The 288,358-nt window shown below is 34.3% G+C and overlaps 1 pseudogene; it reads right to left on the reverse strand.

The window, feature by feature from the left end:
* Positions 1-53,245: 53,245 nt before the first annotated feature.
* Positions 53,246-58,092, reverse strand: LOC112860792 (tRNA selenocysteine 1-associated protein 1 pseudogene; annotated as a pseudogene).
* Positions 58,093-288,358: the final 230,266 nt, after the last annotated feature.

Genomic DNA, 288,358 nt, shown 5'->3' on the forward strand with positions numbered 1-288,358 from the left:
AAATATCTGATAATTTTCTTATTTTCTTTATCTTATTTGATGATATGTGTTCACTTTGTTCCCACATCACTCTTGAGCAGAGATTCAGAATCTCAACGTGAAATGTCTAATGCTACAAAAGATAGATATCTAGGAAAATTTCTCTAGTCGTCACTATCACAACTTAAAATATTTATGAATCAGAATAATGAATAAGCTATTTTAAGAAGTATATAATAAGGGTGGTATAGTGATTCTGATATCATAACAATAAAATTTTAGTAGCTCATGATTCCAGACTGATTTCGAATAAACTGTTTAGCATTGTTTGATATTCATTACCTGAATGCCATCAGCTATCCTAGTTGATTCAGAGGTTGGTTTTATGTTGCACTCCTGAGTTTGTTACAATTTGTAACTATATTTTACCCACCTGCATTTTTTTGCATAGTTCTATAAATAATTTCCCATGTTTTTATCAATTTGATAACATAATTTTAGATATTCTTTGATTTTTATGCTGTTTTAATCATGCTCTTAGTGGGGCTTTTGTTGCATTTATGGTAATCGTTTGCATAACAAATCTATTTTTCAATTATATGTATTTGTGATATTCTCCACATAAAAACTATCTAGTAAAACTCATTAAATGTAAGTAATAAAAATATTTTATACGCAATGAAACAGGCTTTACCTTATCATCTGTTTTAGGATTATACTGTGTTTACTCTTTTAGGAATTTATCCTTCCAGGATTTTAAAATAATTGAATATCTTTTGAGAAATATACTATCAACATGTGCCAAAAAAAACCGCAACATTTTTCTTTAATGTAAGAAATATGCACAATTTACACTGAGAATGTTTACTTCTTGAATAATTCCTGTTAGGAAACTGAAATACACTGGTAACTAAAAACAATCTGCGATGTTACTTTAAATTAACAATCCATAAATTGGTACATTTTGAGATTCACTGTTACTGAAAATTTTATTTTCAATTTCTTACATTTGAAAAAATATTCCAGAAAGATTTGCACACAATATGAAGGTTTTAAGGAGAATGCATCATATATCAAGAAGTTAACTATGTATGTACATAATCAGCAGTTGGGTGTGTTGTATATCATACTTCAATATATAATCCTGCAACTTATTTGAAAACATAACTAAGCACATTTCAGTATGAAGAATACACATATCTTTTTGAAATTTTTATTTACTTTAGTTTTGATGCTTGTTTAAAAATTATTAGCTTGCTATAAAAATCATGTATACAAAGTAAAACCTCACTTTGTATTAAAGGTGGATATACAATTTCTCTAAGAATAAAAACATGAAATTTTTTCAAGTAATTGTCCCTGTGTTTTGAGATCTAATCATTCTCACTACTACTTCAAAACTATGGATTAAAGAACAACAGAAAAATGTAATTCTCTGAGTAACAGAAATTATTCCAAAGAGCAAAAAAAAAAAAAAAAAAAAAAAAAAACAAACCAAAAAAAACCAAATACTATTCTATGTAGCTCAAATTGATATTTTAGCAGATGAGCCTTTTATAATTTTAATGGGTTGTTTTGAGCCCAACTCTTATATTTATTGATAATATAATTTTAATACAATATTTTTTTACAAACAAATAAGTAACATGGAAAAGAACATTTGGTTAGGTATTAGAAGAGCAAGATTCTTACCATATTTCTACTTTTAGTAACTATACATAAGTACTTTTAAATTATCTAAGCATGCCTCTTTGTAATTATAAATATTTGCCTTAATAGTTATTGCAATGGAGAAAAACAAAAATACATATTATGGTGAAGCACTACACATATAACAACTTTCATCCAAAAAAAAATCACCCTTTTTCTTTTCTTTTTCTTTATCGTATCTTTGGAAGAGTAATTTTTAAGTGGAATTTGATATTGTATCAAATCATCATATTATTTTCTTTTTTGGATCTTGCTTATGGTATTGTATCCAAGAAATATATGCCTAAGGCAAAGGCACACTAATTTTTTCCTAAGTTTTCTTCTACAAATTTGGCTTTATCTGACAGAAGTGTCTTTTCATTAATTATCTGATGTGCTTAAGATGGAAAGGGGGTAAAGCAGGCAAAATTGATCTAACACTGGATATTGACAGGGATATTATTTATTGTTACTCTATTTCTACTGGTGAGGAAGGCAAGTAAGCGAAGAGAAGGTCAATTTTCTGGGAGAATGAAGAGGAGTAATTGTCTTAACTCCCTTCTTGGACTCATTGGACAGAATGCATGCCCATTCTTCTTTTTTTATTCTCCCACGGTGCCAGTGCCAAGGACAAATACATGTTCAGTGAAAAACTGTTAAATGGAGAGGTGATAGAAGAGTTAACACAGTCACTGGAGGGAAAGCTTAGGACAAATTCTTGACTTGGCTCTGTGAGGACAATTATAGTAATACCATATTTATATCTTATTTCAAATAACGTAACAAAAAGCTGCTTGGTATTATATTTTGAAATCTGATCATCTAGCTATTCCTTCATTTCCTCTTTGTAAACACCAGTTCATTTAGATATATATTAATAACTTCCACTCCCTTAAAGGATGACATTTCATATCCCAAACAGTACATTCCTATAGATTTTAGAATAACGCTAATCGATATGTCCTTCCTGATATTTCCCTTAAAAATTAAATCAGATTTAACAAATACCCAAACTCTTTCCCACTTGTCCCTGGTTTTTGACTCACATTTAAAAAAATTAACCCCTAAAATACCCTGAATATCTCATAATATTTCCAATGTGTTTTTACAAATTAAAACATAAAACTGACCCTGAGTTTCACATATAAAAAACATATTTCGCTATCAGAATACAGCTCCTGGCTGGCAGAAAATAAGTATACCAAACTTCAGTAAAAGGTATTGCAAAGAACATCCTGCTTGTTAATTTAAGCAATCCGATAAACTGGACTGTCTCCTGCAAGGTGAAGGACGCTTCAGAAACCTTAATGAACATCTTTCTGAATAGCAGTTACAAGCTTAGCTGCTCACCATGGAAGACTGATTAAGTTAGGGAGGATATTACCTTTTTATCCAGTCTATCCTCTCACACACTTTGCCACTGAGATTGAACTAGCTAGTGTCTGCAGTGTAAAGATAGCATTGCTCAAAGCATATGTGTCCTGTAAATCCACAGATAGAATCGTTTATCCTAGAAGCTCTTTATCAAAGTTCTTGCCAATGATTATATAGTTGTCCCATACATAAAAGTAAGTATTACAACATATTTAGTTCAATGGAGAAAGTGATGGAAATTATTCTTGGATAAAATTCTACACCAGAAGAAAATAATGATTCTTGTATTTCAATGCATTTGAGTGTAAATTATGATTTCTCATTAGGTAAATCAAGATCCCATTATATATGGAGAGAGAAATTCAATTGTCCCTACTAGATTCATTCACATTTCAAAGTTTTAACACTTCATAGTGTTTGATAGATGCCAAATAAAAGAGAATCACAAAATACTAAAAACCACATTATAAATTAAAATATATGCCGTATATTCTCTATAGAACAATAGAGATTTAAGTATTATTTGAGCTAATCTCCTTTATACGATATGTTCATCATTCTCAAGCAGGCTTTAATAACCTCTTTATATTTGTCTTTGCTATACCTGGGTAGAACTTACCCAGGTTCACCTTTCTGGTAACTGTATAAACCTATGGTAATCATTGTAAAACAAGTAATAATTTTCTGTAAACAAGCTTTTAAAATACAACAGTGCTGATACTGGCAGAAATGAGGCCCTCATATTCTCCTTTCAAAGAAGTGTCCCTCTCATACAAAGAAAACCAATATCCAGCCTCTCATGTCAAATATTACCTTATTTTTTTTTTTACAGTGTTTACATATGTTTAAGTAAGTCAAAACTATACTGCTTGGTTTTCTAGTTTTTCCTTTGTTTTTTTTTCTTCCTCATTTATTTTTTTTTTAATTTTTTTTTCAACGTTTATTTATTTTTGGGACAGAGAGAGACAGAGCATGAACGGCGGAGGGGCAGAGAGAGAGAGGGAGACACAGAATCGGAAACAGGCTCCAGGCTCTGAGCCATCAGCCCAGAGCCCGACGCGGGGCTCGAACTCACGGACCGCGAGATCGTGACCTGGCTGAAGTCGGACGCTTAACCGACTGCGCCACCCAGGCGCCCCTTTTCTTCCTCATTTATAATGGAATTATACTGGTAACATTAAAACTTTGCGTACATCCAAGTTTTAATTAATATTTACTCATATAACAAATTATAAGTATGAATCACGTTCTAGGTTCCATTCATGGCTTAGGGAATATATTAATTCAAAAAAGAAGTAGAAATCAATGTTCTTGTAAGGCTAGCATTCTATTCCAATTTTCTCTTAGTTTCTATCAACTCCAGAATACCTATATTTTTGTTGTTTGAAAAGAAGTTAATGCAGTCTCTCAAAAAATCGGATTAACATATTATTTACAAATAATTTCCTGACACTCATATCTTCTTGATCTTCTTTAGTATTTTTAATTTGGGTTAATATTATTACATATATTCAATCAATCACTCAGTCTGCAGGTTACTTCTTTAATTCTACATATCCAATAAGACATGAATATTGAGAAAGTTTTTAATTGTTTTCATAATATAACATTATCATTCATGGTTTGTGCTTCTGTAAGTGTTGTTATCTTGCACCAGGTAGCCTTTCCTAATATTTTCTGCTAGAGAAATCCTTCTCATCCATACAAATTAAACATTCACATTTGTAACAGTGTTTTCATCTTCTCCTCTGTCATATTCTTTGTGGTATACATATGTTAGCATTTATTAAATTGTACCATGATGTTTGTCTAACCCAATGATAACTTACCTTCTTGAGAATAAAGGACCTGCCTTATTCAGGTTTGGACGCCTATGGCTTAATTCAGTGCTTGTAATACAGAAACACTAAAGTAAGTATTCTCATAAAACTGAATGGTGTCAATTGCTTTATGTACACCTTAGCCTCCCCATGTTACTAAGAATTTGAAATGTGTACAAGAAATTATCTACTAATTTCACCAGTATTTTTAATATTCAAGAGGCAGATGTAGTCTTCAAGAGATATAAATGTATAGTTATAATCATAAACAAAACATGGGGGTGGCTGCAGGAAAGAAAGATCTAAAATGAGATAAATTGCAGCCATATGACTTGAAAAAATAAGAATGCATGTGTGGGGGAAATATTTCCTGAAAGAAAAGAATAATAGTTTGTTTAGAGTCTATCCATAAGAGTCGTACTCTGTGAGATCAAATGATTGTTTGGTGAATTATTCATCTAAGAGTTATTTAATGTGATAACTCATCACTTCTTGAGTATTCAATATTATGTCATGTGATATATGAACAACATGCCACACATAGCAAATGTCCTTAACTTTTACAAACCATGGAAATAGAAGACAGCAACCTCTCAGGAGAAAACCCCAAATACATTAGTCTTAATAAATATTGTGTCATTCTGCCTGTCTGTGATGGAAGGTATAGCTTATATCCAAAGCCAACAACACTAAAAAGAGCAACTCCTTTCTGCCTTGTTAAGAAACGGTGCTTCCTCATATTTCTATGATTGCACATGTATTCTCTGTTTTTGTTTTTTTCTGATCAACACTGACATAATGCCTGCCATTTAATATGCACTCTTCTGGCATCAATTACTTAGAAAGAGACATAAACAAAGTCTATATGCTTATGAAACTTACATTTGAGCTAAAAAAACATAAAACAAGCATAATTTGACACCAGTATGCACTATACCACATATTAAAATATGGTGGGAGGATTGTGTGTGTGGAAGGCCTGAGTAATGATATTTAGATGGATGTATAAATATTGCTGCTCTTAAGAGCAAAAAGAAAATGAGTCAGTAGATATAAGGAGTATATTTCTTCAGGAAAGGTTTTGTTTGCAGATAGAGAACATTAAATATACATACTTATGTTAAGTAGAAAGGAAAGAAAACATTGAGATACAAATTCTAATTGGAAGAATGTTACTTGTACTCAAGCAACTATTCTTCAAAAGCTGTTCTTTATTCTTCACTAATCTAAAACTCATTACTCATACATCAGCTTAAATATTAGTTATTCAAATATTAAGTGATTACACAAATTAGGTCAGATTATTTATAATCATTAATATTTCACCCTATATTTTAAAAATACCTCATGAATAGGTATAAGGAGAAATGAATGAATATTAAGCAACACATCTACATTGATCACTAACTCTATATATACGGTTGTCCCTTCTCCCTTATTGGGACATTTACATCCTTTACTAACCTTTATCACCTTAGAATCTTAAAATTCAACTCAATGTCCTGTAGTGTTTTCATTAGAATTTTGTAAATAATAAATATCCCTTAAAGTGAAAATTAACCCTCTCGATTTTATTTAAAAGATTTGTTTGATGTTCCAAAATTATTTCAACATTGTGGATTAAAAATAAAATAGTCTCCAATGTAAACAACTTTAATTAATTAAAATGTTTTAAATGGAATTACACATAATCTCACAAAATCATAAACATTTGAAGTAACAAAAATTTAAAATGTGTGAGTGCCTAACTGGTAACGTAAGTAAATGTTCAAACCATGAAAAGCAGGGTCATACAAGACCTAAATATTTTAGAAATAATATCATTAATTATAATCCAAGTTTTAAATGTTTATTTGTAATGTTTCATCAATATAGAAAGAATAAAGCACAGTATTCCTACTAACATTTCTATAATTTTTATACAAACTCTTTACAGAAATTTATATTAACCAACCATTTGAGAAAAGACAAAAGAAACTAAGAACCAAAAATGAAACTAAGATTGTTTTAAATTAAGAATGTCATAAATATATGTAATTATGATAAAAATGGAAGAAATGGTTATGGTAATAAGGAAATACAAACTTTAATTAAGGGAGCAGGCACAAAAGGACTTTAAAAATCTGATTTACCCTTTATGGTTATCATCAAAATGAAGCACAATAAAAACAGGTCAGAATAATAATTGAAACATTTTAGTCTAATTAGATTTTTTCCTGGCAAATAATTTATTAAATCAATAGCATTTGTAAGCATAAGATTTTTTTTAAGTATAGCTGCACTTATGAGACTTTATTTTTATTTTTTTTGATTTCATGTTTTTATGTAAATTGCAGTTAGTTAACATACAGTGTGATATTAGTTTCAGGTATAGAATTTAGTGATTCATCACTTACATACAACACCCAGTGTTCATCACAACAAATACCCTCCTTAATCCCCATTACCTATTTAACCCGTTCCCCCACCCACCTCCCCTCCAGCAGTCATAGTTAAGAGAACAAGTTATGGTTTGCCTCTCTCTGTCTTTTTCCCCCCATGTTCATCTTTTACATTTCTTAAATTCCTCATATGAGTGAAATCATATTTGTCTTTCTCTGTCTGACTTAGTTTGCTTAGCATAATACGTTCTCGCTCCATCTATGTCATTGCTAATAGCAAGATTTCATTGTTTTTGATGGCTGAGTAATATTTATATATATATATATATATATATATATATATATATATATATATACTCTACCTCTTCTTTATCTATTCATTAGTCAGTGGACATTTGAGCTCTCTCCATAAATTGGCTATTGGTGATTTATGGTAAACAAATACCATTTTTGCATAAAAAATTGGTCTGGGCTTTCCAAGGTATTGGGTGACTATAACTTATAAAACTTACTCCAATCCCTGTCAAAGACCTAAACAGAATTTCAAGTTGTTTGATGAAAATCATGGAACAAAACTAATTTTCAAACAACTGCATTTAGAAATGTACATACGGATAACAGATTTCAAATCTTTCCTATATCCTATAAAATGCCACAGATCATTTCACTGTTGAATGTCAATAATGTAACTTAGATGTATCAACAGCTTAAATAATCACCATGAAATGCAGATTTTCAAATAATGTAATCATGTTCACACTTTGCAAACACACATACACACCACAGACTTTCAATACATTGAAATTCATAAGCACTAATTTGCACTCCTCTCCAAACCCTCTGTAAGGTGTTGATACATACATAATAGCCACTAAACAGAAGAATGCTGAGGCCACATTGTTCGTTCTTTACAGAATAGTTACAATAAAACATTGCTTAAATAATTTGGAGAAGATAATACAATAGCAATATTATCTCTACCCTAGAGATGCCAAGATTTCCCCACGGTCTTCAGAGACATTTTGATGTTTCAAAATGAAAAACTGCTGATGCTTCCAGGTGAGAGTGTGTCATTTAGGGTGGAGGTTTGGGCAGGAGGTTCTCTGTCTTAAGAGAAATAAATAGCTCTTTCCCATTTTGAATTTGTTCTCCAGGAGAGTGAAGAGAGATTCTTAAGTCCATCCACATGAGATAATGTGACTCAAATCCAGGTAATAACTTGATAATAACTTGACATTATTAGGTTATTGTCATGTGGACATGAAAGACTAGGGTCTCTCCAAGGTAATAAAAATGTACTTTTGACCAATTTGCAATACGAAAAACCGAGCTAAGAACAAATCAAAAGAGAAACAACTAAAAATCTCAGGGATAGGTAAGACATTATAATTTATATTCAAATAATTTAATCTTATTTTTATGCTGGATTTCATCCCTTAATAACCATGATATTTTGCACAAATTTTATAATCTCTGTAACTGTTTCATTATACGTAAATTGGGGTAAGTGTATTTATATGATCTCTTTAGTATGAGGATAAAATGAAATAATGCAAATAAAGAGCAGTGACTCGTATAGTAAATTCTCAAGAATTGACCCCAGATATTGCTACTTATTATTACTATTATTGATACTACTAGTAATATTTTTCATATTTATATTATAATGAAGACAATTTCCATTTATGTTTATTATTATAAAACTTTAAGTTAGATGTGTTCTTTATGGGTAATTTCAGCTATGATCTTCAAAAATTTTTGATTAGTGGTTTTATTCAACGAGCTTCTAGCATATAGTCTTCTTAATACATATTTAAGTAGAAAATCTAGTTATTTTAAAATGACTACTAACAGTCCTAATGCCGCTTGGGGCACCTGGATGACTCAGCCAGTTAAACTTCTGACTCTTGGCTTAGGTCACGATCTTACAGTACATTAGTTTGAGCCCCACACTGGCTCTGTGCTGATGGTGCAGAGCCTGCTTGGGATTCTGTCTCTCCTTCTCTCTGCCCCTCCCCTGTTTGTGATCTGTCTCCCAAAATAAATAAATAAACTTAAAAAAATCCTAATGCCTCTTTAGTATTAAAATACTAATAAATACCTGCTATATAAGAAATTATAAAAAAAAATTTGAAATTGTTGCTTATTTTGAGGTACATATGAAGTTATAAATTAAAATACAGCATTTTCAATATTAAGCCAAAAATAAAGAATTATTACAACATATTTCTAGTTACTTTACCAATACCATGTCATTTGACTTAATAATCACAAGTTTATGAGTTTCGCATTATTATCTCCATTTTATAGATTATTGTATACTCAGAGATTAATAGATGTCCCATTTGATTCCAATCTAGAAAGTGGTAGAACTACTATTTGAATGAAATTGTCTGACTTCAAATGTAGGTTCAAGATAAGGTTACTAAATGTTTAAAAGTTTATTGTAAAGTCTTAAGAGACTGAAAAACAGAATCAATTACATGAAAGAAACACGAATTTTCCAAAATGTTGTGTAGATGTGACCTGATTAATTGCCTCTGTGGAAGACTATTATATCCCTTTAAAAGTAAGTTGAAGAAGATATCCTGGTGAACTTTACTGAGAATTTAAAGGTGCATTGCTCTTAAGAAAAGACTGAGTATTTATTATTCTGCCAACAGATCAACACCAGAACTAATTTAAAACCTGTCTGAAAAATATGACAACTGACTTTAGTAAATACAGACTGGAAGCTAACCAATGTAGTAGTGTCCCCTTCCCCACCTTTTTGAAAATCAGCCAGTTTGGGGCGCCTGGGTGGCGCAGTCGGTTAAGCGTCTGACTTCAGCCAGGTCACGATCTCGCGGTCCGTGAGTTCGAGCCCCGCGTCGGGCTCTGGGCTGATGGCTCAGAGCCTGGAGCCTGTTTCCGATTCTGTGTCTCCCTCTCTCTCTGCCCCTCCCCCGTTCATGCTCTGTCTCTCTCTCTCTGTCCCAAAAATAAATAAACGTTGAAAAAAAAAAAAATTTTTAAAAAAGAAAATCAGCCAGTTTGTCAGAAGATGCATATGAGTGAATTACTTTATAAGGCTGGTATCAACTCATTACTGTCTCTCTGACTTTGTAACTAAAAGAGCCTCAAAAGGAATGCTCTCCAAAATTCAATAGAAGATAGGAAGTTTGCTCTGCTTAATGAAACCACACCTATCCAGATTAGATAATCCTTACATAACTGAGTACTATAATTCAGTTTTATTTTAGATATTAAGTAATAGTTTCATTTTCAATACTACTAATACCCACATCATATGGAAGGATGATTAAATAGAGTCTGGTCTGACCATTGCAGGGGGCGGGGTGAGTAGATAGGAACGGCAGGAGACAAAATAAAAATATCTCATGTACAGATCCTTTAGGAAAAGAAACAGAATGAGGAAGTCAATTTTGTACTTATACCTAAATCGCAACACAGATGAGCACACCAGATGATGAACCCAGATACCAACAGAGTTTAATAAATAGTCTTTGCTGCAAAACACACAAAGTGACACAACCTAGTGGTTAATAGTATAACTGCAACATCAAAGAGGAGTGAGAGGGCTGCTCTTCCTGCTTACACATGTATCATGTTGCACAAACCATTTATGCTCTTGAGGATCTTCCGTAGGCCTTAGTATCTTGAAGTATAAAATGAGAATGATAGTAACTTTTTTTTTTTTTTATTTTTAAAAAAATTTTTTTTTCAACGTTTTTTATTTATTTTTGGGACAGAGAGAGACAGAGCATGAACGGGGGAGGGGCAGAGAGAGAGGGAGACACAGAATCAGAAGCAGGCTCCAGGCTCTGAGCCATCAGCCCAGAGCCCGACGCGGGACTCGAACTCACGGACCGCGAGATCGTGACCTGGCTGAAGTCGGATGCTTAACCGACTGCGCCACCCAGGCGCCCCAAGAATGATAGTAACTTTTCAAGGAAATACTAATCATGAATGAGTATTAGAACCACTAGGCATTATTTTTCAAAAATGTTACTCCCCAGAAATTCTCATTTGATTGTCCAAGAGGTAGTACAGGCACTGGTATTCTCCCTGGGAAATTGTAATATGCAAGCAGTGTTGACACCACTAGAATAGAGTTATAGTGTTTATGCTTAGTGGGTACTAAGCATATCTTTGTATAATAAGTGCTTACTTCGTGATATTTTTATTGCTACTGTAGCAGCATTAATAGTACTATTTATTAGTTATCAGCATAGTGGAAGTTGTTATGGGGATGTTGCTAGGAAAATTCCTTCTAAGAGACTGTGTGAAGCCCTGCATCTCTCCTTAGCATGTGGGTGGATTATATCTCTGAAAATTTAAACTATAATAAATCTAAAAGTATATTATCCACTAATTTGGAACTAAAATATCTCGAGACATACAGAATATCAGAGAGAATCCATTTTCCATCCCTGGACAAGTACAGATATCCTTCTAAAAATATAAATAAAATAGATAAAATCACAAATAAGAAAAGATTATGACTGAAATAATGTCTATTATAAAAATGTAATTTATAAAAAAGGTCATAATATCTATAATAATTTATAATGCCCATAACTATAAAAATAATGTCTAATAATAAGTCAATGTATGCTAATAGAGATACTGAAAAAATAGAAAAGTTCTAATTTTAGTTTTCAACAAGAGTACACCCATGAAATTAAACAAAAATGTTGTCAGTAAACAAAATCATTCAAGTAAATAAAGATGACTATTATTAAGTTAAAAATGTCCATGCAAGTGGAGAAGAATGACATCTTTAAATGTAATGTTACCATACCAAGTTTTTCACTTTCATGATATTATTTGCAGTTTTTGTGCTAAAAAGGAATAATAAAGTTATTTAGCACTTTTAAAATCCTCAATAATTTCTTCTAAAATTTTACTTTTATGGTCAAAATTTTAATTCATCTGGAACTATTTTCTGTATGTGGTTTCAGATTAAGAATCAACCTCACTCTATTCCCAAACACTGTTTATCTCAAAATCATTTATTACCACTTTAGACTCATGTTACTAAGTCTATGCCACCATTTTAATATATTAAAGACTTTATATATGTTAAATAAGAATATATTCATTTGGGTTTGTGCTACTTAGATGTTCACTTGTTTCTGAACTACTATTTCAATGTTTTTGGAGTTCTGAGATTGCACTGGGATTCCAGGTTCTACTATGAAATCGTTAGTCTTTTAAGGTATTCTACTTTGTTACATAATTGTTCTACAATTTAAAAATGTGACTTAAACACATAAACCATACAGGCACATAAACACATATGTATGCATTTTTGTTTGCTATATGATTTAAGATCCACTATAGATATTTTTTTAATGTTTATTCATTTTTTGAGAGAGTGGGGAAGGGGTAGAGACAGGGGGACACAGAATCCAAAGCAGGCTCCACGCTCTGAGCTGTCAGCGGTCAGCACAGAGCCTGACGCAGGGCTCAAACCACGGACCATGAGATCATGACCTGACTGAAGTCGGACTGCAAACCGACTGAGCCAACCAGGCACCCCCAGATCATTTTTTTAAATTAAAGATATCTTAAGGATAAAGAATAACCTTCATATAAATCTATATACAATATTAACCTTGGTTCAAAAAGAAAATAAAATGGATAATAACAAAAAACATCAAAATAGTGGCTATAGCCAAGATAGATGCTTGCTTTTTCACAATGAAAAGTTCTGGACTTCAGCAGACCTGTACTCTCACTAGATATTATCACATTCTTGAGAGTTTTTAATTTTCCACTATATCTCTTGGTGATCCTGACACTTATAATTATAAAAAATGCTTAGAGATCCAGCCACCATGTCAAAATTCCAAGCAGGAGGCACTAAAAATAAATCAGTAACATAAGAACACACAGCAACAAAATCAGCCCTTTATGAAGTGCTTCACCAGAAACCCCATACAGTATACTAGAATTTGGTTGGCCAGGTGTATACAGTAAGACCCTTCTTAGATAAAATGGGGAATGGTCATTGCTAGTTTATTGTTGCCACCATACTGGTCCACAGGAACATAGGATTATCTAAGAGGTAACAAGAAAATCAGCCTTTGTCATAAACACTATATATTTATTTTTATGACTAGTAGAATATTCACATCACTTGTATTGTAGAAACATTAATGGACAATCTTATATGTAGATAAAAATTATACTTTGATATTTTTAACATGGAATTAAATTACAAATATTTATGTTCATATTGGAAAAGGTAAAATCATTGAAAAAGCTCAGAATACTGAAAAAATATAAATAGCAGGAAAAATTTTTGAAGTTAAGAACCATTTGAAATCTATACACATAAAGAAAGAAAAACTCAAGAGATTATAGCAATGAAAGACAAGGATTTTGAAGTTTGTGAACACCATCTAACATTTTCAAAACTTGGTATTTTTAAAGTAAATAAATTAAACATAAATGGTAAAATAATATATTTTAAGTTTACTATAATGATTTTCTATGTTCCTAGAAGTTACTTTCTTCTCTGTTAGGTAAAAATATCACTCTCATTAATACTGGACACCTGTATAATTTATTAAAAGAATTACAGTGAAAAATGTCATTTATCAAGTGATGGTGACTTTGTGAATATATTGATATATATAAAGAGTAGTATCTTTTGATACTGTTGACAGCAGCTCATTTTGTACACATTTCAATTGAATGCTTACAAAAATCATGCCATATTTTATTTGAAGTGAAAAGATGAGACCAGCTGTCAAGTACTGAGATTGTAATTATGAAATGATAGACTTTTAATCACTTAAACAGAACTATTTTTGGTTGGCAATAACATACATAAATATGGCTTAATAAAGTAAAAATATAAAGTGTGTAAAAGCAGATAATCCAAAATGAAAATAATATCTGAAAATCATCTAAATAAATACATTTAGAGTAATAAATAAAAGAAAATTAAATAATCAGTTAATTTAAAAATATGTATTTGAATTGGATTAATAGAGCCTGAAGAATTGAAAAACAAAGTTTAATTTTAAGTTATCTACTTATCTATTTACCTACTTTATCTATCCATCTTTTTACACAAAAGGTTCCTCATGATTCATATCTACAGAAAAGAAAAACAAAAATAAGATTATGATAAAATGTGTCTCATTCCAGCAATAATGCCAAAAAATTTGTGAATTTTTAATTCATTAAAAAAGACATATTTCAGAGGAATACTTTCTAAAAAAATTCACTTTTATATTTAATTATCATTTATCAAATATTTAAATATATTTTGTTTGATTTCTTCTCATGGCTGTTTTGTTTGAATTATGTTTGCTTCCAGCAGTGGGTCTATCTCCCTCCTGGTGCAGAAGGGCCCCTCCCGAAGCTGATCACCAAAGGATAAGCTAGCTGAGCCTGCCCCTGGGGACCCTGTGCACCTTGCCAATCCACCCCAGCTAATACACCAGATCCCCAGCACCACAAGCCTGGCAGTGTGCAAGTAGCCCAGACAGGCCATGACACCCCACAGTGAATCCTGCCCCTAGGAGAGGGGAAGAGAAGGCACACACCAGTCTGACTGTGGCCCCAGCGGTGGGCTGGGGGCAGACATCAGGTCAGACTGCGGCCCCGCCCACCAACGCAGGTTATTCAAGATAGCACAGGGGAAGTGCCCTGCAGTTCCGAACCACTCCAGGGACTATCCAAAATGATGAAACAGAAGAATTCCCCTCAAAAGAATCTCCAGGAAATAATGACAGCTAACGAACTGACCAAAAAGGATTTAAACAATATAACAGAAAGTGAATTTAGAATAATAGTCATAAAATTAATCACTGGGCTTGAAAACAGGATAGAGGACAGCAGAGAATCCATTTGTACAGAGATCAAGGGACTAAGGAACAGTCAGGAGGAGCTAAAAATGCTATAAAAGAACTGCAAAATAAAATGGAGACAACCACGGCTCGGATGGAAGAGGCAGAGGAGAGAATAGGTGAACTAGAAGAAAAAATAATGCAAAGTGAGGAAGCTGAGAAGAAGAGAGATAAAAAAATCCAGGAGTATGAGGGGAAAATTAGAGAACTAAGTGATGCACTAAAGAGAAATAATCTACGCATAATTGGTATTCCAGAGGAGGAACAGAGGTGGAAAGGTGCTGAAGGTGTACCTGAAGAAATAATAGCTGAGAACTTCCCTGAATTGGGAAAGGAAAAAGGCATTGAAATCCAAGAGGCAAAGAGAAATCCCTTCAGACATACTTGAATCAATCTTCTGCACGACATATCATAGTGAAACTGGCAAAATACAAAGATAAAGAGAAAATTCTGAAAGTAGGGATAAACTTCTAGGGATAAACGTGCTCTAACATATAAAGGGAGACCTATAAGACTTGTGACCAATCTGTCTACTGAAACTTGGCAGGCCAGAGAATGGCAGGAAGTCTTTTATGTGATTAACAGATAAAATATGCAGCCGAGAATCCTTTATCTAGCAAGTCTGTCATTTAGAATAGAAGGAGAGATAAAGGTCCTCCCAAACAAACAAAATCTGAAGGAATTCATCACCACTAAACCAGCCCTACAAGAGATCCTAAGGGGGATCCTGTGAGACAAAGTACCAGAGACATCACTACAAGCATGAAACCTACAGACATCACAATGACTCTAAACCCATATCTTTCTACAATAACACTGAACGTAAATGGACTAAATGTGCCAACCAAAAGACATAGGGTATCAGAATGGATAAAAAAAACAAGACCCATCTATTTGCTGTCTACAAGAGACTCATTTTAGACCTGAGGACACCTTCATATTGAAACTGAGGGGATGGAGAACTATTTATCATGCTACTGGAAGTCAAAAGAAAGCTGGAGTAGCCATATTTCTATCAGACAAACTACACTTTAAATTAAAGGCTGTCACAAGAGATAAAGAAGGGCATTATATAATAATTACAGGGTCTATCCATCAAGAAGAACTAACAATTATAAATGTCTATGCGCCGAATACGGAGCACCCAAATATATAAAACAATTACTCACAAACACAAGCAACCTTATTGATAAGAATGAGGTAATTGCAGGGGACTTTAACACTCCACTTACAGAAATGGATAGATCATCTAGACACATGGTCAATAAAGAAACAAGGGCCCTGAATGATACATTGGATTAGATGGACTTGACAGATATATTTAGAACTATGCATCCCAAAGCAACAGAATATACTTTCTTCTAGACTGCACATGGAACATTGTCCAAGATAGATCACATACTGGGTCACAAAACAGCCCTTCATAAGTATACAAGAATTGAGATCATACAATGCATACTTTCAGACCACAATGCTATGAAGCTTGAAATCAACCACAGGAAAATGTCCGGAAAACCTCCAAAAGCATGGAGGTTAAAGAACACCCTACTAAAGAATGAGTGGGTCAACCAGGCAATTAGAGAAGAAATTAAAAAATATATGGAAACAAACGAAAATGAAAATACAACAATCCAAACGCTTTGGGATGCAGCAGTCCTGAGAGGAAAATACATTGCAATCCAGGCCTATCTCAAGAAACAAGAAAAAACCAGGCCTATCTCAAGAAACAACAAATACAAAATCTAACAGCACACCTAAAGGAAATAGAATCACAAGAGCAAAGACAGCCTAAACCCAGCAGAAGAAGAGAAATAAAGATCAGAGCAGAAATAAACAATATAGAATCTAAAAAAAACTGTAGAGCAGATCAATGAGACCAAGAGTTGGTTTTTTGAAAAAATAAACAAAATTGATAAAACTCTATCCAGGCTTCTCAAAAAGAAAAGGGAGATGACCCAAATAGATAAAATCATGAATGAAAATGGAATTGTTACAACCAAACCCTCAGAGATACAACCATTATCAGGGAATACTATGAAAAATAATATGCCAACAAACGGGACAACCTGGAAGAAATGGACAAATTCCTAAACACTGACACACTTCCAAAACTCAATCAGGAGGAAATAGAAAGCTTGAACAGACCCATAACCAGCAAAGAAATTGAATCAGTTACCAAAAACCTCCCAACAAATAAGAGTCCAAGACCAGATGGCTTCCCTGGGGAATTCTCCCAGACGATTAGGGCAGAGATAATACCTATCCTTCTCAAGCTATTCCAAAAAATAGAAAGGGAAGGAAAACTTCCAGACTCATTCTATGAAGCCAGTATTACTTTGATTCCTAAACCAGACAGAGACCAATTAAAAAAAGAGAACTACAGGCCAATATCCTTCATGAATATGGATGCAAATATTCTCAATAAGATACTAGCAAATTGAAATCAACAGCTTATAAACAGAATTATGCACCATGATCAAGTGGGATTCATTCCTGGGATGCAGGGCTGGTTCAACATTCGCAAATCAATCAACGTGATACATCACATTAATAAAAGAAAAGACAAGAACCATATGATCCTGTCAATTGATGCAGAAAAGGCCTTCGACAAAATTCAGCAACCTTTCTTTTTTTTTTTTTTTCAACGTTTATTTATTTTTGGGACAGAGAGAGACAGAGCATGAACGGGCGAGGGGCAGAGAGAGAGGGAGACACAGAATCGGAAACAGGCTCCAGGCTCTGAGCCATCAGCCCAGAGCCCGACGCGGGGCTCGAACTCACGCACCGCGAGATCGTGACCTGGCTGAAGTCGGACGCTTAACCGACTGCGCCACTCAGGTGCCCCATTCAGCAACCTTTCTTTATAAAAACCCTCAAGAAAGTCGGGATACAAGGAACATACTTAAATATCATAAAAGCCATTTATGAAAAGCCCACCACTAATATCATCCTCAATGGCGAAAAACTGAGAGCTTTTTCCCTGATCAGGAACACGAGAAGGATGTCCACTCTCACCGCTGTTGTTTAACATAGTGTTGGAAGTTCTAGCATCAGCAATCAGACAACAAAAGGAAATCAAAGGCATCAAAATTGGCAAAGATGAAGTCAAGCTTTCACTTTTTGTAGATGACATGGTATACATGGAAAATCCGATAGACTCCACCAAAAGTATGCTAGAACTGGTACATGAATTCAACAAAGTTGCAGGATACAAAATCAATGTACGGAAATCAGTTGCATTCTTATACACTAACAATGAAGCAGCAGAAAGACAAGTAAAGAAACTGATCCCATTCACAATTGCACCAAGAAGCATAAAATACCTAGGGATAAATCTAACCAAAGATGTAAAAGTTCTGTATGTTGAAAACTATAGAAAGGTTATGAAGGAAATTGAAGAAGATATAAAGAAATGGAATAACATTCCATGCTCATGCATTGGAAGAATAAATATTGTCAAAATATCAATACTACCCAAAGCTATCTACACATTCAATGCAATGCCAATCAAAATTGCACCAGCATTCTTCTCGAAGCTAGAAAAAGCAATCCTAAAGTTCATATGGAACCACAAAAGGCCCCAAATAGCCAAAGTAATTTTGAAGAAGAAGACCAGAGCAGGAGGCATCACAATCCCAGACTTTAGCCTCTACTACAAAGCTGTTATCATCAAGACAGCATGGTATTGGCACAAAAACAGACACATAGACCAATGGAATAGAATAGAAACCTCAGAACTAGACCCACAAATGTATGGCCAACTAATCTTTGACAAAGCAGGAAAGAACATCCAGTGGAAAAAAGACAGTCTCTTTAACAAATGGTGCTGGGAGAACTGGACAGCAACATGCAGAAGGTTGAAACTAGACCACTTTCTCACACCATTCACAAAAATAAACTCAAAACGGATAAAGGACCTGAATGTGAGACAGGAAACCATCAAAACCCTAGAGGAGAAAGCAGGAAAAGATCTCTCTGACCTCAGTCGTAGCAATTTCTCACTTGACACATCCCCAAAGGTAAGGGAATTAAAACCAAAAAGGAACTATTGGGACCTCATGGAGATAAAAAGCTTCTGCACAGCAAAGGAAAAAACCAACAAAACTAAAAGGCAACCAACGGAATGGGAAAAGATATTTGCAAATGACATATCGGACAAAGGGCTAGCATCCAAAATCTATAAAGAGCTCACCAAACTCCACACCCGAAAAACAAAAAACCCAGTGAAGAAATGGGCAGAATACATGAATAGACACTCCTCTAAAGAAGATATCCGGATGGCCAACAGGCACATGAAAAGATGCTCAGCATTGCTCTTCATCAGGGAAATACAAATCAAAACCACACTCAGATATCACCTCACGCCAGTCAGAGTGGCCAAAATGAACAAATCAGGAGACTATAGATGCTGGAGAGGATGTGGAGAAACGGGAACCCTCTTGCACTGTTGGTGGGAATGCAAATTGGTGCAGCCGCTCTGGAAAGCAGTGTGGAGGTTCCTCAGAAAATTAAAAATAGACCTACCCTATGACCCAGCAATAGCACTGCTAGGAATTTATCCAAGGGATACAGGAGTACTGATGCATAGGGGCACTTGTACCCCAATGTTCATAGCAGCACTCTCAACAATAGCCAAATTATGGAAAGAGCCTAAATGTCCATCAACTGATGAATGGATAAAGAAATTGTGGTTTATATACACAATGGAGTACTACGTGGCAATAAGAAAGAATGAAATATGGCCCTTTGTAGCAACATGGATGGAATTGGAGAGTGTTATGCTAAGTTAAATAAGTCATACAGAAAAGACAGATACCATATATTTTCACTCTTATGTGGATCCTGAGAAACTTAACAGAAACCTATGGGGGAGGGGAAGGAAAAAAAGAAGTTAGAGTGGGAGAGAGCCACAGCCCAAGAGACTCTTAAAAACTGAGACCAAACTGAGGGTTGATGGGGGGTGGGAGGGAGGGGAGGGTGGGTGATGGGTATTGAGGAGGGCACCTTTTGGGATGAGCACTGGGTGTTGTATGGAAACCAAGTTGACAATAAATTTCAAAAAAAATTAAAAAAATGAATTATGTTTACTTCATAAACATGTTTGTTTATAAATTTTTATTAGTCTTTTATTCAACATTGCAGTTGAAATTTTTATACATTATACTATATAAAAGTAATAAAATGAGTAATTTAAATAATGCCATTATTTTATATAAGATCATATAATACGTATTATGAAGGGAAAGAGAACAACTTTTTTATAAACCCACATCTAGGTAGGTTTCCAAATCAAGGACCAGACTATTCTCTTTATTAAAAACAAACAAACAAACAAACAAACAAACAAACAAAAAACTCTGTTTTTAAGATTTACCATATAATTTATATTTTTTGCTATTATGAAATTGAGCCTTTAGTATTTCATGCTCTGTAACATTTTATTGCTTGTTTATAAGAAAATACAGATTTTGTACATTCACATGTACATTGCATTTTTCTAAATACATTTCTTCCAAATATAACTGGTTTCAATTTTACTTCCTTGTTAAAAATGAAATGATTATAAACATTGTCTTCTTTACAACTTTTGTCTTCTCTTACTGCACTGGTTAAAAACCCCAAATTTTTCAATATTGGGGTTAGTATCAGTTATCTGTATTTTATAAGAAATTATAATGGGAAAATCTATTGTTTTACTATGAATTTCACTGATGCTTGATTTCAGATAGTTTTTATTTATCCACTTAAATAAATAATATTTTTTACATTCATTAATATTTTTCATTACAAGTTAATTTTAGAATTATATAATACATTCCTATTAGATTTAACCTGTATTTCTAAAATATGTATTTTAGAGAGACAGAGTGCAAGCAGGAGAGAGAGGCAGAGGGAGGGAGAGAATCTTAAGCAGGCTCCACACACGTAGTGCAAAGTCCCACACAGGGCTCTATCCCACAACCCTGGGTTCATGACCTGAGCTGAAATCAAGAGTCAGACACTCACTTGACTCAGCCACTCATGCACCCCAATCTGTGTTTTTCTCAAATGGTCTCACAACGTGATAAAGTTTGATAGTAGGCTTCTGAATGTACAGCAATTCAGCCTACCATGAAATTCACCATCTATAACCCGTCACTATATGTAACTTTCTAAAAGTGTGAAAATTCACATATTATATATTAAATAAGTCATTTGGTTCTTTTTCTAGATTTTGGCAGCAAGTTTATTCCAGTTATAAAAGATAGTTTGGCAAAATCCTTTTTTTCCCCCCTATTCTCTCTAATAGCATTTTTACATAGAATTACTTATGTATTAATAATAACTTTTTGGCCCTGTGCCAGGTCCCAGGTCTGTGAGTTTTTTTTTTTTTTTTCTCCTTTATCACATAAGTATTTTTTGTTAAGGTTTGCTGTATCTTCTTGGGTCCACTTTTGACAATTTATAAAATTATTATAGTCAATTTTAAATGTATTCATATCAATAATATATTATGGTAACTTTTCATCTCTTTTATCTGTTTCAATATCCCCTTTATAATTCTCTGTGATGCCCTCTTGTACTTACTAAATTTTCGTAGTTCACTTAAAAAAATAAGCTCTTAAAATTATATATCTGTAACATTTTTTAACATTTCTAAATAAGTCATATCTTCTCTGAATTTTACCCCTTCCTTTGTTTTTATTTTACATACCTTTAATATAGAAAATGGATTCATGTATTTTTATTGAATTCTTATAAATGACAAAATTTACAAATTTGTATCTTTGCATCCAATTAAATTCAACTTTTCCTAATGCTCACAAGGTTTTGTAAATACTTTTTTATGATTTTTAAAAAAAAATTTAACGTTTAATTACTTTTGAGAGAGAGACAGAGCTCGAGCTGGGGAGGGGCAGAGACAGAGGGACACACAGAATCTGAAGCAGGCCCCAGGCTTTGAGCATAGATCCCGACACGGGGCTCTAACTCACAACCACAAGATAATGACCTGAGCTGAAGCCAGATGCTTAATCACCTGAGCCACTCAGGCGCCCATTGTAAATCTTTTTAGTAAAGCACACGATACATAGGGAAAAGTACACAGATCCTAAGCATACAGTTTGCTGAATATTCACAAAATGAACACATTGGAATAGGCACCACTCTCATCAGAAAATAGAATATTAAGAACACCTTAAAAGTCTCCTTGGGCTCTTCGCAGCTAATATTCCTTCTCCAAATGTAACCATTATTATGACTTTTGTTATGATAGAGTATTTTTGTCTATTTTTGGATTCTACACACATAGAGTCATGTAGAATGCCTTCTTTTCTTCTTGTCTTCATTTGCTGAATATAGTATTTGTGATATTTGTATTGTTGCATGTAGTAGTTATTCATGGTATTCCATTGCATGAATGTACCACAATGTAGCTAACAATTTTATGATTGATTGGTATCATTTCTAGTTTTTGTTTTTCTCAAGTTTGGGATGAATACTAAGAACATGATGTGAACATTCTTCTCCATATACGTGGGTGAACTTACGATTACATTTCTGTGAATTATATACCTTATAATAAAACTGACGATTCATAAACTATACTTATTTTCAATATGTAAATCCTGCCAAATTATTTTCCAATGTAGAATTACATACGTTATATTATACAGTCTTACAATTTTTCAGAAAGTTCTATAAATTTAATAAGAGACAAAGAAAATACTACAAAAATATTTAAATTTTTTTAATGTTTGCTATTTTTGAGAGAAAGACAGAGTGCGAGTGGGGAAGGGGCAGAGAGAGAGGGAGACACAGAATCTGAAGCAGGCTCCAGGCTCCAAGCTATCAGCAGGCTCAAACTCACAGACCACGAGATCATGACCTGAGCCCAAGTTGGATGCTTAACTGACAGAGCCACCCAGAGCCCCCTACCTTTAAAATTTTTTAAATGTTTCTATACAAATTATTTTTAATATGTGTACTATGTTTCACTAATATATAAACATATATAATTAAAACAGTCTACTTAGTGACTTACATGTTTCTATATTATTATATATTAGTTACTCGTATCACTTGTACTTTTTCATTAAAAAAATCCCAGTATGTCAATAAATTTGAGGAAATTACAACATACTCTTAAAATAAGCCAGTACATTGACTGGCAATAGCTTTGTATGTAAGTGATTCACTGTGACTAATGTGTATTTAAAGATCCTCATCAAACATTGTTTATAAATATTCGTGTAAAATATTCTGGTTTGCACATGCTGATCAAGGAATATTAGTAGTCTACTAACATGAAAACAAAAGGACTATGAGAAAATCACTACAACTCTTAGGACAGTACATTTCATATAGTAGTGGTTCAATAAATTTTATTTCCTTTTCCATTCTTAAAAAAATATTTATTTGGGGAGAGTGCAAGCAGGGAAGGGACAGAGAGAGAGAGGGACAGAAGATCGGAAGTGGAGTCTGCACTGATAGGCTGACAATCAGTGAGCCTGATGTGAGGCTCAAACGTAGGGACTGTGAGATCATGACCTGAGCCAGCCAGGCGCTCCTCAATACATTTTTCTTAATGTAGTTATGGTCTTAAGCTATAGCAACTCTCTTTCATGTGAATACACTATTTTTAAAAATCAAATCTTCCTAAGAAATGTTTTATATCAAAGTTGTATTTCTATGTGGTTAATATAATAATACTAAAATTTAAGGGTATGAAATGTTGAGGCACACATTTTAAAGGATTTGTCTCAAATTTAATTGGAATATTTTATTTATTTAGGTAATTAGTGTGATGGTATGACTGTTTCATCTTTGTGATTTCGTGTTTGTCAGAATATAGAATCAATTTGTAATAAGTGTTCTAAATGCAATATTTTTATTTATGCATATTCTGGCTTGTTTAATAAATGGCTTAATACATTTGGTTCTTTATTTTATCAGCATGTATACCAGATTTAATGCATGACAGTTATCCTATCATAATAGCAGACTTTAACATTAAAAGTGCCTATATATAATGTGGCGATAGATAATACAACAATCCTCTCTTGGATGTGCTTAAGAATGATTTTTTTCCGATAAGTACATCAAAATCATGAATATATTTTATAGATAATACCTTCATACTAAGAAAAGAATAAAGAGACTACATTTATATGAAGAAATATTAATAAAAGCACTGGAGTCGTTGACCCATGTCACAGCTAATTAGAATCCATTCATGCCAGGAGGAATGATTTGTTGAAAATAAGCTTCAAAGGCACTAGTTAAGACTTTTTTCTCCCCTTAAATCTCTAATCTGTAGTAGTACTACAGTGATAAGTGTATTTGGGTGGTATTTTGTTATATTCATGTAATCTTCCCTTGGAAAAGTATAGTTTTATTTTTTGAACTTTCTTACATTTCAAAGAACAAAACTAATTAATATTTTAGTAAAAGCATTTTCTATACTTTACTAAATATTTTCACTAGAATATTGCACTCTTGAAATAATAAGTCCTATAAGTTAATAAATTTAGGTGAGGTAAATTTTTTTGAATAAATCAATATGCTGAATAATATTTGGAATAAATCAAATAGATATACAAGTATTTTTGTATTTGTTTTTCTTAAATTGTCACTTCCATTATCTCTATATTTGTCTATATGTACATGAGAAATAATTTCATTTCTTAAGCCAGCACTAATATCAATACATTATGTGTGACTTCTGCTACAAAATACAATAGAATTAATTTTGATCAGTTTATTGTTATATCTTTATATATCTGTTCCTCTTTGGATGACACTAAACACTTCACTTATGGGAAATGTAGGCATTCATCCAATGATATAACATGTTTTTTAATGTCTTTTATAACAGACTCTGTGTTAACTGCAAATACAAAATGAGAATATATATATAGTTTGTCTTTTCCAAGCTTATGCTAAACAGGAACCCAAGAGACAATGGTTTAAGTATAAACCAACCTTTTTTTTTAAATAAGGATATACAGAGGGTGCTAAAGGGATTGAGCAACTAGGTTCATTTCTGAAAGTTAGCTCTTTCTAGAGTGTTAAAACATTGTACTAAGATTTGAGTAATGGTAATTAATTCTGCAAATAAGAAATCAGTGTCACAAGGGTATAGTAGGCAAATAAAACAGGATCTATTTAGTCAGTCATCAAGAAAATAATGAGCATCTACCATATTACCAGAGGCGAGGATATATTGGTAGATAGATAGATACATAGAGATAAACAAGTATAGAATTGCACATGCATTGTCCCTAGGGAAAATCACTGTGAATATGCTAAGCATGCTAATTTATCTTGAGTAACAGTGTTCCCCTTTCCCCTTTCCACACACACATTGGTTGCCAATCTTGGGTACAAGTACTTGCATACTTCTCACATATGAGCTAGTCTCCATATTTGCAATTCAAAACGTTCCCTTCTTAGTATTATAAATTAATCAGATACACTTATGCAAATGACAGATTTTCCAACAGGGGACAGCTAATTTCATATTCAGCTACAAAATTCAAAGCCATGTCAGGAGTCATTACTCCCTAGTTTCCAAGATCTCAAGCTGACGCCATTTTTTCTCAATTTCTGATGTACTTTCTCATGATATGTATCTTTCAGGTTAAACAAACCAAAAAATACAATGGTGAAGGAAAATTACATAATAACGAAAAGGTTCTTCCTTAATTTTTTTTTTAATTGACAAGCATCAAATAACAGACACTGAGGCAATCTATGGTAATGAAGACTATAGTCCAAGAACACAGATGCTTCATTGGTAGTGGAGTAGAATCCTTAGATTGCAAATCTGACTGACCCTGATTATACTTACAAGAGATTTTTTTGTTGTTGTTGTCCATAGCTCTCCATGGTGATACCTGATATTAGGGACTATGGGAGAACTCTGTAAAAGTCAGTCTGCTTTACAACAGTATAAAATTACTTTAGCAGTACAAAAATCACCAGCTCTTTGAGATATTTCCAGCAGTTGTCTTCACACACTTAGCTGTTCTTTTATTTCAGAAATGAGGACTCTCTTCACTAGTACCAATTTCAGAATCTTATTTCTTAGGTCCTTTTTCATTTTTCCTTTGAATAATGACCTGGTCCTTAGAAATCATTTTTCATTACCCTCAGCAGTGAGAACTTTACTAGAATTATATTAGCCTTCATTTTATGTCCTTCTGTCTTACCCCTTTATAGATACTAATTTTGGCTCAGATTATGTCCTATATGATTTTTCTTTATGATGGATAACATCAGGAATAGGATGCCAAACTAGAGAACATAACAGGTACCTGGATTGGCACAAAAAAACCCTCCATTTTTCTGTTTATTTTTGACTGTGCTCGGTACTAGTTTGTATAATACCTTAGTAAGGGACAGAATTTTTCTTTTGCAAAGTGGCATAGCACTTGGTTTCTTGATCACAGGGTTTTGGATCACAGGGTATATTCAGAAAGTCCTCTCCTAACAAAGTTATATCATTTTTTTTGTACCAAGGAGCCAAGTTCAACAAATACTCTTTTCTTATTATTATCACATCTTAACTGCTGTAAGAAGTAGTCAACATCTTCCTGTGTCTATAGCCTTTACTATTCTAAGAACATGGTCAGAATCCAAGGTAATCCAAGGTAGGCACAATGTCATTGGGTTCTGAATGTTTTGAATCAAAGTCTCAAGTACCATCTTTATTTTTCTTCTCCACTTCCATCTGCTCTATGGCTTAAGGTGGAAATAAAACTGCTGGAATCTTCAAGTTTACATACAACATAACATGTCTTATTTGAGAGAAGAAGGAAATAAGGAAGAAGTTAAAAAGAAAATAGTTTTCCATTTCGGATTCAGAAAATCTCAGGAAACTTTTTACATGGTTAAAACTTATAGTCACTAACACATTCCTTAGTTTAGTCACTAAGAAATTATGATTGGCTTAGATTAGGTTATGGATCATTACCCCGGCTTGGGGTATTGAAAATTACCATGAGAAGGAAAGAATAGCAGTAATATCACCATGAAACTTACAGTTGCCCTATTTTTTCAGCTTTATTGAAGTATAATTGATAAATAAAAATTATAATATAGTTTGTAAAACATGGTGATTAAATATATGTGTTCCATATATATGTATTCCATATATTATGTATTCGATAATTGAGTTATTCAATGCATCCATCACATCACATATTTAACTTTTTTTTTTTTTTAATGCAATCACTTTAGTTCTACTCTCTTAGCAAACTTTAACTCTAAAATACAGTATTATCAGCTATGGTCACTATGTTATACATTAGATCCTCAGACCCTATACATCTTATAACTAAGAGTTTGTACCCTTTTACCAATTTTTCCCTATTCCCCCCTCCTAACCCCAGCCCCTGGCAATCACTATTCTGCTCTCCTTCTGTGAGCATGACTTTCCCCCCTTTCTTTTTATTCCACATATAAGTGATACCATGCAGTATTTGTCTTTTTCTTTCTGGTTTATTTCACTTAGCATAATGCCCTCCAGTTTCATCCATATTGTCACAATGGCAGGATTTCCTTCCTTTTTAAGGCTGAATAGTACTGTTTTATCTCCCCCCCCCCGCCGCCCCCATCATCTATGTAACATCTATCTATCTTTATCCACTCATCCACCAGTGGAAACTTAGGTTGCTTCCATTTCTTAGCTATTGTAAATAATGATGCAATAAATCTGACAGTGCAGATAGCTATTCAAGATAGTGATTTCATCTTCCTCATATACGACCCACAAAATATGATTATTGGATCATATGGTAGTTTTTTACACTTTCTGAAATATCTGTATACTATTTTTCATTGTGGCTGTACTAATTCCCATCAACAGTGTATACACAAATTGTCTTTTCTCCACATCCTTACCAGCATTTATCTCGTCTTTCTTATAATACGCATAATAACAGGTGGGAGGTGATATCTCATTGTAGTTTTTATTTGTATTTGCCTGATTATTAGTGATGTTGAGCACCTTTTTATGTACCTGTTGACCATCTGTATGTCTTCTTTGGAAAAAAAATGTCTATTCATTTCCTCTGTCCATTTTTTAATTAGATTGTTTATTTTTTAGGTGTTGAATTGTATGACTTCCTTGAATATTTTAGATATTAACCCCTCATCAGATATATAGCTTATGAATATATTTTTCCCATTCTGTAAGTTGCCTTTTAATTTTGTTGATTGTTTACTTTGCTGTGCAGAAGATTTTAAGTTTGATGTATGCTCACCTGTTTATTTTTGCCTTTGTTGCCTTTACCTTTGATGTCAAATACAAAATACATTGCCAAGACCAATGTTAAGGAGCTTACTCTTTATATTGTCTCCTGAGACTTTAATGGCTTTGGGTCTTATTCAAGAATTTAATACAGGGGCGCCTGGGTGGCGCAGTCGGTTAAGCGTCCGACTTCAGCCAGGTCACGATCTCGCGGTCCGTGAGTTCGAGCCCCGCGTCGGGCTCTGGGCTGATGGCCCAGAGCCCGGAGCCTGCTTCCGATTCTGTGTCTCCCTCTCTCTCTGCCCCTCCCCAGTTCATGCTCTGTGTCTCTCTGTCCCAAAAATAAATAAACGTTTAAAAAAAAAAAAGAATTTAATACATTTGAGTTGATTTTTTATGTATGGTGTAAGATAGGGATCTTTTGCAGGTAGCTATCTAGTTTTCCCAACACCACTTATTGAAGGGAATACTATCCTTTCCCCCATAATATATTCCTGGCTTCTTTGTCAAAAATTAATTGACCATATACACATGAGTTTATTTCTGGGGTTTCTATTCTGTTCATCAAATGATTAAATAATTGTTTTAATGAATTAGCTACATATTACTATATGTCAGTTATCATGATAGGATTGAACTGCAAGAGCTAAAATTAAAAAAGGATTTAGGACAGAAGAACAATGGGTGCCTAGGAAACCATTAAGAGGACACTTCTAAAATCCTGATGAGGAAAATGAGAGTGTTCAAAAAGAATGAAAGGGCGCTGGGAAGGGGACTTCAGTAATTTGCAGTTGGTATAAGACAGAGAAAAGTCAAAGATAACTCCCAGATTTCTGACTTGGACAATTGTGTGGTGATAGTATCAATCCCTGAGAGACTTCATGCAGAAGGATCAGTCAGAAATACTCTAAGCTATTTGACACATTGGCTTAATTAATCTGTGTAACAGACTGATATGCTGAATAATTTGTTCTATCCTAAATTTAGACAGATATTTTCCTTTCGGCTAATCAGTAGAAAGGTAAAACATCACTTAAATTGAAAGTTGTATGTAAATATATCACCTCTGTAAACAATGAGGAACGGAGTCTTCTGGTTTGTTTATTATTTTCTTCAATTATCAAGAATAATAAGTATCATGACCACTATCAAATTCACTGATAACTTTCTTTTACACATATTTTTAAAAATTCAAAAGAATCTTGTGATTCTGATATTATTAGTTCTATTTTTTGACTGAGAATACTGAGGCACAGAGAAATTAAAGACACTTGTTCAGGTTCACATGGTTAAAGCAGGAGTACAAAAGAGAGCAAGCCAAAATGTGAATGCACATTTAAAGTCTCTGCTTTAATATTCCACTAACCAAAATAAACCAGATGATTGAGTCCAGAGCTAAGTCTAATTCTCTTCACCGCAAAATCATTTGGCAAGGAGAAAAGTAAATAATTTGAAATAATGAATCATTCTACCAAAGAAGTAATAGACAGACTAGAAGAAAAACCATGTATTCCTCTGGAATGGATTGCCAATAGCTGATTTTTATAACATTCTCCTCTTCAAATCACTGAAAGCACAATAGAGTACTTTGTATAAACAGGATCTTAATTGCCCTCTGATCCTTGAACCTGTTTTATAGGAGCTACTACCTTCTGACATCCGTGAGCCAACACATCTCATAAGCACACCTTCGTCTTTACCAGTAACTTGAATATCTCTAAAACAGCAAACTTAGAATATCCAATGTTTTACCATCTACTAATATATTTCCACTTGCTCAAATGATCACGAGTGTACTTTTCAAACATACCTATTTCTACATTGACCCATTATATATTTTTCTATCTGTAAGCACATTCTTAGTTCAGTCTGGCACCCATAGGTTTGTAACCTGAAAATCTTAAAATCAAATTACCCCTGATATTATCTTCTTGAGTTTTTTCAGTGAATGAGTTATTTATTGTTCAGTTATTGAAAAATTCCATTTTAGCAGACTGATTTTTGTATAAATACATGATTTTGAAACTTAAATTGACTCTCATATGTATTCAATCAATTAAATCTAGCCTCCATTTTTCACATCTGAGCAAGACAATTTTATACTTACTTTCTTTGAACCTCTAAAATTTTAATTCAGTTTTTTTAATATTTAAAAATTATTAATAAATTAGTATTAACAGGCCATTCTCATCATCTTTCCAACAAGCTTAAGAATCTGCTGAATATACTTCTTATCTTCTCTGCCCTATTTCAAGGGAGGAAGTTATCTCTTTCCTTTACAAGGGAAATACCCAATAGTTATGCTCAGGAACTTACCCTCCTGGTCTCTGAAAGACTTGGCTCTGTTCCTTTTTGCATGCTCTGTATCATATGTTTTCCTTTTCTATTGTGTCATCCCCATTGGTATAATGATATAAGTGGAACAAAACAAATTTCTCTTAAGCCTCAGATGCTCTACATCTCTGCATAGCTACAACTTATTTTTTTATTCTGTAATAATTTGTTGTGCTGTTTCTTTCTTCCAAACTCCAAATCATCCTACAAAACAATATAACCTGCTTTCATGCCCATTAATCCACTAAAGCTCTTTTTATGAATGTCACCAACAATCTCCAGTTTTTTTTTTTAATTTTTTTTAACGTTTATCTATTTTTGGGACAGAGAGAGACAGAGCATGAACGGGGGAGGGGCAGAGAGAGAGGGAGACACAGAATCAGAAACAGGCTCCAGGCTCTGAGCCATCAGCCCAGAGCCCGACACGGGGCTCGAACTCACGGACCGCGAGATCCTGACCTGAGCTGAAGTCGGACGCTTAACCGACTGAGCCACCCAGGCGCCCCAACAATCTCCAGTTTTTAAAATCAATGGGCCCTCTCTGTTATCTCTTACGCATACTGTCAATGTTATTTAATGTGGTTCATCACACCGCCTTTTAAGAACAACCTTCATCTCTTGGCAACTCTGACAATACTCTCTTATGTGTGGTTCACTGCTTGCTATCTATACATAAACAGTCCAGCCTTCTCAGAATATTTCAGTTGTGACTCCTTCATTACCTAATCTCTAAAGGCTGGTATTTCTCAGGGCTCTGTACTTTAAGTTCACATTTTTTCTCTCTACACTTTCTATTGATGTAAATGCCACCTGTGATCTGATGCCTCTTAAATATATACAAGTAAAGCACATAATATCCACATAAAGTTCTAGGGAATACATTCCTATGCACTAAAATAAAATAATAAAAATGAATTTAAAAAGTTAATCTTTACTCAGAAAAATATAAATTAACATTTCTCCTACTGGTCATTTCTGTGTTAGTGCTTGTTGTTTGGCTTGAGAACCTAATATAACTGCCTGTGCTATTATATTTTCAATCCATCAATGGTGAAAACTAGATGTAATTTTATACTAATTATATTAAACTACTTATCTTGATATTAAAATATGTCATTTAGAATCCAAATTACTATCTCAGCCAGTTGCAAAAACATAGTTAATTGTCATTCTGAATAAAACAACATAAGTAAATTTTCATTTTGAAAAATTCCTAGAAATATATCCATTTCCCTAACTGAAGATCTATTCTTTTTCTATTATCTGAAATATTGGATTTACAGCTAACAAAAAATTCTAAACTAAAAGCACTGTCATAGTTAATTAGTGAGAAAATACTAAATGCATAGACAGTTTGATTTTATTTTGTTATTTCTCTATACATGCAATGATACTAAATATTTCAACTAATAACTTCTGAAGGGAAAAATGGAAATTCGATAAATTCTCATTTTCTTTGAATTGAAAATGTTTAGACTTTCTCACAAATGAAATCTTACATCATTTTTATTGCTAATTATCTTTAAATTAGCAGCATCTAGGGGAAAATTATTTCATTTGGAATCCATACTGTTATCAAAGCTGGTTGTGAAATGTTATAATGCAGTTAATCATGTGTACTCTGAATGTTTCTGTCCAGTTAGAGACAGAGTGAAGAATGATAGAGCACTTATAAAAGTCTATAATTTTAGTTTAGGCAGTTGCAAACAATGGCTAACACTTACATTACTTACTATATACCAGACTTGACTCTCAATGCTTTTATGCCAGTTATCATGTAAATGCTTCAGATCAATTCTCCAATGTCTTTTCAACCTTTGGGAACCTGAACTGCTTGGACCGTACCTGTGGGCTTACTTATATTTGGCTTCTAATAGGATTTAACGAATGGGAAAATATGGCACAATATAAAAAGGAGTGAAGGAGCAAGGGGAGAGTATATGTTTCGCTAGCTTCATTTGAGTGCGATCAATTTGGACTGGTTGGGTCCTGTAATTTGCGGATCTTCTCAAGGCTGCTTATCTATACAATTGTCTCTATAGAAGTTACCGTAGGAACTGTGCGTTCCCCAGTCTTTTCACATTTGGAGTGGCAACATCTCCCCTATCACTGGTCCTACGGTACTGAAGTATCCCTTGTGAGTTTTTTTCGTCCTTCTCATACATTTGAATAGTTGTTTTTCCCTCCTCATTGGTACAGCCATATGTAACTTAGCACCTTAATCTCTACCAATAATCATTGGGATGGGCACATTTCACCTCCATTTTGCAGATGAGAATTGAAGCAGAGTAGGTTTAGGTCACGCAGCTGGTATGTGGTAGAACTGGGATTCACGTCAGTTAATAAAAATAAAAAAATGATTGGGGCGCCTGGGTGGCGCAGTCGGTTGAGCGTCCGACTTCAGCCAGGTCATGATCTCGCGGTCCGGGAGTTCGAGCCCCGCGTCAGGCTCTGGGCTGATGGCTCAGAGCCTGGAGCCTGTTTCCGATTCTGTGTCTCCCTCTCTCTCTGCCCCTCCCCTGTTCATGCTCTGTCTCTCTCTGTCCCAAAAATAAATAAACGTTGAAAAAAAAATTAAAAAAAAAAAAAAGATTTATTCAACAACCGCACAGATTCAACACATACATGCAACACACAGACACATCCTGAAATATTACAGTCAACATTATAGGAGCATTTTAATAACTTTCTATGAGAAAAAAATAGCCTAGGAGTAGATCATTTGCAATGATCACTGTAATCCTTCTAATAATATTACTTGGGAAATATTTTTAAATGAGGACATAGGCTCATGAAAGTGACCAAATTTGGTCAAGGGTTCATATTGATTAAGGTTTTCTAGGGAAGTTTGTAATAAGCTGACACAAACCCATAATAAAGGACATGGCTACATTAGTCTTTTGTTAACCACAGCAGATAATAGTATAAAGAATGTGAGTGTTGCAGGGAGAAAAGTATGGAGTATCTCACCAGAAGTGTACAGAGCTATGGGATTCTGCTAGCAAATGTCTCCAGGGCAGGAGAGGATCCTGCTGAGTATATGGGACTTGGATTCCTACTTATGGCAGTCTTCAAAAAGTTATTTTCCAAGGGACAGGGATCCCTCTGAACTTCTAAATAATTAACAAGATATAACTAATGAAAAAAAAAGCATAAATTCACTTAGATACCATGCATGACTAAAAGTTGTTTTCTGTGTTGAAGAAAAGCAAAGTGCTGCAAAAAAAAATATGATCTCTCAATGAAATTAAACTCACAATTTCAATGAACCAGTCATCTGCCTACTTGTGGCTACTAATCCTGACAAAATCATTGTTTCTTGGGCAGACTTGCCTCTCCCTGGTGACTGACCCTCCTATCATCACTCTGGGTTCACTGTAAGGGCACAATCCTTCCTCTAATGTCTCTCATTGTAACACTTACTATGAGACTTTTTGAGTGTTTACTGGAAATGGGAAGAAATTATAACATAGGTGACAATTTAAATTCCCTGCACAAGCCTTTGCATCATGTACAGTCCAATTTCTTTAAGTCTTTGCTTGTCTCTATATTTATATTAAACATGCAACAACCCCAGAGGATAAATTAATTGTTTTGTAGTCCCAAGATAAGACTGAACCCTTAATATCAACATTTTCTGTCATAGCAATGAGTCATCACTTGTCAGATGTCTTTTCCTTTTCTTACTCTATATTCTCTCCCTAGGTATTCTAAACCATGCCCAAAGAAAATATATTTCTGGTCTAGACATTCAAAATCCCTTCAGTGAGTTTCATATTTGTGTATACAAGTCTATAGATGATTGCTTCTATTTGAGGTCTCAAATTTACCCTGCATCAAACTATTTAAATACAACATCATAGTCTCCCAACCCTTAAAAATGTTGTCCTCTTCTGGCGCTCCTGTGTGGCTCAGTTGGTTAAACAGCTGATTCTTGATTTGGCTCAGGTCATGATCTCACAGTTCTTGAGATCCAGTCCCCCTTCACAAGGGTGAGGACAATATTTTATAAAGATTTACAAGGCTTAAATATTTTAACAATATGTGCATACACATTTTGAGGATTTTTTTGGTTAATTTTTCATAGATATTCTATAAACATGGTGATATAAAATACTATTTTTTTAACTTGTCAGCTTAATGTGAACTTCAGTTAGATACCATTTTCCCCAATCCTGGAAGATTTTTAAAGAAACTAGAAAATACTGATATAAGAAAAAACTAATATATAATTAACAAAATAAGAATTTAGGGTGGTAAAGGCAAAAATCGTACCTTCACTCTCTTAGAGTTTTCCAGCTGGGCTTGAGAATTAAATTGACATAAGACAGATTAACAGGAGAAATGCATACAAATTTCTATAACTTTTACATGACAGAGTTCTCATAAAGAATGAAGACCCAAAGGAATGGCGGAACCTATATGCTTTTATAGTAGGCTGAACAAAGAGAAATTATGGAAGGGTAATTATCGATGTAGAGAGGATAAAGGAAGATAAGAATTATTTTGAAAAGTTCTGTTTGTATAGAATTATATATACATAATTCTCTCTGTCTCAGCTTCTTGTTCTAGATAAGAATGTTACTTTCTTCTGAAAAGGGAGGACATTTTTCACATGGGCATTTCATCTCTTGCTTTTAAGAAAAAGAAGGAAGGTCAGAGTGTTTTTCTCACATTCACTGTTTTTGAGTGCTTTTTACTCAAAATAATGTTTATGTCAAAGTGACATCTGTTGGGGTAGCATATCCTGTCACCCTTTGTCGGCAAGTAGGGAAAGGTTTCTATGTATATGTTCCCTTGTTTATAGAAGAATACTAACTTCTTTTTTCTAGAAATGCCATAGAAGTGAGATATAAAAAAAGAGGTTTATTTCTATCTCCAAAATACAAGTTACTTTAAAAACAATAACATTTATAGTTATATATTTGTTTTTCCCAGTATTACATTATAAGTACAAATTAATTAATTTTGGAATATGTAACTTTATTCGACTTAAACAATTACTCTTGCTAGTGTATGAACCCTTTATTTCGAAATTATGACTATAATTAAATATCTAATCTTTAACATTAAAATGTAGTTATATCTTAAATTTATTAAAAAAGAGATGTAGTGATAAGAAATATTCTACAGAAGTGAAATCAAATGATACTAACATAGGGAAAAATAAACAGATAAAGGCCTTGTTGTCTGAAAATGAGGTATGGGCTGAAGTCTACAATCATATTTGTAAATATTTCTTGTAAGTTCTTAAGTTTAAAGTTCATAAGACAACACAGAAACATTACAAAATGTTTAATTATAGAATTTAATACAACTACATATTAATTATACATCAATAATTTATTAAAGCATTCTACACCATGATTTTTATAATATTTAAACGTACCTAGAGCTATATTTACTGGTATTTTTTGAAAGGTAATGTCATCATTGTTTGATCATACAGCTACTCTAGATCTTTGGAGGATAAAGGGAAGGAATTGAATTTAGTGATGTCTACTATGTTAAAAACACACACACATACACAAATTATGATAAACTTTTGCTTGGATGGAGGCAATCTTGAGCTTATCTTGAGTATCTAATACTAATTTTTTTCCTTTACACTAACTTTTAAAGTTTTTATTTAAATTAAAGTTAGTTAACATACAGTGTAACATTAGTTTCAGGTATACAATAAAGTGATTCAACACTTCCATAATCACCTGGTGCTCATCATAACAAATGCACTCCTTAATACCTGTCACCTATTTCATCCATTCCTTCCACCCACCACCCCTCCATTAACCATCAGTTTATTCTCTATAGTTAAGAGTGTGTTTTTTGGTTGCCGCCCCCCCCCCCCCCATTTCCTTCCCAACCTCTCTCTTTTTTTTCCTTTGCTTGTATGTTTTGTTCCTTGAATTCCACATGTGAGTGAAATAATTTGGTATTTGTCTTTGTCTTATTTATTTCACTTAGCATAATACTCTCCAGCTCCATTCATGTCATTACAAAAGGCAAGATTTCATTCTTTTTGTGGCTGAACAATATTCCATTGTATATATAAACTACATCTTTGACCATTCATTAGTCAATGGATACTTGGTCTGTTTCCATATTTTGGCTATCGTAGATAATGCTGCTATAAAGATCGGGGTGCATGTATCCCTTTGAATTAGTATTTTTGTATCCTTTGGGTAAATGCCTAGTAATACAGTTGCTGGATTACAGGGCAATTCTATTTTTAACTTTCTGAGGAACCTCCATACTGTTTTCCAGAGTGGCGGCTGCACCAGTTTGCATGACTACCGACGGTGCAGGAGGGTTCCCCTTTCTCCACATCCTTGCCATCCTTGTTTCTTGGGTTGTTGATTTTAGCCATTCTAACAGCTGCAGGGTGGTATCTCATTGTAGTTTTGATTTGCATTTCCCTGATGATGAGTGATGTTGAGCATCTTTTCATTCTTTACACTACTGACTAATCTGTTTATATACTAATATTCACCTAATATGTAAAATGAACAGTGTGAATGTATGAAGGTGATACTAACATAGAATAAGCAAGAGGCAAAGAAGAAAGTGAATGAAGGAGAGAGAGAAACATAAGGAGAGAAAGAAATGGAGGGCAAAGAAGAAAACACAGCTCCAACAATCAAATAATGGGAGAATAAGTTGTATTTAACCAGTCTCTCTATAGGACAATCTTCATTGTATATCTAAACACATGAGACTTTCAACAAAAATTCTGTTCTCACTGCTCCTTCCTTGTGGAATCCCAGGGGAAATAAAGTTACTTAAAACTCTCACTTGGTAAAGGCTTTGCAAGTATTCCCAAACACCAATGTTTTTGGATGGATCTTCAGCTACTCCCACTGATCCAAATTACCCTCTTCCATAAACAACCATTCTTGTATCAAGTAAATAGAGAGGAAAGAGGCATTCCTAGGAAGTTAGTTGCACAGATATGATTAATTGAAAAAAACACAACTTTTCTATCTACTGAGCTATTGTTAGAGAAAAAATATTCAGTTTACTCTTTAGGGAACTCTAAGTGTAAAGAGTCTATCATTATTTAAAACATTTTGCAACAATTTGAATGACAAGCCTTTTTTCCACAAAGCAAACCACGACCAAGTTAACAGTTGTTATTTCTGAAATCCCAAGGATTGTTGACTTTGTACTCCATGAAATTCATTTTCCCTGTATTTCACATATTTACAGTAGAAGTTAAAGTATCATATGCCTTTTACCCTGGTTTTAAACAAAGTTGTTATTTAATATTTGAAAATAAGATGTATACAATCTGATAATTTATAAAACAAAGGCTTACAGAAGGGCTATGATACACACTTAACATTATGCTCTTTAAAAAATATACGTAGTTACATAGCTTCCAGCATTGCATTTGTGATTCAAAAGACATATGTAATTTTTTATGCAAAACCATCTATTCAAAACACAATATTGGGGTGCCTGGGTTGCCCAGTTGATTAAGCTTCTGGACTCTTGATTTTGGGTCAGGTAATGATCTCATGGTTAGTGGTATCTGGCCTAGCTTCAGGCTCTGCGCTAACAGCATGGAGCTTGCTTGGGATTCTCCCTCTCCCTCCATCTCTACCCCTCCCCCACTCATTCTCTCTCTCTCTCTCTCTCTCTCTCTCTCTCTCTCTCTCAAAATAAATAAAATTTAAGAAACCCCACAATATTAATCAGAAAAATGTCTTTTTTTGTATTTAAACTTCCCAAATAAATCACTTTATACCTGTGTTCAAAGATCTTTAGAGTTCAGTTATCATTTAATAACAGAATGGTTAAGGCCGTGAACTTCAAGTTCAGAGTAGCCTGCTTCAGGTTTCAAATAAACCATTTGCTAGCTGTGAGTTTTCCATTAAATTACTTACCTCTTCAACACTTCATGAGGCATGCATGTAAAGTGTTTAGCCTTCATTGCATGGCATATTACATGTTCAATGATATTTGAAGGCACCATTAGTATCATTTTAAATGTAAATTATTGACATATGATAAATATAGCTACAAACGTGTTTTTCCTTTTGCTAAATGTAACAGATTGGACAATTAATTGGACAATTAAATCTCAAGCATTTTAAGAAAACTGAATTTCAGAATCAATTTCAGTGATAATAAATATATATATATGTATATATATATACATATATATATACACACACACACATATATATATATATATATATATATATATATGAAGCTTGAAACTTTATTTCATGCTGTTGAACTATGATATGAAATCCTTTTCAGTGTAAGAAACTAACTTCATATTCTCTTTTTCTACTAAATCAGTTTGAAATGATTCTTTGGTGAAACAATATAAACAACTCTTTGGAAAAATATGTGGAGAATATATATATTCTATAAATGCATGTTACTTTTTTTTTACTTCTCTCTATTTTTAAAAATTAATAGATATTTGGAGCTCTGGCAACGTAGCATTTGAAGAAAATTAAATCCAGACAATGTTAAAGGCATGAAAGCCTGAAATTCCTACCCTAGTGTGAAAACCTTAAAGACTTTTTCTATCACCATTTTTTTTTCTTCAGAATATTTTCTGGAGCTAAGTAGTTATTTTAAGCGTTCTTCTTTATTGGTTATGTCCTACAGTGAGTTACTGGGAAAACTATTGTGTTTGACCAGGTTAGCTAACATTTTCTTCACTGAATTCTATCAATTTTTTCTAGGATTGGGGAACAATCCACTCCATCATTTATTGCTCTCAGAACACTGATAACACCCATCAGTGATCTATGGATTATAATTTCAAATATGCAGTCAATTTCTACCAGATATCACATTATCACATCTGTATAAATAAAGCAATAGAACTAGTAGAATGTTATGACACTTTTGAAGCAAGCACTTACCAAAAAATTATTTAAGTCTAACTTAAAAGTCAAATTCTTTCTTTTTTCCCACAAAGTCTCTCTCTTGCTCTCTCTGTCTCTCTCTCTTGCTCTCTCTGTCTTACTCTGTGTTTCTTGCAGTCTCTCACATACAAACACACATGCATGTACTGTAATAGTGTGATAATGTAAAAAGCAAAAAGCAGTCGGACTGTCTTAAATATGTTGATGCAAATGATTACATTTTATAAAATATTCAAAGCCTTCAATCTTGTCCATTGTGGTTCTATTTATGTCCCTGAGACCGATAGTAAAGTACCAGTATGACACTAAATTTTCAGCATTCAAGTGTCAAAAAAAAATCTTCAAAGTCAAATGAACTATAAGACAAATTCATGTTTAGATAAATAAAGTGAATGTAACAGTCGATCATGCAGAAATGCAATTAATTGTGCTGCATGAGTAAAGAAGGTCAAAGATAAGCTGTTTGCCTTTGTCAGCATTTTGAAGACACTGAAAATTCCACACCACCTAAATTAATCAAGGACTATTTTCTTATAATATTACTAAATTCACACTACGTATTGCACCATAATTTCTGTTACATAGTTGCCACTATTAATAACACTTTATCTGTTTATAAGAAAATAATATTTTCCAAAATTATTGTAATTGGATGAGCTAGAAAATGTGTACAGCTTTTCTAAAAATATAGAACTATTATTTTATCATTTAAAAGAATTCTGTCTTTCCCTTTAATAGTAAGCCTGATCACTTTGACCTTAAATTCTTTTAAGTATATCATTTTGAAACTAATACATGTAGTATTCAATAAATAAGCTATATACAGCATTATCTGATTTTTTAGAAGGGATTATCTGCTGTTGTACAACTCTACTTATTGTGTGAATAAATCTTTTTAGGTTTTACTCCTCAAACAGAAAATTAGAAAATCAGTCCCATGAAAACATAGATAACAAGTTTGACTTGAAATTGTACACATTTTACATATCTATATATTTGTTGATGAAATGCAGCCCATATACGTAATACTTATGTAATATAAAACTGATTACTGTTACCTTATATTTACTGTACTTATTTTCTCTGCGAAATTGAGATCTCCTGTGAGTCCCTTGCTAACCCAATTGGTCAGCAGTAACCTGGACAGAAGGACTAAAATAGAAGAGATTAATGTGACATCCCAAGTTCATTTAAAGATATACATTGTAATCCAGGTTAAAATTCCCACTGACCCACCATGTCCTTATACACATAAAAGAGCAGGAAAGAATATATGGTACTTTAATGCTTATTTTTTTAATGCTCTCACTTTTATGATCAACAAACTTTAATATTTCTTGGATACATGATTAAAACTTTACTTTTGTATATCCCAAGTTGCCTAATTTATACATGGCAAGAAATCTGTATCCTATTAGAGATGTAAAAGATATAAAAAAAAAATGTGGAAAACAAAGAGTACTTTAATGGATAAACTGGGGCACCTGGGTGGCTCAGTCAGTTGAGCTTCTGACTTTTGGTTTAGGCTCAGGTCATGATCCGAGGGTCATGGGATCCAGCCCAGCACTGGGCTTTGTGCTGAGCATGGAGCCTGTTTAACACTCTCTCTCTTTCTCCCACTGACCCCTTTCCTGTTCATGCTCTCTCTGTCTCTAAAATACAAATAAATACATAAAGGATAAGCTATATAATGTTAAGATATACAAATAAAATCTGCATACAGACTGAGGAATATTGAGTACTAGGCTGCTGTTAAGACTGAATTCATTCTAAGTGCAATACCTTTGATTGAATGTCATATTTATAGCAATAAATGGGGAACAGAAGATACATCTACAATGCTTTTGTGTTCTATTATTTTTCTTTTTAAATGTTTTATATTATGAAATATATCACAGAAAAGAGTGTTTAAATGACAGTTATTGAAATCAATATGAGGCATATTTTTCTATAGTAAGCCTCTATCTTAAGAAATAGAGATTATCGAGAAGATGGCGGTGTAGGAGGACGCTGGGCTCACCGCGCGTCCTGCTGATCACTTAGATTCCACCTACACCTGCCTAAATAACCCAGAAAACCACCAGAGGATTAGCAGAACGGAGTCGCCGGAACCAAGCGCAGACCAGAGGCCCACGGAAGAGGGTAGGAAGGGCGGCGAGGTGGTGCGCGCTCCACGGACTGGCGGGAGGGAGCCAGGGCGGAGGGGCGGATCGCCGGCCGAGCAGAGCCCCGGAGTCTGGCTTGCAAAAAGCGGAGGGGCCTGACGGACTGTGTTCCGACAGCAAGCGCGACTTAGCGTCTGGGAGGTCATAACTTAACAGCTCTGCTCAGAAAGCGGGAAGGCTGGAGGACAAAGGGAAGGAGAGCTGCTGAGCCCCCTGACGACAGAGCTCAGTTTGGTGGGGAACAAAGGCGCTCGCCAGCGCCATCTCCCCCGCCCATCCCCCAGCCAAAATCCCAAAGAGAACCAGTTCCTGCCAGGGAACTTGCTCGCTCCGCGCAAACACCCAACTCTGCGCTTCTGCGGAGCCAAACCTCCGGCAGCGGATCTGACTCCCTCCTGCTGCCACAGAGCCCCTCCTGAAGTGGATCACCTAAGGAGAAGCAAGCTAAGCCTGCCCCTCCTGCCCCTGTGCACCTTGCCTACCCACCCCAGCTAAGACGCCAGATCCCCAGCATCACAAGCCTGGCAGTGTGCAAGTAGCCCAGACAGGCCACCCCCACCCCACAGTGAATCCCGCCCCTAGGAGAGGAGAAGAGAAGGCACGCACCAGTCAGACTGTGGCCCCAGTGGTGGGCTGGGGGCAGACATCAGGTCTGACTGCGGCTCCGCCCACCAACTCCAGTTATACACCACAGCACAGGGGAAGTGCCCTGCAGGTCCTCACCACGCCAGGGACTATCCAAAATGACCAAGCGGAAGAATTCCCCTCAGAAGAATCTCCAGGAAATAACAACAGCTAATGAGCTGATCAAAAAGGATTTAAATAATATAACAGAAAGTGAATTTAGAATAATAGTCATAAAATTAATCGCTGGGCTTGAAAACAGTATAGCTGACAGCAGAGAATCTCTTGCTACAGAGATCAAGGGCCTAAGGAACAGTCACGAGGAGCTGAAAAACGCTTTAAACGAAATGCATAACAAAATGGAAACCACCACGGCTCGGATTGAAGAGGCAGAGGAGAGAATAGGTGAACTAGAAGATAAAGTTATGGAAAAAGAGGAAGCTGAGAAAAAGAGAGAGAAAAAAATCCAAGAATATAAGGGGAAAATTAGAGAACTAAGTGATACACTAAAAAGAAATAATATACGCATAATTGGTATCCCAGAGGAGGAAGAGACAGGGAAAGGTGCTGAAGGGGTACTTGAAGAAATTATAGCTGAGAACTTCCCTGAAGTGGGGAAGGAAAAAGGCATTGAAATCCAAGAGGCACAGAGAACTCCCTTCAGACGGAACTTGAATCGATCTTCTGCACGACATATCATAGTGAAACTGGCAAAATACAAGGATAAAGAGAAAATTCTGAAAGCAGCAAGGGGTAAACGTGCCCTCACATATAAAGGGAGACCTATAAGACTCGTGACTGATCTCTCTTTTGAAACTTGGCAGGCCAGAAAGAATTGGCACGAGATTTTCAGTGTGCTAGACAGAAAAAATATGCAGCCGAGAATCCTTTATCCAGCAAGTCTGTCATTTAGAATAGAAGGAGAGATAAAGGTCTTCCCAAACAAACAAAAACTGAAGGAATTTGTCACCACTAAACCAGCCCTACAAGAGATCCTAAGGGGGACCCTGTGAGACAAAGTACCAGAGACATCACTACAAGCATAAAACATACAGACATCACAATGACTCTAAACCCATATCTTTCTATAATAACACTGAATGTAAATGGATTAAATGCGCCAACCAAAAGACATAGGGTATCAGAATGGATAAAAAAACAAGACCCATCTATTTGCTGTCTACAAGAGACTCATTATAGACCTGAGGACACCTTTAGATTGAGAGTGAGGGGATGGAGAACTATTTATCATGCTACTGGAAGCCAAAAGAAAGCTGGAGTAGCCATACTTATATCAGACAAACTAGACTTTAAATTAAAGGCTGTAACAAGAGATGACGAAGGACATTATATAATAGTGACAGGGTCTATCCATCAGGAAGAGCTAACAATTATAAAAGTCTATGCGCCGAATACCGGAGCGCCCAAATATATAAAACAATTACTCATAAACATAAGCAACCTTATTGAGAAGAATGTGGTCATTGCAGGGGACTTTAACACCCCACTTACAGAAATGGATAGATCATCTAGACACACGGTCAATAAAGAAACAAGGGCCCTGAATGAGACATTGGATCAGATGGACTTGACAGATATATTTAGAACTCTGCATCCCAAAGCAGCAGAATATACTTTCTTCTCGAGTGCACATGGAACATTCTCCAAGATAGATCATATACTGGGTCACAAAACAGCCCTTCATAAGTTTACAAGAATTGAAATCATACCATGCATACTTTCAGACCACAATGCTATGAAGCTTGAAATCAACCACAGAAAAAAGTCTGGAAAACCTCCAAAAGCGTGGAGGTTAAAGAACACCCTACTAACGAATGAGTGGGTCAACCAGGCAATTAGAGAAGAAATTAAAAAATATATGGAAACAAACGAAAATGAAAATACAACAATCCAAACGCTTTGGGATGCAGCGAAGGCAGTCCTGAGAGGAAAATACATTGCAATCCAGGCCTATCTCAAGAAACAAGAAAAATCCCAAATACAAAATCTAACAGCACACCTAAAGGAACTAGAAGCAGAACAGCAAAGGCAGCCTAAACCCAGCAGAAGAAGAGAAATAATAAAGATCAGAGCAGAAATAAACAATATAGAATCTAAAAAAACTGTAGAGCAGATCAATGAAACCAAGAGTTGGTTTTTTGAAAAAATAAACAAAATTGACAAACCTCTAGCCAGGCTTCTCAAAAAGAAAAGGGAGATGACCCAAATAGATAAAATCATGAATGAAAATGGAATTATTACAACCAATCCCTCAGAGATACAATTATCAGGGAATACTATGAAAAATTATATGCCAACAAATTGGACAACCTGGAAGAAATGGACAAATTCCTGAACACCCACACTCTTCCAAAACTCAATCAGGAGGAAATAGAAAGCTTGAACGGACCCATCACCAGTGAAGAAATTGATTCGGTTATCAAAAATCTCCCAACAAATAAGAGTCCAGGACCAGATGGCTTCCCAGGGGAGTTCTACCAGACGTTTAAAGCAGAGATAATACCTATCCTTCTCAAGCTATTCCAAGAAATAGAAAGGGAAGGAAAACTTCCAGACTCATTCTATGAAGCCAGTATTACTTTGATTCCTAAACCAGACAGAGACCCAGTCAAAAAAGAGAACTACAGGCCAATATCCCTGATGAATATGGATGCAAAAATTCTCAATAAGATATTAGCAAATCAAATTCAACGGCATATAAAAAGAACTATTCACCATGATCAAGTGGGATTCATTCCTGGGATGCAGGGCTGGTTCAACATTCGCAAATCAATCAACGTGATACATCACATTAACAAAAAAAAAGAGAAGAACCATATGATCCTGTCAATCGATGCAGAAAAGGCCTTTGATAAAATCCAGCACCCTTTCTTAATAAAAACTCTTGAGAAAGTCGGGATAGAAGGAACATACTTAAAGATCATAAAAGCCATTTATGAAAAGCCCACAGCTAACATCATCCTCAACGGGGAAAAACTGAGAGCTTTTTCCCTGAGATCAGGAACACGACAGGGATGCCCACTCTCACCGCTGTTGTTTAACATAGTGCTGGAAGTTCTAGCATCAGCAATCAGACAACAAAAGGAAATCAAAGGCGTCAAAATTGGCAAAGATGAAGTCAAGCTTTCGCTCTTTGCAGATGACATGATATTATACATGGAAAATCCGATAGACTCCACCAAAAGTCTGCTAGAACTGATACATGAATTCAGCAAAGTTGCAGGATACAAAATCAATGTACAGAAATCAGTTGCATTCTTATACACTAACAATGAAGCAACAGAAAGACAAATAAAGAAACTGATCCCATTCACAATTGCACCAAGAAGCATAAAATACCTAGGAACCAATCTAACCAAAGATGTAAAGGATCTGTATGCTGAAAACTATAGAAAGCTTATGAAGGTAATTGAAGAAGATTTAAAGAAATGGAAAGACATTCCCTGCTCATGGATTGGAAGAATAAATATTATCAAAATGTCAATACTACCCAAAGCTATCTACACATTCAATGCAATCCCAATCAAAATTGCACCAGCATTCTTCTCGAAACTAGAACAAGCAATCCTAAAATTCATATGGAACCACAAAAGGCCCCGAATAGCCAAAGTAATTTTGAAGAAGAAGACCAAAGCAGGAGGCATCACAATCCCAGACTTTAGCCTCTACTACAAAGCTGTCATCATCAAGACAGCATGGTATTGGCACCAAAACAGACACATAGACCAATGGAATAGAATAGAAACCCCAGAACTAGACCCACAAACGTATGGCCAACTCATCTTTGACAAAGCAGGAAAGAACATCCAATGGAAAAAAGACAGTCTCTTTAACAAATGGTGCTGGGAGAACTGGACAGCAACATGCAGAAGGTTGAAACTAGACCACTTTCTCACACCATTCACAAAAATAAACTCCAAATGGATAAAGGACCTGAATGTGAGACAGGAAACCATCAAAACCTTAGAGGAGAAAGCAGGAAAAGACCTCTCTGACCTCAGCCGTAGCAATCTCTTACTCGACACATCCCCAAAGGCAAGGGAATTAAAAGCAAAAGTGAATTACTGGGACCTTATGAAGATAAAAAGCTTCTGCACAGCAAAGGAAACAACCAACAAAACTAAAAGGCAACCAACGGAATGGGAAAAGATATTTGCAAATGACATATCGGACAAAGGGCTGGTATCCAAAATCTATAAAGAGCTCACCAAACTCCACACCCGAAAAGCAAATAACCCAGTGAAGAAATGGGCAGAAAACATGAATAGACACTTCTCTAAAGAAGACATCCGGATGGCCAACAGGCACATGAAAAGATGTTCAGCGTCGCTCCTTATCAGGGAAATACAAATCAAAACCACACTCAGGTATCACCTCACGCCAGTCAGAGTGGCCAAAATGAACAAATCAGGAGACTATAGATGCTGGAGAGGATGTGGAGAAACGGGAACCCTCTTGCACTGTTGGTGGGAATGCAAATTGGTGCAGCCGCTCTGGAAAGCAGTGTGGAGGTTCCTCAGAAAATTAAAAATAGACCTACCCTATGACCCAGCAATAGCACTGCTAGGAATTTATCCAAGGGACACAGGAGTACTGATGCATAGGGGCACTTGTACCCCAATGTTCATAGCAGCACTCTCAACAATAGCCAAATTATGGAAAGAGCCTAAATGTCCATCAACTGATGAATGGATAAAGAAATTGTGGTTTATATACACAATGGAGTACTACGTGGCAATGAGAAAAAATGAAATATGGCCTTTTGTAGCAACGTGGATGGAACTGGAGAGTGTGATGCTAAGTGAAATAAGCCATACAGAGAAAGACAGATACCATATGGTTTCACTCTTATGTGGATCCTGAGAAACTTAAGAAAAACCCATGGGGGAGGGGAACAAAAAAAAAAAAAAAAAGAGGTGAGAGTGGGAGAGAGCCAAAGCATAAGAGACTGTTGAGAACTGAGAACAAACTAAGGGTTGATGGGGGGTGGGAGGGAGGAGAGGGTGGGTGATGGGTACTGAGGAGGGCACGTTTTGGGATGAGCACTGGGTGTTGTATGGAAACCAATTTGACAATAAATTTCATATATTAAAATAAAAAAAAAAAAAGAAATAGAGATTATCATAAAAATTTGCATAATTTATCATTATATAAGATATTAATAAATAGACTGATGTATACTTATGTAAGCACCATGACTTTCTTGTTTTATTATTTGAATATCCTTTTAAATAAAAAAAAATTGTGTCCTAAAATAATGCCCAAGTAATCATAAGGCATTTTAATTTCCATGAGTTTTAAGGAGAAAAATTTGACATATAAATTGCTATTGGGTAAGAATATATAATGTGAGAGCTTTTTTTTTTTTTTTAATGTTTAGTTTTGAGAGAGAGACAGAGTGCAAGAAGGGGAGGGGCAGAGAGAGGAAGACACAGAAACTGAAGCAGGCTCCAGGCTCTGAGCTGTCAGCACAGAGCCTGACACGGGGCTCTAACTCAGGGACCAGACCGTGTGATCATGAACTGAGCCAAAGTTGGACGATCAACTGACTGAGCCAACCAGGTGCTCCTTGAGAGCTTTTAATCAACAACTTTTACAAGTCCTATAGAATAATAGAGTTTGTATTTATAAACCCTAAAGAACAAAGTTTGTGTACTAAATCTTACAGGATTATTTTTCATTATAAAAATCATTTTAATTCATTAGACAATTATATAAAATTGTTTTCCTTTTTTATTAATAGTACATTTCTAAATCCAATCTTTTGTCTGAGAGGGTAAATTCCTGAGGCTTCTCACAATGTTTATTTGATTTTTTTATAATCTTGGAAGCATACTGCACATTCAAGCTTGAATATTCTATAAATTGCAGATTAAACCAAAATTATAGCCTTAAAGTAGTTGAAACCTTAATAATGGCTGAGATAAACTGAATTAAATTAATGTGATTTAAATTAAATTAAATTTACTTTTACAAGATACATGTCATGAGTATGCATGCCTTAGAAAAACAACTCTGGATAGTAGTAATCATGGGATATTGTATCAAAATATATTTGAGTATCAATTGATGCTTGCCATTTTGAATGCCTAAAATCCCCATTTTTGGCATATAAACTGTAATGTAATTTCAAAACTTGTCCATTTGGGAAATTCCATGTATTTAAAACATTGTATACTAAGTATAGTTTCATTTCAAGATTTTACTTTCTACCTAAAATTTCACTGAAATAGTCTAAGGAATGGGGCTATACGGGGAAAAACCTACCAGAAGTTGGGCACAATGGTTTCATTGCACAAGTCTTAGTTTAACACAAGAATATACAAATTCATCTTAAAAGACGTTTTCTTGCTATCCTGAACTGAGTCATGTAAATTTCTGATGCTCAGGGCAGCAGCAGTTGTGACTGACTTCATGAAGGGTATCAGACACTTGGAACTGTGTTTTCTCATAAAGATCTCAAAAAAAAAAAATCTTTTCAATTATCGAAGGGACATATAACATATGTATTTTGTCAAAAAATGGAAAACATATTTGTCACAACATTGTATTATAAAGGAGTATAGAGTGAATTGTCAAGTATTTCCTTTTCTCTTTGCCACCAATAATTCAAGACCTGACTTAGATAAAGCCAACAAGAAAGTAATATGAAACAGATGGGAATTTGTAGAGGGTCAAATTAAAACTTAGAAAGAGATTTAAGAAATTTCCTAACTAATTTCCTAACTATGAATTTTCCTAAATTCATAGGAGGAGCTTCTAAAATAACATTGTGTAAAATCATTGAACTTCTTTGCAAGTGGCTAGAATTCCCTTAAAATATACTAGTTGAATCATCTACTTGGAAACATGACCTAGCAAAATGAAGCTACGATAATATTATTGTTATTTTACTAAGAAAGATTACATGTAATACATGAAAAGTGTTACTATACATGCCCATTCAAATACATGAAAATAATTGACTAGGAAAAAACTGTAATAAGAACCTACAAAATCTCTGACAAACCCACCAACCCATCTACAGTTCTAATTCAGGGAGGAGACCTACAGTTTTAAAGAGGAAAACAAGACTTAGTTGATATTCTGGTGTGCCACTAAAATAGATCACCTTAATGACCAAGGACTTATTTTCCAAACTTCTAGGAAGTTTGCTTATGGCTAGCAGCTACGTCTTTTTTTCTGGGTTATAGTCTATTACGAGGAGCTGCTTACCTAAGATCATGGCCAATATTCAGGGCCACCCTTATCCAAGATTTATTGATGGGAGATATAATAGTCTTATCCACTTTTTCCAATTCAGGACATCTGTTAAACACTAACTTAGTTTAAAAGCAGCTTTTAGGGGCGCCTAGGTGGCGCAGTCGGTTAAGCGTCCGACTTCAGCCAGGTCACGATCTCGCGGTCCGTGAGTTCGAGCCCCGCATCGGGCTCTGGGCTGATGGCTCAGAGCCTGGAGCCTGTTTCCGATTCTGTGTCTCCCTCTCTCTCTGCCCCTCCCCCGTTCATGCTCTGTCTCTCTCTGTCACAAAAATAAATAAATGTTGAAAAAAAAGTTTTAAAAGCAGCTTTTAGAGAAATATCTGCCTAATCATTGGGAATATGACTGTTGTATCACATATGATGTGTCTATGTTTATCTTGATGTTTACCTTGCCAAACTGTCTTCCAAAGCGGTTGTCCCAATTTGCATTCCTACATGCAATAAATAAGAGTTCCTGTTGTTACACACCCTCACTAAGTTTGATATTTTCAGTGGTTAGGGTTTTTTAGTCACTCTAAAGAGATTTCTTAATTTTTTTTTGATTTCCTTAAAGTATGCTGACCAACTTTTTGTGTCCCTTTTCCATACTGAATCTTAAATATTTTTATTAATGAAGTCCTGTTCAGACTTTGTGTTTTGCTTTTTTTTTTTTTGTTTGGGCAGATTTTTTTTTAAAAGATCTATTTCTACACTTTGGTACTATTTGTACTAAATACCTAAAAAGATAAACTTATCATTTGCCAAGTGTTACCTATCTTTAAACTGCCAAATGATACAAAATTGCCAAACTGCAGTAGGCAACAGATGGCAAAAACGGACTTAAAATTCTTCATTTTTTCCCAGATTTTCACATTTGTCTAATTTTAATTCCTCCTTTCATCTGAAAACATCCTCTTATTAATATTCTCATTTCATTTTTTTTCTGCATCTATCATGCATCTAATATAGAACAGCAATTCTTTCTCTCAAAACTGAGAAAAATAAATTTGTAAAAAATCATCTGTTACCATCCTAAATCAAGACTTCTTCCATTTCCCATTATAATCCTAACTATCCCACATTAGTACGTCCTCCTATTCCAACTCCCTTCTTCAATCTAGCCGCCACTACATTTCAGACAAAAATTGTCATAAGCAGCACATAATATGAAATCAACCCATTTAATAAAAACTTAAGTGTATACTACATTATTGTTAATGATGAGCATAATACTACACAGTAGAATTCCAGAACTTTTGTTTCATGACTGAAACTTTATACTCACTGAACAGCAACTCCCATTTATCCTTCCCTCAGCTACTGGCAACCAACATTCTATTTTCTGTTTCAATGATTTTAACTATCTTAGGTATAAGATAGATATAAGTGGAATTATGCATACTTACTCTTCTGTAACTGGCTTCTTCACTTAACAGAATGTCCTCAAAATTAATCCATGTTGTAGCATAAAACAGGATTTTAATATATATATGTATGTACATGTATATATACACATACATGTGTACAGAAACACATATATGTGTGTATATGTTCGGGTAGTATGGACATTTTAACAACAGTAAGTCTTCCACCCATGAACACAAAATACCTTTCCATTTATCTGTATCTTTTAAAAATTATTTTCAGCAATGTTTTGTAGTTTTCAATGTACATTTATATATATATTCCACATTTTCTAATCCTCTGTCGATAGAAATATGAGTGGTTTCTATTTCTTGGCTATTGTGAATAATGGTGCAATGAACATGGGAGAGCAAACATCTCTTCAAGATTATGACTTCAGACCTTTTAGATAAACATACAGAAGTGGTATTGCAAGATCACATGGTAGTTCTATTTCTAATTTTTTGAAGGATCCTCTAGACTTTTTTCCACAGTGGTTGCTCCAGTTTACATTCCCTGTAGTAATGTACAAGGGTTCTAATTTTTCCACTTGGTTGCCAACACTTATTTTCTGGGGGTTTTGTTTGTTATTTTTTCTTAATAATGGCAATCCTAACAGGCATAAGTTGAGATCTAATTGTGTTTTTGATTTGCTTTTCCCTGATTACTAGTGAAGTTGATCATTTTTTCATATACTTTTTAGCCATTTGTATGTGATCTTTGGAGGCATGTCATTACTCAAGTCATTTGACCATTTTTAATTGGGTCATTTGTTTACTTTGCCATTGAATTATGAGTGTTATATATATATATATGTATATATATATACATATATATATACATATATATATATATATATATATATACACACACACACACACACACACACACTATTAACCTCTTAGTACATATATATTGAAAATATTTTCTGTCTTTTCATTCTGTTGATTTTTCCATTTTGCCTTTCATGCTGTTGATTTTCCTTTGCCATGCAGAAGTTTTTTTGTGTGATATATTCTGACTTATCTATTTATGCTATTGTTCCTTGTGTTTCTGATGGTCATACCCAAGGAATCACAAAGCTTTTCCTTTATGTTTCCTTCTAGGAATTTTACAATTGAACATCTTCCTTAGTCTTTATTTTGACTTGATAACTGTGGATGGTGTAAGAGGAGGGTCCAGTTTCATTCCATTGCACGTATATTTCCAGTTTTCCCAGAATCATCCTCCCTAATGTGGCAATCTTGTTGTAAATCAGGAGACCACATACGTATGAATTTATTTTTGAGCTCTCAAGTTTGTTCCACTGGTCTACAGGTGTGGTTTTTGTCCAGTATCATACAGGTTTAATTACTGTACCTTTTTCATATGTTTTAAAATATAGTGTGTGTCCTGAAGCTTTTTTCTTCTTTTGGTCAAGGTTGTTTTGGCTATTTGGGGTCCTTTTTCGTTCCATAGAATTTTAGGAATATTTTTCTTTGTGTGTGTGTGTGTGTGTGTGTGTGTGTGTGTGTGTGTGTGTGTGTGAAAAGTGCCATTGAAATCATGATAGAGATTGCATTGAATCTGTACATTGTTTTGGGTAGTATGGACATTTTAACAACAGTGAGTGTTCCAAGCTATAAACACAAGATACCTTTCCATTTATCTGTATCTTTTAAAAATTATTTTTATCAGTATTTTGTAGTTTTCAGTGTACATGCCTTTTGCCTCCTTGGTTAAGTTTATCATTAAGTATTTTAGTCTATTTAAAAAAAAATTAATGTTTATTTTGAGAAAGAGAGAGTCAGAGAGAGAGAGACAGACAGAAAGAGAATGAAAGCAGGGAGGGGCAGAGGGAGAGGGAGACATAGAATCTGAAGCAGGCTCTGGGCTCTGAGCTCCTGACAGGAGGCTCAAACTCACAAACCATGAGATCATGAGCCGAAGTTGGTCGCTTAACCAACTAAGCCACCCAAGCGCCCCAGTATTTTATTCATTTTTATGATATTGTAAGTGGGATTGTTTTCTTTTCTTCTTTTTTTTTCTCTGTTTTTTGGAACTCTGTTCAAATATTATGAATTGGTCCTTTGGTTTTCAAACTCACATGTCTCACTGTCAAATGAAGGCAGCAGTGTTTCAGGAATAGTCATAATCTCAGACTAGTCAATCACTAAACTCTTACAAATTATTTCCCAAAAGTTAAAGTTTTCCAATATTTGTTGTTGTTGTTGTTGTTGTTGTTAAAAAGAGTCTCTTATCTCCCTCACGCAGTCCATTGTGGCTTGTCCCGTGTCCTGTCTGAAGACACTGTCCAGGGGCTGCTAGTTATGGTCCATCAGTGCATCCTACAGGTCCTTGCTCTGGTCCATGAGCTCCTTGTTGGTTTCAGTCACATCCAGCTGTGGCATGGGGTCCTCCAATGTGTCATCCCCAGCTTCTTCATATGTCTACATAGTGCTCTGAGTGTAACCAAACTGGGGACAGTTGTAGCTGTAGCTGCCTCTGTTCTGGTCATGCCCCAGTGGGTGTAGTAGTTCTGCTACTGCTGGTAATGGGGGTTGTAGCTGTTAAGTATTAACTTTGATTCTACCTCACTGACTTCACTTGGCTCACGTGGGGATTGCCAGACTCCTCAGCCACACTGGTTTAGATGCCAGGCTGACTGCTCCCTGGCACTTGGTCAGGGCTCACTTCTGTTTCAGTACATCTGCAACTGTGACAAAACCATAGCCTTTAGACATATCTCTTTGGTCCAAAACTGCCCTGACTCCCCAAAAGGAGGGGTAGACTTTGACGAAGAATTCATACAATATGCCATCATCCACATCTGGGTCAGGTCCCTCACAAAGAAGAAATACTCAAGGCTGTTTTCTGGTTGTTTCCAATAAGTGGCATAGTTCAGTTAAAAATGTTCTGCCTTGGCAAAAAAAAAAAAAAAAAAAAAAAAGCCACAGCTTTTTATTCTATATAAAATGAAGGGAACCATTAAGTGCACTGCCAGCTCCATGATTCTATGAACCCAGATGTGCCAGCCTGGTACAGCTGTAAGCTAAGTAAAGGTGTAGGCCCTGGAAGGGGCTTCCCATTAATTTCATGCAAATGCTTCTTGGCTGTGGCCAAATCTGTGAATTTTTTATAAAAAAGGAGCCAGCTAGGATTCCAGTGAAGTGGTATCAGATAATTTTGATGCTCATCATTGTATCCCCCTAGATGGCAGGGATTGTGGAGATGAAATTCTCATTCATGTAGAGCTTCAACTCATCTATACACAGTCTGGCCTCTATGCTTACAGTCTGGCTGGGATTGTGTGAGCTAAAAAGGCCTGCATGGGCTCCATCCCTTGGTCTGGAGAAAGAAGAAATGGGCTTGTTTTCTTAATTTGTTTTGTTGTATAATTCATTATTACCATATAAGCTTCACATCATTTCTGTATTGTGATTTTGTATCCTTTGACCCTACTGAATAGGTTTATTAGTTCAAATAATTTCTCTTGTGGACTCTTTGTGGCTTTCTGTATATTAATTCATGTCATCTGTGAACAGAGAGAATTTTATTCTTCCTTTCTGATTTGGATGCCTTTTATTTATTGTCTTGGCCTAATCACTCTTGCTAGGATTTCCAGTGCTATGTGTTTTTTATTTAATTTAATTTAATTTAATTTAAATTTAATTTAATTTAAATTTAATTTAATTTAATTTAATTTAAATTTAATTTAATTTAAATTTAATTTAATTTAAATTTAATTTAATTTTACTTTATTTTATTATTTTATTTCATATTTTATTTTTATTTTTTGTTGTTTTCATTTTATTTTTCATCGGAATAAGAGTACTCTTCAATCCCCATGTCCCATCAACCCCGGTCTCCCAGCCTCCTCCCCTCTGGAAGCCATTAGTTTGTTCTCTGTAGTTCAGAGTCTGTTTCTTGGTTTGTCTCTCTTTTCTTTTCCTTTACTGTTTTTGTTCCTCAAAATCCACATGAGTGAGATCACATGGCATTTGTCTTTCTCTGACTGACTTACTTCAATAAGCATTATACTTTCTATCTCTATCCATGTTGCTGCAAGTGGCAAGTTTTCATTCTTTTCAATGGCTGAGTAATATCCCAGGTTTCTATCATGAATGGATGTTGTTCTTTGTCAAAAGTGTTTGCTATATCTGCTGAAATGATCATGTGGTTTTGTCCTTTTTCTTTTTGATGTGATTATCACTATGGTTGTTATGAGAATATTAAACCACTCTTGCATCCTGGGAATAAATCTCAATTTATTGCGGTATATGATTTTTTAACTATATATTGTTGGATTCAGTTTGCTAATATTTTGTTGAGAACTTTTGCATTTATATCCATGAGAGACACCAGCCAATGGATCTCTCTCTCTTTTTTTTTTTTTTTTTTTTTTTGTGGTGCCTTTATCTGGTTTTGGTATCAGGGTAATAATAGTCTTATAGAATAAATTTGAATGCATTCCTTCCTCTTGTATTTTTTTTGAATCACTTAAAAAAATGAGCATTGATTCTTTTTTCATTATTTGGTAGAATCTGCCTGTGAAGCCGTCTGACTTTTGTTCACTGGGAGATTTTTTATTACAGATTCAATTTCATTGCTAGTAACTGGTCTGTTCAAATTCTTCTATTACTTCCTGCTCTAGTGTTGGTAGGCTATATTTTTGTAGGAATTTATTCATTTCTTCTAGTTGTCCAATTTGTTGGCATTTAGTTCTACATAATATTCTCCTAAAATTGCTTGTATTTCTGTGGTATTGGTTGTTATTTCCTCTTTCATTAGTAATTTTGTTTATTTGGGTAATTTCTCTCTCTCTCTCTCTCTCTCTCTCTCTCTCTCTCTCTCTAATGAGTTTTGATACAGCTTTATTAATTTTGTTGAATTTTTCAAAGACCAGATCCCGGTTTCATTAACTTGTTCTATTGTTTTTGTTTTTTGCTTGTTTGTTTGTTTTTCACTGTTTATATCATTTATTTCTGACCTAATCTTAATTACATCCTTCCTTTTTCTGGGTTTGGGACATTTTTTTCTAACTCGTTTAGGTACAAGGTTAAGTTCCTTATTTGAGATTTTTCTTCCTTCTTCAGGTAGGCCTGTGTTTGTATAAACTTCCCTCTTAGAACCACTTTTGCTGCATCCCAAAGATTTTGGACCATTGTGTTTTCTTTTTCTCTTTTTAAATCATTAATTGGTTGATTGATTTATTTTTGTTTCAAGTTTTTATTTGAATTCTAGTTAGTTAATATATAGGGTAATACTGATTTCAGGGGCAGAATTTAGCAATTCATCACTTATATGTAAGTGCTTATCACAACAAGTGCCCTTCTTAATACCCATCACCCACTTAGCCTATCCCCTGCCCACCTCTCCTGTAGCAACTCTCAGTTTGTTCTCTATAATTAAGAAGTATCTTATGGTGTGGGGTTCCTGGGTGGCTCAGTTGTTTAAGAGTCCAACTTTGGCTCAGGTCATGATCTTGTGGTTTGTGGGTTCAAGCCCCACATCGGGCTCTGTGCTGACAGTTCAGAGCCTAGAGCCTGCTTTGGATTCTGTGTCTCCTTCTCTTTCTGCCACTCCCCCTGCTGCTCTCTCTCTCTCTCTCTCTCTGTCTCTCTCAAGAATAAATAAATGTTAAAAAAATTTTAAAAGTCTCTTATGGTTTCTCTCTCTCTCTCATCTCCTTTCCCCACATTCATTTGTTTTGTTTCTTACTTTCCACATACGTATGAAATCATATGGCATTTGTCTTTCTATGACTGACTGGTTTCACACAGCATGATACACTCTAGCTCCATCCACATCATTGCATATTACATGATTTCATTCTTTTTGAAGGCTGAGAAATATTGTCTGTATACACAACCTCTTCTTAAAAAAATTTTTTTTTTCAACGTTTATTGATTTTTGCGACAGAGAGAGACAGAGCATGAACAGGGGAGGGGCAGAGAGAGAGAGGGAGACACAGAATCGGAAACAGGCTCCAGGCTCTGAGCCATCAGCCCAGAGCCTGACGCGGGGCTCGAACTCACGGACCGCGAGATCGTGACCTGGCTGAAGTCAGACGCTTAACCGACTGCGCCACCCAGGCGCCCCCACAACCTCTTCTTTATCCATTCATCAGTTGATGGAAATTTGGGATCCTTCCATAATTTGGCTGTGGTTGGTAGTGCAGCTATAAACATCAGGGCAGTGTGCCACCTCAAACCAATATTTGTGCATCTCTTGGATAAATACCTAGTAGTACAATTGTTCAGTCATGGGATAGTTCCAATTTTAACTTTTGAGGAAACTCCACAGTGTTTTCCAAAGTGGCTGCAAGTTTTCTTCTTGTTTCTATACATTTTCTCTGATCCTTTCTTCTCTTGATTTCTTCCATGGTTTGTTGGCTTTCTTTAGAGATACACTTGGATTAATTTCTGTTTATTCTTTGCTTATCTATTACTGGTTTTGAATTGTGGTTAGGTTTGTACATAACATCTTCTGCATATAGCACTCTATGTACGTTGATGGTCACTTAAGTTTAGACCCAAATTTTACTCCTCTCACTCCTAGAATTTATGTATATAGTGTCATATTTTTCCCACCAAAATTCCTTTTACTTTGTTTGTTTATTTATTTATTTGTTTGTTTATTTATTTATATTTTATTTAAGTCCAAATTGGTTAACATGCAGTGCAATAATGGCTTCAGGAAAAGAATTTCGTGATTCATCAAACACCTAGTGCTCATCCTGACAAGTGTCCTCTTTAATGCCCATCACCCATTTAGCCCATCCCTCCACCAACACCCCTCTGGCAACCCTCACTTTATTCTCTGTATTTAAGAGTCTCTTATGGTTTGCCTCCCTCTCTGTTTTTATCTTATTTTATCTTTCCTTTCCTTCCCCTATGTTCTGTTTTGTTTCTTAAATTCCACATATGAATGAAATCATATGATATTTATCTTTCTCTGACTGACTTATTTCGCTTAGCATAATACACTCTAGTTCCATCCATGTTCTTGCAAATGGCAAGATTTCATTTTTTTGATCACTGAGTAATATTCCATTGTAATATATACCGTAACTTCTTTACCCATTCATCATTCGATGGACATTTGGCTATTATTGATAGTGCTGCTATAAGCATTGGGGTGCATGTGCTCCTAAAATCAACATCTTTGTATCCTTTGGGTAAATACCTAGTAGTGCAATTGTTGGGTCATAGGGTAGCTCTATTTTTAATTATTTAAGGAAAGTCCATACTGTTTTCTGGAGTGGCTGCACCAGTTTGGATTCCCACAAGCAATGCAAAAGTGCTCCACTTTCTCCATATCCTTGCCAACATTTGTTATTTCCTGAGTTATTCATTTTAACCATTTTGACAGGTGTGAGGTAGTTTCTCATTATGGTTTTGATTTGTATTTCCCTGATGATGAGTGAAGCTGAACACCTTTTCATGTGCCTGTTAGCCATCTGGATATCTTCTTTCAAAAAGTGTCTGTTCATGTTTTTTGTCCATTTCTTCCCTGGATTACTTATTTTTGGGGTGTTGAGTTTGATAATTTTTTTATAGATTTTGGATATTAATCCTTTATCTGATATGTCATTTGCAAATATCTTCTCCCATTCCATTGCTTGCCTTTTATTTTGTTGATTGTTTTCTTCACTGTGCAGAAACTTTTTATCTTGATGAGGTCCCAATAGTTCATTTTGCTTTTGTTTCCCTTGCCTTGGGAGACATTTCTAGTAAGAAGTTATTGTGGCTGATGTCAAAGAGGTTGTTGCCTCTTTTATCCTCTAGAATTTTGATGGTTTCCTATATTACATTTAGGTCTTTCATCCATTTTTTTTGTATGGTGTAAGAAAATGGTCCAGGTTCATTCTTCTACATGTCACTGTCCAGTTTTCCCAGAACCATTGGAAAGAATTTTCCTGCTTTGTTGAAGATTAGTTGGCCATACATATTTGGATATAGATCTTGGTTTCTTTCTCAAGATTGGGGAAATTTTCACCTATTATTTTTCACATATATTTCTGCCCTATTATGTTTCTCTTCTTCTTCTAAGATCCCTATAATGCAAATATTATTACCCTTGATGGAGTAAAATGATGGAATTTCATTTATTGTGTTCTTGATCTCTGATTGGTTCTTTTCATCTCTGTGCTAAGGGTCTCACTGATGTCCTCCATCCTTTTCTCTAGTCCAGTGAATATTTTTATGATTATTACTTTAAATTCTTTATAAGTCATATTACTTTTACCTGTTTCACTCTGGTTTCTTGCTGCGGTTTGGACCTATTCTTTCATTTGGAAGATGTTTCTCTCTCTCCTCTTTTTGTCTAACTTCCTTTTTCTGTTTCTGTATATTTCTCTGTGTTAGGAAAGTCAGCTAATTCTCTTGCCCTTAAAGATAACAGCCTTATAAAGAGGTCTTGTAGTGCCCTGCAGTGCAGTGTCTCCTTTTCTCCAAGACCTGGGTTTCTGGGAGTGTCTCCTATGTGAGTGGTGTGTGCTGTGCTATTGAGTCTTGGCCTCTTTTTCCCTCAGGCCAGTTGTCTTCTGAGTTTCTTCACCTATTGTGGGTATCAAGGTATGCAGTGGTCTGCTTGCAAAAGGAGAGTTGCACCCACCACTTCCGGAACTGAGGTCCTGCAAAATACGTGGGTCAGGAAATGTGGTGTTGCAGGGGTTGTGTCGGTTTTCTGGGGAAGGGGCCCAAAGTACTGGGACTCACCCACATGTGACTTGGAAGGATGGATGTGCTGAAGTGTAGATAAGGGACCAGGCTTGGTACAAGCAAGTTAGGTAAGGAGTGTGGGCTCCATGCTGATTCCCACAGGTAGCTATTGTTTATGCTGGGGAATGGGGAGGGGAAATGGCACCTGCTATCTCCTTTGTTTCTGGAGGGGTTTCCCTATGATCCCTGTCTCTCCAGGCCATGCTTTGGGATGAGCAAATCACTCTCCTTGCCATCTGCTCCCAAAGTTTTTCAAACTGCTGGTTCTATGCTGTATCTACACTGGCTGTTTGTTGTGCTGTCTTTTTAAGACCAGAGATTCCACTTCCTAACATCCACACAGCTCTCCCAGAGTCCCATCCACCAATTTTGAAATTTCCAGGCTTTAAGTCCTACTGGTTTTAAGAACTAATGAAATCTGGCCCCTCTCACTTTCCAAGGCATATCTTATGGAGATTAGTCCTCCCACCTCATGGGCTCCCTGGTGTGAAAATTAGTTTTCTGTCCTTCTCCACACTACTGGTTCCCTCCCCACTGTAGATGCCCACTGCCTGTTTTGCTTCCAGATAGTGTCTTCACCCTTCCTACCTCCTTTGATATGACCTCTTCCTTGCCTTTAGTTGTGGAGTTTGTTCTACCAGTCTTTGAGTCGTTTCCTGGGTTATTCATGCTGACAGAGGTGTTATCTAGTTGTCTCCCTGGGATGAGTTGAACTTGCAGAAATTTTTCCCTTCTTTTTTTTGGAAGCAGTTGAGAAGAACTGGTGCTAATAATGCTTCTTTAAATGTTTGGTAGAATTCATTAGTGAAGCCATCTGTCCTTGGGCTTTTATTCGTTGGGGGATTTTGGATTACTGATTCAATCTCTTTACCAGTTCCAGAAACTTACTGCTTCTTTTTTATATTTTCCATCTCTTTGTTGAAATTTTCATTTGATTTATTCATTGTTTACACAGGCCTGTTGAGCATCTTTATGATGGTTATTTTGAATTATTTTTCAGATAACAAATATATATCTGTTATATATCTGTTTATTTAAGATTGATTTTAGGTAATTTATGTTTTACTTTTGATAGGGCCGTTTCCCTTTTTTTTCTTCACATTCCTTGTAATTTTTTGTTGGTATCTATGTATTTGAAAAAATAGCCACTGGCTTGGTACAGGGAAATACCTTTACCATTCAGTTTAACTAGAGATTCTGGGGACCCCTCAAACTGTAGATGTGTCTTCTCTGAGCTTGTGCATGTAGATTCTTGATTAGAAGGATTGGCTGATCTCTCCTTTCCTTTCCTTTCCTTTCCTTTCCTTTCCTTTCCTTTCCTTCCCTTCCCTTCCCTTCCCTTCCCTTCCCTTCCCTTCCCTTCCCTTCCTTGTCTTTTCTTGTCTTTCTTTCTTCTCTCTCTCTCTCTCCTCTCCTTTCTCTTCTTTTCCTTCCCTCCCTCCTTTCCTTTCTAGACCTTATGATCTCTTGCTCCCTCTAATGTCTGTCGACTGTACTCCAAAGCAGGGGCACAAAGCACACTTCCCAACTCTCAGTAGCCCCCAGGTATCTGGATTACTCTGAGTCCCATCAATGCCAAAGTCAGGTTAGCCAAAACCTAGTCCCTTAAGCAGTCCCCTGAAAAGCTGGAACATTTGACATATGCTCCATCCTTCGCTTTCCTGCTGGGAGGAGAGGCCCTCAGGCTTTATCAGCTTGTCTGCTCTATTGCAGGTCTGCTGGAGCAGCAATATGCTGCCCAGATCTTTTTTTTTTTTTTGTCCCCCTTTTTTACTTTTCAATCACCTCCAGGCATTTAGAGCATGCTAAATAGATCCCATCCACACTCTGAAACAGGTGAAACAGAAACCGGTCCCTCAGGTGGTTCCTAGAAACATCAGGTTATTGTATGGTCTAGTATTCTCTTTCCCACCTCAGGGTTAGATTGGGAGGTAGAAGTTTCTTTCTGGTCACATGGTACTGTGCTCTGGGGAGGGGCTATGGTGAGCAGGGAGGGGCCATGGACTTTCCTACCAGGTCAGTGAAGCTGGTTTTACACTTATCTGGGGTATATTGGAGTCCTTTAATTAGATTCTGATTTTTTTTTTTCACAAGAAGTGGTCTATGTATTGTCTCCATGGAAGGAAGGAGAATTTTAGGTTTGTTATTTGCCATCTTGCTAATGTCCCAGATTAATATTTAAAAAAATATTATCATGTGTTCATATCTTTCTTGATAGACTATATAAATCATTCTCTAATTCTTAATTATAAAGTTTAGTAAATTTTATAAATTTTAAGTATGTGATATGACATTTAAATATAACATTAATTTATATTATTAGTCATCTGGCATTAAACTTTCTTGATAGCCTCCATGGCATATAATTATTCAGCTATAATCCTCACACTGCCCGTCAAAAACAATAAATCAAACGCAGTCTAAGCAGATTCTGCTGAATGTTTTCCTAAACATACTTATTTTAATCTCCACAGACTTGCACTTTGTTCCTTCTTGTATAAATCTCCTCCCATTTATTATATATTCCATTTATTATGTTGCAAATAATACATAATTTGCAATATAAATTTATAATAAATAATATAAATTATTTTTATAATAATATTAGTAATATTATTACTTCATCATATTATTTTTCTCCCATTTGATCTCAATGCTATGTTTAGGATATTTTTATCAATGTGAAAAACCATAGTAGAATCCTTAGCTAATTATTTTTAGGATACAATATACCTAACAGTGGTTTTCAAGTTGTTTTCCTCACTAATTCTGAATAACTTTTGAAAATCTATATTCCTGTCTCACACAATTTCATTATGATAGTGGAAAATAAAAACATAAAATAAAATTAGCATAAATTTAAATTTTACTATAGTTTAAATAAAATATATTATTGATGTTTTTAAAATGTGGTAGCTGAATATCTGAAGTTGTTTGGTGGTATTATGTTAAATTATTAGTAATAACAAAAATGTATGTGGAATAGTGACCATAGAGTCAGCTACATAAACTTTTTTTTTAGAATCCTCAATATAATGTGAAAAACACAAGTATTTGTTAAATTATCTTCTAAATTCAAAGTCTTTTAGTCTAAGTTATAATTGATTACCTGAAAGGCATTTTAAGCAACAGGATACAGTATTCATATGGGTCTCTAACTACACAGACATCTGTTAGGTAATAAATCCAGGCATAAACAGATCATCAAATTGATTCAGAAGTTACATAGAGGACAATCTTATGACGCAGAATTCTAAATATCCAGAAAGTGCAAAGAGTACCCAGAAACTATATTTTATCAATAAAATTACTGAGTAATTGTAATATAAAAACAGCAGAGTTTGATATAATGCAATTTAAATGCAGTATATTAGGGCATAATTTAGTTGGATATATGTTTGGAAGATAAGATATGTATAATAAGTGAATGTGAAGTTATAGATTTTTAAATGAAAAAGATATAAGGTATTGGTTACTTTGCCTATGAAAGCATATGAAGCCTGCACTGTTACCTAAATAATTAAGAATATCATTTAGTAACTATTATAATACAGAATGTAAAGGGAATTATCCCTGTTTTAGAATAACAAGTGTCAAAATATGTAATATGCTTTCAAAATTAGCGAAAATATTATTGTGATATAAAATATATAAGCCAAGGTAAAGTACAAATATATGTGGAGTAATGACCATATAGTAGGTGCTCAATCATTTAAACGCTAACACTTTTGATCATAGTAACTAAACAGCCAGTCTGGACAAGTTGTCATAGAGTTATCTATTCCTCCCATCATTCACCTTCCCACAACCAAGTATCTCAGTAAACCATTGAACTAATGCAAGGGGCAGCCATAAAAGTATTCTGAAAAATAGGAGAAAGACACGCTAGTTAGGAACCCCAGGACTGGAGGAACGACATTCAGGCAGGGCCTCTTATAACTCATCTACCAAAAGCTGAAGGCTCAGCATCTTGAGTCCCAACCTTGCAAAAGAAGCTGGCCTAGTTAAGCTAATTCCTCTATCAGGCCTAACTGGGTGTTCTCACATGCCCAAGTGTACCACCAAGACACATCAACCAAAAGCCAAGCTGACAAAAGCTGCCACAAGCACATCACCTTGTTGCTTAGATCAATTCAAATACAGCAACGTATGTAGGTTTAACATAAAAGGATGAAAATGATATATCATGAAAAAACATTAATTGCAAAGGAAAAACATAAGTGATTATAATAATATCAGATAAAGTAGACTTCATAACAAAGAAAATCACTATAAGCATAAAGGGACATTACATAATAATAAAAAGATCAATCCATCAGGAACACATAATAATCTGAAGTGAGTAAGCAGCAAACAACAGAGCCTCAAAATATATGAAGCAAAAACTAATAGAGTTGGAAGAAGCAATACACAAATCCACAATTATAATGGAGGCGTACATATCCTACTCTCACCAATCATAGAATTATGACAGAGGAAATCAGCAAAAATATAGAAGATCTGAGCAACATTATCAACCAACATGATTTAATTGACATATATAGAACACTCTACCTAAAAAGCAGAATACATTAGAAAAAAAGTTAAAATACTCCATATCCTTAGAAATAATATAAACCACAACAAATTCAACAAATTTTAAAGAAATAGAATAATATAAAGTACATTTTTACCCATAATGGAATCAAACTAGAAATCAATAAAAGACATCAGTAAAATCTCTCATATTTGGCAATTAAACACTTCTAAATAATCTATCAACGATTAAGTGTGAAAGGAAATAAAATATTCACAGAAAAAATGAAAATGTAATGTCAAAAATATATGTGATGCAATTTAATGTTGAAAAGAATATTCAGCATCAAATTCTTACATTAAAATAGATTACATTAAAAATTACATTGAAAAGATTTACATTAAAAATATTTACATTAAAAATTCAATATTTAACTTCCAGCTTCAACAAACAATAAAAGAAAGAACAAAAACACAAATCAAGTAGAAGGGATGAAATAAAAAAGATAAGATTTTAAAACCAATGGAATCATAAACATAAAAATAATAAGGGGAAATCAAGAAAACAAAATACTGGTTTAAAAAAAGTCAATCTCAGAAGGTAACAGTTTCTTTCTATAACAATTTAAAATGATAAAATTATAGCAGTGGAGACCAGATTGGTTGTTCACAGGGATTAAAGAAGAGAAGAGGGAGGGAGGTAGACATGATTATGAAAGGGTGGCACATGGGATCCAGTGATGGAGCTGTTGGGTATGTTTACTACAGTGACAGTTTCATGAATGTACACATGTGATAAAATTGTATAGAATTAAATACACACACATACAAACAATTGAGTCGATGTAAAACCTACGATTTGTGAATAAGATCAGTAGAAAATATCAGTATTAATTTCCAGAACTACAATTATGCAAGATGTTACTATTGGAAGAAACTGAGTGACGGTTACATGAAACATGTACTACCTTTTTACAGTTTCATGTGAATTTGCAATTATTTTTTTTAAATTCTTTTTTAATGTTTATTTATTTTTGAGAGACAGAGAGAGACAAAGTGTGAGCAGGGGAGGGGCAGAGATAGAGGGAAACACAGAATCTGAAGCAGGCTCCAGACTCTAAGCTGTCAGCACAAAGCCGATGAGGGTCTCTAACTCACCAACCTCTAGATCATGACCTGAGCTGAAGTCGGACGCTTAACTCACTGAGCCATCCAGGATCCCCTACAATTATTTTAAAACAAAAAGTTTTGCGATGCCCCATAAGCATTTAAAATACATGTGAAAATGAATAAAACAACAAAATAACGCAATATTTTCATCAAAACGAGCAAAAAACAAAGGCTCACAGTTTTCAGATTTAGAAAATCCTATGATCAGGGGTACCTGGGTGGCTCAGTGGGTTGAGCATCCGACTTCAGCTCCGGTCATGATCTCAGCTCAGGTCATGATCTCACGGTTTGTGGGTTCCAGCCCTGTGTTGGGCTCTGTGCTGACAGCTCTGAGCCTGAAATCTGCTTCGGATTCTGTGTCTCCCTCTCTCTCTGCCCGTCCCCCATTCGTGCTCTGTCAAGGCTTCTCTTTCCTTACTTTGAACATTTTCTTTGGGCTTTCTGTCTATCAACTATAATTATAATTCTGTGATTACTGAAAAAAAGGTACATCTTCATGCCAGGCTTCTCCTTTCCATTCCAGGTTCCCATATCCACTTTTCTAGTTATATCCTCTGTTATATTTTTCAGGTGATAAGTAAAAGAATAACTTTCTTGTATCCATTAACAAAGTAGATTAACAAAATAGAGAAAAATTCAGGTAAATGGAAATCTAAATGTCGTATTTTTTGCTGACCCAACTGGGTTTTAAGAAATAAATTGGATATATAGGCAAATAAATAATCTTGAGTTTTGCAATGAATGAATCTCTCTAGCAAATATATCGGAAATCTGGATCATATATTATACTGTAAATTGAGAAAAGTCATACAAGAGAAATAAGAATGATGGTTCCTTTTAGCATTTCTTAGTTGTCTCTTTGTTGTTGCTATTGTTATTATTGTTTTGTTTTGTTTACCATTTGGACATAGTTCTTAGGCGTATGTCATCCAATCATATGACTAACCATCACCAGGTCCTTTTTGATGCCCTGAGCATCCTTTATTCCTGGAGACAGAGTATTTTTGGTACAGGAATTTTTATTACCTTCATGCTTTTTGGAGTTTATAAAATTAACATATCCACAGCCAAATGCGACTAGATGTAGAGAGATGCCTCTAGAGAACTTAATCTTTCCAGATCCTTGTTGGCTTTGCAATTACTGAAAGTGGTGCGAAAAGTTTTCCATTTCTACCTAAGCCTGTCAACAAGAATTGAAATTAACCTCACACATAGGTCTCTATGGTTCACATGGAAATCAACTCACTTTGCACTACAAAATCTATCTTGGGCTGCAGACCCTGCTGAAAACAAAGTAAACTATCAAACATTATTCTGTTTACCAATTCTTATTCAGAACTGATTCTTGGTGTAGCCCTTCTTGAAATGTTAGGCCAAAATGCATATAATCAGCTTAATATTGAGGTATAGCAGCTTTCATCCTATTGTCTCATTGTTTTTTGAGTTTACTAAAGCCCTCTCCTGGCAAAAACCATTCTGTCTTTGTATGTGGGGATGAAAGAAGGAAGGACTGCCTACCAGAAGTCTAAGTAAAGACAAAGAGTCAAGATAACACATATCTCATTATAATAATTAGTGCCTAAACCAAAGGAAGATCACATAAGAAATACCAAATGTTATATGTTTTTTGCTGGCAATGTGTCAGTTACATTCTTGTATTTCCTTTCTTCCTCTTTTGTTTTTACTTATTTGTATGGTAAGACACACATTTTAAAGTGCATAAAGTCAGGGCGCCTGGGTGGTTGAGTTGGTTAAGCGACCGACTTAGGCTCAGGTCATGATCTCACGGCTAGTGGGTTTGAGCCCCGCATCAGGCTCTGTGCTGACAGCTCAGAGCCAGGAGCCTGTTTCAGATTCTGTGTCTCCCTCTCTCTCTGCTCCTCTCCCACTCGCACCCTGTCTCCCTCTGTCCCAAAAATAAATAAACATTAAAAAAAAATGAAAGTGCATAAAGTGAACTGAGTGATAGAGTCAAAGAATGTTACCCCAGTGTAAAAGGTATTATCTATTAAATTTTTAGACAAATGCAAGTTTAACTAGTATCCTGTCCCAGTCAATATCTGCCATCTTCATTGTTACTACTACTCTGTCACTTTTGATTTGGTTTGCCTTTTCTAACATTTCATATAAATGCAGTCATAATGTATGTAATCTTGTGAAGTTAGCTTTTCTTGAAATTTGGTCTATAAGATTTTTTTCCATGCATTATATTTATCAGTAATTTCCTTTCATTTTTCTACGTATATTTCATTTAACAAATAAAATGCTTATTCATTGACTTGTATAATTGTGTTGTGATGGTTTTGAGAAATTACAAATGAAATTTGTATTTAAATTCTTATGCATATCTTTTTTGTGGCCACATATACTCATTTCTCTTGGGGTACTTGCAAGCAAAATTGTTGGGTCATAGGCTAGGCCTATATTTTACTTTCAAAGATAGTGAGTTTTCCAAAGTGTCTGTCAATTTAACTTCCTTTAGCATTGACTGACAGTTGTAGTTGCATTCCATCTTACAGTACTTTATATTGACAGGCAAAATTTTTGAGTTTCCTCTTTGGAGGTGTGTGAAGTGGTATCTCCTTGTTTTAATTTCCATTTCCCCAAGGCATGATGGAGTTAAGCACCTTTTCTTATGCTTGTTAAACATAGGTATATCATCTGCTATAAAGTGCCTTGTCTGGTTTTTGACCAGCTGTAAAAATTAGATTATCTTTTTTTTCTTTTTGTGGGAATTATTTTTATATGCTGGATATGACAATATATCCTATGTCAGTTATACATTGTGAATATATTTTTTTGTTATAGTTAGTTATTTATTTATTTATTTATTTATTTATTTATTTATTTATTTTAATATATGAAATTCATTGTCAAATTGGTTTCCATACAACACCCAGTGCTCATCCCAAAAGATGGCCTCTTCAATGCCCATCACCTAACCTCCCCTCCCTTCCACCCCCATCAACCCTCAGTTTGTTCTCAGTTTTTAAGAGTCTCTTATGCTTTGGCTCTCTCCCACTCTAACCTCCTTTTTTTTTCTTCCCCTCCCCCATGGGTTTCTGTTAAGTTTCTCAGGATCCACATAAGAGTGAACACATATGGTATCTGTCTTTCTCTGTATGGCTTATTTCACTTAGCATCACACTCTCCAGTTCCATCCACGTTGCTACAAAGGGCCATATTTCATTCTTTCTCATTGCCACGTAGTACTCCATTGTGTATATAAACCACAATTTCTTTATCCATTCATCAGTTGATGGACTTTTAGGCTCTTTCCACAATTTGGCTATTGTTGAGAGTGCTGCTATAAACATTGGGGTACAAGTGCCCCTATGCATCAGTGCTCCTGTATCCCTTGGGTAAATTCCTAGCAGTGCTACTGCTGGGTCATAGGGTAGGTCTATTTTTAATAGGTTTTTTGAGGAACCTCCACACTGTTTTCTTTTTTTTTTTTAATTTTTTTTCAACGCTTATTTTTTTTTGGGACAGAGAGAGACAGAGCATGAACGGGGGAGGAGCAGAGAGAGAGGGAGACACAGAATCGGAAACAGGCTCCAGGCTCCGAGCCATCAGCCCAGAGCCTGACGCGGGGCTCGAACCCACGGACCGCGAGATCGTGACCTGGCTGAAGTCGGACGCTTAACCGACTGCGCCACCCAGGCGCCCCGAGGAACCTCCACACTGTTTTCTAAAGTGGCTGTACCAGTTTGCATTCCTACCAACAGTGCAAGAGGGTTCCCGTTTCTCCACATCCTCGCCAGCATCTATAGTCTCCTGATTTGTTTATTTTGGCAACTCAGACTGGCGTGAGGTGATTTCTGAGTGTGGTTTTGATTAGTATTTCCCTGATGAGGAGCGACGTTGAGCATCTTTTCATGTGCCTGTTGGCCATCCGGATGTCTTATTTAGAGGACTGTCTATTCATGTTGTCTGCCCATTTCTTCACTGGATTATTTGTTTTTTAGGTATGGAGTTTGGTGAGCTCTTTATAGATTTTGGATACTAGCCCTTTGTCCGATATGTCATTTGCAAATATCTTTTCCCATTCCTTTGGTTGCCTTTTAGTTTTGACTGTTTCCTTTGCTGTGCAGAAGCTTTTTATCTTCATGAGGTCCCAGTAGTTCATTTTTGCTTTTAATTCCCTTACCTTTGGGGATGTGTCAAGTGAGAAATTGCTACGACTGAGGTCAGAGAGGTCTTTTCCTGCTTTCTCCTCTAGGGTTTTGATGGTTTCCTGTCTCACATTCAGGTCCTTTATCCGTTTTGAGTTTATTTCTGTGAATGGTGTGAGAAAGTGGTCTAGTTTCACTCTTCTGCATGTTGCTGTCCAGTTCCCCCAGCACCATTTGTTAAAGAGACTGTCTTTTTTCCATTGGATGTTCTTTCCTGTTTTGTCAAAGATGAGTTGGCCATACTTTTGTGGGTCTAGTTCTGGGGTTTCTATTCTATTCCATTGGTCTATGTGTCTGTTTTTGTGCCAATACCATGCTGTCTTGATGATTACAGCTTGGTAGTAGAGGCTAAAGTCTGGGATTGTGATGCCTCCTGCTTTGGTCTTCTTCTTCAAAATTACTTTGGCTATTCGGGGCCTTTTGTGGTTCCATATGAATTTTATGATTGCTTGTTCTGGTTTCGAGAAGAATGCTGGTGCAATTTTGACTGGGATTGCATTGAATGTATAGATAGCTTTGGATATTATTGACATTTTGACAATATTTATTCTTCCAATGCATGAGCATGGAATGTTTTTCCATTTCTTTTTTTTTTTTTTTTTAATTTTTTTTTCCAACGTTTATTTATTTTTGGGACAGAGAGAGACAGAGCATGAACGGGGGAGGGGCAGAGAGAGAGGGAGACACAGAATCGGAAACAGGCTCCAGGCTCTGAGCCATCAGCCCAGAGCCTGACGCGGGGCTCGAACTCACGGACTGCGAGATCGTGACCTGGCTGAAGTCGGACGCTTAACCGACTGCGCCACCCAGGCGCCCCTCCATTTCTTTATATCTTCTTCAATTTCCTTCATATGCTTTCTATAGTTTTCAGCATATAGATCTTGTACATCTTTGGTTAGATTTATTCCTAGGTATCTTATGCTTCTTGGTGCAATTGTGATTGGGATCAGTTTCTTTATTTGTCTTTCTGTTGTTTCATTATTAGTGTATAAGAATACAACTGATTTCTGTACATTGATTTTGTATCCTGCCACTTTTCTGAATTCATGTGTCAGTTCTAGCAGACTTTTGGTGGAGTCTATCAGATTTTCCATGTATAATATCATGTCATCTGCAAAAAGTGAATGCCTGACTTCATCTTTGCCAATTTTGATGCCTTTGATTTCCTTTTGTTGTCTGATTGCTGATGCTAGGACTTCCAACACTATGTTAAACAACAGCGGTCAGAGTGGGCATCCCTGTCGTGTTCCTGCTGTCAGGGGAAAAGCTCTCAGTTTTTCCCCATTGAGGATGATATTAGCTGTGGCCTTTTCATAAATGGCTTTTATGATCTTTAAGTATGTTCTTTCTATCCTGACTTTCTCGAGGGTTTTTATTAAGAAAGGTTGTTGAATTTTGTCAAATGCCTTTTCTGCATCGATAGACAGGATCATATGGTTCTTATCTTTTCTTTTATTAATATGATCTATCACGTTGATTGATTTGTGAATGTTGAACCAGCCCTGCATCCCAGGAATGAATCCCACTTGATCATGGTGAATAATTCTTTTTATATGCTGTTGAATTCGATTTGCTAGTATCATATTGAGTATTTTTGTATCCATATTCATGAAGGATATTGGCCTGTAGTTCTCTTTTTTTACTGGGTCTCTGTCTGGTCTAGGAATCAAAGTAATACTGGCTTCATAGAATGAATCTGGAAGTTTTCCTTCCCTTTCTATTTTTTGGAATAACTTGAGAAGGATAGGTATTATCTCTGCCCTAAACGTCTGGTAGAATTCCCCAGGGAAGCCATCTGGTCCTGGACTCTTATTTGTTGGGAGATTTTTGATAACTGATTCAACTTCTTCGCCTGTTATGGGTCTGTTCAAGCTTTCTATTTCCTCTTGTTTGAGTTTTGGAAGTGTGTGGGTGTTTAGGAATTTGTCCATTTCTTCCAGGTTGTCCCGTTTGTTGGCACATAATTTTTCATAGTATTCCCTGATAATGGTTGTATCTCTGAGGGATTGGTTGTAATAATTCCATTTTCATTCATGATTTTATCTATTTGGGTCATCTCTCTTTTCTTTTTGAGAAGCTTGGCTAGAGGTTTATCAACTTGTTTATTTCTTCAAAAAACCAACTCTTGGTTTCGTTGATCTGCTCTACAGTTTTTTTAGATTCTATATTGTTTATTTCTGCTCTGATCTTTATTATTTCTCTTCTTCTGCTGGGTTTGGGGTGACTTTGCTGCTCTGTTTCTATTTCCTTTAGGTGTGCTGTTATATTTTGTATTTGGGATTTTTCTTGTTTCTTGAGATAGGCCTGGATTGCAATGTATTTTCCTCTCAGGACTGCTTTCACTGCATCCCACCCAAAGCGTTTGGATTGTTGTGTTTTCATTTTTGTTTGTTTCCATATATTTTTAATTTCTTCTCTAATTGCCTGGTTGACCCACTCATTCTTTAGTAGGGTGTTCTTTAACCTCCATGCTTTTGGAGGTTTTCCAGACTTTTTCCTGTGGTTGATTTCAAGCTTCATAGCCTTGTGGTCTGAAAGTATACATGGTATGATTTCAATTCTTGGATACTTATGAAGGGCTGTTTTGTGACCCCGTATGTGATCTATCTTGGAGAATGTTCCATGTGCAGTCGAGAAGAAAGTATATTCTGTTGCTTTGGGATGCAGAGTTCTAAATATATCTGTCAAGTCCATCTGATCCAATGTACCATTCAGGGAACTTGTTTCTTTATTGACCATGTGTCTAGATGTCTATCCATTGTTGCAAGTGGGGTATTAAAGTCCCCTGCAATTACCACGTTCTTATCAATAATGTTGCTTACGTTTCTGAGTAATTGTTTTCTAAATTTGGGTGCTTCCGTATTCAGCACATAAACATTTATAAATGTTAGTTTTTCTTGATGGATAGACCCTGTAATTATTATATAATGCCCTCTTTATCCCTTGTTACAGCCTTTAATTTAAAGTGTAGTTTGTCTGATATAAGTATGGCTACTCCAGCTTTCTTTTGACTTCCAGTAGCATGATAAATAGTTCTCCATTCCCTCACTTATAATCTGAAGGTGTCCTCAGGTCTAAAATGAGTCTCTTGTAGACAGCAAATAGACGGGTCTTGCTTTTTTTTTTTTTTTTTTTTTTTTCATTCTGATACCCTATGTCTTTTGGTTGGCGCATTTAGTCCATTTACGTTCAGTGTTATTATAGAAAGATAGGGTTTAAATTTTTTTTTTTTCAACGTTTATTTATTTTTGGGACAGAGAGAGACAGAGCATGAACGGGGGAGGGGCAGAGAAAGAGGAAGACACAGAATCGGAAACAGGCTCCAGGCTCTGAGCCATCAGCCCAGAGCCTGACGCGGGGCTCGAACTCACGGACCGCGAGATCGTGACCTGGCTGAAGTCGGACGCTTAACCAACTGCGCCACCCAGGCGCCCCAAGAAAGATAGGGTTTAGAGTCATTGTGATGTCTGTAGTTTTCATGCTTGTAGCAATGTCTCTGGTACTTTGTCTCACAGGATCCCCCTTAGGATCTCTTGCAGGGCTGGTTTAGGTGTGATGAATTCCTTCAGTTTTTGTTTGTTTGGGAGGACCTTTATCTCTCCTTCTATTCTAAATGACAGATTTGCTGGATAGGGGATTCTCGGCTGCATATTTTATCTGTTCATCACATTGAAGATTTCCTGCCATTCTTTTTGGCCTGCCCAGTTTCAGTAGAGAGATCCATCACGAGTCTTATCAGTCTCCCTTTATATGTTAGAGCACATTTATCCCTAGCTGCTTTCAGAATTTTCTCTTTATCCTTGTATTTTCCCAGTTTCACTATGATATGTCATGCAGAAGATCGATTCAAGTTATGTCTGAAGGGAGTTCTCTGTGCTTCTTGGATTTCAATGCCTTTTTCCTTCCCCAGATCAGGGAAGTTCTCAGCTATGATTTCAAGTACACCTTCAGCACCTTTCCCTCTCTCTTCCTCCTCTGGAATACCAATTATGCGTTGATTATTTCTCTTTAGTGCATCACTTAATTCTCTAATTTTCCCCTCATACTCCTGGTTTTTTTTTATCTTTTTCTCAGCTTCTTCTTTTTCCATTATTTTTTCTTCTAGTTCACGTATTCTCTCCTCTGCCTCTTCAATCCAAGCTGTTTGTCTCCATTTTATTTTGCAGCTCATTAATAGCATTTTTTAGCTCCTCCTGGCTGTTCCTTAGTCCCTTGATCTCTGTGGCAACAGATTCTGTGCTGTCCTTTATACTGTTTTCAAGCCCAGCGATTAATTTTATGACTAATATTCTAAGTTCACTTTCTGCTATATGTTTAAATCGTTTTTGATCAGTTTGTTAGCTGTCATTATTTCCTGGATGTTTTTTTTGAGGGGAATTCTCCATTTCCTCATTTTGGATAGTCCCTGGAGGGGTGTGGAACTGCGGGGCACTTGCCCTGTGCTGTCTTGAATAACTTGTGTTGGTGGGCGGGGCTGCAGTCAGACCTGATGTCTGCCCCCAGCCCACCACTGGGGCCACAGTCAGACTGGTGTGTGCCTTCTTTTCCCCTCTCCTAGGGGTGGGATTCAGTGTCGGGTGGTATGGCCGTCTGGGCTACTTGCACACTGCCAGGCTTGTGGTGCTGGGGATCTGGCCTATTAGCTGTGGTGGATTGGCAAGGTGCACAGGGGCGGGAGGGGGAGGCTCAGCTTGCTTTTCCCTCAGAGAACCGCTTTGGGAGGGGCCCTGGGGCACTGGGAGGGAGTCAGACCCGCAGGAGGGAAGGATCTGCAGAAGCACAGCCTTGGGTGTTCCCCTGGTGGAAGCAAGTTCCCTGACAGGAACTGGTTCCCTGTGGGATTTTGGCTGGGGAATGGGCGAGGGAGATGGTGTTGGTGAGCGCCTTTGTTACCCGCCAAGCTGCTCTCCCTTGTCTGGGGCTCAACAACTCTCCCTCCAATTGTCCTCCAGCCCTCCCGTTCTCCGAGCAGATCTGTTAACTTATAACCTTCCAGATGTTAAATCCTGCTTGCTGTCCGAACACACTCCGTCCAGTCCCTCCATTTTTGCAAGCCAGACTCGGGGGCTCTGCTTGACTGGCAGATTGCCCCTCTGCCCTGGCTCCCTCCTGCCAGTCCGTATAGCGAGCACCACCTCTCCACCCTTCCTACCCTCTTCTGTGGGCCTCTTGTCTACACTTTGTCCCGGAGAATCCATTCTGCTAGTCTTCTGGCGATTTTCTGGGTTATTTAGGCAGGTGTGGGTGGAATCTAAGTGATCCACAGGACACGCTGAGCCCAGCGTCCTCCTACGCCACCATCCTCCCAGAACTCCATGAGTATCTTTTTAGATTTCTGTGATTTGGCTTTTCACTCTCTTACTGCTATCCTTTGATGTATAGAAACTTTTAATTAAAAAAAAAAACTTCTAATTAAAAAACTAATTAAAATTTTTAACTAAAAAATTCAAATAATTATTTTATGATCAATACTTTAATGGTCTATTTCTGAAAGTTTTTTTTTTTGAAACTTTTTTTTACCCGAAGTTATAAATATATCCTCCTGCTCTTTTTCTAGATGTTTGTTTGTATTTAAATTTTATTTCTATAATCCATCTAGAACCCACTCCTATCTAGGAGATGTGAAGTATAGGTCAAATTATTTTATTTTTCCATTTAGGTATGTAATTGTTCAATCAACATTTATTCAGCAGTCATTTTTGAGTGATCTGCACTGGTATCTTTGTCAAATACTAATTGACCACATATATGTTTATCTTTATACTCTCTATTCTGTTTCATTACTTTATTTTTGCATTTCTTTTTGCCAACAAAACAATGTCTACATTCTTATAAAAAGTCTTGATTTCTTATAGTGTAAGTCCTCCAAGCTTATCATTCAAGATAGCATTGGCATTCTAGATCTTTCACTTTCTATATAAATTTTCAAGTGTTTGTCAATTTACACAAACACATACAATTTTATTGGGATTACACCTAATATATAAAAAATTTTAAGAAAACTGATTTCTTAAAAACATTAAGTCTTCCAAAGAATAAATATGGTATTGGTCTCCATTCTTTAAGCTCTCTTCCCATTTTCCTCAGGAATATTTTGTAGTTTTCAATGTAGTTATTTTCCACATTCTTCATTAGGTTTATTCCTAGGTATTTAAATTTTGTGGTATTGCAAATGGAATTGTATTTCAATGTAAAATCCCAAATGTTGGATGCATATATATAAAAAAAGAATTGATAATTTCTTATTGACTATCCAGCAACCCAACCCCTTCATAAATTCACTTATTAATTTTAATGATGTTTGGAAACTGTTTTGATATTTCTATGTATGTTATAACATCAGCTAGTAATGAGTTTTGATCATACTTTCATATTTTTATAACTGTAGTTCTTTCTTCTTGCCATAGGAGTGTAATAATGAATATATTAGTTTTGTCCTTCATTTTATGGGAAAATATTCAATTTCTCTCCTTTAAGAAGACGCGTCTTGAAAGTATTTTGAAAATAATGTTTCAAGGTGAGGAAGTTTCTTTCTGTTCTTAATTTGCTTAGAGATTGCTGAATTTTATCAAATAATTTTTTCTACATCTATTTTAATAATTAATATAAATAAAGAAATATAATTTTTCCTTCAAAATTTGACTAGTAAAGCTAACTAAATTTGGGTTTTTTTTTTAATATTAAACCACCATTGCATTTGTTGAGGTTAGATAGCAGACATATGAGCATTCTTACCACATTTCTTGCAACTATTCTGCATGTTTGAAATATTTCAAAATAAAAAGTTAGGGGAAAGTTGAATATGAAGTACATGGGAAAGTAGAGCTACTCATTCTTCATTAGTGTACAATACACATTTATACATTAGGTACATTTAAATAACTATATAGGAAGAACCATGTATTATTACATCACAGAGGGACTAGCCCTTCACAGCATATTGAGAAAGCAGACCAGAATTTGCCTTTTCTGCAGGCAGATATAGGCAAAAGAGAATATGCAATGTTTGGAAACATCCATATATTTTATTTTTTCTCCCACACATAAATCAGTTAAATCACACCTCCTCTCCTAAAGAGAAGTGAATGAAGAGATGAATGGACTCCTGAAGTGATGTGTTTTTGAAATTCTTTCATATGAAAATTTGATGAAATGTAATATATGTTCTCTCAAAATAAGGTTATCTTACATGTTTCAACAGCATCTTAATACATCTTAAATACATAATCGCTCTAAACTTGGTCTTCAACTCTACTGGTGAGATTATAAGTAAAGCAATCATCCTTGAAACATTTCTCTAATTTGAACCCTTATCTAATTCATCACTAAAAGTTGGTGCTAAGTTTACCTACCAAATAATGTTTCACTAAATTACTTTTTTTTTTTTTAAATTTTTTTTTTCAACGTTTATTTATTTTTGGGACAGAGAGAGACAGAGCATGAACGGGGGAGGGGCAGAGAGAGAGGGAGACACAGAATCAGAAACAGGCTCCAGGCTCTGAGCCATCAGCCCAGAGCCCGATGCGGGGCTCGAACTCACGGACCGCGAGATCGTGACCTGGCTGAAGTCGGACGCTTAACCGACTGCGCCACCCAGGCGCCCCTAAATTACTTTGTAATAGCTCATGTAAGATTTTATGAGTGAAGCTATATAAAAAACACAAAATCAATTTTAACAACATAGAGATGCCCAAATTTAGAATACTGAAGTCTTTCCCATTATGAGTGCTTCAGGGATGGTATTAAATACCCTTTCATAGTAGACTTGAATCCAAAGAAACAAAATGGCAACATTCTTAAGTGCAACTCGTATGTCTGGACCATTTCCAATTATCAGCAAGGAGTGGTCATTTTTCATGATAAGTAGTTTTCATTCCTTTACTTTTCTTCACTTACACCATGTATAATTACACCTCTAAACAACCTACCATCAGTCTCCCACACTATGAAAATAGCCTCCTAACTAGTCTACACTAGTCTGCTCTGATTCTCTCTGGAGCTCATTCTTTTTACTGTGTCTGAAAGCCTCTTGAAAGGCAAGTCAAAGTATTTCACTATCCCAGCTTAAAGTCATCAAGGCATCTCATTGCTCTTAATACAAAGACAGAATACATTAAAGTAAACTAAAGCTTTTAACTCTTAACATATTCTATTACTAGTCTTATTTTCAGCTTACCCAGCACTGTTCAATGCTAATTTTACATCTCTGTTCAGTCCTTCATCCTTACAGGCTCATTGCTGAGAGATAGGAGAGGGGGGCAACATATGAATGGAAGGAGGAGATTGAGGAAGAAAAGGAAAGGCAAGGGAGAGGAGGAAGGAGAAACAAATGTAATCATGGGTAGTGACTGCAATACTTGAGGTATGAAGAAAGGTCTATGTAAGTTCAAATGCTAAAAACAAAGAAAAAAAGACAAACACATATTTTAAATACTTAAAGAAAGGCTAATGCCTCTAATATGAAACTCATTGGATATCTGCTCAAATCCACCTGATCTAAAATCAAATTTATGTGAGAAATCTGATAGATGAGCAAAAAATATGTCAGTGATACAATGAGTGGTAGATATCTTTCTAGCAGTGGCTCCAAGCAATTCTTGCTGGCATTATAACTTACCCAGTAGATTTTCTAAAAAACTGAGCATTAGTATCTTGCCTCAGTTCTTAAAGGTATGTCCATTTACATTTAAAATTAGCTCTCTAATCTTCCACCCTTCAATCCTTTTTTATGGTAAAATACATTACACACACACATAATCCCTCCTCTATATCAGAGTTCATAGCAGGTTCTTTGTTGAAAACTCAAAGGTAAGATATTTAATCATGTATCTTCCAAAGAATGTGCTCAAGATCTTTTTGAAATGTGCTAGGAATGTAAGACTTCCTATCCCAGATAGAGCACTACTACGTTTTTTTGAATCCATCCTTCTTTTCTTTTCTTTTTTTTTTTTTTTTTTGGCTAGAAGTTAATGACTCTTACTCAAGGGAGTTTTATATAAAGCAATATCCCTTTAATTTTTATGGTCATCTTTAAAATTATGAAGAAAAAAATAAAAGCAAGAGTAAAGAAAGGAGAAAAAGAAAAAGAAAATTTTAAAAATAGAAAAGAAAAACTTGATGGATGTTCCAAATTTTTCATTTATTTTCACAAGATGCTAAACAGAGCACAGAGACACATTCATAATTTTAATTGCCTAAATGACATTAGAAATTCCTGGTTGCCTATAAAAGATAAACTCAAATAGTAACTGTGGGTCACATATGTAGGTTTAATTTCCTAAGCTTAATAATAAAGAATATAACCTATTCATCTTTTGATTGACCGTCAAATTGGAAAATAGTCACCATACAATTTTTCTCACTATGTGAGAGAGACACTGTAATGAGCTATTTTTCTGTGTCATCTTTAATTGAAATCTGGAGCTATTTAACTTCTATATTTATATTCTTGACTACTGCTTATAAAAGTTTGGCAAATAGGCTTATGGAAGATGCTAATCTAAATGTCAAAATGTGTGCTGGAAATTAATTTTAATTTTCATTGAAGTAAACAGTTTTTCCAGTCTTTTTTATGGCCAACATCACTCATATCAGGAGCTAAAAATTTAATACCCTTAAAGAATATCCAAGAAAGAAATTGAGAAATCATCTGGAAAATACAAGGAAAAAATGACTGCCTCAAAGAAAAAATTTGAAGAGGATGAATTTTTACTCATATTACTCAAATTTCTCATTAATTTGCTCAAGTGTCCATTTAACTAAGTGAGTGTTATCTGAATTTTTAAGTAAATTATTTAGCAGACATTATATTTTTATAAAATATATATAAGAAGAATAATGCTTCAAACAGACACTTGCATATTTTCACAGAGCCACTTAAATTAAATAAAAATTCCTTACACTAGATGAAAGGACCCTGTACTTTGGGAAATGCTGTATAACTTTCATAGTACATAGATGCCTTCATTTTAAGGTGTTCATGCAATTATTCCTTGCTACATTTGGGATTAAATATGCACATTAGAAAAAAAAAGAAAAAACTATCCATTTTCTTAGATAACCTCTTGCCTTTAAAGTAAATCCAGCAATTGGTTAATTGTGTTAAATGTAATAAGACCTTGTAAATAAAGAATCATAACAAATCTGAATTAGAGACCTCTTTAGAAGACATACCTTGTAACAATCCCAGGAATAATCTTATAAATACATATATTTTAAATCTGTATCATACATAGTCCCTAAACAAGTTTGCACAGAAATTAAAAAAAAAAAAAAAAAAACAAAAAACAAAAAACAAACAGTTGGCTGAGTTCCTGCTACTAGAATGTTCAAAAAAACCCTTGGTAAAAATCGGAGTGGAAAAGATATTATTTTCTCCCTTTTTTGGGAGGTTGAAGTTGGCTTAATCAGTACTTTAGGTTCTGACCTAATGATTTGAATTTCAGGACCACTGTACAGTACACATGCATTGTGAAATATTTAAAATGTTAAAAAAAAGTTGAAAAAATGAACATACCATCATAAAAACCTACAGAATATAATCACCAGAGTATCAAATTATATCAAATTATCCCCCACACTCCCTCAGGTCAAAGTCCTACTGTATCTTTAACTGCTATTAACTTTCACATACGCTTTCCAACTAATGAAAAAAAAAAGAAGTATGATTTAAGTTAAAGCATAAAGATAAAAGATCATTTATGAGACGATGATAAAGAAACTGCCACATTTATATTTTAAAAAGCCTTTCTACTTTGAATGACTCCCTTGGAAACATGATTCTACATAACAGAATCAGGGAATCATAAATTATGTGCTATGTTTTTTAATAAAAATAATCAAATAGAATTAAAGTGGTTAGGAATCATGTTTCTATAGATTGGGAAGACAACCTTACACTCCTTCCTTCCTTTCCTATATACGAAGTTGTGCATCCATTGAAAAAGAGATTTTCATGACCCCATTTTCACTGGGCAACTTTCTCTACAAATAGCAAAGGTCTAGTTATTATTAGCAGTGCCCAATAGACCTACAGGTGAAAGGATTATTGAATACAGCATACATTTTGTTAGGAAAAGGTACTAGAGAGAAAAATACAGCAGCAAGATTATTATAAAAATATGCTTTTGTTTAAAGGTAAATTGTAAAAAAAATTTTTCTTCTCTATTTTAATTTGATAATCCTGGGCATATTTTATGTGCAGAATACTTTAAATGGTGAGGAAAATGAGTGTAATTTAACAACTAATAGTTTTTAGAATAGCCTTTTAAGATATTTTTTTGTTGGTCTCTTGAAGTTCTACCAGCTGGTTTGCAATTACAGAAATGCTATAGAACGTATCACTCTGGGACAGCAGAATTACTGGAAACTTTAGTAGAGTAGGATCAAAGGCTGACAAGGGGCTCTACTTAGAAGATAAAGAAAGTACAATAGGGTTGTGAAAAGTTTTATTTGAGATCGTTTTCTTATTTCTCAAAGACTGAATAAAACTTGTGAAACATCAGCAAACCACTTTCCTCTGACCTGGGCTTGATAAGCCAACTGCTGTAGTTTAATAGTTTGATTTCTTGGTAATAAAAAAAACAAAAAGGAAGAAGAAGAAAAGAGAAATAAGCTCACTTTGCCATATCAGGTATGTAGTCATGTCAGGAGATAGAGTGCATTGTTTATTAAAATGTGCTTTCAATCATAGAATTCTTATACCCCATATGTCATTTTCTTATAATAATTATAATAATAATACAAATGGAATTCATATTAACAAAAGTATTAAGGCAAATAGAATTTACATGAAAATAATATAAATTATTTCCACAGAAAGAAATTGACTAAAATAAGATGCATATTATATAACCTTTAGTCTAATCAGTCATAACATTTTTTACCGGTAAAACATTTGGTGGATGTCCCTTTCCTTTCCTCTCTATTTTCCAACCACCTACTGAAAGGTATCAACTCCTTCATAACAGATCCATCTATTTATTATTTAGACTAACTCTCCTGTTCCCATTTTAATTATCCCCACTTTCTTCAGCATATTGAAGAATGTTCTCTCTAAAGCACTTTTATAGAAATTTACTTAAACATCTCCAATACTGGAAAGCAAAAACAAGACAAAACAAAGCATGTCTTCACTTCTAATGTGTCCTAATTCTCAGTTTCACGCCTGTGCTTCCATGTTAGCAAATGACAGTTTAGAGAGCATTCTATACCACCTGTCACTCTGTATTCAACACCATTTCTTTACTCATTGACTTATAACTTCAGTCCCATTAATCTACTGAACTTCAGTTGTCAAGGTCATTAATGACACTTTTATTACTAAATCTGAGAAACATATTCTTTTCTTACTGCAACTCAGAAGTATTTTTCATTGTTCAGTATTGCCTCCTTACCTCTAATTTTTCTCTCCTATTGGCTTCCTTGACACTATTCTCCTATTTCTCTGGCTCTTTCTTCTCAGTATTTTTTATGAGTGCCACAAGCCGTACTGAAATGTTAAATGTTGATTTTCCCAGGTCTTTTCCCTTATCTCGTTTCTCTTCAAAGCATCTACTCTTCTTGTCAAGGCGATCCATTCTATGAATCTACTTTCTACATGCTAATAGCCACAAATCTACATTTCAAACTCATCTCCATGTCTCATGAGTTCAACAATTACATATCCTGGTTTTTGGCATCTGAGTGCCATATGGTATCTCTGATGACAGCATAAAAAAATAATCATTGTCTTTTTTCTCAGAAATGATTGTCCAGGATTCTTTGTTTAAGAGCTGGGTAATACAATTCACCACTATTCATGGCATAGATACTCTTCCATCAAAGTCTTGTATTGAATTTGGCTTTATCATCTAATTCCTCAAATATTTGGCTTTCTAGCTGTCTTAGTCCATTCCAGCTGCTGTAACAAAAATACCTGATACTGGGTGGCTTAACAATACACGCAGTTCTGGAGACTGGGAAGTCCAATATTAAAGCATTGTCAGATTCAGTGTCTAGTGAGGGTGGGCTTGCTTCCAGGTTCATAAACAACTGTCTTTTTCCTGTGTGCTCACATGGTGGAAGGGACGGCTCATGAGGGTCTCTTTTTTTAAGTCGCTAATCCTATTCATGAAGGGTACACCCTCATGACCTAATCATCCTCCAAAGGCCTCACCACAAATATTATCACACTGGGGACTATTATTTCAACATGTGAATTTTGGAGGGATACATTCAGTTTATAGTACTAGCTCCAAAGTGTCTCTGATACTTTGATCTAAAAATCATCAGAGGGGGTATTGGATGGCCATACAACACTATGGAGCTTCATTGTTTTTATTTTGACTCTGAGGCAATTATCAGAAAATAGATTTCAAAAATTTGTGTTAAGAAATGTATGCCTTCCAATTTGATTCTTTTCTTAACCCTCAAATCATGTACAGAAACCTGGCTGGAGGCAGATGGAGGACTAGTGGAGTAGAGGAATTCCCAGTATACTGTTTCTTTCTCAAATAATCTAAAGTAAAACTTTCTGGAGCACATATCATCCACATACCCAGAGCTCTCAAATTTACCATCCTGAGAAGATAACTGTAGAAAATAATAGCCTAATAACTTACTCACTGAAGTTTGGCACCCCTATCAATAATTTTCTTTTTTAAAAAAATATTCTATTAATCAGGTACTTACAGGAGAAAAAACGAGCTGTAGAGATTAAATATCCAAGAAGAAGGGTAATAACAAGAACTAAATAACCTAATGTAGAAGGAAAAAAAGATAATTTAAGAAATGGGATATATAACACTTTTTTGAATTAGTATTCTCAATTAGAATTAAAAATATATTGCGGTTTGCAATGAAAATATATCAAAGAACACATTTAGTTCTTATATATTCAACATTTTTACTGTCCCCCAAATAATTCTGAGAGAATAACTAAAAAATAAAGTTAAGTTGGGGCACCTGGGTGGCTCAGTCAATTAACCATTCAACTTTGGCTCAGGTCATGATCTCACGGTTTGTGGGTTCAAGCCCCACATCAGGCTCTGTGCTGACAGCTCAGAGCCTGGAGCCTGTTTAAGATTCTGTGTCTCCCCCTCTCACTGCCCCTCCCCCACTCACACTCTGTCTTCCTCTGTCTCAAAAATAAATAAACATTAAAAAAATTTTTAAAATAAAGTTAATACCCCCAAACATAATGTAATTGGTAAAGTTTTAAAAAATATTTGAGAAAAGTTAAGTCTCCTAATCTTCTAAAAATATAATTCCTTAATAAAACATTTTTTTTTCATGTGTGTGGTTTAGTCCTTACCCCTCTCTCCTTCCTCACCTCTCACAAGGCTGGTTCTTGACATCTGTGCTTCAGCCAAACCAACCTTCTTTTATCCTCATGCTTTTCCCACAAGGACCTAAACATGCTCCTGTTGGAAAGTTGTTTAAGAACTTTTCTTCCAGATTATCTACTACTTATATTTCTGATTGCAGATCATGTTTCACATCCTTAAAAAATAAAACCCTGCTTTTATGAGTTTGGTTACTTCAGATCTCTCATATAAGTAGAATAATGCTCTATGACTATCTAATTTCAGTTAGCATGTCCTCCAGTTTCATCTATGTTGTAGAATATGACAAGCTTTCCTTTTTTGTTGCTGAATAATATTCCATTTTATGTATACAGCTCAGAAAATTAAAATACAATAGTGTTTTTCAGATTGGGGGGAAGGGAGAATTGGGAAGTAGCTAATTTAATAGGTAAATAGTTTTACTCATGCAAGATGAAAACAATTCTAGAGATCTGGTGCACAATTTTGCACATATAGTTAACAATACCATATTTTACACTTAAAAATTGTTAAGAGGGTAGATTTAATGTTATGTGTTCTTACAATAATTAAAAAAATGTTTAAGAAAATATACTTTGAATTTGGTTAGCAACTTAAATATTTTTATAATTAAAAAAATATTATCCAAATCTAGAGGGAGAAAAAAGCAGAAAGAAAACAGCAATCTTCTTATGACATATGACCCTAATACAAACTTTCATGGAACCATGGACCTATTCTTAGCTCTTGCTATGGGTACTATCTTATGCTCCTTTGAGGATAATCATAGCTTAGAGTTTAAGGGAAAAGTCTCTAAAATTAAATTGCCCTAGTTCAAAACATGGTTCTGCTGTTAGCTCTATAAACTTGAACAACTCACCTCACTTCTCATTCTCTGTTTCCACATTTGTAACATGAGTATAGTATTAACATCTATGTCATACAGTTATCATCAATTACAAAAATAGAAAGAGATTATAGTCAGGTCCAGCAACAGTAAGTGCTCAATAAATGCTAACTTCTACTATAAAAATAATTAGCTTATTTTACAGAATATTTAGAAAACATACATAATATATGAGTATATGGATAACATCTATGTCATACAATTGTCAAAATTATGAAAAAATAGATATGTATGTAAACTGATTATATTTAGGTCTAGCATACAGTAAGTGCTCAATAAATGCTAACTACTACTTTTTAAAAAAATTATTATACAGTAAGTGCTCAAAAAATTCTAACTAGTACTTTTTAAAAATAATTAGCTTACTTTACATTATATAAATATATATAACATATATAATAGATATTAATATAATATATAAATATATTTTATGTTTTCTTTGGAATATGTACATTCCATTGACTTGATTCTAAGAAATTTGAGAACAAAGGTAAAGTTTGCCTTGGCACACAATTTATATGTTTGGATCTTTTCATTGCTATTAACAAAAAAACCCATCACTGTTGTCCTGAAAATTTTTTTAAGTTCATTTTGAGTTTAGAAAGTGAAGAGGATAGTGCAAGATACTGACCTAGAAGGCTAACGAACATCTCTCCTCCCATAGATGAGCCCCCTAATGTACAGCTACACGTGGAGCAATTCCCTCTGAAAGAAATCTAGAAACTATCTGAGTGACTCCTACACATCAGGCAATGGGGAAAATACCAACTTTCAAAGGAGTAAGAATGGTTGAGGCTCACTCTTGACATAAATACCATAGTGTCATATAATCAGAAACCACCAACTCCCAGTTTTTCTCTGAGGAGCAAAAAGTCTGGAACAAACATCTATCACCCCAAATTTTGAGAATTCCACCTGAGGAACAGGCCCCCCCACAAACACTTAGCTCTGAAAGCCAATGGGGCTTGCAAACATGAAACACAAGTCTATAGCAAACAAGAAGCAGTTCCTAGTGAGCAAGGAAGACCTTGTGACTTCCCCTCCCCAGGGTCAGTGCAGAGGGGATAGGCATAAACACACCCATCTCCCAATATTTCCCTGAGAGAGGTCTAACTGCATACTTTACAAGCTACTGTATAAAGGTCTAGCTTCTAACTTAACATGCAACTAGGGGCCAGCTGTGATCTTTCCTGGAACCCAGGGAAGTCAGTAAACACTTTGAACAATAGATAGATCATCCAGAACAGAAACGTTCACCAGTGAAGTCTACCAAACATTTAAAGAAGAATTACTGTGGGGAACTTAGGTGGCTCAGTCAACTGAGCATGTGACTTTGGCTCAGAGAGGGATCTCCTGGTTTGTGAGTTTGAGCCTCATGTTGGGCTTTGTCTCTCAACAATAAATAATAAACATTAAAAAATTTAAAAAAAGAATTAATGCCAATCCTGTAAAAACTTCTCCAAAAAAACAGAAGAAGAAGGAATGCTTCCAACTCATTTTGAGAGGCTAGCATTACATTGTAACAAAAGTCAGACCAAGACACCACAGAAAGAAAGACAGAAAGAAAGAAAGACAGAAAGAAAGGAGAGAGAGAGAAAGAAAGAAAGAAAGAAAGAAAGAAAGGAAAAAGAAAAAGAGAGAGAGGAAGAAAGAAAGAAAGAAAGAAAGAAAGAAAGAAAGAAAATGGAAGAAAGAAAGAAAGAAAGAAAGAAAGAAAGAAAGAAAGAAAAGAAAAAGAAAATTACAAGCCAATATCCCTGATGAACATAGATGCAAAAAATTCCCAGCAAAATACTAGCAAACCAAACTCAACAGCACACATTAAAAGGATCATGCACCATAATCAAGTGTGATTTATTCCACAGGTACAAGGATGTTTCAACATTTGGAAGCAAATACATGTGACACACCACTTTAAAAAATGAGTAATAGAAATCATATGACCACTTCAATAGATGTAAAAAAACATTTGGCAAAATTTAACATCCTTTTGATAAAAATGCTCACAAACTGAGTAAAGAAGGTACATATCTTAAGATAATAGAGGTCATATATGATAAGCCACAACTAACATCACACTCAACAATGAAAACATTTCAAGATCAGGAACAAAACAATTATGCCCACTTTTATTAACATAATACTGGAAGCCCTAGCCTGATTGATTAGGTCAGAAAAAGAAATAAAAGGCATCCAAACTGGAAGGTAAAATTGTCTCTATTTGTAGATAACATGATATTATACATAGAAATTTTATATACAGAAAACTCTAAAGACTCTACCAAAAATTTTTTAGAACTAATATATAAATTTAGTAACATTGCAGGATACAATACCAATATACAAAAAACAGTTGTGTTTCTTTACACTAACAATGAACTATCAGAAAAAGAAATAAGAAATCAATCCATTTACAATACCATTAAAATGAATAAAATACTTAGGAATAACATAACCAAAGAAGTGAAAGATCTATACAGTGAAAATTACAAGATATTCATGAAAGAAAAAGAAGACATGTATGAATGAAAACATATTCCATGTTCCTGGATGCAAAGAATTAATATTATTAAAATGCCCACACTGCTCAAAGCAATCTACAGATCCAATGCACTCTGTACCAAAATTCCAATGGTATTTTTTTTTCACAGAAAAAGAAAAAAATCCTAAAATTGTAGTCACAAAAGACCCAGAATAACCAAAGCAGTATTGATAAAGAGCAACACTGGAAGCATCACACTTAGTGATTTCACACTATATTTCAGAGCTATAGCAATTAAAACAGTATGGTATTGGCATGAAATGAGATGCATCGATCAAAGGAGCAGAATAGAAAGCCCGAAATAAACCAATGCATATATGGTCAATTAATTTTCAACAGAATATCCATATGTACACACATGAGAATACCATGGGCTTTTCTATTCTTTGGACTTCTAGGTATACCTATCTGATCACACACAACATCCTTCTTCTCCTTGGACCAGCATTATTTTCTATCTCTGTCTCTCTAAGTGAGCATGGATTGGCTAATGCATCCTTAACTTTATTAGGTATTGGTCATGGTCCTCACATCTAGTTAGTGATGGTTTTCCTTAGCACTTAAATTAACCCAACTTAGCTTACACTATACAATTGCAAAATGCAATTGAATCTTCTGTTTTGTGGATGTATTGATTCTTACCATGATTTATATTGCTGATATTGAATTTTGATCATTTTTGAAAATTTGATAAAGTGCCTAGGTCAGATCTCCTTTGCCACAATATAAGTAGTTTATTTAAAACAAAATATGCATAACATTTACTAATTCATAGGACATGAAATGTTCTATGAATATGGAACCATTTAAACAGATGGACCTATCTGTTTCCTGAAACTTACTTAATTTTGCAGCAAGTTTTGGTGATTCTTTGTTTTTTGGTTATTGATAACTATAAAAAGGAATAAACTTTAATTTGAATTTAATTTTTAAAAGTTGTAATAAAAAGGCATACACTTTAATTTGAATTTAATTTTTAAAAGTTGTATTCTGAATAAATATCATTTTGGAATGATAAAACATATTTGTTTCTACTTATGCCATTAATAATTACTTGTATTATGTCTGAGTGAGAACTGTAGACGTTTGTTAACAATTTTTACCAGAAAGCTATCGGAAATACTATTATTCTAAACAAAATTTGCCTATTATTCAGTTCTTTCTAGTAGTTTTATAAACATTTATTTAGTTTTTCAAAAAGTCTTAAAATAATTGTTGAGTTAGGCTTAATTCTGCATATTCATTTAATGTACTCATTAGTTAAATGTCTATTATATAGCAGCAAACTATTTTAATATTATTTTGATTAGTATTTATTTTAGTTTTATCCATCATTCAAAACACACTTGCGTAGTAAAGGAAAAATGATTAATGTATTATGATTCACATATTTGACAGATTACATGCATCCAATAAATGTATGTACATGTATACAATATATATACCATTATAAATTTATTTTGCAAGCATTTCTATGTTTCTGATGTCTAGGCAGAATTCTAAGTGCTCTGAAGATATTCATTTAATCTTTATAATAAGCCCATGAGGTAGATAATAATTTTAGAGATGAGAAAATAGACACCAAAGGATTTTAAGTAGCTCCCACGGGAGTTCTGCAGGCACAGCGAAAGAGCCAAAACTCAAACCTGTATTCCAGTTCCACAATTCATGCTTTTAGCCCATTACCAAGGTGCATCTCAGCTAGGCTAAAATATTTAAGACAAATCATTTTATATTCTTAGTTCCTAGTCTATTTTTTAATCTGCCAGTCTGTGCGCTAAGTAAAGAAAATGAGTAGATGTTTTACTTAAGATTTTACCTATGTGTATTGATCTATAATTTAACTTCTTTTGGTTTTATTCTTTCTGGTGCATTGTGGTTTCAGTGTCATGAAAAGGCACCTTTTTTTTTTTTTTTAACTCTTTTATCTCTTTTTAACTCCTTTATCTCCTTCTAAATCCACCTTTCTCTAGCTGCAACTGAGACTAGGTCACACCTTAGGAAGGATGGAGGCACAGAAGCCTGATTCCCTTTTTTTAAGAGTAAAATTATACTTGGGCATCTATTTCCGTTTTTGTTCTCACTTTAGGGGTGTAAACACTAATTGAACAAAATTATGATGAGACCCAGTGAAAATAGGCCTAGCAGTGCCAAAGGGATCCTCAGTTTATCTTCTCAGCTCTGCTTAAGACACCGAGATGTTGCACATGGGGCTTAGCACCAAATCCTCCTTAATGACAAACTGTGAATTTGCTTCCTCTGGAGAGCTTCTTGTTAATAATGTACATCAATGCCAAACAACTGGTTCAAACTCCAGGTGTTTATGATCCCAGGTAATTCTCTTTTCATAACTTGCATATAATTACACATATCCTACTTGTTAATCATTAGACTTGGGATTTACACATATTCAACACAGCAAAAAAAAATCGTAGTCATTTATGTAAGTCGCTGAGTAAAATTAATGAAACAAAGGTTAGATCCCTTTAAAGTACATGATTTTACAAGCCAAATTTCTGTATCATGAAAAAAAATATTTTTTTTCATTTTTGGATCTAAATCCCATTTACTTAGAGTTTTCTGTGTAAAATTATAGTGAAATAAAGAAACTGTGGGATTTTCACTAAACTATAATACGTTTAAGAAATAATACAAAACATTGTTATAATAATTATTTATTGAATAAACACAAGACGTTTTAATGAAGTATAATTTTGGTTGTTAAGTCTATTCAAACACTTCAAATATTTCAAAGCTGTATTTACTTTGTAAGTAAAATTTAATGACGGGAAAAAATAACGTTTCAAAAACTTAAGATATAATAATAAAAGAGGAGAGTGACATCATCTTTTGTAGACAGAATGAGATCATTTTAACTAGAAAATGTAGAGAGTGCTTTATTTCAGTTAATTAAGGCCAAATTTAATATTCCAAATGATAAAATAGTCAAGTTTTGAAAAAAAACATTTGAAAGGAAAATATAATAAGATTACTGTTTTAAGCAATATTATACTTTAACTATGTGTAACAACCTCCCACCCTTCATATCTTTCAGTGTAGGATCCCATTCATAGGGATCCCATTCACAAAGTGCCTTGAGTTGGCACTTTGAGCAAGGTCTTCCCCTCTGCCTCCCTTTTGTTTTCCTGAGCACACTGACTCCGTCCTAAACATTCCAGTGACAGTACTAAGCTTCAGTCCTTTATGACAAAAGAATACATAAATATTATATTTTACTTTATTTGCCAGTTTGTGATCTTCACATCTGGAAAGTAACTTATCTGCGCACAGCAATTTTGACTCTTTCTGTTTCTAGAATGTGTTTGTTTTTAGGCAACACGCCACTGCCTTCTTATACTGATTGTTAAAACTGTACCAATTTTAATACTTTGAAAAAATATTTTTTTATTACAAGCATAGAGAATGATTTCTAGTCCTTTGAATAAAAATAACATTTTGTGTGAGAGATTGTTTTGTTAGCAAACTAAAAACAGTGAGCCTTATTAATTTTATGATCTTATTTATAAATTACTAAGATGTATTTTAACTTAAACCTTTGATTAAGGATTATATTCCATTTACTTTTTTCCTTCTAAAGCTTCCATGATCACAATTTTGACCTGTGCTTAATAACTTATGATTAACAAATTTATATTATTTTATCTCTATTAATTTTTTAACATTTTATTTCTTTTGTATTTGACTTTTTGCAAAACAAAAATTTGCCATGTGAAATTTTTAGTGCTTCTAAATAATTACATTATGGATCAAATACATTTATTTTAATAGACATAGTGCTACTCAACTATTTTTTAAATAAATGTATAAATGCTTATTTCATAAAAGGCCATTCTTTTTCACTTTTATTTCTCTCTCTTTTATTCTCTCTCCAGTCTTTAGCACTTCTACTGAATTAATAATTAGGAAAAAAAATCACTATTTTTATTTCCAACATGAAATAATGCAATGAATGTCACATATAGATTTGAGCTTCTATTTCAAACAAGGTAGAAAATATAGTAACCCATGTATCTTATTTTATTTTTGACTCTTATGGTACCAGGAAGTAGAGATTAAGAGAGCCCAGTGTTGCCTGGGCAAAAGGATAAAAAGAGGGGCTTGTACCTACCACCAGGGAGAGGTATGTAAAAAGTACAATCCCTAAATTGTATCTTTAGTTTGCTCAGCTCAAACTATCTATAAGATTTATTCCTATGAATCTAATGTCCAAATGATAATATTTAATAAAAGGGGATTAGAACATTAATTTCTTTCCTACCTGTGATGGCACCATTTGGGGTTAAGATACAGAGATTCCCTTATAGGATATTCTGCTTGGAGAGATGAGGGATCTAGAAAGAATCACATACAGAAAATTTAAAGGGTAGTATTAGATGGCTCTCTAGTAATTTCAAGTTAAGATTTTACTTTTTGGGTTCCCAACAATCATCCACCTCTCAGTATGGATAAAGCAGACGCTGGATTCATGCAAACCTATAAACTCATTTTGACATATTTCTCATATATCACCTGTGAGAGACTACTTCAGGCAGTCTGCAGGGAGAAGCAATTAGGGCAATAAGTAAGGGCCTCGTGGCTTTGTAAACTCTGCTAATAGTATCAGAACAAAAAGATATAAAGATATAAATGGACCAATAAATGAATTTGGCTGCCATGTCAATCTCATCCTCAGAACCCTGGAAAAATGAGACATGCTCAGTGTTACTTGCACTAAGTTCTGTAGGCAAGGAATTGCTAAGGTCTTCAACATCAGAGCCCAATGTATCTGTATTAGACTAATGGGCATTAATAGGCATAAACAGTTCTCCATATGTGTATTCCCATACATCTCTTTATTCCTCCTGCCCCACAAGCTCAGTGTTATCTTTTCTTTATTACTTCTTGATCTCTTAGGCTCTGCTTGCTCAGATTTTCAGCCTTCTCCTAAATTTGGTTTGCCATTATCACTTTGTTGACCATATTACTCATGGTTTTTCTCTGTGCATCCTTTCTTCTCTAGCTTTGGCAGGTAAGTGCCTTATTCTCTAGTTATTTCACAGTTCATAATCCTGTTAAAGAGAAACTGTTGGTTCAATACACATTTCTGAGCCAAGCCTAACAGCAGTAACCAAAATGAAGGCAAATGTGCTATAAAACATGGTTGTCAAGGACTTCCCATGGAGAACTCCACATTAAGCATCTTCCTTTGGAGGGTTTGGGGACATAGTAGATCACACAATTAATATATCTAGTTTTATATGTGTGCGTGTGTATACACACACAGATATGTCTTGTGTACACACGTTAAACATGTACGCATATGTGTATATATTTACATATATATAAATTTAAATTCTTATGCAATTATTACCTAAATTCTTTCATAAATTCCTACACAAGTTCTTTCATGTTAATAAAATGACTCATCTAAGTTTAGACAACTTGTAAATAGCAGAACAAGTAACTGAATGAACGTTTTCTTTGTTTTATACAGATATTTTCCCCAGACATTTTTCAAACCCAGAGTTCCAAATGTACTCCATTAGAGTACATGGATTTTATTACCAATATACTTAATCATCACATAGTTGTATAGGCTATTAAGTGAAATCTTATTTTTCCTACTTATATGTGTTGCATTTGTATAACTGCAGAAACGTTGAAAAATGCAGTTGTATAGAAAATTAAAACAAATCACCCATAATAGTTAACTCAATGTTAATTACAATAAAAAGTGTATTGGTTTTGTTTGTTGTATAGGTAAATAAAGACATATTATATAATTAAGAAACAAAAGAATATTTATAGGCTACTCTTACTTAGAAAGTAACACGTACTAACAAGTATGGTCTCATGTGTTGTTACATTGTTACAAAAATGTGTTAAAGGATACGCAAGAAATTTTTATATTTACAAAATGACTTTATATAATAAACAAAAACTTCCCATATTATTCCCAATTTGCTTGGCAGTTTTCTCATTGTGTCCTCATAAGTTAAAATTATGTGCACATCTAAAACACGGTTTTGTTTTATTTTAAAACTCATAAAAGTGGAATTACTCGATAAAATTTCATAAACATTTTAGAGATTTTAATGTGTATTATGAAATTGTCTTTCCTTAATTTGTACCTTATTTACAATCTCATCATTATGATAAAAATATCTAAGCAAGATATTCTGTCAGCACTAAGAGCACCATTGGCTTTAAAAAAGAAATAAAAAGCCATATTCAGAATTTTGGTAAGGATTATTTAAACAATTATTTGACATATTTATTATATCTTGCATTTATATCCCCAGGAAAAATATGTGCTTTATGTGCAATTAAGTTTATTCTTTTAGTTACTACTGTGTTCATATAGGTTGATTACATGTGAAGTTTATTATTCATTTTCTTTAATGCCATGTACTATAAGATGATAAAATTATCACTGATTTAGGACTGAAAAAAATATAAAGAAACAAAACAATAAAAATAATATAAATAAAATTAAAAATAAAGTGATGATTGACATTCAAGGTGAAAATTTTTCTCATTTCATGCCTTCACCATAACACAGATGACTAATTTCATGAATCAGAAAATTTCTCAATTTCCTCCAGATTGAAATCTTTCAGGCAATTGTCTTATTATTTAAACTAGAAAAAATAAAGTAAGATAAGCTCAGATTTCTCTTTCTAGAAAATTCTCTAGTCTTAGGATCAGTGGTGTACTGAGAGTCCGCTCATATAAGTTTATGAGTTATTGTGATATTTTCATGAATTTACTAAATAATTGTTGAATATAGCTGTTATTAAAAATTCTACATACATTTATAAATAAACTATGATAAAACAAAGCTGATAAATATTCACATGTCATCAATAATTATTTTACTACATTTACTATTCTTCTGTTTTTGAAATATTTATATTCATATTATACATCTATAAATTTATATCAGTTACATATGTACATTATATAAATATATTTATATATCTTATGTATGTATGACAAAAATACTATATAACCTTGTTATTGCACATTACTAACCAACTCTGCATTCGGACACATCTGCTGGTAGCTTGAACCAGCTATGGGCGCAGTGTCTATAATACCACAGAAACAGGGAAACACTGAAATTTGATTCTTTTTTTTCCTAGAGAGAAACAAATAAAAATACACATGTTGGTAGTGCTATTGCTGGATCATAGTATTTTTATTTGTTTCTGTAAATGTTTAAACTACATAAATTTTATTAGGGAATGTGTGTGTGTGTGTGTGTGTGTGTGCACGCGCGTGTGTATAGTGGTTTGCTGATGAATGGATAAAGAAGATGTGGTTTATATATACAATGGAATACTACCTGGCAATGAGAAAGAATGAAATCATGCCATTTGCAGCAACGTGGATGGAATTGGAAGGTATTATGCTGAGTGAAATAAGTCAGTCAGAGAAGGGCAGATATCATATGTTTTCACTCATATGTGGATCTTGAGAAACTTAAGAGAAGACCATGGGGGTAGGGAAGGGGAAAAAAGTGTTACAGAGAGGGAGGGAAGAAAACCACAAGAGACTTTTAAATACAGAGAACAAACTGAAGATGGACAGTGGGGTGGGGGAGAAGGAAAATGGGTGATGGGTACTGAGGAGGGCACTTTTTGGGATGAGCACTGTGTGTTGTATGTAAGCCAATTTGACAATAAATTATATTAAAAAATACACATGTTGGAAAAATACATTTAATCAAAGTTTGTTGCTAAATGTATTAAATGCATTTAATCGTTGCTACTGCTATTAATGAGATATGCATAAAATGGCATATGTAAATAAATAATAAAATGAAAGGAGAAACTTGCAAGGACCAATGATGATATTGCGCTATGTGCTATGAACTAATAAATATGAACAAGTTGATTTTTCCACCTGCAGTTGAGAGAGAGAGAGAGAATTTTGTTTCTGCTGACCAATTTTATACACTTAATTATAAAACTTAATTATAAAACTAGTAGTTTAAATGTCACCTTAAGGATTTAAAGTTATCTGGAAGAATGCATTGTGCCCATCATGATTTTAAACACTTATTGCATGACTTAAGCTGTTTAAAACCTACATACAGATGACAGCCAAAATGCTGAAAATTAGTTTCCAAATAATAAATATTGTATTGATATTTCTTGAAATTATAATACCAGGTCTTTTGTGTGCTTTGTGCTATTTCCTTCCGTGGTTCACGGAGTGAAGAAGTAGCAGTGTATAGTAGAGAGATGTCCGATGTCAGAGACTAGAGTGAAACCTCAGGAGATAGGCTGCACTACCTTTCAAAAAGGCTATTGCATTCACTTAGTGTTTTTGCAAAAGTGTGTGTACTTTACTAAAGAAAAAAGAAAAAGAAAAAATCTATAATCGCTAATGTCACTGGGGAGATATATTCTGAGGATGCACCTAGTTAGTGTTATGGTTGCCTAGGATAGCAGGGAGAAAACAATGACTGGGAGATAAACTCAGATACTGCTGGAAGACTGAAATTACTTTCAAATGTAGTAGAAACTTTTACTCCACAGTGTGCAAAATCACTAAAGGAAATATATAAAAAAAATTAGTGCTAAATTTTGGAGACAGTAAGAAATAAGTTGGCATTAAATTTCTTGCCATGAGATTTCTAGTTGTTATAGAGTCAACAGTGCTAATGATGATCAAATTATAAATTATTGAAACACCAAAATGTTGCAGACAGTTCAACCATACTGAAAATCATGAATTGTGTTATCTCTTGAGTGTTCTCTTATATTTCTTATATATATATATATATATATATATATATATATATATATATATATACAACATACGTATATATATTGGCCTAAAAACATTTTTTCTTGGGGTTCCTGGGTGGCTCAGTCTGTTGAGCATCTGACTTTGGCTCAGGTCATGATCTCACGGTTTGAGTTCAAGCCCCACATTGGCCTCTGTATGACAGCTGAGAGTCTGGAGCCTGCTTCAGATTCTGTGTCTCCAGCTCTCTCTCTGCCCCTCTTCTGCTCTCACTCTGTCTCTCTCTGTTCTCAAAATGAATAAATGTTAAAAAGTAAATAAATAAATAAAATAAAAGTATTTTCTCTTTTAAAAGGCTCAGTAACCTAATTAAAATGTAACTGTTCTTTCATCTATCAAACATAATCTATCTTTATTTCATTGGAATTTACTTTTTTAGTTTTAAAAACATAAATTTTAACATATAACAACTGGCCAGAATATATTTTATAACTTTCTGGTAACTTTAGCAGGAAGAAATTGAAGAACAGTATACTAAAATAGCTGCTGTTCCATTGAGAATTTAACCCAAAGCACATGCCTTGGGGACATGGCTTACAAAGAAATAAAATTATTTATGTCATATGAGTTTATAAGTATAAGAAGTGATACCTCTTAGTTGCTATTCAGTGGAAAGAGCACTGAATGTAAAATAAGACCCAGTTTCCAAGTCCTAAGTATGGCACTTACCTATGATATGGCTGTGGACAATTAATTTAAACTCTATTTATATACTATAATTGAAATAAACTTTCTCTTAAGCTTTGTTTAAAGAATCTTATATGTGGAAGCACTAAGTAAAATTCTATGACTATTTTACGATAATCATATATCACTTCTAACACCTCATTGAAGAAACTACACACATTCAAAAAACACGAAAGAAAGAAAGAAACCAAACACGTCCTACACCTGGCAATAAGAATTCCATTATTTCCCACAAATTTTCCAAGAAGATAAAAACTTATTCCTTATTTATTAATATTTATTCCTTATTTATTAATTATTAATAATTCATAAGTCAAATATAAAGGCTTTGAAAATTCTTGCTGAATAAAAAAATACTGGAATTCATAGTGTAAAACTCTAATAAAAAAGACTTTTAATATTGAATGTATTGTTAGGAAAATTATAAAGAATTACAACCATGCTGTTTAATATTTTCCTAAAATTCAGTGCAGAAGATCCTTGATAATTAAGGATTGACAATTCTGATTGTGTTAATAGTGGGGATTCTTTTTATTTTTATGGTAGGCATAATTGTAAGGATATACCTGACAATGCCTATTCCCTCATTCTTCGTTCAAATATTAATCTAGGTACCATGATAAAGGGATTTTGCAGGCTAATTGAGGTGTCAAATTCACCGAAATTATGATAAAAAGATCTCAATGGGTCTGAGGCAATAGGTGAACCTCATTAGAAGAGAGTTTTCCCTGGTTAGTGGAAAAGGAAAGTGAGAGAGAATCAAAACATGAGAATTTGACAGACTGTGGCTGGCTTGAAGATGGGGGGCATGGGGGCTGGAAGCACATATGACAAGAATTTGGATATCTTTTAGAAGATGAGATTAGCCCAGGGATAACAGCAAACAAGAAAACTGAAACCTCTGTCCCAGAACATCATGGAAGTGAATTCTGCTAGCCATCTGAATGATTTTGGAAACATATTCTTCCCCAGAGACTCCATATAAAACTCCCACCCAGCCAACACATTGACCTCAGCCTTGTAAAATCTAAACGGAGACTCAGTGGAGTTGCCTGGTTTTCTGACCCACAGAATTATTAAATAATAAGTGGTTTAATTTTAGGCTGCCAACTTTGTTGCAATTCAATAAATTCACTGAACAAATTGTTTGCTGTTTTGTGTGCCAATTGTTTTTGTTTTTAAGGCACTATGTTGACTGATGTGAGCAAACAAACATTAATCAAATAAGAAAAGATGCAATATATTGGTTTGAAAGAAAAAATGATGAGAATTGGTGTTTTAGTTTTAAGCTTCAGAAAGAGCAATCAGGGTTGGATATGAAGATATTTTTACAAAGATAGTCCAATAAAATGCTAAATTGAATTTCATACATCAATTCAAAGTATTTATTAGTTCTACATTTCTAAACAATAAATATCCTGAAGAATTGTGAGAAATACAATGCAAAGGAGAAATTATGTATGCATTGAATTATTATATGTGTGGACACTATTTACAAAAACAAAAACAAAACAAAACAAACAAAACAAAACCCAGAGCTCTACACAATTTTTATCATTGGAGTACCTTATAAGAGGAGTATTCCCGGAAGAATAAAATAGAAATATTACAAAATAGGTTGGAAAGGGAAAAAGTATGTCCTCAGGAAACCAGGTGAGGGATCTTATTGGTAAGTGAAATGTGGCCTTAAATATATGTAATCACAGAACAAATAGGAACAGAAAACTTTGAGAGATATCACAAGGTTTTTATTTAGAAAAAAGCAAGGAAAAAAGGAAAGGTAGAAACTATATATGTGTGTGTGGACAGGGAGAAATACATACTGTTTTTGAAATTCTGAGTCTAAGCATGCAGGCAGGAAAAGAAGAGCATCGTATTAATTCAAATGTAAGCAGATGGGAGAAGTTTGTTTGCAATATAAAGAATGGATAGTTTAAAAGCAACTAATGCAATTTTCAATGGGTTATTCAAACAAAAAAAGTGTGTCATGCCTATGAAAGTACAGTTTTGAAGTTCTCAGAGTTGAAATTCTTTGAACTTCCCTGGAGTTATGTCCCAAATCTTTCATTCTAGAAGGTACCTGGGTGGCTCAGTTAGTTAAGTGACTGACTTGATTTCAGCTCAGGACATGATCTCAGGGTTCTAGAGATCGAGCCCTGTATCAGCCTCTGTGCTGACAGCACAGAACCTGTTTAGGAGTCTCTCTCTACCTCTCTCTCTCTGTCCCCCTCCCAGCCTCAAAATAAAGAAACATTTGAAAAAAAAAATATTTTTTTAATTCTATAATGAATAAAATTCAATAAAAGCTATCACACTGTCATACAGGATTAGGGAGACAAAAAGTAGTGTTCAAGACTTACAAGATGAAAAGATCCTGTTAAATAGCCAATCATTTCAATTTGAGTCCTTGAAAGACTACTTTCCAGGAGTGAATTCTAACTGAAAATAGACTGGGTCTTACAAAGACGGAAACCCACCCTCACATATTAGAGTATCTGATTGGATTGAAATCCCTAATTAAATTATTGAGCAAGAAGTTGGGCAACCATGGTAAGGCTTTTGCAATCTCACAAGGGTGGAGATATAAAAATTGGAGGTAAGCATTGACCAAAACACAGGGGAATTATAAACATCCAGTCTTTCTATTATGATCACTGAAGGAAAACATCAGGGAATCTAGAATTGGAAAAATCCTCCAAAGTTTAAAAAATTTAATACAACTTCAGATTGGATTAGAGAAGAAAATATTATCATAGAAAGTTTTTAAATATCTACACAACAAAAATTGTAAAGATATTTAAAAACTTACTATGATAATGGGTTTTAAACTTTGGAGGATTTTTCTAATTCTAGATTCCCTTTACTTATGTTACTCAGCCAACAACAACAACAAAAAAGAAATCTTGCCATTTGCAATGATGTGGATGGAACTAGAGTGTATTAGGCTCGTTGAAATAAGTCAGTCAAAGAAAGAGAAATACCATATGATTTCACTCAAATGTGGAATTTAAGGAACAAAATAGATAAACATAGGGGAAGGGAAGAAAAGATAAAATAAGATAAAAACAGAGAGGGAGGGGCGCCTGGGTGGCGCAGTCGGTTAAGCGTCCGACTTCAGCCAGGTCACGATCTCGCGGTCCGTGAGTTCGAGCCCCGCGTCGGGCTCTGGGCTGATAGCTCAGAGCCTGGAGCCTGTTTCCGATTCTGTGTCTCCCTCTCTCTCTGCCCCTCCCCCGTTCATGCTCTGTCTCTCTCTGTCCCAAAAATAAAAATAAACGTTGAAAAAAAAGAAAAAAAAAAAAAAAAACAGAGAGGGAGGCAAACCATAAGAGACTCAACTATAGAGAACAAACTGAGGGTTGCTGGAGGAGAGGTGGAGTGGGGTGTGGGCTAAATGGGTGATGGAGATTAAGAAGGGCACTTGTGATGAGCACTGGGTTTTATATGTTAAGTGATGAATCACTAAATTTAAAAAAAAACCAATCTTTACAATTTTTAATAGACAGTGTTCAATATTCAATAAACAAAATAAATTGACCCAACAACTTAAATAAAATATAAAGACATAATGAATAAAAACAAATAAGCAGACAAATATTCACTATTATTAGTATAATAAATATACCCTAAATTATCACCCTAAAAAATAATAAATAACCCACACCTTTAACACTTTCCATAATTCAACCAGAATATTATTGAAGGCCCATGTTGTGACTGAATTTTTTTTCTCCTGATTAAAACCAAACAGAGGAGCTTGGCTACTAATTAGCTGTCAGGGACTCTTCATGCTTCTACTTGGTTTCTTTTTACTGTCATAAAACGTTTTTTATGTTTTTTTAGGGCAACCATGCCCTACTCTCTGGAAGTCTCCTTTACTATTCAGGTCAATGAAATAATCCCACATAATCAAGCTCAAAAGTGAACAATTATGTCAAGATATCAAGGTGTCAATTGTAACATAATATTTCAAAAGTACAGTCATGACCCAGCTTTGAAGTTATGGTTAAAAACTTTTAATTATCCTTCCCAGGCACATTCACCAACTGTCTCGCTTATTAGTATCCCATATTTTGAGACTGGGTACTAAAGAACTAACAACAATTTTTCTACCTTGGAGATCATGAAATGTTTCAAATTAGCCAGTCCTCAGAAAGCTTGGTGAAATGTAACTACCCTACCCCATTTGCCGTATATATATTCTGCCCTCTACAGCTCAAGCTTGCTAGTGACACTGTCCTTATTTATAACCTGTTGTGTGATCCTGAGTGGCAGCTTTCTATGGTTGGAAGCCATATGCAACAAAGAATTCAGTCTTTCATCTATCCAAGTGTCAGTGTGTTGTATTTCGTCATAAAATCAATTTTTAAATCTTATAAAACACACAATAAACATGAGACTGGTACCTCTCATAAAGTACCCAAACTACAAATGAAACAGTATGGTGTTATGTAGAGGTGGCTTTATTTCCAAATTTATATAGTAAATCCTAAAACACACACTATTTTTTAAGAAGCATAAATGTCAAGAAGGAGATAAAATGGAATCAAATAAAATGTTTAATTAAAATCAGAGTACACAGAAAAGGAGGTAGAAAAAAGAATGCAAAGAATTGAAAACATTTACAAAGATGACAGATTTTATTCCAACTGCATCTATAATTCTTTAAATATAAATGGTGTAAATATGAGTTAAAAGACAGATATTATCATAATGGATTTTAAAAGTAAAGACGTAGGGCACCTGGGTTGCTCAGTCGGTTAAGCATCCAACTTCAGCTCACATGATCTCACGGTTCATGAGTTTGAGTCCCACATCAGCTCTGTGCTGACAGCTCAGATCCTGGAGCCTGCCTCCTTTTCTGTTTCCCTCTCCCTCTCTCTCTGCCTCTCCCCCAGTCACACTGTGTCTCACAAAAATGAATAAACATTAAAAAATAAGTAAGTCAAGACTCACTTATGTGCTGTTTACAAGAAACAAACTACAAAGACTCAGGTAAGAAATGGAGGATGAAATATATACCATGCTATCCCCATTCAAAAGAAAATTGGAATAGCTATGTTAATTTCAGATAAAGTGACTTTAGAACAAGAAAGAATATCAGAAATAAAGAAGTACATTGCATAATGATAAAGAAGTCAATTCTCCAAGAAGACATAACAATCTTAAACATACATGCATCTAACAATGAAGCATCAAGATGCAAGGAGAAAACTGATAGAGAGAAACAGACAAAAACTGAAAGGAGAAATAGACAAACTTATCATTGTTAAGAAAATTCAATATAACTCTCCCAATAATTGGTACCTTAAACAGGCAAAAAAAAATCTACAAGAGTAAAGATTACATGAACAGTATAATGAATAAACTCGGTCTAGTTGACATTGATAAAATACTCCAATGAGAAAAAGTAGAATATAGATTCTTCCCAAGCATATTTGGAACATTTACCAAGATAGACCACATTATGGACCTTAAAACACAACTTATGAACATTTAAAATAAGGAAATTCGCAAAGTGAAAAATATTATATAATTCCACTTACGTGAGCTAGCTAATGTAAAATTCATAGGAACAAAAAAGTAGCATGGTGGTTACAAGGGATGATGGGGAGAGAAAAATGGGAAGTTGTTTAGTAGGTATAAGGTTTCACTTTTGCAAAATGAAGAGCAATGAATGGTGGTGATGCTTTCACCACAAAGTGAATGTACTCAATGCCACTGAACTGTATGCTTAAACATGGTTAATGTTTGTTTGTTTGTTTGTTTGTTTGTTTGTTTGTTTATGTAGAGAGCAAGCATGCAGGCATATATGCGAGCAGGAGAGGGGCACAAAGAGAGGGACAGTGAAACACAAGAAGGCTCTATGCTCAGTACTGATGTGAGGCTTGATCTCATGACCATGACATCATGACCTGAACTGATACCAAGAGTCGGATGCTCAACTGACTGAGCCATGCTGGCGTCCCATGTATATGCTTAAACATGGTTAAGATGGAAAGTTTTATACGTGTATTTTAATACAATTTTTTTAAAAAAATGAGTAATTGCTAATCATCTCACAGACACAATAAATAAAAAGGCAATAACACAAACAACTCTATGCCCATAAATGTGATCTTGTAGATGAAATGAACAAATTTCATGAACATAAACTACATAAACTTTATTAAGAAGAAACACCTAACCTGAATAGTTTTGTCTGAAAAAGAAATCAAATTATTAACTAAACTCATTCCAATAAAGAAAAAAAATATGACCATGTTTTAACTAGTAACATTCACCAATATATAAGGATGACATAGTACCAATAATACTAATTCTACAAAACCTCTTTCTAGAAATATAAAACTAGGTATTATTTCCCAATTCTTTTTATGAAGCCAGTATTACTCTATTACCAAAATAAAAACATTACATGAAAAGAAAACTATAGAAATATATCTCTTGTGAACACCAACATAAAATCCTTAACAACATATTAGCAAATTAAATCCAGTAACATGTAAAAAAAAGTCTCAAACAAGTGGGGTTCATTCCAGAAATGAGGCTGGCTCATCATTCATAAAGCAATTTATGCAGCTTACAATATTGTCAGAGAAAACTACAAGACCATATAATCATCTTGATAGACAAAAATTGTCAATAGTTTAACACACACTTATGCAAAAACTAGGAGTAGGGAAATTTTTCTGTCTAGTAAATAGTATGCACAACGAACCTATAGCTACTACAATAAGTAATGGTGAGTGATAAATGCCTTAGGTTCAAGAGCCAGGCATGCATATCCACTCTTACTAGCCCTGTTCCACATAATATTGAATGTCTATTTTGTTCGAAAATACAAGAAACAAAAAACAAAAGTTCAATGAATACAAAGGAGAGAAAAGATGAAAAGAAGTATACCAAAGCATATTATAATCAAAATGTTTTAAATTAATGATAAAAATAACATCTTAAAAGTAGGCATTATATAGCGATAAACAAACATAGTTTGATAGCAAATTTGATAACTTAAAATCTTATACCTAGGGGAAAAAAATACTTTAATTCAAGAATGAAAGCAAAAATAAAAACTTTTTTCACTTGCCAAAAACCATTGTGAGCAAACTAGGACTACAATATATATTAAAGTAAGTATTTCACACAGGTGAACAATGATACTGGATGGGCCTACATGAAGAAATGCAGACACCTGGGAATATTAAATATGTGGGAAAATGTAAAATATTTGTTCATTATTTTAATCTTCTCAAGTGGTTATTAGGTTGACTAAAAACAATGACATTCTATTGTAATGTTTATAATGCATGCAGAAATAAAATTAATTGCACAAATGGTGAGAGGGGAGAGTTGAACAAAAGTAGGTGCATGGTTTTATACTATTTGTGAAATGTTATATTATTTATTTTTATTAGGTTTTTAATTTTAATTCCAGCATAGTTAAGACACAGTGTTTTATTAGGAATCTAGACCATGATTATTTAATAATGCACATTGTAAACTCAAGAGAAATAACAAAAAAAATATAATCAGGAAATAAAGGAGAAAAAGAAATCAGGTATAATATTTATTATGGAAAAAGTAAGGTATTTTGGATATATTGATGGATATACAGACAATATACAAAAATTTATATATATATCTTATTTATGTAAAACAAGATGAACAAAATTAAAAATTCATGTCCCTTTAAAAGATCAGAATATCGCATTGTTGAAAGTGTGAAAGGAAAATAATATTTAATTTGTTTTACTTTGTATAACTGTGTTGCTTGAAACATTTAAAACAATAATATTTATTGATTATCTTATGGATAAAATAGAGGAAAAATAATTGGTAATACGATTTTATCAGGATATCTGCAGTTAATAAAATATCCCTTATACTAATTGCATTCCTAGAAATCTATTATAACATATATACTATCATTACAAAAATATATTACTATATAGAAAAATGTGGACCTGAATTTCTTTATAACTGCAAATGCATTGGAAATATGTAACAATAAACCAATGTAAAGTCATCCATTCAAAAGTCAGATCAAAGGACAGTGGGGTGTAGTTAAAGAGAAGTTATGAATTATTGTAAGAAGAGAGGAGTTTGCAAAGTTATTTTAATAAGGAAAGCACATAAGAACGGTATGGAATCTGTGATGATGTCAGGAAGATAATGGCAGGAGAAAGCAGAGGTGTTTAGAAAGGGAATTTATAGATTTAACATTTGTGTTTTCTAAATTAAATAGAATTCCTGAAACAATTGATTTCTTCAGGCTAAGGTATTTTAAAACAACATTTTCCAACATTCAACATCAGCTTAGTCACTCAGGGTCACAGAGCTCAGTCATATACCCTACAAATCTTCAACTTTTTGACTATATGAAGGCAAAAAAAAAAAAATATATGAAAAAGGACAGGTATTGGTCCTGTTATTTCTTTCAGCTTTTTTCTTTATTTCTAGTATATACAAAATATTTTTCATTTAATTTTCTTTAAGAAGCAATTCTCAGATAGGCTGAAGTATATTTTCCTATTTTTGTATGTAATTCACTCCACAAATGTGTATAAACACGAATGTGTAAAAGTTGAACCCAAATATGACATTGGTAAAGCAGGATTTCTATTCACAGAGAATTTCAATATTATTACTTCACTTTTCAAACATGATCTTCAACAAAATGTTTCTAAACAGATTATTCTTTGTTATTTTTCTTCAAAATTTAACAGGCTACTGATTTATTTTAGTACACCTAAACATCTGATTGATCTCTAAATTTAGAATCAAGTGCATCTAAAGATTTTGTTTTTATATGCATGCTTTAAATCTATACTTCCTATTACTAGAAGCAAGAATTTTATTATTCAATTTTAGATTTAGAAGCCATGAAATGCAAAATTTAAGAAGACAGACATACAATTAAATTAAAAACAATTTAAACACACTGCTACACAGAAAAACATGTAAAAGCTAAGGAAAGTAAGCTAATGGCCAAAAGGCAGTATTTCTCCAAGAAATAGCAAAACATTCATTGATCAAATTATGGGTGAAGGGAATTTAACAGGTGAACATTAGATTTAATAACATTTTTTTGAAATCCCAGAATTTAAAGTTATATGAATGTCAAACTTACAAAATTTGAGGATCAGTTATAATATTCTTTTCATCCTTATATGTATCATTGATTATTCCTGAATAATCCTGAAAATAGCTTATTACTCAGAAAAGAAAGAGACACCTAATCCATTATATAAATTCATACTGGTAAATGCTGATAATCATGGAATTTTCAAAAATTCCTTAAACCTATGCCTCACATATAATACTATCTGCATTCATATGGCAAATATTTTTAAATTTTCCCATGTTTCTTAAAATCCCTTTAATTCAAGGATAGTCATCATTGTGAAAAATATTTGTTTAATCTTTTTAGAAACTAAAGCCATCAAAGGTATGTCACATAGTAGGTATTTAGCATTTTAACTAATTGAATTAATAAATATAAGTGATGAAGAAAATTCTGTTCACCTTAGACTACAATTTAGATATTGAAGTTGCTATTGTTGTTTTCAATAAAATCTTGGTAACTTTTGGTATCAGTGCCTTTGTTAATTGGTACAAGAAGCATATTGCTTCAAAAACTGGACATTTAAGGGTTCCAGTTTATTGATTTCAGTATACTCAATACTTTGCTTTATTTTCAAAATGACAAGCACATTTATCATTTCAAGTGACCGTAAGAAAACAATGGTTATAAGTTTTTAGTGTTAATTAAGTGTAAGTCACTGCTTACACTTGTTAACTCCCTAAAACTTCACAATCATTCTGTAGCTAGACATTATTATTATTTTACTAATATGTATTATAATAATATAAAAAGCATATTCAAGTTTAGGAACTTGCTACAGTAGACAGTTACTAAAATGGCAGAACTAAGATTTAAACCCAGGTAGTCTCACTGCAAAACCTATACTGGTAATCACTGTTAAAAATTACAGATTATAATTATGTTTATTATAAAATATATATTAATAATATATAATTGTAAATATGTATAATATATGTTATATTTTATATTGATCATATAAATATGTTAGAGAGAACTAATGAAGATAAGTACTACCTAGGACCTTTTCCATCATTATGTGAAAATGGGACTCTAAAGACAATTACAATGTGAAGGTTTTATAAGAAGTTAGTTATAAAGTACATTAAATAATTAGAAAATAGGATGTATATAGATACATTGTAAAGAAAAAAAACTAAAGCAAAGGTAATTCTCATGTTCTTTGTGAAGGGGAAATATACATATTAAATATAAGAATAAAATTAAAGAGAACCCTCACATTTTCACCATGCATTTAGTAAAATAGCAAGTTCTCTCTTGGCTCAAGGATTTTATATACTGTTTTACTTTCTAGAATGTTTTACTGATAACACATCTCCCCCATCTGTACCCCACATACATTCTGAACTTGCTTTACACCAATTCAGCCTTGAAGTCTCAAGTTAAATGCCATTCTCCTCACTAAACTACCTCATTATTCCATGTATTTTCCTTATTGTTTTCCTTCCAATTTTTTATTACAATTCAACACTTAAATGTACTTCTGTGATTATGAATATGCATACATTCAACTAGTCTCTCCTATAAATTCCATGTGTAAACAAACCTCTTGTATATTTCTTCCTTAAAAATGTGTATGTATATATTAGAGTACTGGAAAATATAATGTATTGAGTAAATATGTCTTTAATAACTAACACCACATTTATTAAATGACTACCTGGCGCAAATATTTTAAGATGTTTAATTTTGACCACTCTGTGGTATGATTATTATCTCCTTTTTATGGATAAAGACAATAATCTGCCAAGAAATCAAGAGATTCATCGAAGTGTACAGAATTCATGAGTAAAGAGGCAGTATTTGACCCCAAATTTATGTTTGTATTAAGTTCTTAAAATTCACATTTTATTAAATGGCTTCCCCTTCCATAACTAAAGAGTTAGAAGACAACAATTTCTGGAAATACTGCGAACTGTGTTTTTTCCAGGTATGAGTTTGTAAATTAACAAAATGAATCTAAAATCCAGATGGAGGATGGATGATCAAGAATAGCCAAGGGGCGGGGCGCCTGGGTGGCGCAGTCGGTTGAGCGTCCGACTTCAGCCAGGGCTGATGGCTCAGAGCCTGGAGCCTGTTTCCGATTCTGTGTCTCCCTCTCTCTCTGCCCCTCCCCCGTTCATGCTCTGTCTCTCTCTGTCCCAAAAATAAATAAAAACGTTGAAAAAAAAATTAAAAAAAAAAAAAAAAAGAATAGCCAAGGGGCACCTGGGTGGCTCAGTCGATTAAACATCTGACTTTGGCTCAGGTCATGATCTCGCCTTTCGTTGATTCAAGCCCTGCATCAGGCTCTGCACTGACAGCTCAGAGCCTGGAGCCTGCTTTGGATTCCAGGTCGCCCTCTCTCTCTGCCCCTCTCCCACTCATGTGCTGTCTCTTTCTCTCTCTCTCTCTCTCAAAAATAAATAAACAAAAATAATATTCGAAGAATGGCCAAGAACATTCTAAAGACATGGTTATATAGAAGTTAAATGAGAGTTGGAGAAAAGATCAATGTTGCAGAATGAAGAGACTAGAAACATATCTATCTACACGGAGAGGTTGGTATTGCAGATCAGTGAAAAGGTGATTTTTTAAAAAATAAAGGGTGCTGTATGATTGTCACTATGACTATAATACAGTAAAATAAAATTGGATCCCTAAATTCAACACACTCACAGATTCACTTCATGTACATTAAAAGAAGTACATATAAAATATTGAAATATAAAATAAATAGTTTAAATGGAGGACATATAAATAGTTGAAATATAAATAGTTTAAATGGATGAAAATAAGAAGGGGTTCTGAGTAACACACATAAAATCATAGACCACTTTTACAATATTAAATAACAAATTGTACAAGAAGCACCATAAAATGTGAAAAGATAGTCCTCATTCCTCAGATATTAGATGTATGCAATGCATATAACCCTTTGCTAGGGAGATTTTCTTTTCCCTCACAATCAGCAGAATTACTGAACTTATTTGAAGATACTAAAACAACAAAAACAACAAAACACACACACAGGAACAATTTAAGTTATATTCTGAAAATTGGATTTTAAAACAGTATAGAATAAGAAAATTAAGGTTGTGAGAAAATCAATACTAAATGGTTTAAAAGAAAACAATAAATACTTATGAGTAGAAACATCCTTGAAGGCTGCATCCCTCAATTTGAGTTCTCATTCTATTTTCTTTGGCTTAGAAAGGAAAGAACTTACCAACTGAGAGTTCTCCAGGGTGTGTAGGCTTTGTGGATTTACCTCATGAAGAATGGTGCCAATGATGCTTAGGGTTGATTTTTTAAACTGCAAGTGTTGAATACTATAATAAATAAGCAAACAAACCTGAGTTTGAGGACGGGGCCTCATTCTCTTCCCCATTTGCTATCAGAATCTGGATTCCTGTTCTCAAATTCAAATTCAATACTGGAGTTTCCTGTGTCTCATGTTCATCCTAATGGCTTCATACAGCCTATTGGTATGATCTATTCGGCTTATAATTTTATCTTCTACATCTGAACAGTTCCTGGAACAACACATCTGCTCATTGAATACTTTTACTCAATGAATGTATCACTGATGAAGAATGCCCCTTTATTATTTCCTCCTATATTTTCCAGGTACTCTGTTCTGCTTCTTGAACATCACTTTGTTGCAAAATCTGCAGTGGTCACTACCTCCTAGTTTCTGTCTTCCTTACTAAGAGTATATAGATCCACATCATTTTTGAGTTTATTTTTTTCCACTGCCGAAAAATAAATTGGATTCCATTGTTCCACACATACTTTTAACCACTACTTTGTACTATGCATAATCCATCAACGTTCAAAACAAAGATCCTTTCCTTTGCAACACTTACATGTTAGCATAACTTTGAAAACACTAATATGGGCTTTATTAATGGAAGAAAAAAATTGTTCTATTTACCTTTCCTAAAGCAAGGGAAACAACACGAGAAATAAACTATTGGGGAGCAACTGGTGGCTCAATCAGTTAAGTGTCTGTCTCTTGATTTCTGTTCAGGTCATGATCTCATGGTTCTTGAGATCGAGCCTCATATTGGGTTCTGGGCTGACAGTGCAGAGCCTGCTTGGGATTCTCTCTCCCTCTCTCTCTGCCTTTCCCCAACTTGTGCTCTCTCTCTCTCTCTCAAGATAAATGAATAAACATTCACAGAACTAAACTAAACTAAACTAAACTAAACTAAACTAAACTAAACTAAACTAAACTAAACTAAACAACTAACTATTGTTACTATACCACATAAAAAGCTTCTGCACAGCAAAGAAAATGATCAACAAAACTAGAAGACAACCTACTGAATGGGAGAAGATATTTCCAAATGACATATCTGATAAAGGTTTAGTATCCAAAATATATAAATAACTTATACAACTCAACATCAAAGAAACACAAATAATAATCCAATTAAAGATGGGGGAAGTCATAAACAGATATTTCTCCAAAGAAGACATCCAGATGGCCAACATACACATGAAAAGATGCTCAACATCACTAATCAGGGAAGTAAAAATCAAAACCACAATGAGATATCATCTCACACCTGTTACAATAGCTAAAATAAAAAATACAAGAAAAAACAAGTGTTGGCAAGGATGTGGAGAAAAAGGAAGCCTCTTGTGTTGTTGGTGAGAATGCAAATGAGTGCAGCCACTGTGGAAAACAGTATGAAGGTTTCTCTAAAAATTAAAAACAGAATTACCATAAGATCCACTAATTCCACTACTGGGCATTTACCGCAAGAATCTGAAAAAACTAATTCAAAGGGGTACATACACCCCTATGTCTACTGCAGCATTATTTACAAAAGCCAAGCTGTGGAAGGAACCCAAGTGTCAATCAATAGATGAAGAGATAAAAAAGTGGTATGCTTATACAATGAAATATTATTCAGCCATAAAAATAATGAAATCTTGCCATTTGCAACAACATGGATGGATGTAGACAGTGTAATACTAAATGAAATAAGTCACAGAAAGAAAATATCATATGATTTCACTAATTTGTGGAATTTAAGAAACAAAACAAACAAAGAAAGGGGTGGGGGGAGACAAAGCAAAAAAAAAAAAAAAAAAAGACTCTTAATTATAGAGAAACAAACAGATGGTTACCAGAGAGGAGATAGGTAGGGAGATGGGTGAAATCGGTAAAGGGGATAAAAAGCACATTTATTATGATAAACACTGAATAATTTATTCAATTGTTGAATTACTATATAGTATACCTCAAGTTAATATACACTGTATGTTAAGTATAATATTGGAATTAAAAATTCTTCAATTTTTCATCAGTGTCATCAGTGTTTTGTAGTGTTCAGAGTACAGTTCTTTCACCTCCTTGGTGAGGCTCATTTCCAGGTATTTTATTATGTTTGGTGCAGTTGTAAATGGGCTTGTTTTCTTAATTTCTCTTTCTGATACTTCATTATTAGTGTACAGAAGTGCAATGGATTTATGTATATTGATTTTGTATTCTGAGACCTTCCAAAAATTTATTTATCAGTTCTGGTATTTTTTGGAGGAATCTTTAGGTAGATCTTGGGTTTTAATAAATTCCATCATCTTATGGCTTTTGATTGTTTAGTCCTTTTACATTAAAAGTAATCACTGACAGATATGTACTTATTATAATTTTGTTATTTTTTTTGTGGTTGATTTTGTATATCTTATTGTTTCTTTCTTCTTTTGGTCTCTTCTCTCACAGTTTGCTGGTGTTCTTTATTTTTATTTTTATTTTTAAAGAGAGAAAGAAGGGTGGAGAGAGGGCCAGAGGGAGAGAGAAAAAGAATCCCACAACCCCAGGATCACAACCCAAGCCAAAATCAAGAGTTGGGCACTCAACCAACTAAGCCACCCAGGAGTCCCTGCTGGCTTTTAGTGATATACCTGGATTCCTTTCTTTGTTTTTTGCATATGTTACTGTTTTTTGATTTGTTGTTACCATTAGGTTTAGGAACAATATTTTATGCATATAGCAGTCTACATTAAGTTGATAGCTGCTTAAATTTGAAACCATTCTTTACTCCTCTCCCCTCTTTCATCTTAGGTATATGGTGTCATACTTGCATCCTTTTTACTTTGTGAATCTCTCGAATAATTTTATATATATCCTTCATTTCATTGCTTTTGTGCCTCCTACTTTTATTACTCTTACTTATGGTCCTTCCTTTCAACTCAAATACTTTCCTTTCTACTCAAATACTATTTTAATATTTCTTGTAGAGCTGGTTTAGTGGTCACAAATACCTTTAATTCTTGTTTGTCTGGGAAACTCTTTATTTCTCCTTCTATTCTGAATGATAGTCTGGTTGAATAGAGTAGTCTTGGCTGCAGGTTCTTTTTTCCTTTCAGCACTTTGAATATAACATGTCACTCCCTTCTGACCTGAAAATTTCTGCTGAAAATCAGCTCATAGCCTTATTGAGTTTCCTTTGGATGTAACTGAGTTTTCTCTTGCTGCTTTTAAAATTCTCCTTTTCACTATTTTTTGCCATTTTAATTACTATGTTTCTTACTATGGATCTCTTTCAGTTGATTTTGTTGGGGACTCTCTGTGTCTCCTTGATCTGGATGTCTGTTTCCTTCCCCAGATTCAGGAAGTTTTCACCTATTATTTCTTCAAATAAGTTTTATGTCCCCATTCTCTCTCTCTTCTCCTTCTTAGATCCCTATAATGAGGATGCTATTATGCTCGGTGATGTCACTGAGTTTCCTAAGTCTATTTTCCATTATTATCATTATTATTATTATTATTATTATTTTCTATCTATGTTCAGTTTGATTTCTTCCTTCTGGTCATTGACCCATTCTTCTGCTTCCTCTAGTCTACTATTTATTCCCTCTAGTGTATTTTTAATTTCAGTTGTTGAGTTTTTCATCTCTGAATGGTTCTTTTTTTTTTTTTTTTTATGTTTTCTATCCCTTTGTTGAGGGTCTCCTGAGGTCTTTTCTCAAAGTCCTGTGAGTTTATTTAACTTATCTATCAGGCATATTACTTACATCTGTTTCATTTAGCTCTCGCTCTAAGTTTGTCCTATTCTTTCATTTGGGACATATTCCTTGGTCTCCTCATTTTGTCTTTCTGTTTGTTTATCTATCTTAGGAAAGTCAGCTACCTCTCCTGCTCTTGAAAGTAGTGGCTTTATGTAGAAGAGGTCCCATAGTCCCCTGCAGTGCGGTATCCCCTGTTCACCCATACTTAGCTCTTTAAGGATGTCTCCTAAGTGTGTTATGGGTGACCTACTATTGTGGCTGAGCCACTTTTGCATTCAGTCCAGTCATGTGCAGTGCCTCTCTTTGCCTACTGTGGGCAATATTGGTCCCTGTGTTGTTAGTGGGCCAGTCTGGGGCCATCTTGGTCCACACCAGGCATTTGCCAGAAATGTAGCAGCAGCAAACTTCAGGATGCTTTCCCTGTGTTGTCTCCTAGGGAGCTTTAGTTGGCGGGTGGGGCCTGCTGTCAAACCAGATGTCTGCTCCAGCCCACTGCTGGGGCTGCAATGGAACTGGTGTGTAAGGTTATCTTTTCCTCCCTAAGGCAGGAGTCACTTTGAAGCGGTGGTGGCCTCTGCGGGGGCTGCTTGCATGCTGCCAGGCTTATGGCATCACTTTGGATGGTATCTGCCAAGGGTGTCTTGGAGGGGGCAGGTCCACAATAGAACACAAGGCCAAGGTGTGTGGTGTTAGCAAGGTCTGTGCATGTCTGTTGTGGGAGGAAACCTAGAATCCCTTTATACTCCTGCCACATGGCTGGAGGGAGTGAATCCACAGGAGATCACAGGGGCAGAGTACGTCATGCCAGCAAGGTCTTGGCTGGTCCACTGTGAGAGGGGACCTGCAGCTGCCTGGTACATAGGCTGCCTGAGTTGGAGGGAATGGATCTGCAGAAGAGTGTGGGGGTGGGATGTGCAGTATTAGGAAGGTTTATGTGGGTCTGCTGTTGAAGGAAACTTGGAGCTGAGTCCTGGATGGAACTGACATGTCCACAGGAGAATGTAGGGTGGAACATGGTATCAGCAAGTTAGATGGAAAGTGTTGGTACTGTGCTGGTTTCTGCAGGTGTCTTTGTCTCTAGGCCAGGGGGTCAAGAGAGGAAAATAGTGTCTGCCAGTGCCTTTGTTTCTGGAGAAGTCTCCTAAAGATCCCTGGCCCTTCAGCACATGCTCTGAGATTAGTAAATAAATGTTCTTCCTGTATAGCCCAGGTGTTTTACAAACAGTTGGTTCTGTGCTATACCTCTGTGGAATTGTTTGTTGTTCTGTCTCTTTAAGGGCTATTACCCTCAGGCTCTCCCAGAGCTGAACCCATTGATATTTAAAGTTCTAGGTGTTGGGGCGCCTGGGTGGCGCAGTCGGTTAAGCGTCCGACTTCAGCCAGGTCACGATCTCGCGGTTCGTGAGTTCGAGCCCCGCATCGGGCTCTGGGCTGATGGCTCAGAGCCTGGAGCCTGTTTCCGATTCTGTGTCTCCCTCTCTCTCTGCCCCTCCCCCGTTCATGCTCTGTCTCTCTCTGTCCCAAAGAAAATAAATTAACGTTGAAAAAAAAAATTAAAAAATTAAAAAAAAAAAATAAAGTTCTAGGTGTTAAGCTCCATTTATTGTAAGAACTGAAAAAATTACATCCCTCTGGTTTTCAAAGCCAAATGTTATGGGGATTTGTCTTCTTTGTGCAGGTTCTCTTTGTCTGGGGTGCTGGTGTGAGGGTCAGTTTCTCTTCCCTCTCTGCACTTGCACAATCCCTCCATCCTGCAGACAATCCTATGGGTTCCTTTAGCTCCAGATCATGTCTCCACCCTTCTTAACCTCTTCAAACTCACCTCTTCTCTACATTTAGCTGTGGAGAGTCTGTTCTGCCAGTCTTTGGGTCATTTCTGGGTTATGTACACTCATGTGGGTGTTATCTAGTTGTATCTGTGGAAGAGGTGACCTCAGGATCTTCCTACTCTGCCATCTTCTCTAGTGATGGTAATTTGAAAACACTAAGTTTTAGAGTATTTTTTAAACATCACATTATATATTAATTCATTTCTATTCCTTTCCAATTACTAAATGTAAGTGTAATGTAAGTGTAAAATGTAAATGTAAGGCTTATTATCTTTACGCATCAGTTTCAACAACTGTAAAATGTACAGAGTTGCATAAGAGTATTTTAGGAATAAAATCAATAAATATATATAAAATTGTTATGCCCAGAATTCATGATCCCCAAAGACCGCCAGGGAGCCGAGTCTGATGCAAAAGCAAAGAGCTTTTATTCGAGCTAGCTGGAGCTCAATCCCCTACCTGCACCGACACAGCGGTGAGAAGCCGGGGAGAGAGAGCGAGTTTCAAAAGCACAAAGGTTTTATTGGGGTCTAGGGGCAGTTGGTGAGGTAATGGCTGTGGCCTCAGCGGATTGGCTGGGGAAGGGTCGGAGTCTTGTTGTGCAGGTCGCCGGGCGTGTTTTGATCAGGAAGTTTGAACTGGTGACTGGGAGGTTACTCAAGGGGAGGAAGCTGGTCAAGGTGGAGGACATAGAACAAGATGGAGTTGGCCAGCGTAGGTCCACCCTTTCAAAATCTCTTAAAACAGTAATGTGAACATAGTAATAATAAAATAAATGTCAACTAAAGTTTATTCCTTCAACAAAAATCACTACTTTCTTACTCTGTGTCAAGAGATGCACACATATATGACATGTTTATGGACCTCATAATCTATATTGGCTCAATATGTTTGTATAATATTATTGTATGAGAATTTCTTGAACTTTTGTTGGTCTTCTCTGACAAACCATGTGCCATTGAAGACAGGAAGTTGTCTTTTTCAAACTTTCTATATTTTGAAGATGTCACTGAGTTTTGCATATAAAAATATATAATTAATATTTTTGAATAAATTTGTGAAAGACTGAAGCAATGGCAATCTTGAGGCTAAAAATAATGTCCAAAATCTGTCAGGATCTATTAGTAGATTTTTAAATAATAGCTGCTACTATTCTGTATCTAAAAGAACAAAAACCTCATTTTGGAAATAGAGAAATAATGGCACAGAAATATTAAAACATAATATTCACAGTCTCAACACAAGTGAGATAAGAGTAGTTAGAACAAAGGTTTTCTTTGACCTAGATTATTCATTCAATAAAATTTATTGAATACTGTCTATATATCAAACTCTTTCCCTTTTACTTTATTTTTTATCATTACTCCAAATAGAGTTATATTTTTAAAATATGCTAAGTGGTCTTAGAATTGCATAGAGATGTCTTCTATTTTTCCAATAAATTTCATCTGGCCTTTTGATAACTGGATGGGCTTAGGAGTATGTAGGTTTTAAAAGTTCTTAAGTGTTGAGAACATATATACAGTATAATAGTATTTTATTTATAGCTTCTCTTTTACATTAAGATAAAAAATGCAGAACTAAATCAATTTCTGAAAAATTAGCACAGGGCAATTCAATGACAATATCTCAAGTTAAATATTGATTGTATGCAAGAGATGTTTCCTCGTAAAGACAAAATAATCGTGGTACAGTTTCTACAAATAAAATTTAATTTTATAGTGTGTATTTTAACATAGTATGTTGTATCAATGAGAATATTCTGTCCATACAAATCTCTAACCAAAAGAGTTAAATAAATCATAGCTACAAGTTAATTTCTTTAATTTGTTATGACCATTTACAAAAAAAGTCAGTATTTTCAAAAGATTTATTAATTTTTCATATTTTGTTCTGGTGTTAGAACTTGGAAAATGTTGCCCAATGGCATTGAGCTATACTAATTTTTATCATTTAATTTGGTTTTCTAGATTGCACTTTTTCTTTTTAGATACACATCCCAGTTGCCATTTCAATACAACATGAAATATATTCTAAAAGTTGTACAGATTCATTTCATTTAAAAGGACACAGAAATTGAAGTGATTTAAACCCTGTGTTATCCTGCAAGATTTATAATTCACCTCTTAGGGGTTCAGTGTCACTTGTAAAAGGACATGGTAATGAATCAAGGGATCAAAAGCCTAGCTCTTTCAATTTAAAAACTGCTGGAGGGGTGCCTGGGGGGCTCAGTTGGTTAAGCATCCAACTTCAGCTCAGGTCATGATCTCACGGCTTGTGAGTTCGAGCCCTGCATCAGGATCTGTGTTGACAGCTCAGAACCTGGAGCCTACTTTTGATTCTGCGTCTTCCTCTCTCTGCCTCTTCCCCAGCTCACACTCTGTCTCTCTCAAAAATAAATAAACATTAAAAACGTTTTTAATTACAAAATGCTGGAAATATTTTTTTTCATTTTTTGTGTGTTGTGGACAGCAGCAGCTTAAGCTTACTAAAATGAAAATTATAAAATTAAAGATGGCATGATTACCAAGTGACAATCCACTGCCACAATATGTATGTACATCATCATGCTTCAGAAGTTCTTGCCCATATCACCTTCAGAGTGACTCTGCATGCATCCCCACAATCTGATATGCTAAGAGTCCAAAAGAGTGATCTTAATGAGCTCTTCACTATGATCCTGTGTTTCTCAGGATTCCTTGACAGAGATTATTTTCCAAGAAAAACAAACAAACAAACAAACAAACAACCACAAAGTCCTAATAGGGCTCATTAAAAAGACAAATTGAAATATGCATACATTCTCATCCAGTTACTTTTCCTGGGGTTCATTCCCAATAGAATATGGTATGTTTATGTCAGAAGATAGGAACAAAATAACATTATCCACTAAAGCCTAAAACAGCACACAACTCAAATGCCCATCATACATGTGGTGCAATTCTGCAATGAAAGAAAAAAATCTGATGCAATTATGCAATAAAAATGAGTAAACTACAAATGCATGCAATCACATGCATAGATATCACAAACATTTGGTAAGCTGAAAATAATTCAGATACCAGAGTATATACCAGTATGCTTCTACATATAATATCCAAAAAATGCAAAGCTATATACCGTACTGTGTCAAATATAGGAAAAGTTGGTAAACTATACTATTAAGACTTGTGCATATTTTTGTGCATGTTACATTTCTCACACACACACACACACACACACACACACACACACACACACACAGTTAAAAGATTTTTAAGAAGAGGGAAGTACTAAAAGTAGCTGACAAGCTGTATTATTTGTGTGAGTTTTGTTCACTTGTGGCTATATTTTATTAAATATTCTAATATTACCAGGATATCTGGAATCAGTTAATAATATAAACCTCAAGGTAAAATAAGGAAACAAATATATAAGCAAGAGTCAATAGGTCATGGAGGCTTCATGGTTTATTTACTCGATGGCAGAATATTTCCACCGGCCATCCAAATTCTTTTGGTTTCTGTACTATCTCATTTACAGTGTCAGATGAAAAAGCCTCTCCCAAGTGGAGGCCACTTTGGCCTTTCTGTGCATGCATTCTCAGAATTGATCACTTCTACTCAAAATTTACTTGTCTACAAAAAAGGGAATAAACTAAAACTTTATCCAGTTATTGCTTCTAGATCCAAATCCAGGATCTAGGATATAGTACAGTAATCCACATGCAAAAGAAACTTTATCTACCTGCAACAGACAATTTAGCAGTTACAATAAAATGTCTTATTTGGAAAAGGGAAGGATTAAAACCAAAAAAGGGAAATTATCCATTTAAGGCTTTTTTTTCAGTGTAGTTGTGTATAATAAACATAAGGTCACAAGCTTATATGATTTCCTGAGGGAGAGAAATAGCAAGGAAACCTGACGTGATAGTAGATAATTTTTCCTTGATCAGCTACTTCATTTGGCAGCCTCTGGTTTGAAAATAGGAAGGGCTCTTTTTTTTTTTTTTTTTTTTTTTTTTTTTAACATTAACATAGCTGACTTGGATTGAGAATTGTCTTTTTGGAGACTCTAGTTCTTTGGATACTCACTTCCTGAGTAAAAGCGAGAGGTCAGGGATATTTGGATTACTTCAGCAGTTCAACAGTCAAACGGGTATTGTTAGTCAACCTTTGGATTTCTTTGGCAATACTTAAAACAAAGAAATTATCTGGCATGGGTGTCAAATCTAAAAGGATATAGAGAATTAATATATGGGGAGCTAGCCTGAAGTGGGATAAGGAAGGGATCCAGATCAAAATGCAGCCTAGCACAGAATTTTAGAGCTCAGACAGTTTGGAGTGTCTACATGTAAAAGGCTGGTCTCTGCAGGGTGTCAGAGAATACTCAAAATAAAGATGTCTAAGAGGAAGGGATGGCAGTCCAGCATAGGCTGCAAGTTCAAGAGAGGTAAGGAGAGTAGGCAGACAGAAAAGGGGGTAGGGATGATGATGAAAAACTGGTTATATTTATGGGCTTAGGGGATGTTATGGGTTGAATTGTATCCTCCCAATTTATATGTTAAAGTCATAATCCCCAATACCTCATGATGCAGCACTAGAGTCTTTAGAGAGCTGATCCAGTTAACATGAAGTCATTAGAGATGGCCATAATCTAATATGACTAATGTCATAAGAAGAGGAAATTTGGACACAAACATGCAAAGAGAGGAGACGATGTGAAGACTCAGGGAGAAGACAGCCAGCCATCTGTAAGCCAAGGAGTGAGGCCTGGAGCAGATCCTTCCCTGGTTGTGCTTAGAAGAAACCAGCCTTGCCAACATCTTGATCTTGGACTTTTAGCCTCCAGAACTGTGAGAAAATAAATTTCTGTTGTTTAAGCCACTCTGCCTGTGGTGTTTTCTCATAGCAGCTCTATTAGTTGAGTAAGTAAATACAGTAAGGATAATTGGAACCAAGTTCCTCACTGTCAGACAAGGGAGGTGTAACTGTGGAAAGGGAAAACTAAATGAAAACTGATAATTTTGGATTAGAATTGGAAGTAACAGTACACATTCATATAAGAATATACATATAGTTCCTGTCCAGTATCAGAGGGCCTGCAAAGTTCAAAATCACACCTAGAACCTAGAACTTAGTTATGAAATACCACCCTCTTTAAAAAATAGAACAAAAAAAGGGGTGTCTGGGTGGTTCAGTCAGTTAGGCATCTGACTTCAGATCAAGTCATTATCTCAGGGGTCGTGAATTCGAGCCCTGCATCGGGCTCTGTCCTGACAGTGCAGAGACTGGAGTCTGCTTTGGATTCTGTCTCCCTCTCTCACTGCTCATTCTCTCCCTCTCTCTGTCTCTTTCTCCCTCTCTCAAAAATAAATAAACATTTAAAAAAAAACTTTCAAAAAATTAAAAAAAATAAAACAAAAACAAATTCCAGGCCTCTTAGAAAAACGACTGACTCAAGGTCAGTGTCAGGAAAAGAACATGGTGAATTTGAAATATCTTATTGTGTACAACACAGTAGCTAAGAGATAATATTTCAGTGATCTGAAAACAGAGTTGCTAAAAAATATAGTTAGCATGTATAACTGCAGTGGCTTAAAAAAGGCCTTAATATGTTGATTTATTACAGATAATTTAGGTCTTTTACTATAAATTGAAGCCAGGAACCCCTTTAAACTTGAAATATTAATCAAAGTAAAATTAGAATGAAGTCATTATTCCATACATATTATTTAATTAAGCAGAATTATATATATGGGTGTTATAAGAAATCCTGGGTATTAATTAAAAATAATATAGCAAAATTTATATATAATTTCACTTTATATGTGATCAGTTTGATGCATTTGTAATAAAATTTCAGTCATAAAAATCAGTATGTTTAAAAATCCATTTTAATTCCATGTACATAGTATCTTATTGCTTGCTTATACATAGAAGAGTTTAAGGGACAATTTCAGGGGTGAATAGCTAACTATAAATGCATCTGGTTCACCATTTTCCCTCAAAATGTCTCAGTTGTCATATGTGTGCGTGCGTGTGTGTGTGTGTGTGTGTTGATGTGTTGATATAATTGAGGCCATAAGATATCGAATCCTGAGCGTTATCCATTTTAAAACACATTGCAATAATTTTAAAATAAAATAATTAAGTATATGCAAACTAATTATGAAAAAATACAAAAGCTGCTTATTTACTAATATTGAGAACTTACACCAATTATTATATTTTAGTTTTAAGAGATGTTCATCACTCTGCATAGTATGCAAATAAAATGTCTCATCATTTTAAAATGCTTCTAAACCAGTAATTTTTGTAAATTACACAGTATTTTTAAAATTATTTTTCCCAAGGAAAACCTTTGCAAAAAAAAAAAAAAGGAAAGTCTAGAGTTAAACTAAAATATAAAATGGATTGAAATGGGAAATAGTTTTGTGGATTCTAAGAAGTATATGTTAAAAAAAGAAAAAGTGATTTTGGTAAAAGAGTGAATCTCTGGTAGAATTACAAAGATTTTACTAATGGCAATTTTCTTTCTTTTCAAAAATATTTATTTATTTAGGGGCACCTGGGTGGCTCAATCAGTTGAGCATCTGACTCGGTTTCAGCTCAGGTCATAATCTCATGTTTCGTGGGTTTGAGCCCCACATCAGGCTCTAAGATGACAGCATGGAGCTTGCTTCAGTTTCTCTGTTTTCTCTCTCCCTCACTCTCTGCCCCTCCCCAACTTGTGCTGTCTCTGTCCTCTCAAAATAAATAAAATTAAAAAATGTATTTAAAAAATGTATATTTATTTTGAGAGACAGAGTGAGCAGGGGAGGGACAGAGAGAGGGAGAGAGAGAGAATCCCAAGCAGGCTCTGCAATGTCAGTGTAGAGCCCAATGCAGGGCTGGATCTCACAAACCATGAGATCATGACCTGAGCTGAAATCAAGGGTCAGGCACTTACCCGACTGAGCCACTGAGGGGTCCCAAAAAATTTCTGTTTTTTAAATTCTAATCACTGCTACTGTTATTACTTTTCTGGAATATTTTCAGATTAATTTCAGGTATTTTTAAATAAATACCTGGTCATTATACCTTATTGTTGCAAGCTTGTCTGCCTTACATAGTGAACTGTGTTTTTCACTTAGTGATTCTTCTGTTCCAAATATAAAAAACAACTTATAATATCAGGACTATCACTAATATTTACTCCCCTAAAAAATGTAAAAAATAAATGTAAAAATGGATTTAGATATTAATTTATATTATTCTGTAACACATAAATGTGTTTTGGAACACTTAATGATTTTTGATCCCCAGCAGTTGCCAATCCTTTCTGTATCTTCGCTTCCATTAACGGTTAATGCTGTGTTACTAACAGCTTAGATCAGAAAATTCTAGGCTCCTAGAAAAAACTAAATTCCCATCAAAAACTTTATTTTGGAATTTGTTGGTTTATAGAAGAAAAGTAATTTGATTTGTTGATATTAGAAAAGTCCTCAAAGATAAAAGCAAAAGATATATGATAATGATAAAAGTTTTTGAAATTTTCCAGACAGGAGGAAGAAAATAAGAGTTTGTAGGTTCCTTCAATAGAACCTTAAATTGACTCCATAGTTCATTACGGAGATGAAACACTTGAAAACACTTGAAACAAAGGGTTTCAGTTCTGGCCATGACTCCAGTGTTTTCAACTTGAAAGAAGAAGAGCAAAGCTCTTTGCCTTCAAAGGGCAAGTATGCTTATGCAGAGGCCATTTCATTATAACTGGTATAGACTAAAGATAGAAAATACTGTCTGCAATTTCTAGACTATGTAAGATTCCTTGGGACAGTCTACTTTTTATGGAAAATGAGCTAAACCCTCCAATTATAATGAAGTCTAAATTCCTGCCAAACATACTAATGTAGGGCCAGAATAATTACAAAACTTAGAAAAATAAAATGACATAAAAATTATAGATATATAAATCTAGTTATGCTTCCTAGCTTCCCCACCCATTTCTTTCCTTAATGTCCTTTTTCTCTCTTCCCTTGGAGATGGCAGCATGGCCAGAAGCCAAGAAAATGGTAGGGCCATAGGAAAGGCCACATTAGCCTCAAGAAATCAATGGTGGAGCCAGAAATCAAGGAGGGGACTAGCATGGTTAGGATATATAGGAGATATTTAATATTTAAGAAATAAATAAATATATTGGAGATAATGGGAATCAGATTTCTCATGGTCAGAGAAAGGCTTTATAAATATGGGAAAAGAAGAAGAAAACTATGAAAAATAAACACAATAATACAAACTAATTCCTTTGATGTTAGATTGAAATTAGAGGTGCTGATGTGAACTCACATATATTCAAGATAGGATAGACTGATAAATGGTTGATAGATATAGATATAGATAGATACAGGTAGTTATATATATATATATAATTATAGTTATATTTATGTGGATCTGTATATACTGATATGTGTACATGTATATCTCCAACTGTAATTCACCATAAGTTTCATGGGAGCCTTTTCCCTCCCATTGTTATTTGTAATTTCTTTCTCTGAGAGAGAAAAACTTGGCTATCATCTGCAATTCATTTACTTGTTTACTTACCCCTATATATGTATATATACATATATACATCTCAAGAAGTTTCAGAATAGCTAATCCATATTCATATGTAAAACACACTAACAATTCTTTTTTGGCTTTCACATTACAATTGTCAGTCAAAACACTATTTTCCAAAATTGCTTAGGGTCAGCTTCTTTTCCAGCAATGTGACTGATAAATTTTCCTTCACAATTTCCTTTCTTTTATATTTATATCCTTTATACTGACTACTTCCTTTCAGGATAATCTTCCACTTCACCACTTCCCTCTTGATTTCTGTTTGGTCTTAATTAAACCATTAATTAAATTTCTATGACAGTTATATTTTTTTTTAATTTGGTTGTTTGAAAAACTCCATTTATCATTTCTGAAAAACTCCTGACCTTTTAAAATATTTTGACCCCCATTCTATACATTTTTGTTTTACTTATTTATGATTTTTTTAAATGTTTGTTTATTTTTGAGAGAGACAGCGCACTGGTGGGGGAGGGGCAGAAAGAGAGGGAGACACAGAATCTGAAGAAGGCTCTAGGCTCTGAGCTGTCAGCACAGAGCCTGATGCAGGGCTGGAACTCAAGAACCATGAGATCATGACCTGAGCCGAAGTTGGGTGCTTAAACGACTGAGCTACCCAGATGCCCCTATTATGTCTTTAATTACATTAAGCATGAATTGCTATACTCTGAATCAGATTATTTCAATATCCCCAGTTTCTTTTTTTTTTTCGTTTATTTATTTTTGGGACAGAGAGAGACAGAGCATGAACGGGGGAGGGGCAGAGAGAGAGGGAGACACAGAATCGGAAACAGGCTCCAGGCTCTGAGCCATCAGCCCAGAGCCTGACGCGGGGCTCGAACTCACGGACTGCGAGATCGTGACCTGGCTGAAGTCGGACGCTTAACTGACTGCGCCACCCAGGCGCCCCAATATCTCCAGTTTCTATTGGACTCCTCAATTTTATACTTCTGGATTGTATTTTTGTATTTGGCTGGATTATCCCTCTTTTTTTCTTGTGAACTCAAAATTGTTTAACTTTATTAGTAGAAATAACTTGTTGCTTACATATAAAGTTCATTCCTCTAGAAGCATTTCAAAATCTTTCAACATGAATGACACTATAGACACAAACAACACATACTTATTTAAATAAAATGTCAGACTTAGCATATGTAGAATTATATACATTAGGGTAGTTTGAATTCTGATATTTTTTCTCACTGAAGGATAACCTTATAGATAGGAATTCTCAGATCTTTTTTTTTTTTTAATAGCCTCCACTCATCTCTAAGATCAAAACAAACAAGTATCCTCACCAACTATAATTTCAAGGTTTGATGTCTTCATCTTTTAGAGGTTCCTATTTTATTTGTAGTGTCTCTGATTCCACCTGCCATTTTATATGCGCATGAGGCTTTATCACCTCTCTGCCATATGTGGATTATAAAGCACAAGCTCTGAATAACCAGTGTTAGCAGTGTGAAGTAAAAATCACATTCACGGGGGCATCTGGGTGGCTTAGTCTGTTAAGCATCCGACTTCAGCTCAGGTCATGATTTCAGGGTTTGTGAGTTCAAGCCCCTTCTCGGGCTCTGCGCCGACAGCTCAGAGCCTGGAGCCTGCTTTGCATTCTGTGTCTTCCTCTTTCTCTGTCCCTCCCCTGCTCATGCTCTGTCTGTCTGTCTGTCTCTCTCTCTCTCTCTCAAAAATGAACATTAAAAAAAATCACATTCATAGCTCATACACTTCTTTTAAAAATGTAATTTTGCAAGTTTCTGATCTGTGCAAGATTCCCTGCATGTTTATTATTACTTTGGAAAAGAAAGGTTTTCTAGAAAATCTGCTTTTTCTATAATTGTATATATTCTGATTTGGAGGTTTCTCAAAGGATGTGGTGAGTTTCATTTCCCAAGTAACTTTTTTTTTCCTTACTCAAGTTTTGTGGAATAAAAATTCCAAATGCTATCAATTTGATTTCTTTTTAATTTATTACTCAAATTATTCATATGGCCATAGATAAATGAGAAGTCTTTAATCTTCTCAGGTCTTAAGATAATTAAGAGTTAATGTTTTATAAGGCAGTGAGTGAAAGGTACAAATGTTCAAGGAAAAAAAAACTTGGTCTGAAATATTCAATTTACAATATTAAGAATAATCAGATACAATGCAAAATTTTTGAGGTGGACATGATGAGTCCATTCCTGAAATCTTTAAAATTCTGTGCTTAAGTACAGATTTGGTTTTCTTCATATTTCATCATTTTCTCATAAGAAGAAGACAAAAAAAAAGTCTCCCTCATCAAACAAGAATCTGTTTTTTTCAATGGTGTCTTCTTTTGAGAAGTAACCACCTTCAAATATTTAGAAACAATAGCATTCAGTAATAATATTGTGATATTTTTCTTTTTTTAAGTTTATTTAAATATTTTGAGAGACAGAAAGAGATAGAGTGTGTGATCAGGGAAGGGGCAGAAAGAGAGGGGGGAGAGAGAATCCCAAGCAGGGCCAATGCAGTCAATGCAGAGTCCAATGCAGGGCTCTATCCCATGAACAAGATCATGACGCGAGCCAAAATAAAGAGTCGGATACTTAACCGAGTGAGCCACCTAGGAGCCCGCTTTTATTTTCTTTCTTTTTTTTTTTAAATTTTTAAACGTTTATCTATTATTGAGAGACAGAGCGTGAGCAGGGGATGGGCAGAGAGAGAGGGAGACACAGGATCTGAAGCAGACTCCAGGCTCTGAGTTGGCAGCAAAGCCCAATGTGGGGCTTGAACTAACAAACCGAGAGATCATGACCTGAGCTGAAGTCGGATGCTTTACCAACTGAGCCACCCAGGCACCCCAGCCACTTTTATTTTCTTATTTGTGGTTTCTGTATGTGAGCTTTTTCTATTTTCAACAGACATATTACAAATCAGTAAGTACACAGAGTTTAATATAGTGCAATGCAAGACAGAGAGAAAGGATACACTGGACAATGAGAAATGAAAAACTGGATGGGATTAACATCAAACTGTGAATGAAGAATAAAATATTAGTGAATTTGGAAATGCCACAATTAGAAATTTCTGAAAAGAAATACACTAAAAAAATAAAATAAGCCTAAGAAATAAAGAACAAAGCATCAGTCAGCTGTGGGAAAATTTCAAGCAGTCTGATCTACATGTAAACGGAGACCCCAAAAAAGAAGAAAGGAAAAAAAATATGTAAAGAAATAATGTCTAAAATCATTTCAAATGTGACGGAAACTATAAACTGATTGATACAAGAAGGCCAATGCATAAAAAACATGAAGAAAACATTACAATCAAGTTTCATATATAGACAGGTAGATAGACAGATACAAGATACATACATATACATATTTGAGTTTCATATATATATATATATATATATATATATATAAAATCAAGTTTTACCTATAAAAATAGGAAAACAAAACTAAATTATTATCTAATAAGCCAATAAAGAACATAATAGTAACAGCAATCTCTCCGAAAAGGCTGAAAAAATATTAACAGTCAAATTAAATATAAATGATATAAATACCCCAATTAAAAGGCAAGGGTGATCACACTAGGAAAAAATATCTACTATATATTACCTAAATAAATCCTATTTAAATATAAAGAAAAATCTGTTTTCAAAGAAAGGTTGGGAAAAGATATAACATACTAGTATCAGTGAAAAAAAATCCAAAGGCACATATAGGTGTATCCGACATAATAGATTCCATAGTGAAAAGATTATCACAAGGAATTAAAAAGTAATTTCATACAGTTATTTTTTCCTTAAGGGGATATAGTGTGTGAAGTAAAAACTGATAAAACTGCAAAGAAAAACAGATAATCCCACAATTATAGCCAGATTCAATATCTCCTCTCCATAATCGAGATAATGATCTAAAGAAATTATAAAAGAATGTAATGACTACCCATCGACTTGACCTAATTAACATTTATAGGAGAAACAGCAGAATGCACACCTTTTCAGGTACACGCAATACATTTACCAAGATACCATGACAATGACATGGGCCATACAACAAGCTTTGATAATTAAAAAAAATATATATTCAAGTCACACAATATGTTCACTGATCACTATGGAATAAGATTAGAAGTAAGTAACAGAAGTCTGGAAAATCCTCATTATATAGAAAATAAATAGAATAACTCTAATTAATCCATGAGTCATTTAATAAATTGAGTAATTCATTTAATAATTTGTGCAATTATTAAACTGAAGTAAAATAAAATGCATTATATTATAATTTGGGAATGCAGCTAAAGCAGAGTGTATTGGATGCTTATGGCACTGAGCAATTATATTAAATATAAAAAAGTTCTTAAAACAATACCTTTCAATTGCACAATAAGAAAAAACAAAAAGGAATAATAACACGAAAATAAGTACTTAATATGAAATGATAAATAAGAACAGAAAGCAATGAAATAGAAAACAGAGAAACATAATATAGAAAATTAATAAAATAAAAATCGGCTATTTGAGAAGATTATGTAGTGAATAGAATTCCAACCAGAACTAGGAAAAAAATAAAAGACAGGAATTACTAAATACTAATATCAGGAATGGAAGAGAATGGTAAATCCAGATGTACATTGACCATACATATATATTCAGTTTATTTTGAAAAAGATGCCAAGGTAAATTCACTGGTGCTGGAACAACTGGATAGCAAAATGAAAAATAATAATAATTTTTTTCCTTACATTCCACAGTGTACAAGAATTAGCTTATATATATTTTTTTATCATATGCCTAAATATAATACCTGAAACTAGGGGTGTATGTATGGCTCAGTCGGTTAAGCATCTGACTCTTGATTTTGGCTCAGGTCATGATTCCAGGGTTGTGGGATCAAGCCCTGCATTGGGCTCTGCAGTGACAGTGGAACCTGCTTAGGATTCTCTCTCTCTCTCTCTCTCTCTCTCTCTCTCTCTCTCTCTCTCTCTCGATAAATAACTAATTAAAAAATAGCTGAAACTATAAATTTCAGGAAGATAGCTTGTAAGAAAACCTTAATGACCTTAGGATTGACAAATATTTCTGAGTTATAAAAAAACTAAGCACACCTAAAGCACAACCTATTAGAGAAAAAAATGATGAATTAAATTTCATCAAAATGAAGAACTTTTGCTCTTTTTATAACTCTGTTAAATAAAGGAAGAACCAACCTAAAGACATAAAAAATAAAGGAATGCATCCATAAAGAGCACTCAAAACTCAAAAATAAGAAAACAATATTTTTTTCTTAATTGGAACAGTAATTGAATAGACAATTCACCAAATAAGAAAGATAGGTGAGAAATATTCACATGAAAAGATGCTCAACATCACTAAATATTTGGGAAGTAGAAACTGAAAGCCAAATGAGCTATCTCTAAGAACCTATTAGAATGACTGAATTTAAAAGTCTAACTATAACAAGTGTTGTCAAGGATATGGAGCAACACTATTGGCAGGAATGCAAAATGGTATCATTTCTTTGGAAAGCAGTTGACAGCTTCTTAAAAAGTTAAATATACACTTACTATATCATCTAGCCACTATAGTACTGTTTACTGAGCAGTAATGAAAATATTTGTTCAAAGACTTACATGTGACTATTTATAGCTATTTTCTTTGTGATAGCAATTGCTGGAATCAATCAAAACATCTACCAACTAGGGAACAGATGCATAAACCATAGAATGGAAAACAAGTCAGCAAGTAAATGAAAGGAATATATACATACTAAGTAGATGGATGAATTTCTAAATAGCTATGCTGAGTGGAAGAAGCCAGAGAATATATTATTCCATTTATATAAATTTTTGGAAGATGCAAACTAATTTATGGTCAGGTCAATTGTTGCTTGTAGACAAGGGCTAGTTGTCAGGGAGGGATGGAGAGAAAGTTTAAACGATGCACAAGAAAACCCATGGGAATGAATTTCTTGGTTGTGGTGATTGTTTCACAAATGTATACATTTGTCAATATCAAATTTCACACCTTAAATATGTGGCATTTATTGCTTTTCAATTTTATCACAATGAAGCTGTAATTTCAAAAAAAGTAAAGATATGAGATAGAAGCACTTTATTCTCTCCTTCTCTTGTGTATCTCTCACCTCTTTGTAAATTATTTCATAGTAATGAAGGGACTCAAACCTTGTATTTATGCCATGCTCATTTAATACTGGTTTAATAATTACTTCTTTTAAGAGATAAATAATCATTAACTAACAAATGGTCAAGCAACACCTTGTTGCTCACTGTTATGAAATATGCAAGTCTCCACAGGCATATACCCACATATTAAGATAAATAGTTCCTATTTATCTAGTGAAATTGAATGCAGTTCAGTTTTGAATAACTTTCTGGTTCTGATCAATTATTTCACTAGCCCTAAGATTATTTAACTGGTTGTTTTAATCCATTAAGATTACTATTACTATTACTATTACTATTACTATTACTATTACTATTACTAAGATTACTATTACTATTACTATACTATTACTATTACTATTACTATTACTATTACTATTACTACAACCCATTTTTACATAAAATAGTAACCTGTAAGAGAAAAACATTGTGTAATACCAATATCATATACAAATAAGACCTACCATACACAAAACTATGTACTAATTCTTTTTATTTTTTTAAATGTTTATTTATTTTGAGAGAGAGAGAGAGAGAGCAGAAGATGGACAGAGAAAGAGGGAGAGAGAGAATCCCAAGTAGGTTCCATAATGTCAGCACTGTGCCTGATGTGAGGCTTGAACTCACGAACTGTGAGATCATGGCCTGAGTGGAAATCAAGAGTCAGTCGCTTAACCGATTGAGCCACCCAAGTGCCCCTGCACAAATTTTATTTATTTATTTATGTATTTATTTATGTATTTATTTATGTATTTATTTATTTAATTCATTCATTCATTCATTCATTCATTCATTCATTCAATTTATTTATATCCAAGTTAGTTAGCATATAATGCAATAATGATTTCAGGAGTAGAATCCAGTGATTCATCCACTACATATAATATCCAGTGCTCATTCCAACAAGTGTTTTCCTTAATGCCCCTTGTTCATTTAGCCCATCCCCAACCCAAAACCCCTCCAGCAACCCTCAGTTTGTTCCCTATGTTTAAGGGTCTCTTCTGTTCTGTCCCTCTCCCTGTTTTTATACTATTTTTGATTCCCTTCCCTTATGTTCATCTGTTTTGTACCTTAAATTCCACATATGGGTGAAGTCATATGATATTTGTCTTTCTCTGACTAATTTCGCTTAGCATAATACACTCTAGTTCCTCCCATGTTGTGGCAAATGGCAAGATTTCATTCTTTTTTGATCCCCTGCAAGAACTCTTGCTCACATTTTGTTTACCCTTGTAAGTTCCCTAATCACCACCACCTTGTTTCTCGGCACAAAGAATATATTCCCCCAACCTGCTAATTTTGAGCTAGCCACATAACTGGCTTTGGCCAATGGCATTCACATGGATATGATGTATGACATGTCAAAGCCGTAATTTTAGATGTCATTACTTGGTTGAATATGCATTGCTACCTTAATCCATCCTTGAGCGTTGGCTTTCTGCTATGATAATAGGATGAAAAGACGTTAGAAATGAGTCAGGTTCAATCAGTGTGGCCAAGAATTACCCAGGCAATACAAGTAGAGCCATATCAACTCATATAATAAATTCAAGAAATAAATATTTATTGTTTTAAGCCCTGAATTTTTTTTATTAATACTGGAGCAAAAGCTAATATGTCTTAAAAGAGAAAAAGAGATGCTGGAAGTAAAGAAGATGCTAGAATACTATGCTTTTTTGTTCTTTTCATAAGTTTTATGTATGTAACTGTTCTATTCACTGTATCCAAATCTTGCCATTTAGATATACTATTTAGCACATTGTACATAATTTATTCCAAAATTCTGGTTAACAATATAACATATGTTGGTATGTTCCTTTGCTTGTTTTAGATGATTTTGCAATATGGACCCAAAGTAACAAGTTAACAAATCTCCTCAAGTATTGTTAAGGAAAGATATATGAATCCAAAGATATATGTACTCAGCTAATGATGTACAGTCAAGAGTTTGATGTTATGCATGTGGAGGCCAAGTTAGCCATCTCCTTTACTATAAAATGGAATCTTAGTAAAGGCTTACTTTTAGCTGGACTTGAAATGTCCTCTCTTCTGCACCATTTAACGTTAAATTACAAGTTATAATGCACCTTTACTCTCCACTTCTCTAAATCATTACTAAAATTACTAAATCATTACTCTAAATCATTTTTTTTTAATATTGGAATTGGCAGTTAATGATTCTCTTCTCAATGTAACATTTAAATCAAGAGAAAATAGTCTGACTAAAGGGAAAAAATGGTTAGCCCTTTAAGGTGCTAATTTTTTCGAACTCCCTGATTAATATCTGCAAGAGAAAATTTCTAATATACCATGTTTGTCATTTACTAACACCTAAAGTAGACATATTATAGAGAAAAAAACTGTTAGTTGATTGTATAATCTAAAAAAAAGTTTTCCTATTTGTATTACAAGTATGAATTAGAATTTTATATTTCATGATTTATATGTGAAACTGAAATGTAAAGTGCGGCTTGTAATATTTGATGCACAAGAGGAGTATCAAAGCTGTTCATCTTTTTTTAAATTTTTTTTTTTGATAGAGAGAGAGAACATGTGTGTGCACACAAGGAAGAGCAGAGAAAGAGGGAGAGAGAGAATCTTAAGCAGGCTCCATGCCCAGTGCATGGCTGGACATGGAACTCGATCTCAGGACTGTAAGATCATGACCTGAGCTGAAATCAAGAGTCCGACTCTTAATTGATGGATTCACCTAGGCACCTCAAAGCTGTTCATCTTTATCCACAAACAGTACTTGATTTAAAGTTCTATTATCACTAAGCTTATTAGCAGTTTCCAAAATGACCAAAATAACAGTGTCCCCTTCCCAAACATCCCAAACCTAAAATAAATAAAGAGAAAGAAAAAGGAACTGACTGACACAAAATATATTTTGAGAGTAGACCTATTCCTATAAGAGGGTGTTAGTACATATTATCATCTGCCATTAATCCCCTGTGGCAAGTAGAGGCTACAAAAAAATTATGGTTTAATGTTCATGAATCATATTACAGAAGAGATCAAAAGCTATTATAATTATAAATATATTTTATTCATATTATTTCCTAGAGGAAATATTTGAGGTTTAAAAATATTGTTGTTATGTGATTCTTGGTGTTCTTTTTTTTTTCTTTTCCTTTCTGATTCGTATAACCCAAGAGCTTCATGAAGTTTCCTTAGCTATGAATTTAAATGTCTCATCTATTTTTCTTCCAACTGTTTTGCTTTTCTGTGTTAACCTTTTTATCCATCTATATTTAGCTTGGTCTGTAAATAGTAAAAGTGCTGACTGAACTATCTCAAAGGAGAATGAAGAAAATAAAAATGGACTTGAAGATCAAGAAAATAAAGGAAATGCTTTTAACTCTTTGCAGTCATTCTTAAAATAGTATTCAGTAGTGAAATAGCACAAATTCAGAGATAGGCTGTCTTCTAAAATGACAGTGTACGCGAGTATTACTTGAAGAATAATGAATCCTTATCATTTGCCAAACTTTAGAGAATATGTAGCCTAAATTCTTTCTTTTAATTTTATAGGAAAAAAAATCCATGCTCAGAGAGCTAAAAGTCACATAAATAGTTCCTTGACAGATTGATAAACATCAACAAGATATCCTGATTTCTATGGAAGCATATTTTCAGTTTAGAAATGTTCCTTGTAGTTGATTCATGTATTAAGAAAAACTTGACTAATCATTCAGAATGGAATTTTACATTATGATCTTATTTCATTTACTTTCATTTACTTCATTTATATATATATTATATAGTATACAGGATGAATGTAAGTAATTTTATAGTACTTTTATTTAAAGACAAATCATCAGGACTTCCAGTTTCTGGTCAGACATGTAACAAACTTGGAAGTTCTCACTTCCTTCCTGCCAACAGGAAAAAAATCTGTACAAACTGAAAATCAACTCTCTTTAGATTCATCAGAGGATTGAAACCACAGTGCAAAACTGCCATACTGAAAACTTGAGATATAAATTTCAAATATAAATAGAAAGAATCACAGCTCACTAGGGGCAGAAACTGTCACTGAAACTAGAAACTGGTAGGAACACTTAAACTGGGTAATTGAGTAAATGCTAGGAACTAAGTATTGACTACCTTAAAAGATTGTAACTCTTGGGAGCCCTACCAGATGTCTCTATGCTTTTGTGAGTTTTACTACTGGAAGCTCCACCAAATTCTTTGGGTTAAAAAGCAGAGAAAAACCCCTCATACTTCCAGTAAGCATAGTAGAGAAGTAATCATTTTTTAAAAAGCAGAGCGTGCTTGTTCTCCTTAACAAAGATCTTCCTTCAAGAAAATCTGTTTTGCCAGAGCTTAATTTAATTGATGTGGGTTTTGCCAGAGCCTAATCAACCTGGCAAAGTAAATACCTAACCGCAGCCTGCATATGAATATTTATAGCAGCATCAATCTTAAGAGGCAAAAATTGGAGATAACCAAGATGTCCTTCAAAAAGTGAGTGAACAAACCATGATACATGCATACAAAGGAATATTATAAGAGGAAATCATCAAGTCACAAAAAGACATAGAAGAAACTTAAGTGCCTATTGTTAAGTGAAAGAAAAAAGTCTGAAAAGCTATATAACTGTATGTTTTTGTCAATATAAAATTTGCCCTGGACAAAGTTAAACAGGTAGGAAAGACTTATTCAAGACTACTGCAGTAGAAGAGAGAGACTGAACTCAACTCCAAATGAAGCGAAAATCAGAAGCGTCTTTTAAGCACAGAGGCTGTCTAGTGGAAATGTTCTAGAGGAAGTCAGAGAGGAGGCAGATCAATGAGACGTGTGCAAAACATTGAGTTAATCTTGAGTAAAGGTTATTTCTGATCAAAAGTTTTTCTCTTAAATTAGGCCATCTGTGTTTGTTTGGTGCCCATGGAAGTTAGGCTCCTACCTTGGCACAGGAAGACAGTGTTACCATCTCCTTCCATGTTTACATTTCAAAGACATGGTTACCAGATTGTTAATAAAGACATTTCCTGGGGTTACAAAACTGGCTAGAGGCTGGGAGAAAATGTACAAATGTTTCAAAGTGGCAGAGAAAGAATGTACAAGTTTTCTAAAGTAAATGTTCTAAGAAAAGGAAGGGTAGGGGTTTATAGTAGGAAAGAAACCCGTCTAAAAGTTAATTTAAGCTGAGGAGAACATCAAGGAAGCGTTGGTCAATTACAACCATATGACATAATGGAAAGATCAGTAGTTGCAGCGGCTATAGGAAGATATGTGAGAAGGTCAGGGATGAATAGGTAGAACACAGAGGATGTTTACAACAATGAATCTGTTCTATATGACACTGACACCATAATGATGTATACAAGATATTTCACAGAACTATACAATGCAAGAAATGAATAGCAATGTCAACTAGGGTATGTAGTCAGTAATAAAATATCTGTATCGGTTCTTTGATTATAACAAATGCACCATACAAATGCAATATGTTAATAACAGAAGTAACCAGGTGGTGAGGGGACAGGGGAATAGAGAGGAAACTACGTTTTACTCAGCTTTTCTGTAAGCTTAAAACTGCTTTGAAAAGTAAAATTTATTTTTTAAATCATAATAACATTTTATATTACCCAATGGTTTCACGTCACTACTTTTATCATTCATTTCCTCAGTGGAGTATCAGATGTATCCTGTTTGCTGTTTATCATTTGGAATTAAATTATACTTAGATAAAATATAGAAATGCATTGCATACAAATATTAATAGCATAATAACTTTGAAAAAAAGTTTAATAAAAGTTTTATTTCATATTCCTTTTTATGATATTTGTAAAATATACTTATTTGTTGTGTTCCATGTAAAAATTTCCCTTCTAAAGCTTACCTTACATGAATTAACTTATTTTTTAATCAGAATTACCTATCATATCATCAGTTTTGAAAAGAAACTGTTATCTTCAGTGAGTTTCTGTCTATAAATTATGGATTGATAAAATCTGAATTATTTTTTCAAGGACAACTTGTTAAGTCTTCTCTTCTACTAAGTTATACACAAAATGTCAATTTAGAAAAATGCTTGCTTCCTGTAAAATTATCTTATTGCATTCAAATGTAGCTACTCAAAATTTTTAATTATGAACACTTTAGGGTGTGCTTTCTCCAAGATTAAAATACATTAAAAAAAAACTTTTATACTGAGATAGGCACGAAACAGACTATTTGATAATTGATGTTTGTTAATAGGGAGTAAAAATTATGTTTTCATGTCACTATAGGTCCAACTGTTGGTGACAAAGACCCTCCAGAAGGCCACTAAAGATGACATTCGACAGCCTTTGGATTACAAAAACATGATGTATTACAAATATATTGCAAGAGATTGTCTACACTTGGTGAAATCAAACACACTTTTTTCCAGAAAGTAAGGATAATAGGCTAAAAAAAACCCCATAGTGACAGCTTCTCTGAACCTGAGTTTTCACCTGGAATATGCATTTGGATTTGTCTCTTCCATCACACTATCAGAAGAATAAGTTTTTAAGCCCTAATTCTTTGTCTCAAGTGTAGGTATATTTAAGAGATGGCAAAAAACCCCACTAAAAGTAGCCCTTTCCTTTGATTCTTCTTAGCTCAGTGTTGTTTTTCCAAATTATTGTTAGTTATGTAAGATCAATGGAAATCATTGCATAAAATGCCAATTCTTCATAATTAGTAAAATATCTTTTTATCATAAGTTTCAGGCAATTTTACATATGTTTTTCTTCATTGTCACCACTCAGTTTATCCTCAGTGGGAAAATAACATAAATATATTAAAAAATTCAAATCCCCACCAAATGGGATGGATTTAATGGAGTTCTACTCAAAGTTATGTCTCTAGGGTGGTGTTATTTTGCAAATTGTTTGTTACAAGTTCTTGATAAGGGATTTTAAAATTTCATATAATTTGAAAGTTGTAGATAAATTATGATTTACTTTTATAGCTTTTTGATATACGAAAAGCTTTTCTGATAAATATAAAATACACTGGGTTTCTACTTTGTATATTTTTAGTTTTGTGTTCCTAGTAGCTTATTTGTATTTTAATTTTATCAACACATTGTAAATTAAAAACAACAGTAGATTGCTGTTTAAAAGGCAGTTGTTCACTGGTTAATTTGCCTCTAAGTCTTGTAGAGTTTTGAAGAACAGAGGCCCTGGAGTCAATTTCCAAAGTTCAGATCCCAAGTGTCTCCTTCCTTTCTTTGAGACACTGGATAGTTACTAAACTGTATCTCTCTCATGATATACATAAGGCATTCAGGTCTGTGCCTGACATCTGCTAAGTAATCAACAAATGTCAGTGACATCTATTAATGTTATTTTCTCAGTCAACGATACTTCTCCCAAGTGAATCCTCCCATTCAGTTCTGCATCCTGGTGTGAGAAAAACAAACAAACAATAAATAAACAAAAAATCCACATAACCCAAGATTTGTCCATAATTAACTTCTAGAATTGTGAGGACAGGCAAAATTATAATTATAAATTGAGACATTATCCCAGAAGAAATAACTCTGAAATTTACAGCCACAAGTAATAAAAATAATACCTTAACCATGCAATAAACTATGCTTTAGATGACTAACCAAATAGTTATCAGACTTTACTTACAAACATAATAGCTGTCTTTCTCAGTATATTCAAATAGAAACAAGGAAACTTTATGATTTTATTCAGTCTTATCGATCTATGGCAGCTCAGAGTGCATGGTAGTTGGAAGTATCTCAGTAAAGGTTTATTAACCAGATAAATAAACAACAAAGTATATGAATATGATAGGCTTACAGATATCCCTTCTTTTATTCTCCATTGGTAGCTCACCTAACAGCCAAAGAAGGGCAAAAACTAAACTCAGAATTCCCTGACAACAGTTTTTGTTCATACTTTTTTGACTGTTACAGAATTTGTGTAGAACTATGTAAGACATCTTCCGGCAAATTAATTATAACAAATAATAACCAATTAAGCCTCTGTGACTAAAACAATGTGCTTAAAGTATGGTCTGCAAACAACCTAAAAAATTATAACAGAAATAAATTAAGCATGAATATTCCAAGCCTTTAACATTTGAGAAGCATTGGTATCCAGAACTCTTATTTTGGAAATGATATAGTCTCATTTCCTTTTAGTTTAAAGTTATGTATCACATCAACTACTGTTGTTTTTTTTTTTTTTTTTTTCTAAAATATTGCCTTTATAGCAATCATTCTACTTGCTGTTGAAGTCCAGAATTCTCAAAACAACGTGACAAAAGCTGTGGACTCACACTCAAAAATAAACAAATAAATGTATTCTTAAATATATTCATAAAAATTACCTTAGTGTTTAATTTCAAGGGATTCATGGAGTCCCCAGAAAAAAATGGATCCCAACTTTAATAATTCTTGTTTATAAGGCTTTTTAAACATCCTTCCGTTCTATTCTCTCACACAATATCACTTTTTCTCTCAAAAGTGTTCTTTTCCATTGGGTTTAAACTTACATTTATTTTCTCATATTCAGACATATGCTTAAAGATATAATTGTGTTTAAAATATGGTTTTATAGGAATTTAAGATGGAATCTTTGCTCTGTTTTAATATTGTTTCATATATTGATTTTTGAGATACCTGTATGTTTTGAATATTTTAATGGTCATACTTTTTTTTAATTTTTTTTAACGTTTATTTATTTTTGAGACAGAAAGAGACAGAGCATGAACGGGGGAGGGTCAGAGAGAGGGAGACACAGAATCTGAAACAGGTTCCAGGCTCTGAGCTGTCAGCACAGAGCCCGACGCGGGGCTCAAACTCACGGACTGCGAAATCATGACATGAGCCGAAGTCGGCCGCTTAACGACTGAGCCACCCAGGTGCCCCTACCGTCATACTTTTTAAATTCTTTTTCTTCTTCCTTCCTTCCTTCTTCTATATTTAAGGGCATTAGTTCTTATTCTTTTTTTTTTTTCTTTTTGATTTTTTTCCTCTACTGATTTTGAAATTGACATTCTTTTCTTTCTGTTAGTTAATACTGTAAATGTTTCACATCCATTCTAATGTATTAAAAAATTGATTCATTTCATTCTTGTAATTCAAGTATTTAAAAATCTGTAAAAACTTTAACTTTAGTCTCTACCTTCTCACATTCTCTATTACTGTTGGAATTTTAAACCTCAATGATTAATCATTAATCTATGATTTTACAGGGCGCCTGGGTGGCTCAGTCATTAAGCATCTGACTTCGGCTCAGGTCATGATCTCACAGTTCGTGAGTTCAAGTCCCACATAGAATGAACTCAAAACCTCCTCAGGTGGACATGAGCCCCGCTTTGGGTGAGCACGAGCCCTAGGTGAGCCCAGCCTTTCTCTTTCTTTCTCCCTCCGTGCACCTTGTGGGATTCTTTCTCTCTCTTTGCCCCTCACTCACTTCAGCCCTCTCTCTCTCAAAAAAATAAAAAAAAAAGTTTTTTACTCAATATTTATACATGAACAGTCACATAATTTATTTTCAGTAATATCATGGTTAGCCAGTTGTTAATTTGAGTTTTCATATCTGGAAATATCATTTCACCCTCATTCATTAATGCTATTTGGCTAAAAGTAATTTGGAGAGATTCTCCTGTTGACTTATGGTAATAAGGTTGCTGACAAGAAGTCATTCTTTCACGAGTAATCCATTTTGTTTTGTTTTTATGATAGCCATTAAGATTTTATTGTTTTGAAGAGTAATCTGCATTTTTACTATTATGCATGCTCATTATTATTATTGTGCATTTGAATCCTTTAGAGATGACTTACTTTCTTTCAATCATAGGAAATTATGTACTATTAGATTTTAAATATTGTTGTTCTCCATTTTCAACATATCTTTAAAAACATTCCTACTGGACATTTGACCTTTTCTTGTTATTTTCTGCTTTACTATGTCTCTTTTGTAATTCATAACTGTAATAATTCTGCCCCTGGTATGTGTATTTGCTTTTGATTTGTCTTCTAAAACAAATTCTCTTTCTAGATGTATTTAGTCTAAGTGTTAACATGTCTATGGCAATTTTCCATTTATACAATGGTTTTTATTCTAATACACCTATTCTTTTCTCATTCTGACATGTACTTGCCTTATGGTTTCTACTACTTCCTTTGTCTTACTTACATTTTAGACATTCTTATTTTGGAAACCATTTCAGTTTTTTATATTGTTTCTTGTATTTAGTGAGGAAATTACCCAAGTTTTTGTTGCTTCATCTGTAATTTTTTTTTCTTTGATTCAACTTCAGTTGAGTTGATGGAAGACCCAGCAATTTTCTTTGGTGTAGACACATATGAGATACCTAGTCTTGATGTAATATTAAGAATAATGTCTTAGGTTGGAATTACTGAGCCAAGCATTTGGTGAGATTTGGGGCCCAACATATGTACTGAAATCTATTCCCTATTCACTTTTTGAAGAGTAATAGTATTATTCCCAGCTTACTTCTGATCAATAACAAGAATATTTGCAGCTTCCTAAGGGTGATGGGTGGAAAATTTATAATCCATTTCACAGATGTGACAGAGATTTGCAAATCTACTTTATACAATTAGCTCAGCTGCAAGCTCAGTTTCAGCTTTCCCTTTTGGCAAGAGTCTAGGAATCATCTCCTGTCATCCATTATAATTAAACTATCAACTCCACAATCAATGTCTTCTGCCTTTTAAAATCTTGTGAGCTACTCAGGTTCAGTTTGTGCTCATCTGATAGGGTGTTCTTGTTTATTTTTTCTACATTACTTAAAATGTAGTATTAGAAAGTATCCAGGATTTTATGTGTTTTAATAAGAGAGTTCTAATTCAGCCCCCTGTGCCACAATAGCCAGAAATCTTCATTAGCCCTAGTATATATAATACTTTACTTGACTGTAAAATTATTTTCCTCAATATATGTATAAATATGAGAAGTTAGGCATTATCCAAAGTTTTACAATTATTTTAAATCTCCATTGATTAGCATATCAATAAAGTTATGTTCCCCCCAAAACATTGGGTGTTATAACTAAATACTGCCTAAAAATGTATGAAAATAATTTTAAGGATTAATACATTAGAAATTAAGTGTATTTATGACATCTGTATGAAAGTGAAACTTTTGTTCAAATATGTCATAATATATATTTTGTGTGAAATGTGTGATCAAGAAAACTGAAAAATTAAAGTGTCAAAGTAGCTCTTCTTTTAAATGTAAACCTGTTGCTTGTCAGATTTTCATTCTTAATATTATATGGCTTTGTTTTATGTTTTAAATGGAAGAAAATATTAAAGTGCTATAAAAATTTATGTTCCGGGGCGCCTGGATGGCTCAGTTGGTTGAGAGTCCGACTTCGGCTCAGGTAATGATCTCGCAGTCTGTGAGTTTGAGCCCCATGTCAGGCTCTTTGTTAATAGCTCAGAGCCTGGAGCCTGCTTCAGATTCTGTGTCTCCCTCTCGCTCTGCCCCTCCCCTGCTCATGCTCATGCTCCGTCAAAAATAAATAAAATAAACATTAAAAATTTTTTTTAAAAAAGTTTATGTTCCTAACTTTTACTTGTAATGCTTATAGAGTCATGCAATCTCAAAATTGGGATATACAAATTCTTTCCAAATCTGCACCATATATCTGCATATCATGAAAATAAGTTTCATGCAAATATTTAGGTAATACTGAATTTTTTAAATTTTTGTCACCCAACTTTTATTATGATATATTTTATCTTGATACATTTGATTGTACCTTTTACTTGTAATGTTTATAGAATCATGCAATCTCAAAATTGGAATACACAAATTCGTCCCAATTCTGAACCATAAATCTGCATATCATGAAAATAAGTTTCATGCAAATATTTAGGTAATATTGAAAGGATACATTTTTAAATTTTTGCCAGCCAAATTTTATTGTGATATACATATTAAATGTATGTTTTCAAACACATACTAAACATGCTAGAAATCTGTATCCTATTAAATGTTGTTGAGATATATTAATACATTAAAAAATCTATAAATTAAGTATTGTTCCATGAAAAGTATGGAGGCTGAATCTTTTCAAATCAACATGAAATACCACTTAATACAATTATCTTCCTCTATGCATTAAATCATGCCAATTTTATTATAAATACAAGTTATTAGATTTATGTTAATTTAAAACTTTTTAAATATTTTATATAAGACTTGACAATGATTTCAAGTTATAATCTATGACAATAAACAGTTTTAATAAAAGAGAATAGTGAAAGTTTTTGCATATTTATACTTTCCCATTTGTGTTATAGGTGTAATAACACTTCTGGAAAGAAAAAAAAGAGGTTTAGTTATCTGAAAATTTTATGCTAGTTGCTTTAGTATGAAGGAATAGAGGAAGAGGAAACGTGTCTGTTAGTACCTTAAAGATGTATGTATATAACACATAACTTCTTTAATGTAAATCACTAATTTTATGATTTCTGGATGGCATAATTCAATCAACTCAATTATTTTTCAAATGGCATTCATTATTACTTTTATAGTAGGATAATTATTAACCTCTATTTATCTAGCATACTGGTATTTTATTTTGTTACACTGTTAGAAATGAGTAAATAAAATGAAGGAGGTCCATCAATGATAGTCTTTTGAGGTTGTGTCTAACAATGAATAAGTAGAAATGACAAAGGATATATTTTATTCAAAACTGCCTGTCTTCCCAGTACCATGGCTATGGATCCTTCATAGCTTTTCCACCTCATCCAATGAGATCACATGCAATATTGTGTGTTCTGTGAGTATATGTACTTTTCTGAAAAGTTGGATTCCTATTCTCATTAGAGTTTCTAAATGACCTAGAAATAGAAAGAATCTTCCTAACCCCACTTAAAAGGCTGACTAAATCAGTATAATTGTAACATTCTATGTGATTATGTAACCAAATCAATTTCAAGAGTATTTAATCCTACAGGATTAGAAAAATACAGGATAATAGTTCTGATTTAGGTTTAGGGTTGAGGAAAGGCAGAAATGAGATGTTTCTGGTTGAGAAGAACATTGGAAAAGACATGAATTTACACAATTGTAAAAATATATGCTCTTAAATGTACACATTTCAATATAATGTTTCCTCTAAGCATCTCTGCAGTTTGTCATGAACTTTGTCATCACATGCCACCACCTTTGTTTTGTTATTGTTGTTGTTGTTGTTTTGTTTTTGTGTTTTTTTGCATGTAAGTGAACATAGAATGTCACACAAAATCTGGGAAGAGAGATGTGGACTGAGAGAACATCTGATCTAACTTTTTAAATTTACATTTCAGAATTGAAGATTAACTTAAATTCCCATTGACAAAAAACCAGAGATAAAATAGAAGTCAAAATGAAAACAAAAATAGAAGCTATTCTGCTTTCACATTTGTCTTTTCACCTCACTGTCTTACCCTGCCTAGAAAAATAACAGAAATCACCCCAGGAAAATGTTCATAGGTTAACTGAACTGTTACTTAAAATTTGCCTTAGCATTACCAATGGTTCCCATAGCAAGGGATAAAACAGAGACCTGTTTCCTAATATATCTAGAGTAGTGTTAAAACAATACTGGCCTCAGGCAAAATCACAAACTAGGATCAGTCTGTGGAGGTTTTAATTTATTTTGCCAGGGGTGTTTTTCCATTGCTCATTATCTTCTCCTGACAATCACATTAGAGTCCTTGAATTGTTGATAAGGGTTTTACCCCCTGGGTAAAAGTCTCCCAGTAATTTAAACCTCATAGTCATTGTACAACATGGAAACCACCAGAGACTACTGTAAAGTCATGGCCCAGAATTTTTCATATTTTATTGTCTTAGTGTGTCAATCTATAGTATACTTCCGGAGAAGTTAAATGGATTAGAAAGTCTTTGCATATACTGCTGAAAGATCTCTTACTTGGTGATTGGCAGTGGGAAGGAGATAGAATAAAAAATAAGGAACACAGGAAAAGTATATAGGGGACTTCAGATATGGGCCATTGGATTTTTGTAGAAAAATGCTTGTACAGAATAAGAAACCTTTTTAAAAGTGAGGCACTGGTTTTTAAACCTACATATATGTTTAATATGTTTAATAATAATGATGATAATATCATTTACTGAGTACTTACTATGCCAGACACTCTTGGATACTTTTAATCTATAACATAATGCTGGCAATATTTATTTATACTTACCCATTTTATAGGAACACATAGACAAAAACAGTAAATATTTTAAAAATGAAAACATTATTTTGCCTGGGGCATCAGAAACACCTTTCAAGAAAAGAAGATGGTTTAAAGACAAATAAGATAAAAAGAGGAAGGCAAACCAGAAGAGACTCTTAAATACAGAAAACAAACTGAGGATTGCTGGAGGAGCATTGAGTTGGGGGATGGGCTAAATGGATGATGGGCATTAAGGAGGGCACTTGTTGGGAAGAAGACTGGGTGTTATATGCAAATGATGAATCACTAAATTCTACTTCTGAAACCATTATTACACTATATGTTAACGAACTTGGATTTCAATAAAATTTATTTTTTTTTTTTTAAAAGATGATGTTCTTAGGATTTTCTTTAAGGAAGAACAATAAATACTTAAGTGAAAAGATGAAGTAGTAGGGGCGCCTGGGTGGCGCAGTCAGTTAAGCGTCCGACTTCAGCCAGGTCACGATCTCGCGGTCCGGGAGTTCGAGCCCCGCGTCGGGCTCTGGGCTGATGGCTCAGAGCCTGGAGCCTGTTTCCGATTCTGTGTCTCCCTCTCTCTCTGCCCCTCCCCCGTTCATGCTCTGTCTCTCTCTGTCCCAAAAATAAATAAACGTTCAAAAAAAAAAAAATTAAAAAAAAAAAAAAGATGAAGTAGTAAAAAGGGAGGAAAATAAAGAAAACAATCTAGATGGAAAGAGCAAAATGTACAAAGGAACTGGTTTGCAAAAGAGTATACAAATTATTCAAAATGGCTAGGCTGCAAAATAAGGATGTAAGAAAGAGCTAGGGGGATTTTACATATGCAACTTTCCAGCAATTACTAATAATGATTCTGGATTTATTAAGAAAAGAACAGAATTGGAAGAAGATAAGGGATTGCTCAAAATAAAAAGAAAGCCTGAAGAATCAGCCCCAGAAAATGGGCAAAACCCAAGGAAGAGAGAGAGCAGAGAATACAGCTACTCACACAATTGGTCTGGACATACTCAACAAGAAACTAAACGCTATGTTAGGCACTAGAGTTTAGAGAAAATCCATCACTACTTAATCATTTCTACAATTTTAGCTCTATTTCTCCAATCCTTGATATTGATGCACAATATTGAAGTAAAACAATTGTATGTGGTTTTCTTTTTATTTCTCATATTCTTTTTCTATTCCAACAACTGGTATTTTCTCTACAAACTAATTACCTAAAAATTCCCACTCTTAAAAATTGTGTTTTACATTTCAGATGCAGTGAAAGCTGTTTTAAGAGGGAAGTTTATAGTAATATAAGCAACAATAGGCTTACCAGAAGAATCAAGAAAAATCTCAAATAAACAACCTAACCTTCACCTAAAGGAGCTATAAAAAAGAACAAACAAAACCCCAAACCAGAAGAAAGAAGAAAATAATAAAAATTAGAACAGAAATAAACAAAATAGAAACAAACAAAAAAAAGATCAGTGAAACCAAGAGCCATTTCTTTGTAAAGATCAACAGAATAAACCTTTAGCCAGACTCAAAACAACAATAACAACAATAACAACAACAAAAGAGAGAGAAAGAGCCAAGGAGAACTCAAACAAAATTGGAAATGAAAGAGGAGAAATAACAACTGACACCACAGAAATATAAAAAAATTAAAAGAGAAAACTATGTGTCAACAAATGAAAAACTATATGCCAAAAAATTGGATAACCTAGAAGAAAAGGATAAATTTTTAGAAACACAGAACCTCCTAAAATTGATTCAGGAAGAAATAGAAAATTTGAGCAGACCAATTACTAGCAATGAAGTTGAATCAGTAATCAAAAACTCCCAACAAACCAAAGTCCAGGACTAGACAGCTTCACAGGTGAATTTTACAAAACATTTAAAGAAGAGTTAATACCTACTCTTCTTAAACTGTTTCAAAAAATATAAGAAGGAAAGCTTTCAAACGCATTCTATGAGGACAGCATTACCCTGATACCAAAACCAGATAAACACATTGTAAAAAAAGAGAACTACAGGTGGATATCTCTGACGAACTTAGATGCAAATATCCTCAACAAAACATTAGCAAACCAAATCCAGCAATACATTAAAAAAATCACTCAATACAATCAAACAGGATTTATTCCTGAGATGCAAGTATGGTTCAACATTCACAAATCAATAAACATGAAGAGAAAAGAGAAAAGCTATATGATCATTTTGATAGATTAAGAAAAAGCATTTGACAAAGCACAACAGCCATTTATGAAAAACTTTCAACAAAATAGATCTTCTGGGAACATACCTCAACATAATAAAGGTCATAAATGAAAAACTCACAATTAACATCATACTCAATGGTAAAAAACTGAGAGCTTTTGCCCTTAGGTCAAGAAAAACACAAGGATATGCACTCTCACCACTTTTATTCAATATTGTACTGGAAGTCCTACCACAACAATCAGACAAGAAAAAGAAATAAAAGGCATCTAAATTGGTAAGGAATAAGTAAAACTTTCACTATTTGCTGATGACATGATACTATATATAGAAATCTGAAAGAGCTCTCCCCCTGAAAAATAAATTCAGTATAATAACAGGATACAAAATCAACATACAGAAATATGATACAATCCTAAACACTGATAATGAAGTAGCAGAAAGAAATTACGAAAACAATCTAATTTATAATTGCACCAAAAATAATAAGATACTTAGGAATAAACTTAACCAAAGAGGTGAAAGACCTGTATTTTGAAAACTATAAAGCACTGATGAAATAAATTGGAAATGACACAAACAAATGGAAAGATTTCCCATGCTCATGAATTGGGAGAACAAATATTATTAAGATGTCCATACTACCCAAAGCAATCTATAGATTTAAAGCAATCCCTATTAAAATACCAACATCTTTTAATAGAACTAGAAGAAAGCATTCTAAAATTTGCATACCATAAAAGATCTCAAATAGCCAAAGCAATCTTGAAAAAAAAGAATGAACCTGGAGGAATCACAATCTCAGATTTCAAGATATATTACAAAGCTGTGGTAATTAAAACAATATGGTATTGGCACAAATAAAGATACATAGATCAACAGAACAGAATAGAGAGCCCAGGTATAAATCCATGATTATATGGCAAATTAATATTCAACCAAGGAGGCAAGAATATGAAATGGTAAAAATACAGTCTTTTCAAAAAATGGTGTTGGGAAATCTGGATAGTTAAATGCAAAAGAATAAAACTGGACCACCTTCTTACACCATGCATAAAAATTAACTCAAAATGAATTAAAGACCTAAATATGAGACCTGACACCATAACAATCCTAGAAAAGAGCACAGACAGTAATTTCTCTGAATCAGTTGTAGCAACATTTTTCTAGCTAAGTCTCCTGAGACAAGGAAAACAGAAGCAAAAATAAACTATTGGTGGTGCTTGGGTTACTTCAGCTTAGGTTATGATCTCACAGTTCATGAGTTCCAGCCCTGCATCAGGCTCTACTCTGATAGTTCAGAGCCTGGAGCCTGCTTCAGATTCCATGTCTTCCTCTCTCTGCCCCTCCCCCACTCTCCGCTCTCTCTTTCTCTCTTAAAAATAAATAAATATTAAAAAAATAAACTATTGGAAGTACATCAAAATAAAAAGCTTCTATATTGCAAATAAAACAATCAACAAACTAAAAGACAACTTACTGAATGGGAGAAGATATATGCAAATGACATATCCTATAAAGGGTTAGTATCCAAAATATATAAAGAACTTATACACCTCAACAACAAAAACAAATAATCCAATTAAAGAATGGGCAGGAGACACAAACAGACATTTCTCCAAAGAACACATCCAGATGGCCAACAGACACATGAAAAGATGCTCAGCAGCACTCATCATCAGGGAAATGCAAATGAAAACCACAATGCGATATCACATCACACCTGTCAAAATGGTTAAAATCAAAAATACAAGAAACAACCAGTTTTGGTGAAGATGGGGAGAAAAAGTAACCCTTTTGCATTATTTCCAATAGCCAAAATATCAAAGCAATCCAAATGTGCATTGACTAATGAATGGGTAAAGAACATGTGGTATATATATTTACAATGGAATATTACTCAGCCATAAAAAAGAATGAAGTCTTGCCATTTGCAACATATGGATGGATCTAGAGAGTATAATGCTATACCAAATAAGTCAGTCAGAGAATGACCATAAAACTACATGATTTCACTCCTTTGTGGAATTAAAAAAATAAGACAAATGAGCAACAACAACAACAACAAAAAGATGAACAGAAAAACAGACTCCTACATATAGAGAATAAGCTGGTGGTTGCCAGATGGGAGGAGGGTGGGGGATAGGTGAAAAAGGTGAAGGAGATTAAGAGTACACTTGTCGGGGCGCCTGGCTGGCGCAGTCGGTTGAGCGTCCGACTTCAGCCAGGTCACGATCTCGCGGTCCGGGAGTTCGAGCCCTGCGTCAGGCTCTGGGCTGATGGCTCAGAGCCTGGAGCCTGTTTCCGATTCTGTGTCTCCCTCTCTCTCTGCCCCTCCCCCGTTCATGCTCTGTCTCTCTCTGTCCCAAAAATAAATAAACGTTGAAAAAAAAAAAAAATTAAAAAAAAAAAAAAAAAAAAAAAGAGTACACTTGTCATGATGAGCACTGAGTAGTGTATAGAATTGCCGAATCACTACATTGTACACCTGAAACTAATGTAACACTGTATGTTAATGATACCAGAATTTAAAAATACCCCAAAAAATAATGTTTCACAGATATATCAATACGCTGATGTTCCTACTAATTAAATTTCATCTTATTTTTTCTTCTGTGTTAGTAAAAATAATTTATAATCATGTACTTAATATCATATTTAAGAAACTGGAACTAGATATCAAGATTACTTTGTTATAATTTTAATCCTTTTGCATTCATTTTTATTATTTATGAATCTGTAAATGGGAAACTCTTCTTAAAAATTCTTCAAATAATTTTCTTATCTTCAAAATTCTCATGACTTAATTTCTTTTCCATAAGATTAAAATAAATTTTGCTTGATCTGAACTTTTCTTTATTAGAAGTACTAAGGTCCAGACACAATTCACTTGCCTTTGAAAAAAATTAGGTAATAGCAATAATAGGTCCTCTCAATATCAAAGGGGACTCTAGCTATCTAAGCTCTCCTGAGACATTTTAGCATTTGGGTTTTGATATTTGACAATTCCTGAGAGTATGTGTCTTAGGAAAATAAAATTGTTAAATTTAAATGTTTCCAATATCACCTACATAATACTAAAAATATCCAAATTATCTTTCAATTGTATAGAAAAATAAATGTATAATGTACAAATGGTTTAAGCATCACTAAGGTCAGCAGAATAAATAGATTATATGATACTGATTTTCTGATATGAAGTTTAATAAATGGAGGTGACCATTGTCTAAGGTTAATAACCAAAACAAATAAGGCCATCATTATTTAAGGTACGATATTTGGCTTAGATACACTGGGTAATTACTGTATTAAGTTATGAAAAATTATCTGTGTGCCTGCTCTGAACTAAGTCTTCATCTTAACAAAAGACATCCAGAAGTGTATCCCTCCCTCCCTGGAAAGCATTAAGAGCCTTCTGGTTACCCTACTTATCTGATCAAGCTATTTAACAGTTGGGTTTTTCAATTTTTTTTTTAATGTTTATATATTTTGAGAGAGAGAGAACACGTGAGGTGAGCAGAGGAGAGGAAAAGAGAGAATCCCAAACTGTCAGTGCAAAGCCCAAAGCAGGCCTGATCTCACAAACGATGAGCTGAAATCAAGACCTGGAGGCTCAACCAACTGAGCCACCCAGGCACCCCAGTATTGGGTTGTTTCTAACACAACACCTTAAAATATTTCTAAATAATATGCTCCTTTGTTCCCTCATCTTACATTATCCAATACATTGTTTCTTAGAGTCTCTTTCTAGACATATTCCAAAGAGTTTGCCTATGTGTGCCATGCCTACCTTTTCATGACACATGTTATTATCTTTTTGACTCTTATCTCTCCACTAATCTGTTCTTAAGGTCAATATTGGCCTTTATATTGATAATATAATAGGACCTTTCAGCTCAGTTTACTTAATCCTTGTGCATATCCCTCATGCTAAACTCATGCTAAACTCATTCATTTTCCTCATCCTATTATAGAGAGGGGAAAAAAACATCTCAAAATGTAATAAGACCTTGTAATTCTTATAATATTCAGTAAGAAGGAAGGAGAACAGTATTAATATGCCAGATTCTGGGGACAACACACTGTGATTTCTTAATACACCCAAATTAGGGCCCATATAAGACCTACCAAAACTTGTCTTGTGATCAGAAGAGGATGAGTTTCATAACATTCAGGTAATGAAGATGAAACATCTTGAAACTCATCAGGAGAGAGAAGTAGACTGTAGGGTAGTAAAGCGGTAAATTTCAAAAGGGTTATTCCAGAAACTTATATTTGAAAGGGGTCCCAATATAGGTCACAGTGATGTCCAGTAAATACAAATTATTTTTTTATGGTTTCAACTTTTAGAATAGATGAATATAATTATGCTGAGTATGTAGAGTGTTTTCCTCTTCAACTACAACTAAAAAGGTTTATTCTTTTACATTCTCCTGTGTTTCCTTCATTATCTTCTTAAAGGATAATGAGGAGAACTTCCTTTCATATCTATATTATAAATACATATTAAATTCATTAACTTATCTCCAATCCCAATGCAAACAACATACATCAAGTCACATTATCCCTTGCTTGGACTATTGTGATGACCTCCTTCTTGTTTTCCTTAAATCTGTGTTTACTCTTCAATTAACATTTTCCAAGCAGCAGCTCAAGAGTATCTCCTAGACACATAATCTAGAACTTGTTATTCTCTTGACACTAGCTGTCTTTACCACACTTGGAAAACATTCCAAGCCCTTATTATGGCCGGGAAGATTTTATATACTTTGGCCTGTGGCTTCCTTTTCAAGTTAATCTTGTTTTTATTCTATTTTTACTTTACCTAGTGTATTTCAGGTACTCTAGCAACACTTAGTTCCTGAAAGCCAACTTTGGGCCTTTGGAATTATGTCTTTATTCAATTCAATTAGGGAACACTACCTTAATTCCCCATGCTTATTTTCTCAAGACATAGGGTGTTCCAGTGTAAGTACACTAACATAATTTTTTTGTACCCAACATTACAATAAATACAACTTTCTTCCTTAAGAGGTCAGCACACCAGAATTCATTATTATGAGGGTTATAATTACCACCATGAATATGATGATCTAAATTGCTTATTAAAAATTCTATTTTGCAGTTATTAAGCTTATAACTTTTAACTGTTCATATTTTAGCTACTTTAATTTTCTTCATATTCTTTGGTGATAATATTTTAAAAAACACATTAAATCATCATCATGGTTAAAGAGAAGTTCTCAAAGTAACAAAAATGCTGTATTTTTTAATCAACAAATACACATATGTCTTGGACTATATGTGTACATAGACTGTTGTGTTGCCATTCATACTTTCTGGATGCCAGAACTATGAATCGAAAAAAGAAGACAGTGGAACTTTAAGATCAGATAGAACAAAATAAGTTGAAGGAATATGGATATATTTGTATACATTTAATACATAAAACCTTTATAATCAAATCTTTTTATCAACTGTTTTTGTTATAATCACTTTGTTCTTATATAATTACTGTGATTCATTCTACATGAGTATAAATCAAAGCCAATCTAATATTATTAAGAGAACAAGTATTTCCATTTACAAATGTTTTAATATTTACTTTAGGATATTTCAATCCAACTTAGAGAATTATCACAATTATATATAGATATATATATAAAATATACATATAAATATATATATCTTTACGTAAACATATATGTTATCTATCATACGACTTTGTATATATTCGTTATCATGCAAGTTTTCTTTATCTGTTTTTTAAAAAAGTTTTTTGCAGATTAATTTAAAGTCAATAGTGACTTAAGCTTAAGTGTTAGCAATTGCCGGACTGAAATCTATTCATATATTTGGACAACTGAGGAAAAATATTTAGTTTATACAGAGAAAAAATACTGTAATGACTGCTAACCTTGCAACAATAAGAGCAACATACTTCATATGCTGTCAAAAAAGATAAAAAAGAGAGCAGTATATTTTGAGAAGATCAACTTATTTTTTGCCCAAGTCTCCATTTCATATTATTTAAAAATATATGCAACACCTACATTACTCAGCCTCTAGGCATTTAAAGACAAGAAATGGCTATGGCATATGAGATGGAAGGAGAAAAGGAAAGAGTCTATTTGTGTCTACAACACAAGAAAATGAATTGTAATGAAGTTGAAATGGTTGTCTTTAAATAAGTTTTTCATACTTTTCCTGACTCTGCATTGGTAGATTTCAAAAACCTCAGCTTAGAGGGCAATGAAGGACACTTCTGATTTTACCCAACTGGAAAGAGAAGGTCATTTTGGTTGCTGAGAATGTGTCAGAGCATAAGCAGAAATTGCTGGCTACCAATAGAAGCTTATTCTCTTAACAGTAGGTTGGGAAACTTGACTTATTTATCATTAATATATTAATTAATATTATTAATATCTTATTAAGATATTAAAATATAAATGCTGAACCACAGAGGTCTTAAATGGCTTGCCCAGTTTAGATACTGTGTAAGAATAGAATAGAGTTATTTTACACCTGGGACTAAGAAAACTCTATGCTAATCTCTGAGTATGCTTTGAGAGCTGGTCTGACCCCTGGCCAAAATAAGGATGAAATGTGCTAACTTGTGATTAGTAATGCACTATTAAAAATTTGAAACTCCCCTGGAGTTTAGATGCATGGTTTGCACATTACAAACCACTTTCATAGCTGGGCTTGATAGCTTCTTAACAAATGAGGTATAAAACATGCCATAGTAAACTCATGCCTGAGCTCCCTGAAATGGACAAAAGATGAAGTGTATACCATGTGACTAGGAAAAGACACTAGCTTCTGTGCCTACAAATATTCAGGAAACTTCATGACTGTTTACACTTTCTTTCTCCTTCTGTGCCTTTTTATATTTATTAAAGCTTCATATGAGCATAAACCTGTGATTTGCTGTGACTCCTTTCAGTTGTCCAACCCTGTATAATCAATGGAAGCAATGAATCATGAGAAAAAATAAACATAATGTAGTCCTTATTTAATATACAGATTTTTTTTTTCATTTACCTTTGGGAAAATCAACTTAATTTAGAAATTTCTAAATTAGCCTAATTTTAAAATACATTTAGTTATGAACTTTTAAGAATGAATAATTCATGATGATGAAATGTGTTGTTCTATTCTACAAATATAAAAATGATAGCCTACCTAAACTAAGGATATTGCTGAATTATGTTCTGAAAAAAATGTATGAATAACAATATATGTTAGAATGCATTATCCATCTCTCTCTTTAAGTATGAACTTAACTGAATAAATTCAAAAAGATTTTTTTTCAGAAAACATGCTATTAATCTGGATTCTACATATAAAATGGAAGAAAATGTGTTATGTCAAAACTTTAGAGCAAATATATTTCTGAATATTTATCTGTAGAGTGACTCTATTCATTTAGAAAACAATTATACTACTGTTAATGGATTGATAACTGAACAAAAGTTGGAATCATTAGCTTTATTTAAAACACTATTTTTTAACATAAATAGTAAGACAATTCCTTAAATAATTGAAAAGGATAATGGATATAGAGAACAGTTATTTGCCAGCTAAATCTTAATGATCATAAATTGTCCAAACATATGATTTAATTAGACTTCTATGTATACAGATGTTATATTCAGTATCTTTTACCTATTTAAACATTTTGTTAGTAATTACAATTTTTTATAAAGTGTCTTTCTTATGACACAAGACATTATAGTGATCCTTCAATGAATTTACAGAGATAAATTATTTTTTATGTGGGATATTTTAGTAGTAAAAACTACATAATTATAATATTCTTCATGCTTCTCATGTAAAAATATCTATGGAATAATAAATATTTGAAAAATAAATGAATTCAAGAATGAATAAAAACTTCAGGAAAGGTATAGCTTTGTTATTTGGCAGAGGATACAAACCTTTAGTTTAGCAATCAGTTTTGAAAGCAGGTTTTAAATAACATAGGCTTTAAAAGTTTTGAAAGCAATGAGATAGCAAAAATTGAAAAGAATGCCAATCAAAACTGAGATCAAATCACTTATATATAAATCCCTAAGCACACTGCTTTTTTTTTGTTTTGTTTTGTTTTGTTTTGTTTTGTTTTTAATGAAACCCTCACAGAATCCTTTTTTCAGGCTCAATACTGCTCACGCAAAGGGAACCAAAGTTCTCCAAAGAACAGTGGCCTATAGAATATCCCTTTATTCTGAACATTCAAAAACAGTTCAGTTCCTTTATTCAACTCATTTTATTTGCTATTCCTACTGCTTGTGTGTCTTTTTCCTGTAATAACAACCATCAGTTATCCACTTAATATAGAATTCTACCTTGAGGTCATGTCTAATTCAATGTAATTGAAAATAATTCTCAGTCTATTGGTAATTTCAGCTCAGACAACAATTGCATCCTATGAAGAAGAATGCAATTCCCTCAGGCTCAAGCCCAAGGAAGCCTGAGGCTTAGATACAATGAAGATTTTTTTTCCTGCTTTTTGTATTGTTTCTTGCTAAAATAGCATGCTTGTCTAAGCCGTCTAAATGTGTAGATCGATAGACAGAAAGGCTTTCACTTGATATGTCACAGAGGTAGACAGCATCAGCTCTAGTCACAGTTCCCTATCTTGACATATTTGGTTTCAGGGGTATCAGAGCTCACTTGCCTTTTATTGACAATAAAGAGGAACAAAGGAATTTGAGGCTTATTGGAAAAATAAAAGACCACAGGAAAGTATATATGTATGAGAAAAGATTTTGTCTATTTTGTGCAGAATTATAGAATTAATTATTCACTTTCATGAATTTGAAGTCTATATATGAAAAGAAGGAAAACTTCACATATCATTTATCACAAAATGAATGAGACATTAACAATGACACCTAGTGGTGCAAAAGCATTGCCATAAAACCTTCATTAAAAATGTAGTCTAAATTAATCTGACACTGTCTTGGTTTAACATGCATGACCTATTTCACATTGTACTTCAGTGGGGTTGCACATATATGAAAATGTTTAGTGTAGCCTGAATGTGCTTCTCAAAGTGTTATCTATTCATTGCTTGCATCACAATGACCTAGGGTGCCTGGTTCAAATACACAATTTAATCCTTCAAGTTTAAATAGCCATTTTTAAAAGGTCTGCAGATAATTCAAATATATACAAATGTCTGAAAACTATAAGAATAAGAGAATGACAGAACAAAGAGCACTTGGACAGAGAAATATGTTATGTAGAGAGAATGTACAGTTCTTACCTTCATTCTGAAGTATCATATAGCTCATTTGTGCACGTGTGTGTATATACATATATTTCTGTTGTCATTTCTTTTAAAAAAATATTTATTTTGAAAGAGAGCGAGAGAGTGTGAACAGGGGACGGGCAGACAGAGAGGGAGAGAGAGAACCCTAAGCAGGCTCCTGACCTAAGCCAAAATGGAGTCGGCCTAGATGCTTAACCAACTGATCCACCCAGGTGCCCCTCTGTTGTCATTTATAAAAAGGTAAATAAAAATGAAGTTAGTGTCATTTCAGTCCTTGAGGGGTTCACATTCATAAAAAAGAGGTAAAAGGACAGAGTTATAATATTTATGTAAACAATAGATAGGCAAAGGAAGGAAAGACCATATCTATGTATAACGTGGGAAAGACTCCCTCTGAATGCTACATTTGAACTAATTTCTAATGATTGATTAGGAGTTTGTCAGATGATGACACATAGCAAGAAAACAAAACAAAACAAAACAAAACAGGTAGAAGAAAGACTTAAACCTGCCATCAGGCATGGCACATCAAGTAAATAGTTAATCTTGAAAATGAACAAAACGTGATCTGCAAGAGACACAGAGTGACAAAGAGGGATGAAGCTGCATGCTGCAACATGGTTCGATCTTTTTGAATTACATTGAGTTCCCCGAACCTAGCGGTACATTTTGTTGAAATGCAGAGATCCTTTTATTTGTATAAATACATAAAGATAGATAGGTAGACAGGTAGGTAGATGATACATAGATAGATGATAGATAGATAGATAGATAGATAGATAGATAGGTACGTAGGTAGGTAGGTAGTAGGTAGAGATAGATATAGATAGATAGATGATAGGTAGATAGATAGATAGATAGATAGATGGATAGATAGATAGATAGATAGATAGAATCTCCAATACATGGTTTTGTACTCAATAAATTCACTTGGAAAATCACTGTTCTTTATATTGAGAGGTTACTAGACCTAAAGTTTACCACAGAAGTAATAATGGATGTTCATAAATTACTTACTTTTATCCATTTGGCCAATTTTTGTTTTGCTTTGTTTTTTATGTAGTTTTATTTTATTTATTTTTAATTATTTTTAAAATTTAAATCTAAGTTAACATATATTGAAATAATGATTTCAGGAATGGAATTTGGTGATTTACATTTCATCACTTACATATAACACCTAGTGCTCATGCCAACAAGTACCCTCCTTAATGCCTGTCATCCATTTTGCTCAGGCCCCCAACCATGCCCGTCCAGCAACCCTCAATTTGTTCTCTGTATTTAAGAGTGTCTTCTGGCTTGTCTCCCTCTCTGTTTTTATCTAATTTCTTCCCTTCCCCTCTCTGTTTTATTTCTTAAATTCTGCATATGAATGAAATAATATATTTGTCATTCTCTGACTGACTTACTTCACTTAGAATAACACACTCTAATTCCATTCACGTTGTTGCAAATGGCAAGATTCCATTCTTTTTTGAACACCAAGTAATATTCCATTGTATATGTATACCACTTCTTTACTCATTGGTCAATGGACATTTGGGCTTTTTCCATAGTTTGGCTATTATAGATAGAGCAGCTAAAACATTGGGGTGCATGTGCCCTTGGAATCAGCATTTTTGTATCCTTTGCATAAATACCTAGTAGTACAATTGTTACATTCTAAGGTAATTCTATGTTTAATGTTTTGAGGAACCTCCATACTATTTTCCAAAGTGGCTGCACCAGTTTGCATTCCCACTAGCAGTGCAAAAGGATTCCTCTTTCTCTGCATGCATGCCAACATCTATTGTTTCCTGAGTGTTAATTTTAGCCATTCTGAAAAGGTGTGAGGTGGTATCTCATTGTGGTTTTGATTTGTACCTCCCTGATGATGAGTAATGTTGAGCATCTTTTCATAAGCCTATTAGCCATCTGGGTGTCCTCTTTTGAAAATTGTCTTTTTATGTTTTTTGCCCATTTCTTCACCGGATTGTTTGTTTTTTAGGCATTAGTGTGATATGTTCTTTATAGATTTTGGATACTAACCCTTTATCTGACATGTCATTTGCAAATATCTTCTCCCATTCCATCAGTTGCCTTTTAGTTTTGCTGATTGTTTGCTTCACTGTGCAGAAGAATCTTTTTATCTTGATGAATTCCCAATAGTTTATTTTTGCTTTTGTATCTCTTGCCCTCACAGACATGTCAAGTAAGAAGTTGCAGCAGCCGAGGTCAAAGAGATTGTTGTCTGGTTTCTCCTCTAAGATTTTGATGACTTCCTGTCTTACATTTAGGTCTTTCATCCATTTTGAGTTTATTTTTGTGTATGGTGTAAGAAAGTGGTCCCGGTTCATTCTTCTGCATGTCACCATCCAGTTTTCTCAACACCACTTGCTGAAGAGACAGTCTTTATTCCACTGGATATTCTTTCATGCTTTGTCAAAGATTAGTTGGCCATACGTCTGTGAGTCCCTTTCTGGGTTCTCTATTCTGCTCCATTGGTCTATGTGTCTGTTTGTGTACCAATACCATACTGTCTTGATGATTACAGCTTTGTAATACAGCTTGATGCCTCCAGCTTTGGTTTTCAACATTACTTTGGCTATTCGGGGTCTTTTGTGGTTCCATAGAAACATTAGAATTGTTTGTTCTAGCTCTATGAAGAATGTTGGTGTTATTTTGATAGGGATTGCATTGAACATGTAGATGGCTTTGGGTAGTATCGACAATATTTGTCTATATTTTTAAAAATATTTGTTCTTCCAATCCATGAGCATGGAATGCTTTTCCATTTATTTGTGTCCTCTTCAATTTCTCTCATAATCTTTCTATAGTTTTCAGTGTATAGATCATTTACCTCTTCATTAGGTTTATTCCTAGGTATTTTATGGGTTTTGGTGCAATTGTAAATGGGACTGATTCCTTGATTTCTCTTTCTGCTGCTTCATTATTGGTGTATAGAAATACAACCCATTTCTGTACATTGATTTTATATCCTGTGACTTTGCTGAATTCATGGATCAGTTCTAGCAGTTTTTTGGTGGACTATTTTGGGTTTTCCATGTAGAGTATGATGTTTATGAAGAGTGAAAATCTGACTTCCTCCTTGCTGATTTGGATGCCTTTTATTTCTGTTTGTTGCCTAATTGCTAAGGCCAGGACTTCCAACACTATGTTGAGTAACAGTGGTGAGAGTGGACATCCCTGTCATGTTCCTCACCCTAGGGGGAAAGTTTTCAGTTTTTCCCCATGTAGGATGATATTAGCTGTGGATCTTTCATATATGGCCTTTATGATATTGAGGTATGTTCCTTCTATCCCTCTTTTCTTGAGGGTTTTTATCAAGAAAGATGCTGTATTTTGTCAAATTACTGTTTTGTTTTTAAATAGCTCTTTTGAGGTATAATTAATATACAAAAACTGGACATATTTAATGTATACAATTTGATGAGTTTGGAGACATGCATACACTAGTGAAACCATCACCACAATCAAGGTAGTAAGCATATCCATCACCTTCAAAAATTTCCTCTGGCCCTGTCATTTTTTTTTTTTTTTTTGTGGTAAGAACACTTTACAGGAGATTGTTCCCCTGAACAAATTTCTGTGTGTACAATACTAAATTTTAATTATGTTAATGGTATACACATTGTTCTACAGGAGGTCTCTAGAACTTATTCATCATGTATAGCTAAAACTTTATAACTGTGGAACAACAACTCCCCATTTCTAATTCTCCCCAGTTCCTGGCAACCAACATTCTACTGACTGCTTCCATAATTTTGATTCTTTCAGCTACCTTATATAAGTGGAATCATGCAGTACCTGTCTTTTATGACAACTCAATTCACTTAGCATAGGGCTTCTAGGTTCATCCATGCTGTTGCATATGACAGGATTTCCTTTTTTTTGTAAGTCTGAATAATATTCCATTGTATGTATATACCAAATTTTCTTTATCCATTAATTTGTGGATGGGCATTTAGTTGTTTTCAATGTCTTGGGCTACTGTGAATAATGCTGCTATAAACATGAGAGTGCAAATATCTCTTCAAGATTCTGATTTCAATTATTTTGTATATACCCAAAAGTAGGACTGCTGGATAATATGGTAGTTTCACTTTTAATGTTTTGAGTAACCTCTATACTTTTTCATAGCAGCTGAATCTTCTACATTCCCATCAACAGTGTACAAGAGTCCAATTTCTCCACATCCTTGTCAACACTTATTTTCTCTTTCTCTTCATCCTCCTCCACCTCCTCCTTCTCCACCCATCTCTTCCTTCTTCTTCTTGATAATAGCTATCCTAACAGATGTGAGGTCATATGTCACTGTGGTTTTGATTTGCATTTACCTGATGGTTATCAATGTTGGAAATCTTTTCATATACCTCTGGCCATTTAAATATCCTCTTTGGAGAAATGCCTATTCAAGCATTTTGCCCCTTTTTAATTGGATTTTTTTTTTTTTTTTTTTTTTTTTTTTTTTTTTTTGCTATTGGGTTGTAGAAGTTTATTACATATTTGGATATTAACCCCTAATCAGATTAATCAGATATATGGTTTGCAAATATTTTCTCCCATTTTGTAGGTTGTCTTTCCATTCTGTTGATCTTCCCTTCTTGTGCAGAAGCTTTTTAGTTTGGCAGAGTTCCACTTACCTAACTTTGCTTTTGTTGCATAAGTCTTTGGTGTCATACTCAATAAATCATTGCTAAGGCCAAGGCAAAGAAGCTCTTCCCTATACTTTCCTCTAGTTTTACAGTTTCAAGTCTTATGTTTAAGTCTTTAATCCATTTTAATCCATACTGGGTTGATTATGCATGTGGTGTAAGATAAGGGTCCAATCTCACTCTTTAACATGCTGATACCCAGTTTTACCAACACCATTTGCTGTAGAGAGAATATCCTTTTCCTTTTGTTTATCTTGGGACTCTTGTTAAAGGTTACTGCCAATGTTTTTAAGCCCTCTAAAAAACCCTAAATGTTTGGAAAGAAATCATGAAGGTACAGCCTTTGCTGATCAACAAATTGTATCAAAGGAAGTACAAGGTGTGTTGGGGTATAGGAATGAAGCACCAGCAAATAAGGCATGGTTAAAATGTAAAGATGAAGTCGGAGAGCAAGGTAATAATCTCCTTGTGAAAATTTCAAAATGTAGTGCCTGATTTATTTAGTTTTCACTTGAAAACAGAATGCCACAAAATACATTTAAGTGTCCAAAGAGTCATGTTCATGTTGACCTTATTAAATAAAGAACTTTAATGTTTACTGAACCAAAATAAATGGGGTCCAAATTACAGTTGAGATTTCAGATATGGTAAGAGGTTAGTATTAGGTTTAGGGAGGAAAAATGTAAACCCCTCACTGCAGCATTTAGACCCTCCATGGTCTGATCTGAATATATATTTTCTATAGTCTTTCTCTTTCATAGCTCCAGTTACATTGATTAAATTTCTGTTTCTCGGGGCGCCTGGGTGGCGCAGTCGGTTAAGCGTCCGACTTCAGCCAGGTCACGATCTCGCGGTCCGTGAGTTCGAGCCCCGCGTCAGGCTCTGGGCTGATGGCTCGGAGCCTGGAGCCTGTTTCCAACTCTGTGTCTCCCTCTCTCTCTGCCCCTCCCCCATTCATGCTCTGTCTCTCTCTGTCCCAAAAATAAATAAACGTTGAAAAAAAAAATTTAAAAAAAAATTTCTGTTTCTCAACCATTCCAACTTTTATCATTCAGATTGTTGATCATACAGCACAACTTGTGAGATTCTTTCCCTAGATGTTAAGTAGCCTTGTACTCAGTCAATTTCTATCCAAAACCTTTCCTACAGAATTTATCATTCTACTGCCTGCCTTGAAGTGTAATTGTATACATGCACATGGTGAAAGCTAAATGTATAAATATTCAAAAAAAGCAAACAAAAATAATATTTATCACTGTCTAACTATTAGAAGTTTCTAAATGTTTTTACTGCTATTATTGAAATCCCTCAAATTATCTAGAATCAAATATATTTTAATTCCATGAAAATAACTTGAAAATAGAAGCAAAAAATATTACTTACATATGAAAATAATGTAAAAAATAGAAGTAAAAAGGAGTAGATTTATATTATTTATAAGTATTGATATTAAATGTGAATAAAATGTTAACAAGTGTAATTCAATGGGACATAAAGAAATTCACCATAAACCAGTTCTTATGCCTGATCCAGAACCACATCAAGCTTAAAATATATTTAATATTTGAAAAGTTTGAAATAAAATCAATACCATTAATGTATCAAAAAACAAACAACATAATTTTCTTGCCAAAAGTTTTAAGACATTTGATAAAAATGTACCGTTCATTCTTACACAAATAAGTAAGCAAGCTTGTGAAGAAGAATGCTTACAATTTACAAACTTGTGTAAGAAAAGAATGAGAGACAGAAATGCTGGACATGCAAGGAGGGAAAAACTAAATCACATCTGAGTTCCAGACTAGAGCATTAGTGGTAGGTAAGAAATAGGCTGAAAGAACTGAAGAGATTAGCCTCAAGAAAAGACTTTAAATTTTTTTTTATTAATTCAACCATTATTTTACAAAATGTATTGCCCAACCAAGTTTGTAATTTTAAACTAACTGGTTTGCTTTATTTTAAATGAAATAGTTATTTTAAATGAAATAAGTTTAATAATAATATTTCAATAATAATTTTCAACAATAATTAAAAAATAATATTTCGGTAATAGTAAGTTTTCAGCAATAATAATTAATATCCTTTGAACTAAAGCTAGCATTGAAGAGCTGACAAGTATTACTTATGAAAACAAGAAAGAGGGGCGCTTGGGTGGCTTGGTCGGTTAAGCGTCCGACTTCGGCTCAGGTCATGATCTCACGGTCCGTGAGTTCGAGCCCCGTGTCGGGCTCTGTGCTGACAGCTCAGAGACTGGAGCCTGTTTCAGATTCTGTGTCTCCCTCTCTCTCTGCCCCTCTCCTGTTCATGCTCTGTCTCTCTCTGTCTCAAAAATAAATAAACATTAAAAAAAAAAAGAAAACAAGAAAGAGAAAACTAACTTAATGAGTACCTATTATATATTTTACAGTATTCTGAGTAGTGGTTATTTAAAGTGCACAAAATAGTTTTAATTCTTAGGACAGAAAATCAAAAGAACTGAAAGATAAAGTAAGTTCAGTTCAATTCTAGAAGAATTTCTAACTCTGCTAGAGGAAATTTACTAAAGGAATGTAAGAAAGTTTCAATAGATAGTAACTATTAATACAATTCATCATACATAATAGAAATCTAAAGAAAAAAAATCTGGATTATCCCCTTCGATGCCTAAAAGGAAATGTATAATGAGAACAAGTATTTCTTTTTTTTTAATGTTTTTTTTAATCTTAATTTATTTTTGAGAGAGAGACACAGTGTGAGCAGGGGAGGAGGAGAGAGAGAGGGAGAAACATAATCCGAAGCAGGTTCCAGGCTCTGAGCTGTCAGCACACAGCCTGATGTGGGGCTTGAACTCACAAACTGTGAGATCATGACCTGAGCTGAAGTCAGACACTTAACCGACTGAGCCACCCAGGTGCCCTGAGAACAAGTATTTCTGATAAAAACATCTAGAAATTAGGTATGTACTTCTGTATCATGATGATTAGATAGAAAGACAATAGATGACAGACAGAAGTGAAAAGTGATAAACACAAAAAGATATTGACACTCAAAATTCAGTGTCATATTTAATTTGATAAAATCAGGAACAAATCTTGAATGCCAATAATCTCATTATTTAGCAAATATTGGTGTCACTTGTCAAAATAATTAGACACGAGTAAAAAACTTTAGGGTTAAAAATTAGAAAAACAGTGGTAAATCTGTCTCTATTTTCATATATGTCTATATATCTGAAAATCCTGAAGGAGATAATTGAAAACTAATTTCACAAAATCAAGTAACTCATTAAATAGGGGCATGTAAAACTAAAACACAAAAACAGCTGATATTGATTTATATATATAATAGACAATAAACATATAAATATATAGATGTATATATAAATGTACAGATTTTATCTAAGCATATATATAATAAAATCTAAAACAAGCTAGATATACAATAAGATGAGGCCAGATGTATTTAGAATAAAGTAAAATAAAATATCTTGTCATAAACCTATTATAACTTATGCAAAAACTATATGAAAAATAATATAAACCAGTCAGAAATTTACCAAAAAAGACATTAAAAAATGGAGAGAAAAGCTATATTTTTGATACTCTAGGACACATTGATACTTAGTTTTGCTCTAATTTAATACATGTACCATTATGCTAATAAAAGTGACATTTTTACCTATAGATCTAGACAATAAAAATATAAAGTCTGTACAAGAATACAAATAATAAGTAGCTATAAAAAATATTCTGGAATTAGTATTACCAGTCAGTTATTAAAACATTTTATAAGGGGGTACCTGGGTGGCTCAGTCAATTAAGTGTCTGTCTCTTGATCTCGGCTCAGGTCACGATCTCACCATTTGCAAGATAGAGCCCACATGGGGCTCTATGCTGACAGAGTGGGGCCTGCTTTGGATTCATTCCCTACTTCTCTCTCTCTGCCCCTCTCCTGCTCATGCGCACCTACAGACAGACAGACAGACACACTCTCTCTCTCTCTCTCAAAATAAAGAAATAAACTAAAAACAAAATTTATAGGGGTGCCTGGGTGGCTCAATCAGGTGAGCATCAGGCTCTTGCTTTTGGCTCAGGTCATGGTCTTCCAGTCATGGGATCGAGCCCTCTGCAAGGCTCCATGCTGAGCATGGATTCTATCTCCTTCCCTCTGCCCCTCTCCCCCACTCATTCTCTCTCTCTAAAAAAAAGAAAAAAAAAAAAGAAAAAGAAAAAAACTCAAAAATTTGTAAAACCTCTATAATCAGAACAACATTGTGGTATAGAAATAGGTGGAAAGATCAATGTAAAAAAAGAAATTCCAGAATCATTATGGAGTAACTATGGAAACATAGCAAACACAAAGGTAGCATATTAAATAAGTGTGAAAAAGCCTTTTGAAAATTGGTATTGAGATAATTTGATATCCATATATACTCTTGAAATGATAAAACTGAATCTGTTCTGCACACTCTAAACAATTAAAAATTCCAATTGAAATATGAAAATTTTAAATGTAAGTAATAGTGAAAGCATGTTTAAATTCATTTGTAGTTGGATACTGAAGAAAAGTTCTAAAACTCTAACACAAAACCCAGATGTAATTAGAAAAGTACCTTAATAAATTTCACTACAGGGGAAAAACAGCATGAAGAAAACTACCATAACCTAAGTGAAAAATAAATTGCAGACTGGTATCAACTTACATCACAATCTAATAGGTCAACCAAAAATGAAGAAAAATAAGATCAACAATGTAACAGAAAAGCTAACAAAGGGTTGGAACAGATAAATTCCCGATAATAAAATGCAGTAGTCATTAAAATATTTTTTAAAAATACAAATTAAAATTGCACTGACATATAATTTCTTACACACCCAAATGACAAAAAAAATTAAAAGTTGGGCAACATACTCTGTTAATGAGTCTATAAACAGCATACTTTGCTTGTGGGAGGGCAAAACTACAATAAAATGGAGAGTATTTGGATTCTGTGTCTCCCTCTCTCTCTGCCCCTCCCCTGCTCATGCTCTGTCTCTCTCTGTCTCAAAAATAAAATAAAAACATTAAAAAAAGTAAAAATAATAAAAAATAAAGAAAGTGTAAGAGGAAAAAGTAACTGCAAATAAAGCTGCTGCTTACGGGCAGAAAGAGAGTACGTATTAGAGGAACTAGTGGTGGAAATGAGATTTCTTTTATGTAATTTTTAAAGTTGGTATTATGTAGGTGCTGTCACGGAAAAAACACACAATTATAACTATGAAGAGAATATTCAGTACCCCCTATGTGAAATCAAACTGAAACAAGTTATCCTAATTTTGTATCAATTTGTGGCATGACCATGCAGAAAAAGGTATTTTTCAAGTGACTTTAAGACCAACTTTCTAATTCAATGTTTCTAATGAGATTTATTCTAAAGACAAAAGGAATCACAAAGATATCTTAAACTTTATGTAATTGTCTAGCTGTACAATTGGTATTGTTATTTCAAAGTCACTGTCATTGTTTTTTAAGATGAAACAAATAAGCAATTGTGTCAATATTTTTAAGGAACCAAAACATATAATGTAAGTATAATAGACACAGATATAAATTACAGTTAAGTGAAAACTGTGTAATATTAAGGAAGAAATCACTTAGACATAAACAATAAGTAGTATTTCTTAGTTCCGTCCACTAAACAGGCCCAGAGAGTTTTATTCTTTTAAATAAAAGTGACTCAATTAACATATTACCAAGTGAAATGCAAGGACATCATTTATATTCTGATTAGAACAAAACAAGAATGCCAGGACAGGGAGCCTAGGTGGCTCAGTCAGTTGAGCACCTGACTTCAGCTCAGGTCATGATCTCAGTTTGTGGGTTAGAGTCCTGCATGGGGCTCTGTGCTGACAGCTCAGAGCCTGGAGCCTGTTTCCGATTCTGGGTCTCCCTCTCTCTCTGCACCTCTCTCTGCTCGCACTCTGTCTCTGTCTCTCAAAAATAATAAAAGGAGTACAGGGAGAATTTTTTTTTTAATTTTTTTTTTAATGTTTATTTATTTTTGAGACAGAGAGAGACAGAGCATGAATGGGGGAGGGGCAGAGAGAGAGGGAGACACAGAATCGGAAGCAGGCTCCAGGCTCTGAGCCATCAGCCCAGAGCCTGACGCGGGGCTCGAACTCACGAACCGTGAGATCGTGACTTGAGCTGAAGTCGGACGCTTAACCGACTGAGCCACCCAGGCGCCCTGCAGGGAGAATTTTTTTAAACAATCAGAGAAACTAGAATGTGGGGCTGGTTTTAAGTGTTATAAAAGAACTACGGCAGTGTTAACATTAGAGAAATACAATCTTTTGGGTGGTGGTGCAAGATGGTGGTGTGAAGAGAAACTGAATTCTCTCCACCCACAGACACCCACATCAAACCTAAAGCTACTTATATAAAAAAAAAAAAAAATGTCTCTCAAAAATACCCAGAAACTAGTTGAACAGCTCCTACATAATAAAAAATAAAGGAGCCACACTGAGATGGGTAAGAGAAGCAAAGACTCAGTCTCACCAAAAATCCCACCCTTGGCACAGCAACCTACAATTGGATGAGGTCTCACAAATCCAGAGGTTCTCGGGGCGCCTGGGTGGCGCAGTCGGTTAAGCGTCCGACTTCAGCCAGGTCACGATCTCACGGTCCGTGAGTTCGAGCCCCGCGTCAGGCTCTGGGCTGATGGCTCAGAGCCTGGAGCCTGTTTCCGATTCTGTGTCTCCCTCTCTCTCTGCCCCTCCCCCGTTCATGCTCTGTCTCTCTCTGTCCCAAAAATAAATAAAAACGTTGAAAAAAAATTTATAAAAAAAAAAAAAATAAAAAAAAACCCAAAAAACAAATCCAGAGGTTCTCTATAAGGAGTGAGGGGTTTGTGCACATATCAGCATCCTAACCCCTGGCACCTGCAACAGAGAGATGAGCCCCTAAAGCATCTCACTTGAAAACGAAAAAGGGTGAGAACTTCAACAAATAGATAGAAAACATAAGAAAGTGCCAAAAAGAAAAAGACATCATACAGCTGAAGAACACACTAATTGAACTAAAACAGACACTACAGAAGTTCAATAGCAGACCAGATGAAACAGAAGAAAGGATCGATGATTTTGAAAAAAAGGCAGTGGAACTCACAAAAACAGAGAAGTAAAAAGAAAAAAAAAGGACCTATATAAGACAACATTAAGCAGGATAATATTTGTATTATAGGGGTCTCAGGAGAAGACAGAGAGAAAGGAGCAGAAAACGTAACTGAAGAAATAGTGGTTGAAAATGCCCCTAACCTGGGAAAGAAACAGACTTCCAAATCCAGGAAGCAGAAGAATCCTAAGAAGATGAATCCCAAAAGATCCACACTTCATTTTACCACCATTCAGTCAATTACCACAACTCATTTACCTCAATCTGTGATCAAAAATTCTGCCTTCTTTTATGCTATTCTGTATTAATGATCCAAACTAACAAAAGCCAAATCTTCCACCAGTGTTATAATTATGCATTCAATAAATCATCTCTTTTTCTTTGGCATCATTATTTTCTCATCATATTAGATAATTCTCATTATTATACCAATATGATGTAATTTTCCTCATTTGTAAAACATATACCAGGTTTTTTCAATTCCTGAAGTCACCACTCTAAATCACTGCTTTTCTTCACTATAAAATTAAAGAAAGGGTGGTCTCACTGGTTACCTTATTTTTATTTCCCTCCAATTTACTTTTGAACCCATTCCAAACAAGTTATTTCATCCTACTAATAAATGATGGAGACTTGGTGCAGCAGTGTAGGTATTGAAGGTGATGGATTGTTTATATATTTAAAAGGTAAAGATGATTGGGTGGGGATTTTAAAATGTGAAGATCAAGAATACCGGATACAGCTAAAACCCCAGCCATGCTCAAGCCTTACATTTTCAGTATTCACTAAGGACTTCTCACCCCCAGGATCTGCATCTTTTTGCCTGAAGGCTTTCTCTGAAGGCAATTACAGAGCACTGAGAGCAGCCTTCATTCAGTGTCCTGCTGGAGATGATATACAAATCCTCCAATTATCTCTTTTATAAGTGTGATAACTCTAAGAAACATTTTCTTTTCCATTTCCCATAGTTTCCCTGTGGAGACAGTTCCCAAAGCTGGCTTTCAAACTCAGATTTTATTTGCTGCCTTCCTTTAGATGGTCTTATTTTCTTACTCTTTGTCAGTGATTAGTAAACATTCCAAATAGATTCTTGCACTCAAACCCTTGTCTTGAGGTCTATTTCTGGGAAAACTTACACAAAGATATATTGTATTTTTAGGTTTTGAGAACTAGAGAGGATAAGCTGAAAAGACTGAATCCTCAAAATTGAATTTACTGTCACAAGGAGAATTAAAACAAATAAAATGTCACATGTACTGGCAGCTGAAGAGCATACATTGCACAAATTATTTCCACATTTTAAACATTATACTAAACATCAAAGGGGATAAGTATTGGACCCTGAGGGAGTCTCCATGTGAGGTCCCTTGGGGTACAGGATCACTTGAATTTCTATGATAGTAGGGCAGCAATATCTCCAATATTTTTAGGGTTGAAACAGTCACTGTACTTGTTGCATGCTGCTGCAGACAGACTGAGCTATATGAAGCACTGTGAGATTAAACAAAGTCTGAGAAGGCTGGGAAAAGTGCTGCCAAAGGTTTAAAATGGTGTGCTTATCATGAGTACAGACTGACAGTGTTGACAGCTCCAGATCTTGTATGGGAAATCTATTTATTTTAACCTCCCTTGTCATTGCCTACTCAGCCACTTCTCTGCTGCTATAAAGTCTCACTTTTTGTTAGATATCTAGACAGGCAAGTGAAAAAAATGAGATTTAGAGTTTTCAATAAAATAATGAAAGTTCAAAGCATTGCACTGGCACCTTTGTTTCTGAAGAATTTTCTGCTGCTAGATTTGGGTAGAGAACTGAGCTCATAATAAAACTGGTAGGGAAACACTTTGGCAGAGTATATCCATTGGTGTCAGGGCATGGACATGGACACACATACACATACACACACATTCACACACACAAAATGATATGTGTTACCAGTCATCACTTATTTTCTCATATCTAGAGAAATTTGGTACTAATGCTTGGTATCTATTATTTGATGACTTCCAAATACCTCTATGGCAACTTCAGTTTAATTTTAATACAAAGGTATTTGTATCATAACCTAAAAAAATGTAGGATGAAGAATAACAAACAATAAATAGATTTCTTTTCATCAATTTCACTAAAATAAGAATATACATAAAGATATACTTGATACTTGAGATCACATCTGATTAGAAAACAAGCAATTTCAATAAAAAGGGGAAAGGAGCCATTATAAGCTTACTTTTTGCATGGCCTCTAGATTAAACAAAAGATTTTATTTTCCCAAAGCCATAATGTGATATTTCAAAATGAAATTATGTGGTAAAAGTAAGGAAATGATACATAAAGGAATTTATGAATATTCATATGTATATGAATATTTTTAAAGTATGATTTTTTTTTTAATTTTTTTTTTTCAACGTTTATTTATTTTTGGGACAGAGAGAGACAGAGCATGAACGGGCGAGGGGCAGAGAGAGAGGGAGACACAGAATCGGAAACAGGCTCCAGGCTCCGAGCCATCAGCCCAGAGCCCGACGCGGGGCTCGAACTCACGAGATCGTGAGAACCGCGAGATCGTGACCTGGCTGAAGTCGGACGCTTAACCGACTGCGCCACCCAGGCGCCCCTAAAGTATGATTTTTGAAGGGCACCTGGGTGGCTCGGTCGGCTAAGCAGCCGACTTCAGCTCAGGTCATGATCTCCCAGTCTGTGGGTTCGAGCCCCGCATCAGGCTCAGGTGCTGGCAGCTCAGAGCCTGGAGCCTGCTTCTGATTCTGTGTCTCCCCCTCTCTTGCCCCTCCCCTGCTTGCTCTCTGTCTCTCTGTCTCAAATAATAAACATTAAAAAAAGTTTTAAAGTATGATTTTTGAGTTAAATTGTCCCCTTGAAAACTGTCAATTCACAAATTAAGAAATAAAGGAGATTCAGAGGGAGACTGGGCACATGTTGTATTAGAAGCTATGTTAAAATAATTAAAACACTAGTATAACAAACAAAAGTTTTGCCTGGAAATTCAAAAACATTATTAATTAGAACTTTTTGGAAAAAAGTATTTATAATAAATACAAAACCTACTTAACAAAGGTGTTCAAAAGTGGTATTTTAAAAATGTAGGAAATTAACAAGAGTCAAAATGACTTATTGTTCTAATAAACGTATCAAAATTACTGCTTCCCCTTCCTTCCTTCCTTCCTTCCTTCCTTCCTTCCTTCCTTCCTTCCTTCGTTTTCTTCCTTCCTTTCTTCCTTCTGCTCCTTCCCCCCTTCCTTCCTTACCCCCCTCTTTCTTTTTTATTTTGCTTTCTTATCTACAATATAAACAGTTCTAAAATGTAGGTGATTTCAATAATGAGCACCAGTGATCTGTACTTGTTTTGAGTGTCTGTTCACTGACACTAATCAATACCCCATGACTTCCTTAGAGTAAAATGTCAATACTAGTCCCTGTTTATAAACAGATAGAGAAGCTGGGCTGTTTCATAATGGACTGAAACTATGTCTGGGGAAACCTCCCTAGTTATGCCATGTTGTTAGATACATAGGCATAATGTAATACAGGCTAGAAATGAAAAAGCAGCTGATGGATGGGTGTATTGGCAGAGACACTTTTCATTGTATCCACAGTAATCAGGACAAGCTCTTGCACACATCTGGATACCCAATACATCCACAGGATGAATGAAAAAAATGAATGTGGAAATAAATCTATTCATCACTAATCCATGTGCACCAAAAGTTTCAATATTCCATCTGGGTTTACAAACACCATCAATTTGCTTTTTGAAAAACTTGAAGGCATGTGAAGATATTATATCATATTGTTTATGTTATATTGTTTCATTTTTTCTCATAATTAATGTGTTTGTTTGGTGGCCTCTTTATATGTTAGTTCATGGCTAAATCTACTTGATCCCAAAATGAACTACATTAATAAAACTACCGAAGGCCGAATTAATTACAATGGTTATGAGGACCATTAATCTAGGATTATACTAGAACACCCAATCCTACCACAATTGGCACTGCTGGAGACGCTGCTTTCCCTATCACTAAATCATCACCTAGCAAATGGTTTTACCAAAACCATGCATAAACGATTATGCATAGGAAGAATTGTCCTCAGTTTATTTTACAAACTTTGTAGGTTACAGTTGATATACTTCCCCAGGATTCAATATCAAAATTGGTGTTGAATCTTTCTACATCAGTATTTGTTCAATGTTTATTCTAGCAGTATATGTGTGTACCTTAGCAATAATACTTTTCAAAAAGCACAAAGTCTCTCTCCATTCTCAGGAAATAATTAGGCTATAAATAATGTTAGTTAGGAGTTTTACTAAAATTTTTTAATGGGAAATAAATACCTCTTAATTCATTATGTTAAATATTTTATGTACAGTCAGCCATTAAATTTTAATGGAAATATATTTAACACCTATGAAAAACAAATATCAAAAAATACCTTTTTCAAATAATAATTAAGGCACAAATTGAGCAAATAAACTTTGCTGTTTTTAAGTAAAAGTAAAATAAGACAATGTGCAAAAACTATTTCCACAAACTCCAAATGTGATAGATCTGTCTTGTTAAATATTTCTTAAGCAATTTTTAATTGACAACATATGTTAAACATCACAGAGCAGAGTGTGAAGCTCTTTGCATCTGTCAGAGCTTCTTAGAGTTAATTCCTCTTTAATACGTTTGCTTCTTTTGTATTGTAGTATGCTTTGTTCCTGTGTGTCAGTTTCCAATGTTGGTATTTTATGAGAAATAGGTAAATGCAATTTTGGCAACTCTAAGGGAAGTGATTCTAAAAATATCTTTTTGAAAACAATGATTCATAAATTGACAGCTATTAGAATTGAGCATAAACCATTAATTTTACAAAAGTATTCAGTTGCTAAATCCAAATAAGGATTTAGGTAAGATGTACCCAGATCCCTACTTAAACTTGTATAGGCCCACACATAAGAAAGAACTTATTACTGGGGGAAACTCAATGATTAGTGTTAGTTTTATTTCCATTAACTTATTGCAAAGCAGTTCTAAATTTGACTTTATGCCTCATGTGTTCCATGTGTAATAGTATTCTATTAGATATCCTAAGACATTTTATAAAAATGTTCACTAATTAATAATGCACAAACCCATGAGTTTATTAGAAATCAATATACCTTTCCTTTTGTCTTCCCCAGTTTGGCCTCCATGCCACAAGACCCTTTTTCCTTCCACACAGTAGAACTGAATTGAATTGGAAGAACTGAGGTAGAATTGATATCCTAGTGAAGGAAAACATCACTAAATGACACTATACATATATTATCCTACTCAAAAGTGTTCTGCCTTTTCCCCCAGCACAGAAAGGTTTTGCTGACATCAACAGCATAAGAGGTGTTGCATCTCTCATTCCTCAATTTCTAACTCATCAATCAACCTCTGTTTCATCACCACTGCATTGTAGTTTCTCTCTAGGTCACTGAAATTATTTCAAAATTATGTTAAATTATTTCAAACACCCTCTCTCTCTCTCTGTCTTGGTTCATACCAATTCAACAATCTGTCCAACTGTCTATTTGTCCCTTTTGCATCTCATCTTCTTCTCCCACCCTTGTTTCCTCTAACCCTGATAAGGTATTGGTTTGGATACATTCCAGTGGCTTTGTAGAACACAACCATCCCAGCCAGCTGGATGGCATATGGAGCATAGTAAGTGAGCGTTTTTCACTCTAAATGGTTGTAATAGGAGCAGTCCCTTTTAATATTTCCATTTTCATTACAGGCAAAGGCAATGGATACTATGAAGAGATTGGGGATAGAGAAAGGTTGAAATTTCTACCATGAAAGCATACTTGTTGGGTTGGGGAAAAAAAGAAACCCGTTGGGCTACAAATGAATACAGTGGTGTGAAATATAACAAAAGTATAATAGGTGAAGGTATAGGAAAAAATAGATGAGTTCCACCTATGAGCAAATGAAAAAAAATGTATATCATGAATTTTCTGAAATACTTTTCTTGAACTTGACTGTCTGATTTGGCTTAGGTCTGTTAGGCAATCAGTTCATTTTAGATAGGCTCTGTGCAGTCTAGGCATTTATTAATACGGCATTGCTTGTTAGCTGAATGGAAATATTTAAGGCAGTCAATGCTTTCTTTAATTAATTTAGTATTTTTAAAATACTGGATATCAAAAATAGATTCTTGCTTAAATAGTATAACTTTATTACCTATATTTCAATTACATTTCAATTGTTTGCAAATAAAACTATATTATGAATAACTAACTTAAAATTAAATATTAGATTTTTCATCTTTCAAAGTAAAGCTGTTATTTTAATTCATTTGTGAAACTATAGTTTACATCATGCCAGAATTTTATGTATCTTTTCTTTATATTACAAACAAAAGCGAAGGATTTGATCACTTAGAATTTTCTTTCTTTGAAACTGAGTATAGGCTCCCCCAGTATGTTGTTAGCTTTATAGTTCTGTCAAGTGAAACTAAAATAATGGATTTTGCATAGAAACTTTAGTATTCAGCACAATGAGCAGAATCTATAAGAAAAATAATGCCCACAATAATAAAAGTTAATTTTGACCAAACCTGCTGTAAAATATTCTACACTTTTAGAAAATCCTGTGTTTCTAAAGCATTATATTCCAAAATTCCAAAGTCATCCAAAGTCCAAACCTGCTGTAAAATATTCTACACTTTTAGAAAATCCTGTGTTTCTAAAGCATTATATTCCAAAATTCCAAAGTCATCCTTGGATGACTGAAAAAACCCAAAATTTCAGTTCAATATGAAGTAGTATAAGCATTCTTTCTATCAGGCTTTTTGTTTATTTGTTTGCTTTTGGTTTTCCCAAAAGAGAGAACACCACTATGAGATATGTTATTAGGACACATATTAAGATATAGAAAAGTGAAACAGTAATGCATTGTGGTTTTAAAAGCCCAAGAAGAACTGTATGTTTAGCCATGGAGGAGAGAGAAGAGATAAGTGGCTACATCATCCAAAGCTATTCCAAACACAGCCGGGACCACTATCAACTAGGACAGCCTCCTATCTAGTAAAATGACTCAGCTATTCTCTGGGCCTGGCTTTCACCTCTTGGAGCCTCTTTTATTTCATTCTGTGTTCTGCCTGTCAACTGTTCATACACATGTCATTTTACACGTGTATAATATAAGCGTACAGGAGCCATCTTAAGGCCAGTTCCCGCATTGTGTGACATTTAAAAGAAGCATAAATTCAACATTAAACCTTTGAAAAGTACTTCAGTAGTTTAATGTAAATTTCTGTCAGATGAATAAGGTATTACAGTAAAAAGAGAAACACATCTCTATTCACTGTTGTACTTTTTCTAACAATGTTACTCATTCACCTCTTTTTCCTCTTTCCTCCTCTATATACTCCACTTCCTCAGTTTCTCTTTTTTCACATCTTATAATCTGTCACCTTTTCTCATGTACAGATGTATGGTTTGTTCTATCATTAGCTTGTTTACTCAAGGCTAAGTGGTTTCTCAAAAAGAAAAACATCCTTCCTCTTTAGAAATTCGGGGAAGGGATTGATCCCAAAAATTCATAATGTGTTGCAATTCCCTAAAAATTTCCTTGTAACAGCCCTGACATACTTCCCAAAAAATGGGTTGCAATGTTTACCTTTAGTACCCCTTCCAACCCAGAGAACCATAATTTTTTTCCTTTATTTATAAAATGCTTATTGATCTAAAGAAATTGCTTTAATTTGAAATTATGACTAAAATTAAATGGTAAAATAATATATATAGTATAATCCTAAATTTAAAAAATGTATGTGAATGTCTTCACTTCATTGGGGAAACAAATTGAGTGGGGTATCTATTTTAGAGTTTATGTCCATTTTTACTCAGAGCATATGAAAAGTGGATATAATTTAATTTTATTCTCAATGTTCACTATTTCCTCCAACACTGAATTAAAATTAGGAGACATACAGTCAAATACCAACAGTGTCCTCTGAATAAATAACGTCTGGATTGACCTTCAGACTCATTTTTTTTTTTTTAATTTAGTAGCAGTGGCCTTTTTACTCCAAGCATAATTTTACTTCCAATGTACCTTTTCGTGGTTCATAGTATTTTTAATTAAATATATGCATAGTGGTTCATAGTATTTGTAATTATATATATATATATATATATATATATATATACATATACATATGTGTATATATATGTGTGTGTGTGTGCAACATGAATTCTCAACTGTAAAAAAGAAAAAAAAATAAATTCTTTAGAATATCCTTCTACCATACAGACCATATATATGCCAAAACCTGCTCATCACACTGTAAAAGAGAGCTCTGGACAGCTGTAAATAAAAATATTTACTAGTATGAATATGTGATAAGAAATTGTCTTAAATATTTCATACCACTAATATTATGTACTATCCAACAGTGGTCTTAGGTTCCACTTAGGTCTTAGGTTTCACTCTTAGGTGAGATTTGCCTTCTCACAGCAATCAGATTTGTCATCATCTATGTGATTATACTACTTTTACAAATTTCTCAGTAATATATTATATTCCTTGTTTTCATTGCAAGTCAGTCAACTTTAAATTCTATTTCCTTACATTTGCTGAAAAATTAAACTTCAATAGATTAAAAAGTGAAAACATTAATTTTTACAATTTACCAAAATAACAATTGGCCTACTAGCTGAGCCATTGTGCTTTCTTAGCAAATCATGGGAAAATGATGACTGTATCCACTATTTGATAATCGGTTTTTAGAACAGGTAACATTTATAAATAGAAATAAAATGGCTCATTATCAAATCCAATTATTAGTTATGCTTTGGTTTCTACACTTCCTCTTTTAGCTCCTTATGTAAAATCATCACTTCTTTAATTTTTTTAATGTTTACTTATTTTTTTTTTTAATTTTTTTTTCAACGTTTATTTATTTTTGGGACAGAGAGAGACAGAGCATGAACGGGGGAGGGGCAGAGAGAGAGGGAGACACAGAATCGGAAACAAGCTCCAGGCTCTGAGCCATCAGCCCAGAGCCTGACGCGGGGCTCGAACTCACGGACCGCGAGATCGTGACCTGGCTGAAGTCCGAGGCTTAACCGACTGCGCCACCCAGGCGCCCCAATGTTTACTTATTTTTAAGAGACAGAGAGAAACAGAGCATGTGTGGGGAGGGGGCAGAAAGAGAAAGGGAGACACAGAATCTAAAGCAGGCTCCAGGCTCTGAGCTGTCAGCACAGAGCCCAACGTGGGGCTCGAACTCACGAAGCACAAGATCATGACCTGAGCCGAAGTCATATGCTTAACTGAATAAGCCACCCAGGCGCTCCTAAAATCATCACTTATTTCACTCATTTATGCCAGTCCACTGACATCTACAATCCCATGGAAAGCTGTTCATTATTTATATTTTCAATACTAGACAGTTTAGCAATTACATTATTATTTACTTCATCATGCCAAAAGTCAGTCAATAACACAATTATTACATTACAGAAGTACAAATTTACTAATGGAAAATCCATTAGCTTAGATGACAGATTCTCAACCTTGGAGTCATATTGGAATTCCCTGGAGAGTTCTCATAAATACCAAAGAATTAGTCCCGTCAGAAATGTTTGAGGCTGTTCTAGAAACCAATTGACTAATACAATGCTTGTATTGCAAATTCTAAGGGCACAATTATTACTAAAAACATGAGGGGGTTCTATGAATATAATAATGAAATATATATTGCAATTTCTTGAGACACTTTTTCATAATATTTTCATCTAAATCTATCCAGCCACCTATCAATCACTTGATACCCTGGCAGGAAAACAAACAAACAAACCAAACCAAATCAAACAAAACATGCATCATTCATTGAAAAATTATTTGATTGGTTGACCTTAAAAATACATTAAAAAATATAGCCTATTGCTTACATGAACTTAATTTTATTTTGTATACTTGGCTTATCTTCTTGTAAAATATATAGGTGGCCAAAGGATTTTGAGTAACACAAGAGACAGAAGAAGATGATAATGTGGAAAATATATTTATTGTAATCAATAATTAAAGGACAAATTGAATCAAATTAGCAAATATGTTTATTATTTTATTTTATTTAAAATGTATTTATTTATTTTGAGAGAGAGAGCAGGAGCAGGGAAGACGAGAGAGAGAGAGAGAGAGAGAGAGAGAGAGACAGATAGAGTCCCAACCAGGCTCCATGCTATCAGTGTAGAGCCCAACATGGGGCTTCATCCCACAAACCGCAAGATCATGACCTGAGCCAAGATCAAGAGCCAGTCGCTTAACAGTCAGTCACCCAGATGCTCCAATTAGCAAGTATTTTTAAAAGATAATACTTGATGTACGCAAAGATACAGGACCAGTATAAGGTCATAAAAGGATGGTGGGAGTACAAAAAGTTGGACAACTCTTTTATCAATAAACTTAATAAAATACCCAAAATTGTATTTTATCATTCAAAAACTGTAATTTAGAATTTAGGATGAAAAAATTCTAAAATTATAAAAGAAAGAGAATAAAAAAATCTTAAAGGCAAACAAGTTGGTAAAAATATTATTTATCATATCTAAGTTTGGGAACTAATTAAATATCCAAAGACAAAATAATAAACATTGGTATATTTACTCAAAGTGTTACGTGGCTGTTACCAGTAATCTTAATAAGAAAGTGCTGGGGTGCCTGGGTGGCTCAGTTGGTTAAATGTCCGACTTCGGCTCAGGTCATGATCTCACGGCCTGTGAGTTCCAGCCCCGCGTCGGGCTCTGTGTTGACAGCTCAGAGCCTGGAGCCTGCTTCGGATTCTGTGTTTCCCTCTCTCTGACCCTCCCCCGTTCATTCTCTGTCTCAAAAATAAATAAACATTAAAAATATTAAAAAAAAAGAAAGTGCTTATGTTTTATTCTTAGAGATAAAACTAAAGACAGAAAATTGTATGTATAATTGTGTAACAAGTATCTAAAGATATACAAACACCATGCATAGAGAAAATGAAGAAAACATTTAAAATTTCTTTATAAAAATTGTTCCCTAGATATAAGACTGATAATTTTTTATTGTCCTTTCTCATTCTTAAGACTTGTTAAGAGTTGTAAAATGTTCATCTTTACCTTTATAATAAGAATAAAAATAAGAAAGTAATTATGTTATCTCAAAGAAATAATACTGTATGTAAAGATACATTTCCTCAGAGATCTTAATTTTCCATATCTGCTGTTTCTGTTGAAACTTCTGCAGTGACAGTGTTATTCCCCAAAGATGACAAAATATTTTAGGAACTAGTGATAAAGTTGCAGGAAGAAAAAAGGATTGAATGATTCTTGAAATACATTCCATAAAAATATGACTATATAATTTATTATCTAATTTTGTGGTTTAGTGTGGAATAGGTAGAAGTAATAAAGAATGTGGGACTAAGGTTTAAATTGGGATTGTCTCAGGAAAGGTTTAATGTTCATTTTACATGTGAACCCAAATAATGGCAGAAACATCAAAAAAAGTAATTATTAAACATTCTGTTGGTTGCCTTTAATTTTTCTTCCTTTATTCATTTGCAACCATACATTTCTGTTTAATTTTAAAATTACCACTTACTATAATAAAAATATATTATTTTAATGGATGAGGTAAAATTATTTCTCTGATAATCACATCAAAGAATTTTTTGTGTTTGCAAAACCCTGGTTGCTCTTATATCATTTTGTCATTTTGCATTGTTTACCTCATACTTGATCATACTTATCACAGTTAAGTCACAACTTTATTTTTCCATAATGTTGTATCTTTTGAAATTTATAGTAGAAATTTCCAAAAAGTTCTATGAGAATAATAAGGACACTTTTGGGGTGCCTAGGTGGCTCAGTCAGTTAAGTGTCTGACTCATTTTCATCAGGTCATGATCTCATGGTTCACAAATTCTAGCCCCTGGAATTGGGCTCAGCGTTGATGGCCTGAAGCCTGCTTTGGATTCTGTCTCCCTCTTTCTCTGCCCCTCCTTACCTCTCTCTTTCTCAAAAATAAATAAATACACCTTTTTAAAAAAAAAAAAAAGCCTTTAAAAAGAAAGGACACTTGTTATTTCATCAATGATGTGAAACAATGAAATATTTGGAAACATTCTTAAAGATATATTATATCATAGTGAGATGGACAAAAAAGGCAGTATAATTCTGACCTTGTCTTTGGTTGTCAATACTGAAAGTTTAACTTGCACAGCAAAAGCAACAAGCAGGATGCCAACTCAACAAGTGTTATTGCTACTGATTTTCTCGGGAATGAAAATACAATGAATGAAAAACCTATCTTACAATGTTTTTCAATAAATTTTAGCTTTCTTGTAAAATCTGTTCTCTGGGGGCATTTTAGTCTGTTTAAATTATAATAGTTTGGCTGCTGACTATTACTGCAGCAACTTTTAAAATTGTATGTGTTGCTATAAATTGCCTATGAGTCAGATTCATTGCAAGGTGAGGAAGGGCATTCTGAATGCCCTATCTGTTTTTCTCATCTAATCCAAACCTAAAATAAAACAAGCACTCATGCATTTTACTTGCTGCATCCAGCTTTAAAAAAAATACCTACCACTAATTTCTTCAAGAAAATAAGTAAAAGCAAGAGAAAAACATGTTTTATTTTTTCAGGATTAGCTAGCATTTTTTATAACCTTGTGGGAAGTGTTCTGATTAGCATTGACCTTCCTTTTCACATGGAGAATTGTGCTAGCCAGGTAGGAAATGAAGTCTCAAAGGTAAAGTAACAGGTCAGTAAAGTCAAGTATTTAATCAGATAATGGAAGCCTATGTCATTAATAAGTGTGTCATCTGCTTCAATAAAGGCATCACTTTAAGAAATCAAATCAGTCCTTTAATACCCTGCATAACTCCCACTATCTCACCCCACAAACTCTTCTTTGATTACCCACTCCCTTTAATTGTCCTTTCTTCTAAACTCTTATAACACCACTGTCTTCATTCCTCATTTTGACTTTAAGTAGAAATTCTATCATATAACCATGTACACACTTTTACATACACTTAGTTTGCTTAGCCAGATTAAAAGTCTCTTTAGGACTGTAAATGCATCTTATTGCCAGGTCTCAAGAAAACAGAGACTTCTAAGTTGCCTAATAGCCTTACTAGAACCAAATGGATCTAAGTTAATATGATGAACAAAGAAATATTGACTGGAGTATGTAATACTATATTCCTGAGTAAGTGAAACTTATGCAATTATAATTATACAAATAGCCATATTTTGTCAGCTGATTATTAAACCCGGTAGTTGTTTAAATGTCAGTGAGTGGGGGAGTATGGGTGGCTCATTCGGTTGAGTGTTCAACTCAAGTCATGATCTCCTGGCTTGTGAGTTCGAGCCCCATGTCAGCCTCTGTGCTGACAGCTCCAAGCTTGGAGCCTGCTTTGGATTTTGTGTCCCTCTCTTGCTCTGCCCATCCTCCCGCTCATGCTCGCTCTCTCTCTCTCTTTCTCTCTCTCTCTTAAGAATAAATAAGACATTAAAAAAAAAAAGGTCTGTTTCTAAAATAAATAGATCGATAAATAAATAAATACATATTGATGAGTGAATGAATGACTGAAATGAAACACAATTTAACTATCACTTATCATTATTGGATATGACCAGCAAAAATGAATAAAAGACAATTCTGAATGTTCTCAGATTCAGAATGCCTTTTTTCATCTTTCTAAATTACAGGATCTAGGACAGCATCTCATATATAATGGGAACACAGTGCAATAGAAAAAAAACACTGAACTAAGGCAAAAAATATTTTGGTTTTTGCTTCTGTTTCATGGTCTGTTGTTGGATGGGTCATGTTACTTCTCACACTGTTAAAATAAACAAAATGCATTCCTATTATTCTTATAGCCCTGAATCATATATATTCGCTAATAGGTTTCTTTACATTTCAGCTTCATTCTCTTCATATCAAAGAACGCATTTGGATCCATCTTAAAGGAATATGACATTAAAGTTAAGCTTGTATCTGCCCCACACTGACAGGCTAACAAAACCATGCTTGAAATTACGAATAGATTTATGTTTCCTCTAGTATTCTGTGACATATCGCTAATGCTGACCCATCCTGTCTTCTTGTATTTCAGTTTTGAAAACTCCTTTTGTTTTCTGACTCCACATTCATCTATCACTTGCTGGTTCTGTTGCTGAAATTTACATTCACGTTATGTTTAGCCTTGAGTTCAAGGCTAATCATTGATATGTGGTCAATTCGCACATATCAATTCTTTTATGGTTGTCAGACCTTGATTTCCCATTCAAGGATATTGACCTCTTATAAACTTTATTCTGGGATTGTGTTTTTTTTTAAGAGAAATATTCATAGGGTAAATGAAGTACATTAGTATTGAACTATCCCATGCCCCCATGATTTTAAAACTCTCTCCTAATGTTATCTCATTGTCTATCCCAGGAACTCCAAAAATATTCAGATTTTTACCAAATTTATCATTTTCAGCAAAATAATGACATACATGTATACATTATGTTAAGTTATGCATGTGCTTATGTTAATATATATGTATAAATATCTGTCCATGAACATATATGTAAACTTACATTAATGAGAATGATTTTTATATATGGATTGCCAACTAGGTCTCATACCTTTAGTATGGATTTTACTTATAAATGGAGAAGCCCAAGTTACCTATGGAATGTTTAGCTAATAGAACATATGTAGAAAATATAATTTTCCTACAACTTGTCTAATTCTAAGGAAGAAAGGATTAAAATTCTGATTTTTAGTCTGTTATCAGGACAACTCAAATGTAAACATGTTCTGGTTTTGTTTTGTTTTATTTTAAAAGGAAGTATGCATTACCTTAATATTTTTTTTCCTTCCATTTTCTATATCTTACAGATGTAATATAATGAAAATGTAAAGGGATTATATTGTTAAAAACTAGACACCAGGCCCAAAATGGACTCAATTATGCTAAGTCCCAAGTCAGCAAACTGATGTTACAGTTTCAGCTCTCCCAGTAGTGGAACCCTAAACCAGTCAATCAAGAGTCACCTGAACAGCACTAGTTAGGTAATCTGCCTCACAGGTTATCTGTCATGCCCTAGAGGAAAGTAGCCTGACAATAACCAACTCACATTTTTGCCTACTAGAACTTTGTTCTCACTGCCTTCTCCCACTCCTTTTGTAAAAGTGTTTTCATTTTGTACAGCTCTTTGGAACTCCTTTCTATTTGCTAGGTTGGAGGCTGATCAATTCAAATCAATTTTTGCTCAAATAAACTCAAAATTTTTACTATGCCTCAATTTATCCTTTAACTATATCTAATTAAAATATCTTCTGATATAGAGTTTATGAACCACTTTCATATGCACTAACTCATTTGATTTTCATAATTCTGAGTAGATTGATAAAATATAATTATATTAAAATTGTAAGTGAGGCAACTAAGAGGTTAAGTAGGCTAGCATCACAGAACCAGTTAATAAAGAACCTGGAATTAATATGAGTGTTTCAGTTCAGATTTATTGCTGTTTTAATTTAAAATACTATAAAATTATTAGAATGACATACATAACTATACACATACATTAATTCAACATTCATTTAGAAAACATTTATTGAGTGTCTATTGTATATAGAACATTGTTAAAAGTACTTAAGATATATCAGAAAGTAAAAGAAGTCAGGTTCCCTGTCCTAAAGGAGTTTACAATTTACAGGAGGAGAAAAAAAATGAGCATAATAAAAAGAACATTATATAGTAGAATAGTTGCTGATATATGCTACAGAAAAGATTTAAAAATATATGAAGGATAAGGAAGATTAGGAGCATTTCTTATTGTTGATGGTACAATTTTCAGGTCCTCTGCCCATTTTAAATTAAATTATTTGTTTTTTAGGTGTTGAGTTGTACAAGTTCTTCATATATTTTGGATATTAACCACTTATCAGATATATCATTTGGAAATATCTCCTCCCATTCGGTAGGCTGCCTTTTTGTTTTGTTGATTGTTTCCTTTGCTGTGCAGAAGCTTTTTATTTTGAAGTAGTTCCAATAGTCTATTTTTGCTTTTGTTTCCCTTACCTCAGGAGATATATCTTAAAAAAAAAAAAAAAAAAAAAAGGTACTACAGCCAATGCCAAAGAAATTACTGCCTTAAGTTCTCTTCAAGGAGTTTTACGATTTCAGGTCTCACATTTAGATCTTTAATCCATTTGGGGTTTATTTTTGTGTATGGTATAAGAAGGTGGTACAGTTTCATTCTTTTGCATGCAGCTGTCCAGTTTTCCCAGCATCATTTATTCAAGAGATTGTCTTTTCCACATGGTATACTTTTGACTCTTTGTCATTGATTAATTGACCATATAATTGTGGGTTTATTTCTGAGCTCTCTATTCCCCTGTTCCATTGATCTTTACTGTTAAAATGACCATACTACCCAAAGCAATGTGCAGATTCAGTGCAATCCCTATCAAAATGCCAACAGCATTTTTCATGGTAAGAAAAAATAATACTAAAATTCGTATGGAATTAGTGAGCCTTGTCAGCTCAGGTGGTTAAGCATCGAACTCTTGATTTTGGCTCAGGTCATGATCTCATGGTTTGTGGGATCAAGCCCCACATTAGGCTCTGTGCAGACAGCGTGAAGCCTGCTTGGGATTGTTCCTCTCCCTTTCTTTCTGCTCCTCTCCAGCTTGTGTGTGCTCTCTCTCTTTCTCTCTATCTCTGTCTCTCTCAAAATAAATAAATAAACAAGAAAAAAAATGTATGGAGCCACAAAAGACCCTAAATGGCCAAAGAAATCTTGACAAAAAAAGAACAAAGTTGGAGCTATCACAATTCCAGATTTCAAGGTATACTACACAACTGTAGTGATCAAAACAGTATGGTATAGGCACAAAAACAGACACATAGTTTGAGGTTACAATATTAATTAGAGCTGTCAAAGTAGAACTCAGTAAAGAGGTGGCATTTGAGCCCAAATATCAAGTGAAATATTTAGTCATGTAGCTATCAAAGCTTGTCTGGTCTCTTTGAAGAAAAACACAGAGGCAATTGGGTTGTAGCAAGTTGAGTAAGTGTCATAAAATATGTAAAGTAAGGCAGAATATGTAGAGTTGTGTAGAGCATTTTATAAATGTTGACTTTTCCGGGACACGTGGGGAATATTACGAGTGAGGTCAATAAACCATTATATGGTAGTAAGTGATTGAGATAAAGTGGCAAAAATCATTTTACCACTGGAAGAAAACAACTTAAAGATAATGCAAAATCAGATTAAATCAATTATATGGATAGTTAAATTTCATAAAATTATGACATTAGCATTAGAATGAAATGGAGACAAGTCTTAAAATGTTGCTGGCATGCATACAAGAGTAACTTGGAAGATAAAGATGTCTGCATTCAAAGAGGGTCTGTGAAAGTGTCTGATAAATATTTGTTGAATAAGTGGCACTAAATGTAAAGGTCTAGTTTTTAAGTGTGTGGGGGAGGAAGTTCTACAAATAGTAGAGAAGAAACTTACTCCATGTCTACACCCAATTTTATGAAAGCCATCGAGGAGGAGTCATCTCTTAAGAGGGCTACAAGAAATCATTTTCCTAAAGCAGTCTAGGGTAAACAAACTATAGCACATAAATTCTCAATAGCAGTTTAGTCTTTTAATCTAACTGGGCTCTCACGTCCCTGTTTCACATTGTTAGCAGAGGACTCTGATCCCTCCTATCAATTGGATTCTTCCAATGTGTAACACCATCATTGTTAACAAGGGCCTACTAAGATCATCTTGGAAAAAGGAATGAGGATCACTGAGGGACGTTGTACATTATTTCAGCCCATATTCCATTGGTTAGAAAATCCTATAAGAGGTATTATTATCCATACTTTAAGGATTTATATTGGATAATCTCTATGATTCTTTTTAATTTTGACAAGTGATGCTGGATTTTTCAATAAAAGGCTGAGCACATAAAGTGTAGATGAAAAAAGAGATTGGCATGAGATGAGATGAGATGAGATGAGCTGAGATGAGATGATTAAATAAAACCTTGAAAAAATTTAAATAAAAACTTTGGAAAAAAAGATGAAATGAGATAGATGAGTTGAGAAGAGAAAGGGTAGGAGAAGGGCACTCAAGAGAAAAATGAAGCATAAAAGTAATTTTTTTACTGCATATTGTACATGAAGAAGACATTCCCCATAAAATCATTTTTAGAATGCCAGTGTATAAAGAATATACTCAATAAACATAAAATTTAAAAATGTATTAACTGACTACTTACTAAGATTAAATATTTTACACTAATATGACTTGGGATGACCAAAAAAGTTTATCGAATATAATTATGCCATTTCATTACATATTTGAAATAGCACTTAGATTTTCTAAAAAAATTATTTTATTATTTTATTTTTTTAAATATGAAATTTATTGTCAAATTGGTTTCCATACAACACCCAGTGCTCATTCCAACAGGTGCACTCCTCAGTACCCATCACCCACCCTCTCCTCCCTCCCATCAACCCTCAATTTGTTCTCAGTTTTTAAGAGTCTCTTATGTTTTAGCACCCTCCCTCTCTAACCGCTTTTTTTTTTTTTTCCTTCCTCTCCCCCATGGTCTTCTGTTAAGTTTCTCAGGATCCACATAAGAGTGAAAACATATGGTATCTGTCTTTCTCTGTATGACTTATTTCACTTAGCATAACAATCTCCAGTTCCATCCACGTTCCTACAAAAGGCCATATTTCACTCTTTCTCATTGCCACATAGCATTCCATTGTGAATATAAACCACAATTTCTTTATCCATTCATCAGTTGATGGACATTTAGGCTTTTTCCATAATTTGGCTATTGTTGAGAGTGCTGCTATAAACATTGGGGTCCAAGTGCCCCTATGCATCAGCACTCCTGTATCCCTTGGGTAAATTCCTAGCAGTGTTATTGCTGGGTCATAGGGTAGATCTATTTTTAATTTTTTGAGGAACCTCCACACTGTTTTCCAGAGTGGCTGCACCAGTTTGCATTCCCACCAACAGTGCAAGAGGGTTCCCATTTCTCCACAACCTCTCCAGCATCTTTAGTCTCCTGATTTGTTCATTTTAGCCACTCTGACTGGCGTGAGGTGGTATCTCAGTGTGGTTTTGATTTGTATTTCCCTGATGAGGAGTGACGTTGAGCATCTTTTCATATGCCTGTTGGCCATCTGGGTGTCTTCTTTTTTTTTTATTAATTTTTTTTTTCAACGTTTATTTATTTTTGGGACAGAGAGAGACAGAGCATGAACGGGGGAGGGGCAGAGAGAGAGGGAGACACAGAATCGGAAACAGGCTCCAGGCTCTGAGCCATCAGCCCAGAGCCCGACGCGGGGCTCGAACTCACGGACCGCGAGATCGTGACCTGGCTGAAGTCGGACGCTTAACCGACTGCGCCACCCAGGCGCCCCATGGGTGTCTTCTTTAGAGATGTGTCTATTCACGTTTTCTGCCCATCTCTTCACTGGATTGTTTGTTTTTCGGGTGTGGAGTTTGGTGAGCTCTTTATAGATTTTGGATACTAGCCCTTTGTCCGATATGTCATTTGCAAATATCTTTTCCCATTCCTTTGGTTGCCTTTTAGTTTTGTTGGTTGTTTCCTTTGCTGTGCAGAAGCTTTTTATCTTCATGAGGTCCCAGTAGTTAATTTTTGCTTTTAATTCCCTTGCCTTTGGGGATGTGTCAAGTAAGAAATTGTTGCAGCTGAGGTCAGGGAGGTTTTTCCTGCTTTCTCCTCTAGGGTTTTGATGGTTTCCTGTCTCACATTCAGGTCCTTTATCCATTTTGAGTTTATTTTTGTGAATGGTGTAAGACAGTGGTCTAGTTTCATCCTTCTGCATGTTGCTGTCCAGTTCTCCCAGCACCATTTGTTAAAGAGACTGTCTTATTTCCATTGGATATTCTTTCCTGCTTTGTCAAAGATTAGTTGGCCATACTTTTGTGGGTCTAATTCTGGGGTTTCTATTCTATTCCATTGGTCTATGCATCTGTTTCTGTGCCAATACCATGCTGTCTTGACGATGACAGCTTTGTAGTAGAGGCTAAAGTCTGGGATTGTGATGCCTCCTGCTTTGGTCTTCTTCTTCAAAATACTTTGGCTATTTGGGGTCTTTTGTGGTTCCATACAAATTTTAGGATTGCTTGTTCTAGTTTCGAAAAGAATGCTGGTGCAATTTTGATTGGGATTGCATTGAATGTGTAGATAGCTTTGGGTAGTATTGACATTTAACAATATTTATTCTTCTAACCCATGAGCCCAGAATGTTTTTCCATTTCTTTATATCTTCTTCAATTTCCTTCATAAGTTTTCTATAGTTTTCAGCATACAGTTCATGTACATCTTTGGTTAGGTTTATTCTTAGGTATTTTATGCTTCTTGGTGCAATTGTGAATGGGATCAGTTTCTTTATTTGTCTTTCTGTTGCTTCATTATGAGTGTATAAGAATGCAACTGATTTCTGTACATTGATTTTGTATCCTGCAACTTTGCTGAATTCATGTATCAGTTCTAGCAGACTTTTGGTGGAGTCTATCAGGTTTTCCATGTATAATATCATGTCATCTGCAAAAAGTGAAAGTTTGACTTCATCTTTGCCAATTTTGATGTCTTTGATTTCCTTTTGCTGTCTGATTGCTGATGCTAGCACTTCCAACACTATGTTGAACAACAGCGGTGAGACTGACCATCCCTGTAGTGTTCCTGATTTCAGAAGGAAAGCTCTCAGTTTTCCCCATTGAAGATGATATTAGCTGTGGGCTTTTCATAAATGGCTTTTCTGATGTTTAAGTATGTTCCTTCTATCCCAAATTTCTCAAGGGGTTTTATTAAGAAAGGATGGTGAATTTTCTCAAATGCTTTTTCTGCATCGATAGACAGGATCATATGGTTCTTATCTTTTCTTTTATTAATGTGATGTATCACATTGATTGATTTGTGAATGTTGAACCAGCCCTGCAGCCCAGAAATGAATCCCAATTGATCATGGTGAATAATTCTTTTTATATGCTGTGGAATTCAATTTGCTAGTCTTATTGAGAATTTTTGCATCCATATTCATCAGGGATATTGGCCTGTAGTTCTCTTTTTTTGCTGGGTCTCTGTCTGGTTTAGGAATCAAAGTAATACTGGCTTCATAGAATGAGTCTGGAAGTTTCCCTTCTATTTTTTGGAATAGCTTGAGAAGTATAGGTATTATCTCTGCTTCAAATGTCTGGTAGAATTTCCCTGGGAAGCCATCTGGTCCTGGACTCTTATTTGTTGGGAGATTTTTGATAACTGATTCAATTTCTTCACTGGTTATGGGTCTGTTCAAGTTTTCTATTTCTTCCTGTTTGAGTTTTCGAAGTGTATGGGTGCTTAGGAATTTGTCCATTTCTTCCAGGTTGTCCAGCTTGTGGGCATATAATTTTTCATAGTATTCCTTGGTAATTGCTTGTATTTTTGAGGGATTAGTTGTAACAATTCCATTTTCCTTCATGATTTTATCTATTTGGGTCATCTCCCTTTTCTTTTTGAGAAGCTTGGCTAGAGGTTTATCAATTTTGTTTATTTTTTCAAAAAACTAACTCTTGGTTTCATAAAAATTTATTTTATTAAATGATATGTTCTAAAAGAAAACTTATTTTCAGTATTTCATGTTAATAAAATACTATATTTATTATTTAATGATTGCCTTGATATTGAAAAATAATTTGAATATAACAAACTAAAAACAGATACTGATTTCTGATAGGTTTTTAACAGAAGTGATGGTTCTAATTTATTAATAATTGGTTTATTAATTATTGGAAACAACTGAAACAACTAATGTTAGACCAGTTTTTAGAGTGTTTCTTTTTTTATATAATGTTTTAAAAATGTTTATTTATTTTTGAGACAGAGAGCCAGAGCATGAACAGAGGAGGGGCATAGAGAGGGAGGGAGACACAGATTCCAAATCAGGCTCCAGGCTCCAAGCTGTCAGCACAGAGCCTGACATGGGGCTTGCACCCACAGACCGGGAGATCATGACATGAGCCAAAGTTGAACACTCAGCCAACTGAGCCACTTAGGCGCCCCATAGAGTATTCTTGATTTCTGTCTTGAAATTATCTAAATTCGGGTATTTAGATATGTCCTTAGTAAACAGACAAAAATATACTAAAGAGCTCCTGTGACATAAATGCAGCAGACCTTTCCAAATCAAAAGGTTAACTTTTTCCATCAGTTTACTTTCAATTCAACTATTTTACATTTTAGAAGGATGCAGGTGGTAAGATAGCCCTCTTCATAGCCTCCAGAAATAAATCAAGAAGGTCGTGCTTGAAAAGTTCACAATTACATTGAATATACTGACATCCAAGAAGGACTAATGCGATGAAATAATGAAGACTATAACAATTATAATGAAAAAGGTAGTGGAAATTAATAGTAATCACAGCATGTTAACACAGATAATAGCAACTTCCTTTTTTAAACAATGAAAAGATTATATTATAAAGGTAGCTAAGATTGTGTGTGTGTGTGTGTGTGTGTGTGTGTGTGTGTGTGTAACTCAAAGAATGGTGCATCTTGATCAAATTTGGGGGACATTTTCTATTTTCAAAAATCAATTTCAACTGTAAAATTTGATGGATAAACATATCAGTTTATATAACAAAAACTTTGGACTCCATAACACCCAAATTTTTATTCCTTTATGTAACAAATATAAAGAAGACTAAAACTCAAAGCTGCTTCAATAAAGTAGCAAGATTTCAGAAAATGGTAAGACTTATAGTTTCACAGTTTCACCAGTCCAAATAAATGTTTCTGAATGTGTGTGTGTGTGTGCATTTTTGTGTACACAAATCTAGGCATATATGTCTGCCTATATCTATCTATCTATCTATCTATCTATCTATCTATCTATCTATCCATCATCTATTTATACATTTGTGTATATATACACACGTACACACATACATGCATGCGTTTGCATATAAATTCATACACATACATACATGTGCCCTTTTTACAATATACTGAGGCTCTGGTACTTATATAAAATCATTGTTGCTTAAGATATAGAACTAGAATTGAAGATAAATCAGGAGAGATAAAATAGAATTTGAAATCTGCTAAGAAGTAAAATCTTTGAGGAAAGGGACCAATTTCCAACACCTCACACAGATGCTCCTAAGATAGCTGTTGGCTGAATAAATCTATATATTTCTAATATAAACTGATTGTCATAGGTGTCCCATATCATATCAAATAATGATAACTTTTCTTCCTCTTTTTTCAATATTTTTACTTTTCCCTCCTTTGTCCAACTGCAAAATATCCATTTTTTATAATGTGTAAACCTGTTTTAAATACTACTGAAAAACCTTTAAAATATCATAGTATATAACTAATATTTAAGCAGTTCAAGAATATCAGAAAATGATAGGATTTAAAGTATGACACAGACATTATTCTTATAATACGGAAATTCTGAGTATGCCAGATTAGAAGTTGCTGGAATGATTAAGTTGCACATTTTACATGTTTAAAAAGAATGGGAGCATATTGAAAAGAACTCCTAATTCTATATTAAATTTAATTTGAATTTTTCCAACCAAAGAGATCATTTACTTTTAAACTTTTGCAAATATGCTAATTTCTCTACTTCCACATGGGGTGCTTTTTCCTCCCTAGTGTATTGCACATACCTTCCCTTGCTAAAACACAACTGATTATTTCAAGGTTCACTTTGTCCCAGTACCTTCCACATATTTTATCATAGATTTTATATTTCTCCATCCATGGAGGGGAACATGTCACCTAATATAAATTACATGCAATTAATTACACTGAATTAAAACATTCAAATTCACTCTGTTGAGAACAGCTAAATTATCTTGTGTGCATTGGTAGGAGGGTCCAGGTACCTGGGTTTATTCCAAGGTGAATTTCTATAATTTACTGATTGGACAAACTTATATTAGTTAATAAACTACTCTCATTTCTTCATGTGGAAAGTGACCATTTTAGGAATTGATGGCTAAATGCATTCAAAATATAATAAAATGCTTATTTCATAATCAGAAATGTGGTCACTTGATTTATCAACCAAAGTAAAATAATTTAATATTGAGTGTGGTGCTCTTAAAAATTCTGTTTGAAAAACAGGTGTAAACTGGGACCATCCTGAGAGAACTAGGATATATGAACAATTTTAAAAAGTGTGCAATAGGGGCGCCTGGGTGGCGCAGTCGGTTAAGCGTCCGACTTCAGCCAGGTCACGATCTCGCGGTCCGTGAGTTCGAGCCCCGCGTCGGGCTCTGGGCTGATGGCTCAGAGCCTGGAGCCTGTTTCCGATTCTGTGTCTCCCTCTCTCTCTGCCCCTGCCCCGTTCATGCTCTGTCTCTCTCTGTCCCAAAAATAAATAAACGTTGAAAAAAAAAAAAAATTTAAAAAAAAAAAAAAAGTGTGCAATAAATGTAAATTATATCAGTAATAATGATGATGTTGATGTCATATATTTTTAAATCTCAGCATCCTTTTGGATAACACTCAAAATTATGAAATGTACTTTTATTGCCATGTATGAAGGCCTTGGTGTTAATCACATACAGATTTGTCTGTTCCTTATTTGTTTACTTATTTATTTTTTTAATGTTTATTTATTTTTGAGAGAGAGACACAGAGCATGAGTGGGGAGAAGGGCAGAGACAGAGGGAGACACAGAATCCGAAGCAGGATACAGGCTCTGAGCTGTCAGCACAGAGCCTGATGCAGGGCTCGAACAATGAGCTGTGAGATCATGACCTGAGCTGAAGTCGGCCACCAAGGTGCCCCTGTCTGTTCCTTATTTACACACACACACACACACACACACACACACACACACACACACATAATTTATATACATCTTTTATAGATTAATATGAGAATTAAATGTGAATATACATTCAATAATATATATATAATATATGTGTGTATGTTATATATTACATATATATTACATGTGTGTGTTTATAAAGAGAGACTAAACCTTGCAAAGTGCCTGATAGAAATCATCTGTCTTTGTTTTATTTCTTTCTCTACTGAGTCAAGTTAAATATGTAGTGTATCTCAGTAATGCTTTTTCAGAATCAATGATGATTTATTGCAATTATGTGTAAGCCATCTGGTTCAGATTATTGTCTTTTATGGGACTTCAAGGTAAGTTTAATTTAACATGCTAAAAAAACAATCAAAGAACAATCTGTGAATTGTAACCTTGTTATGGTATAAAAGTTCATATATTCCACAAAAGAATTAATTTAAGTATAAATGTATATAGCAAACTCCCCATAACTTTCAGGATGTGCCTGCTATTGACAATAAATAATTTTCATTGAGAATGTGGCAAATGTACTCAATTAATTCCTACTTGCATGCTACCTATTAGACGATTCTTGAAAAGGAGTAGCAAAGTGGTAAACAAAAGCATTTAAATAGATATGTCAAGTGTTTTATTCTAATTCCTCTAATTTAAATCCTGGGTTGTATCTCCAGGATACATCTCCATAATTATACCATTTGTAAGAATGCTGTGAATTTTACTGTCTATATTTTATTTTTTTGCTTGTACAGAAAATGTGTTACACAGACTTAACTAGATATTTTAGCTTATCATTTTTTTTCCTTTGCTTACTATCTATCCTTAATTAGTTTAAGAACTACTGTGAAATTTGATAATAATATTGTTTTCCTAGATTCTTGTATTAATCTTGAAACTCCATAGGTTGGGGGCTATTCCTTGTATACTGAGAATTTCTAAATCTGATTAGTTTTAAGGAAAAAAATATTCCAGTTGAAATAAGTGAATAATTGGAATATTTTCTAAAACATCCCCAATGAAATTGAACATCTAGTATCAAATATAAAACTTAAACTAAATTAACAATTCAGGCAACAATAGATGTTGGCAAGGATGTAGAGAAAGGGGTACACTTTTGCCCTCGTGTGAATGCAAACCAGTGCAGTCACTCTGGTGAACAGTATGGAGTTTCCTCAAAAAATTAAAAATAGAACTAGCATAATGACCCAGCAATTGCACTATTAGGTATTTACCCAAAGGATATAAAAATACTGATTCAAAGGGTCACATGCACCCAATGTTTATAGCAGCATTTTATCAACAATAGCCAAATTATGGAAAAAGCCCAAATGTCCATTGACTGATGAATAAAGAAGAGTTGGTATATATACACAATGGAATATTACTTGGTGATTAAATAGGATGAAATCTTACCATTTGCAACAACATGGATGGAACTGGTATGTATTATGCCAAGGGAAATAAGTCAGTCAGAGAAACACAAATACCATATGATTTCACTCGTGTGGAATTTAAGAAACAAAACACATGAACATAAAGGAAGGGAAGGAAAAATAAGATAAAAACAGAGAAGGAGGCAAGCCGTAAGTGACCCTAAAATACAGAGAACAAACTGAGGGTTGCTGGAGGGGACGAGGGTGGGAGGATGGGCTAAATGGGTGATGGGAATTAAAGAGGGCACTTGGGATGAGCACTGGGTGTTATTTGTAAGTGACGAATCACTAATTTCTACTCCTGAAGCCATTATTACAGTATATGTTAACTAAGATTTAAATGAAAATAAAAATTTGGGGTGCTGGATTGCTTGGTCTATTAAGCATCTGACTCTTGGTTTCAGTTCAGGTCATGATCTCACACTTTGTAAGTTCAATCCCCACATCGGGCTCTGTACTGACAGCTTGGAGCCTGCTTCTTTCTTTCTCCCTTTCTCTCTGCCCCTACCCCGCTTGCTTTCCTCTCTCTCTCAAAATAAATAAATAAAATACATAAAAATAAATAAAAATGAGTAGAAATTAAAATTAAAAAATGCAAATACAAAATAAATAAAGCTTAAACTAAATTTCGAAGTAATGTCTCCGACACTATCTAAACCAAATATACAATCAAGGCATGGGGGCAACTGTGCCCCAATAAAAAAGAGAGTTAAAAAAATTAATTACTTGCTTTAAAATCATGAATGTGTCAAATAGGCCTATTGGAACATTTATTTTCTTGTTTGAAAATCATTGGCATTTTAGAGTTATCAATATCTGGCATTCCTCGATCTGAGTATCACATTATAAATTTCCATGTAAACATAAGACTCTTTGCTATAGACTAAATGTTTATGTCTCCCTAAAATTCATATGCTAAATCCTAACCCCAGGTATGATATTAAAAGGTGAGGATTTGGGGAAATGATTAAGTCATAAGAGTAGAGCCCTCATGAATGGAATTAGTGCCCTTATAAAAGAGACTACAGAGAACTCCCTTGTCCCTTTGCCATGTGAGGGCACAGTGAAAAGGCAGCCATCTGTGAAGCAGACATTTAATCTTCTGGTGCCTTGATCTTGGATTCCTAGTCTCCAGAACTATGAGAAGTAAATTTCTGTTGTTTATAAGCCACCAATTAATGGTATTCTGTTTAGCAGCCTGCATACACTAGGACACTCTTGTAAAAACCTGAATTATAATTGTGGAGAGGTTAAAAAATACCCCGTAATGTGTCAGTGTCCTGCAAATGGCTAAACACTGTGGGAAACTGTGAATGGTTATATTTAGAAACAGAGCCCAGTGCCCTGTTTCATACTGTGTTACACAAAGGCATGGGTGTATATAACTGCAGAACTATGGCTTATTTTTCTGATTTCAAGCACACCAGCAGTGATGATGGCTTTGATGTCTTCCAACTAATAGCAGTATTTGCATGATGTTTTTCTTTTTAAAATTTTTTAATGTTTACTTATTTTGAGAGAGAGAATGCGTGAGAGAGAGAGACAGCGCAAGTGGGGGAGTGAGAGGGTGACACAGAATCTGAAGCAGGCTCCAGGCTCTGAGCTGTCAGCACAGAGTCTGACATGGGGTGGAACTCACAAAACACGAAATCATGACTTGAGCCAAAGTCGGACTCTCAACCGACTGAGCCACCCAGGCGCACCGCATGATGTTCTAATATAAGTGCTTTGTGTTAAGCATCTAGGATAAATACAACCTTCAAATATAATAAATGTCTATTTGCCTCATGGAAGTTAACATACTGAACACTCTTAGTTTTTAGACATTGTCTTATAGAATAGATTTATTTGTTTAAGTCACTGGCTTACATGCTTTGTAAATATAAATAATTATTGACTTTAAATACGCTGCCAGCTTTAAGGTCTTACCAGAGACTTACAGGGGGCTTTATTGATCAACAGTAGTGACAGCTGGCTAGAGAGTGACACATCCCTATCAGTCAGATAATTAATGTGCGCTGAAGCAAACTGACAAAACTACAGATTGTACAGTGTTAAGAAGAAGAAAATTCAGATCTCTTGCCTGAGGACACTTCAGTATAATTAACCTAGGTTTCCAAATGCCAGAAGATTTACTGCAAGCTTATTATAATCTCTCAGACTGACAAAATCCAGTGCAAAGTCATTCTATTCTTTCAAGACACCCTAGACTGATGGTATTAAGCATAACCACAATACCTTAATTTCATGTTCTAGAACTTCACTCATCTTCATACTTGCAGTGGTAGAATACAGATGGAAAAACTTTTCTGTTCTCTTATGCCTTCTCTCTTCTTTTCTTTGAGAATCCAATTAACCTGTTTCAGAATAATTAACTTGAGGAAATAATAAGAAATAAAAACTAACATAATATTGATTTAAAATAAAATATTTTATTTATAGTTTTATTTTTTTTTTTTAAATTTTTTTTTCAACGTTTATTTATTTTTGGGACAGAGAGAGACAGAGCATGAACGGGGGAGGGGCAGAGAGAGAGAGGGAGACACAGAATCGGAAACAGGCTCCAGGTTCCGAGCCATCAGCCCAGAGCCCGACGCGGGGCTCGAACTCACGGACCGCGAGATCGTGACCTGGCTGAAGTCGGACGCTCAACCGACTGCGCCACCCAGGCGCCCCTATAGTTTTAAAAGAAAAAAGTAAAAAAAGAAACATTTTCCAGTAAATATCCAAATATAGGAAAATATGTATATACAGTTATATATACATGTACATAGGCAAATATTTGTTTATATAATCTTATACAGTATAATTTGCTACTTCTCAGTATTTTCTCACATTTCTTCTTACTCAGTTTGAATTCTCTTATCCTTCATTAATAACACTCTTGTTCATATCCCTTCAATTGCTTTACCCTTATTTCATATATGTAAATTGCAATCCCAGTTAAAGCCAGCTCTCAGCCTACTTCATGACTGTATACACACATCTGAATAAAGTTGGAAAATGTGAACTTGTAGACTTGCCTTGCTTTAATTTCATGATCACTACCCTCCAGTGAGACTTAATACTTCCTGGCAATCATATATATTTACTCAGTCTGAGTCACTTTCTTTCATTCCTATCCTCTTGCACTATACTTTCCGCTTGTCCCCTTTTCAAACTTTTAACAACTCTTGCACTCTCTTCACAGTTGATGATTTTCCTCTCTATTTCACTTATAGAAGCAGTTTCTCTGAATCATGCTGCTATTTATATCATCTTAAAAGGGAAAACAAAACAAAAAACCCTCTTAAAAACTTTATCCCTTATACCAAAACAGATTGCATTAAAATCAGCAATGACATCCATATAGATAAATGCAATGGCCAATATTTACTCTTCATTTCACTTAAACTATTAGCAGAATTTAATACATACAGTCTCATTCTCCATCTTGGAATAACTTTTTATATAGCTGTCAGATAATATATCTTTGTGACTGCCTTGTTGCCTCACTGCATATTCATTTGAATATTTTTTCCTAACTTTTTTGCAATTGAACTTTAATGGTGGCAACTGAAGGATTAAATCCATGAACTTTAAAAAAACATTCCCACTCCTTGTCATGGTTAATTTTATGTGTCAATTTGATTGGAGCAGGAGGAATGCAGATATTTGGTTAAACACTATCTTAAGTGTGTCTGTAAGAGTTATGTGGATGAAATTAACTTTTGAATCAGAAGACTGAGTAAAGCAGATTTCCTTTCTCCATGTGGTTGGGGCTATAAAAACTGTTGAAGTCCTGAATAGAACAAAATGTCTAAAGAGGGGAGAACTTACTCTCTCTGCCTGATTGTCTATGAGCTGAGACATTATGAGTCTTACCTTGCCCTTGGACTTCAATTTGGACTTGAATGAACTTAAACTATTGACTCTCCTATACTATTATCTACTGAGAAATCATTTTTAAAAATTGATTAAATTAGGTGACAAATCAAGTCTTATCTTAATTTGGCTTCCTTTAACAAGAGTATTCTTATATAAGCGGTCATATAAAATAAATATCATAGGAAGACATTCCAGAGAATTGAAGTTTATTTGAGCAGAAAGGGAAACAGTCCAACTTTGCTTATTTGACCTGGTTACCATGGTGAACATCTGATGCTCAATCTTGCTGGGGATCACTTGAAGGTAGTTTGTTTTCTTGTTGTTGAATTTTAAGATTTCTCTGTACAATCTGGATAACAGTCCTTTATCAGATGTATCTTTTGCCAATGTTTTCTCCCAGTCTATGGCTTGTCTGCTAATTCTCTTGAATTTGTTACTGACAGAGCAGAAGTTTTTTATTTAAATGAAGCCCAGTTTATCAATTTTTTCTTTTGTGGTTGTGTCTTTGGTGTTTGTGTTTTTTGTGTGTGGTGTCTTTGGCGTTGTCATCTACGTTTCTTTTCATGTTATCATCCAGGAAATGTATTTATTTATTTGTAAATATATATTTACATATATGTAAATATGTATGCATATATGTATACATGTATTATATATGTATATGCGTATATATGTTATGCATATATTAATTATATGTGTATATATGTATATATGTATTATATATGTATAATGTATATATTACATATTTTTGCATTTGACATTTAAGTCTATGATCCATTTTGAGTTCATTTTTTTGAAAGGTGTAAGATCTGTGTCTAATTCATTTTTTTTTTACATGTGGATGTCCAGTTATTCTAGCACCATTTGTCAAAGACATTATCCTTGCTTCATTGTATTGTCTTTGCTCCTTTGTCAAAATTCAGTTGACTTTATTTATTGGGTCCTACTTCTCGGGTCTCTATTCTCTTCTACTGACCTATTTGCCTATTTTGCAAATTCCACACTGTCTTGATTATAGTAGCTTTACAGTAAGCCTTAGTGTTGCATACAACAGTCCTCCAGCTTTTTGTTCACCTTCAATACTGTGTTGGCTATTCTGTGTCTTCTGCCCATCCATACAAACTTTACAAACAGGTTATTCATATCCATGAAATAACTTTCTAGGAATTTGGTTGGAATTTCATGAAATTTATAGATCAAGTTGGGAAGAACTGACCTCTTGACAATCTTGAGTCTTCTATCTATGAATATAAAATGTCTCTCCACTTATTTGGTTCTTTGATTTTGTTCATCAGAAAAAATGGTGTTTCCTTATTTTAAAAAAAGAACACCAATATAAAGGCAGCTGCATAGTTTTCTGGCCATTAAAACTTGGGTTTCTATGTTTCTGAGAAGAAATGGTGAAAGGATGAATTTTTTTCCTAATGTTAGATGAACAGCTTGGCCAAATTCTGATAGAATTACAATAGTGAGCCACCAAATCTGTTTGGTCAATCCAATTGTCTTTGATCTTAATTGATGTTACTCTTAGATCTGACAATTACTGATCATCAACTTCCTATTTCAGTGTTATTGTCATCTTTCATCATTTTTAAATGAATCTACATGATAAATATTGAGAATGTGAAAATTTATTTCAAGGGCATTTGGTTATAAGGTAACACTGTATGCTAAATTGTTTTTATGGTATTAAAAGCTAGTATCTTCTGGATGTTGGAGACATACATTTAATTTATTAAAAAAAATTGTCCTTTACAACGGGAGAGGTATTGAGCCCCGGATACAGAGCTCAGCTTGGTGGGGAACAAAGGCGCTCCCCAGTGCCATCTCCCTCGCCCATCCCCCAGCCAAAATCCCAAAGGGAACCAGTTCCTGCCAGGGAAATTGCTTGCACTGTGCAAACACCCAACGCTGTGCTTCTGCGGAGCCAAACCTCTGGCAGCGGATCTGACTCCCTCCCGCTGCCAGAGGGCCCCTCCTGAAGTGGATCACCTAAGGAGAAGGGAGCTAAGCCTGCCCCTCCTGCCCCGTGCACCTTGCCTACCCACCCCAGCTAATACACCAGATCCCCAGCACCACAAGCCTGGCAGTGTGCAAGTAGCCCAGATGGGCCACGCCACCCCACAGTGAATCCTGCCCCTAGGAGAGGGGAAGAGAAGGCATACACCAGTCTGACTGTGGCCACAGCAGTGGGCTGGGGGCAGACATCAGGTCTGACTGCGGCCCCGCCCACCAACGCAAGTTATTCAAGACAGCACAGGGGAAGTGCCCCGCAATCCCCCACCACTCCAGGGACTATCCAAAATGATGAAACGGAAGAATTACCCTCAGAAAAACCTCCAGGAAATAACGACAGCTAACAAACTGATCCAAAATGATTTAAACAATATAACAGAATGTGAATTTAGAATAATAGTCATAAAATTAATCGCTGGGCTTGAAAACAGTATAAAGGACAGCAGAAAATCTCTTGCTACAGAGATCAACGTTCTAAGGAACAGCCAGGAGGAGCTAAAAAATGCTATCAATGAACTACAAAATAGAATGGAGACAACTACGGCTCGGATTGAAGAGGCAGAGGAGAGAATAGGTGAACTAGAAGATAAAATTATGGAAAAAGAAGAAGCTGAAAAAAAGAGAGATAAAAAAATCCAGGAGTATGAGGGGAAAATTAGAAAACTAAGTGATGCAATAAAGAGAAATAATCTACACATAATTGGTATTCCAGAGGAGGAAGAGAGAGGGAAAGGTGCTGAAGGTGTACTTGAAGAAATCATAGCTGAGAACTTCCCTGATCTGGGGAAGGAAAAAGGCACTGAAATCCAAGAGGCACAGAGAACTCCCTTCAGACATAACTTGAATCGATCTTCTGCATGACATATCATAGTGAAACTGGCAAAATACAAGGATAAAGAGAAAATTCTGAAAGCAGCTAGAGGTATGGTGCTTTAACATATAAAGGGAGACTGCTAAGACTCCTGACGGATCTCTCTACTGAAACTTGGCAGGCCAGAAAGGAATGGCAGGATATCTTCAATGTGATGAACAGAAAAATATGCAGCTGAGAATCCTTTATCCAGCAAGTCTGTCATTTAGAATAGAAGGAGAGTAAAAGTCCTCCCAAACAAACAAAAACTGAAGGATTTGTCACCACTAAACCAGCCCTACAAGAGATTTTAAGGGGGATCCTGTGAGACAAAGTACCAGAGACATCCTACAAGCATGAAACCTACGGACATCACAATGACTCTAAACACATATCTTTCTATAATAACACTGAATGTAAATGGACTAAATACGCCAACCAAAAGACATAGGGTATCAGAATGGATAAAAATGGATAAAAAAACAAGACCCATCTATTTGTTGTCTACAAGAGACTCATTTTAGACCTGAGGACACCTTCAGATTGAGAGTGAGGGGATGGAGAACTATTTATCATGCCACTGGAAGTCAAAAGAAAGCTGGAGTAGCCATACTTACATCAGACAAACTAGACTTTAAAGGCTGTAACAAGAAATGAAGAAGGGCATTATGTAATAATCACAGGGTCTATCCATTAGGAAGAGCTAACAATTATAAATGTCTATGCGCCGAATACGGGAGCCCCCAAATATATAAAATAATTACTCACAAACATAAGCAACCTTATTGATAAGAATGTTGTAATTGCAGGAGACCTTAACACTCCACTTACAGAAATGGATAGATCATCCAGACACACAGTCAATAAAGAAACAAGGTCCCTGAATGATACATTGGATCAGATGGACTTGACAGATATATTTAGAACTCTGCATCCCAGAGCAACAGAATGTACTGTCTTCTCAAGTGCACATGGAACATTCTCCAAGATAGATCACATACTGGGTCACAAAGCAGCCCTTCATAAGTATACAAGAATTGAGATCATACCATGCATACTTTCAGACCACAATGTGATGAAGCTTGAAATCAACCACAGGAAAAAGTCTGGAAAACCTCCAAAAGCATGGAGGTTAAAGAACACCCTACTAAAGAATGAATGGGTCAACCAAGCAATTAGAGAAGAAATTAAAAAATATATGGAAACAAACGAAAATGAAAATACAATAATCCAAACGCTTTGGGACGCAGCGAAGGCAGTCCTGAGAGGAAAATACATCGCAACCCAGGCCTATCTCAAGAAACAAGAAAAATCTCAAATACAAAATATAACAGCACACCTAAAGGAAATAGAAACAGAACAGCAAAAACAGCCTAAATCCAGCAGAAGAAGAGAAATAATAAAGATCAGAGCAGAAATAAACAATATAGAATCTAAAAAAACTGTAGAGCAGATCAACGAAACCAAGAGTTGGTTTTTTGAAAAAAATAAACAAATTGATAAACCTCTAGCCAGGCTTCTCAAAAAGAAAAGGGAGATGACCCAAATAGATAAAATCATGAATGAAAATGGAATTATTACAACCAATCCCTCAGAGATACAAGCAATTATCAGGGAGTACTATGAAAAATTATATGCCAACAAACTGGACAACCTGGAAGAAATGGACAAATTCCTAAACACCCACACACTTCCAAAACTCAATCAGGAGGAAATAGAAAGCTTTAACAGACGCATAACCAGCGAAGAAATGGAATCAGTCATCAAAAATCTCCCAACAAATAAGAGTCCAGGACCAGATGGCTTCCCAGGGGAGTTCTACCAGATGTTTAAAGCAGAGATAATACCTATCCTTCTCAAGCTATTCCAAGAAATAGAAAGGGAAGGAAAACTTCCAGACTCATTCTATGAAGCCAGTATTACTTTGATTCCTAAACCAGAGAGAGACCCAGTGAAAAAAGAGAACTACAGGCCAATATCCCTGATGAATATGGATGCAAAAATTCTCAATAAGATACTAGCAAATCGAATTCAACAGAATATAAAAAGAATTATTCACCATGATCAAGTGGGATTCATTCCTGGGCTGCAGGGCTGGTTCAACATTTGCAAATCAATCAACGTGATACATCACATTAATACAAGAAAAGATAAGAACCATATGATCCTGTCAATCGATGCAGAAAAGGCCTTTGACAAAATTCAGCAACCTTTCTTTTTTTTTAAAAAAATTTTTTTTTCAACGTTTTTTATTTATTTTTGGGACAGAGAGAGACAGAGCATGAACGGGGGAGGGGCAGAGAGAGAGGAGACACAGAATCGGAAACAGGCTCCAGGCTCTGAGCCATCAGCCCAGAGCCCGACGCGGGGCTCGAACCCACGGACCGCGAGATCGTGACCTGGCTGAAGTCGGATGCTTAACCGACTGCGCCACCCAGGCGCCCCTCAGCAACCTTTCTTAATAAAAACCCTCGAGAAAGTCGGGATAGAAGGAACATATTTAAAGATCATAAAAGCCATTTATGAAAATCCCACAGCTTACATCATTCTCAACGGGGAAAAACTAAGAGCTTTTTCCCTGAGATCAGGAACACGACAGGGATGTCCACTCTCACCGCTGTTTAACATAGTGTTGGAAGTTCTAGCATCAGCAATCAGAAAACAAAAGGAAATCAAAAGCATCAAAATGGGCAAAGATGAATTTAAGCTTTCATTTTTTTGCAGATGACATGATATCATACATGGAAAATCTGATAGACTCCACCAGAAGTCTGCTAGAACTGATACATGAATTTAGCAAAGTTGCAGGATACAACTTGTACAATAAATGTACAGAAATCAGTTGCATTCGTATACACTAATAATGAAGCAACAGAAAGACAAATAAAGAAACTGATCCCATTCACAATTGCACCAAGAAGAATAAATACCTAGGAATAAATCTAACCAAATATGTAAAAGATCTGTATGCTGAAAACTATAGAAAGCTTATGAAGGAAATTGAAGATATAAAGAAACCGAAAAACGTTCCGTGCTCATGGATTGGAAGAATAAATATTGTCAAAATGTCAATACTACCCAAAGCTATCTACACATTCAATGCAATCCCAATCAAAATTGCACCAGCATTCTTCTCGAAACTAGAACAAGCAATCTAAAATTCATATGGAACCACAAAAGGCCTCGAATAGCCAAAGTAATTTTGAAGAAGAAGACCAAAGCAGGAGGCATCACAATCCCAGACTTTAGCCTCTACTACAAAGCTGTCATCATCAAGACAGCATGGTATTGGCACAAAAACAGACACATAGACCAATGGAATAGAATAGAAACCTCAGAACTAGACCCAGAAATGTATGGCCAACTAATCTTTGACAAAGCAGAAAAGAATATCCAATGGAAAAAAGACAGTCTCTTTAACAAATGGTGCTGGGAGAACTGGACAGCAACATGCAGAAGGATGAAACTAGACCACTGTCTTACACCATTCACAAAAATAAACTCAAAATGGATAAAGGACCTGAATGTGAGACAGGAAACCATCTAAACCCTAGAGTTGAGAAAGCAGGAAAAAAACCTCCCTGACCTCAGCTGCAGCAATTTCTTACTTGACACATCCCCAAAGGCAAGGGAATTAAAAGCACAAATTAACTACTGGGACCTCATGAAGATAAAAAGCTTCTGCACAGCAAAGGAAACAACCAACAAAACTAAAAGGCAACCAACGGAATGGGAAAAGATATTTGCAAATGACATATCGGACAAAGGGCTAGTATCCAAAATCTATAAAGAGCTTACCAAACTCCACACTTGAAAAACAAATAACCCGGGGCGCCTGGGTGGCGCGATCGGTTGGGCGTCCGACTTCAGCCAGGTCACGATCTCGCGGTCCGTGAGTTCGAGCCCCGCGTCGGGCTCTGGGCTGACAGCTCAGAGCCTGGAGCCTGCTTCCGATTCTGTGTCTCCCTCTCTCTCTGCCCCTCCCCCGTTCATGCTCTGTCTCTCTCTGTCCCAAAAATAAATAAACGTTGAAAAAAAAAAAATTTAAAAAAAAAAAAGAAAAACAAATAACCCTGTGAAGAAATGGGCAGAAAGCATTAATAGACACTTCTCTAAAGAAGACATCCGGATGGCCAACAGGCACATGAAAAGATGCTCAACGTCACTCCTCATCAGGGAAATACAAATCAAAACCACACTGAGGTATCACCTCACGCCAGTCAGAGTGGCCAAAATGAACAAATCAGGAGACTAAAGATGCTGGAGAGGATGTGGAGAAACGGGAACCATCTTGCACTGTTGGTGGGAATGCAAACTGGTGCAGCCACTCTGGAAAACAGTGTGGAGGTTCCTCAAAAAATTAAAAATAGACCTACCCTATGACCCAGCAGTAGCACTGCTAGGAATTTACCCAAGGGATACAGGAGTACTGATGCATAGGGGCACTTGTACCCCAATGTTCATAGCAGCACTCTCAACAATAGCCAAATTGTGGAAAAAGCCTAAATGTCCATCAACTGATGAATGGATAAAGAAATTGTTATTTATATACACAATGGAGTACTACGTGGCAATGAGAAGGAATGAAATATGGTCCTTTGTAGCAACATGGATGGAACTGGAGAGTGTTATGCTAAGTGAAATAAGCCATACAGAGAAAGACATATACCATATGGTTTCACTCTTATGTGGATCCTGAGAAACTTAAACAAAACCCACGGGGGAGGGGAAGGGAAAAAAAAAAAAAAGAGGTTAGAGTGGGAGAGAGCCAAAGCACAAGAGACTCTTAAAAACTGAGACCAAACTGAGGGTTGATGGGGGGTGGTAGGGAGGGGAGGGTAGGTGATGGGTATTGAGGAGGGCACCTTTTGGGATGAGCACTGGGTGTTGTATGGAAGCCAATTTGACAATAAACTTCATATATTGTAAAAAACAAAAACAAAAGCCAAAACAAACAAAAAAAATGTCCTTTAAGATGTTACAGGGGCGCCTGGGTGGCGCAGTCGGTTAAGCGTCCGACTTCAGCCAGGTCACGATCTCATGGTCCGTGAGTTCGAGCCCCGCGTCAGGCTCTGGGCTGATGGCTCAGAGCCTGGAGCCTGTTTCCGATTCTGTGTCTCCCTCTCTCTCTGCCCCTCCCCCGTTCATGCTCTGTCTCTCTCTGTCCCAAAAATAAATAAACGTTGAAAAAAAAAAAAAAAAAAGATGTTACATAACTCTTTTGGCTCTTGAATACAGAATAAGGGAAACCTTAACCTTATTGCCTATTTGCAACTGTAGGATACACAATGTTACTGGATGTAGCAATAGACAGACTTTTTTGTTTGTCTTTGCCTTATAATATTGCCTAGCTTATGTCATCACTGAGTGTTAAAATTTACTTAGTATCCAAAAGAACTCTTGAGGTGGTACAGAATACAGCTATGAAGGGCTACTATGTAAGATATTTTGTCCAATATGCAAAAGATTACTAGAAGAATAACTGCTTATCTTACCCCCCACTACAGCTTATCTCCCCCAACTGCCCACCGGCCATTTTAACAAGTTATCAGCCAAATGTTTTATATAAGTTGAAAAAATAAGATATGTTACTATTATCACCAATGTTGACAGATTAAAGACCAAAGAGCTGGCCCATCTTATGCCCAAGCAAAATTATTCAAAGCAGTAGAAATAGTAAAATCTGTTAGAACAGATCAATAACAAATCTTTAAGACTTGGAAATGCTGAGGGGAGCATGGATGGCTCATTTAGTTGAGTGTCCAACTTCGGCCCAGGTCATGATCTCGTGGTTCGTGAGTTCAAGCCCTGTGTTGGGCTCTGTGCTGACTGCTCAGAGCCTGGAGCCTGCTTCGGATTCCATGTCTCCCTCTCTCTGTTCCATCCTCCCCCACCCCTTCACGGTCTGTCTCTCTTCCTCTCTCTCTCCCAAAAATAAACATTAAAAAAATAAAAGACTTGGAGATGTTGAAGTTCAAACAAAGATGATGCTTCAAATACTGATGTCTGTTAATACAGAATGGTTACACCATAAATACTTTCATCACATCAATCAACCAATGGATCTGCCAACCAGCCAACCAGCCAAACTGATGGCTTTCAAGAACTTTTAAATTACAGCAAAATGTAATACAACTAAGGAAAACAAATGGGCCTATAAGTGCAATTCTATCAAACAGAATTCTACTTCTCACTTTATCTTGTTTGCCTCACAGTTTTGAGGTAAAAGTTTCAAGTTATTCTCACTTTATAATAAAACAATTCATATCTCTATGTATACAGCCATGGTGTAATTCTTTTGATAAAGGAAAGGGATAGTGTAAGTTTCATACACAAATTTGATAACCATATCATATTAATAAAAAATTAGCCAATTATCCAGAGAAGATTAATCCAAATCTCCTAAAAAACTAGAAAAGGCTGTCAGTCGATTGATTTTAAAAGGTGTATTTTTCATTCATTATTCTTCCTTCACCAGCATCCCTTCAGAGAATTTACTATACTACTATTTCAGGAGGTATAAACAAATAAACACATACTGCTACAGCATTTGACGAAATCATAATCTCACTGAACTATTTTAGTATTACTGTGTGTGTGTGTGTGTGTGTGTGTGTGTGTGTGTGTGTGTGTGTAATTACTAGTAAGGCAAATGTTTTCTACCCAATCTGTTGAGAGCAACTTCGATTCAAAGTCAATTTGGAATATTCCAAGTTTCAGACCTCATCATATAGATCATTAAGCACATAGTTTTTCAAGAGAAAATCATCAACATAGTATTAGAAATTCTTAGCACTGCTATGATTTATGTTTGAAGACAATGGTTACAGAAATCTAACCATAATATATTCATATAGATGCTCATATTTATAATAAAGAGATTTTTAACTACTTTCAGGAAAAAAAAAAGACCTTGGGACTGGGCCACAGAAGTGAAATTAAAAAGAGAACATCATTGTTTGAAAAGTATCATAATAAGACATGCATAATGTGTTGCCACTGTGATTCTATCACCTGGAGAGGTGGACCTGTGTCAAATGTACTAACCTACTAAGTGCATAGAAAAAGTATAACTTAAGTGCCAAAGCTAAACAAAGAAATACCTTTGGTACAGGTCATTTGAGACACCTTTGCATACCGCAGATTTAGGCATAAGTTCCCTGAGGACAACACTTAAATCTCTAATGGTAGCTGTTGTAGTATCCAGTTCGTCTTAAGGAAGGGGATTAGTTGCTAAGTAATGTTCTGGTTTTAAAACTATTTTTTATTAAAATGTGCATGTATGAGTGAGTGTGTATGTGTGTGTGTGTGTACTTAACTTTCAAAGTACTTTGAAATGTTTCTACCATATATTATTTTCTTACATGTTAACCTAGATACTAACAATCCCATTGAACAAAATATATTGAAATTTGACCTAAGTTTTGTTGAAATTTTTCTGCCATTTTTATTTCAATTTAACCTAAGTGATGATGAATGGTATCATTAAACATATTTTTATATTCACCATAACTGAAATAATATAGTACACATTTATTCTCAGGTGGAAGTTGCAGTTTTTAAATTACCTTTTAAAAAATTATATATCACACATTCTTTTCTCTTAACCTTTTCTAACATTTAGGATGCTGTCAATCAATATATTCAGAAAACAATTCTATTTTAATGTCAGCTTAAGATAAGCCAATTTAAGTAAATCACACCAAATATCAATAAATGCATTCCAACCACATAGTAGTGACTGGAAATATCATGCTGCTCTAGGTATGTTTCATTATAAAAATTTACTTCATTTGTTTTTTATTTCTATCAATATATCATTTAAAATGTTATTTCATAATATAATTGACCATGGAGCTTTATATTATTTTGATAAGGCATAAAATGAAAAGGGTAGGTGTGGGGCAGCTAATTATTGTATGGGACTTGGACAACACAGCTGCCATTCAATTACTCCAAAATTCCTCCTCAGTGTCACGCTGTTGCATTTAAATTTTTTTCACTTCCTTTTACTGATTATTTCACATACCGTAGAATGTAATAAGAGAAATTCTTATGTGAAGAATTCTGGATATAAAAATTAAAAAAAAAAAAAGGTTACCCAATCCACTAAATTTACTAACTGATTCCTTGAACACTAGTTAGGAAACACTTTTCCCGTTATCATCTTGTTTCATACCTAAATCTCCAAAGTGTTTAACATAAATAATAAATATTAATATGTCAATACACTGTCTGTGGTATTTGAGACCTAGTTAGCATTTTTATTGAACTCCTGTGTTAACATTTTCAGAAATGGACTGTTATTAATTACCAATTTAAATCCATACTTTGATACCATGGGTCACTATTAAATGGGTCATTTCAGCAGTAATAGCTCTTACTGAGAGCAATACTTCAATTTCAGCAGATTTCAGTGTTAATAATTAAAGTGTGCATGTACCACAACCTATTTGTCATGGTAACTAGACAGCATAAGACATTAACAGGATTCAGCTCTTGATGAAAGACACCATTCCATTCCACTGCTATTTTCAAAAGCACTTCACTTCTCTTAATCTAGTCTAATTAAAGGAAACGGGTTATTTACCTGTCATGTAAAAATAATAATTTCATATCTTAACAGTAATCTGGGGAGGTATGATTGCTAAATTTGCTAGTGGACTCTAGGAAATGTCCCATATAATTTATTGTCGTTGTTTTGTTAGTTCTGCAAAACCTATCACTGGCATCGTTAAGGACTAGGAGCATTCCTTTGTGCATATCCGTCATCGAGAATTCTCAAATGTAAGATGCTGTACAAATTTCTTTATCTCCAGCTTTTATTTTTCTACATCCTACCTTGCATTCCAAAGAGATGACCAGAAAATTTGAGCAGCAGGATATGAATGAGATAACAGCTCTGAGATTATAATTTTTGTCTCTATTTGTCTAGATGTAGTAGCTAGAAAAAAATTAACTAATCTCCCTGAGCCACAGTTTTCTTGTGAGTGTTATTTAAAGTGTTCTTCTGGCTTTGGAGTTCTATAAAGCCACATGTTGTTTTACTGCCCTTCATATGTATTGTGGTATTTTTTACAAAGTGAAGGTTTGTGGGAAGCTTATGTCAAGCAGTTTACTGGTGCTATTTTTCCAATAGCATTTTCTCACTTCATGTCTGTGTCATATTTTGGTAATTCTCACAATATTTCAAAAATTTTCAATAATTTTATATTTGTTATGATAATCTGTGATCAGTAATCTTTGATGTCATTACCATAATTGTTTTGGGATACCACAAATCATGCCACATAAGATGGAAAATTTAATTGATAAATGTTGTATGTGTTCTGACTGGTCCATTGACTGGCCATTTCCCTGTCTTTCATCTTCTCCTCAGGCCTCCCTATTTATTACCTGAGACATAATAATTATGCAGTTAAGCTGATTATTAACTCTACAATGGCCTCTAAGTGTTCAGGTGAAAGAGTTGCACAATTCTCACTTTAAATCAAAAGCTAGAAATGATTAAGCTTTCTGAGAAAGGCATGTCGAAAGTAGAGACAGGCTTAAATCCGGGCCTCTTGCACCAAACAGCCAAGCTGTGAATGCAAAGGAAAGCTTCTTGAAGGAAATTAAAAGTGATACTCCAGTGAACACACAGATGATAAGAAATCAAAGCAACCTATTGCTGATATAAAGAAAGTTTCAGTGGTCTGGATAGAAGATCAAATCAGCCACAACATTTCCTTAAACCAAAGCCTTATCCAAGCAAGGCCCAAACTCTCTTCAATTCTATGAAGACTGAGAGAGGTGAGGAAGCTGCAGAAGAAAAGTTTGAAGCTACCAGAGATTGATTCATGAGATTTAAGGAAAAAAGCCACCCTCATGAACACAGAAATGCAAGGTGAAGCAGCAAAGGCTGATTTAGGAGCTAAAGCAAATTAGCCAGAAGATCTAGCCAATGTAATTAATGAAAGTGGCTACACTAAACAACGGATTTCCAGGGTATAAGAAACAGCCTTCTTGGAAGACGTTGCCATTTAGGACTTCCACTGAAGGGAGAGGTCAATGCCAATGCCTGGCTTCAAAGCTTCAGAAGAGAGGCTGCTGACTCTCTTGATAAGGTTGAATGCATCTGGTGACTTTAAGTTGAAGCCAATTCTCACTTGCCATTCTAAAATTCTGATGGCCGTTAAGAATTATGCTAAATCTACTCTGCCTTCTGCTCCCTAAATTGAGCAACAGAGCCTGGGTGACAGCACTTCTGTTTATAACATGGTTTAATACAAAATTTAAGCCACTGTTGAGAACTAGTCCTCAGGAAAAAAAAAAAAAAAAAAAAAAGATTCCGTTCAATATATTATTGCTCATTGAAATTGTACCTGGTCACTTAGGGCTCTGATGGATACGTACAATGAGATTAATGTTGTTTTCATGCCTGCTAACTTAACATCCATTCTGCAGCCCATGGTTCAAGGAATAATTTTTAGTTTCAAGTCTTATTACCTAAGAAATACATTTCATAAGACTATAACTGCCACAGACAGTGATTACACTACTGGATCTGTGCAAAGTAAGTTGAAAACCTTCTGGAAAGGATTCTCTATTTTAGATGCTTTTTAGAACATCTGTGATTCATGGGAAGAGGTTAAAATATTAATATTAATATTAATACAGGAGTTCAGGAGAAGTTGATTTCAACTCTTGTGGATAACTTTGAGGTGTTTGTAGCTGCGCACTGAAGAAAAAGTTCTCAGACACTTAGACTGAGCAGACGTGCAGGGCAGCCTCCATCAGAGAAAGAGCAGCAGCAGCAAACTGCACATGTTCTCCAGGTATAAACATCAAAGAATGTCAAAGCATGGGAGGAAAACACAAAGAGCCTCCAGACATAGACCAAACACACATCTGGTGTTTACATGAAAGTATGTAGGGGAGATGTGCAGTTTCAAGGACTTCTAGGCAATTACCGTCGCTCTGTTCCCTAACTGGCTCCGGGGGGATCATGTGGCTCTGGAACTCATAGTGTTATGGCGTTCCACAGCCTTGAGACCAGAACATCATTGACGTTTCAGCAATTATCCTATCCATTTTCCCAGGGCTTACAATACACTCTCTAAAATAACTCCATAGGTGTTAAAGACTTCAGTGGCAGAAGTAATAGCAGATACAGTAAAAATAACAAGAGAACTAGAATTAGAAGTGGAGCCTGAAGATATGACTGAATCATCACAAACTCATGACAAAACTTTAACAGTTGAAGATTTGCTCCTTATGGATGATCAAAGAAAATGGTTTCTTGAGATGGAATCTACTCCTGGTGAAGATACTTACAAAGATTGTCGTAAGGATTTAGAATGTTACATAAACTAGTTTGATAAGCAGTGGCAGGTTTTGAAAAGACTGACTCCAGTTTTGAAAGAAGTTCTAATGCGGGTAAAACACTATCAAACAGCTTTCCATGCTAAAGAGAAACTGTTCATGAAAGGAAGGGTCAATTTATGAGGCAAACTTCATTTGTTGTCTTAATTTAAGAAACTGCCACCTCAACCCTCAGCAAACACCACCCTGATCAGTCAGCAGCCATTACATCCACACAAAACACTCCAACAGCAAAAAGATTATGACTTACCAGAAACTATGATGATGTTTATCATTTTTTACAAATAAATATTTTAAATTAAGGTATGTACATTTTTTATTGAAAATAATGCTTAGCATACTTAATAAACTATGGTATAATGTGAACATAAATTTTATACGCACTGAGAAACCAAAAAATTCATTTAACTTGGCTTATTGCAATATTTGCTTTATTGTGGTGGTCAAAAACTAAACTCAATATCTCAAAGGTTTGTTTGTAATGTTATTATTGTATAATAAAAGCTAGAATAATGTTAGAGTTAAACAAAAATGATCTCAATTCTAGAAAATGTACTTTGACTTCACTTGATAAACATCATTGCATAGTATTGTATAATACTGTGTATTAATTAAATGCTTTCTCAATCTTAAATGTATTACTATTCTAAGGTATTTAAAATGAAGTTAATATAAAATATTTCAAATCTTCTTTATCAAAAACAATTATTTAATATCGTATATGAAAAGCACAGAAAATCTGTGAAGAATGGTAGGTGGCTTAAAAATAAGAATGACCCTTTTCCTTAAGAAATTCACACCCCAGGCTCTTTGAAGAGAAAAATGATTTTAAGTTCATACATACATATGCATGAATACACACAGTTTTCTATTTTAAACTATAGCTGTGCTATAAAATGAAAAAGAAAATTACTAATATGTTCCCAATTGCCAATACTTTATTAGAGCTGTGAAGATAACACTATATTTTTCATGGTCTTTTAAATGTATTTAAATATCATTTTTATGGCACATCCATCAATCAGCTAGCCATAACTAAAATATCTTGAGGTCAGCCATCATGGCCTTTTTAATCAGATTTCTGAAGGTAGAGAGCCTTATCTCCATACAACTATAAAATTAACTATAAATCATATACAAATATACAACTATATAATTGTGCCTGTTACTACTAGGTGAGGGTAGTGGCATTGGTGTTCATTTGGCCTCACTGTGCAGATTTGTTTCTAAAAGAACTATAATTTTCTTTGTGTGTGGATTCTTCTCTCACTCACCCATGTGCCTTGCTCTTAGAAGCTGATGTTAACCTTAGTTCTATGGGTAGGCCTGATTATTCTAAGACAGGATTTTTCAAACTTAGCACTACTGACAATGTGATCTGGGCAATTCTTTGTTATGGAGGGCTGTCAGGTGCATTGTGTAGGTTGTTTAGCAATATTTTTGGCTTCTACTCACTGGATGCCAGTAGTGCTGCCCTAATTGTGATAATCAAACAACATATCCAGATATTGTCAAATGTTCCCTGAATAGCAAAAACACCCTCAGGTGAGAACAACTGGTCTAAGGACACTCTAAATATTCTTGCCAACGAATGGCTCAGAAATAGTCAAGCAGATACATGAAGCTTCTGGGAAGATTCTGGGAAAGAAAGAAAAGGTTCAGCATTTCTAAGAGGGCACAAGGGGGAAAGGCCAATTCTCTTCTTCCTTTGAACACTGCCTTTTCTCTTCTTTCCCTGAATATTCTAGTATCTAGATATAATACCTGGAACTGCTGCAGTCATCTTTCCATAAATTTAAGGATAGAACCAAGGTTAAGGAGTGAGTGAATATATATGGAAAGATTCCGGAATACTAAAGCCATCAGGTAGTTACTGAATCAGCCATCTTTTAACCCCACCATCTGTATCTTTAGTAATGGAAGTTATTTCCTTAGTCTTCAGTCCAACATGAATTAGTGTTTTGTTATTCAGAGAAAACTTTTTATTTTTATTTTTATGAGAGAAAGATAATGCACATGCACACAAGCTAGGGGGAGAGGAGCAGACAGAAGGGAGAGAGATATTCCCAAGCAGGCTCCACACTCAGTGCATAGCCCGACGTGGAGCTTGATCTCACGACCATGAGATCATGACCTGAACTGAAATCAAGAGTGCTATGCTCAACTGACTGAGCCACCCAGGTGTCCCCAGAGAAACCACTTTAAAATGTTACAATAAGGACATATTATAAAATTTGCATTGAGTTTTACAGATCTTTTCTTTGGATTTTTCCCCCTCTTTGATGGTTTAGAACTTTCAAAAGCTCACATTAAAACTATCTTTTTTTTTCACTTTATTTGGTTTTTCAGATTAAGCAAAATGAAATAAATATTTTGTTATCAAAATTAGCTGATTAATAATAACTTGAAAATCCATGACTTAGATACAAGACTAATTTTTTTTTAAAAATATTTTCTCTTTATCAAGTCTGTGGAGCAGCATAAACTGGATTCAGTAAAAGCTAATTAGGCAGTAAGGTAGTATTTACTTATTATGTAGAGGAGAATTTTTTTCCTCTCACAGCTTTGATTCCCTCCCCGCCAAATGACAGCTGTTTTCAATCTGACTTCAAGGTTTGTAACTTACTTTTCTGGATTAGTTCAAAAACATATTGTTGAAATTCAGATACATCACAAGGCACTCTACTGTAGCAACATGAATCATAGCTCTTCATGGTCTCTAAGCTTAAAAAACGAATTTTGAGGAAGATGAAATTCCCTTGTCTGTTGAGTAAATTGTGACCTTTAACTTAAAAGAAGTGCTGTCCTCCATATAATATGGTTTATCTTCTTTATTCCAAAAGAATAAAGAATAGGAAAATTTTACTTTCCTTATGCCTATACAAGTATATATATATATATATATATATATATATATATATATATATATATGTATATATATATGTGTATATATATATATATTTAATAAAAATATTTTATTTCACTCTCTCAACGAATAACCCTTTTTAAAATGGAGGGCTGATTCATCAGCTAAATGTTGCATGAATCTAACATGAAATCTCAGAAATGTGGAGATCAATATTCACAATTTTTCTTCTTCATGCCTCATCTTCATCAAATATGTATGCAAACCTATGTATATTCACGAGCACAAATATAAAAAAAGACCAAAAATCTGTAGTATTCATTTTATTAACGTATTGCTGAAAAGCTCTTGAGAAGGATAATCATTTTTTAAAATTAGTATAGATCTATAGATTTAAAATTGCTGCATATAAAATTGTTACATATTCTCTGACCCCACCTCTTATCCTTCCAGATTGTATCCTCTAGTGTCCAAACACCAACAAAATGTTTGATATACAGCACTTACATGCATTAATAATTACATTTTTCACTGTCTCTCACCTCTTTGAAAACTTCTTTCTTTCAAACCTAGGGCATAGTCTGGTCATTGATTATAATAATCCCCTTCTAGGGAGGCAAACCATAAGAGACTTTTAAAGGATAAAGTGAAGGTTGATGGGGGTGGGGTAAATTGGTGATGGGCATCAAGGAGGGCACTTGTTGGGATGAGCATTTGGTATTGTATATAAGTGATGAATCACTGGATTCTATTCTTGAAGCCAAGACTACATTGTATGTTATCCAACATGAGAATAAAAATAAATAATTAAATAAGTAAATAAGTACATAAATAAATGAATTAAATAAATAAATAAATAAATAAATAAATAAATAAATAATAAATAAATATATAGATACATAAAATACCATCACGTCCCTTGTCTCTTCTCTTTATTCTCATTTTGTCATATCTGCTGCGTAGAATCACAATTTTAGCAACATCTAATCTGAGGCTACTCTGACCCTCCATTAATTATTTACATGTGAAAAGAGAAATAGAACCAATCTATCTATTGTCTCTTTAATTGTGTAATTATGGACACTGAGCCCACAATTGACTTCTGTATTCCTTTCTCCTCTACTTTAAAACTATTTCACACTCACCTCTCCTCTCTCTCCAAACCTTCATCACTTCCTCCTCTACTCTACTCCCAAGTGACAATTTTGTTTCCCACTCCCCCCAAAAATTAAATAGAAGACTCCAGGGGATGCCCACTATCATTTCTACTCATCATCTAACATCATCAGCCCTCGGCATTCTTCAAAATTATTCATTTTACATTCTGGCACATCTAACCTCATGGCAAATCCATGCTTACAGTTATCAGGCCAAAAACCCTGAACTCATCAGTCTTTTCTCTCTCTCACACTTTACACTGCATTTGTCAGGATACGCTGTTGGTTCTACCTTCAAAATACATAAAGAATTTGACCTCTTATTAGCGTCCCCATTTCCAGCAGTTATTTTTTTCACTGTTGTATTTAAATAACCTCTAGTGTTCTCCCTGCTTCCATTCTTGTTCCAGGAATTGTATTTTCAACACAGTTGGTATAGACATTATTACATAAGCTTTCCTTGAACTCAGTGAGTTAGCCTAATTTCTTTCTAATAAATTCTTCCTTGTATTCTTTATATATTTTTTTCTGTTTGAGGATTTGAAATAACTTTATTTTACTTTTGAATAATTGTCTTACCTAGCTCTTTCAGTATTTGATCAAGTGACTTTTCTATGATTATTTCTCTAGCTCTAATTATACTGCACATATTTCTAAAGAGTATTTTATGTTTACAGCATTGCACATTTTTAGCTATTTTAATCTTTAATAGTAATAGTTTTATTTTTAAACTTTTCTAAAATATCAGATTGTATTTCTATACTAATCAGAACATCATCTTAATATCAAATGTTATAAAATATGGCAAATAGTTATTTTTTAACTACTAAATCACTACTAAATATCTAGAATTGTGCTAGATTCTGGGGATATATTGGTTTACAACACAGTTTTTCTGATCTCAAGGGAAGTTTTATGACAAAGATAATTTAATAGTTACAATAGAATATATAATAAGTATTAAGATGCATCTTTTTTCAGTAGAATTAATGAATTACAGTGTTAGGATGCTTATAAAAAATAAGGCTTTTGAATTCTACACTAAAGAATTACAACTGCTTTGGGCAGAGGAAGAGGAGGAGGGAGGGCATCATGAGCAGGCAGCAAACAGATGACTCTGTATTGGGAGATGACACTGTTATGTAAGGGAGTCTCAGGGGATGAGATGGGAGAAGCAGGCTATTCTAGCTCTTATCGGCTCTCTAGCAGCCATCCAAGACTGAACAAGATAATGAAAACTGTTTTTTTCAATATTTCCTATCTGATTTCTTTATTGTTTTCATAGATAATAGCCTGTGTTTCTCCTCTATGAATATTTTTGGTTATCTATTACATGTTACATCATTTATTTCAGATTACAGCTTTAACACAGTCGTTTTCTGCATTCACAACGAAACATATTGTCCTTCCCATAATCTTTACTGTTAATGCTCATAATTAGTCACTTTCTCTTTAATGGATTCAGTAAAAACTAGCACTTTAATCACTGCAAAAGAAGTGCCTACAAACAGCCCAAAGCAAAAGGGAAAAGTTGTAAGCTACAACAATTTTAACTGATAAAGGAGGCACAAGGGAAATACAATCTTTATAAGTTATGAATAACTTGTATTTCTCATATCTCATTGTTTTTATTACTGTTCAATAAAACATTAATGGCTAAACTATTAACATTTATATCATACCATAATTGAACTGTGTGTTATAATGTCATATCATACTAAACTATATATAAAACCCCTACTTAGCATCTGAGAAAGTGAGACTACCATTTACCCCCATAAAGTAAATCCCTAGAATGGGAAATTGTATCATGTAATTTGCATTTTTTGTTTTGCATCTCCTGAGATGTGAGGTTCAGATGCATTTAGAATGCCTTATAAAAAGTGCATTGAGCAAAGAAACAGGAAGCAGAATCATACAATGGTCACTGGAAAGTGACCAAAAAGCTTGGGTTCAGTCTCTGACTCTCTTATTATACATATAATCTTTGAAAAATCCCTTCCTATTTCTGAATGTTTTGAGCCTGTATCAATAGTTATGAGGTCATAATGATAATTCTCAAAGGGTTTTATACAACCTACACTTTGTGGCACCCATTATTTGTCTTCTCTAGGCATCTGGTCTCCTTTGTTTGCTGTACTTCTTCCTCCGTACACTAAGAATAATTTGATGAAGACTGTCAAGGTGAGGCAAATACATCAATTATTATTTTACAGAAAAATTAAGATAAAATGCATTTTATTCATATACAAAAACATAATATCAATAGTTATTTCTTTTATAAAGGAAACTAAAATTTTGCATATATTCCTTTGAAATGCACATTTTGACATGTAATAATGTATCTTTTATTATTCAGCATCTCTATTAGTTATGGAATAAATATCACGGTAAAGACCCCTAAATTCTGATTAAGAAAAATACATATTGTTAATAATGATTTGCTTGGGCATTTAAATCTAGGTATATGAGTGAAAAGACTTATCAGACACCAGTAAAAGCTGTACTTCTCATACTGTGACTTATTCATTTTATAACTGGAAATTTGTACCTCTCAATCCCCTTCATCTCTTCTGCCCTTCATCCCCAAGGCCTCTGGCAACCACTAGTTTGTTCTCTGTATTTATGATCCCGTCTCTGTTTATTTGTTTGTTTAGATTCCACAGTTAAGTGAAATCATATGGTATTTGTCTTTCTCTGATTTATTTCACTTAGTATTATGCCCTCTAGTCAATAATATTGTAGTAATGTTTTATTATGACAGATGGTAACTACACTTGTCATGGTGAATACAGAACTGTCGAATCACTGTGTTGTACACCTGAAACTACTATAACATTTTATGTCAACTATACTTCAGTAAAAATAATCAGCAAAGGCAATAAGTTATTTGCATTTTTAAAAATTTGATTGTTTTTCCAAAACCCATGTTATTTTTGAAATTTTTAATGCTACTGGAGTCCCACATTTCTAAAAAAGGTATTTATTATGATGGCCAAGTAGCATTTATTCTTTTTTCTTTTTGAGTTTATTTATTTTGAGAGAGAGAGAGAAAGAGAGAGAGGCAGAGAGAAAGGGAGACACAGAATCCCAAGAAGATTCTGTGCTGTCAGTGCATAGTCCAATGTGGGCCTCATCTCAGGAACCTGCAGATCATGACCATAGCCAAAATCAAGAGTCAGATGCCACTGAGCCACTCAAGTGCCCCCTCCCCCAAGTAGCATTTATTCTTTTTTAAAAAAATTTTTTAATGTTTTTATTTATTTTTGAGACAGAGACAGAGCATGAACAGAGGAGGGGCAGAGAGAGTGGGAGACATAGAATCTGAAGCGGGCTCCAGGCTCTGAGCTGTCAGAGCCCAATGCGGGGCTCAAACTCACGGAGTGTGAGATCATGACCTGAGGTGAAGTCAGACGCTCAACCGACTGAGCCACCCAGGCGCCCCAAGTAGCATTTATTCTTGACACAATATAAGAATATTCATTTTTGTTCATCATGTTGCATATTCTCACAACATTTTTTTTTTTTTTACCAATTTGAATACCAAAATCATTGGGTCTCTCTGAGTATCATCTCCATGCTACTATTTTCAGACAAATGTTCTTCTTTCTTAATTGTATCTATTGGATATATTCTGACTATGGATTATATAAAAACTTGGTGTACCACTGGAGTGATAAAAATGGCACTGAGAAATGACATGTATTGTAAGTTGGATCCTCTTTAGCATCATCCTTAAAATAACTCTTTCATTTGCAACTTTAATTGATTAATGTGTTGAATACACAGGAAAAAGAGTCAAAAATATTAGAAAATATATTTTATTAATCATAAGTTTTGGACTAATACAGAGCAAGAATTACAAGAATTATAACCAAAGCAGAAATTTTTACTAAGATGTGACAAATTTAAAGACCCACACAAACATATAATAAACTTTCCTTTGTCTTTTAATTTTCAGTTTACTAAAATAAAACATGTCTGCTGATGTTTGAAGATATGTTTATTTAGATTCCTTTTGTCATATAAACTGAAAAAAAAAAACCCTTCAAAAATAAAAACAAAGTTTTTTTTTTTTTCTTTTAAACTGTATATTGTCACAGGTGCTCAATACATTGTTCTTTTCTTCCAAATATTTTATAGAGATTTAGCGAAATGACACGTCAGTGTTTTCTTTTTCATTTTTTCCTATGGCTGCTCTTTCGCCTTTATTGTTTTAGGAGTCTTGCATGAATCAAATAGAGATCAAGCTAAAAATCCAATTTGACTGATAGGCACCATTATAATCCCAAAATTGCCTTTCTCCTTAGGTGACACTAAGTGTTCTCTAAGTCAAAACAATTTGGCTTCAAAATCTTCTCAAGAGAGATCCCAGAATTCATGAAGTGAATGTTAAGAATACTTCATCATGTTTTTTACTAGACAGGCATAGGAACATCATACTGTAATGGATGACAGTATTAAATAATCTGATTAATGGTGAGGAATAGCTCGATATATCTTTTTTATTATGTTTCTTAGAGTTGTAATAAACCATCTATTCTATAAATTTAAAATCTCACTTAAACACAATATAATCACACAGGAAAAAAAAGTGGCAGTAGACATCATGGTTAGGTGTTACCTATCCACAAAGAGTAAACACCCATTCCAAAAGAGTGAGATGTTAATTTAATTCTCAAATATCTTTCACAGCTAAGGCTCAGAGGGATTACATGTCCTAACTGTCAGGAAAATTAGAAGACAAAGTAAACAAAAATCACCAACCAGATCCCATAGATTGAAGCTAATGCAAGAATGTAAGGAAAGAATGATTTCAAATACGATTTCGAACTTTGTTATGAATGTAGGCTAGACTGAATGAAATACTTTTGACCAAGTTTCACAACCTCAAACCTATTGAGATTTTTTTAAAAAAATTTTTTTTTCAATGTTTATTTATTTTGGGGACAGAGAGAGACAGAGCGTGAATGGGGGAGGGGCAGAGAGAGAGGGAGACACAGAATCTGAAACAGGCTCCAGGCTCTGAGCCATCAGCCCAGAGCCCGACGCCGGGCTCGAACTCACGGAGCGCGAGATCGTGACCTGGCTGAAGTCGGACGCTTAACCGACTGCGCCACCCAGGCGCCCCAGAGAGAGATTTTTTAATGCAATAAAAACACTTAACATGAGATCTGTTCTCCTACAAAATTTTAAGTGTACAGTACAGTATTATTAATGATCGATGTTGTACAGCAGATAGACTCAATGTTATACAGTAAACAACGGTTTACTCATCTTGCATAACCAAAATTTTATACCTGTTGAGTAGCATATCCCACTTTCCCCCCACTATAGTCCCTGGAAATCTCATTTTACTAGCTGTTTCTATGATCTTGACTATGATATTTGACTCATATAAGTGGAATCATGCAGTATTTGTCCTTCCGTGTGTGGCTTATTTCACTTAGCATAATGTCCTCCACGTTCATCTGTGCTGCTGCAAGTGGCAGGGTTTCCTTTTTATTTAGGGCTGAATACTATTCCATAGTATGTATATGCAAATTTTATTTATTCATTCCTCTGTTGATGATGAACAATAGTTGTTTCCACATCTTGGCTATTGTGAGTAATGATGCTTTGAACATGGGGGTGCAGATACTTCTTCAAGATCCTGATTTCAATTCTTTTGTATATATGCCCAAAAGAAGGATTGCTGGATCATTCTATGTTTAGTATTTTGAGGAAACTCCGTACAGTTTTCCACAGTGGCTACACCACTTTATATTCCTACTAAAAGTGTACAAGCATTCTAATTTCTCCATATCCACATCAACACTTGCTATCTTTGGTTTGTTTTGGTAACAGACATCCTAACAGATGTGAAGTAATATGATTTTGATTTGCATTTCCCTGGTGATTAGTGATATTTGGATCTTTTCATATAGCATTTGGTTATTCATATATCATGTTTGAAGAAATTTTTATTCAAGCCCTTTGCCCATTTTTAATCAGATGGTCATTATTGCTATTGAGTTGTATGAGTTCCTTATTTATTTTGGATGTTAACCCCTTATCAGAGATACGGTTTGCAAACATTTTATCCCATTCCATAGACTGACTTTTTATTTTATTGTTTCCTTTGTTGTGCAAAGCTTTTTAGATTGATGAAGTTCACTTGTCTATTTTTGCTTTTGTGGTCTGTTTTTGGTGTCATATGTAAGAAATCATTGCCACAAAAATGTCATGAAGTTTTTCCCTCATTTTTATTGTAGAAGTTTAACAGGTTCAGGTCTTATGTGTAAATTTTTAATCCATTTTTTTTTCAATTTTTGTGTGTGGCGTAATTGAATCCTGCATTTGGATATCCAGTTTTCCATTTGTTAAAAAGACATTCCTCCCTGTGTATTTGTGGAATCTTTGTATATGCATATGTTTATTTCTGGGCTATTTTGTTTCACTTATCTGTATGCCTTTTATGATAGTACCATGCTATTTTAATTACTATAACTTTGTAATATATTTTGAAATCAGGACATGTGATGTCAGCAGATTGTTCTTTTTCAAGATTGTTTTGGATATTTGGAGTCTTTGTGGTTCTATACAAATTTTAGGATTGCTTTTGCATTTCTTCAAAAAATGCCATTAGGTTTTGATAGGAACCAAATTGAACCTGTAGATCTTTTTAGGTAATATGGACATTTTGACAGTATTAAGTGTTCTAATCCAGAACAAAGGAAGTCAAAATTTTTTTTTTAATTCTTTCATCAATGTTTTGTATTTTTCAGTGTACAGATCTTTCATTTCCTTGGCTAAGTGTACTCCTAAGTATTTTATTCTTTTTTGATGCTATTGTAAAAGGGATTATTTCTATAATTTCTTTTTTGGTTATCTGTTGTATACAAATGCAACATTTTTATGTTTATTTTTTAATTCTGCAACCTTACCAAACTATTTTAGTATTTTTTTTTTTCACATAGTATCATGTCACCTGCAAACAGAGATCATTTTACTTCTCCCAGTTAGATTACTTTTATTACTTTTTCTTTTCTAATTGCTCTGGCCATGATTTCTAGTACCCTTGTTTAATAAAAGTGGTAATAAAAGAGCATCCTTGACTTGTTTCTGATCTTGGAGGAAAATCTTTCTGTTTTTACCATTGAGTATGATGTTAGCTGTGTGTTTGTCATATATGGCCTTTATTATGTTTAAGTATGTTCTCTCTATACCCAGTCGGTTGAGTGTTTTTTATCATGAAAGAATGTTAAACTTTATTTTTTGTATCTATTGATATGATCATGTAATTTCTACAATTCAATCTATTAATGAGATATACCACATTAACTGATTTGCACATATTGAATCTTACATGCCAAAGATAAATCTCCCATGGTCATAACTTATGATACTTTAAATGTATTGTTAAATTTGGCTTGCTACTATTTTGTGGAGGATTTTTGAATCTATATTCACCAGAAATATTGGATTTTAGTTTTCTTTCTTATAATGTCTTGTATTGTGTTTTCCTGTAGTCTGGCTTTGACATCAGGGAAGGAGTGGTTTCAGACGAGATCGGGCGCGTTCAGGGTGGTATGGCCGTAGACAGGAGTGGTTTCATAAAATGAGTTAGGAATTTTTTTTTCCCCTTCAGTTTACCAGTAAAGTCATCTGTTCCTGGTTTCTTCTTTGTTGAGAGGGTTTTGATTACTGACTCAATTTTCTTATTTGTTTTTGGTCTGTTCAGATATTCTATTTCTTTATGATTCAGTTGTGGTATGTTGTGTATTTCTAGGAATTTATCCATTTCTTCTAGATTATCCAATTCCTTATAGCTTTATATAGGTGTATAGCATTTGAAGAAGGAGCCATCTCTCTTAGTCTCTCTGGACTGGTTTCAACAGGGAAGGCCTTCACAAATCAGTGAAGAGATTCTGCCTAGAGAATCGGGTAGCCTTGAAATAAAAAGCTACCCATCCTTTTTCCTTTGTTGTTAGCCAACCCCACCAAAAAATGCCAGTTCTATCAACACTCTGGGTCAAAAGAAACAAAAACTGACCCCATAAGCAGTTCATTGAAAGGCCAAGGCTTTGAAGGTATGTTTCTCTCTTCTCCATCCCCTCCATAAGAGAAACTTCAGTTAACCACCTTATCCTGGTACTAATCAGTGTTGTACTGGACCATGGCAAGCTGTCCTCCCCTTTCCTTTGTTCTTAGGTTCCTAAGTCAGAACTATGCCAGTTCCTTTAGCACTCAGTGTGAGGAGAGACAAATTTCATCCCATTTGGCAGCTCATTAGAAGGTCAGGATGTTGGATGAATGTTCCACTCTCTCTGTTCCACTGTGTAAAGTCAAAGGCCAAGGTGGTTTCTCTTGGTGTAGAACTGTGCTAGCTTTGAATAGAGGCTGGCATAGTAAAGAGAAATTGTACTCTTCACTCATTTCAGTGCAGCTATTCTCAGGCTTGTGCTTGGCCAGAGACTGAAACTTCTTGACTATATTCTAGACTTCTCATAAGGTAATTTGGTCTATGTATTGTTGTAAATTGATGTTTCTATGGGAAACTAAGGCTGAGATTTCCTCTTCCATCATTTTGCTGACATAACTCCCTATTTATCTTGTTTTTTCCCTTGCAGCCATAAATATTCACTCATGTGATTTTTTGTGTGTTTGTACCTATGCTATATTATTAAAAGATAAACTGAGGCATATTAAAAATTGTAAGAGTTTATTAAGCATTTATTTATTCCACTTGGGCAACACCAAACCAGAAGTGGTTAGGAGTATTCTACCCACAAGAGCTAGAGGAAAGATAAACAGAAAAAGTGATGGAGCAAAGAAAGAAAATAATTTGATTGGCTATAGGTTAAAGCCTAATTGGCTGTTGTGATTGTTTGTCCTTAGGTATCTGCATGTAAATGCTATGAGGCAATTACATGCTTAATTTTGGTTTGCTTACATAGGCCGATAGGGCACTTGGGCTACCTCAGCGTAAGAAGACACTTGGCTTCCTTGTTTAATTTAGTGATATAGAAAAATATATAAATTGTATGCTCTTTAAAATCAAACATATTTAAAAAAATTTATGCTTGAAATGATACATTCATTTTCTGGTTCACTAAATGTAACTCATTGATTAGCTACCTTTCACCTGAATGAAACCAATGTGAATTACCAAATGTCATAGTCATCTGAATCTTTACATATTTTATAATAAGAACTTTTCACATGACTGGGGATAATTAGATAAAATTCATTCTCTCCTTAACTAAATCTTATTGCCTGTACATAAAAAAGGACTTAAGTTGCTTATATTGTTTTACACTATAGTTTAATGGCATTGTGTTTTAAAAATTAGAAAGTTGTAATTTAAGCATGAGTATTACAACATAAAATAATTCCTGCTATTTAAAATGAAGGTTTTACTACAAGCATAATTAATCGTTGTTTTTAACATAAGTCTGTAATCCAAAATGTGTAACAATTAATAACTAACATATTCTGGGACCTTAATCTCTTGTGTGGACATTCAAAATATATTCACTTTTCTCCAGGGCTGATGAGAAATAAATTTCAATTAAATTGCTTTGTAAGAATTAACTGATAATCAATTTTTTCTTACAGAATACATTTCTCTGGAATTATCTAACTTTACAGGACTCACTTCTCTTTACATTTACATGAAAATACTTTTACTTTTGATCAGATTTAAGAAAAAAGTTCAGTAGTTTGGGGATATATGAATGATATAAAAAGATATGAAGTACAAATCTGGTGCCTGCATTTTGTTGGATAATAAAAAAAAAACTAAATACGTATTTTTCTCTAAGTATAATTAAGTGTGCCAACTTGGAATTTGTGTTTCCTTACAAAGGTACAGATATAATTTAATATAGAGTATTATTTTTTAGGTTTTTTTTTTTTTTTGTATTTGCTACCAACCTATCTTATAGTGATGTTAGTGTGATGTTAGCATAAATGATATTATCTGTCTACCTATCCAAATTTGTGATATAAAGCATAATATAGTGAATCACAAATGAGAATAAGAAAATAATTTCTCAAAACAATGTTTCAAATATTATAAACTTATACATCTACTGAGAATGAACTATACATTCAAGAATTTTGTTAAAATATATAAAATATGCAATTCTGATGGATTTAAATTGCCAAAAAGGAAGTAAAATTCTTTTGTATACCCATATTTATTTATGCACCCATTCATTCAGGGAATATCTATTGGTAGCCACTCTGTGCCAAAAACTGCAAATTGATAATATCAGATGGGAAAGGTATCAATAAAGTTCTGAGTAGATTATCATTTTCTGGTTTTGTAAAATTTATTTCATATTATTTTTCCTAGTCAGAATTTTACCCACATGATCATAATCTTCTGCCTTTTCCCTCCTAGTACTGGAGATGTGGATACTCTCTGAATATTTAAAAGGAAAGAATACCATGGGATTATTAGTTCATTGGGCAGATAATTGATATGTCTGCTCTCAACCCCATGCCTCTCTTAAACTTATTTTCTCTGTTTGACAACCTTATCAACTGTATTTGTTTTTAAGGCTAATGACTCTTTTTAAACATATTAAGAATACTTAATGAGGCTCCTTTCTGGAAAATAAACCTTTAGGTTGTGATAACAAAATATGGTACAGATTCTACATTTTCTGACGAAAGATGAACTTTAGTAATTGTGTTACCCACCTCATTTTATTCTAGGCTCATTATGCTCAGTGTGTTTTATTTAATACATCACTTTCCATAGTGCTTAGCAATTCATTTGTTCAATGAGGATGTGAGTGCCTAAGCTCTAGTTGAATGACTGACTAACCAGCAGAGGCTAATTATTTCCTTTAGTTGAGTGCTAGAATTACAATGTATGCTGAATAATAGAATTAATTAACATTGTAAAAGAACTAGTACAATATAAAAGGAAAAAACTATCATGTTTAAAAAATAATTAAAAGTGCTTAGCAGTGTACTTAAAAGTGGTTTTGAATAAAATTATACTTAATAGAGCACTTTTAATTACTGTATCTAATTTAAGAAATATAAACTTTAAAAAAAATTTTTTTTTTCAACGTTTATTTATTTTTGGGACAGAGAGAGACAGAGCATGAATGGGCGAGGGGCAGAGAGAGAGGGAGACACAGAACCGGAAACAGGCTCCAGGCTCTGAGCCTTCAGCCCAGAGCCCGACGCGGGGCTCGAACTCACGGACCGCGAGATCGTGACCTGGCTGAAGTCCGACGCTTAACCAACTGCGCCACCCAGGCGCCCCAAGAAATATAAACTTTTTAAAAAAATTGCTACATCTAAATTAAAAAAAAAAAAAAAAAAACAGTTTTTGGAGACCATTAATTTATCTATTCAGTGTGACTGCCTTCTATGTGGCAAGCATTCTTCCCAGAATCTCAGATACGTTAGTAAACAAAAGAACAAAATTCTTACTTCTTGAAGCTTATGTTTTAGCCAGAGTAGATATTAATAAATAATAAATATGATAAGTAAATTATAAGCTGAGTACCATGGAAAATAAAGAAAACAGTTGTAAGTAAGAAAAGTCGGGAGAATTTGGAAAGAAGATTTCAATGTAGTGAAATGGGTAAATCAAACTATGATAAATATACTTCTATTCAACCCTAAACATCAATATGAAGTGCTTTATTTTGCCTGCTTTTCCATAATAAGTTGATTTTTTCCTCATTCTCTACAGAGTGCTCCAGAAATGTATGTCTCTTCATTTGGGCCTACATAGTACAAGGAAGTACAATGAACAAACTTTCTCACCATATAAGCCCTCAAAACTTAGCTCAACTTTACCTGATTTTTCACCAAATTTAAAGAGTCATAAAAAATACTTTGTATCTTGATTCTAGGTGAATATCTCTCATTTACCTCCTTTCTTCTCTGTTTTCTTTTCTAGTGTATTCTTTCCCAAAATGAAATGAACATATTTCATTTCCCCAATGAAATGAAAAGAGATTCATTTCATTTCATTTCAATATATTTACATTATCTATTGACTATTAAAACTCTACCTGTGGCAATATGACACTCCTCTAAGACCCTCTCTCCTAGAAAAACCAGAAGCATCTCCAAATACCAAAGATTAACATATAAATCATAGTATTTTATTTAATCCTCCCACTTATTAACTGCTTAACACATGAAACAATAATTTCAGGATCTGTGTGGGGAATTGGGAAGCTTAGCCTATATACTTTACATAGTGTATATATAATTATATGTAATGTTTTGTTTATAATAATTCTCAGCATTATTTAAGGTATGGTATACATTAATGGTGGGCAGTGAAACATTTCCTAACACCAGATTCATGTTTTTAGCTACTGAAATCAAAAAACATGGTAAATCTTTGAGAGTAAAGAACCATCTCACTAAAAGAACGATCTCTTTTCAGTGACTGAAATGATTTAGAATGGACCTTGATGTATAAAGGGTTAGTGAGACTTAATACTCCACAGGTGCACTGCCATCTATCTGAGGAGGATGGAATGACAACCAAGCATTTGCATTCAGATTGCTTTTTCTTTTTCTGTTCTTTTTCTTTCTCCTCCTCCTCCTCCTCCTCCTCCTCCTTCTCCTCCCCCTCCCTCCTTCTCCTCCTTCCCCTCCTTCTCCTCCCCCTCCTTCCCAACCCCCCCCCCCCCGCCCTGGCCTCCTCCTCCTCCTCCTTCTCCTTCTTCTTCTTCTTTTTTGTGGTGGGTTTGAGGAGGGGTGGGAGGGCTGTATTTTTGTTTGTTTTTAACAAAAATACAATAATTAGCTATTTTTATGTGCTCTCACTTATTAAAAAATAGCTTTTCAATGTTTTGATGACAATTCATCAGTGAATGAAAATTCTGAAGTCTCAAATTATATCCTTATATTTTATTAAAATTGGAACTAAAGATATTCCAGGAAAAATTTTCAAATGTGTTTATTGAATACATTTGAAATTTATCTATCCTCATGTTTTTCTCAGTAACAATGGTGTGTGGTTGTCATCATCCCAACATTTTCCTTTTTACATGAGAGCTTTACTCAGGAAAGTTAAGCCAGGGAATCACTCAAGCCAATATATTGCATGATATTTCTCTGAAAATCTATATAGGTAAACAGTTTTCTCAGCATTCACCAAATAACTCTGCAATTTATGACAGACATTTATGGTCAGATTTTTTTTTGCTATTAAAAACTAGGGAATTAGAAATGTACAATCATATAAGCAGAAAAAATAATCATGTTCTATTCACATGTGAAGTTTTCTTTTTAAAAACATAATGTGCTTTGCTATCTGTCATCATATTGATCATTAGAAGTAGCATGTGGACAATTGGGCCACCATCATTTCATATATAATATTTCAATATATAATATTATCCACTGAAGTAACCAGAGAGTACTAGCCAGATATAACAAGTTCCCAAAATTCACAGCTATCAGTGTAAATGTGGCATTAGTAAGTGTGAAAGGAGGCAATGAAACAATCTATGAATATGCAGAAATTATTATGGTGACAATTTGAAAACCTTTGACTATGATTGTATATAAAATAATTTTTACTTTCAGTGCACAGAGCCATTAGACTATTATTTTTATTTTTTACTTTTTAAATATTTATTTATTCTTGAAAGAGAGAGAGAGACAGAGAGACAGAGAGACAGAGTGAGAGCTGGGGAGGGGCAGAGAGAGATGGAGACACAGAATCTGAAGCAGGCTCCAGGCTCTGAGCTGTCAGCACAGAGCCCAATGTGGGCTTGAACTCACCAACCACAAGATAATGACCTGAGCTGAAGTCGGGCGCTGAACCTAGTGAGCCACCCGGGTGCCCCAGACTATTATTGGTTTCTTAAAAATGTGAAACTTTAACATACCTATTCTAAAAAAAATTCAAATAAAAATTGGAAAGATTTTTTTCCCCCAAACACGATAAAATTTTGGATTGTAGAGAGCCACAGATAAACTACCCTGGAAGGTATGTGTTTATATTATTCTGACACTGCCTGTGACCAAGCTTCCATATGCAATGACACCATTCTAATCCAGAAAAATGACATATCTCTAGTTTCTAAAACATGTTCATCTTTATATATTTATTTCTATCTGATAGCTTGAGAAGATCCCTAGAAAGGAGTGAAGGTTTCAATATGTTCCCTCCTAGCACTTCATTCCCCACCCTCCCTTTTTTTTGTTAACTTGTGATAAAATTGAAGCTCACAAATTTAAGTGAATGCCAACAGAATTAAGTTTCTCTACTGCTCATCAGATGAATTTTTCCATTTTATCTTTTAAGCAATAATTACCAAACTTCATTAAACAATCCTTAGGTGATCCACAAAGATTCTAAGAATTCTAAAAATACAAACCATTTTGCTTTCCTAAGAAGAGGAGATACATTTCACTGACTGCTAATATCATACTTTCTGAAAGGTCCATTAATAGTATCTAAATAAATTTATTTTGTATCAAATTTGGGTTTTTGCTACAAGGTCTGGTCATTACGCAATGTTTGGCAATACTGCAAAGCTGTTGTTGGTCCACACACAAAATGTATGCATGATCATAAAAGAATTTCTTCAAATTTGTCCCAAATGGCCCTCAGTTGTCTCGATTTAGACATAGTTTATAAACTTGTTTTAAGTAGGAAAGAATTTTATTAACAAGATACTGAATAGGTCATAGAATCATTAGACAACATGGAGCACCAGAGTTAGAAAAGGACAAAGCCAAATTATATCTGGTTAAAGAGATCAGAAAACATTTGACAGTTTAACTAAAGTGTTGCCACTGAAATTGTCACCTTCAAGTATTGTTATTTCTTTTTTGCAGCTATGCTGCAAGTTTCATACCCAATAGCTTTTCTTTATTCTTAGTAATGAACTCTAATTTTTTTTTGCTGAAAACCTTTATTATTATTATTATTATTATTATTATTATTATTATTATTATTTTACTTTATTTAAATCCAAGTTAGTTAACTCACTTCGGGAGTAGAATTTAGTGATTCATCACTTACATATAACACCCAGCGCTCATCCCAACAAGTGCCCTCTTTAGTACTCATCACACGTTTAGCCCATACCTGGGATAAACTAATCATTTCCCAGCTTCCCTTGCATTCATTGTAACCATGTATGTTTTAGCTAATTAGAAATGAGTGGAAGAGCTATAAAGGAAATTTTGAAAAACTCCTTAAAGAATTCTTTTTCAGCTGCCTACTACACACTTTTTGTCCTGTCTTTTTTCTGTCCTACTACATGGAATGCAAGTGGGATGCATGGAACACTACTCTCTCCATCGTGAATCATCCTTGAGAATGGATGACACATGCTGAGGAGGACAGAACAGGAAGAGAAGGAATCTGGTTCCTGGGGTTTATGGAACCATCACACCAGGCTCACAGTCTTCTATCTCCAAACTTCTTTCATTTGAAATAAAAAATCTTTGTGTGTTTCATCTTTGCTTATTTTTTTTGAAATAAATTTCAAACTATATCCTGCTCAGGATTTGAAATTCCAGGAGAGAACATTCAATTCTTAGAGCTTTTAAGTGCCCATCCTTCACCTCATATATGACAAGGTTATTTCATTTAGAGCCCCATGTACACGGAATATAATCAAGAACAGGTGATATCCTAAATGAAATACATGAAGTTGGGATGCTCTTAATATAAAAGAGGAATGGATACTTCATAGGCCAAATAGGTGGGTGGATAGATAGATGATAGACAGATATAGATGATAGATAGATAGATAGATAGATAGATAGATAGATAGATAGATAGATAGATCACACACACACACACCCACACACACACACACACACACACACACACACACACACACACACACAGATGGGATAGATAGATAGATAATCTCCCTTTGGTCCTCATACAAAGAATACTGTTTAAGTAACATATGAGATCTGCAGAATCATTTGTGAATTTATATTGAACAAGCTGCTTCTAAACCAGCTCTCACTGAAAGTAAATGTCATTACCATGAAGTGCCTTAAGTAATAGTAACTCCAAGAAAGACAGTGGTAATAATATTGCCCAAAGAGGTAGATTTGAAAAATTGCTTTCAGTGAAGACCTTAGAGGACCTATATTCTTCAGGAAATTTATAAGAATGCATTTATCTAAACTGAGAGTTCTAATTTATTGCCATTGCCCAACACCAGGAATGGAATCACTGTATGCTGGCATAAAATCTTTAAAGAAGCTGAACAGAAAGTCGTTTCATGGTATTTAGTAAAAATACCTTTCAATTATGAGTGACTTATCAGGTATTACACAACTGATTTTACATATATTTTGACACTAATCCTACTTTAGGCAACTTTATGTACATTTTATAGATACGGAAACAGACCAGTATGGTTATATGTATTTTTTCCATGTCACAGAGTTATTTGGTAGGTGGAAGAACTAAAATTCAAACTTAGGTCTATTTGATTACAAATATTTAACTTTCTTTATCAAAATGCCTCTCTGTTTCTCATGAGGTGAGGAAAGAAAATATTTGAAAATATGTAGGACTCTTGGAGTTCTTAGGAACTGACATTTGTGAATGGAACAGAAGTCATATATGTATGTAAAACAAGTCAGATATCTTTCCCTCAGTAATGCATTCTGCATTTATGAGAGTAGACTCACTCACCTGTGTACAGTGAGCCATGATATGTCACTGATGTGCCTGGAGCCTGAAATAGTTTGGAGTCCCCCAGCTCACTACATCTACCACACAAGCACCCTCTCCATTTGCCAACATATGCTGGACATATATTTTGTAGGCTATGGTGTGAAAACATTTGGGAAACACTGCCTTCCACTAATTGGAATGTATTTCTTAGGCGTTCTTGTTAGGGTTGCCACATGTAGTAAATAAAAATACATGATTCCCACTTATATTTTAATTTCAGATAAAGAACAAATAATTTTTCAATTAAGTATTGTACACCCCATGCAATATTTTGGAAGACATATTAGCAACAACAACAACAAAAGTTCTTACCTGGCATCCTGTATTTTATCTGGCAATCCTGATTCTTACAGATTTTTCCTATGCCATTATGAAACTCAGTTGTTTTTATTTGTCACTAGTAATGACCTCAATTTCTAAACTATTTCTGGAAGTTAAGTGCAAAACCAAAGTAAGTCCCTATAATGAAAAGGGATAATACCAATATGAAGCACTGTGTGTGAAACACAACCATAAATGTCTTGGTTACTAGTCTTGTGAGTAAATTAAGGTCACATTGCAATATAATTTTTTAATTTTTTTTTTTAAATTTAAGATTTATTTATTTTTGAGGGGGGGGAGAGAGAGAGAGAGAGACTGAGAGCTAGGGGGAAGGGACAGAAAGAGAGGGAGACACAGAATCTGAAGCAGGCTCCAGGCTCTGAGCTGTCAACACAGAGCCCGCGGACATGGGGCTCGAACTCACCAGCCGGGAGATCATGACCTGAGCTGAAGTCAGATGCTTAACCGACTGAGCCACCCAGGAGCCGCTATAATTTTTAATTCTCAGGGACACATCACTTAATTACTGGAAAATTATCTCTCTTTGTGTGTTTCTAAGGTTTTTAAGAAAATGACACTGCATTTTAGCTTATGTTTGCTCAGAACAGTAACATAGAGTTCCTGGGCTGTGACACTCTTCTGAACCCTGATTCTGCCAGTGCTTCTGCCTGTGCTGTAGATCACCCTTGTGAGCCACATGAGGTTATCCTTCACTGAATTTGGGGGAGATGGAAATGCCTTTCATTTTCTATCCTGTGCCCAGCATGGGAGAGATCTTTCCCTCTTTGCTGAAGAGTGTGGTTTCACACTCTTTTAAGAACATTATAAAGCACTTTCAGTGTGCTCCAAGGTCTGGATTACTTCATTTAAAATAGAACCCACCATGGGAGATGTAAATCATGTCTCCTTTCAGCTGCATCCAGCTCACTTTATCTCATTTTCCATCTCTTCTTCAGTAAAAGTAAAAAACAAAACAAAAACAAAAAACCTTTCAGATCTCACTTTAATCATTCATGGGTCTGTGTTTTTGGTCTGTGAAAATCTGTCTGAATTATGGAAAAAAAATACACACAGGAGCAATATTGTTTTAATTCATATTTTAAAATAAATATTTATAAATAAACTTAAAATGAAACAGCCTATAATTATTATAATCTTTTATAATTTTATGCAGAAAAATAATTTATTCAGGCAAACTTTTCATTAACAATGATTTTTTTAGTTTTATTTTTACATTAATAAAAGCCAACCAGCTCTCCCCCACCTGAAGCACAAAGATAAAGACCACGTCAAAGGTAAATTCTGTTCCAACTTTTAGGGAGTTGAAAACCGCAAATTATATGTGACACTATTTTCCAGTTTCTTCTCTCATGAAGTCAGAAAAAATCTTAAGTTCCTTCTCACCCAAGGCTATTTTGCTATGCATATAATGAAGCTATACCACATATACAAGACATCTTGTTCTAATCTATTTATATTAGATTTCCATTTTTCAAAATATCTATATTTTGAACTTCACCAAGTACTATATCATTTAATAATCCTTTAGTTTTCTTAACTATACAAATAGTTCTGTGTTAATATGCAGCATTGTTCAGTAGTAACCTACTGCATGAACATATTTCATTAATATTTCTTTTTTTTCTTTTTCATAGCTAGGAAAAAGACTTCTGTGCTGCTCTCAGAAATTGGTTAAAGTGTCCTAAGTGTAGGAAAGATCATTTCCTACAAAAATATATCTAATTCCAAAACTCCCTTTATTAAAAGAATGGCTCAATGATTCTTATAAAATTTCAAGGCAGGAAGCAGGAATTAATTTCCCAAAGCAATGTAGATTTTTAAAAAGTAGTGTATATATAAAATATATATAATTATATACCATTATATATACCATATATATTAATATATTTATAATTATATACTATTGAAATGTTCAATATTGTAAATTGGAAAGTATTATGACTTTCATTCATGTCTTCCGCAAGGGCAACATTCCTGTGATTTATCCCATATTCCTAGGCTTTGAGTACAATAGACATGTCCCTCAGTGAGAAGAGCGTCTTGTGGAAAAGCTAAAAGTTAAATAAAGAGTTCTAGGTGTTTGGTGGAACAGAACATACTACTATGAGGGTGCCTGGATGGCTCAGTCAGTTGTGTCTGACTCTTGATTTTGGCTCAGGTCATGATCTCAAGGTTTGTGAGTCTGAGCCCCACATTGGGCTCTGTGCTGACAGTGTGGAACCTGCTTGGGAGTCTCTGTCTCCCTCTCCCTCGGCCCCTCCCTTGCTCATGTGCTCTCTCTCTCAATAAATAAATAAATAAATAAATAAATACATACATACATACATAAATAAATAAAAGAACAGACCACTATGAAGAACGTACAAAAAGAAGGCACATACAAGCTAAAGATCCTAGATCTCACTAAGAAATATACATTAATGATAAAATAATTTAGATTAGACAAAGATCATTTCAGAAAGATGGAAAAAAAGTTATACTTGCAAAGGCTCTGATAATAGAAATAAGGTTCTTATAATATTGTCATGCTAGCATTAATAGCTAATTCAAATTATCAGTTACTTATTTTTTTAATGCTGCCAGGATATTGTCAATCTATTTATGATTCAGTCTAAAAGTAATAATTTGAGAAAAAATTTACACTTATATATAGAAATAAAATAGAAATCGATGCATTCCTCCCTGATATAAACTTATTATACTATGTTCTTAGTGAAGAATTCATGTTTTATGTATGTGACATATGCTATTTTTAATTGAATATTTTCTTAGAATCCTTTTTGACTAATCTCTGAAGTGTTTATCTCAGTGTAGCTTATTTTGTTCATTTTATATGGATGTCTCTGTGATGCTCTGTCTCAACTCTTCAGCTGTAACAGTGGGATCAGTTGATATATTTTTTAAAAATAATTTAAAAAAAGATACTAATACATAAAAAGATACTTCTGGCAACACATTTATAAGATAATATCTTGAAACACATGAATTTGTTTAATTTTGTTTGTTGCTTATTTTTTAAAATATTTTTAATCTTTATTAATTTTTGAGAGAGAGACAGACAGAGTGTGAGCGGGTGAGGAACAGAGAGAGGGGGCAGGCAGAATCCGAAGCAGGCTCCAGGCTCTGAGCTGCCAGCACAGAGCCCGACGCGGGGCTTGAACTCATGAACCGCGAGTTCATGACCTGAGCTGAAGTCAGATGCTTAACCAACTGAGCCACCCAGACGCCCCATGTTGCTTCTTTTTAATATTAAATAAGCTTAAAATTATTTACATCTTTCCACCCCTCACACACACACACACACCTTCCAATACAAGAAGAGTTCTACTGCTATGACCTGCTTACCATTTGGTGAAGTTAATCTATTTGTCTTTTAATATGAGCCACCCTGTTATGGAAGATACTTTGAGTTTTCTTTATCATAACTATGACTAAACTGCTTGTTCTTTGGTGTGTTTATAAGACTTCTTCATGAACATTCTGATATCTTTAGAATTGGAGAAAAGTGTTTCCCTTGTGCATCCAGTTTAATAAATCTAGCCACAGCCCCTGTCCTGGCATGCAAGGTCCTATACTCACTAAACTGAGCACTGGAGTCTATGTTGTAATTCTGATGTTGATTATGAGAGACAATATCAGTACATTTTATCAAATAATATGAGAGTTCAACTTTTGATGAAGGCTCTGTAGAAGCAGCACAACCCTCCTTAACTCCTTCACTCAAATTCTGACTGTAGTTATTTAGCTCGGCAGTCCCCTCTCCTTTTTAACATCTTCCCCTTTTCCTCAACAATCTCAAAATCATAGTACTTTACTTGGTCTTTTTCCCTATTTTTAAAAACTTTCCTTTTATAACTCATGTGAGTGATAGCAAATGATTTTCTTATAAAGGCTTTGGACACTTCTGAAGAAGTTAACCAAAGTATCGATGAAGTTTCAGGGGAGTCCTAGACTTACATCTTGCTGGTCCTTATAGATGATACCATTTTGATGAAAACTGTCAACAGGTAGGATTTTGTGTTCCGTGTCTCTGTGGAGAGCCAGGCAAATTGAAGTGACAACTTATAATTTTAGAAAGATGTCCAGTGGGCAGGTAGGCTGAAGGCAGGGGTGGCCTGGGTGAAGATGGCAGCAGCCGTAGGAGCCAGTGCACAACTGCGGCAGATTTGTTGTTGGTGAGATTCAAATGACCACGTAATACAGCTGTGCTGTATTTGTCAGGAAACATATCAAGCTTTTTATTCATTAAAATACCCATTAAATGGAAGTTCAAAATCCACTTCTGAGAATGAGAAGATACAACAAACATCTCTACTTGAACATATGGAAACTTTTGAGTGGCTGCTGTCTGCATCACTCTGCAATGGATTTAATTTTAAGACAGCAGGAACTCCCAGTGACTATCTGTCTATTTGATTATATATCTAAGCCAGTTTCTTTGAATCTTTTTAAAAATATAATTCTTTAAGGTACATATAACAAATGACCTGAGGATTCCAATTAGGTACTTGCTGTAGGATTGCTCTGAGGGAGTTCCTGCTTTTTGGAATGATGTCATCTGTTTGCAATGGAGCAAGTAGCTCAGGCTTCATGTAAGCCTTCAGTGCCAGTAAGTGCATCCCCCTGTTACTACGGCTGCTGAGAAACACTGCTGTCCATGTATGGCTTTTGACTTGTATTTCCAGGTAATATACTGCATCTGGAACATGGGCTTCATATTTACACCCTGCTATGGTCTGAACTTTTGTGTTTCCTCAAAATTCATAGTTGAAATCCTGATGCCCTTTATGATGGTAATTAGGAGGCAGGGCCATTGGGAAATGATTAAGTCCCCTCATGAATGGGATTAATGTGATAATAAAAGAGACCCTACAGACTTCTCTTGACCCGTCAGTCATGTGAGCACACCTAAAAAACTCTGTGAACCACAGGAGTGTCCTACATGACCATGCTGGCACCTGGATCTCGGACTTCCAGACTCCAAAACTGTGAGAAATAAATATCTGTTTTTTTAAACCTCCAGTCTATGGCATTTTGTAATAACGGTCTGAACAGAGTAAAACACATCCTTTTCCTACTTTTCTCCTGAGAACTGAGTGAATCAAAGGTCAATTCCTTCAAATTATGGTCTTCCAAACAAAAACAAAAACAAAAACAAAAACAAAAACAAAAACTTCTTGTCTTCCTCCTTGAAATTAAATTCTGTGGGTCTGCTCAGTCTCCAGTGCTGATGAGCTTCACAGGCAGGACAGAGATGTCGTCAATGTCTCAGTCATCTGTGGTGCTGCTTCTACCATAAGCCTTATCCTCTGTGTCACCTAAATCTCTCCCCAGCATTTATTCCAGCTTCCACCAGTCTGTTTAATTTTGATAAGGAAAACAAACAAACCTAAAAAAACCCCACACACACTTCAAGATAATTTCATTCTTTAATACACAGGCATTGAAAGAGGTGTAAACATTTATAGGTCACAATTTATTTTAACAAAAAATTGTTTCTAGAAATAATTTAAATCTTCGTTAAATCAACGGATGCTTGCATTTATGATTCAATTAGCATGAATATATTTATCTTACAGTAAATTTCTAGTTGGGATTGAAAACTGAGAATTAAGTACTTGATGAGGCTTTCAAATCAGTTAGGTCACATAATATAAACTACAATTTGGAGCATAACAAAAACTATTAGTGAGAGCTAATCTTTCTGTCATATAGCTCACAAAAACCATTAAGTAGAAATACACTAAAGTATTCTACAGCAAGTTCCTTTTTCTTTAAAGGATTTATATTACACAGGTTTTCTTTTTCTTTTTTTTTTTAGTAATGGTAACATAATACACTATTTACTAATCATACATTGTTACTACTGGTGTTTGTTTTGCTTTGACTTGGCTTCCACATTAGGCAATATTCCACTCTTGGAATATTTCAAAGCTTGAATTCAATTGACTTTCATTGTCATTTAATTGATTAACTTAAATTTCATGAGAACACTTTTTCACAGTGCTGAGATCCAGAATTACAACAGCTATTAAATGTCATTTTCTGGCAACAATTGACACCTACTGCATGGTTAGCCTTCATGGTAACCGCACTTTTTGCCTTCATGGATTAGTTTAAACTTTAAATTGAGTTATCTTTCATTTATGTGCTTTTGGGGGAAAAACTGTTCCCTTAGATACAGTTAAGAATTGTTTTTTTTTTTTTTTCAGTTGCAGAGATTATATTAGTTTGGATAAATGCTAATCTGTTAGACGATGATACTCAAATTATAATGGTTTGTATAAAATGCATATCCTTTCATTTAATAATGTAGTGCAGAACCCAGAAATATTTTTCAATAAAGGCCATATGGTCTCTGTTATTGCTACTCAATTTTACTGTTGGAGCTTAAAAGTAGCAGTAGACAACTAAATGAATGAGCATGGCTGTGTTCCAATAACACCTCGTTTACAAAAACAGTCTATAGACTATAGTTTAACTAGAGGGAGGCAGTCCATGGCTGACAGAGCAGCTCTCTTGCTCATCACAAGAATTGTGTACTTTCTCTAGACATCAACATATCTCAGCAAACCACTCAAATATTTATCTACAGTAAGGTAAAGAAGAATAAAGCCTAGAACAAGATTCTGTAAGAATACTGTTGCATTCACTCACTCATATTTAGCCAGGGTCCAAGAGAATGGAACTTGCTGAGCAAGTTATGGGCAGACAAAAGATGAGGGATTCTATTCTAATAGGAAAAACTGAACTATGGATACTAGAAAGTGGTTAACAGTTTCCACCAAATTCCACGTTTCCTCCACTTTGAGCACACTCATTCCTTCTGTGAAAGAGATAATACAAAGCATTTAGACACACAACAATCAGGTATTGATAGCAGTTGTAAATGTTGCTGGTCAGGAATTTTGAATACTACCTGAAATGGCGAGAGTTCGCCCTTAAAATTTGTGAGATCTGGAACAAACATACAAAACGACGACCACCTACAATATATCTGATTATTTAAAAACTATATATAGTGCTAACTATTAAATAAAATATATGTTGTGGTTCTAACTTGACAAACTATACTTTCTTTTTTGTTTGAGTTTATTTATTTTGAGAGAGAGAGAGAGTCAGTCTAAGAGAGCAGTGGAGGGGCAGAGACAGAAAGAATCCCAAGCAGGCTCCATGTTTTTAAGCAAAACCCCACCTGGGGCTCTATCTGGGGAACCGGAAAATAATGACCTGAGCTTAAATCAAGAGTCCGACACTGGTTAACTGACTGGACCATACAGGCATCCCCAAACTATACCTTCTTAACAAGAAAATTTTTAAAAATGCAAATCTATTGCCTTTATAAAAATTTAAAGTTAGCTAAATGTTTTAAAAACTACAAAATGTAAGTATTATTGTACTTGTTTGAGTGTTCTGCTAATTACCCATAAATATCCGGATGAATAATCACATATCATAAATTATGTTCCTTTGATACTATGCTTTGTTAGGCAACTATTCTTAAATCATTATAGTCTGTAGTTTTTTAATTAAATATAATTTACCTTCTAAGTCTGTCAAATTGCTATTAGTTATATCCTGATCATTTTTATAACTCTTAAATGAGCATCCAGAGCCAAAAAATATTTCTTATGCTCTTTTTCTTTCAAAATGTTCACTACTGACATATTATTTTAAAAATTAGAATAATGCATTGCTTAATTTGTTTAATACTCTCTTCAGTTAAGACTACATTGCAAACTATAGTGGCCCCTACAAATAATCTTCACAGATTTTAATTTAGTTTATATGTATAAACATACATATACAACATAATGTATATACATTATAACATATGCAACATAATGTACATACATTATAACATATACTGTATATAACATATAACTGTATATGTTATAATGTATGTACATTATGTTGCACATGTATTCTTTCATGCAATACACATCATTTCCTTGTTCTAAGTTCCCTATATTTTATTGAGATGTCACTTTTATTGCATATTTAGCTTCCACTTTCAGCTTAATTAAGCATTTTTTTCTAAATTGTTAGAGTATTTTGAAGTAGCCAAGCCTAGATCTATTTTATAAATTATTTCTAGTAATAGTTATAATAATCAACAGTTCATGTAGAATAACTGAAGAGCATATTCAAAATTAATTTTTGTATCTGCCAATTTTCAAATAGTCTAAATTAAATCTAATTATTTTAATTGCATTTAGTTGGCATTCCTAAATTTGGTCTTGAATAACTTTAATGTCAAATGCAATACAACATCAAAAAGATGTTCAATTTTGGAGAGATCTAAAAAATATAATATTTATTCTTTGATTTAGCCCAGTGTCACTGCTATCAGAGCTTTTGAAATCATGTCTCCTCACACCAACACAAAACTATATGCTCTGCTTTTATCGTCCATGAAGTTTCAAAATGAAAACAAAATATTATCACACTTCATGGATACAATGTACGTATATGTATGTAATGTATGTGTAATGTATATATAAATATGAGTGTGTGTATATGCATCCAATTCAATTCAATTTATATACATATAAACTGAAACAATGTGAATTGTTTCATATTGTAAAATATACCATAGCTACCATGTAAACCTGCTGGAAATACTGCCTTAATTTGCAAGCAATTCCAGGAACATGCAGAATACACAAAGAAACAAAAAACTGAAAAAAATGTTGGCACTATCCAGAAATCACATGTTGTCACAAAGATTCTTGAATTCTTACTGTCTGAAAGGATATGAAAATAACCTTAATTTGGTTTCTTTTAACTTATGTGCTTTCACTCTTCACTTCCTCCCTGCTCACATAATCAGTGTCCTCTAGTGACAGTAACATCCACAAAAGTTCAAAGTATTTTGGTGCAGGTACAGTTTACTTAAGTGCAGCACCTTGAGTTATATGGGTACCCATGAATTCTTTGGTACTTTTCTGGTATATGTATTTTGAGATACATAGGGCTTCTGAAGCCCATGGTGTCAGGGCAATGCCCTTCTGTGACTAGGTCTAAGGGTGGACTTGACTAGCAGTAGAGTTGTTCTTTGGTGGCTCATTTGGGGCTGCTCATGCAGCTGTTTTATAATAATTCCTATGTCTCATCATCTATGGTCCTTGGATTTGCTCTCCCTTTGAGTCTTCCTTATCTTTTATCTCTCATGATCCTATCTAAAGAGAATGTCATGCAGTATGCTTTTCTGGGAATTCTTAGCCTTTTCGCGACATTGCTGCCACTGCAGAATAAGGGTACCACAGCTTACTTTAATAATTAAACAATCCCATGGGGCGCCTGGGTGGCTCAGTCGGTTAAGCGTCCGACTTCGGCTCAGGTCATGATCTCGTGGTCCCGTGAGTTTGAGTCCCGCGTCAGGCTCTGTGCTGACCGCTCAGAGCCTGGAGCCTGTTTCAGATTCTGTGTCTCCCTCTCTCTCTGACCCTCCCCCATTCATGCTCTGTCTCTCCCTGTCTCAAAAATAAACGTTAAAAAAATTTAAAAAAAAGAATTAAACAATCCCAGACTTCTGTTATACATTTTTGAGGTTTCATTGGTAATGCAATTTCCTCAAAGTCCATTAATCTGGACTCATTTGTTTTCAACCGCTCATGTGAAAGTATTAATACTCAAAGACACTTTCTGGGCTTAATTCTAAATTACAAGGTTTCCCCTTTTATTTACTGTGTTTTCAGCCTGTGGTATCTCCTTCTTTGCCACGTGTTGTTCAAACAACTAATTAAATGCTATACATTTTAGGATTATATCAGTTACATCAATATGAAACAAACATCAGGGTATGGGCTATTCTGTGTTAATAAAAAGAAACCAACCTACAATGGCTTTTCAAAAAGTAGGGGCGCCTGGGTGGTGCAGTCAGTTAAGCATCCGACTTCAGCCAGGTCACGATCTCGCGGTCCGTGAGTTCGAGCCCCGCGTCGGGCTCTGGGCTGATGGCTCAGAGCCTGGAGCCTGTTTCCGATTCTGTGTCTCCCTCTCTCTCTGCCCCTCCTCCGTTCATGCTCTGTCTCTCTCTGTCCCAAAAATAAATAAACGTTGAAAAAAAAATTTTTTTTAAATAAAAATAAAATTAAAAAAAAAACAAAAAAAAAAACAAAAAGTAAAAGCTGATTTCTCTTGCCCAGAATAGTCCAGGCTAAGTAGTCCAGGGCTGACAGGGAGGCCATTGTCACCAGCACATGACCCTGAAGGTTGTTTTACTAGTGCCACTTCTCTGCCAGTAAGAATAGAAAAAGGAGTCCTAAGGGGGCATTAAATTTTAAATTTAATTTGTGTGTGTGTGTGTGTGTGTGTGTGTGTGTATATATTATATTTTTAGCCTGGTTCATTTTTTGTTGTTGTAATTATTTTGTTGCTATTTTTGCTTGGAAACTGATTAGTATTTCTTTTTCTTGAAAATTTAAGTGCAAAAGAAAAATGATGGATGTCTTATTTTAAAGCCAAATAGTGAACATTAGTGGTCACTGTTTATGTTTTTGGAAAACCATCACCTTTCATTTGTCACATTTTGTTCTGCTTCCTCAAGTTAGGAGGTGAAAACACACTCTTCCAGCTTTCCTTGAGGCTTCACATTCAGAAATGTGACAATTGTCAGTCAGATGCACCTGTTCAAGGTGTATGTGTAGAATATTCACAAGAAAGGTGTTTAAGAATTTCCCTTTAGGAAGTGTGGTGAAGTACAGGGAGAGGCACCTTTCTTTCAGAAGCAGTAATGTCAGAGGTTGTGGCAGAATTAGCCTGTGCCTCTGTTAGTGGAGCAAACTGAAAATCCTTGCTCCCTCACAATGCCAACCAATATCTTGGAGCTGACACATGTATTTGGTGAAATTATGTCTTGAAAGTGTGAGGGAAATATAATAAAAACAAAATCTTCTTTCAAACCAGGAAACCTCTCTACAAAGGTAATAGAGAAAGAAAACTATTTTATTATTGAATAAGCATTCAGCCAGAATGTGATGCATATCACAGACAATCTGCTAAGAGAGTGCAAAGATAAAAAGAAATCTCACCTTGTATGTATCCAAATAGATATAATTCATTATATACATGTTCTTGAGAAAAACAATGACTAGTCCTCAAGGAAGAGGATTTGACAGCACCATTTGTCACACACAGTTCATTCATCCTAGATACACCTGGTATTGTGGTAACCATCTGTGTTAGCTAATTGGCTTGATCCAGAGGAAAAACAAACTTCTCCTATCTCTACCACAGGAGGTAGTTTTGCAACTCAGAGCAAGGATGCCCACTGGAATTATGCTCCTACCCTCTCAGAGAAACTGGCGATAGAGGTATTATCTTCCTTAATGTTTACCTTTCAATTAGATGGTTCCTGATTCCACAAGAAGGCATTAGTGACTAATAAAGCTCACAAAAGATCTATATACTTTCAAAAGAATTTACATATATTTCAAAGGGAGGAGAAAGTACTCAATAATTACAGTTTCTAATGTAAATGCTCTAAGAAAAAGAGAGGATGAGAAGTCTCTTCCATTATATTCAATAAGGAGAATTAAGCCTTGTTTTAAATTGTATTTGTGCGAACAATCTGTAGTCTGTGGCCCTAATTCCCTTGACCTCCTGGAGTTTCTGTGAATTAACTCATATATAATGAAGTGCTTTTAGCTTAAACTTTTTTTTTTTTTGCAAATATGGATTATCTTAGTTGTAAATAATCATCATGATAGCCATAGATGTTATTTAATCCTCATGGCAACTCCAATTTATACTAATTTATTTCTAGAGATTATAATATTTAAGGTCAGAGACACTTAGATTAAATATTTTCTGCAGTATCTAAATAGACAGTAAGTATTTGACCTGGGATGTGAAACCAGCTGCATTTGATTCTACAGTTTTGCTCATAGTCACAGTATTCTTTAGTAGGTGTTATTCTCAAACCTATTTGATTACAGATCACTTAGAAAATGATAATACACCAAGACTTTCCTATATGATCAGTTTCCTCTCTTCCATTTAAAAATAATTTAATGATAACAATAAATATCCATCTGTAAGTATGTTTAGCTGGAAGAGATAGATAGATAGATAGATAGATAGATAGATAGATAGATGATAAATATCTAGATAGATAGATGGATAAGTGATATAGTCTCAATGCTAGAGGTGATTATGTTCATTACAGACACAGTCTATAATTCTTTTATCCAGAGTATAAATCACATAACTAAATGTAACCTCACCTTCATATTGGCATTTAGAAAGTGTGGACAGTATGAATATATAATGGAAACTGTGGAAAAATTGAGAGTTATATATAAATACATACATGTTTTCATCTATACTGATAGTCTATACTGTTTGGTACACGGCATACCAGAATATTACATTTATTTTCCTAACTTTGCTGCCAGTTAGATGTTGTTATGTAACTCAAAAAAAATGTGGGTAGCTTAGAAGGACATTTCTAGGAGGGATATCCCTGAGGACGTGTTGTTTCTTCTCCTTTGTCCCACTACTTGGAAAAAACAGATGTCATCTCAACCCACAAAATCAAGGCCATACCTAAGGAATTGTGAGAGGGAATGAACGAGGGTCCCTGCATACTTTGTAGAGATGGCCTATCAGCTCTGGTCCACATGACTCCAGGTGACCTCATGAGCAAGATCTAAACTTTTTTTTTTTACCTTGTTTAAGCTACCATTTCATTCTTCAAGAAGATCTATATATAATTATAATCTTAATTCCACAGAAATCTCTCACTTCCCCCCTCCCCCCCATGACACACACACACTAAAATACACAGCTCCCTCACTATCAATATCCTTCAACAGAGTGGTACATTTGCTATAATTAACGAAACTACATTGATACATCATCACCCTAAATTAATAGTTTCCATTAGAGTTCACTCTTGGTGTTGTACATTCTATGAGTTTTGGCAAATATACTTGTACCCATAAATGTAATATACAGAATAGTTCTACTGCTCTGAACCCTGTGCTCCACCTGTTCATCTCTCCCTACCCTCTACCCCCTGGCAACATGACTTTTTACTGTCTCCATGGTTTTGCCTTTTCCAGAACATCATATAGTTGCATTCAAACAGGATACAGCCTTTTCAGATTGGCTTCTTTCACTTAGTAATACACATTTAAGGTTTTTCTATGTCTTTCCATGGCTGAATAACTCATTTCTTCTCAGTGTTGACTAATATTTCATTATCTGAATATACCACAAAATTGTCCATTCACTTACTTAATGACATCTTGATTGCCCCAAGTTTGGGCATTTATGAATATAACCACTATCGACACCCCCTATACAGGTTTTTAGGTGGACGTAAGTTTTCAAGCAGCATTTTGATGGCTAATTTTATGTGTCACCTTGACTGGACTATGGAAGGCTGAAATTGCTGTTAAAACATTTCACAGGTGTGCCTGTGAGAGGGTTTCTGGAATGGATTAACATTTGATTCCCACGGGGAGTCAAATTGAACAAAGAGGTGAAGGAAGGGCAAATTTTCTCTCTTATTGAATTGGGACTTCTATCTTTCACTGGCCTTGAACATCGGTGCTCCTGGTTCCCTGCCCTTTAGACTCTGGGACTTATACCACTGGCTCCCCTGGTTCTCAGGCATGTGAATTCTGACTGAATTATACCACTGTCTTTCCGGGTTCTCCAGCTTGCAGATAACAGATTGTGAACTTGTCAGCCTCTATAATCACATGAGCCAAAGCCTGGAATAAATTTTCTTTTCTACATATCTATGTATCTATCCCATTAGTTCTGTTTCTCTAGAGAATATAACTGATACAAGTGTGATTGCTGAACTATACGGAAGAGCATGCTTGGTTTTGTAAGAAACTGCCAAACTGTTACCCAAAGTGGCTGTATCATTTTGTATTCTCATCATCAATGAATGGGTGTTTCTATCGCTTCACATTTTACATTGTCAGTGTTTTGGAGTTTTGCCATTCTAATAGATGTGTAATGGAAAAAGTTAATATCCCAGTTCAAGGGCTGCCAACTAGGAGGAATTCTCTTACTCAGAGAAGGGTGGGGCTTTTTGAGTTATTCAAGCCTTCAACTAATTGGATGAGGCCCACCTACTTTAGAGAGGACAATCTGCTTTACTCGCTCTATTAAGTTAAATATTAGTATCATCCAAAAATACTACCACAGAAACACTTAGAAAAATGTTTGATCGAGTATCTGGACAATCCTTGGACTGGTCAATTTGCCATATAAAATTAACTATCAGAAATTTCTATTTGTATTTCTTCTTTGACTCACAGACTGTCTATGTGCATATAGATTATATGCTTCTAAATTTATTGAGATTAGTTTTTGCATATAGCATAATGTCAAGTAGTGTCCTGGACAAAACTGCATCTCACACTTGTTGGATTTAGTCTTCTAAATTACCACTTGCATGGCTTTCTTTTTCCATTCATTTACTTTATACACCTCTGTCCATTTTTAAAAGATTGCCTTTCGTAGATACCATGTAGTTGAGTTTTATTTTATAAGCATTCTGTCTTTTAACTGGAGAAGAGAGTTCATTTTCATTTAATAAATTTAGTAATGATTAAATTTATCTAGCACTTTTTTGTTTTCTATTCCTCACTCAATTTTACTTTGTTCCTTTGTTCACCTGTTCCTTCATTCTTTTCTAATATTTAATTTTGCCTTTAGAATTCCATTTTGTCTATTTGCTATACTTTACATTATTTTAGTGGTTTCTTGGTAGTTACAAAATACAAGGCATATCATTTACACAATTAATTTGGTTTGGGTTTATGCCCTTTCTCATAAACTTCAGATACCTTGTATCTATTTAGGTTCATGTATGCCCCCACCTATCATTCTGTTTGTTTGTTTGTTTGTTTGTTTTAGTTATGATATATGAGATAACTACATTTAAGAACAACCTTCCCAAGACAATGTTTTATACACACACACACACACACACACACACACACACACACAGAGTAAAACCTTGGATTGCAAGTAACTTTTTCTGAAAGTGTTCTGCAAGACGAGCAAACACCTCTAATAAATTTTAACTTCACAAATGAGCAATGTCTTGCAATATGAGTAGTAAGTGATGCTGAATTTCACATGATCACAACTGAGCCAATGGTTCTCTCTGTCTCTCACTGCAGGATTGTGGGTGATCATCTCCCATTCTCGGATGCTTAGTCTCAGGGTGTGGTGTTTGGCAAAAATCAGTGAATTTTCAGAACGTTGGAAGGTGCCCACAACTGGCACCAGTGTGTTTTTTGTCACTTGGAAGCACTTATGGACAGTCGTTTGCTTTTCCATACACAAGTAAGCTTGTTAGGAATGGTTTGTTTTATTTTAGGTCATGCAGGCTGCCTGCAGATATAGACCCTTTCCTCTGGTGTCTTATTGTCCGTTACCTTAAATGTAATGAGAAGATGACAATGACAAGAGTTTATTAATACTGTACTGTAGTCAACATCCATGCAATCCTATACAATGGCTGCCATATAGAAAAAGATTTCATTGAGCCAATAGATAGCAGTGATTCCGTTAATGATACTGAAAGTCGTCCCGCACAATAATCCTCCTCTTTCTTGTCTCTCTCACACCAGCCACGAAAGTTTTTAAAGATAAGTGCAGGTTAATTTATTTTTCTTTATATTTTGTATTTCCTTTATTATTTTCTATTACACTACAGTGTTGTAATCATTTTTATATGAATATTTTTGGGTTGTGGAATGAATCATCTGAGTTTCCATTATTTCTTATGTGGAAATTCATTTTGATATACAAGTGTTTTGGATTATAACCATGTTTCTGGATTGAATTATGCTTGAAAACCAATATTTAACTGTATGTATGTGTATATATAATATACATACATAATATTTTATATATTTATATATTTTATATATTTATATATTATATATACATTTTCATATTTGTATATATTAGATATGTACATATTTTGCTTTACAGAGTCTGCATTTCAAATGGAGCAAGATGTTATATAGTGTTTTATAAACATCTCATTCTCTTCTAAAATTAGGAATAAAACAAATAATATAAAATATATGTTCATAACTATATATATATATATGCAGATATATATATAATAGTTGAACAAGTTGAATAAGTCAAATAAGTTGGCCACAGATAATATTTTCTACCTCAAACAAATTTACAAACAAATCATGAGTATTAATAAGTAAGTTTTGTGATGCTGAATCATGAAATCAATCTATAAAAATCATATTGATTTCTACACATTCCCACAAGAAACAGCAAATATAATTTTAAACAATATGCCATTTACAGAAGCAGCAAAAATATTGAAAAACATTGAAGAATACATAGAAGACAAGTGTTTAGAGTTTGTGAATTAACCTGTAAAGGTTTACTAAGAAGCATTTAAAAATCTAATGAAATGAAAGGATATATAAAATATCATTAATACTAAATAGCACAGAGATGTCCATCTTCTCAAATTATTCAATCTATAAAATGCAATTCCAACAAAAAATTCCAATAGTTTTTTTTTTTTTCTATTCAGTGAAAATTGGCAATACTAAAATGTGTCTAGGAATACAGATGGCCAAGAGCCAACAAAACATTTTTCATGAAGAACAGCACATTATGAGGATTTGCTACATGATGGATCAAAAGTTATTTTCCAATGTAAATAGAACAGTTTACTATTTGCACAAAACTAGACTACAGAGCAAAATATAAAGCCCCAAGTGTACATGGAAACTTCACATATAAAAAACGTGACATTACTAATAAAAAAAAAGTAATTTAAAATGAAACCCAAGAAAATTCTACTGATGTTACTAATTACAAGGAATACTAGTGTTCTTTAAAAATAATTTAAAAGGAAGAAATATGTTGTAAGAAGTTGAGAGGAGAATTGGAAATAGGAAGAGACAAATATAGACTTTATTTTTTAACCTAAATATTATATAGTATATATCTATAATATTCCAAGTATTATTATTCCAAACACATGATTCTGTATGTCCTCCTTGGATGACCCTAAATACATTATATTTTATAATTCATTTTACAGATGCTAGAAATTAAAACTCTAAAACATGATCTGCCTGGTTCTTGTTACAGCTAGTATGTAGTAAGCTGGCCCTGGAGGCTGACTCTATAACTCTTCCTACTCTTGAGATCTTTGCCATATAACTAATTATTTCCTACCTGGCAACTGCACCCTACTCCCTGAGAAATAGGAACCTCCAACTTTGTGGGGATTAGTTTTGTTTTGTTTATGGTTTTTTGTTTTTGTTTTTTGGTTTTTTTTTTGTCACTGAAGGAAGATATTTCCACCTAAAACCTCACACATCCTAGCAAATTTACAAGATAATACAGTTACAGTCAAGAGATTTGAGAATACCTCTCCTAGCAGCTGGGTTCACAAGGTAGGTTCTGAACTCTACTCTATCCACATTCCTTTTTTTCTGCCAAATACATCACAGTAAAACGAATGGGAGTAATGCTTATACCTTTCAATGTCCGAGGAGTTCATACGGAAAGAAACTGCCTGTGGCAATGCACTTTTGTGAATTTTTTTTTACCCTAAATCTTTCAAAAATGTTAACCACAAGAAAAAAATAGTATCCTTCAAATGCCTCTGCAGCATTAGGATTCTTACAGCCTAATGCAGTAATATTGCTAGAGTTGTTATTTCTAAAATTTTAGAGTGGGAACAGCAATAAAAAGAGCAGTTCAACTAAAGAATGAAACAGGAAAAAAAAGTAGCTGCTTCTCTGAATGAAAGCAAGAAAACACTGCTCACTGGTTACCTATCAATGCTCACTGAAACAAACCATTACTCTGCATATAACACAACAATTTTCAAGTAACCAGTGCTCATTAACACAACAAATCCTTTAATGTGTCAAACATTCTGCTAATACAGTATTTTACCTACCTACAAGGAAATTATAGCCTGGTGAGGGAGGGAGACTTGATTGAGCAAAGAAGTAGCTTGTAACTAACTACCTTGAGATGGCAAGTAAAACTTCCTAAGGCTGGCACTAACAGATTTGAACCTTGTAGTGAGAATAGAAGAATGCCAGGAAACTGTTAAACAACTTTCAAGGTAATTTTTCAGGCACTACATTTGAAATTAATATGGAAGAAGGAAAAAGGAGGGTAGAAAAGAAGGAAGGAGAAACCCTGGGGGCGGGGGAGCTGAAAGTGTGATGGGCATTAAGGAGGGCACTTCTGGGACGAACACTGGATGATATACGTAAGTCATGAATCACTAAGTTGTACTCCAGAAACTAATACTACACTATATGTTAACTAACTTGAATTTAAATAAAATCTTGGAAGAGGGGCGTCTGGGTGGCTCAGTCTGTTGAGCAGCTGACTTCAGTTCAGGTAATGATCTAGCAGTTTGTGAATTTGAGCCCCATGCCTGGCTCTGTGCTGACAACACAGAGCCTGGAGCCTGCTTCAAGTTCTGTCTCTGTCTCTCTGTCTCTGTCTCTGTCTCTCTCTCTGTCTCTCTGTCTCTCTGTCTCTCTCTCTCTCTGTGCCCCCGCCCTGCTCATGCTGTGTCTCATATCATTTGTATATTGTATATCATTTGTATCAATGTAGGTGAATTATAGGAGGAAAAGGCTAATATCTGGATTGAGATACTGGAAACAGTCATTTTGTGGTTAGCTTGGATATGCAGATAGAAAGATGTGACATACCTTTAAAAATTTTCAAGGTAATTTTTCAGGCACTATATTTGAAATTAATATGGAAGAAGAAAAAAGGAAAGTAGAAAAGAAGGAAGAAAAAAGGCAGAAAGAGGCAATATTCTTAAAGGCTCCGATGTTGACAGATACCATGTTAAATCTTTTTTTGGTTTACAGCCTTCCTTCCTCTCTCACTCATAATCCACTCAGGAATGATGGTGAGGCTGAATCTGTAGTAGAGTTCCACTAAGTCATCCTAATTGCCTTCTTTTCTGTTAGAACAGGAAATGTGCCCCTCCAATTTAAACCTAATTCCTCTGTCCATGATTCGAATTTCATTTTCTCTACCTTCTTTAGATTGTCACACTCTAGAATTTCCCTTCTTTCTCTTCCTTTTTAATGAACTCTAATAATTGGATTTCTCCCTACTGTATTACGTAGCCCTAAATCTAAAATGGTCAGCGGGTATAACCCCCTTTTCTCACATCCAAACCCCTTTTTAACCTGTTATCATCTGTCTCTTGCTCCTGTGACACTAGCAACTTCCACTCCCACCAAGATAATAAATTATATCTAAGTTCCTAAGTTAATGAAATTTGAAAGTCTGCTAATTTACCTCCTATCAAGTCTCAACCATTTTGATAACTTCTGAATACTTCTCTTCCTGTGTGTGTGTGTGTGTGTATGTGTGTGTGTGTGCATGTGTGTGTATGACACAGTATTACCCTTTTTATAGTTTCTTTCACATGCTTAAATTAATTTTTGCATCCATGAAATGATGGGAATTTCTCAAGTTTCTACCTAAAGATTTCTATTCCCTCCCCCACACTGTACTTCTTCCCTAGAAGAACCATATTAGATTAAGAGTTTCAAACAGCAGTCACCCACCAAAAAAATCATAAATTTATGTCAACCAGAAAAATTCTCCTTTGATTTTCAGACTCATACATCCTACTCATAATTTAACATCTTCCCTTGGACTTTAAACTAAACATGTTAGAAAGTATACTCTAAACTTCTCCACAACAGATCCCATTTCTCTAATATTGTTTACAATTCTTACCACAACCTCTTCAAATGTAACAGGTGTCATCTTTGACACTTTTTTCTCCTGCACTCCATCTCCCAAAGATCTTCATCTCCCACTATGTCGCTGTCAATATGAATACCACCCTCACTTTGGTCACATCAATTGTCTGATGGTAAAGGAGATGCTGGGCTATGGCTGCTGCTATCTCTCACATGCTATCTATAAAATGCATAATTTTATTTCTTAGAGATTCATCCTTTTCTCATAATCAACCCATCTGATAACTGAACCTTATGTTCTGCAAGAGAAAGTCTTAACTGTTTAGGTCAGGTATTTATGCATTCTGTGGCCTGACCTATTCCAGTACAAACACATCTGCTCTGGCCTTTTACATGTCTAGGATTTAAGTATAAGTAGGTTCTTTTCAACATTTTCCTTCAATGTTGAAAAATCTATGTAAGAGTGTAAGACAAGGTCCCAAACTAAAAATCCAAACTCATGCACAAATCAAAAAGGGATGAAGAATAGATTACAAAATCCTGGATAATTAATTACCAACACTTCATTGAACTCCTTTGGAACTAGTGCCTATACCATGGTGAGAGGTCAGTAAAACATATTCAGGTAGAACTTCATGCAATTATTTTTCTTAAAAGCACAGTTATTTATTTTCCCTGTCTTACATTTTATTCTAAAGATATATACTTCAGTTTGAAATAATAAAAACAGCATCTGTCCACATAGGTCTTTTTATTCCTAACTAAAATTTCAAATTTAATAAATGCATTATTGGGGCTCCTGGGTGGCTCAGTTGGTTGAGCAACCAACTTTGGCTCAGGTCATGATCTCACAGCTTGTGAGTTTGAGCCCCGCGTCGGTCTCTGTGCTGACAGCTCGGAGCCTGGAGCCTGCTTTGGATTCTGTGTCTCCCTCTCTCTCTGCCCCTAACCCACTTGCATTCTGTCTCTGTCTCTCTCAAAAATAAATAAACATTAAAAAAATAAAAAATAAATAAACAAATAAATGCATTACAGTTTTCTCCCAATCACACTAAAGAATGTCAGATTAGCAAAGAGTCTATCTATCAAATGGATTTAGGGCTTGTCTACTGTTTTTATTCCTTTATAGATAAAATATTTTTTTTTAAAAATCACTTCATCCAATGATAGTTTTCAGAATTGTATAAAACAAAACAAGATGATTACAGATAAAATTGAATAGGCTATATTAGAAAAAAAAATGGTTTTTATGCAATGTTTAATGTTTAATATGTTTCTAATTGACTAGTTATATGTCTAAATTTCAACCCAATGAGTGAGGAAGAAGTTTCCCAGAATTAAGTGATTTATTTTTCTAAAAATAATCCTCAGAGTAATTTAATATGTAAGTAAATATTAAGACTACATATATTGTAGTTGAGGATAGAGAGAAGAAACCAAAAGCTGTTGTGTTTGGGGCCAATGTCTCTGCTCTGAGAGTTAGTAAGGGCACAGGGCAACATTTTGGTTAAGAGGGAGAACTGCCTATGGGTATGTAGAATATATATATCTGGGAATAAAGAAGGGATCTATCCTAGTAATCTTAGATTTGACTTTGTCTTGTATTTACTTTCAATATCTTTGAATTCGTAATAAATGTAAGCTCTACTGAAGACAAAAACAATTAATTATTCTTCACAAGTAATTTGGGAACCATATACATTTTACTAAAGGCGTAGGGGAGCCCAGCTGGCTCAGTCAGTAGAGGATGAAACTCTTGATCTTGGTTGGGGTCATGAGTTCAAGCCCCACTTTGGGCGTATAGCTTACTTAAAAAATAATACAGGTTTGTAGTATGACTAAGAAGGTTTAACTCACATATTAAAACAAAACAAAACTAACTTGAAACAAATAAACAAAAAAGAACCTCATAAAATCCCGAATAGATACTTCCTCCTCAAGTGTCATCCTTAGGCACCAGTCACTGCGTTCACCTCTCTGGACTGATATTTTCCCCAAGAAGCAGTTACATTTTTCCTGGCCCCTGTCTGTGAGGACACTATCTCCAATTTGGGCTCCTTCAGTATCTTTTGTTCTTTTTCTTTATCATTCCTCTCAATAAATAAAAGACAAGGTATGAATTTTGAGGTGAGGACTGGAGCCTACAAGTATTGTTCTGTATTGTTTGAAAACAGACATTTTCATACATTTTGTTTTCCCCTGGAAGAATGTTACTGACTTGAAGAAAGGATCTATGTCTCTTTCTTCTTTTTATCCTGTTGACTCTTCATACATAAAAGGCACTCAATGCATACTTCTTAAGTAAATGACCTCATTAATAAGTGCAAAATTAAAAAGTAATTTAAAGCTTATGGAGAAAAATCAGTACAAAAAATTGTTTTAGAAAAGGGAAACTGCTTGTTTCCCTGACTGGGAAAAAAACTGACTGGGAAAGTTTCACTTTTCTCTGGGTCCTTCTGATACTGCACTACTTTGTTAATTTCACAAAGGCCAGCATAGTACTTGTTCAAATGAATTAAACTGAACAGCTTCACAGTTTCAAATATAATTGATACATTTATACACTGTTATCAATTGTCTCTTTAGCGAAAAAACTGCTCGAATGCAAGATAGAAGGGATATTCAAAACAAAACATATTTAAATTCCAAACAGCAGGGACTTGAGAATGAGCATAACATCATCATGATATTATCGCAGAACTGACTGTCTGACTTTTTTTTTCTTCTTAGCTCTAGGAATTTGTCATAATGAACTTTCAAATCTCCTTTGGTAACTCACTATTAGAGATTATTTGAGTCCGTACAACTCATTACAGAATAATAATTCTGAGACTGTTTGCTAGTGTTGTTTGTTTTCCTTTGTTGTGCTTTGTTGTGTTGTGTTTTGAATTGCCAAGCAAGCGACTCTTTTCTACTTATTTGGATTCACTTATAACAAAATATTGCCCAAATCTATAAAATCCCATAAGTAATGATTTTTTTCCTGATTAGGGATTTATTTTATGATAAATTCCTTTTGTTTTTGTCATTGGCATGAGTTTTCAATTTTCAATGTTTAGCAAGGAATCTACACAACTAAAATGCAATTAGTTAATAAAAGTTATAATTTGCTTTTATTTACTTTACAATATATTCTCAGCATTCCCTCATGTAATTAAACAAATCTTATAAAGGAATAGGTACTATTTCCTTCTGTGGAGGTTAGACAACACACTATGCCTTGACCTCCACACAACATCTACTAAATCAGAGGCCCCCAGGTTGGGTTCTACGAATGTTTTTTCAGAGAAAGTTTAGCAGTTGATTCTCATATGAATCCCTGATTAAAAATAAATATTCCTAAGCCACCCTTTAAAGGAGAGAGAGAAGTAGTAATATCAAATATTTACTGTTTGCTTCCCATGTGCTAGCTTTTGTGTGAAATCTTTAATGTGCAGTCTTAATTAATCCTTACAAGCACTTTGTGTGGTAAGTATAATGTTTTATCCTTAGATTTCAGGAATGACAAATAAGTTGCTCAAAGAAACATGACTATTGAGTGTCAGATCTGGGATTCTTCCACAAGTTTACCGAGTATTTTGTCAAATGGATACATAACTAATAAACATAATCCAAGGTATTTGGTTATTTAGATGGTTTCCACTTTATAGTATATTATATGTTTGTGTTATATACAAATATTTTCAGAATCAGATTTATCTCTCTTAAGATAAATTTCTTTTTTTTTTAAGATAAATTTCTAAAACAGATTCATTTTAGAGTACTTTCACATGCTAGAACATCTCTAAAAGTTTTATTTTCCTTTATGTTTTAAGGCATGTAATATGGCAATTGTTATCATATTGTTTTAACATAATTTTATTTATTAACAGTGATGGTTGTCGGAAAGGGTTTTATTTTTCCATTATAAAATGCCTCTATATGTCATAGACGCTGTGCCAGCCTATGGGCTAGGCATGGTATTAACAACGGAAAGTCAGAATGGTAGGAGAGATGGGCACAGGACAAACAGATGTGATAACAGGGAGCCACTATCACTGCACCTGGTGTGAAGGGGCAAGAGAGAATGTGATCATCAAAACAGAGGAGGAAGGAGAGGGAGAGGAGAGGGAGAAAGAGAGAGAGAGAGAGAGAGAGAGAGAGAGAGAGTGTCCCTTAATGTGAAGAGTATCACTTAACAAGAAACTTGGATACATGCAGTCAGCCCAACAACCTGCAATAAGAAATCAGTAGGAATAAATGTCTTGACTCTATTTCTCTCACTCTCTGGTCTATTTCTACCTGGACCTTCAATAGAATTAACCCAATCCAAGGCCAGAGATCAGCAAACCTATTTTCCTGCTTTCTCTGGCAAGCAGAAAGGTGGAAAGTGACTATGCAGAGGCAAACAAAAAATACACCACACAAACCTTAAGAGTCGCATTCTCAACCATAAACTGAAATTCCCTAATCAGCATTTTCAGAAGGAAAAGAGGGTTATGACAACAGAAAAATAAACTGGGACTTCAGAATTCTCAGGTTAAAACCAGACTGAGTTACAGATAACTAAATGTTTCCCCCAGTGTAAACACTGTCCTCTGCTCTCATCTTTTAATAAGAAATTTTGTACAATGTAAGGTAAATAAATATATAAAGTAAATATATAATATAGAAGGTAAATATATATTAGATAATTCATCAAGGTAAAGAACAAGCAAAGATATTAAATCTAATAAACATTTCATAAGAATTTAAAAATATATTTGCTTTGAATGCAGCAATCAATTTAGATAGAAAAAAATGTTTAAAAATAGAAGGGTATAAACTCTAAAACAGCAAGTTAAATCTTGATGATCTTGTATTTGGCAATGGTTTCTTAGATATGATACTAAAAGCACAAGCAACAACAATAAGAATTGATAAAGTGGACATTAAAATGTAAAACCATTATGAAAAGATGCTAGCAAGACGGTGAAAAGACAACTCACAGTATGGAAGAAAATATTTCCAAATCATAATATGATAAGGCTCTAGTACCCAGAATATATAAGAAACTCTTAACAGCTCAATGACAAAAAGAAAAACATCCCAATTAAAAAACAGGCAAAAGACACAGACACTCATTTCTACAAAAAAGGTATACAAAAGGCCAACAATTGCAAGAATAATGGCCAACATCATTAGTCATTAGGGGAATATAAATCAAAACCATATTAAGACACCACTTCTTACTCAGGAGGATGACTACTATCTAAAAAACAGAAAATAACAACTGTTGGGGGAGTGCAGAAAAACTGAAACCATCGTACATGGCTGATGGGAACGTAAACTAGTGCGGCTGCTGTGAAAAGAGTTTGGCAGTTCCTAAAAATGTTAAACATATAGCTACCATATGACCCTGAAATTCCATTCTTTGGTATACATACCCAAATATCTGAAAACAAGAATTCAAACAAAACCTTGTACACAAATGTTTACAGCTGTACTCACTGCAATAGTCAAAGTTGGAATAACCCAAATGTTCATCAACTGATGAGTGAATAAGCAAAGTGCAGTATATCTATACAATGGAATGTTATTTAGCCATTAAGAAGAATGAAGTATTGGTGCACGCCACAATATAGCTAAATCTCAGAAATGATAGACTAAGTAAAAGAAGCCAGACACAAAAGGTCTCATATTGTTTTATTCCACTTATATGAAATAAACAGAATAGGTTCATTCATAACAGACAGGCAAAAGGTAGGTTATTGATTACCTGAAGAGAGGAAAACAGGTAGTGGCTGCCTAATTGGCATGAGAATTCCTTTAAGTGTTATGGAATGTTTTTGTAGAGGTAATGATTTTGAATGTACTAAATGAACCGAACACTTTAAAATGTTAATTTTATATTACCTGGACTTTACCTCAACAAAAATTTTAAAAATAAAATAAAATTTATATTAGAATGAATGAAGATGTCAGTGTAGAATAATTCTAAAAGACATTAGCCACTGATATAAAATTATGTTATTTAAAATGTCATCCACTCCAACAAGGCATACTTAATTGAAACAAAGAGCACATCTGTTTATCTATTTTCAACTTTACTAAGATAAAATATCCTTAAGGAATATTAAAAAGATCAAAGGTCAAAAGAGCATATATACCAAAAGTTCTCCTTAGCAGATTATTGTGCAAACAAACAAGCAATGTATAGAGAAGGACATTCTAATTTAAAAATGTTGTGTTCATCATCACCTAAATTTTCTGTCTACATACTTACGTTCATTATAGCCCTAATCAAAATTATTTTCTTCCTTACTTATTATTCTTATATAAAAGTAAAGAATCAAAACCTTTCATAAAATTACAAGTTCTAACCTACCACTGTAGTCCATTTTTCTGTTGTAAAATGTTGGGCTTTCAATTGTCATACAATAAGAATGTCAGCTCTGCCATTTGCTTGCCTGGTATCTATGGGATATGCACCTCTCTGTAATTACAGTATAAAATACTAAACTTAATAGAAGTTCTCAATGAATTCAGCATGACACAATCTAGCCTTTGACCAAAGCTTGCTGGAAATGTCCGAAAGCTCATACAATTGATTTGTTAATTTCCAGAAGTCTTAAGCTTTATTTATACAGGATTTTATTTATCCAAAGACATTGTATTTGGATCATATCATCTCTGAACCTACAACAATCAGTTTAGTGAATTATTTGATAATATGCCCTCATATTTGTCAGAGTGCAGCTACAAAGAAATTTTTAATGTAAAAGGTCTTTTCAAAACTACTCAAGTACTTTGCCTATTTTAGTGTTCAAAGTGTTTTATATAAGTATTTCCAAAAAAATGGCTGATAAAATTTGCTGCTGACAAAAACTGCCTGTTCCAGAGGGATGTTTATCTTTCCTTTAATTCTTCTACAGAATAGCCTGAAACTCCCTTCTCTCTTATTTTACCTTGGCTTTCAGGGGAAATTCAAAATTGAAGTAGGAAACAACTACAAATTACGATTTATTTTCCAATTTAAGTTGTCATCTGATAGTTAAATAAAATATTTATTTGTATTTTAACTGCTCATGTATATGGTTCTGTCTCAGATTTTGGACACAGAAGAAAAAATAAATCAAAAGGAAAACAAAGAGGCAAAAAAGGTAAAATAGTAAAATTTAAAAGGGAAATAAACATCAGTACATCACTACAAATAAACATTATTATATTACTGTGAAATTTATAATCACTAAACATCTGTTATTCACGATCTTAAAATCAGTTGACTTTTTTGCTGATGTTATTTTCTGCATTCACAAACTGATTTCGTGAATAAAACCATTATTTTAAATATTTTTTTTTCAACGTTTTTTTTTTGTTTTTTGGTTTTTTTTTTTTTGTTGTTTTTTTTATTTATTTATTTTTGGGACAGAGAGAGACAGAGCATGAACAGGGGAGGGGCAGAGAGAGAGGGAGACACAGATTCGGAAACAGGCTCCAGGCTCCAAGCCATCAGCCCAGAGCCCGACGCGGGGCTCGAACTCACGGACCACGAGATCGTGACCTGGCTGAAGTCGGACGCCCAACCGACTGCGCCACCCAGGCGCCCCTAAAACCATTATTTTATAATATGTTTATTAATATAACACTATTTTAACAGGTTTATTGAGCTAAAGTTGACAATATAATAGTAATTATACATTCACATGCAGTTATAAGAAATAACACAAAGAAACCCTTTGTAAATTTTACCCATAGTAATAACTTATAAAACCATAGCACAATACCACAAACTCATGATGTTGACATTTTAAAATCCATTGACCTATTTCAGATTCCCCATTTTATCTGTCCTCACTTATCCACATGTGTGTTTAATTCTATCTAATTTTATCACGTGTAGGTTACCATATCCACCAATAAAGACCTAAAACAATGCCATATTCCCAAGGATCCCTCTTGTTCCTTATAACCAACCCATGTCTCTCTCAATCTTGTATCTACTGAAACCCATAAAAACCACTAATCTATTAAACTGTTCTCCACTTATATAATTTTGTCATTTTAAAAATGTTATATAAATAAAATCACATGTTACCTTTTTGAATTGGCTTCTTTTCAGTCAGAAGAATACCCCGAAGTTTCAAGTTGGTCATGCATCCATCAATCACGTGTTCCTCTTCACTGCTGTGGATATATAGAATTCGGTTAGCCATTCACCTATTAAAAGTCATCTCTGTTGTTTCCATTTAGAATAATACGAATAAGCTGCTATGGGCATTTGGGTACAGGTTTTTGTATGAATGTAAGTTTTCATTTGTCCGGGATAAATGCCAAGAGTAAAAGTGTTAGGTCATACAGTAATTTCATGTTAAGTTTTATAAGAAATTGTAAAACTGTTTTCCAAAGCGGCTTATACATTTTCACCAGCAATGTATGGGTGATCCAGTTTTTCTATATCCTCTGCAGCATTTTTTCCTTTTAATTTTAGCCATTTGATAGTTTTGCTGTGATAGCTCATTGTGGCTTTAATTTACATTTCCTTATTGCCTGTTGATGTTGAATGTATATTTATAAACTGTATAAACTCTGGAAAATATATAAACTGTTGCCAGGAGTATAACCTCTCTGGCAAAATGTGTGTTCAAGTCATTTTCCTATTTTCTTATCTGTAGGTTTGTGTAGTTTTCTGAATTTAAGAAGTTTTCAGCCATTATGTTTTCAAATACTCTTCTGTCCCCACTTTTACTTCTTTTTCTGAAACTCTGGTCAAACATTGTATATTTTGTTAATGTTCCATACATCCTACAGTCTTTTTTCATTTTTTTAAAATGTATTATTTGTCAAATTGGATTAATTTTACTGATGTTTCTTTAAATTCACTGCTTCTATTCTCTATCATCTTGATGCCACTAGTGAGCCTATTCAACAACATATATTCTTTAAAATTTTAGGGGCGCCTGGGTGGCGCAGTCGGTTAAGCGTCCGACTTCAGCCAGGTCACGATCTCGCGGTCCGTGAGTTCGAGCCCCGCGTCAGGCTCTGGGCTGATGGCTCAGAACCTGGAGCCTGCTTCGGATTCTGTGTCTCCCTCTCTCTCTGCCCCTCCCCCGTTCATGCTCTGTCTCTCTCTGTCCCAAAAATAAATAAACGTTGAAAAAAAATTTTTTTTAAATTTTAGTTTTATTTTGCTCTTCTTTCATTTGGTTCTTTTTCACAAATTTTCTTTCTTTGCTGAAATTATTTTTGTTTCAAGAGTATTTGTGATTTCTTGTTGAGACATATTTATGATCATTTTTTCAAAGATCCCTGTCAGATCCCTATATTCACTTCAGTTTTCTTCTTCCCTGCCAACTTGTGGCTACACTTACAATAATGTGATTTTTTTTTTTTTTTTAAGCCAGGAGTTTGAGTTGTTTTCAGGAGCAGTGTCAGTCCACTGTCTGCATAAAATAGATAAAATGCATAAAATACTGCCCTACAAATTTTTATCATATTATTGGCCTTCTCAAAAAGACTCTAAACCTTTTTTTTCCCACTTTTATCACCCCTTACACACACACCTCCACACAAATCATTGTTTTCTTCTTATGAGAACAAAATTTTAATGTTACAAGTATTCCTCAGTAGCTCAATGCAATTCACCTTGAGAAGCCTTCTGGTGACTTCATTACTTACTATCTATGTAACCTTGTACAAGTCTTTAACCTCCTGCTGCCTCAGTTACTTCTTCAGTTAAATGAGGGTAATAATAGTGCCTATCCAATGGTTAGGCAAGATAAACAAGATAAACAATTTCAATATGTCAAACATGTGCCAGACACTGCTTTAGGCACTGGGCCTTCAGCAGTGAAATAAACAGACAAAATAAATTATTGGCATTTTGGAGATTCCAGTCTAGTTGGGAAAATAATGAATACCCAAACACTGTTAACAAACAAACAAATGTCAAGGCTCAAGACACAAGAAAAGTAGTAAGTGGATGAGTGAGGCCTGTGAGAATGCTAATCGCCTTCATTTTGGAGGAGTGTACTGAAGTACATACTGAGTGACAGGATTACCCTCACAAGTCCTTTAAGACCTTTATCTTGCAGATGTCTTTCCCCACTTCTGCACTTTTATGTTTAATTAAAAGTAAAGGATAGCCAATATTTATTGAGTGCTACTGTATAATAAGTACAGTACTCTAATTTACACATGTGTAATCTTATTTCATTTGTATAACACTAAGAAATAGTCTTTAAAGCAAATTTCACTACTGTAAAAGTTTCCCCAATAATCCCAGGCTGATTTAAAATTTTCTTCTTTCCTCTATTCTGAATATTAATCTAAGCTTACATAGGTTTTATACAATTTATATACATGAGCTATGATAAATAAAAAATGATGTAGTCAGTGTGAGGAGGATAACGTTGAGAGGATTCATGCCATTATTCCTACCTGAACAATTCCTTATATTGTATTATATAGTAATACATATATTATGCTATATTAGTATATTATACTATATTATATTGTAATATATAACTGAAATACATAAATGTTTTTATTCCATGAAATAAAGATCACATGTAAGTATTTGTGTTATTTCTTAACTAAAATGCAAATTGATACTCAGTGGTATTTCTAATATTAATTAATGTATAGTGATTTTTTTATACTAGAGAATAGAAGTAACTCCAAAGTTTCACTTAAATTTGGACTGAATTTTAACTTTTAAATTCAGAACCTATCTAAAACCCTATAAATTAGAATTTGTACTTTTCTAAGTTAGCAACACCATCATCCATAAAACAAAGGGCAAAAACATTCAGCTAAGCATTATGCAAGTTCAGAAATGTTTTAACTGCAAAAAGAAAGTCCATTTAAATGGCACCCAACCCTAATTAAAAAGGCTTTAAAATGATGTAACTTAAAGTGAGAAAGAATTTGTACAATTCAGTATCAAAAACAAAAATAACAAAGGGTCCCTAACATAAAGTCGAAGAAAATATAACCTAAATTATCATAAATATAATACTAAACTTGAGCTAAATTATTTTTTTCCAGTTTTAAGGCTAATTAGGAAAGTTTCTAAAGGTGAGAACAAAGTAACATTATCTTTTAATGACTAAGTATAGTTAAAAGAGAAAAATTCAATGAATAAAAAAAGTATGCAATAAAAATATAGTGCAAATATACTAAAGGAAAGTGAAATGCTGCTCTAACTTTGTTATTCCTTTATATATTAGATATATTAAAAACAGTAAAATATTTGAAAATAACTTGTCCATAAATATGGGAATATGAACTTGTTGTCACCTAAAAAAATACAGAAAAGAAAAGACATAAAAAATATTCATACTAAATATTTATTTTCCATAGGTTATGTGCCAGGAACCATGCCATGTAATGATAGCATGGTAAAGATGACTCTTTTGATTATTCATTGCATGATATGTAAAGTAAAACTACTTTAAAGAAGGAAATTAGTCAGAATAGTAGTGAGTATATGATTTGAAGAAGATGCATATAATGCTATGAAGGCTTATAATCGGGGGATACACACTGATCTTTGTGAGAAATTGGAAATGAATCCAGATATTATTCTCTGAATAAGTGATGTTTGAATTGAATTGAAAGGATTAAAAAAAAATTAACAATGACCAGCACAGTTTATTTCAGAGACTAATAACACACTTTGAACCATTATGTTTTTTCTGAAAAAATCTTCACCACTGGACTGTAATGCTTTTTTTAATATGTGGAGAGCTTCAATAGGTGTTTCCTACCCTTTTATGCAAGTGAAGCCACAGAACCATCACTTTAGGGAGTCCTATGCACGCAGAATTGTTGTTGAGACAGGGGAGATATGGTAAAGAAGAGGAAGAATGAAGAAGAGGGAAATTATTCTTCCGTCTCCAATTTTAACAAAGACTACCTTTTTAAGAAATGACAATTCATTAATGTCAAAATATTTTCATGATCTGGAACTAGTATCCAAAAAAGTTATCTGTCTGTTATACAACAGACACTTTATAACAGTATTGTGAATTCAAGTATTAGATTAGGGAATGTGGATGATATACACACTGAACAGTCTTTTAATCTCTTTTCAACAATTAAACACAAGATGGATCAGTGGATACACAAATCACATTTCACAAATTAAAATAAAACATTTGGTAATTTACTTTTTCTTTACTTATAATTTGCTTTAAAAAAGATCAGAATGCAACTCCCAATTTATCTTTAGAGGTCATATTTTCTGGGGGCAACTGGGTGGCTCTGTCAGTTGAGTGTCTGACTCTTGATATCAGCTCAGGTCATGATCTCAAGGTCATGGAATCAAGCCCTACATGGGTTCCACGGTCAGCAGGGAGCCTGCTTGGAATTCTCTCCCCTCTAGATCTGCCCCTCCCCAACTTGCGAACCCGATTTATCTCTCTCAAAAATATAAGACATGAGTAAAAAATAAAGGTCATATTTTCTGGATTAGAATCAGAGATAAATCAAATAACATTCTCAATTGATAAATGAATTAACAGATTTAAATGATGCTACTGTATTTATGGTTATCATACAAAAGTAGACAGATAGCTTTTATTATTTTTTCAATATATTATTTAATGATTACATTAGTACAACTATAAGATTTTTTAAAACTCCCCAATTTATAGTGTATTTATATCAAAATTATAGGAAACATTTTATCACCAAATAAATTTAATATGTAACAGTATCTATCAAAATGTTTTTCAGTCTATTTGCAGAACAGAGCTTATAGCTGGATATGTAGACCGAAATTAGAATGATAAGTCAGACCCTACAACATTTCAATAGAAAGCTCTTTTAAATATCATTTATAAATTTAATAAATGTTATTTTTACTAAAGAGTTATCAGCAAAAAGACTATTCAAAACTATGACTATTGTCTCCAAGTAATGAATGAGTTGGTGTTAGCTTCCTGACTCAGTTATGTTTTTGTTTTCAGTTCACTGCTATATCTATCTGAATTGAAAATAATGTGACAGGAGTTATACTGCCAACTAAAATACCTTATGTTTTTTTCTTTTCAAAGCATTTTGTTACAAATTATACTCTTGTTTGCTACAAGGTCAATAAAAATTTGTAAAAAGCTCTGAAATTTTTAAGCAAAATAATGCCTTGAAGGAGCATTAGATGGTGAGATATTTGATGGATTATCAATAGTGTACAAGTCTTATATGATCTTTATTTATAGAGAACTGAGGTGGACATTAGGAGGTGATTATCTTAGCACAATTCTACAACTAGCCAGCTGCATAGTGGTAATTCCTATAGTCACTTTTTTCCTTATTTTATACCTAATATAAAAACAAACAAAAATAAAACCACATAAACTTGCCCTCTCCCCACAAACACACCGATACAGCAATAATTCACAAATTCCCCTTGTGAAAAATCAGAAATTAATTGAAACACACCTGCACCCTAGGATGATGTGAAATCAGACTCACCAAAGTCAGGAGGGAGTCAGAGACCTGGCTGTCACTGCAATGCCACACCCAATCAGGAAAAGACTCGGACATCCTAGCTTTACCAGGGAACAGAAGAGGTTGATTCATATCCAGTGCCTCAGTTTTCTAATAGAGTTTCCCAGAGGGCCATCTTCTGTCTTGCCAGTCTTCAAAGCTGTGAAGCATCTAGCAAAGTCTAGTAACCCAGGGAAGAATACAGGTGATAACTCTGGCTGGTAAACACCATTGATCTTCTCCTCGGCTCAGCGCAGAGCAAGCAGATGACCCAGCTCTCAGCACTATGATTCCTTCATATCAAATTGGCAAAGAACATTATCATTATATTTATTTAGTGTGATCTATATTGATAATATTCTACAGAGATTATATGGAATTCTAGAGACTTCTATAGAAAATATGTAGGAAACTTACTAAAATTAATTTGGCAAACTACACACCAAGGAAACTAGCATCTACATGTACAAGAATCTCCAAGAAATGTGTTCAAAATGGAACAGACATTCAATTACAAGATAAATAAGTACTAGGGATGTAATGTACAGCAAGATGATTATAGTTCACATTGCTGTGTGATACATATACAAGTTTTTAAGATAGTAAATCTTGAGTTCTCTTCACAAGATTTTTTTTGCTTCCTCATTATATTTATATGAGATATGGATGGTAACTATACTTATTGCAGTAATAATTTCATATATATATATATATATATATATATATATATATATATATATATGAAGTCAATCATTATGCTATGTATATACCTTCAAATTATATTGTGATAGGGGCACCTAGGTGGCTCAGTCGGTTAAGCATCTGACCAGCTCAGGTCATGATCTAGCAGTCTGTGGGTTCTAGTTCCACATCAGGCTCTGTGCTGACAGCTCAGAGCCTGGAACTTGCTTCGGATTCTGTGTCTCCCTCTCTCTCTGCCCCTCCCCCACTCATGCTCTGTCTCTGTCTCTCAAAAAAAATAAACGTTAAAAAAATATACAGTGATGTATGTCAATTATATCTCAATACAACTGGGGGGAAACCTCTAAAAGTGAAGATCTGCAGTTTTAATTTACATTTTATGAAGATATTTTGTTTTGAAAAAATCAGCTTAGTATTTCTATATTTAAACCATGAAGTCCTTATTAAGAACTAGAGGTTTTGTTTGTGCTGAGGAGTCAAATGTGGAAATCAGTTACATTTGGGATAGAGACACCAAGTGACTATAGAGGAAAAACACTATTTTTTAGAAAGGGAAATTCTTTTCATAAAGGAACAATCCTGTTTGCTGGTCTAGGCCATTCTTTCAAAATTATTCTCATTAGCATGAAAATACCAAATATAATTTATATTTCATGTAAAATATATTTAGAAATAGATGCTGGCCTCCAGATTTGTGTACCCTCTGGCCCAGATGACACTTGGAATTCAGAAGTTTTCATCTTAGAAAAGATAATATGAATATACAGTAACATTCTACTTGTGCACCACTAGCTCCCCGTCATATGTATGAAGTCTGGGGCAACACCCTGCACTCAAACATATTGATTTTTCTGTGCCAAAAAGTATGGACATTCACAATGAGTAGGTATATAAAAACTCTGAACACCTTCACATCAGTTCAGGTTATGTTTTGCAACCAATGTGCATGCCACAAATTTAAGGAAAAAAAATATTTCTGAGATGTTCAGACTTTGTAAATGATAATAAGGGATTGCAAATGCGTAAATGATTGGAAGGTTTAAAGTGAGTAAGTTTTGACTCAGTGTCAAAGGAATGAATAAAAGGCTTTGCATCCATGAACAAAGTGAGAATGGTTGTTGTATTTTATATGGTGGAGTTTTCTCTTTTGTAGGAGGCCAACACTTTTATTGGTACATAGGTATCAATTGTACTTAGAGACATGTACACTTGAGCCAAAAATGGTAACAGACATAAAACCCAGCTACTGCAGGCAAAGGCTCACTTAAACACATCTTTAAATACTTTAGTTTAAATACTAAAGAAATAAAGAAATGGCCATGACTTTACTATGACATTTAGAAATGGTGTGTTCACTATGAAGCTGAGGACAAGAAGTCATGTTTGAGAACTCACGGTCTAAAGATATTAAAAATGCAACTAGCTCTATCAATGAACTCATCATTGGAGGTAAAGATAACCAATTTAAGTTTCTGAATAATTTTGAAAATAGTCATTAGGTAGGATCAACATATCATTGATTTTAAAAAATCAAAGAGACCCTTCTTTAAGTTTACTATCTAAAATAATCTCAAATCCAAAACAATGTATGAAATGCATAGGAGAATAAATTCTTTGTTACTATTCAAAAGTTCTGAAATGTAGGAGTTCCTATTTATATTTTTAAAAAGAAGTGTTTAAATTTTAATCAGGCTTACCTATACAAAGTCGTATATGTAGGTATAATTAACACTGGTGCAGAGATGAGAACTGTCACTTATTTATAGAGATTGTACTCAAAGTCGAAACCAATACCACAGAATCAGAGAAAGAAAGCTAGAATTAACAGAAAATCTTTTTTAAGTTTATTTATTTTGAGAGAGAGAGAGGGTGGGGAGAGGGGGACAGAAAGAGTGAGAGAGAGAACCCCAAGCAGTCTCCACACTGTCAGCACAGAGCTGGACACAGGGTCCAATTCCACGAACCTTGATATCATGACCTGAGCCAAAAGCAAGAGTCAGTGCTCAACTGACTGAGCCACCCAGGCATCCCTAGCAGAAAATCTCCATTTAATCTTATTAGCAATGATTCCAGAGACAAACCATCAAATACTAGGGGAAGGAAGTTTAGTTACCTGATTACTTATGACATCATTAGAGAGCTTTTTCTAAATAAAAATATTTTCTAAAAGAAAATCTTTGGGGCTTTCTGAAATTAATATAGATGAATCAGATGATTATGAGTTTTAATCATAGCTTCTCCACCTTCTAGTTATGTAATTTTTATCAATGTATTTAACATCTCTGACCTCAGTTTCCTCAGCTGATCTAAGCAGAATAGTCTTCTCACAATTTCCTTTCTGTGAATTGAGCAAATCTGTAATTCTAGCATAGGATCTTCTTTTTTTTAAGTTTATTTATTTATCTTGAGAGAGAGAGAGAGAGAGAGAGAGGGAGGAAGGGAGGGAGAGAGGGAAAGAGAGAGAGAGAGAGAGAAAGAGAGCGAGCATACGCACACAAATGGGGTAGGGTCAGACAGAGAGAGAGACACAGAGAGAGAGAGAGAGAGAGAGAGAGAGAGAGAGAGAGAGAGAACGAACCCCAAGCAGGCTCCACGCTGTCAGCACTGAGCGTAACTCAGGGCTTGATCTCATGAACCACGAGATCATGACTTGAACAAAATCAAGAGTCAGATGTTTAACTGACTGAGCCACCCCAGAACACCTAGCACAGGATCTTTGTTATAAGTAAATATAAACATAAACAATATAACACTGGTCACAGAACACAGTAAGCTCTACATAAATGATATCTGTTATGTATTAATTTTATCTAGAATTAGTAACTACAATTATTTTCATATGTCAAATTTCAGTATGTATTAAGGTTTGACAGCTCTCATAATTCCCCTAATATTCTCTCAGATCACTAGCTGACTTCTATTCTAATTTTTCCCTGGGATGGAAAACACTACGGTATGCAATTAAAACTAACATAGAACCTTTGTGTTTTCCTGGATGTGATATCCACCAATTCTCCCACAGGCAAACTTTTCTAGAAATAGTAATTTTCTAATTTTATGATCATGACACACAGTAAAATGTTTCTTTTTATAGCACATGAGAGTACTATTCCCCAACATACAATACTCTTCCCCAACACAAAACCTTATGTAAATAAAACAAAATGTTCTTTCAAACATATACACTCTCAAAACTATTATTCTATTCCACCTTAAGAAATATTTTGATTAATGTGTTCTACTGAAAGTTTAAAAACCCACTGCCTTAAGGAAAATAGATACAAAAACACTCAAACAAGAAATTGTTACACTGAATTTTAGTAGTAATAAGCAGAAATTCATGTTACTTTTGTATTATTGTCAAATTTGCTAGATATACTGTTTACTACAATGTGTATCAGTTTTATTATTTTAAAATAAAAGCTGTAATATCTTCCACTTAATAAAACTTGTAAAACACCAATCATATTGGATGGGTGCTTATTGAGTACAGAGTATATGTAAAATGACATAAATGAACTGATTAAGAATGACATGGACCTAATTTAAGCATTGTTCTTTCCTATTTAATACTAAATTAAAGAAATAAACTTTGAGAACAATATTCTATCATATTAGACTTTTTATATAGGCAACAGTAATTATATTTGTTCATTATTTATTAGATAATTTCCTGAAACTAACATCTTGCTTCAGGAAGTTATCTACACTGAAGTTATGAAATTATTAGTGGGTGAGTAAAACAGGTCAGCTGTGATTCTCTTCTCCTAAGACAGAATTACTCTTCCTAGTCTCATGCCCAGTCAAACAGCATACCATCAGGTGGTGTATAGCTTCTGACATTTGTTGAAAATTTGCTATATATAAAATATGACTGAAGCTTCAAATAACAGAATGCATTATGCCTCTTCTTCCTCAAACTACCTAGTAATTTTTCTGCAATGTGTCACATTGACAATTTAAAATAACCAGCCAGTTGTAAAAAAAAATGTTATGGAAACAGATATAGATTATATACTTTAAGACTATTTAAACAAAGATATCAAAATGCAAGCAAAATCATTTTTGGTGTTTTTTGAAGCACAGGCAGGCCTCTAATGATTTGCTCAAGGTCACATCATGGACCACTGAAAAATTTAAGTTTGATATTGAGTATATCTGCCACATTGTCTTAGGATCCAAAAATTCCACCTTATTAAGAGAACTACTTCTCAGAGAAAATATGGTTTTAATATGTACGGTAAAGCTAAAAGAAATTGTCCTTTTTTTCAGTCTTATTTGAAGTGTATCAATTCTTTGTTCTATAACTGTATGTAACATGCATCATTTATTTTTTAACTCAAACACTTACGAGACATTTACATTAAGCAGACGATGCCAAAAACAATGTCCATTTCTTTGAAAATTCTTTGTCTCTAATAAAATATGACCAGATATACTTTCATATAATTTAGCTTAATGTCAGCTGTTTCTATTTCCTATAGGATTTACGTAAAGTACAGGTTTGTGGAGTTAACCTCAATAATCTAACCGGGTGAAGTTATTTTCATTTTATTTATCTCCATTTAATAAGATGAACCACAGCAGGGCTCAATTATTTTTATGTCTCTTCAAATCAAAAACATTAAATGATATAAATATATGGGCTGAAACATTCTGAGTCACTGGAAAGCAAAACTGCTTAAGACACATAAAAACTGTGCACCCCATGACTCTAACAAAATGATGAGTATGTTTTTGATGCATGCATGCGTCATATACACAATATAAATATTAAATCACTTACCATCATTCTTAATTTAGAATTGCCTATTAATCCATGAAGTTCAACGGTCTCTGAAGACCTAAAACTTTCAATATTTGAGTAAGTCTCTGACTTAAATTGTCTGCTTCAGTAATTTCATTATGTTAGGTGTCTCCACATTCGCATAATTCACAGAAAAATACTTGAAGTAGGAAGCTGTTTTGTCTTCAGTATTCAGAAGATTAAGTAAAGATGGTTAGATCAATGGAGATGATCTAAGGAAAATATAAAAGACTTTCTGTATTTCACAGCATCCTTTAAAAAAAAATCTAAATTTCCAAAATTGCTAAACTCAGCATTTGAAAAGAAGATGGATTCATTCTAGCCACAAAGAGGAGATACAAGAACCAGTGAACTGTGTAAACCAAGTAAAACCCTGTCTAAAACTCCACGAACAGATTTTTTCACCTGTTCTTACGGTGAAGCTTACCAGGGTACAGTGGGCATCTAGCCAGAAGCAGAGAGGCAGCAAGAAAAGAGAAATGCAAGAGGAGAAAAAGTAATTCACTAAAACAAATTTACTGGAAACTTTTGGGCAGCTGCCAACCAGGATAAAAGCAAAGCAGAAAAACAAATTATACCAACATACCTTTACCAATGGAAAACAGAGGTATGAAAAAGGTAATAATAACCTTCTCCAAAAGGGTATTAGAAGTCCATATTTTTGAATAAAGATTGGCAGTCTCCAAAGGAAAACACAGTTGTGATGTTTTAACATATCTTAAGATGTTACTTAAAACCTGAACTATATTTACCCATAAACATTATATAACAGATGACAATTAGATTATAATGCCTAACGCACGTTCCATCAGCAATAGTGCATGCAATGGCTATAACTGTCCAATGGTACAGTTGTCTCTATGTGAAATGACATATCTAGGAGAAAGTATGTTCCCATCTGGAGAGACCAAGATCCTGTTTTCTATTGCTACGGGGTATAAGGAGGATTTCTGCTAGTAGGGGAAATTTTCTATGAAGAGTGTCTTCAGGACATGAATCTGTTTCCTACAAGGTAGGCTCTGAGAACAGAGGAGCAGATATTGGGCACTGTTAGTGGTTACCATGGGGTGACCTGAGGACTTAACATTGAGGAGTATGAACAAGATCTTCAGAAACAGCTTTAGATAGCTGACATTTTTATCTTTCTTTTTTTTTTTTTTTCTTTTGGAAGGGGGATGCTTTGATATTTTTTTTTCTGCCTGCTTTATTTTTTACATTTTCATTACCTCTCTCCTAAAACTATAGTATGCTTTTCTTCAAAAGAAAATTATACAGCACATAGCATTCCTTCCTTCCTTGTATCCCTGTCAGGTACACAGATATTTCTACATTTATTTATTGCTTATAAAAGGAGGTAAATAGGTAAATAGTAAATTTATCTTACTAGACACTCCTCTTTTTTAAATTAGAAGTTTTAATAAATATAACTTTGGAACATAAGTATTACATGAATGATTATATTGCATTAACAGAATATTGCATATACAGAATTTACTATGTTTACATGTTCACAGGAATATTCAAAACAAAAATATCCAAAGTAGGGAAAACTAACAGAAAATAAAAGTTATTTTAGATTTTATTAGATTTGTTTTTACAGGTCCATTTTAGTATTGACTCTCAGTCTCTGGGGATAATATTCTCTTCCTGGTATGGGGAGGGTACATTTTCCATTGGGAATTTTATGATTTGCTTTTAGGTAGAAAGTAAAGCAAAGAGCTTTTCTGCCATCTGCTATTTTCCAAGGACCTTCACTTCAGAATAGTCAGTATGCCTGGAATCAATTAAATGTTTATGTTTCCCCCAAATTCATATGTTGAAATCCTGACCCCCCAATATGATAGTGTTATGAGGTGGGGGCCTTTGAGAGGTAATTAGCTTATGACAAAGGAACTCCCATAAGTAATATTAGTGCCCTTATAAAAGACACCCAAGAGAGCTCTCCAGACCTCCTTCTGTCAATGGAGTATACAATAAGAATCCAGCAGTCTGTATCCTGGAACAAATCTGTCACCAGAAGTGATCACACTGTCACTCTGATTTCAGACTTCTAGCCTCCAGAACCATTAACATTTCTGTTTATAAGCCACCTTAATCTATGACACTTTGTTATAGCAGCTCTAACTGGCTAAGACAGAAATTTGTATCCAGAAGCAAGATGCTGCTTTAATAGATACCTAAAAATAATATGGCTTTGGAATTGAGTAGTTGGTAGAACTCAAAACAACAGGGAGTCTTCTAGCAAGACAGTCTTATGTAACAGTGTAATCATGGGAGGGATTTCCCAGGTCTTTTGTCTTATTCTATTGTTTAGAAGCAAGTCACTGGTCTCTTCCACACATAAAGGGAGAGGATTGATTATAAAAGGATAGGATCCCCACCTAGGAGATGGGGACCTTAGGGGGTCACCTTAAAGTCTGTTTCACCCTTGTCTTTTCAGGTTTTCAGATCAGGATAATGCTGGCCTCATGGAATAAGATGAAAACTGCTCCTTGAACAATTCTTTTTATTAGCATTCTTATTTTACAAGAGAGACAGTGGGGGAAAGGGGCAAAGGAGGAGACAGAGAGAGATACAGAGAGAGGGAGAGAGAGAATCCCAAGCAGGATCCACACTCAGGGTGGAGCCCAACTCAGGGGTCCTCCCACGACCCTGGGATCATTACCTGAGTCAAAATCATGAGTCAAATGCTCAACCAACTGAGCCACCCAGGCACCCTCCACCTTTTTGCTAGAGAGAGACAGTTCAAGCATTTTTGTAAAATTGTCATAAATCTTTTGTAGATATTTGGAAGAATTCACCAGTGATGGCATCCGGGCATGAGGTTTTGTTTGTTAGGAGATTCTTTGTAATAACAAATTCACTTTCCATAATGAATATAAAAACTTAGGTTATCTATTTCTTATTGAGTAAACTTAAATAGCAGATGTGTTTTAAGAAATTTTTCCACTTCACAAAATTTGTTTTATTATAATATAATTTTAATATCTGTAGTATGTGTAGTAATGTACCCTCACTCATTTCTGACGTTGGTAATTTGTATTGCCTCTTTAATTTTCCTGATTAGAATGACTAGAACTTTAAATATTTCACTCATCTCAAAGAAACAATTTTTGGTTTCATTGTTTCTTGGTATAAATTTTGTTTTCAATTTCATTGTTTTTTGTGTTTCTCTTTCTTATTTCTTTTCTTGGTCTTACTTTGAGTTTAATTAAACCTATGATTATAATAAAATGATTGTTTCTATTCCTAGCAATATTCTCGCTAAAACCTTTCTTATCAGATATTCAGAAGACCTATGTTATTTGGTTAGAATTAACATTATCTATTTTCTCCCATTCCATAACTTTTAATCTATTTGTGATTTTATATTCAAAGTGTGACATCTGCCTTTAACTGAAAAGTTTAGAAAATTTTATATTAATAAGGCTGGTTTAAATTTTCCTGTCTCTGTTTTTATTTACTTTATCTTTTATTTGATCTCATTTTCCTCCTTTACATATTAGATTATTTATATATAATTTAACTTTCTTATTTTTAGTGATTAAGTTATAAGGATTAAGTTTAAGATTAAGGATATATCTTTAACTTAACACAAGTAATCAATCTCATACCACTTAACTTACACTGCATTCTGCAATAGTATGGGACTATACCTTTTCATCACATACTTCCCTCTTCTCTCTCCTAATCTCTCAGCTTTTGTTTTACTTATAACTATGTAATAAGCCCCACAATACATTATTATTTTTTATTTAAACAATCAATTATCATTTATAATGATGCAAAAAAATAATGAAAAAATATATTTACCCATACTTTTAACTTTATCTACCATCCATTTTGGAAAGATATTTTTTCTGGATATAGAATTCTACATTAACTCTCTACCAACATCCATCTCTCATTTTATACTTGAACTGTGTTGTCACTTTTCTTACTTGCAGTATTTTAATGAAAACCTGCTGTAATTTATTTTTTCCTCTGTATACAACATAACTGTTTTTTTAGTATTTTCTCTTTTTCAGTTTTTATTTTTAATCTTAATTGTGATGGAATTTAGTGTAGATTTCTTCATGTTTAGTTTGCATTTAGTATGTTTATTAGGTCTAAAGATTTTGTTTTCATCACATTTGAAAGCAAACCAATCTCTACATCCAGTATAATATTAGTGTCAGATATACAATTTAGTAATGCAACACTTCCATACAATACCCAGTCCTCATCACAACGAATGTACTCTTTAATCCTCATTACCTATTTAACCCATGCCCCCACCCACTTCCATTCTGGTAACCATCAGTTTGTTCTCTATAGTTAAGAGTCTGTTTCTTGTTTTGCCTCTCTCTTTTCCCCCTATGATAATGTTTGTTTCTCAAATTCCACATATGAGTGAAATCCTATGGTATTTGTATTTCTGACTGACAAGTTTTGCTTAGCATAATACTCTCTAGCTCCATTCACATTGTTGAAAATGGCAAGACTTCATTAATTTTGATGGCTGAGTAATATTTCACCACACACACACACACACACACACACACACACACACACACACACACACATGCATACCACATCTTCTTCATCAATTCATCTGTCAATGAATATTTGGGCTTTTTCCATAGTTTGGCTATTGTAGATAATGCTGCTGTAAGTATCAGGGTGCATGTATCCCTTTGAAATAGTATTTTTGTATTCCTTGGGTAAAGACATAGTAGCTAAATCATAGGGTAGTTCTATTTTTAGTTTTTTGAGAAATCTCCATACTCTTTTCTAGAGTGGCTACACCATTTGCATTCTGACCAACAGTGCAGCAGCGTTCCCCTTTCTTCACATCCTTGCCAGTTGTTTTCTGTGTTGCCATTCTGACAGGTGTGGTATAATACCTCATTGTAGTTTTGACTGCATTTCCCTGACGATGAGTGATGTTGAGCATCTTTTCATATGTCTGTTGGCCATAAGTATGCCTTCTTTATTCATGTATTCTGATCATTTTTAAAAATATTTTTAAATGTTTTTATGTATTTTTGAGACAGAGAGAGTCAGAGCATGAACGGGAGAGGGTCAGAGAGAGGGTGACACAGAATCCGAAGCAGGCTCCAGGCTCTAAGCTGTCAGCACAGAGCCTGATTCAGGGCTCGAACACATGAACTGTGAGATCATGACTTGAGCCAAAGTCGGATGCTTGACTGTCTGAGCTACCCAGGCGCCCCATTCTGCTCATTTTTTAATTGGATTATTCATGTTTTGTGTGTTGAGTTTTATGATTTCTTTATACATTGTAGATACTAACCCTTTATCATCATGTCATTTGCAAATATCTTCTCCCATTTAGTAGGTTGCCATTAAGTTTGTTGGTTGTATCTTTCACTGTGCAGAAGATTTTTATGTTGATGAATTCCAACAGTTTATTTGTGCTTTGGTTTCCCTCAGGAGACATATCTAGTAAGAAGTTGCTAGAGCCGAAGCCAAAGAGGCTACTGCCTGTGTTCTCCTCTAGAATTTTAAAGGCTTCCTCTTGGACATTTTGGATCTCATATTTAGGTCTTTCATCTATTTTGAATTTATTTTTGTATAAGGTATAAATTAACTAAGTTAACTTTTTTTTAAGTTTATTAATTTTGAGAGAGAGAGAGAGAGAGAGAGTCAGAGAAAAAAGGAGAGGGTGAATCCCGTGCAGGTTTGGTGCTGCCAGCACTGAGCCAGATGTGGTGCTTGAACTCAAGGACCATGAGACTATAACCTGAGCCAAAATGAAGAGTCAGCCACTTAACTGACTGAGCCACCTAGGTGCCCCTAATTAAATAAGATTTAATAATTTAATTATTTATTAGGAAAAATAAATGCATTTGTTATATTAAATTTACTTTTACTGATGAGAAAGTGCAGAATTAGAACTAATCCTGAATATTATAGAAAAATAAAAGTTGAATATAAGAAGTTTATAATAAATTCTAATAAAAAAGCAAAAAAATAGATTAAAAATACTACCAGTTTTTCAGTAATAAGGCAACAGAAGTTAAGAAACATCTCAAAGGAAAGAGAATGCTCTGAATGGGAGAAGGAAGAGAAAACGTTTGGGAACAGAAGATATATGGTATTTTGTTTTTGTTATAAATAGAGACCAATATATCATTGCAAAAAAAAAACTGAAAAGTATAGTTTACTGTTTTAAATAATTTTAGATTTTTAAAAAGTTTGTTATTGTGAGACAGTGAGAGCACAGCAGGACAGGGGCAGAGAGAGAGAGAGAGAGAATCCCAAGCAGGCTCCATGCCATTAGCACAGAGCCTGACTCAGGGCTCAATTCCACAAACCATGAGATCATGACCTGAGCCAAAATCAAGATTTGGATGCTTAACCTACTGAGCCACTAAGACACTGCTCATTTTAAGATACTTATAAAAAGCAACAATATGTACTGAAATTTTTTTGTATTCCATGGTTTTGACAGGAAACAATTTCAAGTTTTATTGTATTTTTTATTCAGTAAATCAGATATGCTAAAAAAATCATTGTAATGATAAATTTTATTTCTTTTAGGTAAGAAAAACATTTTAGAACAAAAAAAATTACCTCTAAATTGTTTTCTTTAAAAATATAATCAAATGCTATACTTTGAAAGGTTAAGTTTGATTAGAAAGGAATTCAATATTTTAAATATTGTTCTATAATACCACAACTTTAAAATTATGTAGATGATCTATTAATTCTCTATTTCCAATTTTTATCATGGTTATCATAGCATATGGACCTGGACTAAGAAGATAGTATATTCTACAATTCTGATAGAATATACAATAGAGAGATATTATAATTATATTTTTCTATAAGAAATGGCATGCAAAGTCTTAATATTTGTTTCATTATGTTTACATTTATTACTAAAAAGCCAAAATACCTTATTTTTCAGTTTCATATATATTGTGATTTGTGCAAGTAAAACTACTTCTGATAAAATTTTGCTACCAATTTATCTTGAAAAGAAGTTCTTGTCTAGTCACTCCCTTTTAATAACTTTGGCACCTTGATTTTTTTCATGCAAAATATTTTACATTCAACACACTGAAATAACTATTGATGCTTTTTTCCCTGCAAAGGAAGAATATTAATCCAAGGGCCTTTTTTTTTTTTTAAAGCCAGAGAAAAGAACACTTAAAATTATTGAATTTTGCTAGGTCTTAACTTCATAAACTTTATTATTTCATGGAATTAAAAATGATAGCACAGCATGCCCAGTGATATTCATTACAACAGCAGTTGCAGAGGGACGAAGAATATGTTAAAGCTGTTTTCTATCCTTTAGAATTTGAAATGGATAATGCATTTGACCCTCTCAACACAGTAGACTCTCTATCCCCAGAGAGCACTTTCACTGGCTTGTTAATCTCTGTCTAAGTAGTAACCTATGCACTAGTATAATAAAGATCAAGTTGGTTAAGTATCACTGGTCCTAGTTTGATGCATAAATACTTCTGGCAACAAAGATAAAACCAGAAAATACCCAGAGGTATCTAAGCAACTGCAGAGTGAAGATAAAATTATTCAACTTAGTGGAACTGTTGAATTTAAGTCCAATATAGAAATTTTATCAGTTTATCCTGAAATAAATTGAAAAATGTAGTACTTCAAATAATATATTGTAGAATATGAAGTATTTAACTTGCTGTTATGGGTGTAGCTGTCTGTAGACTTCTGTAATAATCACTGAAAAGAGAAAGTAAGTGATGAATCTTTCGGAGATATGACTGCAATTCTTCAAAAATACCTTGAAAGAAAGTCACTGCTTACGGTTATTTAGTGTTAACAAATATTTCCAGCTATCAAACTATTAACCACTGTGCACAGGTACACACTTAGGCCTACTGAAATATAGATGCCAATTTTCAGGTTTATTCCATGTGAAATACCCAGCTTAATAATGCTAAAATAATTATTATCAGAAAGTGAATTGTTTAATCTTAAACATTTTGGGGTACATAGGAATTAAGAAATCAGATATTTGATCATTAAAATTATTTCCTGACAGTTTAGTAATATATTTTTTCCTTCACTTGAATTTAGTCAACCATATAAAACCACATTCCAACACAGATGTGTTTCTGCCAAGCCTACTTATAATAATGATTCAACTTTAGAGATTCATAATTCCTTTAAAAATGTATTATTTTTACACTAATAATATATATTAAGTACAGCATATTAAGTACAGATATAGGAAATAGATCTGGCAGTTCTTATCATCCCCATTTTATTGACAGGAATACAAAGAGCAGTAAGAGATAACTGAGATATTCTCAGGTTCCCAGAGCTATTTATTGATATGAGAAAACCTAATAATCTCCTCATTGTGTTACACTCCCAGTTAAGAATAACTAACTGGAAATGATTAATTATTCATACAACAATACAAGCACAAGTGTGCTTTCCTAGGAGAAGCATATTTCTAAGGAAAAGCACATTTTTATCAAAGGGATGGCTGAAAATCTTAGTCACACTAGTTTATATTCTTTAATGATTACATAAAGAATTTGAGATAGAATTACAGCCAACTTTTCATTTTGATTTAAAAAACATCATTTGGCAATTGAGCAGCCTATAAGCAAATTGTAGTTTATCCTCTCCTTTAGGTTGTACTAAATATACATTAAGTGAAGTCCGTGAATTCTGAAGAAATGTGTGTATACATTGTGATGAGTTTGGAATTGCTACAAAATTCAGAGGGCCCAACATTCTCCACAAGTTAATGAAAGAGGTAGGGGCCCCCTCTGCTCCACAAAGACATCTAAGATGCCCCCCCCCCTTTTTTTTTCTGTTTCTGTGTGCCATACTTGTAATCTTAGTGTCAATTTGCTTCCAATAGTGTATGCCTATGGCTCAGCCTGGAGAACTTCTCATGAGCCACTGGGACAACTAGCCCTTACCTACAAATGTATAAAGCTGAAAGTGCCTATGTGTTTCTACTTCAGAGTATGAAAGATGCTCTCGTGATTCCATGCAGGACAGCTTTTAAGCATAAAGTTCCTTTGCTGAAATCACCCTGAAATCAGACTTATCCTGACCTTTCACTTTCACCTGGCTTCTTCCCCATCCTTGGCAAACTGCATTACTGTCTTGCCAGATTTTCATATGTCAGTTGCACATGAGTACCTATTTCAGGTTGTGATACCCAGCCAAAAACAGTAAAAAATTCACAACTATTCCAATATAGCTGTGGACCTAAGCATTGTCTCTAAACAAAGACATATTCTCCTGGGTAGTGCTCAGGATACTGTCAACTTTTATCTTTTTGCTCCTCCACTGTCCTATGTGTCAAGGGTGACCTAATTAAAAAAAAAAAAAAAAAAAAAAGTTAAAAAAAAAAGTTAGTTTTCTTCTGAAGTTAATAGATTTCATTGTTTATATTCAAGTTTTATTGGCCTGGCAGTCATTCTACACCAACTGAATTTAAAAGATTGCTTTTAACCAGAATATTCCTTTTGAATTATTTGGCTATGACATGGTGGAAACCTTTAAGAACAGAAATTAGGAGCATGGATATAATTTCATATAAAGAATCCTGATCAATACTTCATTTGAAGCATATTTTTTAATTATACCCAAAGGCTGACATTGATGATAATGAGATACTGTGCTAAATCATTTAAACTTTTAAAGAATTAAAAACATTTCATAGAAATTCTTTTTTTCTTCTGTTTTCTTTTTTTTCATTTCATAGAAATGCTTGAAAGAAACCATCAACTTTCTTGCAGATTCATTGCACTGAGGACTCTTGCTCATGCTTAGACCAGAATGACACTATATTGGTTTAATTAAAATAACTTATATTATTGGCCTAGTCATTTCTAGTAATTGCATACCGTTATTCATATTTTAACAGAAGAAGTAAAGGAAAACCAAAGGAAAAAAAAAGATTTCAGGTTGTTAAAAGTTACATGATAGTAAGTAACTCAATGAGGTCTTGAATATATGGATTTGATTTATAAATTCAAGGAGCTAAATTTCAAAAGGGATTATTTAAGCAAAAACCCAAGTAAAGCAGATAAAGGAAATTTGCCCATAATATCCAGATGAATGAGAGAAAATGTAAGAGTTACAGTCTGTTCCAACAATATAGATTTTACATATGCAACAGGTATGCTTCTTGATGGCGACCTCAAGTGTAACTTTATCATATATTTTAAAATGCTTATACTTAAAACACAAATTCAAGCCTTCCACCTTCAAGGTTGTGAAGAAATTAAACTACATTGTTACTAATGGCTTTTCAAACTCTCCTTCCTAGAGGCTTTCAAAGCCCCAGGGTCATATTTAAAGCAAACTTTAGGAGATTCATAAAGACTCATTTGCCCATTAGTGTTACACACAAGAGGTTCATTGTCTTAGCCTTTAGGATAAGAGTGGGTGGAGCAGCTCTGCTGTTCACATGCCACGATAGGCAGACAGGGAGTTGCTGGTGAGACTTGAACATTAGTGTCCAAAATACAGCTTCTTGACTACATACACTTCTTTGCTCTCTTGGTATATCACCAACCAGTGAGTTGGTATATTACCAACGAGTGAGTTCCTCCACTGTTTTCTGGGCATAACAACTATATTAGTTTTCTAGGGCTGCCATAACAAAATACCACAAACCAGGTAGCTTAAAAAAAAAACCAGAAATTTAGGAACACCTGGATGGCTCAGTCGATTAAGGGTCCAACTCTTTTCAGCTAGGTCATGATCTCATGGTTCATGAGATTGAACCTTGCATCAGGCTCTGCGCTGACAGCACAGAGCCTGGATTCTTTCTCTCCCTCTCTCTGCCCATTCCGCTCATGTGCAAGTGATCTTGGCTCTGTGCACACATCCAGTCATTCTCTTTCAAGATATATAAATAAACTTAAAAAAAACCCAAACAAACAGGAATTTATTCTTTTGCAGATAGAGGCTAGAAATCTGAAATCAAGCTTTTGGCAGGGTCGGTTCCTTTTAAAGGCTCGGAATATGTTCCATTCCTCCTTTAGCTGCTGGTTATGGCTATCAATCTTTGGTGTTACTTGGCTTCTACATAAATCAATTCAATCTCTGTCTCCATCTTCACATGATGTTTTTCCTGTATGTCTCTTTCCTTCTTATAAAGACACCAATTATAGGTATTGCATTGTATTAGTATTGGGTTAGGGGCCACTCTAACGACCTTGTCTTAACTTGATTACATCTATAGAGCCCTTATTTTGAAAGAAGGTCACATTCACAGATACTAGAAGTTAGTACTTCAATATGTTTTTCTGGGAAACACAATTGAACCCGTAACAACCACCTTCAGACTTAATTTCCATCTGATTAAACTTCTCCCCATCTTCTTGTGCTGAAAGACCCTCCCACTACATTTCTTCTTCCCCTCAATGAATACTTGCATAATTGTTTGAACAAGCTCAGATTTTACACACACACACACACACACACACACCAGCAGATAAAAAGAGTAACTAATTAGATGTGTATAACAAGGATAAAAAATAAATTTTGAAATCTCCAAAAGAGAATATCTGATCATTAATATACAGAAAAACATGTTTGCATAAAATAAAAATAGCAACTTGCCATTTACTAGCACTGACCCCAACCTCAAGGGCAGGAATATAGATTATTAGTTATTTATAATCATAAAAAACACAGACTGATGAACAACTGAAAGCTGATGAAATATGATAAATTACTTATGAATAGTTACTAAATTAAATATTTCATTGAATTCTGTCTAGATCAAAGCTTTTCACTTTAAAAGATGTTTTCTTTCTTTCTTTTCTTTCTTTCTCTGAGATATGTCCAAGTATGTATATATTAAGTAAATCATTCACTTAGCAAATATTTATTGTGTACCAGTTATGTGACAGGGACTATTCTAAATGTCACAAATAGAGAATCATTAAAAAAACCAGACTGAATAATTTCCCCATGAAGCCTACATTATACTTGTTAATATTTAAATAAAAACTGTAAATGATATAAAATGATGTCAGAGATGAGCAAGGAAAAACAACAAGGTATACAGAATGTTCCAGGATTCAGGGAATTGGACATTTAAGGGAAAAGATAACATTTGAGCCAAGAGGTGAAGAGATATGAGGATGTGAGCTTTATTGATATGTAGAGGAAGTTTATGTATCTTGAAAATAAATGTTCCTGGAATGTTTAAGAATCACTGAAGAAGCCTACATTGATAGGGCAGAGTAAGTCAGAGAGTAAAGGATTTAAAATATGAGGTAAAAGAGTCCTCTTGGTCACTATAAGGATTATGCATTAATTATACTTTGCATGAGTTGGGAAGCCAACAGAGGTATGAGCACAGAAGGAAAGATTTCCATTTTACAGGGTTATTCTGCCTACTTTGGTGAGAATAAACTTTAGAAAGAGGAACGGAAATATTATAATCTGTTAGGAGGCTATCACAGTAATCGAGATAGAAGAGTAGAGGTATAACAGTAGAGGTGATAAGAGGGTTTATGGTCTAAATATAACTGAAGTATGAGATAAATTTGTGGAAAGACTGGATTCATGACATGAGGAAAAGAGAATTTAAGGAAATTTTTAAGGTTCTTGGCTTAAGCAACTTAAAGGATATGGTTGACATTATATAGAATTAAAGGTTGTGAAAGGAACAGGCTTATGGGGGGAAACATATCGTACAGTTTTAAACATGTTAAGGTTGATATGCCAATTTTACTTCCAAATGAATGTGTCAAGCAGTTGGAAGTAAATGTGTAGCTCAAGAGGTCTGGGATGTAGATATAAATATGCTAGTTGTCAGTGTGGACAGATAATTAAAATCATGATGCTAAAGGAGATAGTTATTCCAGAAATTGCATGTAGACAGCAAAGAAAAGTGTTTCAAGACCAAGTCCTTGCATCTTAAGGGATGGAATCATAAAGAGACTAAAAAACTGAGGAAAAATCTGCAAAAGATACTGAGAATTAACATCCAGTACTAAAGGATCAAAAACATATTGGTATTGATCTGGAAACCAAGTGAAGGAAGACCTTGAAGCTGAAGGAAAAGTGTTATCAGAGGTGTCAAATGTTGGTTATAAATAATGAAATACAAAATCTAAGAATTGTCCAATGGAATAAGCAATTTTTAAGTCAAATTTTGATAGAAGCAGTTTCTGTGCAGTAATATAATCAGAATGGGAGAAGTGGAATTTGAGATCCTAAGTATAGACAACATTTTCAAGGAGTTTTGTTGCAAAGGATAGTGTAACAGATAAATGAGATTGATGGCAATAAAAGCAAAGGGTCTGCATTTTACCTTACTTCAATCTTACAATTTAGCTTGGTGCAATTTCATTAATGCTAGTGGAAGACCCACCATTACTGGGTCAGAGATAAAAGACAGTTTATTATTCACAGCAATAGTAGTAGCTATAGTTTCAGCATTTTTATGTCTGTCCTCTGAGCTTGAATTCTCATATGCAGGAACTTGAGTTACAGACGAAGCCTGAACTTAAGGAATCTGAGTCTTTTATAAAAGGCTACAAGAATGTTTTCCCTTTGCTCTGGCAGAAGACATGATCGTTATTGCCCAAATCTGATTCCCATACAAACATTCTTGTAAAAATAACCTGGAACAAAGAATAGCCTATGCTTCATTTTGCAAGATCTGTACAAATTGGTAGACTCATAGGAAATTGTCTCCCAACAATGAGCAGAGGATTTTCCTTAATAAAATATAACTGTATCTTTGTGTGTTGATACACATAAATTAATAAGGATGGAAATATTTATGATGCAAGGAAAAGAGTACATTTTTAGAGTGATTTGCTTGAGTAGATACAAGTACATGAAACAATGTACAAGTGAATTATTTGGACTCGAGTACCTCTACCAATAGATCGTCCAAGGTATTAGTAAGGAAGGCAGAGTGCATATGTGCACATATTGGTAGTGGGTTACAAGTATACCTCTGAGATATTACAGGTTCACTTCCATACAATGGAAATAAAGTGAGTCAAATGAATTTTTTGGTTTCCCAGTGCATATAAAAGTTATGTTTACACTATACTAAAGTCTATTAAGTGTGCTATACCATTATGTCTGGGAAAAAAATGCACCATACCTAATTAAAAAATACTTGACTGTGGGTCACCTGGGTGGCTCAGTCAGTTGAGCATCTGACTCTTGATTTCAGTGCAGGTCATGATCTCACAGTTGTGAGACTGAGCCCTGCATCAGGCTCCATTATGGGAATACAGCCTGCTTGGGATTCTCTCTCTCCTTCTCCCTCTCCCTTCCCCCCTCCCCCCAATCCCCCCCACCCGCCACTCACTCTCACTCTCCCTCAAAAAAAAATAAAATAAAAATAAAAACTAAAAAAAAAAGAAAAAAACTTGGTTGCTAAGGAACTCTAAACATCATCTGAGCTTTCAGCAAATCATAATCAATTTGCTAGTAGAGAGTTTTGCCTCAGTGTTAATGGCTGCTGACTGATCAGGCTGATAATTGCTGAAGGTAGCTGTGGCAATTTCTTAAAATACAGCAACAGTGAAGTTTGCTACATCAATTCACTCTTTCTTTTATGAACAGTTTTTTTCTGTAGCATTCAAAGCTGATTGATAGCATTTTGCCCACAGTAGAATTTCTTTCAAAATTAAGGTCAATCCTTTCAAACCCTGCCATTGCTTTATCAACCAAGTTTATGTAACATTATAAATCTTTTGTTGTCATTACAACAATCTTCACAGCATCTTCACCAGGAGTAGATTCCATCTCAAGAAATCATTTTTTTTTTTGCTCTTCCATAAGAAGCAAACCTTCAGCTGTTAAAGTTCTCTTAAAGGATTGCAGGGGCGCCTGGGTGGCTCAGTCAGTTAAGTGTCCAACTTTGGCTCAGGCCATGATCTCACGGCTTGGCAGTTCAAGCCCTGTGTCTGGCTCTGTGCTGACAGCTGGGAGCCTGAAACATGCTTCAGATTCTGTTTCTTCTTATCCCTCTGCCCTTCCCCTGCTCTCTCTCTCCCTCTCTCTCTGTCTCCTTCAAAAATAAATAAATATTATTTTTTTTAAAAAGAATTGCAGCAATTCAGACACATTTCAAGCTCTATTTCTAATTTTAGTTATCTTGCTATTTCTACCACATCTGCAATTACTTACTCCCCAAAAGTCTTCAACCCCTCAAAGTCATCCATGAGAGGTGGAATTAACTTCTTCCAAATTTCTGCTAATGTTGATATTTTGACCTCTTCCAAAGAATCACAAATGTTCTAAATGGCATCTAGAAAGGTGAATCCTTGGGACGCCTGGGTGGCTCAGTCAGTTCAGTCAGTTAAGTGTCTGATCTTGGTTCAGGTCATGATCTCATGGCTTCTGAGTCTGAGCCCCATGTCGAGCTCTGTGTTGACAGCTCAGAGCCTGGAGTCTGCTTTGGATTCTGTGTCTCCGACTCTCTCTGTCCCTTCCTCTTTTGACCTCTTTCTCTCTGTCCTTCTCTCTGTCTCTCTCTCAAAATAAATAAACATTAGAAAGGTGAATCCTTTCCATTAGGCCTTCAATTTACTCTGCCAAGGTCCATTAGTGGAATCACTATCTATGGCAGCTATCGCCTTATGAAATGCATTCCTTAAGTAATAAGACTGGAAAGTAAAAATTACTTCTTGATCCATGGGCTGCAGAATGGATACTGTTTTAGCAGGCATGAGAACAACATTAATCTCATTATGTGTCTTCATCAGAGTTCTTAGGTGACCAGGTACATTGTCAATGAACAGTAATGTTTCGAAAGCAGTCTTTTTACTGAGTGCTATGTCTAAAAGTGGGCTTAAAGTATTCAGTAAACCATGTTATAAATAGATGTGATATCATATAGGCTTTATTGTTCTATTTACAGAGCATAGTCAGAGTAGATTTAGCATAATTCTTAAGGGACTTCAGATTGTTTGGAGTGATAAATGAGCATAGGCTTCATCCTCAACTTAAAGTCACCAGCTGCATTGGCCATTAGCAAGAGACGCAGCCTGACCTTTCAAGCTTTGAAGCCAGGCATTGACTTCTCCTCCCCAGCTATGAAAGTCCTAGATGGCATTTTCTTCTAATAGAAAGCTGTTTTTTTCTATATTGGAATTCTGTTCTTTAGTGTAGCCACCTTCATTAAGGATCCTAGCTAGATCTTTTGGGAACTTGCTACAAGTTCCACATCAGCACTTGCTGCTTCACGTTGAACTATTATGTTATGGAGAGAGCTTATTTCCTTAAAAATCACAAACCAATCTCTGGTAGCTTCAAACTTTTCTCCTGCAACTTCCTTACCTCTCTTATCTTTCATAGATTTGAAAAGAGTCAGGTCCTTGCTCTGGAGTAGGCTTTGGATTAAGGGAATGTTGTGTCTGCTCTGATCTTCTATTCAGACCACTAAAACTTTGTCCATATCAGCAATAAGGCTGTTTTATTTTCTTATCATTTTTGTCTTCACTGCAGTAACATTTTTAATATCCTTCAAGAACTTTTCCTTTGCATTCATAATTTGGTTAACTATTTGGCACAGAGGTGTAGCTTTTGTCCTATCTTGGCTTTTGACATGCATTCCTCACTAAGCTTACACATTTCTAGATTATAATTTAAAGTGAGAGATGTGTGACTCTTCTTTTCACTTAATTACTTAGAGATCATCATAGGGTTATTAATTGGCATAATTTCAATATGTGTTCAGGAAATAGAGAGGCTCAAGGAGGAGAAAAATAAGGAATAACAGAACAGTGGAGTAGTCCAAATACATGCAACATTTATCAATTAAGTTTTCTGTCTTACATGAACACATTTCATGATGCCCTATAACAATTACAATAGTAACATCAAAAATCACTGATTAAAGATCACCATAACAAATATAATAACAATGAAAAAGTTTGAAATATTGCAAGAATTATCAAAATGTGACAGAGATGCAAAGTGAGAAAATGTTGGAAAAATGGTGTTGATAGACTTGCTCAACAGAGGGTTGTCAAAAACCTTCAATTTTTAAAAAAATTCAATATCTGCAAAGCACAATTAAATAAAGTGGAGCACAATAAAATGAAGTATGTCTGTATAAGTGGTACTGGGAGTTGGTAGAAGTTGTATTCTGATTGCTCCTATCTTCTCAGTGAAATAGAAATTAAGATAAACAGCTGAGAATGGGATTAGATATGATGCACAAGAAGTTTTGGAGACAGGAGAAGATATGAAAGGGTTATGCAG

This window comes from Puma concolor, chromosome A1 (assembly GCF_028749965.1).
Source record: "Puma concolor isolate L17-30 chromosome A1, mPumCon1.1.hap2, whole genome shotgun sequence".
Lineage (NCBI taxonomy): Eukaryota > Metazoa > Chordata > Mammalia > Carnivora > Felidae > Puma > Puma concolor.